Genomic DNA, 275,465 nt, shown 5'->3' on the forward strand with positions numbered 1-275,465 from the left:
GTGTTCAAGGTGTATTAGGTGGACATGAAGGTTCTTGGCCTAAATATTTTGACAATCTCTTACTGAGAAAAGATTGAGAAATGAGGCTGTGTTAATTGAAGATTATTTCTAAGGCACCTATCATCTTGGTATCCGAAGTGCCATTTATTATCCTCATTATTTTTACAATATTTTCATTTATCCTCCAATCACTAGAGCAGGGGGTCACATGCAGAAACATGTCTTGGGTTCTGACAGATTCTCTTCTGTGGTTAACTTGGCATGTTTAGTGGTTTTGGGTGCTATGGCATTTGCCTTGGCAAAAAGTGCTTGTGGGCTGCTGTGTGTTGTTGATCTCCACAACTACTTATGAACCTTGTCCTAATTTCTGTTTCTAATCATGCTTTTTGTGTATGTGTGGCATGTAAGTTTTTAAACAGGGGTTATTTAGTGTATGGTAACATGCAGTGCTGAGGTGGCTGCTACAAAGGAGAGATTTGAGGTGTTACCTAGACTACCTATCTTAACTAATCACTGCTTGACACTTGATGCAAAGGTCCAATATTGGGAACTTGCATCCTGCCATCCTAACTAATGGTCATGGTGTAGGCAGCCAAGGGACATATTTGAGCATCATTGAGTATTATTTGCATGATACACTGCAAAGAAAATGAAAATGTTCTCTCTCCTGAGACTTGGAACCTATATTTAAATAACTGAGAAATTCATAACACAATCCTAGGTAGGATAAAATACAGTATGTTCACATACTTTTGAACCAAAGTGTGTTCTACATAAACTGAAATGTATAATGGAAAGTAGCTTCAAAATCTTCAGTCAATATTGTTCTTGTACACTAATTACGTCTCTTGGAATAGATTATTTTATGCATACAGGAAAATTGACATTAGTGTGGACATTGTGAATGACTTTTGCGGTCTCAGTCCAGTTCCAAGCAAATAAGAGTCCACATAATTTAGGAATTTTTGAATGAAAAGGTTCCAAATCTTTGTGGAGGGAAGTCTGTTTATCCTATGCCGTTCTGGAAGCAGAGCAAACAAGCAGGCTGTTCTACTGGAGCTGACCCTGCACATTGCTCTCAAATTTGGTTTTGTCCCTAGGTCTACAAAGAAATAGAACATCCATTGTAAGATCTAGGAATACTGTATATACTGAATATTGTTCAGACTGCTTCCAAATTTATGGATTAGTAATTCTATTTCTCATAAGCAATATTGAATCCCCTGGTTCTAAGGAGTAGAAGCAGATGGTTCTTTTGACAAGTACATATCTGTTTATACTAATTACAAAAATGAGTTCACTTTTTATTCAGAGAAGCTGAAACTAGACATTCTTGGACTTTTAAGCCCAGAAGGGGCTATTAGATCATCTAGTCCAGGGGTCCCCAATGTGGTGCCCGTGGGCGCAATGGCGCCCGCCGGGGCAGTTGTGTGTGTCTGCGGGACACCGCACCGCCGAAATGCCGCTGAGAAGCGTTGCTGTTTCTCGGCGGCATTTCAGCGGCGTTGCTTCTTGCTGCTGCTACTTCTCTATAGCATTTGGGTGGCGGGGAGTAGGAATATGCTATGTCCACAGAAAGGTTGGGGACCACTGATCTAGTCTGACCTCCTGCCTAAGAGATGCCATAAAAGAACCTGTACTACCTGATGTATATTTCCTGTGAAGATAGTCAGCTCTTGATCTTCTGTTTGATAAACTAAACAGATTGAGTCTTTAAATCTCTCATTGTAAGGTCTCCTTCCAAACCATCCCTTTAAGACTGAGAATAGGACATACAGTTTTGGTAGTGAGGTTATTCGCATTGGAGCAACTTATCAAGGGATGTGGTAGACTGCATCATCTGAAGCCTTTAAGTCAAGATTAGATGTCTTTCTAAGAGACAGACTGAGTCAAGCTCAATCAGAAATTATGGGTTTGATGCAGGAACTTATTGGGAGAAATCCTGTGGCCTGTGTTATGGAGGCGGTCAGATTAGGTGATCTAATGGGCCCATCTCACCTTAATCTATTAAAAAAGAATTACTAATTCAAATATAGAAATTAATTTATTATCCGTGGCCTTTCAAACAGTGAAGTTAGTTACTTATTTGCTCAATAACCCCCTCAAGGAGCATGTACTGTAACTTCCTCAAAATTAATCTTCGATAGGATCACCCTTTTCATGCTACATTGCCAAGGCTACTGGTGTGTTGCTTCATTCCATGAGAATCAATTAAATGTTAGGAGGTATTTAAAAAATTTACCAGCAGAATAGGTGTGTGCCTCCTACAGGACAGGCCTGTAATGTTCTGCAGCAGACAAGTGACTTATGTAAAACATTGGCAGATAAGTCAGTACCTCCTCCGAAAATCCAAGCAAGAAGTATCTTTGCTGTATAGATCTCATGGGCAGATCCTCAGCCATTGCTCTATTGACTTCAGTGGAGTGATGACAATTTACAGAAGCTGAGAATCTGTCTCCCACCCTTCTGCATAGAAATGAGGTCAGCTGTCTCCATGACACTGTAGAGCAGGTATAAGGGGAACTCTAGAGCTGGGCAAAAATTTTCATACAAATTTATTTGCTGAAAAAATAGTTTTGGTCAACCCCAACTGCATCTGCAAATTTGTCATGAATTCTAAGGCCTGAAGGGGCCATTGTGATTATTTAGTCTATGCCTATTAGAAAGACAGAATGTCCTCAAAATAATTCAATTTGAAATAGAGCATATCTTTTAGAAAAAATATTAAACTTGCCAACAATGAATTCATCAAAACCCTTGATAAAGTGTTTCAATGGTTAATTACCATCGCTGCTAAAAATATATACCATATCCAGTTTGAATTTTTTTCAGTTCAGTCTCCAGCCATTGAATCACATAATACCTTTTGTCTGCTAGAGTAAAGAGCCCATTATCAAATATTTGTTCCCCATGCAGGTGATCAAGTCACCCCTTAACCTTTTCTTTGTGAAGCTAAATAGGTTGAGCTCTTTGATCAGAAAACAGGCCTTATAGTGATAGATTCATTCTCCCTCTTTTCTAAACCCTCTCCAATGTATCCACATCCTTCTTGGATTGTGGGAACCAGAACTGAACACTTTTCTAGGAGTGGTTGCACCAGTCCCAAATACAGAGGTATTATAATTATCCTACTCAAGATTCCCCTCTTGATGTATCCAAGGATCACATTAGCCATTTTAGCCACAGGGTTGTGCTGGGAGCTCATGATCAGCTGATCATCCACTATGATCTCCAAATCTAGAAGATACATATCTCATCTCAGTCCCAGAGAAGATATGGCCACCACATCATTAAAAATCCTGTTCTCTTTTTATTAGAGGTACAGAAAAGAAGAAAAAAGTTAAGGGATTTGAAATGTAAAGTACTAAGTCTTTCATTTTAACATCTGTTCCCTTTCCTGTTAGCTGGAGAGGTTTTTTAGAAGGAAAAATACCCTTGTTTGACAGTCCTTTAGGTGGTATCAGAGATGGTAATACCTGTTCTTTTGGGGAAAAGAGAAGTTTCTTGAGATAGGGTTGGAGCTGTTGCATCCCAGCTGGTGGTTGGGATTCAGCTGGAGCTGGTAGATGTGGTAATGTCATCTTGGTCCCTCTCTCTGGCATGGTCTGGTCAGAACACTGCTGAAGATCAGGGTCAAGAAAGTCTGGGCTCCTGGGAGAAGGTGGGCATGGCAGCCATGATGGTGAGGCTTGTACCAGTAGCCAATTTCAATCCTGATTTTTTTCTTTTAAGGGCCCCAAATGGGAGTGGTTGGCAGAATAGCCTATTCCCTTATTATTTTGTCCACCAATTTGGCCTAGTTTCTAATGCACCAATTTTAGTTCACTGATTACTGGTACCACATTTCTCTTGTTTACAAAACATAATTTTGTCACAGTACTTGAGTTATATCAGTAGGCCTTTGTTTGAATTGATTCAGCCTGTCTCCTTCTCTTACCTTTTTCTATCAACACTTGTTATAGGTTATTTTGACATCTTATGGAATTTTTCTTGCAAAACTGTTTTCCACCTGAAAAAACAAAACAAAAAAACTTCCCCTTGGGTAGGAAAATGTTGCATTGTTCTATTGCTTATCAAACACTGTATTGTATTTCTCAGTGGGTGGGAGAAACTATAGATAAATTACCGTCCATTATGTAAGGCCAATAATAAGTATTGACTCAAGACAAATGGGAGAAAGAACAACTGAATACACTATTGAACTTGTTGAGGAGTCTGGGATTGTCCAGTTAATACCAGTATTGAAACATTAGGCCATAGGAAAAGCTCAATACCAATAATCACATTCATGTAATAGCCTGGCAAGTTTATTGTATGAATCTAATAGATGCCTGCTCCTGAGACAGAATTTTTGTTAATATTAACACTGAATTTTAGTGTCTGAAAACTATCGGCACAACTCTCCCCTGCAGCTACTCCCCTTCACCCCCACAAAATACCCCAAAAAGCAGTATGGTCCAGTGGAAAGGGCTTGGAAGTGGAAGGCAGGAAATCTCTGTTCCTTGCTCTGCCAGAGACCTGTTGTATGCCATTAGACAAGTCACTTTATTTCTGGTTCCTCTCCTACCCGAGTCTTGTCTACTTAGATTATAAGCTCAGGGCAGGGAATGACCTAGTGCTGTTCATACAGTACCTTTCATAATAGGGCCCCAATCCTGATGGAGCCCCTTTAGGAGCTAACTTAAAGAACTGTTGTCTGTGTGAAATTTGCTCCACTCACATAAAGCCAGAGTAATCAGCAGATAAGTCTCATCCAGAGCTCGCTGCTGCAGATGAATTCCAAGGACTTTTAGTCAGGCCCCTCAACAGATAGAAAGGGGAAAGCCTATTGACTTTGAATAGAGGCTACACTCCCTCACACCCATTATGCATGATGTTAGGAGCAACTGGATCTGGTTAAAACTGGCTTATGTTGGGTCAGCGTGGACTCCCTTTCTGTCATATACAAGAATTGTGCAGGCACTCCTGTACTGGGAGCAGGATCAAACCCAAAATCTTATTTTTCTCTTTCTGTTTTCTCACTGCAACCTTACCAGGATGAATTGATACTTTATTACTTCTCTGAAAATATTTAATGGGAAGGCAGTAGAGTAGAGATCTGAGCAGGAGTGTACTGAAACTTTTTATTCTTTGGTCATAGAGAATAAATGATGCAACTGTAATTACCTGGAACTTAAAAAGATTGAACAATCCCATTAAAGGAAAAAGTTTTAAATTTCTTATGCAAGGCTGATTGCAGAATGGCTCTCCTGGAAGAAATCCATTTATCAGAAACTGAGCATAAGAAAAAATGGTAACATGAGTAAACCAGTAAAATCCAGTATTTTCCCCACATAAATGCAGTACCTTATTTAGAATAACTAGTGGCATAAGTATGATGGGTCTTACTTTTTGATATAGTTTTTAATCTTTTTCCACTTATTAGGCTTAACTAAATGCAATATTAGAATAATAACAGAATCATAGAAATGGAAGGCACCTTGGAGGTCACAGAGCTCAGTGATTTCCCACCAGCAGTCTGGGGTCCTCTGGGGGGGCCGCAGAAAGGTTTCAGGGGGTCTGCCAAACATGACTGGGGTTAGACTCGCTAGTGCCCAGGGCAGAAAGCCAAAGCTCTGCTGCGTAGGACTGCAGCCCAGGGCTCTGAGCCCCACTACCTGGGACTGAAGCCAAAGCCTGAGCAACTTTGCTTTGTGGTGCCCCCTTTTGGCATGGGGCCCCGGGCAGTTGCCCTGCTTGCTACCCCTTAACGCCAGCCCTGGCTCTTATATGCAGAAAAACAGTTGTGGCAGAGCTGGGCCATGGAGTTTTTATGGTATGTTGATGGGGGAGCGGGTGTGGGAAGGGGCTCAGAAAGAAAAAGATTGAGAACCCCTGACCTAGTTCATGACCCAACATTGAGGCAGGACCAAGTAAACCTAGACCATTCCTGATGGGCTTGTTTAACTTTTTCTTAAAAACTGCCAACAATGGGGATTCCACAATCCCCCTTGGTTCTTATTCTACTATATAACTATCGTTATATATTTTTCCCCTAATATCTAACCTAAATCTCCCTTGCTGCATGATTACTTCTTGTCCTACCTTCAGTGAACACAGAGAACAATTGATAAGTGCCCTCTTTATAACAGTCTTTAACATATTTGAAGACTGTTATCAGGTCCATCTTGTCGTCTTAATACTAAATATGCCCAGTTTTTAACCATCCCTAATAGATCAGGTTTTCTAAACCTTTTATCATTTTTGTTGCTCTCTTCTGGACTCTCTCCAATTTGTTCACATCTTTCTTGAAGTGTGGTACCCAGAACTAGATACAATACAGTACTTAACCTGAGGCCTCACCTGTGTCGAGTAGAGAGGGACAACTACGTCTTGTGTCAGTCTTAGGATACTCATAGTATGCCCCAGAATAGTATTAACTTCTTTTTTTTTTTTTGCAACTGCATCACACTGACTCATATTTCAATTTGTGATCATCTACAATCCCCACATCTCTTCAGCAGTATAACTGCCTAGCCAGTTATTTCCCATTTTGTACTAGTACATTTGTTTTTTCTTTCCTAAATGTATTTTTGCACTTGTCTTTATTCCATTTCATCTTGTTGATTTCAGATCAATTCTCCAATTTATAGACATTTTGAATTCTAATCCTGTCCTTTAAAGTGCTTTCAACCCCTCCTAGCTTGAAGTCATCTGCAGATTTTATAAGCATACTCTCCACTCCATTATCCAAGTCATTCATGAAAATATTGAATTACACTGGACCCACGATAGAGACCCCATGGAATCCCACTAAATACATCCTACCCATTTGACAGAAAACCACTGGTAAGTATTCTGAGTATAGTTTTTCATCTGATTGTGCGCTGACCTTACAGTAATTTTTGTTTAGACCACTTTTCCCTAGTTTATAAGACTGCCAAAAGCCTCACTATGTTTTTAAATCTTAGATCTTTTTTGTGAATCTGTCAAATTCATCATCTTATTTCTGTTTAAAATTGACCCACAAGGAGACTTCTAACACAACCTTCATCCAAAGCAGAAGTCTCCTCCTTATCAGTCAAATGTATTTTTATCAGTAGATTTTCTGCAATTATTGGTATTGAAAACTAGCAAGACAGATCCTCAACTTGTGTAAATTGTGATAGGTCTATTGACTTTAGATTGGCCACCCTTAAGTGTATTCTTAGGCTTGGTCTCCCAAAAGAGCGTTAGTTAGGTGCCCAATTTATAGTTAAAGTATGCTCCCCTAAGGCCTCTGAAATTCTCACCCTAAAACTGTCTAGGAATGGTCCCCAAGCTTCAAGCCAATGTCTAATTTTAAATTAACTGATTGCCCTCCTGTAATAAAAATACCCATAGCAACTATTAGAGAGGCAAGGTGGGTGAAGTGATATCTTTTACTGGACCAATTTCTGCTGGTGAGAGAGACAAGCTTTCGAGCCACACAGAGCTCTTCTTCAGGTCTGGGAAAAGAACTCCCAGCAAAATGCTGTGGGAACACATTATTTAGCACAATTGCTGTCTCTCTCTCCAACTGTTGGTCCAATAAAAAATATTATCTTACCCACATTGATTCTAATATCCTGGGACCAACATAACGACAACGACACTGCACATAGCAACTACTGATGAATAAGCACATAGTCATATTGTTACCAAAGGTACAATGTTCTGAAGCCTATTAGTGCTGCTAATTTTTAATGTTTTGACACCATTCTCATTATAAACCTGGTCTATAAATCAGAAACAATAAGGTAGCTTTTGGTTCTAGCTTGAAAAATACTCTTCCAAACTGATATGAAAGCATTTAAAAAGAAGAATGCTGATCTTGCAGGTGTTGCCTCTTAACCAGTACAGTTTTAAAATGTGGGGAGATCTTTCACTACACAGGTTGTGATCTTGCTCCTCTCTGGAGCACTAGATGGTGCTGTAATGCCCAAGCTGAGGTTCTCTGAGTCATTTTACCTGTGCAGTGCAAGGAGAGCTGTTCATGGATGGAGAAGCACATTCAATACATTTATTTCTGCACTTTTGAACAGTACAGAATTAACAGCACTGGATACTAAAGCCTTCATGTTAAGGGGCAGACAAGCCACTGAGTCCAGTATCCTGGTTAGATCCTTCTGACCCTAGTGAAGGACATATGGGTGGAGGAATCTGTCCATGCCCTTGATTGTAACTGGTGCTGGCTGTTCTGAAGAAGGATCTTTGAGGTTCTGGGGATTTTGGTAGTTTTCTTGGGTATTCTATTTGCTACCCAAGATCCATAAACCTGGAAATCCTGGACTCCCCATCATCTCAAGCACTGGCACCCTAACAGCAGGATTTTCAGGCCCTACGCTACCAGAACTCCCAGCTATCTTCGAGACACCACTGATTTCCTGAGGAAACTACAATCCACCAGTGATCTTCCAGAAAACACCATCCTGGCCACTATGGATGTAGAAGCCCTCTACACGAACATTCCACACAAAGATGAACTACAAATTATCAAGAACAGTATCCCCGATAATGTCACAGCAAACCTGGTGGCTGAACTTTGTGACTTTGTCCTCACCCACAACTATTTCATATTTGGGGACAATATATACCTTCAAGTCAGCGGCACTGCTATGGGTACCCGCATGGCCCCACAGTATACCAACAGTTTTATGGCTGACTTAGAACAACGCTTCCTTAGCTCTCGTCCCCTAACGCCCCTACTCTAGTTACACTACATTGATGACATCTTCATCTTCATCTGGACCCATGGAAAAGAAGCCCTTGAGAAATTCCACCATCAACCTCAGCCTCTACCAATCCACACAAGCGGTCCATTTCCTGGACACGATGGTGCTAATAAGCAATGGTCACATAAACACCACCCTATACCAGAAACCTACTGACTGCTCTACTTACCTACATGCCTCCAGCTTCCATCCAGGATACACCACATGATCCATTGTCTACAGCCAAGCTCTAAGATACAACCACATTTGCTCCAATCCCTCAGACACAGACAAACATCTACAAGATCTCTATCAAGCATTCCTAAAACTACAATACCCACCTGCTGAAGTGAAGAAACAGATTGACAGAGTCAGAAGAGTACCCAGAAGTCACCTATGACAGGATAGGCCCAACAAAGAAAATAACAGAACGCCACTAGCTGTCACCTTCAGCCCCCAACTGAAACCTCTCCAATGTATCATCAAGGATCTACAACCTATCCTGAAAAATGATCCCTCACTCTCACAGATCTTGGGAGACAGACCAGTCCTCGCTTACAGACAGCCCCCTAACCTGAAGCAAATACTCTCCAGCAACCACACACCACGCAACAAAAACACTAACCCAGGAACCTATCCTTCCAACAAAGCCCAATGCCAACTCTGTCCACATATTTATTCAAGTGACACCATCATAGGACCTAATCACATTAGCCATGCCATCAGGGGCTCGTTCACCTGCACATCTACCAATGTGATATATGCCATCATGTGTCTGCAATGCCCCTCTGCCATGTACATTGGCCTAACTGGACAGTCTCTATGCAAAAGAATAAATGGACACATCTGACATCAGTAATCATAACATTCAAAAACCGGGAGGAGAACACTTCAGCCTCTCTTGCCACCCTTAAATCTTTTACTGAGTGGCCATTTTGCAACAGAAAAGCTTCAAAAACAGACTCCAATGAGAAACTGCTGAGTTTGAATTAATATGCAAACTAGATACCATTAACTTGGGTTTGAATAGAGACTGGGAGTGGCTGGTTCTTTACACATGTTGAATCTATTTCCCTATGTTAACTATCCTCACACCTTCTTGTCAACTGTCTAAATGGGCCATCTTGATTATCACTACAAAAGTTTTTTTTTTCCCCTCCTGCTGATAATAGCTCATCTTAATTAGCCTTTTACAGTTTGTATGGCATCTTCCACTGTGTGTGTGTGTATATATATAATATATATATATATATATATATATACACACACACACAATCTTCTTATTATGTGTTCCATTCCATGAATCTGATGAAGTGGGCTGTAGCCCACGAAAGCTTATGCTCTAATAAATTTGTTAGTCTCTAAAGTACCACAAGTACTCCTGTTCGTTTTCCCCCCTATGAGTGCCTCCAACCTACTGGGACAGACCAGAGAAGGCCACAGGGCTCAGATAATAGTACCTTCCAATCCTGCAGCAGCAGCACCTCCTGCCAACTTTACCATTTCCTATTTAAAAATTTCTCCTCTGTTGCTGTGTGAGACCCAGACAAATAAACTGGGGAGACTGGCCGTAAAAGGGAAATAATGAAACTGACTATATACACAAAGTACTGTCAAATGCACAATGTTAATAAATTGAAATTAAAATAGAGAGTAGCTGTTTTCCCTCTAATCTCTCTGTCTTAGGTGGTACTTGTTACAATAGTAGGTAAATCTTTGTAAATGTAAAACTGATGGTGTTTGGTGTCCCTTTAAGAACATGTCTTTGCTTAGGCTGCATTTAACTGACTTCCACTTCTGTGTGGAGTTGAATTTTTTCATAGATCTTTGTTAAAGCAGTTAGAGGGATTGCCAGCCAGAATGTGCCCGTAGCTATGCGCTAATATCATTGTTTACCCCTCAAACTTCTGCAGTGATGCTGGTTGTTCACTCAGCTTTTGCCCATTTGGAGTCCCATTGGGTGTTCCATTCTATTTTAATAGGGTTTGTGTCTAAACATTGGTCAGATCAAGACACTGTGTATTGCAGCATGAGTAGCAGAGGATAGAAAATTATTTACCGTCCATTCTGGTGGCTTTGTTAGTTTGCTAAGTAAATGAACTTGTTGAACTTAGTCTTTTAAAAATGCTCCTGTTAGGCAAGTACAGCTAGGGCTTTTCAAAAGATCCTACGGGCGTTAGACATCAATTTTCTTTGCATTTCAGTGGGAGCTGAGCTGCTAACTCCTTTATTTTCCTTTGAAAATCTCAGCCTGAATAACTAAACTTGGAGGAAGGAAAGGAGTACTTGTGGCACCTTAGAGACTAACCAATTTACCACTCCATACGGCTAAATGCAGTGCCTTGCATAATTACAGGTTTCAGAGTAACAGCCGTGTTAGTCTGTATTCGCAAAAAGAAAGGGAGTACTCTAAGGTGCCATGAGTACTCCTTTTCTTTTTGCGAATACAGACTAACACGGCTGTTACTCTTAAACTTGGAGGCTTGTCCTATTGCTGACATAACTGTCAATAGTAGGGAAGCTCGCTTCTTTAGTAAATGAAGAGCTTCTTTGTGGGAGGAAGGACTGCAATTAATGAAATGTGTAATTAATAGAGATGTAGCCTTAATGCAAACTTGATTGTCAGTATGTGTTATGCGTGGAGACAACTATTATATTGGAGTTGCTGATGGTTTGGAATGTTAGCGTTGCCCTGATCTGACACTTTCTCAGAACTGGAGATGAGGCCAAGCTATCCAACATGGATCTTGATCCAAACTTCATCAAAATTCAGTGCCTCTGAATGTCAACAGTTTGGTTTCAGCCCATCACTGCCCACCATTGCAGCAAATGTCATGGTAAAAAAAAAAAATTAGGAAGAAGGACGAAAATAAACAGTAAATCTTCCATCTTGTTCTGCATCTACTCTGTTCTGCTTTTTGGTAATTTTATTGATCTCTGTTAGTCTGACCATGCAAGTTAATTTTTGCTATCAGAAGCTCCTGCCCTCTAGGAAACATGCTTACTAGCTAATAGTAATCGTCTCTCTCCATAGTCAGGATATATGGTATATGTGAAGTGATGGCTCTGACCTTCTGTGACTGCACATTCATTAGTTGTTCATTACATTGTGCCTTATACTTACTGCAAATATCAGAAAAGATCAGTGTTGGTGCTCAAGAAATCTGTATAATTAGCAGTGGTTTCAGACATTCAGCACAGATTGCTGCAGAGGCAAGTAAGCCCTGAAGGGGTGTGTTACTAAAATACTGATCTCAAATGAGAACATGTTAGCAAGATGCATATTGCAAAGTCAAACTTGACATTCCGCTATTGATCTAAAATGAGAAGAATAAGCACTGGAAAATTAGAAGTTGGTTTTAATAATTAGTTCATGGAGTGTCCAGGATGTGCAGCAAACATCTGGTAAAGGGGTGCCAGTAATATCATTCTATGAAAATAGAGGAATTGCTATATTGGAACAACCTGATGGCCCATCTAGCCCAATATTCTGTCTCCTACAGGGACAGATCTTGTGTACTTCAGATGAAGCACTCTAATCTACAAAATGTACCTAGTAGTACAGAACTATATCATAAGATGACATTTTTTCCAGATGCTAGTGGGTTAGTTTGCCATGAAGTATAAGAATTGCTAGCCTTATTCATATAGGTCTGACTATTTTATACTTTTACAATACTATTTGACTAAGTATATTACAATTTAAATTGAGTTTAATGAAAATAGGATAATCGCTAAGGTATGGCCCATATGAATAGGTATGTGGCACTCAAATAGGCTTTAATAACTGCTAGTACAGTATAGCTTATACTAAGCATTTATTATTTCTAAAAAGTATTATCTGATGGACAGCCACTGACCAGTCAAAGAGCCTCCTTTAACAGAAGGAAATTATTACAGAAGCTAGCCTAGGAGAGGGTTTGAGAACTTCTTGATATCTTTTGGCTATGATGAGTAATAATTTACAAACTGATCAGTGGCCATTCTACCTCTGTGGCCTTCCATGGCTCAGTGCATGTACAGCTGAATCTTGAATAGGCAGGAATAACAATATTTTCTGCTATGTTCAAAGGACAGTATAAAAATTCTCAACTCTTGTGCAAGGTACATAAAGTGAGCTAGAAAAAGATTCTCTCTTCATCTAGGACAGGTAACTTTTGACTCCAGTGTATACAACCACATATCCCCCAACTCGCTAAATCCGCTATCTGCTCACATTCCTTTCCAGTGGACAAAAGCATGGCAAAATTCTTCATATGGCGACATTAACGTGCCTCCACTTTGGTCTGGAGGGACCATCTCTAGAAAAGGGAGTAAGGTTACTCCTAGATTTCTTGGTCTCTCAGTTGCAGCTGTAGGATGCAGGATTGTGCCAATTTAATGAAACTGGAACCTGCCCAATAAGAACTTAAACAAAACAACACAGGCCACCGACCAGTGGCTTCAGGCCATCACAATGTTTGGTTATTACTGATCTAGACTGAATTTGAACTAATGATGGCTGATTTTTATCATTAGACTCAAGTGATCATAGAGGGGACTGAGGCTTACGGACAGTGGGGACCGGTGACCATTTTACAAAGAATTCCTATTGAAACAGTTAAAAATTGCCCTCTGTTATAGGGAAAAATCCAATCTGGTCAAAGTGTAAGCATTTACAAAGTAGCATGTCAGGAAGCACTCTAATTTTGCCAGTCAGAGAGTGTACAATTTTGGTTATTTCTGGGTCCGGTGGGCAGGCAATCTGGATGTTCACTTAATTCTCTGTTTTGGGGGTTTTTTATTTACTTTTAGGGTGTCAATTTTATGTAGCTAATTGAATAAAGGATAAGTTCCCTCGGGTCGTAAGGAAGGATGACCTTGGTTAAATTTTAATGACTCTCACTAACTATTATTTTACATTCCAGCCTTTCTTTTCTGTCAATAACAGTTGGCCTACTGCTTCATTTAAACTTGTTGTGTACTTCTGTTTATAATTCAGATAAAAGCCTAGTAAAAGATAGAGGTCCATTGAGTCCATCCAACTGATTATCTCCAAATCAAGAACAACTGTAAGCCATTTAGGTCAGAAAGCACAGTTCCTGAAACATTTATAATGTGACACGTGCATTCTGACCTAGTTTGAGAACACAAGGACTAAAAAAGAATATGGGCTTCAGTATCAGTCAAATGGAAAATAACTGAAAGTGTACTTCAGAATGAGAACACAATGAAAGGGTTTTACACTAAATGCCTCCTTTAATCAAAAGTTACAGTGAAACAAAGCTTAGAGCCACTGTTTTCTTCACATGCATTCTTTACTACTCATCCTAAAATTAGAAAAATATAAAACTGTATTCCTTGTTGTTTGTATTTATTATACTTCCTCCTGGGGTGCCTTTAGCAGGGTTTTGTGTTCAATAGCACCCACAGAAATCATTAAAGAAAGAGTCCAAATACATCATTCATGGGGGTGGTGAAACACTGTCTTCATTGAATGAGAAACCATGCATGGCTTCATAGCCTGGGCCCTTTGTCACAGTGGCACTGCTCCTGGCCACATTGCTGCACAATGCTGCAGTGTGGTCTGGTGATAGATGGGAGACTGAGTCAGGACCAAAAAGTCTACATGTGCTGTGACACTGGGCCTCTCTGTGCTATATTTCCCCTTCTTGTAATTGTGGGATAACAATGCTTACCCATCTTAAACCACTTTGAGATCCTCACATGGCAGGCACTTTACAAGTACAGATTTTCTACCCACACCCACAAACAGGCATCCCTCATTTATGTTGAGGTATCTGAAGGATAGGCAGTTTGCATCTGGCTGACTAGCGTTATTAAATTTTCATGCTTTGGAGTTTCCTTTGTGGGTCAAATGCATGCCATGGATTCTGTAGTGTCTCTGACCCAAGCATTACCACTAGAGCAGGTCACATGCATTATGAAAAGTATCAACTATTTGAGCAGTAATTGCTTGACCTGCTCAGACCCACAATGAGACTTATAAAATATCAGCTGCATGCTACTAGGTATCTGAAGGTTATCAGGGAATCCCCTTCCTGTACTCAAGTCCCAGTGTAATTCTTACTATTTTGGAGAGTCTTGCAAGAGAGAGGATGAGTAGTTGGTTTGTTGTTGTTTGTGTTCAACACTACCATACAGGAGTCTCTGGTCAATTTTTAATTCCAGTTACAGCTGACCAGGTATGAACAAATTGAGACCCTACCCTCTTGTCACTAAAGAAACCAGACCCAGAGTTAGTATTCAAGTTAATTAGTATAGCCTCCTTCAGATCTGTATTTATCAGTAATTCAAAAACAAAAATATATAAATCTGAGCCTGAGGTTCCTACATGAATTTAGCTATTCCTATTGTGGCCCTTTGGGATTCCCTCTGTCTCAACAGCCTAGCTCCCTTTTTCTAGAGCACCACTCCTACGTCTTTTATATCAGAGGTGGTACAAACAAGTCAGTAGAACTTCATCAGTTTTAAGTGAGGTTATAGCATCTGCTGACAGGGTATGTCAACAAAGCATTACCACTAGAGCTGGCCAAAAAAAATTGGTGAACTGTTTATTTGTCAGAAAATGTGGTTTTGGTCAACTCAAATCTATTAGTCAAGTTTGCCGAATAAAATATTTTGTTTTTAGTTTTGCTTAATTTTCTAATTTTGTCCCTTCACAAGCATGTAGGGAAGAAAATTAGAAAGGCCAAGGCACAAAATGAGATTAAACTAGCTAGACAAAGGGTAACAAAAATCATTCTACAAATGCGTTAGAAGCAAGAGGAAGACCCAGGATAGGATAGACCCATTACTCAATGGGGGATGGGGAGGAGAGAGACAATCACAGAAAATGTGGAAGTGATGGAAGTGTTAAATATCTTTTTTATTTAAGTTTTCACCAATCGGACATCTAATATAGTGAATGCCAGTGAAAATGAGGTAGGAGCTGAGGCTAAAATAAGGAAAGAACAAGTTAAAATTTACTTAAACAAGTTAGATGTCTTCAAGTCAGTAGGGCCAAATAAAATACATTGCAGCATGAGGAGCTGACTGAGGAGATGGGAGAAGTTCCAGAGGACTGCGAGAGGACAAATGTAATGCCGATCTATTAAAAGGGGAATAAAGACAGCCTGGGGAATTACAGATCAGTCATTTTAACTTCAGTACCTAGAAAGATAATGGCACAAATAATCAAGCAATCAATTTACAAACACCTAGAATATAATAAGGTGATAAGTAACTGTCAACATGGATTTCTCAAGAACAAATCATGTCAAACACACCTAATAGCTTTCTTCTGCCAGGGTACAACCCTTGCGGATAGAGGAGAAGCAGTAGATGTGGTAGTATCAAAAAGCCTTACTACATTCAAGATATGTCTTACATGAGCTCATAAACAATTGCGGGAAATATTGCCTAGGTGGAGCTACTATAAGATGGATGCATAATTAGTTGGAAAACTAGTCCTAGAGAATAGTTATCAGTGGTTAATTGTCAAGCTGGAAGGGCATAATGAGTGGGGTCCTGCAGGAGTGAGTCCTGGGTCCAGTTCTGTTCAACATCTTCATCAATGATTTAGATAATGGCAGGGAGTACAGTAGACCCTCAACGTTGCAAACTCCTCAGCAATAGAGGTTGTTAACTCTGAACAAAAGGTTATCATGGTTCTTTCAGAAGTTTACAACTGAACATTGACTTAATACAGCATTGAAACTTTACTATGCAGAAAAAAATGCTGCTTTCCCTTTATTTTGTTAATAGTTTACACTTAACACAGTACTGTATTGTAATTGCTTGGTTTTTTGGTTTTTGTCTCTGCTGCTGCCAGATTGTGTACTTCTGGTTCCAAGTGAGGTGTATGGTTGACTAGTCAATTTGTAACTGGTGTTTTTAACTCTGAGGCTCTACATAAAGTTTAGAGATGATACAAAGCCGGGAGGGGTAGCAAGTGCTTTGGAGGATAGGATTAAAATTCAAAATGATCTGGAGAAACCGTCTGAAGTATAGGATGAGATTCAATAAGGACAAATGAGAAGTACTCTGCTTAAAAAGGAACAGTCAATAGCGCGCACACATAAAATGGGAAATGACTGCCTAGGAAGGAGTACTGTGGAAAGGGATCTGGGGGTGATAGTTATCACGAGCTAAATATGAGTCAACAGTGTAACACTGTTGCAAAAAAAAACAAAAAACAAAAACTCATTTTGGGGTGGATTAGCATGAGTATTGTAAGCAAAACATGAGAAGTAATTCTTCCGCTCTACTCCACACTGGTAAGGCCTCAACTGGAGTATTGTGTCCAGTTCTGTCTGTCACATTTCATGAAAGATGTGGACAAACTGGAGAAAGTCCAGAGGAGAGTGGAAAAAAAGTATTAAAGGTCTAGAAAGCATGACCTATGAGGGAAAAATTGGTCTAAAAATTGTTTAGTCTGGAGAAAAGAAGACTTGGTGGAAGGGAGGGGACACATAGCTTTCAAGTACATAAAAGGTTGTTACAAGAAGGAAAGTGAAAAAATGTTCTCCTTTATCTCTGAGGACAGGACAAGAAGCAATGGGCTTAAGTTGCAGCAAGGGAGGCTTAGGTTGGGCATTAGGAAAAACTTAACTGTCAGGATAGTTAAGCACTAGAACAAATTGTCTAGGGAAGTTGTGGAATCTCTGTCGTTGGGGGTTTTTAAGAACAGGTTAGACAAACCTGTCAAGAATTGTCTAGCTATTATATAGTCCTGCCTTTAATGCAGAGGGCTGGACTAGATGACCTACTGATGTCCCTTTCTGTCCTACACTTCTATGAGTCTATGATTCTGGAAATGTTGAAAGAAAAAATTGTCTTGAACTACGTCAAAAATGTTGTGTAAACGTTGGGCACTTTGACAAAAGTGGAGGACTAGATTCACAAAAACGGGTATGGGGGCTGGGGTGGCGTGAAGATCGTAGGCAGCCTTCCTTATAACATTTCGCCCAGTGGTTAGGGAACTCACCTGGGTGTGGGAGACTCCACCCTGCTCAATGTATGGAGAGAACTTGAATTTGGGTCTCCCACACTGCAGGACACCACCATAGCCACTGGACTATGGAAGATTCTGGGGTGCATCTTTCTCAATCTCCTGTTGAAGCTCTTCCACTTTTATAAATAAGTAGTAGTTGGAGCAAGGACTTGAATTTGGTTCCTCCATATCCTCAGTTCTCTAACTACCAGGCTAGAGTCTCTAACTTTTCCCATGGCCCTTTGACTATTATTTGTCATTTGTAGTTGCAATTCATATTTATTCTTAATGTTGGCCTGTGCGTGCTGTTGCTATAGCTGTTCTACCATCCATTTGAGGTCTTCCAGCATTTTGTCTTTTGTAGGATGAGCTGAGTCCCTACTTCATTTCCCAATAAACCACACAGTCCTGAGTTAGGGTGGATCAGTAGAAGAGCCTACTACCTGTTGCATCAGGTTTGGAGTGATATGGAAGACTTGGTGAAGGCAGAAGAGATCTCTGAAGTGGAGTGTAAGAGAAGAATTTAAAGGAGATAATGTGGAATGGTAGTTGATAGGTCCACTGAGTTTATCCAGCAAGCTAATTGTACACATAAAGGGAGAGAACCAGGTTAACAATTGATGGAAAGGCCAGGATGAGATCAGGGTTTCTGGGTTGAGAGGTTAGGCAGGGAAGGGAAACAGAGAAGAGTGGATGGGGCATGAGAAGGCACTATAGGATTGCAGAGAATTCCTCTTTGAAAAAGCCTTTTTATCAGTGATGATCACAATTCAAACACCCTTTTTATTCCCAATCCCCGCGCGCGCTCTCTCTCACACACACACACATACACACACTCTCTCTCTCTCTCTCTCTCTCTCTCTCTCTCTCTCTCAAAAAAAAACCCTAAGCACAGTTTTTACCACGCGCCCCCCAACTCCACAAGTGGAAAATGCTGCGACTTCATGAAGTTCACTTGAGACTTGACTACTGCTATTGATTTTACATGGAAGGTGCTCAGATACTGTGGTGAAGATGGGCGGTATACAACCCTAAAACAGAAGAAAGATAGATAAAAGGTTCAAACAAGAATCTGAACGATAATAATCTGAACCTTCGGTAATAATGCAAGCAAGAATCTGTTCAACTACAATTTGATCCAGATCCTTGCACCAGTTTGATTACCAAAACAATCCAAAAATTGTAACCTCTTATTCCTGCTGAGGTCTTCACACAGTCTGGGGCGGGGTACTTATGATGTTTTAAATTCAAAGTAACAGTTTCATTTATAGAGTGAAGGATGAAACTGTTTTATTATGAAGGATTAATTTACAGCATGTGGCTGTGTCTCAGCCATCTGACCAGCAAATTAGATATTTTAGTGTTCATTATAAAGTTAATTATACTGCATTACAGGCTGTAATACTTCACAGATAATGTCAAAGAAACAGGATGCTGTCACAAAATAAGGGTTTTCAGCTTCTAAATAAATATTGAAGCACTGCCAAGTCACTCATTTTCAAAGCAGTAGGCATTGATCCTGTGACAATATTTTATTAGAATGACTATTTCTGTTATATGATGGATAGAGTTGTAATTTTCTTGCCTAATAGATGGTGAAGGAGCATGACAGTTGCTCAGCATTCCGTTATTACAAAGATAAATTTTAATAGCTTTACAGAACACACACTTGGACTTTAACTGATCGGAAGATTATCCATGGAAATAGTTGGGCTTGATTTGCTTGTTAAAAAGCATATACTATATTTTTCTGATGAGGCTATCTTTAATTGCCTATATGCCACTGCTAGAAGCCTGGGTAACAAACAAGAAGAACTGGAATGGCTCAATCATAAATTTTGCTCTAGTTAGTATTACTGAAACCTGGTGGGATGTTCTGCACATTTGGAATGTTAAAATCAATGGTTTTAACCAATTTAGGAAGGATGGAGTGGGCAAAAGGGTATGGGAGTGGCAATCTGCCAAAAATGGTATCACTTATTTCAAAATCACTGATTCAAAAGAAAATAATCTCAACCTGCTTATGGATCAATGTCCTAACAGATAAAGCACAAGATGGGGTACTAACTGGTGTCTGACCAGCAAATCTCACAAGGGAACAGGATGACTGCTTTCTTAGGGCACCTATTTACAATGTGTAGGAAAAAATGCTGATGGGGACTGATGTGGTGATTGGGACTTCAATTTGAGTAACACATGCTGGAGGTCTCATGCTGCCAGTACTAAAACATTCTTGGAATTTCTAAATATTATACATGACAATTTGCTAACTCAAAAAGTGTTGCAGTCAACACACGGGAATTTTATTAGATCTTGCCCTAACAGATAAGGAGGCTCTGATCACAGAACTAAAAATTGATGGTAGCTTAGATACAAGTGATAATAACTTGATCACATTCATAATGTACAAGCAGAATAACGTCCAGGCTAGTTATGTATGTATATATAAATGTGAAGCTTTAACAGGGCCAGTTTCACAAAGCTGAAAACAATTATAAGCCAAATCAGCTGAGATGAAGAATGTAATCAGAAAAATGTAAATGACAATTGGAAATGATTTAAGAATAGATTACTAAATGCCCAAAAAGCCACAATCCCACATTCGAGGAAGACGGCTGTGCTGGTTTAAAAACTGGCCTGACTTAAAGGGGAAATGAAGGCACCTGTGCAAATTTAAAATATATAAAACTAATGAAAGGGGAGTTAATAGTAATATAAATCAGAAGCTAGGAATTGTAGAAAAATAAGGGAAGTCAAGGGGCACAAGGAGAAATCTATGGTCAGCAGACATAAGGACAGTAAGAAGGAGTTTTTAAATATATATTAGGAACAAAAATAATGCTGATGGTGGTACTGGTCCATTATTAGATTGGAATGGTAGAATTATCGGTAATAATGCAGAAAAAGCAGAAGTGTTCAATACATTTCTGTTCTGTATTTGGGAATAAAACAGTTGGTATAGTCTCATCGTACAGTGCCAACACTCTTTCCATTCCCCTATCCTCTGGAGGATGTTAAGCAAAAACTATTAAAGTTGGATACTGTTCAATCAGCAGGTCCACATAACTTATGTACGAGAGTTTTAAAAGAGCTAGCTGAGGAGTTGCCTGGACTTCAAATGTTGATTTTCAATAAATCTTGGAGGACTGGGGAAGAATCAAGATTGTAAGCCATACTTATAGGATGGGGGACTGTATCTGGGAAGTAATGATCCTGAAAAAGATATGGGGTAGTTCTGCATAATCAGCTGAACATGAGTTCCCACTGTTACTCTGTGTCCAAAAGAGCTAATGTGATCCTGGAATGAATAAACGGGAATCTTGAGTAGGAGCAGCTGTTTTACGTCTGTATTTGGCACTGGTGCAACTGCTGTTGGAATACGGTATCCAGTTCAGGTGCCCACAGTTCAAGAAGCATGACGACAAACTGGAGAGGGTTCAGAGAAGAGCTGTAAGAATGACAGGATTAGAAAATATGTCTTAAGGTGATAGATGCCAGGAACTCAATTTCTTTAGCTTAATAAAGAGAACGTTAAAGGTGACTAGATTACAGTCTATAAATACCTGCATGGGGAACAAATATTTAATAATGGTCTCTTCAATCTAACAGAGAAAGGTATGGCACAATCTAATGGCTGGAAGTTGAAGATAGACAAATTCAGACTGGAAATAAGGCATACATTTTTAACAGTGAGTAATTAACCATTGGAATAATTTAACAAGGGTTGTGGTGGATTCTCTATTACTGACTATATTTTTAAATCAAGATAAACTTTCCCCAAATAACTGCTAGAGCCTATTGCCTATGTTATACAGGAGGTCAGATTAGATGGTCATAATGGACCCTTCTGGCCTAAGAATCAAGGACTCTATAAACAGGTTGTAGTTTGGATACTTTATCAATAAATACATTTCTCCCTCCCACCCCACCAACACTGTGAATAGCTGGAATAAATTCTGTGTGTAATTTATTAATTACGTATATGTCCTTTTTTTGGAAATACAGACAGCCCAAAAATAGCTATGCAGAGTTCCACTTGGATGTGTAAGCAGCCTTCAGTAAGGAATAATGCCTCTACTAGGCTTGAAAAAGAAGTGGGTTGAACTCATAAATATGTCTTGGTATTCAGAAGGCATTTAATAACTATGAAATCCTTGGTCAGTCATAAACGCACACTCTTAGGACTTGATCCTTCAAGCCTATTGTGCTACACAATAGGCTGTGCAAAGCAGTTGTGTGACAGTGCAAGAAGAGTCTGTACAAGGGCACAAAAAAGGCTGACTACTAGGCATAGGACCTCCAACCTGATTAGTAATGTCCCAAGTCCCTGGAATGCCCATTCCTTTATTTACTACTATTCAGTGATAAGGTCTTGTCTCTAGTGCTCACCCTTACTTGCCCTGGCTAAAATGGTGACGTGGGTGAAGAATCCACATTTGTGGGATGAAATGCAATCCATAGCATGTTAATGGGCTGCTTAATTGTACATTCTCTCCTTAGGTCCTACTTCTGGTATGGCTTGGAATAACACAGGACTACATTCCTCTGTGCTGTTTATCCCTTGTATCTCAAGTTTATATATGTAGCACTCTCCAACTATATCATGCCACATCAAACCTTTAGTTTTGGTGATGTGCCCTTTTGCTGCACAGATGTGTGTGGCAGGGGGAGGAGGACTCATAAATCTCTTCCTTGAATCTCTATGCAGCATTCAGACACACTTTTCAGTTGTGCTATGTTCTCCTTACTGCATAGACTGTTTTATGGGGAAAAAATCGGCCCTCTGCAGTAAGGTTATCTCATCCACATTGTGTATAAACAATTGTGTCTTTTACTTGGTAAAGGTCTACCTTACTATGAGATCTGTATGTTAAATGTATATCATGGGTAGGATAAGCAGTGCACCAAGTCAACATAGCTGTTAGAACCTTAGTGTGAGTACTCGTTTTCTCTAAACAGAAGGTGAATTGATTAGTGTTTGATTTTTTTTAATGAGATCCATAGGGGAAAAGCTCTAAATAAGAATTGCTTACTGAAGTAAAGAATACATTCCTATTGCTTAATCTATATATTTCTAAAGAACACTTTCTGGTAAGTATGTTAAGAGTTTTGGGATCCTTCTTGCTATACGAAAATAGCACTTCTATATTACATCAGATTTGCAGCAATGAGACAATATAATTTGTCATAGCATGATTACCGTGGCATCATATTTCAGGTTATTTGCTAATAAACCAATAATTATGAGAAGAAACATAGTGGGAGTTTGAACACTCCTCAAATTAGTAACCAATAGCTATCTCTGTTCATGACGTACCTGGATGAAAGTCAGATGTTTTAACATTTGAAATGTATGGACGCAACAGACACAAAGATCAATAAAGGTTTCATCTGGAGCACTGGATCTAGAAGCTTTTGTCTAAATAGCAAAGCCAACTGAGAGCTGAAGGATATGTTTCTCTTGCATGGTCAAGGATGAAGGAGTGAACAGATTGTGTATTCTGCGCTCTGAAAGAAAATGTGTATGTTGCACATGTAACACATGAACTAGTTAAAATGTGAGGTGCTGCTTTTGGTGGGTGGTCTCAAAGTGACAGCTTTTTACTAACTTCAGGTTGAAGACTAAAAAAACTAAACTGTGGGCAGTAACCAATATGCTCTTTGATTGTGTAACAGCGTGGTCTGCTCTTTAGAGATGTAAGCAGGTGAAACCATGACTAGGGGAATTTACCTCATGTAAAATAGTAAGGGTTTAAGTGTATCTAATCATGCATTTAATGGCTGGTATATACACAAAAAGAAAAGGAGTACTTGTGGCACCTTAGAGATTAGCAAATTTATTTGAGCATGCCTCGAAAGAGTTCTGTATTGTTGTTTTTTGTAAATAAATTGGTTAGTCTCTAGTCCTCCTTTTCTTTTTGCGAATACAGACTAACATGGCTGCTACTCTGAAACCGTATATACACAGATATCACACATTCGCTAGTAATATATAAGCAAGTTTGGCCTAATTTTTAGGATGGTCTTTGAATAACTCTTTTTGGAAAGAAGTGTAAGCTGAGTGGTTTCTTAGGATTTGGCTCATTGAGTAGCCGCTGTTCAATTCTTTAAACATCCTTGGTTTTGGGTACAGGACAAGGATGATGTTAATGCAAGGTTATGATGATCCTGCCAAATACAATCAGACTAAACAAGGAAAGTCCTGAGAGTTCCTGTCAAATACGAAGACTGATAGTGTAATGAGGAATCTTATATTTAGTCATATTTGCTATTAATATTATGTAATGAATCCAGAGGAAGGGGTTGTTGATAAAGTATGCTGTCATCTTGGATATAAAAGAACATACAGAGAGTTGCATTTTTGCCTTTGTGTACAGCTTTATTTGTATACACTCAGTCAAATCATTGGCTTGTCATACCTCAACTGATCACTGGGTGTGGCACTTTGTACCTATGCTGAAATAAACCTGTTCCTTGGATTTATCTGTCTGCTTTCTTAGGTTTGTAAGGTAGCCCGTTGGCCTGGTTGGTTAGTCCTAAAGCATCCTTATGAGAGATGAGTCCACTCCAATCTATGGCTCAGGACATCCTGGGGAAAGTTCACATCCAGATCTGTAAAATTTATCTTCACTTCTACTATTATGTCCAGATGCAAGTCATTCTGTTTGACTTAAGTGCCTCTGACAGAGAGCCATTTTTATGGTGACTCTCAAAACTCAGTACAAACTTTTGGGGAGTGTGGTACTGTACCTAACATCTGCCTATAATCCTAGAACAGGGTTTCCCAACCGTGGTTGGCGGCTTGTTCAGGGTAAGCCCCTGGCGGGCCGCAAGATGCTTTGTTTACCTGAGTGTCTGCAGGTAGGGCCGCTCGCAGCTCTCAGTGGCCGCGGTTCGCCGTTCCTGGCCAATGGGAGCTGCAGGAAGTAGTGGCCTGGCCTGCGCCACTACCTGCAGCTCCTGTTGGCCAGGAACGGCGAACCGCGGCCACTGGGAGCTGCGAGCGGCCCTACCTGCAGACGCTCAGGTAAATCATCTCACGGCCCGCCGGGGCTTACCCTGAACAAGCCGCCAACCACAGTTGAGGAAACCCTGTCCTATAGTAACTATAAACTGATGTTAAGATGGCTTGCAAGTCTTGTATGACTGCCTCTCATGCTGGTGTTCTGAACACCCAATTCTGCTCCCATTGAAATTAACGACAAAACATCCAGGATCAAGCCTCAGGGCCCTAAGGCCCTGTACCTACAATGAGCTCTGCATGGAAAACCCAGTGCCTGGTGGGATTTTGGGTAGGCAGAGGGTTCTACCAGCATGGACTTCTTTGCAAGATTGAAAGCTTAGTTATTTATGTGTATTATTGTAGCATCTTGGAGCCTGAGCCATGGATAAGTATAGAGCTCATTTGTCAATAAGGAATCAGATTTTCTAAAGTCTAAAGTGGAACTAAAATATTAACACATGGGGGGGGGGGGTATTGTCCTTGAAAAGTTAGATGTTCAGTGGAATAGAATGTTTTTGTGAAGGGATTTAATAGTTATTCGATTAGATTGTTTGTTTGGTATTAGATCCCATGGAACATTGTTTGAGTGCTCAGGCCATTAAGTTCTTTTTTTTTCCCCTCAGATTCTACTCCAGCCATTATATCGCCATCTAAATTTCTCCAGGAACCTTAGTATGTTTGTTTGTTTTTTGACAACCATATCTACTAAGACCTTCCACGTGTTGAAGACTTTGTGTGAACAAGTGTTACCTGAAGTCTGCTCTAAATTAGTTTTGATCTATTGTATTTTCCATTTATTACCTCTGATTCTATTGTCTGTGATATGGTGAAAGGGCTAACTCAGAATGACATTCTTTGCCATTTCAGATTCAATATTAATAATACATTCCCTTTCAGGGATTTGGAATCCATGCAATTTATACTTCAGTTGTCCTCAATGCTCATACCTGTTTACCTTTGCTACAGTATTAAGTGTATTGTCAAGCTGCTTCCCTCCCTCCCCCCACAAGAGTTCTGCAACATCTTTTATCATGCAGTGACCAGACATTAAACATTACCATTATAGATGCACCTGCTAACCCAACTTTAGTTGGTGCAGATTCTGACACAATATTTCCATTTTATAAAACCTTCTTTCAAAGGCAGTGAAAGAGTGTTCTGGACTGAAACGTAGTAAACAAGGTCTTGATTAGGAACACATGGGTCTTTTTAAAAGAGTTTTGAAATAAATTAGTTTGACTGTTTCTCAATAATATGGGGCCAAAAAGGTGGTTATCTTGTAACTTTAAATGGCTATAGGGTGGGATTTAGATCGAGTGGTTGCAGCACCTAACTTTTAGGTTCTAAGTAGAATTCATGATTTTGTTAGGTGCCCAGACTCCCTATACAATGTAGAGGAAGAGTTAGATGCCAGAAACTAGCACACTGAGCAGATAGCCACCTAAGCTAGAGAATGATGATGAGAAGAGGGTTGTGGTCTGTGCCCTAAGCCTCAATGGAGAGCTAGGTGCATAACTGCAGACCAGAAGGAGACCCCCTTCCTCCTCTCAGTAGTCACAGCCATGAATCTTCGAGACCCTGCTCGACATTAGGTAGAGTGAGGATTAGAACTCGATTTTCCCCCATATGCTGGATGACTGCTCCAACCTCTGGCTATTGAACAATGGGGTGGGGAGACACCAGTTCCTTCTCTGGGTGTGTGTTCTGATGGGAGTGGTCTAGTGAATGTGCTGTAATGTGGTCTCTGAGCACAGCTTTTAGATAGGTGGAGAAGTACCTGTTTGTGAACTCTACTGGGACTTATGCATGAGTCTTAGGGGCTGAGCAGCTCAGTGGTGTTGGGACTAAGCTGTGCCAACTGCCAGAAATATAGGGGCCTAGGGAACTTTACAAATCGAAATTGAAGCCCCTAGGGAGTTTAGATGTTCACAGGTAAGGCATCAGCTAAGCAGTTTTGAGGATCTAAATCTTGGAATTCTAGGTGCTTAACTTCCATTTTAGGTGCCCAAGTGCCCCTTGTAATCATACTTCTAGTGTTTCTACAAAGAAAGGGGAAGACAAGTGGCTTCCTCTTAATAGGTTAATAGAATATCACCCTACAAGGCAATGTGCAAGTTTTGAGTCCTACAAAACCCAGGAACTGTGCTACATATTTTTGAGTGCCATCTATTGGCTATGTAAGTATGTGTATTATGGAGATCTGTAATACTTACTCGCTTATGCTAGTGTAAATCAATTGTAATGCCATCAAAGAGTAAAACCCTGCATAAGCATGAGAAGAATCTGGTCCAATTAGTCCATAACATCAGGAAAGCTCCACTGGTATTTCTTTTAAAGATTAAAATCTCAGTTATTTAATTTAGAAAAGGCATTGGTTCTCATGTAACAACTACAGTTCATAAAAAGTCATGTGACTTTTTTCAGCACACAGCTCTATTGTACGTGTGAGAGGCATAGGTAAAGGTTCCTTCTGTAATCTTTGATATTATAGAGCATAATAGCTCCTTTTGAATCAACTAAAAAGAGTCACTGAGATAAATGGAGGTTTGAGAAAGTTTTGCAATATTTCCCTTGAAGTATCCTCAAAGCACTTCAAACAAGATAGCTAATATGTTTCAAATGAGCTCTCCATTGCATTTTATAGGGAAAGGAAAGAATCAAATTAGCCCACCAACATCATAATATTTGTTAATAGAGCTAGCTGGGAAATTTCTATCTAAAAATATTTTGACATGGGAAAATTTTTATGAACACTTCTACACCTTTTTTTCTTTTTTCCAAGCAGCTTTTTGCTGCCTGCCAAAAACGCTTCATTGACAAGAAGCAAGAAAGTTCTTTAGACCTTTAGTCTAAGATGTGGGTCTGATTCTGATATCCACTACATTGGTGTAAATCAAGAGTTACTACTATTGCTGATGGGGTCATGACAGGTAAAATTAGAGTCAGATCAGTGTCCATTCCTGTGACTGCAATAGAGCTGGCCAAAACATTTCTGAGGAGTTTTTAGTTGGCTCACATGTTTTCAGCACTATCCAAAGAAGTACCCATCCCTTCCAGGAATGGGAAGGGGTGAAGAAACTCCTTACTAGAGGCACAGATGCCCCAGTAAGTAGTACAGCAGTGAGGATTCCCATGCTATTTCCTCTGCTGACTTCAACAGGTGTCTATAACACTGAAACGTCTTTTAATAACAGTCATCCCTGCCGTTGGGTACAAGAGACCTACTGTACCAAGTCTAAGTAAATCTCTTTTCCTCAAGAACCACTTGTATTAATATTGAAAAGCCCAATGAGGCCTAGCTTAATTTAATACCTACTACATGCAGCCTGCTAAAATTGTTCTACTTCATAGCTAGCTCTCCACTAATACCTGTGCTGCTTCCTCTGGCTTTTCATTTTCTTCTTTTTTCTTTTCCTTTATCACCTGGAATTTCAGACTGACCTTTCCCCTTTTTCTTGTTCACTTTAGTCATTTCCTGTGAAATTCTGGTTCTATTGAAGTCGATGACAAAACTCTACTTCAGTGGGGTTGGGGTTACATCTGATTTCAAGTTTTGCCTTTTCTTTTTTCAGTTTGACTTTTCTCTTTCTATATTCTCTAATTTGGGATTCCTCTTTGGGACTGATTCAGAATGCATGGATCTGAGTAACCAGACAGGCTACTGCCACCTTCACAACCTAATCATCATCAGACTTTGCCAGTGTAAGCTCTAATGCACTCATTACAGCCTTTCCCAAATGCCCTGTATCCTTGTGTCTGTGGAAAGAAAGAGCATTGTTATGAGCCATAGCAGTCTGTAAGTTTGCCAGTGAGGTCCCAAGTTACACCAATATTTTTGCTGAGTTTACAAATTCTGTCCTACCAGTGAACTAACTTTGCTTTCATTTGCCACAAATTTCACACACCTTGGGCATGCAGATCTTAGATTTACTAAACTGTGATTATGATCTGCCATAACCTCTTTGTTGGATAGTGCTGGCAAAGGAAGCAGAACTTCATTTTCTGCACTGCAGGATCGGACCTCAGAAGTGCTATAAAAGTCATAATGTGATGTCTCCACTTCCATTGGTTCTTTTCTGCCATTTTCAGTATTCCCACAATCACGCTTCAGCAGCTTGGTCCCCATATTTGCTGTGACCATTTCACCAAGGAATATAATCTTTCGTTCTACTATTCTTTCTTCTGATGCTCTGCCCTGAAGATCTACAGTGTCCCTTTATTTGGCACTTGGATTCTTTATATTTATTTTTGCAGGAAAGTTGGGATGGTTTAACACATAATGCTCTTGCTTTCCAGCTTTGTTTATTTCTGAGCATTTTTGTTGAACCTCACTCCTCAGTAACTTTCATTTTCATGTTTCCCTTTGTTGTTCTGGAGTGCTCAGCTTTCCCAGCAACATAGACTTCAAGAATTTTCTTTGTTTCGTACACAGTTTTCTGATCTGATTTAGGCCTGATGCCAAAAATCATCTGCCTCACTTCCTTGGGGTATATAATGAAATTTCTTTGGTATTCACCACTGCTATCTGTCAACACTGTCTTAATGCAACATGAAATAGCTTCAGGTTACCCAAAATGGTTAGGCTATCTTCAAATGTAAAGCTTCTCAAAGGGATCAAGTGAAATATTGGCTGTATTGTCCATGACACACAATCTTCAGTTCCTTTGCAAACTTCTAGTTTTAACTCTCCCGCCCCCCCAAAAAAATCTCCCCCTGCTGCTTCAGTTGTCTCAGATGTGGGTCTGATTCTGATATCCACTACATTGGTGTAAATCAAGAGTTACTACTATTGCTGATGGGGTCATGACAGGTAAAACTAGAGTCAGATCAGTATCCATTCCTGTGACTGCAATAGAGCTGGCCAAAACATTTCTGAGGAGTTTTTAGTTGGCTCACATGTTTTCAGCACTATCCAAAGAAGTACCCATCCCTTCCGGGAATGGGAAGGTGTGAAGAAACTCCTTACTAGAGGCACAGATGCCCCAGTGAGGATTTCCATGCTATTTCCACAGCAGTGAGGATTTCCATGCTATTTCCTCTGCTGACTTCAACAGGTGTCTATAACACTGAAACGTCTGCCTGATCTGCCTCACTTCCTTGGTGTATATAATGAAATTTCTTTGGTATTCACCACTGCTATCTGTCAACACTGTCTTAATGCAACATGAAATAGCTTCAGGTTACCCAAAATGGTTAGGCTATCAGCAAATGTAAAGCTTCTCAAAGGGATCAAGTGAAATATTGGCTGTATTGTTCATGACACAAAATCTTCAGTTCCTTTGCAAACTTCTAGTTTTAACTCTTCCCCCCCCCCCCCAAAAAAAAATCTCCCCCTGCTGCTTCTGTCTGACTAAGGCAGCTTGTCTTTCTCTCTGGGTTCCTGTAGAGATGGCTCTTTCCCTTTGTTTTAATGGGATCTAGCCTCCTTAATCTAGCTGCTCTACTTTTGGCCTGCAGCTCATTTTCTCAGCACAGCTTCTTAAAGGAGTTCATTTTCTTTTTGCCTCGCTTTTAGGCATGGACTCTTCTTGTATTCACAACACTTCTCAGAGCCTTTTGGTGCCCTCTGCTTTCTCTCTTTCTGTTCAGCCTGGACAGCACAACCCAGACAAGGGCTGCTTCAGCACTTGAAAGGAAGGTGGTTGCCAAGAAGACAAACCCTCCCATTTTTGCAGAGAAGTTCCACTTTCTTCATTTATTCTGTTCCTACCAAGGTTGGATCCAACTAATACCTACGCATATATTAAAATCTCACTTAAGGCTTTTAGTTTTGATTAAGTCACACACTTGATTGTGATCTCTGTAAAGTATCATTTTACCGGAACCCATTAAGCCCTTTAGGAAATGTTTCCATTTGCTCTGATGAAAAGCAAAAGTACAACCTTAAAACATGTGGAAGTAATTTAGTCAGTACCTTTTTGTTCTCTTATGGGTCAATAAGTACTGTATGCAGATGGGAGAGACTTCTAGAATGCAGAGAGCTTTAACTAAAATGTGCTTGTAAAGCCTTGTTTTAAATTAGGCTAATGTGTTCTAATTGCAAAACAAGATCTCCATGTTAAAAGCCATTTCTTGTAAGTTAATATGCATGTGGAAACAAACTTTCTGATGAACTGAAGATGCAGTAAGTGAATCTATCCTCTTTAAAAACCTGGCTTTATGGGAAACACTGTAGCAAGCTATTTCTGAGGTTGATAAAAGTTCATCACTGAGGGAATATATTCACATCTTTGCCCAAAACATTAACTTATTTCATCTAAGTAAATAAAAGTGATTTTAAAGCAAATCTCTGTGCATGGATACTCTTCCCAATTCATGTCAAATTTAAAAGCCGGAATATAGATTTGATCAGAACTCTCCCAAAATTTAAAGAGATTTTGTTCCAGGGTTTTGATTTTGCCCAGTATGAAGCCTGAATTAAGCTCATTCCATTTACATCAAGGACTTAAGTTCAGGGTCAGAAAGAAAGTACTGCAATAAAACTGATTCTACATCCCCTAAGTTTGAAGGTATTCATATCTGGGGTTCTTTTTCAATATCCTCCATATTTGTTTGCTGCTATAAATATTCTGTAAAATATTGATAGGAAAATTTTAAAGCTCATTGTTCATAACCCTGAAGTACAGGTTCTTATTCAAATGTCGAGACCTGTCTAGAATCTGAACAGAACTGGCTCTCCTAAGGTTCCAGAACTACTTGCTTTTACTTAGGCTGGACAGATTGCAAGAGGTGGCCTCTCTAGTACTTTACTTCTGCCTGGGAACAGGAAGTACAGAGGCACAAAATAATTTTTAAAAAATCAAACCTCAAAATGGTTCATATTGAAGTTTCAAGTGTTTGTCACTAGTGATAGGCGTATGGCCCTGGGCCCTAAAATAGGTTCTATTGATTTAGGTTTCTAAATGCCTAAATCACTTTTGAAAATGCCACTTAAGCTGTAATGTAACTTAAGCACTATTGAAAATGTTACCCCTGTTCTTCCAGTATTTGCAAAAATGCATAGCAAATTTTGTTAACTGTTACATTTGCTTGTTTCCTTGCTTTTATAAAATATTTATAAACCGAATGAGATCATTAGTAGTTGCTATATTATTTCATCTACTCTTGCCCACTTTTTTTCCCATTCAGTTAAAATACAGGTGAGGTGTGTTTTTGTGTGTTGTCTTTGTCTTTTTGGGTTTTGTAATTCTCCTCCCCTTGTATTGTATTCTTTTGGAAGCAAATGAGGAGTGGGAAGTGCCATTAAGAGCTGTCACCCATACTTGGTGTGATTTAGGATATTATATGTTTCTGGCACTGCTGTGCCAAAATGGAATTGCTTTGCCTTTCAATCATCAGAAATTGTTTCTTCAGGTTGACCTCTAATTTAAAAACAACAACAACAAAACCTTAAAAATAAGTGGTCAGATACTCAGCTGGTGAAATCTGACATAGCTCCATTGAGGTCAACTGAATTGATGATGATACTTGATTCATCTGCCACTTTACTTTTGGGGCCAGGTCTTCAGTGCTCAAAATGTTTTTTCCAGTGAAATGTCTCTCTTGATGTAAAAGCCTAGTGGGGCCTAGGCACTGTAGTTTTACCTCAGTGTAGCTAGTTAAACGCCAGATGGGGGGTAGGTTTGCTATATTGATTAGAGGGGCAAGAGGATCAGACCCAAAAACCTGTTGTGGTCACTGAGCCTTTGTCCTCATTACACAACTCAGCAAAGCACTTAAGTATGTGTTTAAGTCCATCTATATTCAGTCAACACTTAAGTCTCATTAAAATCTATGGGAATTAGGCATTTGCTTAAGGGCTTTGCAGTACAGGGGTAGCTTGCTGAACTGAGGCAAATATGTCTTCTTTCTCAGTGCAGTTTTTCCTTTGCTGTCATGGCAGGGTGAAATCTCACCAGCATAGAAAATGCACACTTCACCCCAAGCTTGTGAATCAGGACTTAAGACAGGCCTAGGTAAGCAATGTGTAGTGCTTAGTGAGGGCCTGCCATTCTTGGATGGATTTCACCCTATGTATGAAATGTATCCTGGCCTCCTTTTAAGTGAAAAGTTTTTTGCAACAATTTCAGTAGTCAAGACTTTATTCATAGCATTTAAAAGATCATATGTGGTTCTTAAGAACGAGCTTGTGTATTTCAATTATTAGAACATTTCAGAAAGGATTCACTTATTGCCATTTCTTTCCATGGTGTTTGTGCTATTGAATATTTTATTTTAATATAAAATCTTTTTCAGTGAAATCCCATAGTATGCTATACTAAATTTGACTGTTTCATGATTGTGAACTTTGAACCACTGTCCATTTCCACCATCTCATAAGTTAATGAGGTGATATATGATGTAAGTAATGGAACAGCCAGCCAAATTGTTAGGATATAGATATTCAGGCCTGTCTGTAAAGGCCTATACTCTAAGAATTTAGGTGTATTTTATCACTTAGCTAGTTCTAGAGGTATAAAAGAGAGAATCAAAATCACTGTCTGCTGCAGTAAGGGCCTTCTCTTACTGTGACAGTCTGAAGCCAGTGGTGAGCTGGAGCTGGTTCGAACCGGTTCGCTAGAACCGGTTGTTAAATTTCGAATTTAATTTAATTTAGAATCGCGGAACAACTGGTTCTAAAAGGGCTTCTAAATTTAACCAACCAAAAGTGGTGCCTTAGGCGCCGGCTCCATGGGTGATCCAGACCTGGAACACCGAAGGGGAAAATTTGGTGGGTGCAGAGCACCCACCGGCAGCTCCCCACCTCACCCCCAGCCCCAGCCCATCTCACCTCTGCTCCACCTCCTCTCCTGAACGCACCGCCCCCTCCCTTCTCTGCGCCCCCCCCCCCCCCCCAGCCCCAGCTCACCTCCGCCTCCTCCCCTGAATGCACTGCCCCGTTCTGCTTCTCTGCCCCCCCCCCCCCCACTTCCCGGGAATTGGCTGTTTGTGCGGGAAGCCGGGGCGGGCTGAGAAGCAAGCCGCAGCTTCCTGCTCAGGCCCAGGGAGGCAAAGTGGAGGTGAGCTTGGGCCGGGGGGGGAGGGCACGAGGAGGGCCGCCCGTGCCGCAGCAGTTAACCCGGGGGGGAGGGTACAGGGGAACCGCTCCCTGCCCCAGCTCACCTCCGCCACCCTCGGCCTGAGCGGGAAGCCACGGCCTGCTTCTCAGTCCTCCCCAGCTTCCCGCCGAACAGCTGATTCGCAGGAAGGCGGGGGGCGGAGAAGCAGAGTGGGGCAGTGGGTTCAGGGGAGGAGGTGGAGTGGAGGTGAGGTGAGCTGGGGCCGGGCGCGGGGTGGGGAGCTGCACCCACCAAATTTTCCCCGTGGGTGCTCCAGCCCCAGAGCACCCAGGGAGTTGGCGCCTAAGGCACCACTTTTGATGTGATCAGTGGGGGGAGCGGCCTCTCCCCCTCTTCCCCCCCCAGCTACGCTCCCCCACCCCTAGGAGCCAGGACCTGCCGGATGCTTCCTGGGAGCTGCCCCAGGTAAGCACCGCTGGAACTCCCCACCTCTTCCCCCTGGCAGGTGCCTCTGGCTCTTAAGGATGGGGTGGGCACCCACTACAGTGGCCCACGAGACCCTCCTGCCCGTTCTGGGGGCAGTCAGGGGACAGGGGAGGAGGGGTGGATGGGGCAGGGGTCCTCATGGGGTGAGGAGGGAACCCATTAAGATTTTGGTAGCTCATCACTGTCTGAGGCCCTGTTCTTAGGCTAAGGCCTTTGGCTAAGCAGCAGAGGCAGCCATAAGCTGGGAAGTGACCGGTCACATCCTCACATTCCAAACTAGTCACATTGAAATAAGGCAATCTGGGGCTGTTAGAAAGGTGATCTGATCTATCACCTCCAGAGAAAGGGAAGAGCCTAGAAGATGTAAAAGGAAATTTAGTTTGATAGCATCCTCTCTGGCAAGAACTCACTTATCAATTGCTGGGATGTGAAATCCTCATTTCTTTGTTGTTCTATCACTGTAGTCCCCATTTCCCTATTGTTTGTCTGTATAATCTGTCTGGTTCTCTGATTATCTGTCTGCTGTATAATTAATTTTGCTGGGTGTAAACTAATTAAGGTGGTGGGATATAACTGGTTAAATAATCATGTTACAATATGTTAGGATTGGTTAGTTAAATTTCCATAAAATGATTGGTTAAGGTATAGCTAAGCAGAACTCAAGTTTTACTATATAGTCAGCAGTCAATCAAGAAGAAGGAATGGGGGGTGGGGAAATTGGAAATCATGTTTTGCTAAGGGTGGGAATGGGAACAGGGACACAGGCAAGGTTCTGTGGTGTCAGAGCTGGGAAGGGGGACACTAAGGAAGGAAATTGGAATCATTGCTTGCTGGAAGGTCACCCCAATAAACATCAAATTTTTTGCACCTTTGGACTTCGGGTATTGTCGTTCTCTGTTCATGCGAGAAGGACCAGGGAAGTGAGCGGGTGAAGGAATAAGCCCCTAACACAAATGATTGAGTAAAGCCTGCAGGATTTTAAAATAAAGTCTGAAAAAGGATCACAGACCTTATCCCTAAAGATCCCTTATCCCTAAAGAGGATGAACCAAAAACTGCTAATGAGAAAAAACCCCAGAGTCAAAGGTTCTGTTCTGTTAAGATGAACATAAAAAGATTGACTTTTTTTCCCAAACACATGTCCAAGCCTGGACTTTGAGTTGGGACTATCCTGAACAGGATTTCTTGAAAGTTTTGGGGTTTTTTGCCCCCAGTAATCCCTGGAGTTAAGCTAGATATAGCACTTGTCCAGGCATCAAACCTTTCCTCCTCCAAGTCCAGAGCACCTGCTCAAAATCTTCCCCAGACTGAAGTCTAAATTCCACACCTCTTCTCCCATTACAAGCACACTGAACATTGGTCTAAAGATGTCAAAAGATTCCAAGTAGTCCAAAGGAATAGAGTCGTGCTGCCTGTTTCTCTTCAGGGGAGACAGCGACTTTTAAAAAAGCTACCTCGGGGAGATGCTGGCTGTCATCCTGCCTCATGTGCCTGATAGGGGCCGGGAAGGACTCTGGCATCTTGGTGATCTAAAGTTCGGAGTCGAGGGGGACCCATGTGGCTCACATGCTGCTGCTGCTGCTCCTCCATTCTCCTGATCGTTGCCTCTCCCTTAGGGTGACCAGATGTCCCGATTTTATAGGGACAGTCCCAATTTATGGGTCTTTTTCTTATATAGGCTCCCATTATCCCCACCCCCATCCCAATTTTTCATGCTTGTTGTCTGGTCACCCTACTCTCCCTCCTGAAGGGAACTGGGGCCTTTACAAATGACCATCTACTGAGAAAGGCTAGAGGCCTTCTGTTGATGGAAGGAAAGGAGAGAGAAAAAAGACATCCCTTAAATCCTTTAACTCTATGTAACTTGCTATAAACATCTTTTGGGGACTACTTCATGAAAAATGTGGTGGTGTTCATAAAAAAAAAAAAGGCTCTCATGTGGTTTTAATGCCACAGCTTGCAGCCGATGGGCAAGGAGGGGCTCTAACACAGCAACAGTATTTAGAGCCATTACTGAGCCAACAGTCTCAATATCACTGCCTCTTTTGGAGGCCAAATAGATAGGGAGTTATGGAATGTAGCAACAGTTGAGAGAGGATCAAAGGTGGCTGAGAGTGAGTGGAGGCAGAAGAAGGGATGTTTCAAAAGCAGAATGCGGAGGATGTGAAAGTGAGTGTGCATATGAAATCACATTATAGCTTGTGGCCTGCACAATACAGAAGGCAGGGTTTCCTTAGTAGGGAAAGCCAATTAATAAGAAACTGGAGGGGGTTGTGGGATGAATCACAATTTGCAGTAAGTCTCTGCTAAGGTTTCTTGCTCTGCTCTTTCCTCTGCTTCTATTAGACTTGCAAGCTATTCCCTTGTAGCACATCTAATCATGTCTCCATCTATCAGTTAAATGTCTCTGATGAAGATACTACTTTGAGTCAAATCCTACAGTTCAATCAGCCAAAATCCCCAAATGCTTCCAATGAGAATTTTGCCTACAGAATTGATGTAGGCCCCTGGCTTGCAGTCCAGGTTCACATTTGATCTTTTACCTGACATCATCCTAGTTTTATTTCACTACTTGTGATTGATTAATTTGGTTTAAGCCAACTTGGCTTTGATTAACATCTCAACAAACCTAAATCCTTAAAAGCATATGCCTGACCCTAACAATTAAGACCATGTTTGTAGAAGACCATAGAGAAATTTCCATTTTGATGCATCTGTTTTTATTTCCTGATCTTTTGTTTCCTGATCTCTTTTGAAGTGTGTTTTCTTCTTTCATTAATAAAAAGGCTGTTTTAATTTGCCTCAAGCAAACTGAACTACATGAAGCAGTAATGATCTGACCCAATATTGAATGCCTAATAAGATTTATTCAGCTAAGCCTGAAATCAGCCCTAAGTAAAGCAAGTACTTGAATGCAGTAATTAACACACCTCAGTGGGAACTTGATTTCCTTTAAGGCTTCTGTGTTCAACCTTTATTGATCATCCAAGCAGCTTTAATTATTTTTTTTACCATATGTACATAGTTTCCAGCTGCTGCTCAGCAATTAAGCAAAGCAATTAACAACTTTCTTTGTTATTTAGAGACTTTAAAAGAAATGGGAAGATGTGACAATGTTTGATGCACTTATTTTCATTGAAAACCAATATGCCATATGGGTGAGACTGACTGTGCCACTGCAACATGCTGTCATGCATGGGATTCAAATTAAGGTCCTGCTCCCCAGGGTTGGCAGGTGATAGAGCTGGGAGAAGTGAAATGGTAACTCCTTAGGGATGGTGAAGGAAAGAATTCCAACCAGCTGCATCCTTGAACCCAACAGTGGTTTGGAGTAAAAGGAGGATCCATATCTGAGCATTGGATGATTGAAGGGGTGAACTAAGCCTCCTTCTATTCCTTGACGTATACCAAAAAGGCAAAGATATAAATTCCATAGTAATAAATATTAACACAATATTTGAAAAGTTTGAACCAAACGTCTTCTGTTTGGGTTCCCCAACCTTCTTAGAGTGTTTCCTTGTAGCATCCACCTCATTACTGGACACTCTCAAAAATGACCAGGTAAGCTGTCCCTAAAGAGATCTCATATAGCTGGAAGATTACAACTCAGGATCAGGTCCTTTATAACACAGCACTGTAATCTGTTTTTAGTAAAAACAAATAGAAGTTTATTAACAAAGAACAGAGATTCACAGATTCAAGTAAGAATAATGGAAACAAAAATGGTTGCAAATAAAACAAAAGTATAGTAATCTTTCTAGAGACTAAAACTAAATTAAATAGACTACAACTCATGTCTAAAGCACTTTCTCACTCTCTGCAGTTTGCTGGTTTTCAGTCAATCCAGGATCCCTTCTTTCATGAATCACCCTACTCCACCCAAGGGTGTTCCTCAGTGAAATGGATGACAAAGAGTTTCTTTTCCCTTCTTCTTACAGTCCAGTAAACTTTAGAAACGTATCCTTTTTGAAGGGTACCCCCAAATAAGATGCTTCTCTCCAATTGCTTGTTCTCCTGTGTGCTGGTACAGTGTTGAGTTCACATCCCCATCCTCCCATGTTTCCCCCTCAACTTGTTTTTCTGTTTACCCTATATACAAATAGGGTTTCATTTGTTGGCTTTACCATGTTTAATGTACATTTGTTAGAGAGAGAACTACATGCTTATTGTTGGGTGAAATACCTGTTTCTCTTTGGTTACAGCCTTTAAGCATAATATCAGTAACAATACACATCTACTCATACAGATCTCATATATACACTCAATGATATTCATGACCAGTTTTCATTTGGTACCTCACCAGACACTTTTTAGTTACACACTGTGAAAGCATGTGCTAGGTGTAATGAGTGTGTCAGGCCTGATGGGAGTTGCTGGCAGAACAGTGGAACTTTGCCAGTTGGCACTGGGGCCTTCTTAGTGTCACAGGGAGCAAATTAAGGTTGCAAGAACAACCTTAATTCTGGCATTTCCTACGTATTTGACTTTCCAACCTTTTAATGCAGCAGTGTGTAAGACTTTCTATACAAACTGGGGAAAAAAATATCTGTAGAGTCATATGACACCCGCGTGACCATTAGCTTGTCCTAGAATCATGAATGGTATAGAGCAGGTAGGTCACGAGCTTTTGTTCTCCCTGTCTGAAAACACAGGAACAAGGGAACAGTCAATGAAATGTAAAGGAGGCATATTCAAAACTGATAAAGAGATACTTTTTTGTGCCCACAGTTAAACCTTGGAACTTATTGCTGCAGGATGGCAATGAGGCCAAAAGGAAGGGCAGTGCAGTGGTTCAGGTGCTAGCCTAGGAGTTGGAAGATACAAGTTCAGTTCCCTCCTCTACCGCTGCACTGTCCTTGGGGAAGTCACTTAGTGTGTCTGTCTGGGACATTAGTTCCCCATACATAAAACGGTTATTATACCTGCTTCACAGGGATGCGGCAAAGCTAAATATATTAAAGATTGTGAGATGCTCAAATACTGTGGTGATAGGGACTGTATATGTACTACAAATACAATTTAGCAACATTCAAAAAGGGATTGGACTCTTATGGGGTAACGAGTTGTTATAGTTAAAACTAACACATTTGGGAGGAGATACTAAATCTTATGCTTCAGGTTTAAACTAATCTCTACATTCTAGTGATCAGGGAAGAGACTTAATGTGAGAATCAGATTAATCCATATCTGCATAATGTGATGGTTTTATACCTTCCCCCCACCCGCCCCGGCCACTGTTGGAGACCGAATACTGGACGAGATGGATCTGATTCAATATGGCAATCCCTACATTCCGTAAATAGAACATATAGAAAGACCCAAAGAAGAGGTCTCTGGAGCTTGAAAGCTTGTTCCTTTCACCAGCTGAAGTTGGTCCAATAAAAGATGTTACCTCACCCAACTTGTCTCCCTAATAAAAATATAAAAAAAAATCTTTTTATATTTTCCTAGAGAAATATTTCCTTATTTAAAAATAGAATGTAAGTACATTCCTGATCCTTAGAATGCTGCCTTTTCATTATTTAGATCAGGAGACCCCTTTCTACTGATGTTTATTTTTACTTAATATCATGCAGGCACATTCATATTGCATAACTAATGAATAAAATATGACCCATCACATGAATGTGCATTTCAAGCACCATTTGCTCTCAGGGCACTGGCATATTAAAATGTTTTAAAGTCGGCTCTAGCACCAGACTATTGCACAAGCTGAAACACACTAATTCTCCAAAAGATCAGCTATAAATTAACATTTTATAGACTTCTTCATTTTTCCCCTCTGATTGTGAAGGAATTGGTTTCATGATGCAAACTGTGTGCTACAATCTGACGTGTGGTTCAACATCACTAACAAATTTTCATCAATCATTTATATACAAGCCTATGTAGCATATGTCCAACTTTCTTCTTGTGAATGAAACCATAGTTTCATTCATACAAATTATATCAACATTGTAACCACCGAATATGGTTCACCCCTAAATTGTAACCAAGGCTGCACCTATAGTTAAAGCTGCACTTCATTTTCTATTACATGGCCATTTTCAATTTCAGCTGTTTGGGCTGAAATTTTCCATGCTTGCTGACTGACTCAGACTCAATGTTTTTAAAAGATTCAATGAAAATTATCAAGCCATTTTGGAGAACGAGGTTAAAGAAAAATAGTCTTGCTACTGCCAAAACTATTGTCCATCCATTTCTGTGAAGCACTCTAATGCCTCCAAGACCTTGACATTTGGCATGGAGATGGTCCTGGGATTGGAAAAATGCTGTTTGCTTTCCTCTTGAAAATCCACCCAGGTCTGGCATAGCTATAAGCACTGGAAAACTGCTGTTTGTTAGCAATGGGCACTCTCCGGAGAACTACCAACATGCATGCCAACTGTATTAAGCATTCTCCAGCCCTCGCTGAGCTGCCTATATGGTAGGCTTAGGCCTAGAGTTCAGACAGGGAAATGCTGCAGAACAGGCACCAGTCTTTTAGCCGAGGAAATAGAACCCTGGGTGGGTAGGAAGGAGGAGACTGTTAATTTTACTGAGGCAGTAACTGATGTTGCACAAAGCCACTTTTGGAAAAACCTGAGAATATAACCCAGATCTGTAATATGGCAAATTTCATGCACTTAGCCACACGGCTTTATGAATGAATACACTACACTTGTGTGTTAGACTGCCTAGAATAACTAGACCACACTCCACAAACACACACTCCTCTAGAGCCAGAAATAGAACTAGAACTGACAAACTGTGTTGCCTTCCCTTATAGCATCTGGGTCATCAAAAGAATAACAATCTACTCCTTGTAATGAATTGGGAGAATCTATCTGTACAATCAGTGTATAAACTTCAAAAACAGACTCCAGGGAGAGACTGCTGAATTGGAATTAATTTGCAAACTGGACACCATTAAATTAGACTTGAATAAAGACTGGGAGTGGATGTGTCATTACACAAAGTAAAACTAGTCTCCCATGTTTCTTTTTCCCCCCTACTGTTCCTCACATGTTCTTTTCAACTGCTGGAAATAGCCCATCTTGATTATCATTACAAAAGGTGTTTGTTGTTTTTTTCTCTCCTATTGGTAATAGCTCACCTTAACTGATCACTCTCGTTATAGTGTGCATGGTAACACCCATTGTTTCATGTTCTTTGTGTATATAAAATCATCCTACTGTATTTTCCACTGCATGCATCCGATGAAGTGGGCTGTAGCCCATGGAAAGCGTATGCTCAAATAAATTTGTTAGTCTCTAAGGTGCCACAAATACTCCTGTTCTTTTTGCGGATACAGACTAACACGGCTGCTACTCTGAAAAAAATCACTTCAGAGAGCTACCACTGCTTGGAGAGAGGCTCATATGTACTAATTCACACTGGATTCTTCAGGGACCAACAGACAAAGGGTTTTTGGTTAAATAGCCTGAGTTAAAATTGACTCAGGTCCTTCTTTATGATTGAGCAAACGGATAGGACGTCATGGTGACCTCAATCCTTAGGGAAAGGTTGGCAGGAACTTTGGCCTGCTGAGGCCTCACAAGACTGAGGGACTTGTTTTGAGCTGAAGCTGTGATGAATTTGGGACAACAGGAAAACCCTTACATGGGGTTTGAAGGACTAATTAAGTTCCTGCAAAAAAGAGATGAACCACAGTGAGAGGCTTGTTACTAGTGACTACTGGTACTAATACCATGAATAAGAGAAGCCCTGATTTCACTGCCACCACTAACACTTAATTTGGGGGAAAAAATGGATAAATGCCATGTGATGGGGTGGATAGCCCCTGCACTGTTAGAGCCCCTAAAGGGTTAATGAACTGAGCAACTTCCCCACCTGCCACTAATCATCTGACCAGCAACACTTAGGAGAAAAGGTTGATGATCAGGCAAAGGGTAGTGGCTGCCAGTTTCTGACTATCTTTTAGAAATGTTTGCAATTAAGCAGCTCTACCCTATAAGTGATGTATTTACTGTGACCACTATCAGTTTTTTACAAGCAAGGGTGCCCGGGGGGGGGGGGGGGGGGAGAGCACCTGCATTCCCAGAGGTAGTGAATTGCAGGATATCCACATGAGGCAAGAGCCAGCTGTATGGCAGCCCTCTCTCTCCATGCTTGCTTGGGGCTTTCTGTCAATCCCCTCCAATGGATCCATAGTATCACAGCATCCCCAGCTACCATGGTCTTTGGGGGTTTTCCCAAGTATAAGTTTTGCAGAAGAATCAGTGCAGCCTTATACAGTTAGCTTTCCATGAGCCAAGAAAACCTGTGTGTTCCCCTAGCCTCCTCCCGCACAATCCCAGCCATCAGCCTGTTAGTCCTATTCTTCACTTGCTGATCATAGAATATCAGGGTTGGAAGGGACCTCAGGAGGTCATCTAGTCCAACTCCCTGCTCAAAGCAGGACCAATCCCCAACTAAATCATCCAAGCCAGGGCTTTGTCAAGCCTGACCTTAAAAACTTCTCAGGAAGGAGATTCCACCACCTCCCTAGGTAACGCATTCCAGTGTTTCACCACCCTCCTAGAGAAAAAGTTTTTCCTAATATCCAACCTAAACCTCCCCCACTGCAACGTGAGACCATTACTCTGTGTTCTGTCATCAGCTACCACTGAAAACAGTCTAGATCCATCCTCTTTGGAACCCCCTTTCAGGTAGTTTAAAAGCAGCTATCAAATTCCCCCTCATTCTTCTCTTCCGCAGACTAAACAATCACAATTCCCTCAGCCTCTCCTCATAAGTCATGTGTTCCAGACCCCTAATCATTCTTGTTGCCCTCCGTTGGATGCTTTCCAATTTTTCCACATCTTTCTTGTAGTGTGGGGCCCAAAACTGGACACAGTACTCCAGATGAGGCCTCACCAATGTCAAACAGAGGGGAACGATCACATCCCTCGATCTGCTGGCTATGCCCCTACTTATACATCCCAAAATGCCATTGGCCTTCTTGGCAACAAGGGCACACTGTTGACTCATATCCAGCTTCTCGTCCACTGTAACCCCTAGGTCCTTCTCTGCAGAACTGCTGCCTAGCCATTCGGTCCCTAGTCTGTAGCTGTGCATTGGATTCTTCCGTCCTAAGTGCAGGACTCTGCACTTGTCCTTGTTGAACCTCATCAGATTTCTTTTGGCCCAATCCTCTAATTTGTCTAGGTCCCTCTGTATCCTATCCCTACCCTCCAGCGTATCTACCTCTCCTCCCAGTTTAGTGTCATCTGCAAACTTGCTGAGGGTGCAATCCACACCATCCTCCAGATTATTTATGAAGATATTGAACAAAACCGGTCGGAGGGCCGACTCTTGGGGCACTCCACTTGATATCGGCTGCCAACTAGACATGGAGCAATTGATCACTACCTGTTGAGCCCGACAATCTAGCCAACTTTCTATCCACCTTATAGTCCATTCATCCAGCCCATACTTCTTTAACTTGCTGGCAAGAATACTGTGGGAGACCGTGTCAAAAGCTTTGTTAAAGTCAAGGAACAACATGTCCACGCTTTCCCCTCATCTACAGAGCCAGTTATCTTGTCATAGAAGGCAATTAGATAAGTTAGGCATGACTTGCCCTTGGTGAATCCATGCTGACTGTTCCTGATCACTTTCCTCTCCTCTAAGTGCTTCAGAATTGATTCCTTGAGGACCTGCTCCATGATTTTTCCAGGGACTGAGGTGAGGCTGACTGGCCTGTAGTTCCCAGGATCCTCCTTCTTCCCTTTTTTAAAGATGGGCACTACATAAGCCTTTTTCCAGTCATCCGGGACTTCCCCTGATCGCCATGAGTTTTCAAAGATAATGGCCAATGGCTCTGCAATCGGCTCTGCAATCACATCCACCAACTCCTGATCTCCAACCAGGGCTCTCTCAACAGTGTATGGAGCATGTGGGGGGTGATACTAGGAAGGTATATGTTCCCCTCTCCGCTAAGTTAGAACAGGTGAGATCTATGTTGAGAATCCTCTGTGTGCTGGAAATTGTGGAGAGGTGATCAGTTGGCAGGCAACTTAGATTTTGTCCCTTGACTCTAACATTTGTGAGAACCATAAGCTTATTAGGAGGAGTGGCTCAGGCTTTTAGACTAATCAGTTCATTTCAGCCCCAGGCCATCAAAGAGGTTCTGGACCAATGTTGCTTATTAAAAGAAATGTCACTCAGAATCCATTTGCTTTGTAACTTTTTTAAACGCAAACTAAAAGAAAAATAAGATATCCCCAGGCTAAGCTATTAGCACTAACTAGAAACATGATGCTGTTAAATCAAGGTCAAATCAAACAAGTTAGTCTCACTAATGGAGTGGAGTTAAACCATCAAGGTACACGTTCCAAGGAAGGTGGCTGATCATCTAGTTATAAATCCCAACTAGAAAATTTTTACCAAAATCAGTCAAATCTCTAATTTGGTTAAACACTTTCATCTCCCGCTTACCCCCGTATTATCTAATGTCTGAACCACAACCTCAGCACCAATTATAAAGCTTCCATCTTCTATTCCAGACTTCAGTATGGTGAGTAACCCTTTTCTTCCTCCCCTGTCCCCCAACAGAAATATTATAATACAGATGTTCAGTATGGTGACTAACCTTTTTCTTCCTCCCCTGTCCCCAACAGAGATATTATAATACAGATGTTAAGAGAACATTCTGGTTAAGGAGAAGTTTAACAAGTCTTATTTGCCAGAAATTACAGATGACAAGCTCAGGACCTTTAAACACAGAGCACATTTTAATGTGTTCCTTTTGAGAGAACTTTGAGGACTCTTTAAGCCAGGGGGACTTTTCTTTCTGGCACCTTTTCCCCGTATGGATTTTTATGGGTGCTCATAAACACATGCATGCACACAGCCACACTTTCACATCCTGAAAATGAAAAGGTGGGGACATCTCCCAGTTAGTAAAAACTAAAGACAAGAAGCAGAAAGGAAAAATAAGATACTCAAGATAATGGGGGATCCCTAATTCTTTAGTTCTCTCTTCTGGACTCTATTCGACATTGGTGAGGCCTCATCTGGAGTACTGTGTCCAGTTTTGGGCCCCACACTACAAGAAGGATGTGGATAAATTGGAGAGAGTCCAGCGAAGGGCAACAAAAATGATTAGGGGTCTAGAACACATGACTTATGAGGAGAGACTGAGGGAGCTGGGATTGTTTAGTCTGCAGAAGAGAAGAATGAGGGGGGATTTGATAGCTGCTTTCAACTACCTGAAAGGGGGTTCCAAAGAGGATGGCTCTAGACTGTTCTCAATAGTAGCAGATGACAGAACGAGGAGTAATGGTCTCAAGTTGCAGTGGGGGAGGTTTAGATTGGATATTAGGAAAAACTTTTTCACTAAGAGGGTGGTGAAACACTGGAATGCGTTACCTAGGGAGGTGGTAGAATCTCCTTCCTTAGAGGTTTTTAAGGTCAGGCTTTATAAAGCCCTGGCTGGGATGATTTAACTGGGAATTGGTCCTGCTTCGAGCAGGGGGTTGGACTAGATGACCTTCAGGGGTCCCTTCCAACCCTGATATTCTATGATTCTATGACTCTCCTAGGATAGGAACAGGAATTGCAAGGATGGTGATTTGCTACAACAGTACTTCTAGCACTAGCAGATCAACCTTCAAGGGCATGGAGAGACTGGTCAAAAGCATGAGTGTCATGTCTGTTGCTGTTTTGAATTCCTCTCCCCCAGATGATCAGTCTTGGAGATTCTGGAATGTCAGTCTTTCCTCAGATGCTCCAAAAGGTGAGGCTTCCCAGCCTTGCCCTTGATTCTTATGGTTTGAGTTTTGCATGCTTCACCTTGCAGCACTTTCCTCAAAGGACATTGGACAAGTCAGGCAGAAGGCCTACATTGAAGCCATGCAACTCAGTCCAATCAAGTTTTGATTAGGTCATAATTGGCAAGTATCAACTTGGGGGGGGGAAAGTACCACTTAAGCCAGCAATAATAAAAATATCCAGTCTTTTTCACATTAAAAACTGCTTGCCCCCGAGGGGGAAAAAAAAATACTCGTAAGGCCACTTCTGAGAAAGATGATGTCTTATCTGGGTGGAGTGTCTTTAAACAACATCAGTAACTTATAGAAAATTCAGCTATAAAATAAAATAAGTTAAAAATAATGAATGGGCAATTCCCTTGCACAACAAAGCCACCTTATCTTCTGAAGACTGACTTTCAGTAGATACTGTGAAAGATATTGTGAAATGTCTTTCATCTTGATAAGCTTTAAACATTAAATTGTACAGGTCTGAATACCATACAAGCCATTCTTCTTACATTAATCTTATGTAATTAGTCAAGTCCTAAAAATACAAATTTTAAAAGAAATTGTAGGGCCTTTTTCTTTTTTCTTTTTTTTTTTTTTTTGGAAAATGTGCTGACATTAGTTGGGTTGCACAGGTTATCTGAGGACAAAATTTGGCCCTTAGAATGAACTCAAAGTGTATGTCTACACTGCAATAAAAACACCCACTAGCTGACTTGGGCTGCAGGGCTACAAAATTGTGATATAGATATTTGGACTCAGGTGGGAGCCTGGGCTCTGGGACCCTCCCCATTCATGGGATCCCAGAGCTTGGGCTGCAGCCCGAGCCCAAATATCTACACTGTAATTTTATAGTCCTGTGAGCTCCAGTCAGCTGACACAGGCCCACTGCAGATGTATTATTCTAGTGAAGACATACCATAAACTGTCCAAAATCTTAATGGCTAATGTTTGTATGCAGATGTAAATGTTTCAAAGCTTAACTTAAAGGTATGAGAGAAATTGTAAGTAGTCATATGTATAATTTGGGGAGGGTGGGCAGGGCGAAGAGTTGGTTTCCTTAACTCACCCATGTACAAACTGTAAATTAAAAACAATTAAATTGCTCTAACCTATTCCTACTGAAAACAGAAGGCCTTTTGCCAAAAAGGTCTATAGGACCAGGTTAGAATCCAAAATTAAGACCAGCACTTCTAATTGAGAGTCCCCACAGAACAAGTCATTTTGGAATAAATTTTTTTAAAATGATCATAGAATATGCCTATGCATATCTGCCTTTGCAAGATTTTTGGCCCTGATTTCAGCTCACTCAGGCAGTCATAACCTTGGCGTGATGGTAGGGTGTCAGCTTTCTTCTTCTTGAAGATGTCACTGTAGTGGCTATACTTGCGGGACAGTGCCAAAGTCAATTCTGGTGGTAATCCCACCTGACTCATGGCCAGGGTCCAGGAAGATGGGGAGAGCGTCAGGCAGTGACCATAGGCAGATGTGCTGGAAGAACTTGAAGTGGCAGCTAACCTGGTACTCACACTAAAGGATGTGTAGATCATGAGCCACCAGTCACAAAATTATGGGGAAGTGTGGCAAGCAGATCATCCCGAACTAAAAGACTTCCCAATGGTCCCAAATAGCAACTTCCAGAAGCACCGTCTTCTGTGTCACGGCCCCAACAACAGGAATGAGCCATCTATAGTTTCCATTAGGTCAGGGACCGTCTTTGGTTGACCCAGGATACACAGGGCTTAGGCTGTATTGGCATCTATAAAGTTGTCTGCTGCCACAGCATCCACCAGTGCCCACTGTGGGGGAATTCAATAAGGCTCCCCTGGAACTCAGAGGTAGACACAGATTTTAAAGTGTGGGGATCACTTACCATTCCTGGAGTGTGCCTTGGTGAGGGATAGGAGGCTGTTATCTCAAGGCTTGCTTAGGGCAACTCCCTACCAGGTCTGGGCATGGTCATTTCCCAAACTGGTTCATGCTAGAGCTTGAGATGGGCAGTTGGAAAGAGTGTGCCCAGATGTCCCACAATAGAAACACAGCCTGTGGTGGCAACAGTGTTCTTTTTCCTCTGGGGTCACTTAGCCCCATGTAGCTGGCTAATGCCCACTGCTGAGAGTAGCAGGAGAGTTCATGGTCAAGTTCCAGGCCAGGGTCTATACCTAGGGTCAGAGTCAGGTTTCAAGGTTTGGGTCAGGAGGTAAGGTACAAATTAAGCCAAGGTCAAAGCCAGGAGTTCAGGAGCAGGATTGGTCATGGCAACTACAAGAGATCCACACTCTTGCCTGGACACTTTCTGGAATGCCTCTTGGGTTTATACAGTGTGGGGAGCCAATCAGGAGCTATGAGGCTGCTGCCTGTCAGACCTTTTGAGGTGGAATTTCCCATGGTCTGTGTCCACAGTGGGTCATGAGTAGTGGAGTGCAAACTGGTTCTAGCTGCTGTTGGTATCTGATGCTTGGCAGCACTGCAGGCCCAGGTTCTGAGACCTACTGGGCCTCACAGTATGTGCCATATACACATTCATTAATACTAGCTAATAACTGTAGTAAGGAGTATTGATACACTTTGGATGCAGCTAGATATTGCCTTAAAGGAACATAATTTTTCATTCTTGAGCTGACCTTATTTCTCTACATCTGCTGACAGAGAGCATAGACCAGTATCAGATTCACCTTTCTTTTACTGGTTCAGACTTCTCTGCTAAGCTTGCTGTTGGGTAAGCATGTGGGTTTTTTCCATAAACAAAATAGTGTAAGCAGGGTCTAAATGAGCTCTCCCCTGCCATCTTGTGATGAACTGATCAAAGACTTCAGGAGCAGTGTGTCTGTTTGCATAAACACACTTACTCTGCCTAGCCATTCAGCAGACAGAGATGCTTTGTCAAGTGATCAAATCTGGCTGTTGTGGGATAAAATTCACTTTTGTATTGAATGCCAGAGTAATGAAATGTTAATCTTATTATAGCAGGGCAGCACAACTGTATTTACCTTAAAAAGAACAGGAGTACTTGTGGCACCTTAGAGACTAATAAATTAATTAGAGCATAAGCTTTCGTGGGCTACAGCCCACTTCATTGGATGCATAGAATGGAACATATAGTAAGAAGATAGACATATATACATACAGAGAAGGTGGAAGTTGCCATACAAACTGTAAGAGGTTAATTAATTAAGATGAGCTATCAGCAGAAGAAAAAAACTTTTGTAGTGATAATCAAGATGGCCCATTTAGACAATTGACAAGAAGGTATGAGGATACTTAACACGGGGAAATAGATTCAATATGAGTAATGACCCAGCCACTCCCAGTCTCTTTTCAAACTCAAATTAATGGTATCTAGTTTGCATATTAATTCAAGCTCAGCAGTTTCTCGTTGGAGTCTGTTTTTGAAGCTTTTCAAGTTGTAAAATTGCCACCCTTACCTTGATCCCCTCTGTCATAAGTATAAAGGAAAGGGTGACAGCCTTCCTGTATACAGTACTATAAAATCCCTACTGGCCAGAGGCACAAAATCCTTTTACCTGTAAAGGGTTAAGAAGCTTAGGTAACCTGGCTGGCACTTGACCAAAAGGACCAATAAGGGGACAAGATACTTTCCAATCTGGGGGTGGGGAGGTTTTGGCCTGTCTGTTCCGTGTGCTTGCCAGGCACAGATCAAGGAAGCAAGCAAGCAATCCAACTCCATTAGAATTAGTAAGTACTAGCAAGGGAATGCGTTAGCTTATTTTTGTTTTGGCTTGTGATTTTCTCTGCGCTGAGAGGAAGGTATATTCCTGGTTTTCTTTTTGTAACTTTAAAGTTTGGCCCAGAGGGAAATCCTCTGTGTTTTTGAATCTTTCATTACCCTGTAAAGTTATTTTCCATCCTGATTTTTACAGACGTGATTTTTATCTTTTTTTTTTTTTATAAAATCCTTCTTTTAAGAACCTGACTGATTTTCCTTGTTTTTGTTCAGTGATTTACCAGAGCTAAAATCACTAAGCAGGTCTAGGAACTGAGCCTAGATCTGGTGTATGGACAGTGTTGTAGTGAAAGACATTGTCGAGGCTGTAGTAGCAATGAGGTTCCCTGCTTACTCAGTGACATCACTAAGAGCTGACGACATGAAGAACCAGGCTATGTGGCAGAACCTCATAACATGGCATGGCAAAGGAGGCGGTGAGCGGCCTACAGAGTCAGAGAAAATAGTGGCAGTAGTAAGCAGTCACAGAGATGACCTCCCCCTCCACTTTCAAGGCGGGGAGGTGAACCCATGTGAATGCACCCCTGAATTCTAGGACTTCACTGACCTTGGACAACCAACTGTGAGTGGGGTGCAGTGGAGGGAAAGGGAAGTGACATGTTAAAGGGCCATTCATCCATCAGACTTTCACACTGAGGTGGGACACTGAGGCAAAGGAGACTGCCAAATACACTGTAGGATGGGTATTTATTTTTGGTTAACGTGCTTTGGATTGTTGTTGCAGTGTTTTCCCAAATTTATGCTGGATTCCCTTTCCCTTTTATTAAGTTTTCTTTTGTTAGACGCAGACTCAGTGTTTGTGAGTGGGGAAGTATTGCCTCTAGAGCAGGGATGGGCAAACGTTTTGGCCCGAGGGCCACATCGGGATTATGAAACGGTATGGAGGGCTGGGTAAGGAAGGCTGTGCCTCCCCAAACAACCTGGCCCCTGCCCCCTATCTGCCCCGTGACTGCCCCCCTCAGAACCCTCAACCCATCCAACCCCCCTCAGCTCCTTGTCCCCTGACTGCCCCGACCCCATCCACACCCCTGCCCCCTGACCACCGCTTCCCAGGACCCCCAGCCCTAACTGTCCCCCCCAGGACCCCAACTCCATCCACCTCCCCAAACCTCTGCCCCATCCAACCGCCCCCTGTCTCCTGACTGCCCCCCAGGACCTCCTGCCCCTTATCCAACCTCCCTCCCCCTTACCAGGCCGCTCAGAGCAACAGGTCAGGCTTATTGGAAAGCCTGGGAGGTGGGCGGGCGCAAGCTGCGCTGCCCGTGCAGCGGCGTCGCTGTGGGGGAGGGGGTACAGTGCGGGAGGGGCCGGGGACGAGCCTCCCCAGCTGGGAGCTAAAGGGCCGGGTAGGACGGTCCCGCGGGCCGTAGTTTGCCCACCTCTGCTCTAGAGGCACCTAAGGCCTGATGTTTAGTTTTCCCAGATTACTGGGTGGGGGCTCAAATCAGTTCTATTTTGCAATGTTAAGCATAAACTCTAGATATTGAACCTGGTCTTTATTGCGGCAACACCACCTAGCAATTGTAACATTACACTTTTAGGAAGTAAATGAGTAATGATTTGATTTTTTGTTGCAACTCTTGTACAGTAACGATAAATAGCAAGTCTTGCAAACATTTAGTAAAATCCAAGTGTGCAAGAGGGTGAACCTTTGTGTTATATTGTGCCATTTGTTATTAACCAGAACTCCACATTCCAACAACTTGCACTACAGCATGCCCCTTTGTAAGTAGTCAACTTTTTACAGCATTTTAGAATAAAATTGTTTTAACACTTGTGATTTCCTCCACAATACAGAAGTGACATTGATTAAACCTCCACAGAACAGACAATTTCTCTCATTTCTTCTTTCATGCTGAGTCAGTCTGCCTGACTGTACTGAGCACACAGTAATGGCTGTGTCAAACTGCATTTGGTGTTTTATGCTGTAGCAGTCTATTAAAGATTGAGATTAAATTAATCCTACTTGCAAGCATAGGTTTCACTTAAAATAAAACAAATGCCAGTATTGTGTGCACAGGCACAGTCATGAGCCAGGGGGACAATAGGCCAGGGGAGGCTAAAGCTGCCGCCGACCCACCGCCAGAGGCCATGGCTGTGGTGGTCCCGCCTCTTCTCCTCCCTGCTCCGCTCCTTCCCCAAAGCCCCCACCGCCTGCTGCTGCCTGACTGAGTCCCTCCTCTTCTCTATTCCACTCCATCCCCCCACTACTCGCAGGGACACAGTGAGCAGCAGGCAGGGGGGCCTTGCGGGGAGAGGGAGGTGGAGGAGAGGAGGGCTGTGGTGAGCAGCGGCCGGGGGGTGGGGGTCAGAGCAGAGAGGGGACCTTGTGGGAGTGGAGGCAGGGCCTGGGGTGGAGTCTGTGTGAGGCAGGGCCCATTGGCGGAAGAGGCAGGACAGGGAGCTAGCCTTCCCCAGGGGAAGCTTCACTCACCACCCATGGGCACAGTGTAATCTTGTCCTCTGTATTTTCCCCTTCTTATTACAGATAGTTAAAGGATTAAAATTACATTTGTACCCTATAATTTGAAGATAAGATTTCATAAATGTTTCTTGACAGGCTGCACTGGTTCAAAAGTAGTGAGAATCATAGAATCATAGAATATCAGGGTTGGAAGGGGCCTCAGGAGGTCATCTAGTCCAACCCCCTTCTCAAAAGCAGGACCCATCCCCAATTAAATCATCCCAGCCAGGGCTTTGTCAAGCCTGACCTTAAAAACTTCTAAGGAAGGAGATTCCACCACCTCCCTAGGCAACGCATTCCAGTGTTTCACCACCCTCCTAGTGAAAAAGTTTTTCCTAATATCCAACCTAAACCTCCCCCACTGCAACTTGAGACCATTACTCCTTGTTCTGTCCTCTTCCACCACTGAGAATAGTCTAGAACCATCCTCTCCGGAACCACCTCTCAGGTAGTTGAAAGCAGCTATCAAATCCCCCCTCATTCTTCTCTTCCACAGACTAAACAATCCCAGTTCCCTCAGCCTCTCCTCATAAGTCATGTGTTCCAGACCCCTAATCATTTTTGTTGCCCTTCGCTGGACTCTCTCCAATTTATCCACATCCTTCTTGTAGTGTGGGGCCCAAAACTGGACACAGTACTCCAGATGAGGCCTCACCAATGTCGAATAGAGGGGGACGATCAGGTCCCTCGATCTGCTCGCTATGCCCCTACTTATACATCCCAAAATGCCATTGGCCTTCTTGGCAACAAGGGCACACTGTTGACTCATGTCCAGCTTCTCGACCACTGTCACCCCTAGGTCCTTTTCTGCAGAACTACTGCCTAGCCATTCGGTCCCTAGTCTGTAGCTGTGCATTGGGTTCTTCCGTCCTAAGTGCAGGACCCTGCACTCATCCTTATTGAACCTCATCAGATTTCTTTTGGCCCAATCCTCCAATTTGTCTAGGTCCCTCTGTATCCTATCCCTGCCCTCCAGCGTATCTACCACTCCTCCTAGTTTAGTATCATCCTCAAATTTGCTGAGAGTGCAATCCACACCATCCTCCAGATTATTTATGAAGATATTGAACAAAACCGGCCCCAGGACCGACCCCTGGGGCACTCCACTTGACACCGGCTGCCAACTAGACATGGAGCCATTGATCACTACCCGTTGAGCCCGACAATCTAGCCAACTTTCTACCCACCTTATAGTCCATTCATCCAGCCCATACTTCTTTAACTTGCTGACAAGAATACTGTGGGAGACCGTGTCAAAAGCTTTGCTAAAGTCAAGATACAATACATCCACTGCTTTCCCTTCATCCACAGAACCAGTAATCTCATCATAGAAGGCGATTAGATTAGTCAGGCATGACCTTCCCTTGGTGAATCCATGCTGACTGTTCCTGATCACTTTCCTCTCCTCTAAGTGCTTCAGGATTGATTCTTTGAGGACTTGCTCCATGATTTTTCCAGGGACTGAAGTGAGGCTCACTGGACTGTAGTTCCCAGGATCCTCCTTCTTCCCTTTTTTAAAGATTGGCACTACATTTAGCCTTTTTCCAGTCATCCGGGACTTCCCCCATTCGCCACAAGTTTTCAAAGATAATGGCCAATGGCTCTGCAATCACAGCCGCCAGTTCCTTTAGCACTCTCGGATGCAACTCGTCCATCCCCATGGACTTGTGCACGTCCAGCTTTTCTAAATAGTCCCTAACCACCTCTTTCTCCACAGAGGGCTGGCCATCTATTCCCCATGTTGTGATGCCCAGCGCAGCAGTCTGGGAGCTGACCTTGTTCGTGAAGACAGAGGCAAAAAAAGCATTGAGTACATTAGCTTTTTCCACATCCTCTGTCACTAGGTTGCCTCCCTCATTCATTAAGGGGCCCACACTTTCCTTGGCTTTCTTCTTGTTGCCAACATACCTGAAGAAACCCTTCTTGTTACTGTTAACATCTCTCGCTAGCTGCAGCTCCAGGTGCGATTTGGCCCTCCTAATTTCATTCCTACGTGCCCGAGCAATATTTTTATACTCTTCCCTGGTCATATGTCCAACCTTCCACTTCTTGTAAGCTTCTTTTTTATGCTTAAGATCCGCTAGGATTTCACCATTAAGCCAAGCTGGTCACCTGCCATATTTACTATTCTTTCGACACATCGGGATGGTTTGTCCCTGTAACCTCAACAGGGATTCCTTGAAATACAGCCAGCTCTCCTGGACTCCTTTCCCCTTCATGTTAGTCCCCCAGGAGATCCTACCCATCCGTTCCCTGAGGGAATCGAAGTCTGCTTTCCTGAAGTCCAGGGTCCGCCAAACTTCCCACTCAACCTTCCTCCAAATCTTCATTGTTTACAACCTGGCATTCTGGCTCCTCACCTCCCATTTCAAGGAGGCTGAGACCTCCCCCTTTGCCTCTTCCTACTGCTCTTGCTGATACAGCCCTCTGGCATAGTGTTCCTACTATCTCTCCCTGTGCTTTAACTGTCTTCCAACTTTTCTGTTCCAATCTATATAAAGATGGAATTCCAGATGAAATGCCATCTTACGAAAATAAATTCAGGAATGAGGGAAATTAGGGTATTCAGTCCCCTCCAGCATTTCTGATCTCTGTTGCTAAATTAACCTCTTTTCATATTAATCCAAATTGGATGTGGGCATCTCAGAGAAAAGTTTTAAGAGTGCTGCTATGCTGTAAATCCTCTGAAAAGACAAGAACAGAGGGGAAAGGCAGAAGGAAGTGTCAGGCTTTGGGTTCTGGGTTAGGCCTGGTGGTTGGAATCTTGGTTGAACAGGTACCAAGGGTCAAAGCTTGACCCGTAGAATCAGGACCAGGCCAAGGGCAGCGCTGAAACCAGGGTGTGGGGGCAGGCTGCAGGTCAGAACCAAGGTCAGAGTCTGTACACTAGCCAGATCAGGATCATCGTCAGAGTCCAGATGCAAGTGAAAAGTTGAAGCCAGGTTGGAGTCAGTCTGAGGGTCAGGAGGCAGGTACAGGGGTTAAGCAAGGTCAGAAACAGGGCTGGAGCAAGGTCAGAGTTGGGAACAGACAAGGCTGAAGTGAGCTGGAACAAGGATTAGGCAAGGCTGGGGGCAGGAACTGGATCAAGGGATGGTTGGAAGCCTAGGGAGTCACTAACTCTACAAGGCAGCAGCAGAGTTCCTAGCCAAGTGGTGCTGTTGTACAGACAAATTTGCAGCTCTGGCAGGGTCAGTGAAATACCTGTGTCTGGGTGGGGTGGGGCAGGACGGGGGTCATCTAAGCTGTGCCCTGCCCAGGGATAGGCTGCTATGGCATGCCTGAGGGCTGAGTCGGTGCAGGCTTTGTTGGGGAGTGAGTCATGGCACCTATTGAGGGTCTGGTCTGGCTATCGGTTTGTCTCAGAGGAAGTTCAGGACACACTTTATCTGTGATATCAACAAAGTCTTGGGGATGAGGCTGAAAAGAGAGTCTCTTAACGTGTGGATTTCCCCCAAACTGGTTCGGCCAGAGGTAGCAGAGAGAGAATTGTGCAGTGAGAAATAGTGTCAGCCGGTAAAAACAATTGCCTTCAATCTGCTAAAAGAGACCATAAATAGAGCAAAACAACTAAGTTGCAGATACATCTGTTTTCAAACAATACATATAATCTTTTCAAACAAATTTGGAACAATAAATTTGATGCTCATGGAAAGTATTGGACTGAATCACTTCTTAACAATAGGTAGAAATCTGGGAATGGCAACGTAATCTTCCCACCTAACAGTCTGCCTCACACACTGCCTGAAGGGACCTCTTCTAGGGCTGAGAAAGTAGTCAGTCCCCATATTCCATACTTACTAGTAATCTCAACAGAGGTCAGGGATGCTGATTGAAACCAGTTATGATGATGTGATGTGGTTTATGAAGTTGACACCTACCCAATATTACACTACACCATTTCAATTCTCCTGCAGTAGGGCACCAAACAGGCATCAGGTGAAGTTTGATCTCTATTGGCCTATGCTGGATGTGGACCTCTGATTTAAAGGTAACTGTGTTACCCGCACACTCTAGGGCAACCCACCTTTAACCTATTAGCCTGGTTAATATAGGCATTCCCACCCTTTCCCAGTTCCTAGGGCTCAGGGTGTAATCTTTTGGGGGTTGCAGGCCCTGTCATAAATATAAAGGGAAGAGTACCCATCCTTGTGTATACAGTGCTATAAAATCCCTCCTGGCCAGAGGCAAAACCCTTTCACCTGTAAAAGGTTAAGAAGCTAAGATAACCTCGCTGGCACCTGACCAAAATGATACTTTCAAAGCTGGAGGAGGGGGAAACTAAGGGTTTGTGTGATGCTTTTGCCGGGAACAGATCAGGAACGCAGCCTTACAACTCCAGTTAAGTTAGTAAGTAATCTAGCTAGAAATGTGTTAGATTTCCTTTTGTTTAATGGCTTGTAAAATAAGCTGTGCTGGAAGGAATGTATATTCCTGTTTTTGTGTCTTTTTGTAACTTAAGGTTTTGCCGAGAGGGAATCTCTATGTTTTGAATCTGATTACCCTGTAAGGTATTTGCCATCCTGATTTTACACAGGTGATTCTTTTACCTTTTCTTTAATTAAAATTCTTCTTTTAAGAACCTGATTGTTTTTTCATTGTTCTTAAGATCCAAGGGCTTGGGTCTGTGTTCACCTGTGCAAATTGGTGAGGATTATTATCAAGCCTTCCCCAGGAAAGGGGGTGTAGGGCTTGGGGGGATATTTTGCGGGGAAGATGTCTCCAAGTGGGCTCTTTCCCTGTTCTTTGTTTAAAACGCTTGGTGGTAACAAGGCAAAGTTTGTACTTTGGGGAAGTTTTTAACCTAAGCTGGTAAGAAAAAGCTTAGGAAGTCTTTCATGCAGGTCCCCACATCTGTACCCTAGAGTTCAGAGTGGGGAAGGAACCTTGACAGGCCCTTTTACCAGTGATATCAGTAATATCCTTAACCTCTATTTATTAACAGTTGCCAAACCAGAATATACACAATAAGAATACAATACTCACCACTCACAATAAGACAGGAGAACATTTCCTGGTGGCGAGGGAGGATTAGATCATATGGGGTTCCAGCTTCTGCATGGTATGATTGGCAGAGGTCCCGCAGCTCTGATCTTGAACTGTGTTCTGGAGTTAGGTTCTAAAAGAACTTCCTTTTGGACCCCTAGTTTATATAGCTAACACTTGGGTCCTACTTTGGTGAAGGTATAGCTATCATTTTAAACTAAAGTACTACAAGACCGTATTTTTCACCAATCCTAGCCCATTATGAAACACTTCTTTAACCAATCAGACCCCACCGCCTTAGTTGATTTAAATCTTGCAAAATTAGTTATGCAACAGACAGAAACAATTAAAGAATCTGAGACCATACAGATAAACCATCAAGACAAAGCAATAGAAATATAGATTTCACAATCACAACTGTTAAGTGGTTTCTTGCCAGACAGAATGATATCAAACGAAGTATTCTTTAAACATCTTGAGATCTGTGTCTTTAACCAGCAATGGTGGGTACTATTAGGAGAGGTGCGCCTTCTTAACAGCCTGATACTATATTGTTTTGATGCAATTTTAGGTGGAATGTGAGGATGTGACTCTGCTTTTTAGCTTATGGCTGCTGCTATCCTACTATGGCTGCTGCTGCTTTATGCAGAAAAGGGCCTCAAACCTTACAACTGTAAGCCCTTTGGTCCAAGGACTGTCTATTTTACTATGTGCATGTGTGTTTAAAGTAATGGGGCCCTGATCAAGGCCTCTGGATATCACTGTACTAGAAATAATAAATAACAAACTATTTTTGTAAGAGGTGTATTTTATGAGTTATACTTTACACAATACATATCTTTACAGCAGTGTATTGTAATTCATCCTTATTTCCTACGCACTCTTATGAGCAGTGATCATTAGAATGACAACTTCATTGACATGTTTCTGTCTCTAGGAATGTACACCAATTAAGCAGATACAAGTATATTTAATCTTCCTTGCTGTTCTGTATCACTCGGAAAGGTTGCTGTGGAGCAGAAATAGATCATTTCTTCTGGATAAGTTTAAGGTCTTTTTTTTTTTTTTAGATGTTGACCCAGCCATACAGCTTCCCTTTGCAAGGATTCATAGTATTCTAGTGTTCCATTGTTAACAGTGGAGTTATTTAAGTTGCCTACATTGCTAGAATTAATAGCTGCATGTGATGTTTCCAGTAGCCTGAGCTCCTTATCGATTTCTGGCTTTGTAGTGCATTATGAGGACGGGGTTTAACTTCTTGTAAAGCATCATTAATTTATTTGTGGCACTAGTCATGATCAGGCAGGGTGACCAGATGTCCTGATTTTATAGGAACAGTCCCGACTTTGGGGTCTTTTTCTTATATAGGCTCCTATTACTTCCCCATCCTTGTCTCGATTTTTCACATTTGCTGTCTGGTCACCCTATGATCAGGTCCTCATTGTACTATGTGCTGTGCAAACACATGGGAAGATATGATCCTTCTAGCCCCAAAGAGCTTAGAGTGCATCAGGCATCAACCACTGCTGAAGGCAAGATACCAGAGTTGATGGACCAATGATCCCATGAGGTACCATTATAACAGTGTCTATGTATAAACAGATTCAATAGGTAATGACACTGAAGAGAAATGTCATCCATGAGAGAAGCAAGTCCACAATGAAGCCAATATGTCTTTGGATGGTGGAGAGCATAGCAGAGAAACATAAGAGAATAGGACAAAATGCAGAGAGTGGTGATATGGAGAGCAGCCAGAATACAGACTACATTCAGATTGGAAGGGCAAAGGGAGTTAGCCAGGGGCAAGACTAGAGAAGGAATAGATAGGGTTGAGGGGGAGAAAGAACAGGGTACAGATGAATGGTCAGGGGATGGTGACAATTTCTAAAAAGGTTCAGGAAACTTATAAGGACTCATCCAAACCAACCCTACAAATCTTCTGAGGTTCATACAGCAGAAGTGAATCATGAACGAAAATGAATGTTAAAGAGGGAAAGAGAGGCTGCACTTTCAGGTTTATAGTGTTGGCTCAGAGTAGAGTACTTCACTGTCGTAACTGGTTTTATTGTTGTTGTTGATTTTAGGCTGCTGGACAATAACTAAACCCTTCTTTATTTCTCTCCCATGCCCAGACTAATTTAAAATGCCTGTGGAGTTTGTCATATCCAGGTGTCGTCGTGTGGCATAAGCAACCAGTTCTTAGTGTCCAATTTATGGATAATGGGTCTGAATGCATTAAAATGGAGCTCACGAAGGTCACATATGCTCAAATTCCTCATTTTATGTTGACCAGTGCATAAGTATAACTCCCTTTATGCTTAGACATGTAGTAATGGAGGAAAAGATCCTTTTGATGGCATCATCCAACTGGCAGACAAGAGAAACAGTGACCATGTCTTTGGCCTTTAAGAGAGCATTTGAACCTGCACGTACTACAGTTTGTTATTCATTGCTAAATATACTGGCATAGTAACTTAACATGTGTTATCAGAGAAGTGATGAGTATTTATTGATTTGCTGTATAGATTAATTTAAATTGAACAATGTATGTGATAATCCATGTGACACGGCATGCTTAAATGATATCATGAATCAGTCATTGTACTCTTGCACTCTTAAAATAAAGGGCAAAGAGGGTGGGGCTGAAAAAGAGAGAGAGTTTAAAAAAGATTTACACTCTTTAGAATAAAAAGTTTGGTTAGAGATTCTAAATCATGTGTAAAGGGAGTACTATCTGGTAACAGATTTAACCAACATAGGCTATCTTATAGAACTCACTGCTATCTCCTTCTTTTTGTGACTCAGTCTTATGCTTCTGTCAAAGATATTTTTTTAACTGGAAGCCATTCATTATGTAGGTGGACTGATATCTTTCTCGTGTCTCGGTATGACTTAGTTACTATCAAGGTTTAAGAGATCTGTGTGTTTGTGTTTGCTTAAATATACAAGCTTTGTACCTGCCATATGAATATTCTGAGCTACATAATTAAAATGAGGACAATGCTAAAATGAAAAAATGACTCTCTTAGGAAAACTAATGCCATTAGAAGGGTAAGAGAAACTCATTGCAAGGGCCAGTTTAACATGATTATTTCTTACTTAGCATATAAATTTATTTGTGGAGAAATTTGTATTCTCTAACTGAGCTTCTATAATCCTCACTGGTTACCCAGAAGCCAACAACACAGTTCCCTTAAAGCAACCCAGCCTCAGGCCTCCACCCAGACACCCAAGTCGAATATGATGATGAGGATTACTGAAAATCTTATTTATCATATTAAAAAGTTCTACCAATCCCAAAGGATCGGACACATTACCTCCCAGGTTAATGAATATTTCACTTACCCAAATACACGCTTCCAGCCAATTCTTATTAACTCCATTAAAATTTATTTAAAAAGATAGAGCGCTTTGGTTAAAAGATCAGTATGCATACAGACATGAGTACAATTCTTCAGATTCATAGCAGTGATGGTAAGCTTTGTAGTTGTGAAGAGTTCTTTCAGAAATAGTTCATAGGTTATAGTCCAATGTATATATTCAGGGTGGTCCAGTCAGGACTGGAATCTCAGTCCTTATAACTTACGCTTCCCCTGCATGAAGCCTCAAGAAGATCTGAGATAAAAAGGATATGGACCCAAACATCTTTATACAGTTTTAGGCCTTCTTGTAATAGCTCAGAATTCTTTGGCGAACAATAGGCACTCGTGAGGACTTTGAAGTGGACCTATTTCGTAAGCATCACTGGTAATTATCCACACAGATTAACATAAGGCAATTGCTATTGTGATACATGGGGGGGAGTAGCTCCTTTGATGGACACCCAGCCAGCCAGTTAACAGACCAAGAGGGATTTTACAGCTATCTGCTTGCTTTACTTGTAAAGGGTTAACAAGCCTACAGGTAAAAGAAAAGGAGTGGGCACCGGACCAAAAGAGCCAATGGGAAGATAGAACTTTTTAAAATTGGGAAAGAAACTTTCCTTTGTCTGTTGTTCTATGGGCTGCAGGGATGGAGCAGCAATGCTGTAAGCAGCTTTAAGCCAGGTATGATTAAAGATTATCAATTCATATCTCAAACCTACTTATCTGAAGCCTCAGATATGTAAGTAAAATTAGGGAATGTCTAAAAAGACGCAATTAGGGTTATTTCTTTTATTTTTTTATTGGCTTGTGGACTCCTCTGTGCTAACCCCAGATGCTTTTGTTTGCTTACAACCTTTAAGCTGAACCCCCAAGAAAGCTATTTTGAGTGCTTAATTTTTGGAATTGCTCTTTTAAAATCTAGCAAAAGCCTAAATTCCAGATGTATTTTCTTCCTTTTTGTTTTTAACCAAATTTACCTTTAAGAACAGGATTGGATTTTTGGTGTCCTAAGAGGTTTGTGCATATGTTGTTTGATTAGCTGGTGACACAGCTAATTTCCTTTGTTTTCTTTCTGAGCTCTTCCCTGGAGTGGGGGTGAAAGGGCTTGAGGGTACCCCACAGGGAGGAATTCCCAAGTGCTTCTTCCTGGGTTCAAAGGGGGCTTTTTGCATTTGGGTACTGGCAGCATTTACCAAGCCAAGGTCAGAGAAAGGCTGTAACCTTGGGGGTTTAATACAAGCCAGGAGTGGCAAGTATTAATTTTTAGAATCCTTGCAGGGCCCCACTTTCTGCACTCAGCATGACGGAGTGGGGATTCAGCCTTGAGAGCTATACATTTCAAAGAGAGATGAATACAGCAATATCTTATGTTTACAGTTCATTTAAATGTTAAGATGTCCTTTTGATCTCTGAATTAAAAGAATACAGCATAGAATGTTTGATTACATTGTTGATCTCTACCAATATATATATATAAACAAACAAACATTATCTACCACTCTGCCTTTAAGGGTTGAATTTGAGTCATTTATCTTGCAGGATGCTTAACCCTTCCTGGTCATGCATCACATAGACCAACACACTTATTTGGATTATGTTGCTGGGTTCCCAAACTTCACTGATCACTAGTTGGCTAGTTACATTTGAACTTCTTATGGGGAAAGCAAGGTATTCTCACGTGAAACAAGATCAGATGAAAAAACAGTGGAGTCCTTGCACACTGCAATAGTGAGCAAGGGAGCCACACATTCATTAGACTAACTTCCCGGCAACCTCAATCTCGGATCCTGAATGAATTGAGCAGTGATTTTTTTTATTTGATTTGGGGTTCAGTTTCTTTGATGCCTTTTACATCATTTCTACGTATTCGTGATACTTTTCACAGTATCTTATTTTAATAGACACTATTAATGTGCAGTGGATCCAATTAAATTTTGGTGGGGTAGATCCTCAGTTAATCTAACTGGATGTCATCCTATTGGTGTCAGTGCAGTTATACCAATTTCCAGCAGCTATAGATCTGTCCCTTGCTGTTTACTGCAATATTTGAGGCATTCTTCATTTCAAGTAAAAAGTGCAAACACTGTGGATAAGATATTGTGACCCTAGGTACCCCTGTATCCACTCCCTACACACTACTGCAATGATATTTGCACAGATTATGCCTTGTGAGATATCATATGAAAGCTAACAGCATGCTGGTTATAAATATCATTGTAAAGTGCATGTTAACTTTATATGTGAAGTTACGAATTCCCTCTGTATGATGTTACTAGAATAGTTTAAGATAGGACAGGCTAGCCTAGGTAAAGGAGATAAACAGGTCTGCACTAGACAAAGGAATGTGGGTTTCCCTCAATTTACATATTAGCAGTAAACAAAGCTCTCAAGCTCAACCAGCAGGGGTTACCCTGTTTTTGAACTCAGGAGACAGAATTAACCTGGCTCCTGCACCCCAGAGAGACACAGGAGACTGATTCCCCAAAAGGCCTTCCTGACTTGTAAGACTAAGAGATCCCTTTTGCTATATATAATTATCCACCTTGATCCTTCACTTTAGGAAACGAAGAAACTAAGGGATTTGATCTCTGTGATGAGTCCTGGCCAGACCGGCTACTAAAAGTTTGGAAAGGAGACTGGGTAAAAGGAACCATATAGAATATATGTCTCTATATGTCTAGAATATATACATCTCTTTCTATACCGAGTTTTGAACTTTTAGATGCATGTTTCCCTTTTATTTGCTTGTAACCATCTCTGCCTTTATATCTTTGTATTACTTAATCCCTGATCTTTTGTTAATAAACATATTTTACTTTTACTATAAAACAACACAGTGCTGTGTTTGAAGTGAAGGGTGTATTTACCCCAGTTAAATTAATAAGCTGTGATGTAGTGACTGTCTAACAGAGCAGAAAATTTAATATCTTCTGTGAGGATTAGGTGCTGTGGATTACAGACAAAATATCTCTTAGGAGCTCAGGAGTGGAGTTCACTGATTGTTATCTGTGAGGCAAGATTTGGGCCAGCAGACCCTTGAGAAGTTTGCTGGTGAGGAAGACAGATAGATGTAGTAAGGAGTTGACATAGTCTAATCACCAGCAAAACTCTCTCTTGCTGAGGCAGAGAGGTACCTACAGCTGTGAACCACTGTGTATCTCTAGCAGCATGTTACAGTATATACCGTGTACAGTAATGTCAGTTACAACCTCTGCAAATGTCATGATTAAAGATGCCTATTGTAAAGTAAACATGATCTACCCTTGAGATGTAATGCACTTGGATTCCACTTGTGCATGTAAGAAAAGGAGTACTTGTGGCACCTTAGAGACTAACCAATTTATTTGAGCATAAGTTTTCGTGAGCTACAGCTCACTTCATCGCATGCATACTGTGGAAATTGTAGAAGATCTTTTTATACACACAAAGCATGAAAAAATACCTCCTCCCACCCCACTCTCCTTTGGTAATAGCTTATCTAAAGTGATCACTCTCCTTACAATGTGTATGATAATCAAGGGGGGCCATTTCCAGCACAAATCCAGGGTTTAACAAGAATGTCTGGGGGGGGAGGGGAAGGTAGGAAAAAACAAGGGGAAATAGGTTACCTTGCATAATGACTTAGCCACTCCCAGTCTCTATTCAAGCCTAAGTTAATTGTATCCAATTTGCAAATGAATTCCAATTCAACAGTTTCTCGCTGGAGTCTGGATTTGAAGTTTTTTTGTTGTAATATAGCAACTTTCATGTCTGTAATCACGTGACCAGAGAGATTGAAGTGTTCTCCGACTGGTTTATGAATGTTATAATTCTTGACATCTGATTTGTGTCCATTTATTCTTTTACGTAGAGACTGTCCAGTTTGACCAATGTACATGGCAGAGGGGCATTGCTGGCACATGATGGCATATATCACATTGGTAGATGTGCAGGTGAACGAGCCTCTGATAGTGTGGCTGATGGTATTAGGCCCTTTGATGGTGTCCCCTGAATAGATATGTGGGCACAGTTGGCAACGGGCTTTGTTGCAAGGATAGGTTCCTGAGTTAGTGGTTCTGTTGTTTGGTATGTGGTTGCTGGTGAGTATTTGCTTCAGGTTGCGGGGCTGTCTGTAGGCAAGGACTGGCCTGTCTCCCAAGATTTGTGAGAGTGTTGGGTTAGGCCTGTCCTGTCCTCTGTTAGGCCTGTCCTGTAGTAGGTGACTTCTGGGAACTCTTCTGGCTCTATCAATCTGTTTCTTCACTTCCGCAGGTGGGTATTGTAGTTGTAAGAATGCTTGATAGAGATCTTGTAGGTGTTTGTCTCTCTCTGAGGGGTTGGAGCAAATGCGGTTGTATCGCAGAGCTTGGCTGTAGATGATGGATCGTGTGGTGTGGTCAGGGTGAAAGCTGGAGGCATGTAGGTAGGAATAGCGGTCAGTAGGTTTCCAGTATAGGGTGGTGTTTATGTGACCATCGCTTATTAGCACTGTAGTGTCCAGGAAGTGGATCTCTTGTGTGGACTGGACCAGGCTGAGGTTGATAGTGGGATGGAAATTGTTGAAATCATGGTGGAATCCCTCAAGGGCTTCTTTTCCATGGGTCCAGAAGTCACCTACTACAGGACAGGCCTAACAAAGAAAATAACAGAAGGCCACTAGCCGTCACCTTCAGCCCCCAACTAAAACCCCTCCAACACATTATTAAGGATCTACAACCTATCCTGAAGGATGACCCAACACTCTCATCTACATGTGTGCTAATAAGCTTACCAGAGATCACCCCCAACATGGGCTCCGGTACGAGTCAGTCCTTGAAACCCCATGTCATAAATACAAAGGGAAGGGTAACCACCTTTCTGTATACAGTGCTATAAAATCCCTCCTAGCCAGAGGCAAAACCCTTTCACTTGTAAAGGGTTAAGAAGCTAAGATAACCTCCCTGGCACCTGATCCAAAATGACCAATGAGGGGACAAGATACTTTAAAATCTGGAGGTGGGAGAACAAAGGATTTGTGTGAAGCTTTTGCCAGGAACAGATCAGGAACGCAGCCTTACAACTCCAGTTAAGTTAGTAAGTAATCTAGCTAGAAATGTGTTAGACTTCCTTTTGTTTAATGGCTGGTAAAATAAGCTGTGCTGGAGGGAATGTATATTCCTGTTTTTGTGTCTTTTTGTAATTTAAGGTTTTGCCGAGAGGGAATCTCTATGTTTTGAATCTGATTACCCTGTAAGGTATTTGCCATCCTGATTTTACAGAGGTGATTCTTTTACCTTTTCTTTAATTAAAATTCTTCTTCTAAGAACCTGATTGTTTTTTCATTGTTCTTAAGATCCAAGGGTTTGGGTCTGTGTTCACTTGTGCAAATTGGTGAGGATTATTATCAAGCCTTCCCCAGGGCTTGGGGGGATATTTTGTGGGAAGAAATCACCAAGTGGGCTCTTTCCCTGTTCTTTGTTTAAAACGCTTGGTGGTGGCAGCCTAGGGTTCAAAGACAAGGTAAAGTTTGTACCTCGGGGAAGTTTTTAACCTAAGCTGGTAAGAAAAAGCTTAGGGGGTCTTTCATGCAGGTCCCCACATCTGTACCTTAGAGTTCAGAGTGGGGAAGGAACCTTGACACCCCACAAAGGATTTTTTCCATGATTACAAGTTCTCAATAGCCTTAGCGCAGGACCAGCACACCCATGTAAAGTTCTGCCTTTCCTTTATGCAGCTTGGGCCTTTGACCTTCAATTCCAGGAACAAGTGATCAGTGGTCCTCTCTTCCATGTGTAGCTTCAAAAGCCTTTGTGTAACTAAAGATGCAAAACTTGCATTCACCTCCCCCTCAAGATATTATATATAATCCTGGCCCATAATAATTCATAAGCCATTCATTTAATAGTATGGTCCATACTAAAGCTACTTAAACTTAATTCAATAAGGTTTCTAAAGGATATGGCAGGAAACTGCCCTGTCTGTCATACTGGGCAAAGAACTGAGTTTTCAGTTCCCTGAAATTGGAAAAATACATGCACACCCAAATCCACTTCAGTGTAATCCAAAACTGCAGATCCGTCCCCCCACACCCTCAAAAAATCAGCTAAATCAAAAAAAGTCAGCAATTTTGTTTCAGGTCACAATATTTCATTTGACCTGAAACTAGATGTTTCATTTCCTGGTATTTTCAACTTTTTCTTAAAATAAAAGCAAGAGGAATAAAGGGCTACATCCTTAATTTTTAACCTAGTGGTTAAGGCACTTAGAATGTGTAAACCGCAGGTTCAGTTCCCCCTTCTGCCTCATGTTGGACAAGGATTTAAACCCAATTCTCCAGAGAGTGGCCTAATCACAGGGCTACAGTGTATTCTGGGGGTGGAGTAGGGTGCTCTCAATCTCACCTGTAGAAGCTGTTACAGTGTATAAATTAGTCATTAGAGAATGGACTTAAATTTGGCTCTCCCGGTTATGTGTCTTAACCTCTAGGCTATAGAGTCATTTTCTCACATGACAGAGAGTCACCCTAGAATAACTCAGTGTTTAGGGCACTCTTCTGTGAGGTGAGAGATCCAAGTTCCAATCCCTGTTCCATATGATGCACGGCAGGAAATTGAACCTGGATCCACATCCCATGTGAGTACCCTAACCACTGGGCTAAAGGTTACGGGCAGGGGGCATGGATCAGTGTTCATGTCATGCTCCCCATCAGTATCCAGCTAATGATCCAAATAGTGGACTAAATTCGGTGATAAATCCTGGCCACATGCCGCTTGAGGCACATTGCATATATACTAAGAAGAAGGTTATGGGGGGCACCACATCCTCCTCTGGCCATTCTGTGAATGGTCCTTAAGTCTCCTTGTGAATGTAGCCTAAGATTTTTGGGGAGGACCAAAGGTATTTGACAAATTTATATCAAATTTGCAAATAGTTTTGGGTTGAATGAAACTATTTTTTTGGTGAATAAATCATATGTCTGAAAAATTTCACCTAGCTCGACTTAACAAACTTACAGTACATAACAAAAATGCTGCAAAGCAATCTCAGCAGCATGCAAATCTTTTGATGGGGTGACATCAAAAGGTTCTGCGTTTGGATACTTAATTGAACTGTCCAGATCTATGGAGGCAAAGCTGCCCTCTGTCCCCACTCAATCCAGCTAGCCCTACTTGTTGTGTAGAAAAATTGGTAGCCCGCTTCCCCTCTGGTCAATTTGAAAGATAGACCATTCATTCTTTTCTGTGAGCCATCAGCCTCCTAAAATCCTGGCTAGACTTGTAAGGGGGAAGAAGAGTCTGAAAAGCAAATCTCTTCCTCCACCATGCTGCATTAGGGAGCAGCATGAAGCTGTCCACTGATGCCAACCTTATCTTTCTGCATCACATTGCTTCCAGAGGAGGTAATGTTGTAAATCATGTAGAAAATAATTGCAGGACATTTGAGCAAGTGAAAGAAAGCAGTGCTAGTCATAGGGAAGTTATTGTTGTCTCTTCAAGAATTCAGCAAGGTCTTATAAGGGACTCAGGAACTCCCATATACACCTTTGTGAGCTGCCATCTTGATTTTTTGTTTTAGAGGAAGTAATTTTGTGGTTTTATTAATGCCTATGGTTAAATTAAAATAGCATTTAAAAAAAGACTTCTAAAGCAGCTGTAAGAGCTGGCAGCTGCTATTCTGGCTTCCTTCCATCTAAGGAAGCAGTCATTGCTGTAGAAGCTTTGTTTTAGTTTTAAAATAGCTCTTGGATCACTAGCAAAATTTAAGGCATTTGAAAAACAAAAGAAAACTTGGGAAGATTATGAAGTAGCTATTAGAGCTGGATGGAAAACAGAATTTCTGTTCCATGGAAAGTTCTGACATTTAAAAAAAAAATATCCAAATTTGGAATGCAAAGCTGAAATTTGAAATTTCCTGCCCAATTAAATGGGGGGGGGGGGATTATTTGGGACCATCAAAACATTTCTTTTTTATATGGGATGGTTTTGTTTTAATAATGTTCATACATACTATCAAATACTAGATGAAATATTTACATATATAAACATATCAAACCTAATATTTTAATACAAGTGAAAAGAAAGTTAATTGAAATAAAAAAAATACTTATCAGAACAAAAAAAAAACAAAGTGATTTCTTCTGACTCCCCCCCCCCCCCATCAAAAATTTCATCAGAAGTGACTTATTCCCACAAAGTGTTTCAATTTTGACAAAACTGCATTTTCCAATTGAAACCTACCCAGTCAAAAAACATTTTACTAGCTCTAGTGCGTTCTTTAGAATGAGGGAATCTACAGGAGTTTCTGCAACATGCTATAATCTAATGCTGTAAGTATGTTGAGTGCTCAGCTAAGGGTTAAAAACACTGGAGTAGTTGGAGTAGAACTGATCCTCCATATTCCTGTATAGTTTGATATCCTATATTTTTTCACTGTCGGAGTTCTGCTGTATGTGGTTGACTCCTGGGAATATCTGTGTGTATGTTACTGTGTCTTCATATATAAGTAATGCCTGTCGAGTTAGTGGCTGCTGTAGCAAAATTTTTCACATGAATAGTTTTTTTTTTTTTAACTGAAAAATACAGATTCAGGGTAACAAACTGTTGGCAAATGCAGGTTGATTTTGGTGACTACTTTTGGTCAAAAAGAAAACTTTCAGAAATGTGAAAAATGGTTCATTCTGGTATTTCTAAAATGAAACATTTTGATTTTGATTTGGAAAGATGTTTCATTTCTGAATGTCCCTACATTTTATTTAAAATATTAAATGTTTTTAAAAAACCCAAATTAATAAAATGTTGAGAAAATTTCATTTTGGATCAAACAAAATATTTTATTTGACATGAAATTAACACTGTGACCGCCTAGCAAGAGAATATGGATTATTTATAAGAAATCATATAGGTGGCAAGGGTTTGCTGGAGATCAAAGGTAGTGTCTGAAAAATTATCTATAGTCTTTGATGAGGTTTTCTTCAGGTTAGCTGTCCAGAATGTCCTAGAATGCACTCTTTAAATATGACCAGGCAGAATGCTACACTCAAGTCACTCTTGTGATGGCAGAAATCCTGAGCCAAGTCACATGTAAACTGGAAACCAGTGGCCAGGAAACTCCCACTGAATGACTTTCTGATTGAAATTGCAGTTTCTACAAAACCAGTGTTGCTGACTTTTGAATTTTCAGTCAGCAACCCAAATCAAATTATTTCAATTTGTTGAACCCAAAATATTTTTCTAGGGTCAGTTCATGGCAATTGTAGTTCAGACGCCATTGTCTCTTACGGCTTGTGCTCCCTAGTTAGACTACATCTCCTATCAGGCAGTCTTTCCTCTGAGTGTCATGGTGCATCATGGAAGTCTATGGCTGTAGGTGCATCATGGGAGGCGTAGTCCAGCCCTGTCAGGCTCCAGAACTATGATCCCAGGGAGCAATGCAACACCATAGGAGAGTATAACTTAATGTTGAACAGACTCAAAATGCTTAGCTTCAAGTCAGTTTAATAATCCAAAATGAAATGTTTTGATTTGGGAATATCAAAATATTTCATTTCAATTAAAAATGCCTAAACGAAATCAAACAATTACAACCCATCCTTGATGGAGACCACATCCTGAAAGAAATATTTCCCAAACCTCCTCTTTTGGCCTTCAGACAACCCAGCAACCTCACCAGGCTCATCAAAAGCAAGCTTTCCACAAACCAGGATACACCAACTCTAAGCAGCACCAGATTCTGTCAGAAAAACAGATGCAGAACCTGCAGACATATCTCCATTGCTATGATTATAATACCCCTCACAATACACCTTTCAAGATCTCTGGGCGTAACACATGCCTATCACAACAGGTTGTGTACCTCATCCAATGCATCAAATGCCCCACACCAACTCTGTGAGTGAAGCCAATCACTCAAATGAACTTGCACAGAAAAACAATAAGATAAAATCACCCTATCACCAATGGGTGAATACTTTTTACAGAGCGATTGCTCCATATCTGACCTATCAGTCCTCGTCCTCAAAGGAAACCTCCACAACACCTTCAAAAGATGATCACAGGAACTTAAATTCATAACTGTGCTAGACACTAAAAACAATGGTCTCAGACACTGGTTTCATGGCTCTGTGATGGGACTTAACCCCCATCACTTGCAAGGCTAGTGAATGCACCAAATTAATCAAGCCTCTGTTTGCCAGAAGCTGGGAATGAGCGACAGAGGATGGATCACTTGATGATTACCTGTTCTGTTCATTCCGTCTGGGGCACCTGGCACTGGCCACTGGTGGAAGACAGGATATTGGGCTAGATGGACCTTTGGTCTGACCCACTAGGGCCATTCTTATGTTCTGATGCTCTGTACCTGGGGAGGTGAGTAGCTAATTGGCTCCTGGCCTGGGCAAGGGGGAGAATTGGGGTGGAGCTAAGCCACAGTAAGTAGACTGATGGAGCTCAGTTTGGGAGGGGATGGACAGAATGAGATGAGACAGGTCTCTCTGGCTGAGACCATAACCCTGGGTTTCTAACAGACCAATATAACAGGGGCAGCTTAGGCTTCTGCCAGGGATGCCCTGAGAAAGGGTTTTGCAAATAGAAGAACATGACTTCAGTAGCTCAAGGGGGTAGAAGTATGATTCAGATTCATGATACTCTGGAAGGGGTTTGAACTTTGTGACTTGGGTGGAGGGCTGAGCCACAAAAGAACTGGAGCCAGAGGCAGATCAGAGGAGCTCAGGATCCCTGTGACATATGCCCAGATGGAAGGGGGCATTCCAAGCTTGAGTGTGCTCTCCCACAGGCTCATGACAATTTGTAACCTGCTAGCTCTCCTTTGTCCTATGAGTATAGAGGTGTTAATTGCCCACTTCATTTTAAGTGGTTTCTTGCAATGTGTTAACTCTTTATGCTTATCAGTCTGTCACACCTTGTATTTCACTGTAAGAAAAGGAGTACTTGTGGCACCTTAGAGACTAACCAATTTATTTGAGCATAAGCTTTCGTGAGCTACAGCTCACTTCACATGAAGTGAGCTGTAGCTCACGAAAGCTTATGCTCAAATAAATTGGTTAGTCTCTAAGGTGCCACAAGTACTCCTTTTCTTTTTGCGAATACAGACTAACACGGCTGTTACTCTGAAACCTGTATTTCACTGTGACACTCTCTGGTTATCTTTTCCAAACCTAAAGAATAGCTCTGTGAAGCTCAAAACCTTGTCTTCCACTAACAGAAGTTTGTCCAATAATTACCTCACATACCTTGTCTCTCTAGATGAAATGTTTCATTTCTGAAAAGCTTTGTTTCAATATGTGATGCTGGTAAACAAGATGCCAGCTCTTGTCAGGTCTGTAGGCATCAACGGAGCACTGACAAATTCAACCAGACCAGTTCACCTGTAGGTTAATGTTGTTCAAGATAGGTGTTAGACTTGTAAGAATGTGTTTAGACTCTATGAAATGCTTGTAAATTGCTGCACGCTTTAATCTTGCTTGTAATGTCTGTATCCTGTGCTATAAGGTAATACGTAAGTTTTGCTTCATAATTATAAAAATGCCTGCACCGAACTTGTGTATCTAGGCAGGAAAATTGGTTCCCCTGCCCATCCAGAAGAATTAAGTGGGCCACTGTGGAATATCACTACATAAAGCAGGGGTGGGCAAACTTTTTGGCCTGAGGGCCACATCTGGGTATGAAAATTGTATGGCAGGCCATGAATGCTCACAAAATTGGGAGTTGGGGTGTGGGAGAGGTTGCGGGCTCTGGGGTAGGGCCAGAAATGAGGAGTTTGGAGTGAAGGGTGGGGCTCTGGGCTGGGGCAAGGGGTTGGGGTGTGTGTGTGGGGTGCAGGCTCCGGTTGAGGATGTTGGCTCTGGGGTCGGGTTGTGAATGAGGGGTTGGGGGTGCAGGAGGGTTCTCCGGGCTGGAAACGAGGGGTTCGGAGGGCAGGAGGGGGATCAGGGCTGCGGTAAGGGGTTGGGCACGGAAGGGGTCAGGGGAGCAGGCTCTGGATGGCACTTAGCTCATCCTGGAAGCAACGTCATATCCTCCCTCCAGCTCCTACATGAAGGCATGGCCAGACAGCTCTGCGCACTGCCCCATCCGCAAGCGCCACCCCACAGCTCCCATTGGCCATGGTTCCCAGCCAATGGGAGCTGCAGAGACAACGCCTGGTGCAGGGGCAGCGTGCGGAGCCCCCTGGCTGCCCCTTCATGTAGGAGCCAGAGGGGGGACATTCAGCTGCTTCTAGGAGCTGCGTGGAGTCACAGCACAAGCGGAGTGGGGCAAGCCCCTGACCGTGCTCCCCAGCTGGAGCTCAAGGGCCGGAATAAATATCTGAAGGGCTGGATATGGCACCCAGGCCATAGTTTGCCCACCCCTGACATAAAGGCTGGTTTAATGGCCCTCTTACACCTATTAACATGCTATGTGACAGAAAACATGTCCCATCAGCTTGAATTCTGGAAGAGGGAAATAAAGATAGCTGACATGAAGATTTTCCATCTCTTTGCTGTTTGGACTCTTAAACTGCTGGAGCTAAGAGACAAAAAAAGCAGAGATCCCCAGGGTCAACCTAGGTTAGCCCTAAAAAAAAAGATTCAGTGCCGACCGATTATTGCATCTCTACCTTTTATAACCATAAACTGAACTCATTAGTGTATATATGTTGCCTGCTTTAACCTGTACATGACTCTCTCATTGTCCTTCATTTCAGGAAATTCTAATCTATATCTCTGCTACTGAAAGTAATATATTAATTTATGTTTAAAAAAAATAGCAAAGGAATTAACAAGCTATATAAAGGAACTGATGATTTCTTGTAAGTCTTCTCCATACCCTCCTATCCTAACATTTTTTTCTTTCCAACCCTTGTTCTGTTAGGCCTTATTTAGGCCCTATAATATGGTGCCCACCACCCCAGGCTCCCTTGTGGCCAAAGGTCACTCTGCAGCATCCTGCCTCTGTTTCCCCCCTCTTCACTGGGCAAAGATCCTCCTCATTCTTCCATTTTAATAGGGGAAATAGAAATGCCTGCATTCTTCACCGTATATACACTGCAGCTTCTTCCCATCTTAACAAGCACTCACTGGGACTTCTAGTTTCCTTTAAGTAGGTTAATTTGTCCAAACATAAGCACATAATGATAAAAAACAATTCCTCAGCTCACCTTTTGTCATTGCGTTTCACAGCCTCCCCTCTGAGGGGTCTGTGGTAATCCTGTTTCTTGCAGCTTCCCTGTCCCAGCCAGTTTCCCTTCTTATAACCAGTTCTGCTCCCTTTCTGGGGCATCAGCTACCTCCCTGAGCACCTGGCCCCTTCCCCCAAGGACATACCATCAGAGTTATCTTCACTCCTCGGTGCTTCTGTTCCCCAGACACTGCCTGTGCCAACACTCCTCCCCTTCTTCTTTTTGTGTTTTTTGGTGAAGCAGACTCACTTGCTGAGTCTATGAGTGCTAAGTACTGGGCACCATGCCTAATTCAAGAATTAAAGTCTTTCCCCTTTCCCAGTGTCCTTAAAGAACTGCAATATTGCTTTTTTATAGGTCCCGGTTTGCCTGATGCTCTTACTAGCTGTTGCTGTGAAAATTTTGATGCTTTAAGGCCTCCAAGTTTTTCATATACAAATCCCCTTTTGATGGTACACTGCTTGAACTTGCAAAGGAGATGAGCAACTGTTTCCTGGACCTTGCACATCCCATGTAATCTATTTTTATGTTTGTTTGTTAGAAACAAGTTACTGTTTAACCAGACGATCATTGGGTTTATTTTTTGACGTTTTCTTTTTCTTTGCATTATTATGCTTGTTTCTTTAGTTTGATGAATCCTGATAATAGAAACATGGCTCACTGGAGCTGAGCAAGAAGCTTCCCTCTGTTTCCTATAATTATATCGCTGCTTTCCCATGGCTTAGTCATAGTGCCATATGCTGCTAGTCAGAAATCCATTTCCTGTGCAGAACATGAGTCTTCTCTTCTAATCTAGCAATCGTGAACCTAGCATACTCATCTGTGACTCCTACTCATTGGAAGTCTCATGGTCAGGGCAGTATAAGGAGCTTTCCAACTTTTGTTTTGTGGTAAAGTGAAGCCACATGAAGTCTGCATATTGAAAGAAGAGAAATGGTTAAAATAGACAAAAACAGACTCTCATGAGAATGCGTAGGCCCAACCCAAACAAACGAAAACGTGATCACCATCACATTGCCTAGACTCAACTTCCATGCCCTATAGAGGGCCCAATTTTACTCATTATGTTCACACAAGAAAGCACAGGGAAGTAAATAGCCTAATTCTGCTCTCAGTTACAATGGTGTAGCTAAGAAAAGAATTGGATCTATTAGGACATAAGAACATAAGAATGGCCCTACTGGATCAGACCAAAGGTCCATCTAGTCCAGTGTCCTGTCTTCCGACAATGGCCAGTGCCAGGTGCCCCAGAGGGAATGAACAGAACAGGTAATCATCAAGTAATCCATCCTCTGTCGCTCATTCCCAGCTTCTGGCAAACAGAGGCTAGGGACACCATTCCTGCCCATCCTGGCTAATAGCTATTGATGGACCTATCCTCCATGAATTTATCTAGTTCTTTTTTGAACCCTGTTATGGTCTTAGCCTTCACAACATCCTCTGGCAAGGAGTTCCATAGGTTGACAACTCATGTAAGGCAAACAGACTTTTGTCTCATGTCTGCTTCTTTGTGAAAAATCTGCACCCTTGGAGCAAACTATAGGAGGGTTTATCCAGATGGAGTTTAGTGGTGTTGGGAAGGGCTTGCATGGAGGAGAAAGACAAAAATAGAAATGTATTCCATAAAGGGAAGAGATATTATTATTTATTATTGTCATAGTATGAGGCACCATAAAGTCACATAACAGTGAGCAGTAAACCCAGCACACGGGCGTCATAGGCCTAGGTGCTGCAAATATAATTTTTAATAAAGTGTTACAAGTTTGTGTACTGACTGCCCCAAATTACCAAGTTAATGGGGCATTGTAAGTCATTGTTTGTGTTTACAAACATTAGTAATTTTGTTTCCAGCTTGATGAAGTGCAAAATCCACATGGAACCAGCAGCTCCCAAGCAGTGACATACTCTTTGTAACTGATGTTACACTCGGATGTACAAACATCCTAGATGTTTTTTCCTCAATAGCCAGTGTGCTCAGATGGGGGATTAGAGGAGTTCATTTTGGATAAAAATGGTCATGGCAAGAAGAACATAATTATATACTTAGTTAAGGCCACAGGCCTAGAAGCTAGAACTGCTGCAAGAGACAGGGAACAGCAATGCTTACTGTGGCATTTTTCTCCAGGGTAGTTCAAGGCCACACGTTTCAAGTTTCTTAATTAACCATAGCACACTAACAGTACTTGAGCGGAAGTTCCTAAAAATAACAGTCACCTTTGCTGTATGCAGTATTATTTGCTGTCATGTAGAAAGATCATTCAAACTAAGCAGCTGGTTTTAAATGTTTCTTCTGCACTGTTCATTGGTAATACAGATTTCACAGTAGAGATTTCCTCTGCATAAAAGAAGTACAGGAGCAAATGTAGAAAATGCATTAATTTCTCCACCAGAAAACTGTTTATATCTTGTCATTAGACCCTGTTTTGATCTAGGGAAAGTAAAAAAAAAGTGAGCATGATGCCATACAATAGCAAAAATGGAGTTGAAGTAGGTCATGAGGTTAAAAGAAAAAAATGAAAACAGTGGTGAAGGATAATATTTTCTTATGCAAAGGATTTTTCAAGCACTCTGATCTTTAAACAAAGTCAAGAAAAGAAAAAAATAAAGTGTTTGAAAAGAAAATTTTCCTTTCAAAGCTGCTTATTTTCCACATTGAAAACCCCTCACAAGCTAGTTGAAAAACAATTCAAGGTCTTCAGGGTTTAAATCCCTACTAAGGCTGAGCCAATATACATATAAACATCTTGAGGGGAGAGAAGAGGAAAACTCACCTTTTTCTGCTCAGGTTCACCCTTGTGTTTTCACTGACACTTGACTCGCTAGTGCAGGGGTGGGCAAACTATGGCCCGGGGGCCACATCCGGCTCTTCAGATGTTTTATTCCAGCCCTCAAGCTCCAGCTGGGGAGCAGGGTCGGGGGCTTGCCCCACTCTGTGCGTGACTCCGTACAGCTCCCGGAAGCAGTGGCATGTCCACACTTCGGCTCCTACATGTAGGGGCAGCCAGGGGGCTCCGCATGGTGTCCCTGCCCCAAGCGCTGTCTCTGCAACTACCATTAGCCAGGAACCAAGGCCAATGGAAGCTGCAGGGGCGGCGCTTGCGGACGGGGCAGCGCGCAGAGCTGCCTGGCCATGCCTCCACGTAAGAGCCAGAAGGGGACATGCTGCTGCTTCCGGGAGCTGCTTGAGGTAAGTGGCATCCAGAGCCTGCTCCCCAACCCACTCTCACGCCTCAACTTCCTGCCCCCGCCCTGATCCCCTCCTGACCTCTGAACCCCTTTGTCCCAACCCGGAGAACCCTTCTGCACCCCCAATCCCTCATCCACAACCCCACCCCAGAGCCCACACCCCAAGCAGGAGCCCACACCCCCCAACCCACACCCTAACCCCCTGTCCCAGTCCAGAGTCCACTCCCGGACCCTGAACTCCTCATTTCTGGCCCCACCCCAGAGCCCGTACCACCAGCCAGAGCCCTCACCCCCTCCCACACCACAACTCCCAATTTCATGAGCATTCATGGCCCACCATACAATTTCCATACCCAGATGTGGCCCTCAGGCCAAAAAGTTTGCCCACCCCTGCGCTAGTGGCTGTCAAAAGCATTCTCTCTGGTGGTGGCCTTTTCAAGGACGAATGGAAATATAGATCCCAGCAACAACCAACAACCTACCACCTTAATGAATATTACTGTAGAAGGCTGCAGTGGGGATGTTCTAGACCAGTGGTTCTCAACCTATTTACCATTGTGGGCCACATATGCAGATCTCTGTGTTATGTGGGCTGCATTCACACTATATATATTCTACCTGTATGACTCTGAGGATATCACATGGGCTGTAGCCTTGTGCTGTTTGGCCCGCAAGTGGGCCACAGGTTGAGAACCACTGTTCTAGACCAATGGAAAGAAACCCATGAAAGTAGGCTTCTATGTCACCTGGGGAGTCTCTGTATGTGAAGGGAATCCCTAGGTAGCCAGATACACCAGGCTGTTTACGGTAATGCTGAGACTATATACACGCAGCTGGTTTCAGGTCAGCTCTGTCTTACTACTATAATTACATTGTTCATGCACTGTTGCTTTCATAACCCCCTAAAGCTCTGGGGTTCCAAAGGATAATGTATGACATGGTCTCACAATTTTAGCAAGCGTCTCACAATATTTAGTGTATTTAGTGTATTTTTTTTAAAAGCCCCAGCTCCTGGAAAGCTGTGATTAAGTGAGAATCTCAGCTTTCTTTTCTTTTCTTTTTTCTTTTTTGTAAAGTGTTCCAGCTTTTTTCCATATCTGGAAGGGCCAGAAACATATATCATCCAAGTGCACTCTAGAGGCTCATTAACCCAAAAGGCAAATAAAAGGAACCCTCAATTTATTTTATTAAAATCTCATGGTTATGAAGCCAATCTTCTCATTGTTTGGGGGGCTGACTCATGATTCTTGAACACTTAGGGCTGGCAGTACTGGAGACCTGAGGGGAGTTAGCCATCCACTCCAAACATTTTGAAGGATTGGTTGTTATCATGTAAAAATTCAAAAATATGTGTAAGATTTTAGAATGTCCAGAGAGAAAAGTCTGACTAAGGTCTTTTATGTGCTCTGCACTTTTTCCACTCCTGCAATATGAAGAGTCTTCCATTAAGTCCTCAGGCTGTGAGCAATCCTAATCAGCTGTGCATGTCTAAAATGATAACATGTAAAATCTATGAAATATAGCGCTGGATACAGAGTTTCTACCTGTCTCCACTTCTTACAGGCAATACATCCTTATATGCTGAAGGATCAGAGAATCTCTCTAGTCAAACACAAATAAATGCGTGAAGCTGGATCTAGGTTTGAACTCAGAAAGCACAAGCAGCCGCTCTATGATTTCTTCTTGTGCAGGTGCACTGCAGGAAAGGAAGAAGAAGGCTACTTTCACTCTTCCTCCTCAAAGCACACTAGTGCTGATGTTGGCATAATTTGGCTTTTTATATGGGATAACTTTCCGAGTAAGTTGCAAGCACATATGGTTTTTGTGAATCTCCATTAAGGAAATAGGCCTAAAATTGCTACCATATAGCGGATCATTGCCTTTGTAAATGAAGCTGATGGAAGCTCATTCGTTGCAAACTCCTCACGTGGTTTGTGATTTCTCCTTGTTCAATACAAACTCATCATATATAACTTGCAATTTATGGGCTACAGTATCTATCAAAGCTCTGTGTTAGAAAACCAGGAAACCATTTGCACCTGAACTGTTTTTGGAGCTTTGAAATATTGATGCTTTCATAGGCTCAATCTTGCAAGGTCATGAGTACCCTCTGTTCTTAGATACAATTTGCCCTGTGTAAGAGGCAATGCCTCAGGAGCACAACAGAGACAGAACTGTGCCTCAGAGACTTGAATTCTTCCCTGACTAGTATAAGATTACTACCACCCACCATGCTACTGATTCTCAGCTGTGCTGGCTGGTGTGTTATGCAGCATAATCAAGGTCTTACCCACCCTGCATAGGCAGTGTGGGAGACAAGTGAATACCTAGGCCCAAATCCTCAAAAGTATTTAGCTTTTAACTTCCATTGATTTCAGTGGAATACCTTTGAAGATATGGGCTATATATCTCACTTACCTTACCACACCCAAGCCAAAGGTCTCTGAGTAGACTGTGCAGGGAATAAAAATGGGTGAGTGCAGCTTACTTCCCCTGTGCGTCTGCATAGGTGCACAGTGCCTGTTTGATACATAGCTGGAGGAGTGGTTTCCATCAGTTGTTTTTGTGACAAGTACAAGATTACTTCCCTCTCTGCAATAGCTCGGTAGAAATATTTCTTTCCACCTGAGAAGATATTGATCCATGCACACCATGAATCTTATGTGAAGAACTCTGGCTTGTTTTTGGATATTGCCAGATCATGAGACATTTCTTCTTCTACATAAACAGGAATTCACACCACCTAATTTGATTAACACAATCTGACTATTTCCTTCCCTTCCCTTCAATCGTAAATCATGTTGGATTAGATATCTTTTGCAACCAGCGGGAGGCCATTGTTTGTCATAATGGCCTACATTAATTCTTAACAATCAATTGAGAGGGGTGCATTGTGCTGCTTTCTGTGCACTTTTTGTAACTAACAAGTTTGGCATTTCATGCTTTTTTGTATTAACACCGATTCTTTTTATTACAACACAAAGGGCTAGATTGGGCCAAAGAGAGAGACTAAGCTGGGCAATAGCAGATGTCAAGATGCAGGTGTGTTTTAAGCCCTGCTCCTCTCAGGGAGTTAGGTGCCAAAGTTTGGGTGGAGGGAGGTAACTATTTCTGTTTGGGATCCACAGCTGGGAAGCCTATCGTATAGTCAAGTGCCTAAACCATTTCTTACCCTCTTAGACTACTGGTCTATAGAGTAAGTGTACATCAAGCTGGGGTGTAAATCTACAGCACGCTAGCATACCACACACTAGAAGTTCTCTACTGTGCTTTAATCTACTCTGAATGGAAGGTCAGGAACATCCAGTGCACAGTAGCAGGATCCATGTGGACAGTTAGGGTGCATCATGCTAGTGTACTCCAGCTTGCCCTCGGCACTCACCATTCATCTAGACTATCCCAATTCTCACTCTTTCAGGCACAATGTGTATTTAATTATGTATATACAGTGGAACAGCTTCAACAGGGCAGATTCCAATATCGGAATATTGTTAAATTCATGGCATACAGAGAAGTTGGATAAAAACATAAAATGCTGTTTCTGGGAGGTTGCAATGTAACACTACTTTATTCCTTGAAATCCAGAATCTTAGCACACAAGAACCAAAACCAGAGTGATAAGCAAAACAGGCAGAGAGGAATAACCTTGTTAGGCTGGCTATTTGCAGACTGACTGCTGAAAGACCCAGATTGTGCATTTTCCTACCGCGCCCTTAGCTTGTAAACAGCACCAGGAAAAACCTGTGAGAATTTAAAGTGATAGCTTATAATTTGAACAACAGTTTTCAATACACTACCAATATCCCCATATTCAGGGCAGGCATTCTTCTAGGAAGTGGGAGATCCATATTCAAACCCCTTCTTCTCATCAGGCAGAGAGGATTGAACTGAGGTCTCCCACAGCCTGGGGGATTACCCTAGCCTTCAGAGCCCCACCTCCAGCCTAAGACAAAACATCTACATAGCTACTTTTAGCACAAACCCAGAGAGCTTGAGTCTGTTGAGCCAGGCTAGGTGTCTCATTGCTATGGGCTGTGTAGACATACCCCCAGGTCCCTAGACTAAGGTAGCAGTGCACATTTCTGGGGACAGAAACTTAGATACCTGGGGATCTTTAATGTTGGAAATTTAGGTGCAAAGGGAAGTTAGGCACTTCCAGGGTTAAGCAGCAGCTTAGCAGTGGTTTTGAGGATCTCACTGACACCTACATTTTGGACTTAGGCACCTAACTCCTAAAAAATTGCATATTGAGTCTGTGGCAGACTTAGGAGTTGAACTAAGGGCTTCTAACATCCAGTTCCACTTGAAAATGCAACCTTCTGTTTCACTTACATTTTAGGCATTTGGGGTTTTCTACTTTGTAAGCTTAGTTTTGTTTTGGATTTTTTTTTTTTTTTTTTTGCTTATTGCATGTATTTTAGTTTTGGAGTAGGCTTGTTTTATGCACGCTTGTTTTATGCACTTATTGTAAACCAAACTCCAGATTGTGGCCCAGCCTTAGAAGATGGTATAGTCAGTGTGTCATGAAGTAAGACACCCTTCATCTCAGTTCCACTTTTGGCCTCTCCTGAACACCATGCTGGGTATGCGAGGAAGGGAACAGAGCTGCTACCTGTGCAGGTGGGCAGGGAGTGGCTGAAGAGGGGCAGTGAGTGAGGAGGGATATGGTGAGCTAGCAGCAGGCGGGGGAGTGAGGAGGCCAGTGGGTGGGGCGGGTGAGAAGGCCAGGAGCAGGGATTTTGTTGCGGGAGGGGGGATGAAGAGGTGAGGAGGCAAGCGGCAAGCAGGCAGGGTCTTGCTGCAGGCAGGGAGGTCTGGCGGGGATGAGGAGGTGAGCGGCGGCCAGGCACAGGGGTGAGGAGACAAGCAGCAGGCATGTGGCAGTCTTGTGGTGGACAGGGGGCTCTGGTGGAGGAGTGAGGAGGCGAGCAGGGGTCTTGCAGCAGGCAGGGGGCTCTGATGGGGGAGTGAGGAGGAGAGCAACAGGCAGGGCAGGTGGGGGCGTGAAGAGGTGAGCAGTGGGCGGGTGTCTCGCGGCTGGTGGGAGAGTGAAGAGTGACCCAGCAAGCAAGCAAGCAGCAGGCAAAGGGGTGTTGGGGGGATTCTTGGGGGGGGAAGTAAGAAGGATGTGGTGAATGGCAAGCAGGGGATTTCATGGCATGGGGGGAGTGTGGAGGGATGCGGTAGGCGGGGGGGGTCTCACTGAGGGCGGGGGGGTGAGGAGGGACTTGGTGGGGGACACCGAGCAGGGAGTGGGCCAAGAGGAGGCAGGGCGAGGATGAAGTTTGGGTAGGGCTGAAGGCAGAAAATGGTGGGATAGGGAGCTAGCCTTCCCCAGGGAAAGTTTCACCCGCCACTCATGGCTGGTCTTGGTCAGAACCAGTGTCCAACATCAGGATTAACAAATGACAGTGCACTTCACATTGGCCTACAGTTTGTAGTGTATGGTATCTCTTGCTTAAATAGAAAGTATGAGGTGACAGCCATGTTTATTTGAATAAACTGTGTTGAGTCTCCAGCATTTTTAACAGCGTCATTAAGTAGTTCTAAAATTTGGCTTTGACTCGTTAAAAAGAGAGAACTCGTTAAATTCATGGAGGATATTTTCCTCAGTGGCTATTAGCCTGCCCATCCGGTGCAACACCATGCTCTGAGAGCCTCTGCTTGCCAGAAGCTGGGAGTGGATGACAGGGGATGGATCTCTTAATAACTGCCCTGTTCTGTTCATTCCCAGTGAAGCACCTGGCATTGGCCACTGTCAGAAGACAGGGTACTGGGCTAGATGGACCAGTGGTCTGACCCAATATGGCCATTCTTCTGTAAAAATTAATTATAATATAATAAAAATGTTTAGTACAGAAATTCCCCAAGATAACAACCTCTCGAGATAGCAACAATGTGAGATAATGACTTTGACAAATAATTCATTTTAAAATTCTTCGCCTACTAGAAAATGTATATTTATATAAGTTTCGGTGTCACAAATCTAACCTTCTGGAGCAAAGTCACTAAAACATAGTCCAACAAACAAATGTTCCTTTAACGTGTCCCTTCTTTCTCCCTCCACCACATTCTACTCATAGTTGTCCTTGGTCAGTGAAGACCTAGAGTTCAGAGGTGCTTTCACATGAGTTCATTTCCCACCTGTTGGGGTGCGAGGGAGAAGTCACCTTGCTCGTGCCTCTAACTGCTCGCTACTTACTCTGGCCGCTGTTGTTTGTCGTGGCATCATTCACTCCAGCACTCCATCACCGACAGCCCTGAGCCATCACCTTCTGCTGCCACCTGCCACTGTGACCTCTGTGGGTCAGTCTCTTGAGGTTCCACTCAGTCTCAGTGATTTCAGCTCTCCTTGGGGGAACCTCACAGCGAGTGCAGGCTGGGCTGTCTCTTCCACAGAAATGCTGTCCTGCAGCAGGTCTAAACACTTAGACCTGATTATTAGTGATTTCAGCTCTAGTGGTCACTTAACAAAACAAAAGACTCTCTATGGGGCCTAATACGCTCTATCTTTAAATAGGGGAGGGGGCAGGTCAAATAGTGCCTGTGACTCTTAGGCACAGCCAGCACCACCAAGCAAAACCCCTGTCCCATCCCCCCACTCCTCTTGTGGAAGAAAACAGAGTCTTCACTCTTAGGTTGGAAGCAACAAAATCAGAGACCGCTTTATTCGAGCAATTGCAAGGAAAGAATACAGCTAACAGACAGCATCTCTGCTTCAGTTTCTCTGAAATACAAGCAATATCACACAAGCACTTATACTCTTTTGTGGCATGCATTAATTGAAAACATCTACATTTTGTTTATATTATGTCCTGTCTAATCCAGCATTTTCTCACTTCCACCTCTCAAAACATCAGGTGTTATTCCAGGAGCACTAACAACAAATCGGCTAGGCATACCAGGTGGTCTAATCTCCCAAATGTCTCAGTGAATTATCCAATCGCACATGCATCCATCCCACGGGCCCGGCAGGATTCGGTATGTGGGAGCCCACTCCCCTCCGACCAGCCTCTATGCTGGGAAAGAGCACTGTGATTGCCTGCATTTCCACACTGAAAATCTTCAAGTGTGTCTCCATGGCCACAGATCAGATGGCACCTCTGAGCACTAATAAGGGTAGTGCTTTCCAATAGCTTTCCTCCCTTCCCAGCCCTCTGGCTAGAGATCTGGGGTACCCAGGAGTATCCCATGTGCAATATGGGAAGAGGGTTAACTTTTCATGTCTTTGCTTCCAAAGTCTGTAGGTGTGCAATTTAAACAACAATTTTCCCAATTAAAACGTCTGGCCAGTGAATTTTCCGAAAAACAAAAAAAAATACGTCTACCCCTTCTGGTGCGATCAGCCATTGCTTAAAATATTTCCTTTTTATACAAATACCCTTGCTGATTGCAGGGAAAAAAAAGGAATTATCCCCATATTTTCCTGTGTTTGTTTTACAGGCAGACCAGGTTTCAGTGACTTCTACCTTTATCAGTTAGGTAATTTACATTAACACAAATGCTTTCTGGCTTGCCTTTGGATCCAAAGCTATCCACAGCTTAAAGATTCTTACTTAAAAAGGGACACAATTAACCTTTACCAGAATTTTGATTGCCTTTTACTTTTAAGTCCTGCTTTCACAACACAAGTCTAAAAAGGAAAACACCACCTATTGTAGCCCCTTAGAGCCTAATAGAATTTTAATTAAGTTGCATTATATATTTACATTCCTTTATACATTTGGGCGGTTAAGTTCCAATAAAACCCCTTATGTTCTTTTAGCTAATTTGACTAAATTGTTCATAGCCAAATTATTTCAATCAAATAGTCTCTTGCCTGGATTTATTTACAGACATTCCGTTGGGAAAAGGGCCCATTTTTCCTTCAGAATGGCTGCAAAGAAACCAAGAATTATTTTTCTTTAGCGTTTTTACAAAATTCAACTGATAATTTCCTCCAGCAACTACAGAGTTAACTTCTCACTTTCTTTCCTTAAATCACTTGCTTATTTTCCCAACACCATGCCAATCAACTCAGATTTTACCATTCCAATTTGTTCCAGGGATTTAAATTTCCCATGCCTGTGATTACTTACTCCTTTCCTTCCACTATGCCCTCAGAGATTCCAACCTGTTTTCCAGTCTCTCTCTCTCTGTTGCCTGCCTGCTTGTCTGGGCCCAATCTTGCTTTTCTCACTGAACATAACTTTCCGTGGGCACAAGCTTTGTTCCACTACCAATTTAGCAAGAAGTGTGGCCTCCTCAACCAGCCCCCCACCCCTCCTGGTCTCTTTCTTAAACATTCTCACTCACAGGGAGTCCTCCCCCGTGAGACTTGCCACCTGGACAGAACGCACGGCCAATTGGCATTTTAACTGTTCAATTTCCTCTTATGGCAGACACACTGCTGTTTCGGCGTATGCTGAGCACAAATGGTTAAATTTTGAAAGGAGCGAGACTCCCCAAGTCCTCCCCTCCACCATCCTGGACTTCTACAACCAGGAGTACCCCCACTTGCACTTTATCACCAGCAACCGGGGCGGAGAGAGGAATGCTAAACCCCTCTCCGGTTCTCAGACCTACTGCAGCTGAGAGTGGGTCTCACCTTTAATCATGCAATTCTTAACATGTAATACCAACTGTGCCAAACAAAGCAAATGTGAAATATCAAGGACAAAACAGATAGATGGTGTGCACTCTGCAGGGTTCTCCCCCTCCTCAATTTTCCACTAAAACTATGACATATTTTCATTGTCAATCTGCCTGTGCCTTAGTTGATCAGGCTAAAACCACAGGATTGTAGGGCGGAGATGAAGAGATAAAATAACAGCAAAGAATATTAGGAACGCTCCCTCATCACTCAGGGGAAGAAAAACATTCATGCTCAAACCCTGACCCCCTTTTATACTCACAAACACGCTTCTTAGGCTGGCCAGGCCTGGGGGTAGGAGAGACAGAGAGAGAGAGAGAGATGGACGGGAGGTTATCCTGTGCACAGATTGTCCAGAGATACGCTGCAAAAATTTCCAACTTGCTTCTGCTCTTGGGAGGTATTCCAGTCCAGGCCAGCTGCCTGTGGCTTCTTCAGCAAACCCAAACCATACCGGCTCCAGGGTTGCAAAGGCAGACTGTTGGGTCTCACCGCGTGGCTACCCTTCGCAAATGTAATCTCAATCCTGCAACTTATTTGCCTTTGTTTTACTCCTGTCTATATTTTCTTCACAGCCAGCTGGGGCTGAAAGCAGGGGGTTTTTTTGTGCTTGACATGGTCTGTGTCGATTTTTGACCTTGAACGCAAAGCAGCTTTCTCTTTATCTCTAGGCCAAGCTAACTTTTCAAATTAACCCATTCCTTTCCCTCCTTGACTTCAGCCTTAACTAATTGGGAATATAAAGAAGTCGAGGGGGTTAACAAAATAGTTTGGATAGGGAGGCATCCGAATGCTTTACATTTCTTTTTAAATGCTGCATTTGAGTTTTCATTTTGCCTGGCTGTCCTTCAGACGCTGCACTCAAGACTCATGGAGTCTTTGTGGCTTCCTCTGAGGTGTATGATTTTATCTAAATTGATGGTACCTTCTAGTTGGGAAATTTGTTTAGATGGATCATCATGCGTGTAAAAATTCCAATTTTCTAAATACCTACAAATCCTGGAACTATAATACACATATAATATGTATGTGTCCTTCGGTGGCGCAGGAACAGTTTTAGACTGACCCCCATCCATATTCCAATCACACAGGAGTGCCCTGTCTGCTGAGTAGCGGCTCATAAAGCTAAAATTATCATACCACCTCCTATTTTCTTCTCGGGTCACACACACAGGAAAGGTTTCAGAGTAACAGCCGTGTTAGTCTGTATTCACAAAAAGAAAAGGAGTACTTGTGGCACCTTAGAGACTAACCAATTTATTAGAGCATAAGCTTTCGTGAGCTACAGCTCACTTCATCAGATGCATATCGTCTGATGAAGTGAGCTGTAGCTCACGAAAGCTTATGCTCTAATAAATTGGTTAGTCTCTAAGGTGCCACAAGTACTCCTTTTCTTCACACAGGAAAGGTTTATCGAGGATGTCCACGACCTTCCTACGCCCCCTTCAGCAAAGAGTGTCAGCTAGTCTTGCAGAGAACAATGCCGCTTACTCTGATTGCTTTCGGTGAGATGGTCAGACAAGTCAGTGGCTCAGGAGCGGAGGAGAGGGGGAGGAAAAAGGTCAAGGAAATGGACCTGGACTGTCCAAGAATGGGAAAACGATGGGGTCACACAATCCTAGACCCAGGCAGGCCCCTCGCCGATCAGGCCATGCAGAGCCAGCCCACCTTGGGTCGGATCTTTTACCGGTCCACTACGGTGCAGTCACAGGGCTTGCGTTAGAGACATCTCCATTCATGAGCTTGCAAGCTTCGCAGAGAGCTCTGGGCATCTTCCTGCAACCCTCAATTCACACTAACAAACACACACCAGATCCCACTCATTCATTCATACCACGATGCATCTTTTAACAATAACCTTAATGCTTTATGTTTGGACTTAACACAATCTTTTCCTTATATAAAGCAGCAAAAAAACCCTGAGCATCGATGCATTAACCTTACTGGGGGTGGCAAAACTATTTCCCAGTACCGCATATAACTAACCTTGTTGCGGGTGGCAAACTAAGTCCTCAGTACCACTTCAAACTGACCTTATTGAGGGCGGCAAACAGTTCCTCAGTACTGCTTTGTGTCTGATCTTGTTTCAAAAGCAATCAGTTCGGATGGTGTGAGTCCAAGAAGGACAGACGGCCCGGCAGGCAGTCCTCCTCTGATACCCCAATAGAGATTTCAAAAGGTCTCTTACCTCTTGTCTGGTACTTTGGAGTCGAAGGGGAACGGTCCATAGTAGCTGCTGCTGTCTCAGCTGGGCGTTACCATCTGAGTTACAGCACCAAATAGTGGAAGAAAACAGAGTCTTCACTCTAAGGTTCGAAGCAACAAAATCAGAGATCGCTTTATTCGAGCAATTGCAAGGAAAGAATACAGCTGACAGAGAGCATCTCTGCCTCAGTTTCTCTGAAATACAAGCAATATCACACAAGCACTTATACTCTTTTTTGGCATCATTAATTGAAAACATCTACATTTTGTTTATATTATGTCCTGTCTAATCCAGCATTTTCTCACTTTCACTTCTCAAAACATCGTTATCTCAAGGCTAGGTCACACTGACTCTGCGCTGCTGTTTTCCCACCCGCTTCTGACGTGAGCCGCCCTCCTTACAGGTCCCGCAATATTAGGCTAAGACTTAGCATAACAGTTGGTCTATTTCTAACAAATTAAAATGGCTGCACTTAAACCCTCTCTTTCTTTCCTGTTCCACTCTCTCCACTGGGATCTGCCATCCAAACTCCTTGCTTAGCGAGTGCAGTTCAGTTGAGGGTGACCGGTGCTTAATTTGTAACGAAAGATGTACGAGGACTCAAGCAAGTTTTTTACTTTCATAACTAACGTGGCAAACCCAGATGTCCCGGGAACTGCCAAGCCTAGAGGTGCCAGGGCTCAGCCCTGGCAAAAATTTAGCATTGAGGGTGACCCTCTCAATCAGGACAGGTTGCCCTTTACTCATACAATAAGGATAACAACAAAAATGATGAGGGGGCTGGAGCACATGTGTTATGAGGAGAGACTGAGGGAACTGGGATTGTTTAGTCTGCAGAAGAGAAGAATGAGGGGGGGATTTGATAGCTGCTTTCAACTACCTGAAGGCGGGTTCCAAAGAGGATGGATCTAGACTGTTCTCAGTGGTAGCAGATGACAGAACGAGGAGTAATGGTCTCAAGTTGCAGTGTGGGGTGTTTAGGTTGGATGTTAGGAAAGACTTTTTCACTCGGAGGGTGGTGAAGCACTGGAATGCGTTACCTAGGGAGGTGGTGGAATCTCCTTCCTTAGAGGCTTTTAAGGTCAGGCTTGACAAAGCCCTGGCTGGGATGATTTAGTTGGGGATTGGTCCTGCTTTGAGCAGGAAATTGGACTAGATGACCTCCTGACGTCCCTTCCAACCCTGATATTCTATGATTCTATGATTTCATGACCCCCACATTAAAATTTAAAAATTTTATTAATCTAATGTTAAAAAAATTATATAATACATAGGTTGAGAAAAGAGTGTTGGTACATCTGGGTGTAGTTCTTAGATTAAAAACAAACTTTGTATTTATGGATAAAGTCATAACACACATATAATGCATAATCAGCAATAACCCACATTTAGGTGAATGAATTTAAGAATACAGTTTAGATAATTAGATTCCATGCATTTGAGTACTTTACTCATGGAACAAAAAGGATTTTTTAGGTGATTTATAACCCAACACCAACCAAAATTGATCACTTGGGCAGCACAGCTTTGTCTAATGGATAACCAGGCAGAGTAGGTGAGTTCATGTAAATACAGTCTGGTCCTGAAGCCTTTTCCCCCACCCCCGGCTCATCACAGAGCTCACTCAGACCTTGCTTACAAATCATAATTTGAAATTATAAGGTTCGCTAACATTGCCAAAAAGAAGGTGCCACATTGTCAGAAAAAACAACAGCTGGGTGAAGAAACTTGTTTTTGTTCATACTTTTCAAACCTATTGCACTTTTTCAAGTACAAGTATTTTATCATACACTGTATATGCTTTTAAAGTGTGTATTAATATTTCAATTTCAATTCAAATGTCCAAACAATGAGTAAATTGGCAACACTGCATGTAACTAGTTGACCACAGGGAGGGTGTTGGGGAAATTCAGGGGGGGTACAGGGAAATCCCTGGCCCTTGCTCCTCCCCCAGCTCCTCTTGCACACCACTGAACAGCTGATCACAGGCGGGCAGGAGGCGCTGGTGAGGAGGTGAAGGAGTTGATCAGCAGGGTCCATTGGTGGGCGGGCAGGAGGCCCTGGGGGAGGAGCTGATTGCGGGGGCTGCTGATGGGTGCTGAGCACCCGCTATTTTTTTTTCTGTAGGTGCTCCAGCCCCCATGCACCCACAGACTTGGCGCCTATGAAATATACCCAGCCTAGAGCAGTGTTTTTCAAAGTTTGGGCACGACCGAGAACTGGGTCACGGCATATAAGACACTGGGGCGCCTTGCTCAGCGATCCAGAGGCTCTGTTCAACGCTGCCGATAGGGACGTTAAAAGTCCTATTGGCAGTGCTGCCTGGCTAAGGCAGGCTGGTGCCTACCTGCTCCGACACTGCGCTACGCCCTGGAAGTGGCCAGCAGCGAGTCCGGCTTCGAGGCAGGGGGGCCACGGGGCAACAACTCCGAGCACTGACTCCGCACTCCCATTGGCCGGGAACCAGCCAATGGGAGCTGGGGGGTGAGGGGAGAGGGCGGTACCTGTGGGCGAGAGCCGTGCGGAGCGGCTTATGCGCCTCCGCCTATAAGCCAGACCTGCTGCTGGCCACTCCCAGGGCACAGTGCGGTCCGCAGTGCCAGGACAGGTGGGAAGCCTGCCTCTGCACCCGACTGCACCGCTGACTGGGAGCCACCGGAGGTAAGTCCATGACCCAACTCCGTGCCCCAATCCCCTCCCCAGCCCTGAGCCCCCCCAACCCAGAACCCCTTCCTGCACCCCAAATCCCTCATCCCCAGCTGCACCCCAGAGCCTGCACCCCCAGTGCAGAGCCCTGACCCCTTCCCACACCCCAACCCCCTGCCCCAGCCCTGAGCCTCCCCCAAAGCCGGAGCCCCTTAGAATTATAGAATCATAGAATATCGGGGTTGGAAGGGACCTCAGGAGGTCATCTAGTCTAACCCCCTGCTCAAAGCAGGACCAATACTCAACTAAATCATCCCAGCCAGGGCTTTGTCAAGCCTGACCTTAAAAGCCTCTAAGGAAGGAGATTCTACCACCTCCCTAGGTAACACATTCCAGTGCTTTGCCACCTTCCTAGTAAAAATGTCTTTCCTAACATCCAACCTAAACCACCCGCACTGCAATTTGAGACCATTACTCCTCGTTCTATCATCTGCTACCTGTCCTCTTTGGAACCCGCCTTCAGGTAGTTGAAAGCAGCTATCAAATCCCCCTCATTCTTCTCTTCTGCAGACTAAACAATCCCAGTTCCCTCAGCCTCTCCTCATAAGTCATGTGCTCCAGACCCCTAAGCATTTTTGTTGCCCTCCACTGGACTCTTTCCAATTTTTCCACATCTTTCTTGTAGTGTTGGGCCCAAAACTGGACACAGTACTCCAGATGAGGCCTCATCAATGTCGAATAGAGGGGAACGATCACGTCCCTCGATCTGCTGGCTATGCCCCTACTTACACAGTGCAAAATGCCATTGGCCTTCTTGGGAACAAGGGCACACTGTTGACTCATATCCAGCTTCTCGACCACTGTCACCCCTAGGTCCTTTTCCGCAGAACTGCTGCCTAGCCATTTAGTCCCTAGTCTGTAGCAGTGCATGGGATTCTTCCTTCCAAAGTGCAGGACTCTGCACTTGTCCTTGTTGAAACTCATCAGATTTCTTTTGGCCCAATCCTCTAATTTGTCTAGGTCCCTCTGTATCCTATCCCTACCCTCCAGCGTATCTGCCACTCCTCCCAGTTTAGTGTCATCTGCAAACTTGCTGAGGGTGCAGTCCACGCCATCCTCCAGATCATTAATTAAGATATTGAACCCCTTGTGCACCCCAAACTCCTCATCCCAGGCACCACCCCAGACCCTGCACCCCCAGCCCAGAGCCCTCACCCCCTCCCTCACGCCAACCCTCTGCCCCAGCCCTGAGCCCCTTCCACACCCCAAACCCCTCATCCCCAGCTCCGTTGGGTCGTGGACATCAACAATTTTCTTCAACTGGGTCCCCAGAAAAAAAGTTTGAAAACCACTGGCCTAGAGTACTCCATAGCTCAGTGGTTAGGGCGGTCACCAGGGAGACTTGGGTTTAAGTCGCTTCCCTGAATCTGGTGGAGTTGGAAAATGATACTGGGTCTTCCACAGGCTGCTTGAGTGCTCTAACCACTGGGATATTCGCTATAAGGGGACCACCACTATCGCTTCCTTGATCCTTTGTGAGAAAGGGCTGACCTGGCTTAGGCGCCTTACTCCAGGACAGGGTTCCTGGCTGTGAATCTCAAATGGAGATAGGCACTTAACTCCCTCTGAGGCATAGGTGCTAGCCTCTGCCCCTCTCCTGTGCATTTCTTACTGGCTGGTTTAGGCAGCTAAGCAATTGGTTTGCTGGCTTCTGAAAATCTCATTCTTAGGCACCTAGCTCTCCCCATGCATTGTATAGGGAGTCTGGGTGTCTATGAAGTGTTCAGAATTTCATTGGGAAGTTAAGCATTGCAACATTGAGCCTAAGTCCCTTTTGTGGATCTAGCCAATGAGTTTGTTGCATTAGTGAGTCATGTAGCACTTGGTCAGACTGCTCCATTCCATTTCATCCTCTATTCCTGAGTCACTCTTAGTTCACTCCCATCATGTCTAGCCCCCAGCATCTCACTGAAGCCTCCCTTTCCCCTCCCTCTCTTCTACCCTTGGTTCACAGTTTAACTCTGTTCTCCCAGCGCACCAGAGCAACCCTCTACACTTTGTATTACAGATAGGCTGGATTCTGGGATGCTGAGGGACCACACAGACTTTGTGCCCTAGAAGCCAATGGCTGCCAGGGGCATAGAGAAGAGTTTGTGGCTGGAGGAGAGTGGAAAATGGGAGTCAGGATTGATATGCATTCTACCTCACTTGTTCTGTGTGTCTTTCTCTCTCTGAAGTAATATACAATATTCCTGCCCAAAAAGCTTTTTAATAGGGCTGTCAAGCACTTAAAAAAATTAATCATGATTAATCGCAGTTTTAATCGCACTGTTTGATAATTACAGAATAGCATTTATTTAAATATTTCTGAATGTTTTCTATTTTTTCAAATATAGGCTCAGGGCTGGGGGCTCTGGGCTTCAGCCCTGCTTGAGGCTCGGGACTTCAGCCCCTCTTCAGGACATGGGGCTCCTGGATCCAGACCCCCTCTGGACTTCAGCCCCCACTGTGTGTGGGGCTTCAGCCTGGCACTTCAGGCCCCACCTCCCTCCACCTGCCAAGCTGGATGCTGGGGCTTTGGCTCCCCGCCACCTTAGAAGTTCTATGCTGAGGCCCCCCCGCCCACCGCCAATGCCTCCTTCCCTGCCACAGGTATGAAATTAATGCATACATTTTGTTTTCAGTTAATCGGAGGCATTAACTGCAATTAATTGACAGCCCTACTTTTTAATGTTTGTGTCTTCATATAAAGGATCAAATAAAACCAACCCCAATCTTTCAATTGCACTAGAACCCATGCATTTGGCATTTTATATTGACCAGAATACTCTACTAATTAGAAAGCATTTGGGAATATTCAGCCAATCAAATCCCATGATTGAAAGAATATTCCTATCCTTCTAGATTTAAATAGATGGTGACTCACTGGAACAGTGGCCATAGCAACAGACTGACTGTAAGGGAGGGATGTGCAAAAATGTTGCTCCTCAGATGTGCCTATGCCCATATAAATAAATGTGCTATGAGAGCTTTATAATACACATACAAACTGTTCCAAGCTTCATCTCAGTGCACGTTGGGAATGCAGTTGAGAGTACAGACATCAGGAAAGAACCAGCTGTTTTGCTCTATGGTCTTTTATTGTGATGTTTGCCCTGCTCACTAAACACCCTTTAAATCAAAAGGAGATTAATTTTGGAACAGTATAAACAAAGTATTATGACAAATGGCTTAATATAGTTTATAAGTATAATTCACAAAAGTGAGATCCAAACACTAACAGAACTCAATTCCAATTAAAAAAAGAAAAGAACACCGGAAGGGTTAGGGATGTAAAACATCGCATGCCAACATGATACCCACACAATGATATTTTTAAACACTATCACCACAGAAACCGGATGCTCTCTTCACCTGCTGGTTTCCTGGTGTAAACTGACTCCCGAGGTTTAAATCACAAGTCAAAATATTATTTTTCACATTAAAGTAACAGCAATGAATAATGAAAAGTTCCCCATTTTGGTGAGCATGCCCATGAAAAAGAATGATTAGATCATTTTGTATACCAGTCTTTGAAAACAAAATACATAAATTTAGAAACCAAAATGCTGGAGGGAGTGCCATGTCTTTATGGAACAATGTTCATATCTTCTGGGAATGCTCCCAAAATAAATGTTTCTGTTCTCTCTATCTAAGGTACCTATATAGCCACCATTCCTGTGCTATCTGAGCACCTCACAATTGTTAACATATTTATTCTCACAACATGCCTTTGAAGTAGGGAAGCATTATTTGCCCCCTTTTTACAGGTGGGAAACTAAGGCACAGTGACTTGTCTGAGATCACAGAGGAAGGTGTGCTAGCATGAACCTAAGTGGCAAGGGTTCTAGGCTAGCGCCTTAACCATTGGACCATCCTTACTCTCCACATTAAGTAGAGAACATAGATGCAAGAGTTATTGCAAGAAGCTAGGGCCTGCTCCTGCAAACCCTAACTTCCTTGACTAGTCATGTTTACTTAACTTGACTTACTCATCTACGTGTCTACAGGATCAGGCCCATATTCCACAAATCCTTCTCTTTAAAAAAACGATTAATATGACAACAACAAAAAACCTCACCCTGCAACAGCAGTTTCTGCAGCTCCTGTCCACAGACAAGGCTCAGCACCCCACTGCAGCTGACTTCCCCTCCGTCGTCATGACAGAGGGGCATCTGGAGTAAACAGTGCTGCCACCCCATGTGCCAGGTCACAATGCCGCTCACTCAAATTTGGCTCATATAACAGCTAGGTTTCTGGGGACTCAGTTGACAGGCAGTCCAGAACAGTGTGTGTGTAGCCAGTTCATAAGGTGTTCTATTACATGGGAGCGGTATTGTTGTAATAAACCATAAATCCAGTGTCTCTGTTTAGTCCATGATTTTTGGTGTTTAGCAGAATAATGAATTTAAGCTCCCAGGCTTGTCTTTTAAAAGTGTTGTGCAGGTTTCCTTTGACTGCACATCCTTAGTTGTCACCTACCACCTCACTGGAACCTATCATCAAACAACTACAACTTATACTCCATGGGGTCCTATGACTGCAGCAGTGTTAACGGGCCACTCTATCATGAATGGTTTCAGAGTAGCAGCTGTGGTAGTCTGTATTCGCAAAAAGAAAAGGAGTACTTGTGGCACCTTAGAAACTAACCAATTTATTTGAGCATAAGATTTCGTGCGCTACAGCTCACTTCATCGGATGCATAAAGTGGAAAATACAGTGAGATTTATATACACACAGACCATGAAAAAATACACATTGTAAGGAGAGTGATCACTTAAGATGAGCTATTACCAGCAGGAGAGTGGGGTGGGGGGAGAGAAAACCTTTTGAAGTGATAATCAAAGTGGGCCATTTCCAGCACATTTCCAGGTGGGCCATTTCCAGCACATTTCTGGGAGTTAACAAGAACGTCTGAGGAACAGTGGGGGGTGGGGAATAAACAAGGGGAAATAGTTTTACTTAGTATAATGACTCAACCACTCCCAGTCCCCCCCCCACTGTTCCTCTAAGGTGCCACAAGTACTCCTTTTCTTTCAATCGTGAATGGTCCCTTACAATATGTGCTAAGTACTTATGCTAAGCAATCTGTTCCACCTTGCCTTTTGCTGTGATCCTGGGAGTTCCTTTCCCAGACCTGAAGAAGAGTGCTCTGTAGCTTGAAAGCTTGTCTTATTTAATAACTAACTATTTGGCATTTTATTTATTTATTTAATTTCACTCATTGGTGAGATCACAAAACAGCTACTAGTCTTTAAAAATAAGTTTCTTCCTTAAGACATCAAGTCATGCATGGAAAATATATATGTATTGTACCTATTTTGCCCCTCATAAAATTATTATAGCAGTTCTTCTTTAAAATACTAAAATAATCTATGGCCTTGATGGCTGTTGTGCTATTCTTTCCATTGGCTCTGTAATTCATAAGAGAGCAGTTATTGAAATATCTATATGGTACATACTCAGGAAATGTTTAAATTAACAATGCAAATGTTGGAGAGCAACAGATCAAGGGTGGTAAGCAGGTTTAGAATGTGTAGATAAAAATAGGTAGGAAAGAAAATCAATTATGCTAAACAAAAAGATCAAAAGATAAGATGGACTAACTTAAAATCAATAGATCCAAGAAAGCTTTCAAGTGTACTACACTATTCAGCAGGCAAGTTATGCCTTCAGAGCTGAGCTGAACAATAGATATACCGATTTCAGAGTAGCAGTCGTGTTAGTCTGTATCTGCAAAAAGAAAAGGAGTACGTGTGGCACCTTAGAGAATAACAAATTTATTTGAGAATAAGCTTTCATGAGCTATGCATCCGATGAAGTGAGCTGTAGCTCATGAAAGCTTATGCTAAATAAATCTGTTAGTCTCTAAGGTGCCACAAGTACTCCTTTTCTTTTTAATAGATATACAGTGGGGCTTGGAAATTCAAATAGCTACTTACAGGTCAACTCACTGATGCCTCCTCTTTCAATTGCTGTTAGCTGTGTGTGTTTTGGTTGGTTGGCTGGTTTTTTTACATTTTATTATCCAAAATGGTTTTCCCTAAAGCTTACATTTTATACTATTTACTCACATGTTTGTTGTGTTCGTAAATGTGACTTGATGGATCAAACGCATCTATGTTCTTCTCATAATTAAAAAAAAATCCATTCAAGTATCATAAAATTCTCTCTTTTTTTATGAGGCTACCTCAAACAGTCTTTGAGTCTCTATCTTTGGTGTCCGCATTATTGGGGCCTTCTTTTGTGATTGCCAGTCTGCGTTAGTGAGTTGCTCTTTGAGATAGATGTTCATTCTTAAAAAGAAAAGGAGGACTTGTGGCACTTTAGAGACAAACAAATTTATTAAAACATAATAGTCTCTAAGGTGCCACAAGTGCTCCTTTTCTTTTTACGGATACAGACTAACACGGCTGCTACTCTGAAAAATGTTCATTCTTATTACCACATGACATCCTTCTTGAATTAAATTTATATCTTGTAATTTAATACGGTAGTCATTTTCATTTCCTGATGTAGCCAAAATGTTTACACCAAAATATCATATTTCTCTTGAATGCATATACTTGCAATCCTTCTATCTTGTTGGTAATGTTCCTTGCTTTTATGAAGGGGAATTCATAATGTACGTTTGTGTGTTTCTTTTTTTTTAAATAAACTGTTCTAGCCTTCCACATTCTCTTCATTATTCTTTTCTAGTCTAAGAACAGTTATCTACCAGTAACTTCCTTTTAATTTTCACAATCTACTACTATCCTGAACTCGTTTAGTCTAGTCCAGTGGTTTTCAACTTATTTACCATTATGGGCTGCATATGCAACTGTCTATATGTTATGTGGGCTGAATCCATACAATATATATACTAGCTGTATGATCCTGAGGATATCACATGGGCCACAAGCATGCCGCCGGTTGAGAATCACTGGTCTAGTCTATTCTTTACACCAATCCTCTATACCAGTAGTTTTCAACCTGTGGTCCTCGGACCCCTGGGGGTCCGTGGACTATGTCCAAGGGTTCCGCGAAATATTTAGACTGAAAACTGACTAAACAGAATTCAACTATATATACAGACAATGGATTTCCAAACGGGTCTGCACTTCCATTTGAAATTGTTTTAGGGTCTGTAAGTGGAAAAAAGGTTGAGAACCACTGCTCTGTACATCCCAAATACCCCTGAATCCACAAATGTAACAACTGCAGACCTGAAGAATTTAAATAACCAGTCTTTTACTCCCCTTCCTCAGCGTCTCGCTAACGCATACTTCGTATCTGGTTTTTGTGAATGCTGAAAAATAATGTACATTTCTTTCCTTCACAGTTACAAGTTTTTGTTCTCTACAGACTTGTATAACCACAATTGCAATTCCCCTACTCTCTCATTTGGCATATTATCTATCTGGTTTCTCTATTGCCCCTAATTTCGATACACATTTTTCCCCTTTTTCTTTTAACTGGCTCTGATTCTGGTCTCACTGACAACATTTTTATTCTGATGTAACTCCATTTACTTCAATTGAGTTACTTTTGATTTACATCTGGCCCAGTATATGGATCAGCCCCATTTGCTACAAACCATGGCATCAATTGACTTGTGTACAGAACTCTAAAATTTCTCTTGTTTTGTCATCAACAATTATTTTAGCATTTCACATGTATTATATGTTTTGTCCACTCTTTGCTCACTTGTATTTTTTTTTTTTACTGCACTTATTTGTTTACATAGACTCGGTTTATTAGGGTGGCTTGCCCTGGACTGGGGAGCCTGAGGCTAAGCCAGCCCTGATTGCAAGATTGCAAGAGGCATCAGGTGATTCCAATATAAAAGGCTGCATGGAGGAGGGGTGTAGTTGAGAGAGACTAGCTGAGAGTGTCAGAGGTAGGAAGCGAACTGGGGGGAAAGCCTCAGGAAATAGTTGAGAGACTGCTGAGTGTGTGAACGGCTCTTGTAGGGAAGACACCCCCCGACCAAGGGATCTTCTAACAGAAAGGAGCTGCAGTGAGTAGAAGGCTCCTGTTAAAGAACCTCATGGGGGCCTAGAATCCAAAAGGCTGAAGAAGGCTGAGCAACAGCCACATAAAGCCCCAGAGACTTTGTATTGGGACTTAACTGAGGGAAGAAGGGCTGGGGCTTCTCTACCTTAAGGGTGAGGGTGACTGAACTGAACTGAGGGTGACAAACCCTGGCGGGCTTGTATGTATGGGCTCAACAAATGGGACCGGATTAACCTTTTGTGGGCCCAGCGCCAAACATGGAGGCAATGGAGCATGGTGCAGGGAGGTCAGTCCCCAGAGCGAGGGGCCAGCCAGAGTCAATGGGGCAGGACATGGCAGGGGTAGCCCCACTCCATCCAGCCCAGTGCGAGGGCACTATTTACAAACCAGCAGTTGCCAGATGCACAGTGGCCCTCCCAGCCCTGTGCTACCAGCATGCCCCTTCCCCTCAGGGGTGGGCCCATGGCATGCCACACATACACCCTGCCCAACAACTCCCCAACTCCCTATGGCCAGAGCCCCCCTGGACCCTCTATGCGCAGTGTTCCCCCAGACCTCCCCTACAAATGCACAGTGCCCTGCACAAAACCACCCCTGCCCAGAGCCTCCCTGTCAAGCCCCCCACATAAAATCCCCACTCCCTAGTGTGCCAACACACAGCTCTTCCCCACCTCCTCACAGCCCATCACCCCGCTCCGACCACCTGGAGACCCACTCCCCCACGCCCTGCCTCCTGGCCGCACTCACTAGCCCTGCTGGGAGGTGACTGTGCTGCCGGGCTGAGCCAGCAGCATAGCCAGGGCTGGTCCTGGGTCTGGGAATTGCTCCAGCCCTTCAGGAGTGGCACGATCATCCAGGCCATGGTTTGCCCCAGCCAGGATCCCTCAAGATGCACTTGCCTGGAGGCGCCCAGCCAAGCCCTGCACACTGTCATCCGCCCTCCCCCTCCCTGGCTGAGACTGGCTAGGCTTCTGCACCAGACCCAGGTGGCTCAGCTCTGAGGAGACAGGTGTGGCTCCACAGGTGGTGGGAAGCAGAGACTGCTGGGAGCCAGAGGTGCACTGGGATCTGGCCAGGGGGCAGAGAGAACCAGGGGGCGGAGAGGTCGGGGGCAGAGAGGAGACCTCAGCCAGCCAGCAAGCAGGCCGAGAGGAGCAAGTGGTGGGTGGAGGAAGTCAGCAGGGTCTTGGGGCGCAGTGCAAGTGGAGCAGGCCGGGGCCCCTTCTGAGCATGGGCCTGGCTCCATGGAGCCACTGGTGCCATTGTAAACCCTCCACTTCCCCCAGGAGGGGAGTGCTGTAATTACCTGTGGACTGTGAGTTAACGGGGGGAATGTGCAGCAGTGCAGCTCAGAGTGATCTCTAGTTGTGAGGAGGTGCCTGGGAGGCAGTAAGCAACTGTGGTGCTACAGACTGGCATTTTCTCCTCTACTTATTTGGTCTCATCTTCTCAAGATTTTTAGGTCCTTGTGTTGTGCCTCAACTATTTAATATTTACAGATTTCTTTCTAGGAGATATGGCCCCGTTAAGGAATTTTGTGCTTTATTAAGTGACACACACAGATATGCAGTTCCTCTCTGCATCCTTTATCACATCCCACACTATTGAGCATTTGCACTTGGATTAAGTCAGTCTGGAGCCTTTGGGGTCCTTTTGGACACAATGCTATTGGACTCCCATAGAGCATGGTGGCAAAAAAACATGCACTTCCCATGTCAGTGGCCGGAAAATTATATCACATCCTAGCAGACTCAAATCAGGCCACAGTGATCAATGTATTCATGATCTCTTACTATTGCAACTCATATCTGGCCATACACAACTAAAAAAGCCGCAGCTGGCAAAAAATGTAGCAGTGTGCTGGCTTAGCAACACAAGTCACTAGGGAGAAAAGTCACCACAGTGCTCTACTGTCTAATAGGCTCACCACAGAGTACAGGATCTAGTGTCAGGGACTCTGTCCAGACATTCAAAGCCCTCCATGGAACTAAACAAGGTTCTAGCCCCATACCTCACTATGACTTCCCATAACAGCTGTGTTCCACTGAAACAATTAAAGTGTCAACCAATAGGGGAAGGCTCTTGAGTGAGAACAAGCTTTCATAGGAGCAGGACCTAGATTATGGAGCTTAATCCTTCAGGACATGAGTCTCGCCTGCCCTGGAGTTGCCTGAGAGCGTGGCTAGGGAAAATGCTGGTTGGAGTGGCGAGGCAGCTTCCTTCCTGCCCAGGGAATTTTCCACGCCTGCTGGGAGTCCCATATCCCACTTACCATGGGCTGCTGCACACCATGTCCTCAAAGGGGCCATCTGAGCCAGTGCATTCATGCTGCCATGGGAGAATCATAGAATCATAGAATATCGGGGTTGGAAGGGACCTCCAACCTAAACCTCCCCCACTGCAACTTGAGACCATTACTCCTTGTCCTGTCATCTTCTACCACTGAGAATAGTCTAGAACCATCCTCTTTGGAACCACCTCTCAGGTAGTTGAAAGCAGCTATCAAATCCCCCCCATTCTTCTCTTCTGCAGACTAAACAATCCCAGTTCCCTCAGCCTCTCCTCATAAGTCATGTGTTCCAGACCCCTAATCATTTTTGTTGCCCTTCGCTGGACTCTCTCCAATTTTTCCACATCCTTCTTGTAGTGTGGGGCCCAAAACTGGACACAGTACTCCAGATGAGGCCTCACAAATGTCGAATAGAGGGGAACGATCACGTCCCTCGATCTGCTAGCTATGCCCCTACTTATACATCCCAAAATGCCATTGGCCTTCTTGGGAACAAGGGCACACTGTTGACTCATATCCAGCTTCTCGTCCACTGTCACCCCTAGGTCCTTTTCTGCAGAATTGCTGCCTAGCCATTCGGTCCCTAGTCTGTAGCGGTGAGTTGGATTCTTCCGTCCTAAGTGCAGGACCCTGCACTTATCCTTGTTGAACCTCATCAGATTTCTTTTGACCCAATCCTCCAAGGGGGTGGGTAGACTAAGTAAGTTAATATTTTTTCGTTAAAAGAAAAGGAGTACTTGTGGCACCTTAGAGACTAACCAATTTATTTGAGCATAAGCTTTCGTGAGCTACAGCTCACTTCATCGGATGCGTACCGTGGAAACTGCAGCAGACTTTATATACACACAGAGAATATGAAACAATACCTCCTCCCACCCCACTGTCCTGCTGGTAATAGCTTATCTAAAGTGATCATCAGGTTGGGCCATTTCCAGCACAAATCCAGGTAATAGCTCATTACCAGCAGGAGAGTGAGTTTGTGTGTGTATGGGGGTGGGGGGGGGGTGTGAGAAAACCTGGATTTGTGCTGGAAATGGCCCACTTTGATTATCATGCACATTGTAGGGAGAGTGGTCACTTTGGATGAGCTATTACCAGCAGGATAGTGAGTTTGTGTGTGTGGTTTTTGGGAGGGGGGTGAGGGGGTGAGAGAACCTGGATTTGTGCAGGAAATGGCCCAACTTGATTATCATGCACATTGTGTAAAGAGTTGTCACTTTGGATGGGCTATCACCAGCAGGAGAGTGAATTTGTGTGGGGGGGTGGAGGGTGAGAAAACCTGGATTTGTGCTGGAAATGGCCCAACCTGATGATCACTTTAGATAAGCTATTACCAGCAGGACAGTGGGGTGGGAGGAGGTATTGTTTCGTATTCTCTGTGTGTATATAAAGTCTGCTGCAGTTTCCACGGTATGCATCCGATGAAGTGAGCTGTAGCTCACGAAAGCTCGTGCTCAAATAAATTGGTTAGTCTCTAAGGTGCCACAAGTACTCCTTTTCTTTTTGTGAATACAGACTAACATGGCTGCTACTCTGAAACCTGTCATTAGTTAAATAAAACCAATATGCATTGTCTATGGTATTTACCCCAATGTTCTCACAAAATCCAAATAAAAGGAAGCTAAATATAGTCTCTTTTCTCATCATCACAGAAATATTAGGACTGATGAGATGAGTCACCCATTAGGTCAACTGCTAAAATATTTCCTTCACCTCTAATTGAAAGAATGTAATGGGATCCATGGACAGCCACTAAAATTACAGCGAGTTTCCTTCTGTTTTTTCCGGCATGGTGTCTCCACACTCTGCAGCTGCAAACACTATGTCCCTCACAGCTTAATCCCTTTGAGATCCAGGTGTGCCCCAGAAGTCTCTTCACCCAATGCCATGACCATGCCCTTTGGAATATTGCTACAGTTGGCACCAAGACTTCTGACCTATGTGAAAACCAAAGGTGACAGCTGCACATATATGGGCTTAAACGGGGACACTATTTCTGAAATGGTACCAGTATAGCTAAGGGACTAAGTATCCTGCCAAGTTCGGTGGAGGGCAAGAAAATATCAGAAAATATCAAATAAATGGAGCCTTGAAAGCCTGATTTATTACAGTTGCAAGACACTTCCAAAATTTTTTTTGGAAGTAGGTTTGGGATGCAGCAATGCCTGAACTTCTGAAATGGACAATTGACCACATTCACAATATTATACAACACACAGCCAATGTCAAAAGCTTAAGCTATAATCAAGGGTTTTACTTGTCAGAAAAGATCTGGTTGGAATGCAGTAGCTATTTCTGACCTAATAAAGAGTTGCTCTCAGGGAATGTTCTGTAGTGTTAAAACAACAAATCAAAAGGGTGGCTAGGATTTGATGTAGTCTTATTTTGGAATGAGCTCACATGTGAGCTATGAAAGCTATGTGACTTCACTAAGTGGTGTTAGCATCTTTGCTCAGCTACATCAAGAGAGCATTTTTGCATCAAATATTTTTGTTTTAATATTTACAGTAAGATTTTCTGTAATTTCACAGTGGAATATTTTTAGCTCCTTTAAAAGCCAGTACCTGAAAAGTGAGATGACTTTTACAGAAAATAGAGATGCTACCCAACCCTAATTTGAAATAAATTTTCCTGTGAACAGAAGCCAGCATGACTCAGGGAGTATCTGGAACAATATGTAAAACACATTGATTTAAATGTGGCTCTGCACACATACAGGAATCCACCCAGAAAGAACAACATGCATGATTGCAGCTCTAAACTTTGCAGAGACCAATGGAGCATTGCTTTAAGGCTATATGCCAAACAGTCTAATGCACTTTTGTTGAATAGTGTGCAAGAAAGTTTATCAAGAAAGGGGGAATAAACTAATAAGTAGAGTGAATGGGTTAATCTAAATAACTGATCTAGAGCAGGGGATTTAGAAAGATCGCCTGGGCCCCGGGTGGATTTTATTTGATTTTATATTTTATATTTTACAATATCCACTTTGTTCTAAGCAAACCTGTTTAAAATGAAATCTGAAGTTAATACAAAATAGGTTAAGGCCTAAAATGATCTCTTAAAACATCTAAATAAAAATATCAATGCTGAGTCCGTAAGCCTCTTTCAAAATGTGTTGGAGGCTATTTTACTATATAAAAGATGTTTTCCCCCTCGTTCTAACTTTTGAGGTCAAGATTTATAAATATGGAGCAAGAGGTCTATAATAAGAGCATGATCCTATGGGGATCCTTGATTTGTTGCTATGCTATGGGTGCAATAGACTGGCAAAGTCATCATAGGCAGTGGGACCATCCACTGAGCCCATTTGAATCATCTTGCATTCCTTTCTAGACTTCCTTCCTATGTGAGCTCTCCTATGTTGGCTCAGATCTCAAATTATGAATATTTGACTCCACCCATCAGAAAACTTATTCTCCAAGTCATGAAAAAATACTGATCTGCCCAATAACTACCAGTCTTGCTTCTGGATGGTTCTGGGCACCTTTATTATACCAATAAAATAAAAACCAGCAGGATCTTATTAAAGGGGATAAGACAAAATGTCACATTTGTTGTGAATACAAAAAGAATCATAGTAGGCAGTCAGTTATAGTTGTAACATTCCATTCACACGTTCATTCATACACACACACAGGTTCTGCAGCTGCTGTATAGTTACTAGTCCTGAATGTAGCTTGAGTTCGTGGCTTGGGTTCATAGCTTGTGGCGGCTAACTGGCCAGGAAAGCTGGACGCAAGGAAGAGCTGCGTCTCTGTTGGGCATGCACCGATGCCCTTCTATGTTGGCAGCAGAATGTTACCGTTCAAAGTCTTCCATCTCACTCATCCTTTTTGTAGGCTTTAGTTTGAATCCAGCGTCTATGGGTCTTGCTGTGTCACGCTACCTCTGGGTCCGGTGTGATCGATCACCCGTCAAATGCAGACATGACTTTCAGCCTAGGACCTGGCTTTGATGTTTCTTCAATTGTACTTTGGTTCTTTTCTTTTGAGGGTGGACTCCTCTTACTTTGTCAGGGCTGTTGTCTGCATCTTCAGCCGTTGGCTGTTTACACTTTATTTCATCAGGACAGGCTGGGGCTGGAGTTTGAGTCCATCATCCATCCATACCTCATTCACACATCTAAACTAAACTGATAAGATTACAGCAGGGTTTTGCAAAAATGAAGGTTGCAGCAAGCTTTTACAAAATGAAGTGAGCATTTTAAAATGGAGTTTGGGACAAGGTAAAATGGAGCTTGAGTTACAATATGGACAAGTGTAAGGAATGCCAAACTGTGAACAGAAGTTACAATGTTGAAACAGTGCAAGTTTCCGAGATTTAAGCAGCACTTGGATTGAAAGTGAAACTCAATTAGCCAGTTATTGGGGTAACCGGTTTTATGAATGAATGTTGTTTCATTCATAAAACTTTGCTTATGAAGTTATATTAACAAAGTGAAGAATTAAAAACAATTTCATTGATCAGTTCTACATCTTAGGTAAAGGGATTTGCTCTGTCCTCTTACATGTACACAGAAAGATACACAGATACAGAAATCCATTAATTTCTCAACTGCATCCCTCTGTCTCTAAGCAAATAAAATAGTGCAGTGTGAAAGGTGTGTGGGTTACATGAGCAGAAGCTTTCGATTGCAGTTCATGCTTTTGTTTTTTCTGGGGTTGGGGTTGGAGTGGGGGAATTAAGTAACAAGGGTGAAGTAGTAGTGTGTGCAACCAAAAAGGAGCAAACTGGTGTCAAAGCAGGCCACTGTGGGAAGAATAGACCACATTCTTCAGAGCGCAGCCTCTAGTGTTGATTGCAACACCTGGGAGCTGGAGGAAAAAGACCCGATTTGGGATATTTTCAGGAAATTTTTAGCTCCGGGTAAAAAAGGAACACATGTCAAATGCAAGCAGTGCAACAGAGAGACACAAGGCCTGGATGTCAGAATGAAACAACTTTATGAAGAATGCTCCTTAGAAGGCAATGAGTCTGAAGATGATGGTGTAGACATGTCTGAACAATCTGGATCAGCTGACCAGTAAACTTATTTTTGCATCATTCTTCAGTAGTCCCTACCATGTCTCACTAGTCTATTACATAACTTGTCATAAATTGGTTTTGGATGGATTACTTACAAATTTCAAAATATATTTTGAACACAAACTTAAGTTGTGGGAGTATTTATCAATTACATTTTTACTGTTACATAAGAATGGCCATACAGGGTCAGAACAATGGGCCAACTAGCTCAGAATCCTGTCTTTTGACAGTGGCCAGTGCCAGATACTTCAAAGTGAATGAACAGAACAGGGCAAATTATTGAATGATCCACCCCCTGTACATCTAGTCCCAGCTTCTGGCTGAAATTTAGGAGTACCAGAGCATGGGGTTACATCCCTGACCATCTTGGCCATAGCCATTGATGGATCGATGATCCATGAACTTATTTATTGGTTTTTGAACCCAGTTATACATTTTGGCCTTCACAACATCCCCTGGCAATGAGTTCCACAGGTTGACTGTGCTTTATGTTACAACTGGACTTCTGAAAAAAATACTTTTATTGGTCAATGTAATCAAACATCCTAAGTGAAGATTTCCTGTTTAAGGGTAAATATTTATTTATTAAGCATTTATAAATTGCAACATTTTAATTTTTTTTCCCTAAGCTGTTTTAGTATGTTGCCAAAGATACGGTTTTAAATAGATTTAGATAATCATTATCAATTACTAATTTTCCTTGAGAACTGGGCTTATAATAAATCATCATTTAAACAGTGGAACAAACAGCAGTAGCAGGAGGAATCTTTCATTTAAGATTTTTTTTTAAAGCAGTGCAGTGAGTAATATTCAATGAGCTTTTGTTTTAGGATCCAGCTTAAACATAAGGGGTTATGTGAATGTCCATCAGATAGGAACATGTGGGGGTGCATGCAGGGTCAAGTGCCTCCCCAATTTCTGCTTGGCCTGATGGGGGATGAAGAGGGACACTGTCCTTCTCCTGCTGCGCCTGACCCCCAGCATGCTTGGCTCCTGACCCTGGCAACTGAGCCAGGCAGGGAGTGAAAGGAGTGGGACCAGTCACTTTTTCATGCTGGCCGCTCAGGGTCTCTGTTCTGTGCAGCATGGTAGCCAGCTGAGGGAGCCTGACTGGGGCAGTGGGGGCAAGCTGTCCCCTGCCCACGCCCAGCTGCCAGGGACAGGGGCTGAGCAAGCTGGAGTCCCCTCTCCTCCCTGGCAAGTTTCTGGCTCGCTCAGCCCCTGTCCCTGGCCGCTGGGCTTGGGCAGGGAGTGGACCGCCTCCGCCACCTCCCTAGCCAACTGCCACCACCTCTCTCAGGCACCTGCTGCGCTGCACAGAGCCAGCAATCCGGAGCATCCAGCTTCAGCCACATGAGAAGTGTCTCCGTCCTGCTTGCCGCATGAGCCCCGCTGCTAGGGAGAATGGCTGAATGTGCCAGGGAGAGTCACAGAGGGAGAAGGACAGAGACCCTCCCGCCCCGCAGGTAAGTGGGGTGGGGGAGAGCGCAACAGTGCTGGGTGCAGAGTGGAAGGAGGTGGTCGCTGGGCAGAAGAGACACTATGGGCAGTCACATGTCCTCCCCTTTAGATTGTGCCCCCCTGCGGGTATGGGGAGGCACAAGTTGTATATAGTCCATCATCTATAGCTTCAGAATCATCTTCTGGTACCACCAGCAGTGCTGCAACTAAACATATGTCAGAAAGTAAATTACTCATATAAAAAAACAAAACTATCTTCATTATTCAATATAACCATGGATGAGTTCATAATCGAGACCAATCAATTCCAGCAAGGCTCCATCGATGAAGATTGCTCTGTTCATTTATACAATAAATTCACATTTTCATCTTGTTCAGAACAAACACTTCAGTGACACGGTTCAGTCATTATGACCAGGCTGACAAAATAGACATTGTTGGAAGGTTGCTGCATATAGTGTATCAGAAGGAAATTGAAGAGGGATTAAAAAACACTGATGGGACATTTGTTAATCTGCGTTTTGGTGGGTGGAGCAATGTATACAATGATACAGTAATGTGTGTGAGACAACAGAAGATGAGGTTGCCTGTCAATTGAAACAATTGATACGTCAGTAAATACACATGCACAGAATACTTAAAAGAAGTAGCAGTAAAAGCTTTAACAAAATTGAACAAAAATTCAAGTCAAGCGCATTGCTTTATCACAGACAATGCTGCAACTGTAGCAAAAATGAGAAGAAATCTAGAAGAAATGAAATAGAACCTGAGACATAACATCTGGGTGGGATGGTAATTTCAGATATCTTTTAGCCAAAGACTTAAGTACCACTCCTGGAATAAAGGGTTATAACCTTATTGAAATTGAAAAATACTTCCACAACAACCACTTTGTTTCAGCTTCATTGAAGAGAGCAGGAGGATCCAAACTAATTCTCCCCCAATCCCTCGGAGACAAACACCTACAAGATCTCTATCAAGCATTCTTAAAACTACAGTACCCACCTGCTGAAGTGAAAAAAACAGATTGACAGAGCCAGGAGAGTACCCAGAAGTCAACAACTACAGGACAGATCCAACAAAGAAAATAACTTAACACCACTAACTGTCACCTTCAGCCCCCAACTAAAACCTCTCCAATGCATCACCAAAGATTTACAATCTATCCTGAAGGATGACCCAACACTCTCACAAATCTTGGGAGACAGGCCAGTCCTTGCCTACAGACAGCCCCCCAACCTGAAGCGAATACTCACCAGCAACCACATACCACACAACAGAACCACTAACCCAGGAACCTATCCTTGCAACAAAGCCCGTTGCCAACTGTGCCCACATATCTATTCAGGGGACACCATCACAGGGCCTAATAACATCAGCCACACTATCAGAGGCTCGTTCACCTGCACATCTACCAATGTGATATATGCCATCATGTGCCAGCAATGCCCCTCTGCCATGTACATTGGTCAAACTGGACAGTCTCTACGTAAAAGAATAAATGGACACAAATCAGATGTCAAGAATTATAACATTCATAAACCAGTCAGAGAACACTTCAATTCTCTGGTCAATCGATTTCTGATCTCAAAGTGACTATGCTTCAACAAAAAAACTTCGAAAACAGACTCCAACGAGAGACTGCTGAATTGGAATTAATTTGCAAATTGGATACAATTATCTTAGGCTTGAATAGAGACTGGGAATGGTTGATTCATTATAAAAAGTAACCTATTTCCCCTTGTTTATTCCTTCCTCCTCTCCCCCCCCCCCCACACTGTTCCTCATACGTTCTTGTTAAACCCTGGATTTGTGCTGGAAATGGCCTACCTTGATTATCATACACATTGTAAGGAGAGTGATCACTTTAGATAAGCTATTACCAGCAGGAGAGTGGGGTGGGGGGAGAGAAAACCTTTTGTAGTGATAAACACCCATTTTTCATGGTCTGTGTGTATAAAAACATCTTCCTTATTTTCCACAGTATGCATCCGATGAAGTGAGCTGTAGCTCATGAAAGCTTATGCTCTAATAAATTTGTTAGTCTTTAAGGTGCCACAAGTACTCCTTTTCTTTTTGCGGATACAGACTAACATGGCTGCTACTCTGAAACATTTCTCTGGACTGTGGATTTACATCTAAAAGGAGTATTTTGAACAGTGGAATGAGGACCTTCCAATCTTTTGGAAGTTACCAGAGAGACTTTTGCAAGCCAGCAGAGTATTCCATCCTTGCTACAAACCTCATCTAAAGACTTTTTGCAATCCTTTATATACCTATGATCTTTTAACCATTTATAACTCTATTATTTTCTTTTATTAATAAATCTTTAGTTAGTTTACTAAGGATTGGCTGATGGCGTGATAACTGGGTAAGATCTGAAATATGTATTGACCTGTGGGTAAGTATCTGATCCCTGGGAATTGGTAAAAACTCATATATGGTTAATTGGATCTGTTTGACTGAATGGGAGCCAAGGGCTGGAATGCCTAAAGGGGACTGCATTTGGCTTCTTGTTAACCAGTGTGGTGCTATACAATCTCCTTTCTTACTGGTTTGGTGAATCTAGTTATAAACTAAACCAACAATTTGTGGGAATTGTCTGCCTTGTTTCTTGCAGTCTGCCCTGAGTGTGGCATTCTCAGTGTGGTCAATTCCCTGCACCCAATCACAGTCACTAGCTAAGCACTTGGAATCAGTGTTGGAATCCAGTGAAACCAGCTTCCGACAGTAATAGCCTCTTCTGCAATCACAGAGAATATTTTTCTTCATTTGGACTAATTCAGGTCAAAGTCGAGACAGCAATTGGAAGTTGAAAGAGCAGGAAGACAAGTCTCCCTGTCTATTAATAAAAATGAGGTGGTAGGGGTGAGATCTACTACTTTTAAAAGTCTGAAGGGTATCCTAAGTGACTTAGGAGCCTGTCTCATTTTCAAAAGACTTACATGGGTAGGAATTTAAGCTCCAGTAACTGTCACTTAGGTGTATTTGAAAATTTTCTCAGGTGGACCTGAAGTAATCAGTTTAACTTACTGACTACAGTTAATCCCTCTGTTCCTTTAGGGAGTCATTTAGTTGTAAATGTGAAACATGTCTTGATAAGAGAAGTTTATGTATCCAAATACTTAAGATTGGTTTTGTTTAATATAAATGTATATGCTGTTTTATGTGTTTAATTAACCTAACACAGCTTCACACAAATGATGAACAAAAAGTTCATTATCTAATAAATAAGCAAAATATCATTCACCATTTTTCTAACATACTAAAAATGTACAACTCGTAAGAATTTGAAAATGTTAAGCTATATAATTGCTTAAATAAATGTGTATGGTTACCCTCTGAGGCACCAAATCTAATGTAAAAGCTCTATTTAGTTGTAAATCAGCTGTTTTTAATGGTTCTATCAACTGTGAGAATACACCTTTGTTTAGAAAATAACTGAAGTACAAATGGAAAAGTTGCTTCAAATAGATTATGTATGGGATGCTGGTAAACCATGCACCAGTTCTAGTCAAGGCTGTAGATGTGAGCTAAGAACTGACAAACTCATAGATAGAAACCAAACCGGCTCAGCTATATGTTAGTTTTCTTCAAAATAGGTATTTAGTGTTTAGAGTCTATGAAATGCTTGTACGTTGCTGCATGCATTAATCTCACTTCTATTGCCTATATTCAATGTTATAAGGAAATTTGTAAGTTTTGCTTTATAACTTTGAAAATATTTGCTCTGGACTTGTGAGCCCAGGCCCAGGAATCATTGCCTTCCCCCCCTCCCCCCCAACCCATTAAGGAGGCCTACCAAGATGAATGGGCCATTAAGAGACACCACAATACAAAGACTGGTGAATGGCCCTACCATACCTTAGAAATGCTACATGCAAGGGAGCTCCTCTCTTGGACTGGAAAGCCAAATGTAAAAGATATAACAGGGTTGCAAGAAAATTTGTCATCGCTTTGCTGTTTGAACGGGGCTAGAAACATTAAACTAAGGCAGAGATCTTTAGGGATCTGGATCTGCCCTGAAAGACGCCTTGAACTGACAGATTACCTCATCTGTCATCTTTACGAATCATAGATGGTAACTCATTTGAGTATATATGTTTGCTTGCTTTAACCTGTAAATAACACTCTTACTAGTTTTTCCTAGTTAAATCTTTGGTTTATTACAGAACTGACTACAGGTTTTGATTTTGGTGTGAGATCTGGGGTAAATGACTGGTCTCTTGAAACGGAAAGCAACCTCATTGACTAGTTTGTGATTTTTGGTGTAAGTGACCATTTATCACTAAGTCCAGCTTGCCTGCGTGGCAAGGTAGATTGGAGAGTCCAAGGTAACTGTCTGACTCCATGTTAAGGCTGTTATAGTGATCCATGGGTTCATGTTTGTTACTGGGTTGGTGAAATTTAATTATAGAAAGTACCACTGGTTTGGGGTGCGCCCTGTTTTTGAAAAGTCTGCCCTGAGCTAGATATTCCAGCATAACAATTTAAACGAAAGGGTTCCACTTGGTAATTTAAATCAGTCCACCCTGCTTGGGCCTGCAGATGTGTGCACTATATACAAAGATGTAGGTTGCTGCTGTATAAACCACAGATTGCAAGGCATCTGACAGTGTAAAACCATATGGCTTGGGAAAGCAGCAGCTGAAGACACTAGGCAGGAAAGGGGGTGGGTAGACTAAGTAAGTTAATATTTTTTCGTTAAAAGAAAAGGAGTACTTGTGGCACCTTAGAGACTAACCAATTTATTTGAGCATAAGCTTTTGTGAGCTACAGCTCACTTCATCGGATGCATACTGTGGAAAGTGTAGAAGATCTTTTTATACGCAGAAAGCATGAAAAAATACCTCCCCCCACCCCACTCTCCTGCTGGTAATAGCTTATCTAAATTGATCACTCTCCTTACAATGTGTATGATAATCAAGTTGGGCCATTTCCAGCACAAATCCAGGTTTTCTCGTTGTTTCTCTAGATGAATCCTATGCTTTCCCTCCCTCCCTCCCCCTAAGTTGTATCCTTGCCTCACTTGCCTGGAAAAGTATCCTTGAACATTATTAGTGGTCCTTTCATTTTATTGTTGTTTTTCATGTTCCAAAGCGGGCACATTTAAAAGGGAAGAAGGATACAATGAGGTAACTTAAAATATATCTATCTAGGCAGGGTCTGAATGAGCTCTCCGTTGACATCTAGTGATAAACTGTGGAAGAAGACTTTCAGGAGATGATCTCATTTGCATAGGCACACCCATCTTCCCTAGGTGCTCAGCATGATGGGATTTCTTGCCCAAATGATCACTTTTGGCTGGTGTTGGATCCCCAGTTCCCTTGTTATTAGGACAGGAGTAATAAAGCATTATTTTCCTTGTAGTGTGAATCAAGGGCAGCAGAACTGTGCTTGGCATACCCTGATTGAGGGACTCACCCTCAACTAAATGAAACTCACTAGGCAGGGGACATGGGTTCCAAATCCCAGTAAGTTGAGAGAGGTTAGGGATAGGTAAGTATGTCAGACATCATGTAATCTTTCTTTTTTCCTTGTGTAATAACAGCTAATTTAGATTCAGTTGAGAATCTTGTTCTTAGGGTTGTTAATTAATTGTAGTTAACTTGTGATTAATTCAAAAATAATTGTGATTACAAAATTAATTGTGATTAATTACACTGTAAAACAACAGAATATGAAGTGAAATTTATTAAATACTTACAAATTAACTTACAAATGCAGAATTTTTTTGTCATATAACTTCACTCAAAAACAAAAAATGTAAAAAGAAACAGGCAGCATTATCTCCTACAAATTGTAACCAAACTTGTTTGTCTGAGCGATTGGCTGAACCAGAAGTAGGACTGAGTGGACTTGTAGGCTCTAAAGTTTTACATTGTTTTATTTTTGAATGCAGTTATTTTTTGTACATAATTCTACATTTGTAAGTTCAACTTGCATATAAAGGGATTGTACTACAGTACTTGTATTGGGTGAATTGAAAAATACTATTTCTTTTTTTTATGGTGCAAATATTTGTAATAAAAATATGAAGTGAGCACTGTACACTTTGTATTCCATGTTGTAACTGAAATCAATATATTAAAAAATATAGAAAATATCCAAAAGATTTAAATAAATGGTATTCTATTATTGTTTAACAGTGCAATTAATCATGTGATTAATTGCAATTAATTTTTTTAATCACCTGACAGCCTTACTTGTTATACACCACAGAGCTGAAATCACTGATCCCCAGATCTAAGCATTAAATCTGCTTTGGGGCAGTGTCTCTGATGCAAGAGACTGTCCAGTGTGCACCAGCAGTGAGGCTCTCCTACTCTCAGCTGAAATCAGTGAGAGCTGTGAGACCTGAAGATGTCTAAGCAGATTGGTGTTTGGATGGCAGGGAAGCAGGCAGAGAGGCCTGGTGATTAGCCAGCAGAATGGCTGGTGGAGAGGATTGGATTGGAGCAGAGCCCGGCAGAGAGGCATGGAGCTCGGCCAGCAGGGCAGCTGGTGGAGAGGATTGGATTGGAGCAGAACCTTGCAGAGAGGCATGGAGCTCAGCCAGCAGGGCGGCTGGTAGAGAGGTGCAGCAATCAGCCAGCAGGGTAGACACGAAGAGGAGTGGAGAGGAGCTTTACAGGGAGGTGTGGCGATTGTCCGGCAGAGCGGCTGATGGAGAGGATTTTGCCAATTATCTGGCAGTGCAGCTGGCAGAGAGGAGCAGAGCGGAGTGGAGCCCCACAGAGATTGGCCAGCAGGGCGGCCGGCAAACAGGAAGCGAGCAAGTGCTCGGGCAGCAGACTGAGTGAGGTGCCTTCTTACTTCTCGCCCCCACCCAGGCTGGGAGGTGAACTCTGCAGATGCACCTCTGAACTCTGGGTCTGCTCTGACCAAGGACAACAACTGTGAGTGGGGTGCAGAGAAGGGACAAGCATTTTAAGGGGACTTTTGGGTTGCTGGACTTAAGAACCTGAGGGAAAAGGCCACTGCCCAACTTACTTGGGGGTGGGTCTTTTGCTTATGGTTTATGTTTATAAACCCTGTTTGCGGTGTTTTATCAATTTAATATTGGGGTTACTTCCCTCCTTTTTAATAAAAGTTTCTTTGCTGCACTCAGACTCTGTGCTTGCAAGAGGGGAAGTATTGCCTCTTAGAGGTGCCAAGTGCGTGGAGTGTAATTCTCCCAGCTCACTGGGTCAGGGCTTGAGCGGTTTAATTTTGTATAGTTGAAAAGGAATGCCTAGATACTGAACCTGGCCCTTATTACTGCCGACTCTGACTGGCAGAAGGGTTACATTGATAATTAGATATATTTTCAATGATATTTTTTGTCTGTCCGCTCTCAATTTTGCATAATGTAAAGTTTGGGGGTTTTTTTTAAATGTTTTTATCTCCACAGTTGTTGCTACGGGCTTTGAAATAAGCCAACTGCATTTTTGAATCTAGCTGAGCTGTGACCTCTTTTTTTCCCTAGTCCCAAAAGCACTGCCTTTTAAAACAAACAATACAAATCAAAGACTCGCTGAAAGGTATTAGGATAAAGTGTTCACTTCTAGTCCATCAGTACAAACACAGCACATTGGATTACAATAATGAATGTGCTGCAGCTCCTGTGAGCCTGATCAATGGGTTCAGTGGAGTTTTGCCCAAGTGATGAATGCATAATCTCGTGCTGTATGAGATCATCACTCTGATGTTTCCTGTTACAGACTCCGTGGCTGCTTCACTGAAGCACAACCTCCATGCCCCCAACCCCTTGCTTTTGTGAGTAGAGTTCAGAGCTGTAGTATTCCTTAAAACAGTCCTTGTACTTGACTAGTTTTTTCATTTAAAACAGTGGCAACCTATCTGGGACTTTCATTTGTAACAAATAACTCCTTTATTTGGCCTTTGCTTTTATGGCTACACAATCTGGTAGTGTTTTTGTATTTACCATGCACACAGCCCCATAGATCTCATTGAATATTTAGGAATAGCTTCAGTATGACTTTGGCACACAGATTGAAATAACGTTACCAGTTGAAAAGAACATAGAGTAATAGGATGGCATTTGGGAGAGCTAGGTTCTATTCTCAGCTTTGCTACAAACTTCTGGACTGAGCTTGGGTAACACATTTAATCAATTTGTGCCTCAGATCCACATGTGTAAAACTGGCCTTTAGCACCCTTTGTCTGTTTATCTATTTAGATTGTAAGTTCTTGGGGCAGGGACTCTTATTATGTATTTGGATAGAACCTAGAAAAATGGGGCCCTGTTCTATGCTGGGGCTTCTGGGTGCAACTGTAATACAAGTTATTAATAAAAAAATATTCCCATATTAAAATTTCCCTTTTGGATCCAGTATCGTCAACCATTAAAATGCTTATACAACATGAAAATAGAACTTCAGTTTTGCTTCAGATGGTTCTAGTGGCCTTTCAGTTGCATAATATCAAGAAAGGGCACTGTACAAGGGAAGGAAGGTGTATTGAGACACTGAGCAGACTGCTCTGAAGTGATTCAATCATTGCATTTCCCACCCTTTGGGACTTAGAGAAAGTGGTAGCAGCTACCTTAATGGTGGCTCTGAATGTCCCTTTCTGAGCATCTGAAGAGCACTTGTATCCTTTGCTTTCTTAGCTAATGGATTTCCTCACACACAGGGCTGTGTACAGGTGAGAGGAGTAGACGGGCTCTTCTGCCTATAAGTACTAACAATCTAAGGCAGTGGTTCTCAACATTTCCAGACTACTGTACCCCTTGCAGGAGTCTGATTTGTCTTGTGTGCCCCACGTTTCACCTCACTTAAAAACTACTTGCTTACAAAATCAGACATAAAAATACAGAAGTGTCACAACCACATTATTACTGAAAAATTGCTTCCTTTCTCATTTTCACCAAATTTTTACCATTATAAAATAAATCAAATGGAATATAAAAATTGTACTTATAGTTTGGTGTGATACTTGACCATGTTTTTCACTTATGAGCCTTCTCTGAAGCCTGAGCCACAGGTGATGGGGCTGAAGCATGTAACTTAGCTTCACGGGAACCCCTGTGGTATCAGACTTTGAGCAATTGCCCTGCTACTTGCCCTCTTAATGCCAGCCCTGCACTTCCAATTCCCTAACTTTGTCCTGTGATCCTGACGGGGCTGCAACCCCCAGGTTCAGCAACACTGATCTAGATGAGTTGATGTACACCCTGGAAGACCACTGTGTACCACTGATCTAAGGAACAGGGAGTCAGCACAAGACAAATCAAGCTCAGTCAGTTACTCAGTTTAAAACCCTTTGGGTTAAATTCTGCTGTCAGTATGGAGCCCCAGTGGATTTGGCCACGTCTTTCAGTTCTTCTAACCCCACCCTGTTTCCCCAGGGTATGCTCTATCTGCATCTGTTTGTGTTTTAAAGAACACACATGAGATATGTTTCAGAGTAGCCGCCGTGTTAGTCTGTATCCACAAAAAGAACAGGAGGACTTGTGGCACCTTAGAGACTAACCAATTTATTTGAGCGTGAGCTTTTGTGAGCTACAGCTCACTTCATCGGATGCATAGAATGGAACATATAGTAAGAAGAGATATATACATACAGAGAACATGAAAAGGTGGAAGTTGCCCACGAAAGCTCATGCTCAAATACATTGGTTAGTCTCTAAGGTGCCACAAGTCCTCCTGTTCTTTTTACAAATGAGACATGAAATTCTTGTTCATTCTCAGGACTTCACTTAATTTCCCTTTCCCTAGTCTCAAACTGTAACCCAAAATTTCTTTCCCCTGGGAAAGTTTCCATCCATGTGACATCCTTGGGATTAACACTTCAGTCATGATTTCAGCTTACGTTCATAACTTTACACATAATATTGTTATATGCATTTTACCATGATATTATTGATCAGCAAGTTATGAATTTTCAAATGATACCTTACCAGGCATGTCTTGGAAAAAGATTATTACTGTAGGGTGTGAATACAGGGTTGCATTCATTCACGCTCAGATTCTAATTTTAAATCTCCAATGCACTTTTTCGTATGCTCTGCTTTGCAATGTAGACACAAGGTTTCTACAGTTAGTCAGAAGTATTTTTAATACAAATTATCACATCAAAAATGGAGCTTGTAATACAGTCTTTAAAGGTAGACTCGTATGTCTACCTACAGTATTAGGGTTTAAAGTGACCGCCTTCCCTTTTTCCAGTGGCTACACTGAAGTTTCCTTGATTCCGTCAGCAATTGCTTATCATATTCTTCTCTCTTTTAGATTAAATTTATGCTTTAAGAGATGGCTTGGGTGACAGATTCTTTAATTAACTTGCTGATCCAAACAGATCTACTACTTAACTGTTTCCACTGACTTATGCAGATTATAAATATTAAGCACGTTTTTGCAGATGCAGAAGCATGCATCTGTTTCCCTCTTACCACAAATCTCACACAAGCAATGGTAATAATTACTTTATTATGGAAACTTGCATATTAATCAAATGAGTATTTAGTTGATTTGATATTTGATAGGCAAGGAATTTGTTTGAATTCACAGTCGTGCACAGAAGCAGGTACACTGCTGTATTGCACTTCCATGCTTTAACCTCCAGGGCCATCACCCGCCAATCAACTGCAGATGAAACCTGTTGTATGTCAGTCTAGAGGTTTGGCCAATTAACAGACTTTATGGGATTTATTAAAGATCATCTTCTGATGTAGTTTTTCGGAATTCTGGTATCCCATACTAGGCAAAGGTCATACAGGACACAAAGCGTGACAAACAATGTTTGTACCACTGCTTGCTCATTAAAGAAACACAGACACACAAATGGGTGTAACAAAGCAGGTATTCAGCCAGAGTGGGAAACAGTTTTTTTACAAAGATATTAGCATAGCAGAGGGTTTATTGAAAGAAGTTTGATATCAAGATTCCAATCACACTGAGCAGTTCTTAAAACAAATCCCTTGGCCCTTTTTGCAATAATTCTACAATAGTTTGAGTGCTTGACTTTGCAACCTTAACATTGTTTTAATGTAGTTTTTTGGCTATAATTTTACAGAAAATGAGGAAGCTAATATAGTCCAAAGAATTTTTCTGTTTGGATTTTAAGTATTCCTCCTTCATAAAAACTTGAGACAGCTGCTTGGATTTATAACAACACACCTATGAAGGCAATGCTGCTAAACAGCTGTAACTGACAGCAGAATTTGAAGACATTTTGATTGCTCAGGCTTTGAATACAGAATTCTGACGATAGATATTGCCTTGTGAAATTTATATTGGTGGTGACGGTGCAAAAATAGGAAAGATCAGAGCTTGATTTCAAGATTCCAGGTTGAGATTGCACGAATGACAATTAGAAAAACCTTTTTTTACTTGTAAAAAGAGTAAATTTGGCATGCAAATCAGAGACAGCAGAAATCTGGAATTCCATGATATTGTCACACAGTTATTTCTTATAGCAGATTTACTCACTCTAAGGACTCTATTCTGCTCCAACTGAATCAGTAGGAAGGATCACCCTAAGGACATTATTGTTCCAAAATACTGGGATCCAAGGTCTGATAGGTGGCTCATGGCAGCATGACTGCTGACATGCTAGAGGGCTTGTATAAGGTCTCTTATTTTTAATTTGTATTAAAACTGTAATAATTCTGAGATGGATATTTAAAGCCCAGGAACCCATCAACATTCTGGTCTTTCACTTCACTTCATCAATTGCTTTGGGGGGAGTTAGTCTGAACTGCAATACCATTGTTCTATAATACCTAATAACAAAAACACATTTCAGATACATTCTTCTGAACACCCATCAAGAACCATCTTGCTCTCTCAGGTTAAATAAGATTGGAGCCAGTCTGTATCCAATTGTAGGTATTGTGGAGCCAGCTGTCGGAGTGCCTCCCAAGGCCCCCTTGCAAGCATTGGCATAGGGGGTGAGAGGAAGGCAGAGCTGTGATCAGAGGTTTATGTTGGAGGTGGCGCTTGGGTGAGAAGAGTGTTTCAGGGATGCGGCCACAGCATACAGTACCAAAGAGATTCTGGGCAGTGCTGCAGGGCAAGGAGGCTGCTATACCATATGAGGTCTCTCCAGTTCTTGGAACAGCCAAGGTTTGCGATGCTGCAAAGGTGACTTAAAGCCTCCTTTGGCTGTGAGTTTTGTGCTGCACTTCACAGAAGCACAGCACAGAATCTCTCCCCATGTGGCTGGAATTCCTTTTGCTGTTAACCTTAGGAGAAACAAGGCGATCACTTAAAAAAATTTTTTTTTGAACTAAGACGTTTTTGACATGGAATTTTTATCTGCCTGACTAAATTTTTAAATATATTTAACTGGTAATTTATATGTAGCTTTTTATATTGTTGCCCAAAATGTCAAAAACAGATGGGTGCATTAATATAAAATAAAGATGCAAATCCCTCTAAAACTTCTGCACCTGCTTTGATTTAGGCACATGAATAGTCTCATTGACTTTAGTGGGGCTAGTGATGTACATGCTTACATCTTTGCAATAGTGAGGCTGCAATTATTCCTCACTGTAATTTGTGTTTTAGAAAAAAAACTTTGGTTGCAATTTTATTGTTTCTTATAAGAAGTCAAAATCTGTTTATGCTCAATAAATTGGTTAGTCTCTAACGTGCAACAAGTACTCCTCATTCTTTTTGTTTGAAATGGACCATCCTGATTATCACTACAAAAGTTTTTTTTTCTCCTGCTGATAGCCCAATTTAATCGATTGGTCTTGTTAAGAGTTGGTATGGCAATCCCCATTTTTTCATGTTCTCTGTATATATCTATATCTATATATTTTCCTACTGTATTTTCCACTGCATGCATCTGATGAAGTGGGCTTTAGTCCACGAAAGCTTATGCTCAGATAAATTTGTTAGTCTCTAAAGTGCCACAAGTCCTCCTCGTTCTTTCTACTGATACAGACTAACATGGCTACCACTCTGAAATTTATCTACATTGTCTTCCGTTTAACTATCTCTCTGTTAAATGAGCAGCTGTTGTTTTATAGTGTACCTGGATTATCAGTGTATGCTTAGTAAGTAGGATGTTAACTTCAAAGTGATGAATTGTCAGTCATGCCTAAAGGGGTTCTTGTTAACCAGTGTGGTACTACAGAAGCTCTTTCGTTACTGGCTTGGTGAATCTAACTATAGAATAAACCACCAATTTTGGGGATTGTCCGCCACATTTCTTGCAGTCTCCCTTCAGTGTGGCATCCTCGGTGTGGCCCATCCAGGCACTTGGTCACAATCTATCTTTAAACAAACAAATGAGTTCATGGTTTTCCAAGCTCTCTCTACTGGTCTCCAGCATCATCATGTGGCTTTTACTTTAACCTTTAAAATCCAATGATAGCCCAAGATATGCTATAGATTTTATATATAGCTGGCAGCATTTAGGATCTTTTTGATAAGAAACAAGATCCTTTAGCTAATCTGAGGAAGCCCTGAATATATTTAACTTATATTTTGTGTTTTATTAGTTGGTAAGTTAAATTCTATGGTACGCATGATGATGTAATAAGTAGAGGGAAAAGGAACTATAAGAATTATTTTCTTGAAAGAAATCTTTCCCTCCTATTTTTATTAATTCTAGGTAAAATTCATCCAAGTGTGGAGTCCTTGCTACTCTCAGTAACAAAACGCAATAACATGCTGAACACCCCTCTGCATTGGCGGACTAGAAGGCTGTATTGGCTATACATGGTGTGGGGATTCTCCACACAGGGGGACAGCACAGAAGTAATGTTGAGCTGCAACTCCAGCTCTATGCTAATTCTACCTGCACTTGGAAGTATCCTCAGGAAGCCACTGATGATAGCTTTATGGGCACTTTTTGTTGACACAGTAGCTTAAGAGGATGGAAGAGTACTACAGCAAGGCCAAGTATTTGCTCCTAAATCTTTAGCTTTGGACCCAAGTTTAAATCTGGAATTATTCTTAAAACCTGTGGTATCATGAATACTATAGTCTGTGTATAATTTAATTTAAGAAGGCATATGAGATGGGGGGTGTCTAATATCCCTACTTTTCTATACTCCTCATATTGAATATTTGAACTATTGCCATTAGGTAATATCCAATTTTAATTATGTAAATGTAACATTTCTACATTCTATATCAATGTATTTTGATACCTGTGAAAGTTATTCTACTGTACATCAGTGATGTTCTTCAGCTATGGGGTGAAAGTTGTTTTTGGAAAGTTAACTTAGAGGCAGTACCAATAGGAGATATATATCAAAGTATTCCATCCCATGGTTTTCAGTTAAATTAGTCTCTGCTATATTTCTAATACCTTAGCATGAAATGATTACTTTAAGATATTTGTAAAAAAATGTATCCACATTAATACAAAATATTATCATACATCTGATTTGAAAAAAGGAAATGGTAATATCCTCTTTTATTGGGAGGATGAATATATTTTATTAAAATAAATATCCCATCTTATTTACTGCACTCTTTTCAGGTTTTTATAATCTCTCTACTGTGAAGAGAAGTTAGATCAGATGTATAAATTTTATACTGAGGAGAGAAAAACAATGATAACCCTAGACAAAATGCAATTACCCAAAACAGATGGTGGCCTAGTATTCCCTAGTTGACACACATAATTCGTCATATTCCTTTTGTAATGAATGATAATGGCTCCATTATAATCCATCTGTAAACTTTTATCAAATTCACATGCCGTCAAGAATGATAGTCATATAATTTCCCTATTACTACAAATTACATCCAAATTGTCACTTACTAAAAAACCAGCCTGTCAGAGTAATTACCAGTCACACAAGGCATAAAAGACAAGAAAACATCTTAAAACAACTGTGTTGTGTTTTAAATTTAATAAAGATTTGAGATTGTCAAATAACAGGCTCAAATGGAATTATTTAATCAAAGTTAATCCAATTAATACAGCACTATACATAAATCAGAAAGAATAAACACATTACCATCATTGGTGTAAGGTAAAGAGCTGGTCTCTGTGTCTGTCTCGTCTGGCTCTGATGGGATAATGGCAGTTTTCACACCCCAACCTACCTTTCAAGTCCTCTGTCTTTTATAGAGCATGAGACAAAGGGCTTGTCTTTACTACCGGGGAGATCGATGCTGCTACAATTGATGCAGTGAGTGTTGATTTAGTGGGTATAGTGAAAACCCATTAAATCAACGGCAGAGCACTCTCCAACCGATGCCAGTACTCCACCTCTCTGAGAAGAGTAAGATAAGTTGACCAGAGAGTGTCTCCCGTCCACACAGTGCCGTGAAGACACCGGGTTAAGTAAGTCAACTCCAGCTATGGAATTCATGTAGCTAGAGTAGCGTAACTTAGGTCGACTTATCCTGGTAGTGAAGACAAGTGCAAAGAAACTCCTTTCTGGAGGTAAAATTGCTTTCCCATGGTAAAGCACAGGTACACTGTGTGTTTTGTTTTTGACATTTTCAAATGACCTAATTACTCATGAAATTTCTTTTATGGTATCTTTAGGGTACATGATTGATAAACTAAAGGGAATTCTACTCTGGTCATTACTACTGACAGCTGTGACTACTGGCAGTTCTTAATGCATTAAAAATCATCTGTCAGTGTATCCTCTTTCTATCCATTACAGAAAACATCTGCAATAACAAGGACTCTTATTAATCATAGAGCATAATTAAATCATAGGTACCTCTTATCAAACACCCAGTCTTGTCAATACCATATGGCTGCAGACACTTTTTGTCAGTTTGAAGGTTTTTTTTCCTTAGACATCTATATTGCCACAGATGTGGAGGCACCAGCCATAATGAAGCACAGCCCGACACTCGATCACATGAAGTTCCTGAATACAGGCCACTGATATGTTAAGGACCAATAATCCAGCCCTAGAATTCAAACACACTTTTTGCAAATTTCATAAAGATTCTGAAAGAATAGTTAATATGTGAATGAGTTTAATGTACAATAAAAGATGACTAAAAAGGTTCATATTTATTAACAGGTACCAATATAACAGACTACAAGTAATCAGTCTCGCAGCTTCTATAGTGGGTTCAAAACAGTTTTCAACAACAGTACTCAATAACATACATAAATGATGTGTAAACAAAGGGTTAAAGTACATGAAAGATCATCCAAAATGAAAACATAGGCTCATCTGAACAAACACAATTCTGGAATTACTAATAAACAGCTTTACATAAGCCTCCAAATTATGCTCATTCGGTAAAGACCTGCTAGTTGCTGTCAGTTCAGCTGCAGCAAGTATTAGAATGCTTAATCACCCCCTTTAACCCCCAAAAACCTATCCAGGCAAATTTAGGGCCTGATCCAAGTCCTGTGAAAGCTGGATTGAACCCTGAAAGATGATGGTTTGAAAAGGAAAATAAGTTTTAACATTCACACCACAATCTTAATTTTGTGTCTTCTTCCCTCCTGCCCATTCTCCACATATGGCCCATGGAAACCCCTCCCTGGTTCTACACAAAATCTTTCTTTGTCTCTTACACATATTAATTACAATATTGTGTATTTGCTGCATAGTTTAAACTTCACCCACCCTATTGTACTGTATATTTAGAAGGCTGGGCACAGTTATTGCCTCATGTCTAATTTCACATTAAATCCCATCAGTATCAACGCTGGATGCTGAGTAAAACTATATGATTGATATCTGGTGGACTACTTACATAAATATGTGCATATTTCATGAGTCTTCAAAACAAACAAACAAAAAAGGGCATTGGTATAAGAATAGCCAGCTGAGAAACTGCACAGTTATGAAATTAAAAGAACTAGTGGGCAAGATCACATGGGTGGAAGTATGAATAAGCAATAGGAAATTCAAATCTTTTTGTGTCCTAAGGGACACTATCACCGAGGCAAAATGGATAACAAGTCTACTACAAAAGAAAGATCTAAGTAAAAAGCAGGTTTCAGAGTAGCAGACGTGTTAGTCTGTATCTGCAAAAAGAAAAGGCGTACTTGTGGCACCTTAGAGACTAACCAATTTATTTGAGCATAAGCTTTCATGAGCTACAGCTCACTTCATCGGATGCATGCAGTGGAAAATACAGTGGGAAGATTTTATATACTCAGAGAACATGAAACAATGGGTGTTACCATACACACTGTAACCAGAGTGATCAGGTAAGGTGAGCTATTACCAGCAGGAGAGGGAAAAAAACCCAACCTTTTGTAGTGATAATCAAGGTGGGCCATTTCCAGCAGTTGACAAGAACGTGAGACAAAATATGAGACAAAACACAACATTTTAATATATTAAATGCAAACTGTAAAATAAAATATAGCTAGTAGAGTGAGTCAATTAAAATGTTCTATAATTGCATCAAGGGTAAAAGAAAAACTAGGAAGGAGTTTAAATAAGATTCATTGAGAGATTCGCAGGAAATTAATAGCTAATGAGGATTTGAGCAAGACAATGTAGGTATTTGTGGGTTTCTTATCCTTCTTTTCCACAAACTAAAGAGCTGCCAATCAGCAGCATCATTGGATATTCATTGTAGGTCTTTGAAGAACTGCTCGGTGAAAATGCAGTCAGAAGTAGTCATCTTTAACACCTCACTAAATACAGGAGAAGGGGAATATGGTAACCGTGTTTAGAATAGAAAAGAAGGGAAAGTGAGGAAAATGAAGATCAGCTAGACTAACTCCAATGCCAATTAAAATACAGGAATAAGTAATAAAGAAATTGATCTTCAAGCTCTTCATTGAGCAGCCTGACTAAAACTAAGTAACGATAAGCAGCATGAGCTCAAAAAGAATAAATCAAGCCAGACAAACCAAATAGCGGTATTATGCTGTTACTGAAATGCAAAATGTGTAGTTTTAAGGCATTGCTGTGTTGGGGTAAGTAGGTGTGTGTGGAGAAAAGACTGTAGCAACTTCCAGGGGCACTGCACCATAGGCAGACGTACCTTCCTCCAGGAAATTCTAGGGAAATGCAGGGTGGAGGAAACTCCTGTTATACCTCAACAGTGAATGTAGAGTGTTTTCCCTCCCATTCCAGCCTAGCCTCACTACGCCCTGCTCTCACCAGCAAGCTGAGCTCCATAGCCTGCACTAAACTTCCCTTCTTGTTGTGAAACAGAAACTAAAGAACTGAGGTTGTCTCTGGCCTCTGTACATGCTCACTATCTAGGTTCCTGGGTATGTACATTTATTAATATGAATACAAGATTTCTCTCCTCTCTCTCTTCTCCTACCCCACTCCACAAGGATTTACTTTTAAGTGTGTGGTTCTGTGGGGTTACTGAGGGAAGGCTATGTGAAAAATTATGGAACAGGTCCTCAAGGAATCCATTTTGAAGCACTCAGAAGAGAGGAAGGTGATCAGGAACAGTCAACATGGATTCACCAAGGGCAACTCATGCCTGACCAACTGATTGCCTTCTATAATTAGATAACTGGTTCTGTGGATATGGGGAAAGCAGTGGACATGGTATACCTTGACTTTAGCAAAGCTTTTGATACAGTCTCCCACAGTATTCTTGCCAGCAAGTTAAAGAAGTATGGATTGGATGAATGGACTATAAGGTGGATAGAAAGCTGGCTAGTTCATCAGGCTTAATGGGTAGTGATCAATGGTTTGATGTCTAGCTGGCAACTGGTATCAAGCAGAGGGCCCCAGGGATTGGTCCTAGAGCCATTTTGTTCAACATCTTCATTCAGGAGCTGGATGATGGGATGGATTGAACCCTCAGCAAGTTTGCAGATGACACTAAACTGGGGGGAGAGGTAGATATGCTGGAGGTAGGGATAGCGTCCAGAGTGAGCTAGACAAATTGGAGGATTGGGCCAAAAGAAATCTGATGAGGTTCAACAAGGACAAGTGGAGAGTCCTGCACTTAGGATGGTATATTGGACTGCATTAGTAGGAGCATTGCCAGCAGATTGTGGGAAGTGATTATTCCCCTCTATTCGGCACTGGTGAGGCCACATCTGGAATATTGCATCCAGTTTTGGCCCCCCGACTACAGAAAGGATGGGGACGAATTGGAGAGAGTCCAGTGGAGGGCAACAAAAATGATTAGGGGGCTGGGGCACATGACTTATGAGGAGAGGATGAGGGAACTGGGCTTAATTAGTCTGCAGAAAAGAAGGGCGAGGGGGCATTTGATAGCAGCCTTCAACTACCTGAAGGGGGTTCCAAAGAGGATGGTGCTCGGCTGTTCTCAGAACAAGAGATAGACATGGTGGCACATGACAGAACAAGGAGCAATGGTCTGAAGCTGCAGTGGGGGAGGTCTACGTTGGATATTAAAAACTATTTCACTAGGAGGGTGGTGAAGCACTGGAATGGGTTACCTAGGGAGGTGGTGGAATCTCCATCCTTAGAGGTTTTTAAGGCCCAGCTTGACAAAGCCCTGGCTGGGATGATTTTAGTTGGTGTTGGTCCTGCTTTGAGCAGGGGGTTGGATTAGATGACCTCCTGAGGTCTCTTCCAACCCTAATCTTCCATGATTCTATGTGAAAGGAGTAGGTTTAAGGTGTGTTCTGAAGAAGCTAAAAATCATTGCCATTCTGCTCTTTTCTGACACTGAGTTCCACACTCATAAGTCAATTACTGAAAAAATCTCTGAATCTCTATCTCTTGTGCCTGTAAGTCTCACTGTTGAAATCCCATTGCCGTAGTGGAAAGAGTTGACATTGGAGGTACTGTGAAGTGTTGTTGTAGCTGTGTCAGCCCCAGGACATTAGAGAAACAAGGTGGGGGAGGTAATATCTTTTATTGGACCAACTTCTGTTGTTGAGTTAGACAAGCTTTCAAGCTACACAGAGCTCTTCTTCCGATCTGGGAAAGGTACTAAGAGTGTCACAACTACATATAAGATCAAACAGATAGTTTAGCATAAGTAGTTAGCATATATTTTAAGGGACCAGTAGAGGTTATGATCATGCAGGGTCAGGAAGTCTCCAAGGTATCTTAAGCCAATACCTTAGAGCAGTGTTTCAATGAAGCTTTCCATGAAGTGAGCCATAGCTCACAAAAGCTTATGCTCAAATAAATTTGTTAGTCTCTAAGGTGCCACAAGTCCTCCTTTTCTTTTTACATATTTTTAATAATTCTCAATTTCAAATTGTAGGAAAATGCCCCTCCTTCTCTCAATTTTTAACTTCCCAGGGGTCCTTTTTCCACTGGAAAAGTTCTTTAAAAGTTTTTGTTAAATTTTTCTTCCTGTGATGGAGTGTATATCTCACCCTGGCTCTGAAAGAGTTAACTGGAGCAGGAGAGATTAATTGGGGCACCTGGTTGTATGTGGAGGGTGGTCCAAGCCCAGCTTAAAATGAGTCCCATGTCAAGGAGGAACTGAGTGATTACTATGCAGAGAGGAAACCCAGAACAAGAGGGGGCTGAAGGAGTAGGAGGAAAGAATTCTGCAGTCTCTCTTTTAGCAGTAGAGAGTGGAGAGAGAGAATGGCAGGGTTGAAGCAGTTGCCCAGGGGAAGAGTTGGCCTTGGGACCCTCTCTTGAGTAGAAAACCTGGCAAGAAGCCACAACAGAAAAGCCCCCAGGGTTGAGCAAGGTCTAGTGGTGAGCCCTGGCAAAAGGGCAGGATCCAGACTTCTAGGGAGAGAGCCCTGGGAGGTGTTCAATTCAGGGATGGAGCAGAAGATGTTAAGAGAGAAGCAGTTAGAGCCTGAGGAGGGCAAAAGTGGGTTATTTTCATTTGGGATTTGTTAGACTGCAGGAAAAAGCTCTTCAAGACCTGGCCCTGAAAGAAGGTTGGATCTAGAGAGGCTGTAGAGGCCTGGAAGATAGAGATGGCTTGTAGCCTGAGAAAAACACAGGGTACACAATGACCCCAGAAAGGAAGGGCCTGATGACAGGCTGAGGTAGGAAGCAGCCCAGGGAGGTAGCAGGCAGTATGTGTGAATAGACAGACTTCGCCTGCTCACTAGAGTGTCCCTGGGCTGGAATCTAGAGGAGAGGGTGAGCCTGGGTTCCCTACAAGCTATTGGGGAAGGTGGTGTGAAGCTCTGATATAAGGGGATAAAGACTTTTGAAAGCCCTAAGACAAAAGGGTGTAAGGATCCTGGGGCCCACAATTGGGTGCTGAAGACCTGATGTAAGGGATATTGAAATATTGTTGGTGGGACTATAATGGAATGGGAGAACTCATAATGACCAGGCTGGAGGGCTGAATCATGAGAAGAAGCAGACCACTGCAATGCTACAGCACCTGTCATCAGAGAGGCAAAGGCTTATGCCATACCCAGCCATAAAGGGGTGTGCCAGCAGTGTGTACACTCTTCTAGATCTCTCTTTTCCAGTACAATGTGAAAAGCTAAACAAGTCAGGGAAAGAGAGGTTTTCCCTATTTTTCTCTCACTTTTCTGTTGGAAAAAGTGTGAACGATTAAAAAAAAAAATCCTCCACTCTTCTCCACCAGCTTAAAATAACAAAAAACCCTTTTCTCTTCACTTCCCAGAAAGGCAAAAAGTAAATAAGTGAGAAAAGGGAAGGTGGCAGGGAACCTGAAAACTGAAAGGTGTTTTGGTTTACAACAAAAAAGAAAAACACAAATTTCAATGTGAAAGCAACCAAATGGGTATTTTTGTTTGTTTTTTGAAAAAGAATATTTTTTCTCAGAAATAAAATAGGAGTTTTCAACTAGGAATAATGTGCTGCCAGGAAATTAGGGCCAGAGGCAGCAGAATTTGGCCATGCAGAAGGATAGAGCAGAAGGGAACTTCAGAAATTCCACTAGAAAATCCTCTCAGAATTTTCCAGCCTCTCTGGTTTTCACCATGACTTCCATGCAGGAATTCGGCTACTGTAATGTGCTCCTGCTCCACCTCCAGCAAATCATGCACCCTCCCCAAAACTTAGCAGAACTTCTTCTGTGCACAGTAGCAGCTCACTTGTGAGATCTTTGGAGAAATGTTCTCCCAGACAACCAATCTCTTCCTCCCCACTTCAGCATTGACACCGAGGTATGTCCTCAAAAGGGAATTTCCAGCCCTATAAAAACATATCAGTGAGAATGTATCCAGAAGAGGGAAACAAAATTATTTAAAGAGTTATTCTGTGTTGTACAGCACATAGCACAATGTGGTCAGGATCTTGATTGTGGCTTCTTAGTTCTACCGTTGTATGTACTACACAGTAACAATGACTAAGACAGATGATACTCACTTTGAATTATTCATCCATCTCAAGGTAACTTAATCAACTAATTTTTCCTGTTTTTCCGCTAGAAACTTGTCCATGAACAGACTGATTTTTTCTCTCTCACATCGATCGTTTTTTCAAAACTCCTTAATTATTTCTGTGAGTAATCCTTGGTCTGGAGCTTGCTTGTGAGCACTTTAATAGGAATATTCAATATTTGAAATTCAAATAATTTTTGATTGGATTGGTCATAGATATAATAGTGTGTTTCTGTTCTCAGAGTATTTTTAGAATCAGGTTACTGGGGCATATGTGAACATAAAATGAGATCTCGTGCTTGTAGCCTCTCTGACTTCGGAATCAAATGTGCCCAGTACTGTACAAATATTATAATACAAAATAAAGCTCTATAAGTAGATACATAAATAACCAATGATACCAAAGCATTTCACAGATGAGGAATATGAGGCTGAGATGGAGAAACTGAAGCACACAGGGGTCACTCGCTCAAAATCACAAACCCAGTCAGTACAGAGTCAGGAATAGAATCTAGCTGTCCTGACTTTGCTGGCCAGATTCTCAACCCCTGTTCTGCCTGCGTTGTGCTGCGTTAATGAGACAAAACAGGCAGAAAACTAAATGGACAGTTGAGGATCCCACAGACAGCTCTGTATGTGTCATAGACCTGACATGGCTGAATTTGTCTGACTGTGACTTCTTACCTCAATCAGGTTGGTGGCGGCAATACACAGCAGTGCTAATGGGTGAAAATACAAACTATTTGCTTTGTAAAATATTGATGTTAAAAAGATTGTCGAAATCTGGGAGACTGTTATAAGGGTATCACTCATCCAGCAATAGAGGTATGTCAGGTGCTTTACAAAAGATATAGCAAAGTCCCTGCTTCAAAGAATTTGGAATCTAAATTGGACATATGATAAAACAATAAATAGATTAAGCAAGATGGTGAGAGCAGACTACCAGCAAAAGAAAGGTACATTAAATAAGCAGCATTTAAGGAGAGGTTTTCAGAGAAATAGGGCCTGGTGCCAAGCACACCAACATCAGTGGGTATCTTCCCCACTCCAAACCCCCCCATTCACACACATTGATTTCAGTGGGCTTTGCATCTGACCTTTGAATTCCATCAGGGACACTCTGCACAATGACACTTAAGCCTATGCTTAATTACTGTGCTGAACTGGGGACTGGAACAGGAAGTCTTCTCTAATATATCACCAGAGTCAAAAGACGCTGAAGACCAGCATAGCCGTTTGCGATGGCGCCATGGTCTACACTGCAGGTCTCTGAAAAGTGTGTGAGCCAGTGGTGGTGAATGACACAGAAGGCAATGGAACAGAAGGAGCAATAAAACCAAATGACTCTGTGCATGCAGCGTCTATACTGTCATTTTGTTATGCAATGTTGTATACATTTTGTTTGCCATAATACAATCAGCCCTCTTCCTCCAGTTGTGCAGTGGAATGATTCCACTAATTAATTTTCTATATTAAAACAAAGAGTGGAAAAGACTGGCTTAATTTGCCCTTGGAGCTGAAGTGTGCAAACAAAAAACAAAACAAAAATATGGACGATTACAGAAATACTGCAAATTGTTATGAAGCCCATGGCATTTTGATTTAAAAAAACAAAACCTTAGAATACAAAATTAACATGGCACCCATTTTAATAAATTAAAAACTTGCTAACTGATAGGCCTCAAAATGTAATTCTAAAGGGGGAATTGCCATACAAGTGGGTGTGCTTCCAGTGAGGTCCTGCAGGGATGAGTTCTTGGCCCTAGGCTAGTTAAAATTTTTTATGACCTGGAAGAAAATGAATCACTGATATCGTTTGCAGATGGCAAAAATGGGGTTGGTGGTAAATAATGAAGAGCACAGGTCACCGACTTAGAGCGGCAGTTCTCAAACTGTGGGGTGAGCCTCCCAAGGGAGGCGTGGGAACGTGTCAAGGGAGGCATGAGCTGTGTGCTTTTTTTTTTTTTATTATATTATTTTTTTTATTAAGAACTCTGGCTGTCAGTCCCGGGTGGCTGGTGCTTGTGCAGAGGAGCCATGCACATCCAGGAGGCAGGGAAAAGGGGGACAGATGGAGCCCCACTGCCCCAGGGCTGACAGCTGGAGCCCCCCTCACATGGGCTCAGGCTCTCCTCTCCACCCCAACCCCCTCACCTGGAAATGGCAGAGCTCCAGCTGTCAGCCCCGGGGTGGCCCCAGCAGCACACAGAAGTAAGAGTGGCAATGGGATTCTAAGTCTGTTGTGAACAGTGATATTGAGAAATATCACTTTTCACATTGCCTCCCTTCCTTCTGCGGTGCTGCTGGCACAGCGCTGCCTTCAGAGCTGGGTGCCTGGCCAGCAGCCGCTGCTCTCTGTTCTGCCTTCGGAGCAGGGTGGTGGTATCTATACTTGGGGGGCATAAACAACAACAGACACAACGAAGGGGGGCGTGAGCAAATAAGTTTGAGAGGCACTGATTTAGAGCAATCTGGATTGCTTGGTAAATTGGGTGCAAGCAAACCATAGTCATTTTATCATGGCTAAATATAAATTAATACTTCTAGGGACAAAAAATGTTAGCCATACTTACAGAATGGGGGACTGCAGCCCGGGAAGCAGCAACTCTGAAAAAGATTTGGGAGTCATTGTGGATAATAAGATGAACATGAGCTCCCAGTCTGATGCTGTGGCCAGAAGAGCTAACGAGATCCTGCGATGCATAAACAGGGGAATCTCAAACAGGAATAGAGAAATTATTTCTCCTCTGTATGGCAGTGGTATGAATGCTGCTGTAATGTTGGGTCCAGTTTGATGCCCACAATTCAGGAAGGATGTTCATAAATTGGAGAGGGGTGAGAAGAGCCACAATAATGATTAATGGATTAGAAAGCATGCCTTATAGTAATTGAGTTCCTTGAGTCTATCTAATGATCTTACTAAAGAGAAGGTTAAGGGGTGAGTTGAATGGGGAACAAATATTCGATAATGCACTTTTCAATCTTGTAGAGAAAGGCATAACACAATCCAGTGGATGGAAGTTGAAACTAGACAAATTCAGTCTGGAATTAAGGTATACATTTTTAACAGTGAGTATTTAGCCACTGAAAAAAATTACCAAGAATTGTGACGCATTCTCCATCACTGACAATTTTAACATCAAGATGGGCTAGTTTTTCTAAGAAATCTGCTCTAGGAATTATTTTGGGGAAGTTCTAGGGCCTGTGTTATACAGGAGGTCAAATTAGATGATCACAGTGGTCCCTTCTGGCCTTAAAATCTACCTGAAATTCATAGATTCCAAGTTGCCGCTATAGCTAGAACAATAGTGTATGCTTGTAAGTCATACACAGGAAAGATAACAAGCTCAACTGAGGAAACTGAGTACACAGTATATAATGAGAGACTCTGTTTCTCAGCTAATAATGCTGCAGTCCCACTGTTCTTGCACACACAAGTCTTATGGCCTTGATAATTTACAGGAAAGACAACCTATTCAATACAGGAGACAAGGTTCAACAAGCATACCCAGAGAAAGCATCCCTCAGCCTAGAATATTCTAATCTGTGTTACTGCTATGACACACAACACATCTTATCTCCTGAATGTATGGCTAGAAAGGACAAGTTAAATATCTAGCAAAGGACCCCATTCCATAATGTATTTGAATTGGCACTTACTTTCCTCCCTCTACCCTTTGTGTTTGCTTTCTTTTGTTAAACATTGTACAATCCAAGCAGGTATCATCAGATGGGAGACCATATGAGCTGAATTCTTTTATAGTCACATCAGAGTTGGGGAGATAATTAAGGGCACAAAAGGACATGCAGCTTATTGCCCTCAGCACAAGTGAGACATAAAGCCCAGCTAGTGCCCTTTGTGGATACAACACGTTTCTTTTAACATGTCACATGAGAGGCGTCACTCACCTCAAGTGTCTCCGTGAGGATAGGTGCAGTATTGTAGTCCTTTCCTTGCTCCTGGTGCCCCCCGTAGGCCATGTGCCTGCCTCCTGTGGTTTGGATTTTGGAAGATCACATAGTCAAAAATGAACCCCCTTTCTTATGTAGCACTGATTCCAATAACTCAGCAGTCTATCTCGCTCATCAGGGTCTTCAGGCCTTTGATCAGGCTTCCAAATGAGCTCTGTGCCCTTTGGGTTATGGTTAGGCCTGTCCCCCACTTCTCAGGGTTTACATCACTTAGCTGGTGAGGGAACCCTGGCCCATCCACTACTCCAGGTTCTAACCTAGGGACCCTATAATTAGCATATTTACATGCCATATTCCATGTCCTTTAAGAACAGTTGGATAGATTTTAATTGTACCTGCTGTTATCGATTCAACCCTGTTCCCAGTTTAGTGATACAAACTCTGTGAAAATGTGGTCATCTGCAAATGCTGGATTTTTTAACTAGTCATTAGATATTAGAGCATGTAGTCCTACCAGCTGAATTTTTAAGCAAGTTCACTTATATAATAGTATTTTCCATTCTTTAGACTCTGACCATAGTATCAGCCTATTTGATACCCTTAAAGTCAGGCTAGTGTTCAAGAAATGGCTTTGAGAAATTTTGGTGAAAATCTTCTAGATAATACTCAGATAAAAAACAGAGTAAAATTTGCTTGTGGCTATAATCCCTTTACAATCGGGCTGCAGTTTCCCAGTAAATAATTCCTTGGGTGCATGATTTTCAACAGTCCATAGCACTGTTTTCTAGCATTTTAATCCTAGATCAAATATGCAAATACTTGAGAAAAGTGCTGGACCCATTCTGTTGATTGATGCCTTGTCTTTTCTTCCATTGAAGTCAATTACAGTTTTGCTGTTTAACTTCAGTAGAAACAGGCACTAGTCCTTGTCAAGGTTCCTTCCCCACTCTGAACTCTAGGGTACAGATGTGGAGACCTGCATGAAAGACCCCCTACGTTTATTTTTACCAGCTTAGGTTAAAACTTCTCCAAGGTACAAACTGTTTTACCTTTTGTCCTTGAACCTTTATGCTGCCACCGCCAAAGTGTCTAACAAAAATAACAGGGGAAGTGCCCACTTGGAAACGTCTCCCCCACAAAATATCCCCCCAAGCACTACACCCCCTTTCCTGGGGAAGGCTTGATAAAAATCCTCACCAATTTGCATAGGTGAACACAGACCCAAACCCTTGGATCTTAAGAACAATGAAAAAGCAATCAGGTTCTTAAAAGAGAATTTTAGTTAAAGAAAAAGTAAAAGAAAAACCTCTGTAAAATCAGGAAGGGAAATACCTTAGAGGGTAATCAGATTCAAAACATAGAGAATCCCTCTAGGCAAAACCTTAAGTTACAAAAAGACACAAAAACAGGAATATACATCCCATTCAGCACAACTTATTTTATCAGCCATTTAAACAAAACAGAATCTAACGCATATCTAACTAGATTGCTTACTAACTCTTTACAGGAGTTCTGAGCTGCATTCCTGATCTGTTCCCGGCAAAAGCATCACACAGACACACAGACAGACCTCCAACTCCAGCTTTGCAAGTATCTTGTCTCCTCATTGGTCATTTTGGTCAGGTGGCAGCGAGGTTATCTTAGCTTCTTAACCCTTTACAGGTGAAAGGGTTTTTCCTCTGGCCAGGAGGGATTTAAAGGTGTTTACCCTTCCCTTTATATTTATGACAGTCCTATTAAATAATTTGATAGTGGTGGAGACTAATCAGCCACCTTTTATGCATACAGAATGCACTTTTATAAAGAAATGAATTAACCCCCTAAGATTAAACAACTAAAAAGAGCTGAGCAACAAACTAAATTATGTTGTCTGGGATTTTTTTGCTTATATTTAAATGTCATCTCTCTAGGGTCTAAGGATTCCTCAGATTTAAATTCTGGCTACTAAATAAAATATGTACTAGAATCAGAAATGTCACTGTCATTATTTGAGATGACTAATAATAGTGGTCATTCCATATTAAGGACATGCGAAATTCCCACTTGTGTCCATGTGTCTTGCATGCAAGGATTCATAGTATTAGTGGATAGGGTATAAAGATTGTACATTCGTTCAGATAAAAGACATAATTTGCTCTGAAGCTATTCATAACTGGTTTTGTTTCCCTGAATCATTCATAGGAGTGATTTTTTTCTTTTCTAAGGAACATCTGCGAAATGTGAAAGTCCCACTTATTATTCATGGAAGTATATGTTATCACATCACTGGAAGTATCCATACAGTCATCTTCAAATCTCCAATTTCTGTCCTGTTAATTAAAAAAAAAATCAGTCATCCAGTCAGGAAGCAGAAACAATACCATGTGATTTAAGTGATCTATCACTTGCCTCAAACAGATGCTAACTGTCAAAGACCTAGTTGCAGTGAATAGTTCAGGAAGAAATCATCTCCTGAAATAATGTTTGTCTTCAAGTGTGTGGAATTTTGTTTTCTACCTACATCTCATAATTGCCCTCTTAAATCCCCAGCACCCTTTCTTCACATCAACCACCTTCCTCTAAAACAGATGGATGAAGACAAGACCCAGAACACATTCATATTGCAAGATTTCTATCACCAACTTTTGAATAGGATTGGGCCTAAACAAACATTCTGGATCTAAGCACCCATGGATTTGGGGTGTTTGGATGATGTTCCTAAGCTAATTACTATCAGTGTTTCTGAATCAGCTATGATGCCAGCTTTCTATTCTGCCCCCGGTAGAGGGGCACACTGGTATAGGAGGGCGCATAACTGGAGCACTGATGCACTCTGCCATTTCTCAACAGGCAGATGCTCCCCTGGGGCCTATTGCCAGTTGATGTAGGTTAGTACAGCTCCTGGGCTGTATACATTCAGGTCACTGCCATGGCTGGAACTCCCCAAAGAATAAGTGAGCTACAGGCAGCTCCCTAATGGATTATGTCCATTTCCTGTGCCAAGTGGACCTTGACCTATGAGGTAATCTGGTCCTAAAAGTTATTTTTGACTTTTTACAAAAAAGTGAAAAATTACAAAAGTCTATCAACTGTCCCTACACAACCTGCTCTCTGCCACATGATCTCTTAAATTCCTTTTATCCAGGGTTTCTAATGAAACCCTGTAATGGATAGATTTACTGGATTAAAGTTGGTACATTACAATCCGTCCTTCTTGGAGAATTTGGGGGGTCTTGTGTTTATGATTAGGCTTAGCTACATTTAGATTTAGTTGATCCTTACCCATGAGTGCCAAATAAACACTTTTGGAAGATAATTTAAAGTTCTACAAAATACCAGAGAAATTGGTTTCCACTTATTATTTGTTGACAAATTGTATAATCAGTTGCTTGACCACACTTTGGTTTCGTTTATTATGAAATATATTCAAGAGGCCAAATGAGCAGTGTCATTCAGGTTTATTGCTCTTAGCCAATAATAGAATAGTACAGAAAAAAGGTTAAATATGATACCAGTCTCCTAGATTGACGTTATAATCACCTTATGCAGAACATGTGGTCCCAAAGTCACATATTTCAGTTGGTATTATTTATGTGATGATTTTACAAACTACACTACTCCCTTACATGTCTCTAAAATCCAATCCATCAGTTTGCTCCTGTTCCCTAACTTGTTGTTCTGTTCTTTCCTTATCTTTGTTTTGAATACTAGCATTCCAGGTACTGGCCCATTAAGGTACTTCCCTAGCTTGTACTACGACATAAAACAAATGTGTCTTGATTTTGATGTGTTTCCTATCGGCTATGCCAAATGCTTACATCAGCTAGGGTGACCAGACAGCAAGTGTGAAAAATCGGGACAGGGTTGGGGAGTAATAGGCACCTAGATAAGACAAAGCCTCAAGTATTGGGACTGTCCCTATAAAATTGGGATATCTAGTCACTCTAACTTCAGCAAACACAAAGAGTTATGGGATATGTAGCATTAGTTAATAGAATTATGGTATAGGCTAAAAGAATGAGGAGTACTTGTGGCACCTTAGAGACTAACACATTTATTTGGGCATAAGCTTTCGTGGGCTAAAACCCATTTCATCAGATGCATGGAGTGGAAAATACAGTAGGAAGATATATATATATATACACTCACAGAGAACATGAAAAGATGGGGGCTGCCATTTAGGCTAGTTTAGACTATATCGCTGTTACAATATTTGTGCTTAATGTTATTGGTGTTTTAATGCATACTAATTGATATGTGTGTGTGTGTTGACTAATGTATGCTGGCTAATATATATATATTGCAGATAATACATATAGACAGATAGATAGACAGTGTATACTAGTCAACATCTTATTATAATTCTAAAAATGTGGGTCAGGAATCAGAATCTCAGCAGGATCCATCAAAAATACCTTGTCTTCTTGAGCCTGCTTAAAGAGAGAGTTCAAAACATGAGTCTCCTTTACAGGGAACTTCTATTTGCTGTAACAAAATAGGGAAATTTCAAGTTGAAACATGATAGAAAATTTTATCTGAACATTTTCATATATAGAGTAATACCTAGGCCTTACAGGGACTAGATTCTAGATTCAAAATTATGTATACTGAAATTATTATTGTAACAGAATTACAAACTTTGGGATTTTGGGTGTAAGGGGCATCTCTTATCACTCACTGGCACTTCAGAGAAGGGTTTTTGGATTAGTTTAGGTGTAAACTTTTGTTATATTTTATTAATATATTTGACATAACAGCATTATTGTAACCTACATACATTCATTTCAAGTTTGAAATTGTTATAAATACTAAATTACTAGTAATATGAGACTAAAGAAATGTAAAATTATTAGAAAAATGTGTCTCTGTTTTTCACTGTGGACTTGACAGCATGTGAAGGGGCACATCTGTGCTCTAGTAGAGAGGAGGCTAGTGACCTCTTCTGGGCTCATCCAGCACTAACCAGTGCATCTGTGAGGCTTGCTTTGCCTGAGGGCTGAGGGGCGGGGAAGGGGAGACTGGCTTAAAAAAGGAAAGCCTGCCACAGAAAGGGGTGGTGAACAGGAAGAAGACTACTGTATCTCAGAGACAGCTGAGCACAGACAGATCAGCCAAGAGGGAGACAGTTGCAGGCTTCACAACCCCTGAGACTGCATGGAACAGGTATGAAGTTGGATGAGTCGAGAAGAGAGGCTAGAGGCAGACCCTAATTAAAGACACCATATCAGCTAATAAATCAAACCCCAAAGGCCTGACCCCAAAAGACTGCCTAAGAGACAGATAACTTTTGCCTTTCTTTTCTTTTACTCTGATTCCCTTCTCTCTCTCTCAAGGGAAAGAAGGAGAAAAGGACCTTTTGTCTGTTTTTGCTTGATTAACCCCTGAGTTACAAACAGGGGAAGGACATTGCAAACACCTTGAATTGTGACCTGGTGGGGATTCAGGGGAGTCCCAATCTCCCTGCAGCACTTATTAGCCTTGTTCGCTACTTATCACAGAATACTGCGTAGAAGCCGCAACTAATGTTCAGGGCCTGTTGTGCCTCTGTACATAAGCACTGGTATGTAGACTCTGTACAAACACATAGTATGAAGCAGTCCCTCCCCTAAAGAGTTTTAAATCTAAATACACAAGACAAAGTGTGGGAGGGTAAATAAAACCAGAGAGATGTAATATGACCAGGCCAAGTTCACACAGTAGGTCATTAGCAGAGCCAGGTCTCCTGAGGTCCAATGCCTTATCCACAGTATGATGCCACCGCTCACTTTGTACGATCAGTGTCTCTTATATGGTCATTTTTAGTCATTTTCCATTGCGTGTGTTGCTTACTCAGCAAGTTGGGAAAGAACTGCATTTTAAATAATGTGATTGTAAAAAACACCCAAATTGGCAGGAGAGTCAGAGGACGGTGTAATGCCTGCAATAACTTTTAACTGAGTTTCAAAAAAACCTGACTTGATTACAAGTGCATAGTGTCCTTTAAGCATTACTGAAATTGAGAGCATTTTTTGTGCAATTTTAGTGTGAAAGGAACCTGTTGTGTGTTGAGAAAGAAGTCTTGAAATAAGTCTGTCAGAATCAACCTGATTGCCTCTTTATTTATTATTTGCACCTAGGATCCCCATTTATGGACCAGGACCCCATTGTGGTAGGTGCTGTACAAATACAGAACAAAGACAGTCCCTTCCCTAAGGAGCTTATAATCAAAGTATAAGGCAAGAGACAACAGATGGATACAAACAGATGGGAGAGTCCAAGTAAACAGTGAGACAGAGTTGGACAGTATGATAAGCAGTGGACTCACCACCCTCCTATTGTCAAGATTTTTGTAGGCATAGTGGCAAAGGGAAGTTTTGAGGAGGGATTTGCATACAGGTGGTCAGGTGAAATCTTACACCCACTTGCTTCTTCTCCACTGGGTGAAAGGACTGGAGCACTGTAAAGGGGCTCTAAAAACCTCATCACCACTCAGTGGAAAATTCCTCCAGTGTAGGAATGAGGGTAGGCAGTAGCAGGCTGTCATCTGAGGACCCCCGTGCAGCCCTTGGCATAAGGGACATGCCAGGTCCCTGCTGGGGTGGAAGGAGCATATCATGTGAACTTGCAACAGATAGTGCCTCAGAGAATCTGGGCACTGCTGCCAGCCACAGGGAGATGAGAACAGGTTGCTGTGATTTAAACAGTCCCCCAAGGGCTGTCTAAATTATGCCGGGAGGCCACTCCAGCCCCCTGACCAGCACAGAATCAGGTGAGCACAAGGGTGACTTTAAGCCATTTTAACCACACCACCTACTGGGCTGAGTGGTCTGTGCTTTACCTCTTTGAGCCATGGGGTATAAGCATAACTAGATTCTGGAGTTAAAAGAAGCTGCAGGATTTAGGTATTGGAAGATTCACATCACAGACATATGCTCTAAAGTGCACTAAGCAAACTCTTAGGATAGGAATGGGAAGGACATGGGCTGCGACGTGTCCCAATTTTGTTTCAGGGAACTAAGAGTAGACCCTTTCCTGAAACGCAGAGTGGAATTGTTGGTGTTATGTAACTGTTGACAGGGCTGATTGAAGCTGCAGAAGAGCTGGTGCATTCCCAGGTTAGCACTTAAGAACATAGGACTAGAAAAGACCTCCAGGATTAGTGAATCTAGTTCCCTGCTTTTGCAGGTAGTCATACAATCCTATTCATAAACGTATCTAGCTCCATCTTAAAACTAGTTAGGTTTCTTGCCCCCACTGCTCCTCCTGGGAAGCTGTTCCAGAACCTCATTCCTCTGATGGTTAGAAGCTTTCTTCTAACTTCCATCCTAAATTTATTCATTCACAGGTTATACTCATTTGTTCTTGTGCCAACAGTGTATTTAGCTTAAACAGCTCTTTTCCCTCCCTCATATTTACTACCCCACCCTCCAATGTATTTATGGAGAATGATCAGTAAAATACCTACCTCAAAGACTTTAATAATTAGATTAGAAATTTAAAATCATCAGTACAAGTTTAAAGTTCACATTTAAGGCACTGCTTTCCTAATAGACACTTGATTTTTATTATGTAATTAATAATATGTGGTCACAAACAGACAGTCCGCAACAGCCTCAAACCCCAGTATCCAACCAGATAACCAACCAGAGGCTCTAAACCAGATGAAAAGAACATGAAATGTACCATACGCAGGTCAATGGAGAGTTTGGACAAGAGTAGCTGTCCTCCTTGGGTTCATGGAGGATTAAATCCTGCATAATCTTCTTAAATGACATATCAAAGAAACTCCTGCATATGGAGATGAAGAATATAGGAGCCCAATGGGGGGTGGGGGAGAGAAAGGACCACTAGTAACCCCATCATTGTGAAGTCGTCTGATATAAAGGACAAGAAAAGGATATTAAGAGAGATGAAGAAACTATAAGGATTTTTTTCTATCTTTTGAGACCTGTGATCGAGGCAAAAAAATACTTTGTTTCTTTTAAAAGAAGGTTTTTATGCATCAGGGTTCAGAAGTCATTTAATTTAATCCCAGTGAAGCTGCATGCTACACTTGGAGAATATAAATAGTGCTAAATCTTTGTTAGAGAAGGTGTCTCCTTGCAGTGATGAAGATGACCAATAAGTGTTGAAAATTTCCTGAAACATGGGACTCTGTAACATTATTTGCTTAGTTTTTCTACTTGGCTCCCTTAAATTTGTATACAGCAGGGGGAAAAGGGGGAACAGCTTTTAAAGTTAATTCTCCTTCTTTACAGAACTGGATGCTGCATGTGCTGTATTAGCAAGATGCATGATTTCAGTTCATCTCTTGTTCTATTTGGGGTTCTTTGTTCAAATGCTGAAAAAGTCCTATTTAATTGTGATTAACGATTTCATGCTGATTGTTACAGATTTAATTAGCTTTTCTGGTTTCATACATGGATGACTAAGCTTCCTCCACCCCCAAAAACTTTGTATGGACTGTATTCAGACAGAGTCCTTTAGAGGGAATATTAGCTATTTTAAACCTTGAGTGTTGAGAAATAGGCTTAGCCACCCTCAAACAGCTGTATCTGGATATGCTTCTGAGCATTTACCCCACTGAACTGCTGTTATTTGGAATATTTTCATTTTAAAGGGTACGCTGTCTCATTTAAATGTGTGTGCTCAGCTGTAACACTAGCAAATATCTACTTGCTAAAATTTGGCAGTATGGTTGACGCAATGGATCTGTATTATAGTTTAGTTTTGGGGGGTGGCTTTTTTTAAAAAAAGCCTCAATGCTTTGGATGTAATGGGAGCCTGTGAGAGTGCAGGACTCACCTCCTGCTGGTCATTGGGAATTAGCTCTTTTCCAGCCTGGAGCGCCCTCTGCAGGCCAGTGATCCGCACAGCTCCGGCCCCTCTGTCCCACATAGACCCCAGTGCCCCTTTCTCTGGGGTTCTGCTCCCTGGAAGTACCCCCATACTCCACCTCTGGGTCTCCTCTTCCTGGGGAACCCCCAACCCACTATCCCCACCTTGCCTCAGTCTGGGCTACTGCCAGTCATCACCAAGCCCCAGCCCCCTGGGGCAGACTGCCATGTAAAGGCTACTCATCATAGGCAAGGGGGTTCAGACCTGTTGCCTTCTTCTGCCTCCCAGTACCAATATGGGCCTTGGACCAAGCCCTACAGCCTGGGGAGTTGCCAGCCTGGAGCATCCCCACTCAACCTGCTCCTTCCCCAGCACTGCACCACCCTCAGTACAACAGGCAAAAAGCTGTCAGGCAAACAGTCAGGCCCTGCTCTCTCCCAGCCTGGAGAGAGACTCCTTGGGCCTCTGGCTCACAGCCTTTTTATACAGGCCAGCTGGGGCCTGATTGGGGTGTGGCCCAGCTGCAGTTGCTTCCCCAATCAGCCAGCCACAGCCCTCTCCAGGGCTGCTTTTAACCCCTTCTATTTTAGGAGCAGGGTAGCACCGTATATGCTGTTTATGTCTATACAACCAACAATTAAAAAAAAGTATTCTGACTGAATGGAGAGCAAGGAAAATTACATATATAAGTATGGAAGAGAACAGCTGAGGGAAGATTGAAGGTATTTTAATATTTTTTTCAGTTCACAACCTCTCAGTGAAATGTATATGTGTAAAATTTCACATGCATATCTATCCAGAATGCCCATCACCATGGTATTTGAGCTCCACTCAAGCAAGGACACCAATAACCATATTTCTCTTCCTTCCTTGTCAGCAAGAGATTACAGTTTATTAATATTAAATATCAGTGTGCAAATGTTGATGTGTAAGAGCCCCTTTGAGCTTAAGCTTGAGTGAAGAGATAGGTGGTCGTTCTTATTTCTTCTGACAGCAAGTTCCAGAGTCTTGGTCTGGCTCCTGCAGTCACAGATAACTCTCTCGATTGGTTGATATGAGGAACATAACTGTCATGGGACAGTGTGGTTGCACAGAGAAGCACAATCTCTTAGCACTTGTCTCCACTTACCAGGGAATCAACAGCGATCAATCTACCGGGGGTCAATTTAGCAGGTCTAGCAAAGACCCACTAAATCGACCGCTGATCACTCTCTCGTCGACTCCAGTACTCCACCGGAACGAGAACCGTCGACTTACCTTATGCGAGAGTTTCTCCCATCGACCAGCACAGTGTAGACACCACAATAAGTCAACCTAAGGTATGTCGACTCCAGCTATGATATTCACGTAGCTGGAGTTGTGTAACTTAGGTTGACTTTATCCTGTAGTGTAGACCTGCCCTAGAGAGCCCTGTTCTGTCCCTTGGACAGCTTTCAAAAATGAAAACAGAAGCCTTGAAATAGATTTTCTGGCATGCAGTTAGAATGTAAAAATTCAAATGTCATGTATGAATACCATAAAAACTGAGAGCATTTAGCAACTTAAAAAAAAAGTGAAATAATAGTGACAGCATTAAAGTTTTGTCTTTTTGTTTCATTCCATATAAAAAAAATGCAGTCAATGGAGAGTTTAGGATCCTTACCTTGTCTCCAGCCCCATACTTCAATGTGAAGTTTAGGATCTTCATACAGTCCGTGTCTACTCTTATTTCACTGATGCTCTGAAAAGCATGTGAGCTTCTGTCCCTGGCTCCCTCTGCATCTCTTTACCCTGCCAAGCTTCAGAGACCCACAGGCTCCCCAAATCTCCCCCACTGTATGCTACTGAGGGGAGCAGTTTGCAGGGTTCTCATTACTTGCCTGGTTCTCCTGCACTGGCTTTAAAAAATACCCACCACACAGACTTTATACAATGAACATCATGAGTATCATAAGGCATGTTTTTGTAAAGTAGTATTTTGGTTTTCTCTCTCTAATTTTCAAGTGATGGCCTAAGCCCTTGATTTTTTTTAGGGATCATGAAGTTTTACACTCCAGCTGTATTTTAGCTAGTTAACTCCTCAAATGAGTTACAGAAACAAGGTGGGGGGAGGTAATATCTTTTTTTGGACCAACTTCTGTGAAACAAGCTTTCGCGCCACACAGAGCTCTTCCTCAGGTAACACTGCAGACTCCAATGTTAGCCACTTAGAAAGTATACTATTGAAATTCTTTAAGCCTCTCCAACTTAAAAGAACCACTTACCCCCTCAAAGTAGGCATGTGCCCTAGTACTAAAGACCTTCAGTGGAAGCTTTAGCCACATACAAGAGGGCAGACTGTTCATACAGAGGTACACAATGACCTTTACATTTAGTTACAATAATCATTAATATTTTGGTTTAATTACAGCCTTTTTTCTTCAAATAGCACATACACAAACTTTCAAGAGATTTACATGGAAAATTTGAAATGCTACCAACAAGCTGCATTTGGACTACAGTGACACAAAGCAACACTATACAGTAGTAGAGCTGGGTAAATGAATATTTGATACATCTAGGAATCCAATTTTCCTGTGTGCAAACTTTCCTCAAAGAAACAGATCATGATTTTCCTGATTTTGTGAGTTCCTCCTAATTCTTCAGCATATCATTTGCCTGAATTAATTGCTATGGATTAGCCACACACTGAGCGGTATGGTTCGTTACTTGTTATGTGTGATTGGCTGCCTAACTCACATAGTATCATTTTTTTATTCCTTGATGGGATTAATGTTTTTAAACAGGAAAAAAGTGACAAATAGAGAATAGCAACAACAAATATTCTTGTTTTCATGTGCCTGCTCGCTGAGGCGACATCTACACGGCAGCTGAGGGTGTGATTACAGCTTGTGTAGGTGACAGATCACAGGGGTACATCTAGCTAGCTCACTAAAAACAGCAGTTGAGGATGCAGCAGTTTGGACTAGCAATGCATGTACATGGTCGGGGGGCTTGTACAGCCTCCCCTGAAGCCCACACCGCCACATCCTCGCTACTATTTTTACTGAGCTAGCTAGTTTAAAGCAAATTAAATCCCCAGTAGATATAGCTGTAGACACCTTGAGACAAGGACTGTATTTACTTTTATGTACACCACCTGGATAGCTCAGTGGTTTGAGCATTGGCCTACTAAACCCAGGACTGTGAGTTCAATCCTTGAGGGGGCCATTTAGGGGATCTGGGGCAGAAATTGGGGATTGGTCCTGCTTTGGGCAGCAGATTGGACTAGATGACCTCCTGAGGTCCCTTCCAACTATGATACAATTCTACCAGAACAGGACCTCGTTGTGGTCAGTCCTCCGGGAGCTACCATAGCATAAATCCATTTGAAAGCAAATATGGGTATTATTATTTAGTATCACTAATTTAAAAAATTTTTAAATCAAAGTTTAGAATGGGGTAGATCACTCCAACTGCTCTGTTCTGTACTCTCCCCTGAAGCTCTGATACTGGCCGTTGTCATAATGGTTGGACCATTGGTCTGAACCATTATGGCCGTTCTTATGTAAATAAAACCGAACACTTGGAATTTATTCAACTGTTAGACAGAGCTGTCAATTGGGATTGCACTCACTTAGTGCACTCACACTTCTTGTCCCTTTGTCCATGGTAGCTAAAACTCTAGGACTGGTGGTTTAAATGTACATTTTTTTTCTATTTACATAAGGTGGGAGGCATAAGATTGATAAGACTCATGTAGAGGTGGGGTAAGTAGTAGGAACTTCCTACTGTAAGGAAAAGGGGGAAATGTGCCAGTTTCTTTAATCAGCCAGTTCTTGTGCTCTCTCTAAAAATGTGCACGACCATCACTGTAGCCAGAAGTGAATGTATTTGAGTTATGGACTCTGTATTAGTGTTAAACAGCACCAGGACACTCTTGGGGATTTAATTCTCTGGTTGTTATTCACTGGGTTATTTCCATCTCAATATCTGGCAGTTCCAGTAGTTTTTTGCTTTGTGTGCAAAATGTTTTGCAAAGCTCGAATTCAGAATCATTGCATGATCCATAATGCAGAGAAAGAAAAGGGGAATGTAAATTTTACTCTCACATTTTGTGGTGTTTAGATGTTGCTTGTAATTATTAGAATTGGGAGCACTGGCTGTTGGGAGTCTGAAAGGACAGGAAACAGGAAGGAGGGAGGGAGGAGTTGAGAGGCTGGGAAAAAGCTACAGAGGGTGCAGCCGCAGCTTGGTAAAGAGGTTTCCACTTTGAAAATAAAGTCCTGTTGAAGCTTGTTCGTACCTTGCCTGGTTGATACAACATTTTGGCGATGAGGATGGATCTTCTGCCTCTGAACCCACCTGCACCCTTTTTGCAAAGCCCAGGTGAGCCTCCAATTGCTTTTATTACCTGGATCCATATGTTTGAGACTTATCTGCTTGCAAACAGTGCTACAGAGATTTCTGAAGTAAGAAAGCATGCTCTGCTAATCCACTGCCTTGGAGCAGAAGGGCAGCGTATGTTTTACACTTTTCCCCTTGCAGATGATAAATATGAGACTGCACTCACTGCATTAAATATTTTTTTTGTGCCAAAAGTGAATGTAGTAGCTAATCGCTACAGATTTCGCCAGCGTGAGAAGAAACCAGGGGAAACTATAATGCAGTATATTGCTTCCTTGAGGAGTCTGATTGTAATTTGTGACTTTGGGAATATGGCAGATGAGATGATTAGAGACCAGCTCATTGAGAAAACAACCATGCTTCATGTAAGAGAACGCTTACTTCTAGAACCACAACTTACACTAGAAAAAGCAGTAACCATTGCAACTCAGATTGAGTCAGCTACAGCTGAAGCCAAAATAATGAGCATGGATACAGGAGGCACAGTCCAGGCTGTGACTTCTTTGCAGAAAAGTTCACTACCACTGCAGACACACAATAGCAAGAGGAAAACTAATGAAAAAACACTGAATCAGCAAATTCAAAATACAGTAAAAGCATGTTTTCGCTGTGGATCCCCACAACTCCTTGCAAGCTACACAGGATGTCTGGCAAAAGTAGCTCAGTGCAATCATTGCAAAAAGATTGGACATTTTGCTAAAGTATGTCACAGTAGCCAGTTCAATCAACAGATGCATGCAGTTACAATACCAGATGTTACTGTGATGAGCGTGGACAAAATCACTACTGCACATATTCCAGAACAGATAAAGTGCATGTAAACGTTTCCGTCATACCCTCAGGCAAACCACATTCTATTCAGCTAATGTTGGACACTGGCTCAGCAGTATCTATACTACCTGATTCCATCTATCTGCATTACTTTAGAGATGTGCCTCTTACTGAACCCAGCTTCACTTGGTGTGCTATTTGAAAAACCATATTCCAGTACATGGCTGCCTGCCAGTAAGAGTTACTTTTGGTGATTGCTGTGTAACTGCAGAGTTCTACATTGTCCACAACGGCACTCCTATCCTTGGCAGAGATTTATTGGCTGCTTTAAATCTCAGGGTAGTTAATGGACGAACTGATCTTCCTCAGCAAAGCACAGTACACACATCAGTTTCAGCTGGGACCCAACACCAGGTTGAGGAGAAACTCAGCTGTGCTTATGGGTTTCTGCATAAAGTTAAAATGCAGAATAATGTGATGCCTGTACGACAGAAGTTACGGTGCTTACCATTTTCAGTCTGGGAAGCTGTTTCAGAGGAACTTAGAAAACTTGTTCAAAAGGACATTATTGAAGAGATTAACTTCTCGGAATGGGTTTCACCTACAGTAGTGACACAGAAGAAGGGTGGAGGCATTCGCCTTTGTGTGGACTTAAGGGAGCCAAATAAAGCTATTGTGATTGACAGCCATCCTCTTCCTCACATAGAAGAAGTATTTGCAGAACTCTGTGGAGCAAAGATGTTTTCTACTCTTGATTTGCAGAGTGCATACCACCAATTTATGTTGCAAGAAGATAGCAGAGACCTCACAGCATTTATTACACATGAGGGATTATTTCATTTTAAACATGTTCCATATGGTCTCACATCTCATAGAATATCAGGGTTGGAAGGAACCTCAGGAGGTCATCTAGTCCAATCCCCTGCTCAAAGCAGGACCAATCACCAGTTTTTGCCCCAGATCCCTAAATGGCCCCCTCAAGGATTGAACTCATAACCCTGGGTTTAGCAGGCCAATGCTCAAACCACTGAGCTATCCTTCCCCCTGTCTGCCCCGTCTGCCCCAAGTGCCTTTCAAAAAATGATTTAATTGATTCTGAAGATTCAACATGGAGTTCAGTGCTATCTGGATGATATTATCGTGTTTGGAAATACTTCTGAGGAGCATGACAATAACCTGCAGTCTGTACTAAACTGCATCAGCACAGCAAGCCTCCAGCTCAGTAGGTCCAAATGCACATTTAGACAAACTGAACTCTCCTTTCTGGGGCATACAATTTCTGTACTAAAACCTGATCCAGATCATATCCTGGCAATTTCAAATGCTCCTCCTCCAACAGATTTGCAAACCTTATGTTCCTTCTTGGATCTTACCTCCTGGTATGCAAAATTCATTCCCAATTATGTTTCTCTCACTGAACCATTACGGGAATTACTACGGAGAAGTTCAACCTTAGTGTGGACAACGGATGCACAAGCTAGTTTCGAAACGGTGAAAGACTTGATTGTACATAATCCAGTACTTGCACTATTCAGTCCTGCATTGCCCACAATTGTAACTACCGATGCTTCTGATTATGGACTTGGGGCTGTTCTCACACAACTGCATGAGGAAAACACAGAGAGGACTGTTGCATTTCCTTCAAGGACACTAAGTAATGCTGAGAGAAAATATTTTACAGTTGAAAAAGAAGCATTTGCTTGTGTCTGGGCTACTGAAAAATGGAGAACTTACCGGTGGGGCCGCACGTTCAAGTTGCGCACAGACCACAGCCCTTTGACGACGTTGCTCACCACGAAAAGACTGGGAAGAGCAAGATACCATATTGCTCGATGGTCTGCAAGACTACTCTCTTTCAATTATGAACTGGAATATTACCCTGGAAACCAAAATGTGGTTGCTGATTGCCTTTCTCGCTTGCCTTTGCCTTCACCAGATGGTCCACTGGAGGATGAGGATGTAGTGGTTGCACTTGTAACTGCAGTGAGAGTGCTTGTAATAAGAGAACAATTTCAAGCTGCTTGTTCAGCGTGTCCAATTCAACAAAAACTACAGGAATTTCTGACAAAGAGATGGCCCAGTCACCCTAAAAACCTTGACCCAGTTTTGCTGCCTTATTTTAGAGTTCAGGATGAACTTTCTTTGTTTGATGGCTGTGTGCTATGAGGTACACACCAGCTCCGTGTGCCAGAAGAATTAGTCAAAATTCATACACCTGGCACACGATACTCATCAAGGAATTGTCAGAACCAAACAACGACTACGGGATCTGTATTGGTGGCCAGGGATGGACTCTCAAACTGAAGCACTCATAAAACCCTCTGTCACTTGCCAAATGTATGATAAGACAGCAGTGGCATGTACCCCTCCATTACAGCCTGTTCCTCTTCCTGAATCTGCATGGGGAAAAGTGGCAATTGACATTGTAGGACCCTTTGATACTGCTCCAACTGACTGCTGTTATGCCATCGCTTTAATAGATTATTTCAGTAAATGGCCTGAGGTAGCATTTACATCGCAGATCTCTTCTGCTACAGTAATTAAGTTCCTCTCCTCAGTTTTTAACAGGGAAGGTAACCCCAAAGAACTGGTTTCAGATAATGGTAGTCAATTTACTTCCCTGGAGTTTCAAACTTTTCTAGCACAGAGGAACATTTTACACAGAAAGGCATCCCTATGTTACCCTCAAGCCAATGGGGAAATCAAATGGTTTAACAGAAGTTTGAAAGAGAGTTTGCAAACGGCTAAACTGGAAGGGTGATTGTGGATACCTTCACTACTGATTTCTTGCAAGCATACCAGGCTACATGACATGCCACAATGCAAAGATCACCCACAGAGTTACTGCATGGGAAAGAGATGAATACTAAACTGAACATTGCTGGATTGTTAAAGGCATGACCTGATGCCCCAAACGAGAATGATGTGAGAAAAACAGTTGAACAGAACCAAGCAAAGTCTAAGGCTTTCACAGGCAAGTGGCGGGGTGCTAAGGAACCAAAGTTTGAGTGTGGTTCCTTCGTTAGAATACGAAAACCTGGAATTTTACGCAAAGGGGACCACAAATTCACAGCTCCTCTTAAAATCATAGAGAAGAAGGGAACTTACACCTATTGACTTTCTGATGGGTGGGTATGAAATGATTCTTATCTTGCACCTGCCTATGCACCAAGAGGAGATTATGCCAACACCCAGTCTGCATTGGATGACTTCACCGTAGTACCAACACAACAAGACATTGCACTGGAACTGGAGCTTGAGAGACGGCCTGTCAGACCCAGATGACCACCTGTCTGGACTAGAGACTATGTTATGTAGTATCTACAATGTTTTCAGCATAATATTTCTGCCAACAGTGTAGTGTCTTGTTTCATATTTCTTCCTGTGGTTAGAACAATAATGTTTATTTTAATTGGGAGAGTTTCTTAAGAGAGGAGGGAATGTGGTGTTTAGATGTTGCTTGTAGTTATTAGAATTGGGAGCACTGGCTGTTGGGAGTCTGAAAGGATAGGAAACAGAAAGGAGGGAGGAAGAGTTGAGAGGCTGGGAGAAAGCTACAGAGGGTGCAGCAGCAGCTTGGTAAAGAGGTTTCCATTTTAAAAATAAAGTCCTGTTGAAGCTTGTTAGTACCTTGCCTGGTTGATACAACACATTTCACTTCCAAACTACATGGATGACTGTGGTATATTGGAAACACTTCAAATGGAGCAGTGTACTTTAAATATCATTTAAACTTTGATTTTAAAACTCTTGGCTTCTGAGGCTCAGTTATCAGATATGCTTGTCTCAAAGATTAAGCCATGCGTGTCTAAGCACACGCAGCCGGTACAGTGAAACTGTGAATGGCTCATTAACTCAGTTATGGTTCCTTTGGTCGCTCCAACCCTTACTTGGATAACTGTGGTAATTCTAGAGCTTATACATGCCAACGTAAGAGGGAGGGTTAGCTCATTGGTTTGAGCATTGGCCTGCTAAACCCAGGGTTGTGAGCTCAATCCTTGAGGGGGACATTTAGGGACCTGGAGCAAAAATTGGGGCTTGGTCCCGTTCTGAGCAGTGGGTTGGACTAGATGACCTTCTGAGGTCCCTTCCAACCCTGATATTCTATGATATGACCACACTGGCTGACATTTTATTTGTTAAAATACTATATTGTTAATACCACACCATCTTAAATCTGACCTTGATCCTTATTCATCAAGATATATGCTTGGGGGGCATGGATCAGTGTTCATGTCACATCACGCTCCCTGTCCCTTCCCCCAGCCTAGGCTAACGAAGCAGGTTGGCTCCTTGGGCCTTATGTTCTCCAAGCTACTGAGCTTGCCCACCTACAATTCTGCCTCCCCCGCTCCCTGGTGGCGAGAATCCAGCTCTTCTTCTGAGGCTCCAACTCTTGTAGCATGTCCCCCTGGAGCAGTGCAAGAAACACACACTGTAATCTAATTAACTGCCTCTTGTGGGCAAAGGGGCAGAGCAGGAGGCAACTGCCGGTATGACCCATCAGGGAGGTTGATAGGCACCTGGCTGTAGCAAAATGACAAATTCCATGGCAGACATGCTGAATTTTATGGTGTCTTGGAAAAATGCCAAATTCTGCAATCAGGAAATTGATTGAGATGAATGGGGCATATTGCACCTCTTGGAGCTACTGTTTTAGGCTGTCTTTGCAGACGCATTTCAGAGTAGCAGCCATGTTAGTCTGTATCCGCAAAAAGAAAAGGAGGACTTGTGGCACATTAGAGACTAACAAATTTATTTGAGCCTAAGCTTTTGTGAGCTACAGCTCACTTCATCGGATGCTGTAGCTCACGAAAGCTTATGCTCAAATAAATATGTTAGTCTCTAAGGTGCCACAAGTACTCCTGTTCTTTTTGCGGATACAGGCAGCTGATACTGTGCTGCTTTACACTTGATTCATGTTTTTCAGGTTTTGCTCTGCAACTGGAAAAGCTAGATATGTTTTATGAAAGCTGAGATTCTAGAGTACAGTTCTGTGGCAAGGGGAGCTATTCTGAGATAATTTCAGTGGCTGCAGAATCCTAGATTATATCTGGCCCTGAACACTAGGTAATAAATATAAAAAGCCAGAGTGAAAACATAGAGCTTCTGGAAATGGATTTTCTGCTTTCTGTCTTTCAGCATTGGAACTCAAATCCCCCCCCACCCCTTTGTTAGAAATGTATGACAACCATTACACCAAGTAATTTCTGAAGCACGGTGGAAAGAAAACACCTAACAGAGTATAGCTTTTGTTGGATAGGAGGACTAAAACCTCATTCAGATGAAAGTAAGGAATGTGAATGTGAAGTCACATACATGGACTGTTTTTGACTAAGTGACCAGCTGAATGCTTTCTTTAGTTGCTATAGTCATTGCTCATCATTTTATATATCTAGGAAACAGGGCAAAATGTTTTCTTAGATGCAAAATTACTAATTCATCACTAACAAAATGGCTATGCTGAAACATAAAAACAGATGGGTGAAAAATAGCATTGCTTGATTTCATTTAGGCATAAAATTAATATCTGAAATCAAACAATATGAACACATTTTATATCCTCTATCTAGTTACTTAGATGGCCAATCTTTAGTAGCATGGATGTTGCAAGAGACTTATTTAATAATTGCATGCCCAAATATTCATTGAAATAAAATTTTAAATGTAAATTTTTGCCAGAAGTGTTTGCATTCTCAGTCAGATAGATCACACGGTATTTTTTTGGTCCATCACTACACTCAACACAGCTCAGACAGCAAATTTAGGATATCAAATACCTGTAAAAAGCTGTTTGCAATCAATCCATAGCATTTTAAAATAATGCAAAAATTAATTGGTTTCAAACCAATAAATGTGAGGAAATTGTACTGTTTGCATATGTTCCATGAACAAAAAAAGGCTTCAGATAAAATTATGCTTCGCAAATAATTCACCCATCTCTACCAGGTTGCTGCAACTAAACTTTAGTTAGCATCTCATTATAACAATCTTTCTATTATTGTAGAAATCCAAATAAAATAAAGCTCAGGAAGAACATGACTCTTAAACCGTTACAGAAATTAAAGGAGTTACTGGCATATACATTTCAGCCTTCCCCCAACACAACTCACCGGGAGTGCTCAAAACCCAAACGGGTAACCAAGAACGTAACATACAGGGTCGGACCAAAGGTCCTTCTAGCCCAGAATCTTGTCTTCCAACAGTGGCCAATGCCAGTTGCTTCAGAGGGAATGAACAGAACAGGTAATCATCAAGTGATCCATCCTCTATCGCCCATTCCCAGTATCTGGCAAACACAGGCTAGGGACACCATCCTTTCCCATCCTGGCTAATAGCCATCGATGGATCTATCCTCCATGAACTTATCTAGTTCTTTTTTGAACCCTGTTATAGTCTTGGCCTTCACAACATCCTCTGGCAAAGAGTACCATAGGTTGACTGTGCGTTGTGTGACCACATGTAAGTACATCAATCCAGGCAATAAATGAACCTATGGCACCCAAAACGCAGTACTTTTGGGAATTAGGTTACAGCGTTTGATAATAAGCACTGTATCACTGTGATTCCCAGGTGTCTCTTTGATAGCAGTTCTCAGGTATGTCAGATACAGAAGCTAATTAACCTAAAAACACCAGTGAGTCTACAAACAGCCCCATGTCCTGAGGTACTTGCAGCAGGTACTGTTTGCTTTGAATTACTTGTGCCCAATTGGTACGGTATATACAGCACAATTTAAATAAATTGGTGTGCTACAGTAATGCACAGATTTGAAAAGCAATAGTTTCCCCCTTGTATAAGATGGCAATGAATTTTCTTTTAACAATTTCTTTTAAAGCTGTTTCCAAAGCTTGAAAATAGCCATCCTTTTATACATACAGACAAATCATTGTCACATTTCTGTAGATGGTCAATTTGCTGCATAGTATTTGTTAACCCTGAGGTGGCATTATGTACAGTGCTAGCTTTCTGTAGATGCATGAAGCTGGTGACTCTCACTAGGGGTCTACTGCTAGGAGTACCTAGGGGAATTCTCCTAGAACCCCACTGCAAGGAATCTCTGCAAGTACTGGAGTTTACCAGATGCTCCTACATGCCTGGTAGCACTGTGGAACAGACTCCCCTATATAGTGTCACTGTGAGTGCTGTGGGACACCCATCACCTCTAGATGTCTAGCAATATGCTCTGTTTACGACAAGCTTGGAGCCCAACACTTTAGGCTCTCCAAGCACAAGGCTTTATTCCTCCATCCCTTGGTAGATCCCTGGTACTTCATCAGAATCTGAATATTGAGAGGATTATTTTAATAAGACTGCCAGAAAATTAAGGGGGCAGAATAGTGTTTCCCCACCTCCCCAACCCCAGCTTCTATATTTTGGGGATGGCTAGCCAAAGCCTCTGCTTCTCTCAAACCCCCAATTTCTCCTTGAAGAGCCAGGAAGTAGCCTGACCTCTGACAGGCTGGCTGCTCCTTCTACTCGTCCTCACACCAAGAAATCTCATGTGTATACACACACGTCATGTGTATACACACACATATCATAGGGAGCTGGGAGAAGGAAACCCTCTTTCTCATGCAGAGCCAGCTACTGCAAGAAGCCCAGGGCCAGGTATCAATGCACAAGCTTTAATATGGTAGCCTTAGCATGAGTTCCCTAGCTACCATGCTAAGCCTTGGATCAGGAAACTAGTTAAACCAGGTTGTTTTCCCATGCTGTAAGTTTATGAAGTCTTCAACATACAAAACCATTTTAATTGTAATGGCTCCTTCAAGACCCAGCCTGCTATTCACAGGCAGCTGGGTGAGTGGTCCCAAGGGACTCATAGTAGCTGTGGGACAGAGAAGCTCCAGCCATATTCTCTTGTCCCTCAAGCGCCAAGCCACACTCTCTCAAACCTGCCGGAGAGTGTGATGAGAGGTGACATAGGAGCTGTTATACTGGCTCTATGACACTTGAGAATTCCCCTATACTGGGATGATATTTTTTGGGCCAGATATGACAGCTTTAGGGTCCTTTGCCCCCTGGTCGGATTGTGCAAAACAGCCAATCGCATAGGTTTGCTGGCCCACATTCTCCCCTAACATTTAGTTAAATAAAGCCAAACATTCTCATTCCCTGTTGGTGTAAATGTACATAGTGCCACTGAAGGCAACAGAGCTATAGCAGTTTAGCACATTTGGCCAATCATCACTGTGATTCCAGATTACCACTGGTGTAAAACAGTGGTGAATCAGGCCCAATGATACTTGGAACATTCCTAGTTGGACTGAAAAGCTTTATCTTGATTATCAATCTCTTAGTGGTAAAGTACACTGTAACAGATCATTAAGGGTCAAAAATTAGATCTCTTTAGCTCTATAAATACATTGTGTTAAGGTAATGACCTGATGTTCCTTTGTTTGTGTCACTTTGTGGTCAGAGGCAGAGCGATACACCATGAAGTCATACCAAAGTTTTATTTCCTTAGGAGCAGCAATCCCAAGGCAAATGTACACTGTTTGTTGCTAGACTGATGTCAGCATTTTCTGTTGTCTCTGATAGCAAATCTTCACATTTTCGATGGCTGGGATCTCTCCATTGCTCTTTTAAAGTCCTTTGGCCAGGATCCAGAATGTTATACAAGAGTTATTGTCATCCATTAGATGAGGACACATTTTGTTTGTTAAAGATAACTACCAGTTGATCAAAATGATTCATCCCAAGGACTGAAATGGTCTTCTGATAGGTGTACATAAATTATTTGTGAACATCTTTTCTTTACTCCCCTGACCCCCTCCCTGAGTACCTTTTATAGTCACGAAGAGCTCAGCTAACTATTTACAGGGAATAGTTTGAGGAATTTTATCTTTTTCGTTCATGAACTGTCCTCAAAAAGGTTACACTATTCAAATTTTGATTACTTGGAATTTGCTATTTTTTTTCAGAAAATAATTCTTGGTCTGCAAATCATTTACATTGTGATCACAATTAGCATAATTTTCAATTCATAATGCAACATTCATTTGAAGCCATATTAAGTTGCTTTAAGCTAAGTTGCATAAGTTAATTATATATATAATATAATATATATATAAATATATATATTTTCCAGCCCAAATTGTGTATTTGATTGTAACATTTGCAGTTCATACTTCATGCTGCATTGGACATTTAAATTGGAAGTTTTACAAATACACACAATTCAAATAAGTTAAAAATGGTTTTCATGAATATTCATGCTATCAAAGCTCCAGCACCCATTGCCTGCAAAAAATGAACTCAAAAGGATCACAAACACAATCACTTTTAAATAAATATTCCTGGAAATTTTTCACTTAGCTTTAGTAAACAAACTTTTGCTTCTTATAGGAGATGTGTTTTGCATTTTTATCCACACTATGCAAGTGCCTGACGGCTCAGGAGGGCTCACTTGGGTTGACAAAAACATCTGTGAGGTAGCAGTAACTATCTCATTTGTAGGTAGCTCACCTGCTCACCCCTCATTTATACATTCCCATAATTTTACTTAAAAATCTTGGGCGTATATTAAGCACCATAAAAGTGCATGGTATTTTGTAGAAAAACAAAAGATAATATGTCTTACAACCTAGTTTAAGACATGACATTGTTTCATGTACTGCATGTTGGGTTATAAGGTGAAAGGATACCAAGTTTCTAAAACTAAATTGGCTTTTTATTAAGAGAAATATAAGATAAAGTGCAATTTCAGCTACCGTTCCAGCCACATGCATAGCAGCACACAGACTTAGTTCCTGATGCTTCCTCCAGTCTCTTCCCTCCTGCAGCCTATGCTCCTTCCTTCAAGTTCCAGGTAAGTTGCCAGAGACATGATGAGAGATGGTGAACACTGACTGAGGAGCAGAGACAAAACAAGAGCTGCAAGAATTAGAACTTTTAATTGCATTGATTAGTAATAAGCAGGTCTTGACTATTTCACTTTTTTTTTTAATGGTCTTAATTAATGTTTGATTCACATATTGATTTTTGAGGGGTCCTTATAAAATTTAGACAGATGTTAGAATAATTGTTTTTTGGTTCTTTTGGGTTTTTTTGATAGGCTGGTTGATTACTTTTTATGATTGTACAAGCTTAGCCAATAATTTTATCAGGTTATACATATTTGTTTTTTCCTTTACCTTGTTGGATTATGTGTGGGGTTTTTGTAACCTCAGAAATAATAATTTGGAATGGGGAATCTAAATCTAATTTAGTGGCCCCTGAAACATATTGGATATCTGAGACGGCTCTCAGAAACCCTTAGTCCTGGGACTGTTATACATGAAGAATATGAGTGAGTTCTGGTTCTGTTAAATCCTGAATCCATCAAAATTCCTTGTTGTGTTGGCCAGTAGATTTGTTGGGGACTGTAACAGTGTCCATGATCACTGCATAAAGATCATGGTAGGCTGATAAGCATATATTTACCACTTTAATTGATGAATTAAATACATTTTCTTTCCATTGGCCATGAGTCAGTAATGAAATACCCACCAGCTTACCTATAGACATGCCCACTAATACACCTCATCCTGTTCTCCCACTACATTGATTGACTCTTTCTGGATGTATCATTTCCTACTTATGGAAATTCTAATTCCCTGGTTGTGCTGAGCTTCTGTTCTGGAGTCCAAGTCTTTTATTCCTGATATAAGCAGGGCATTTCCTGGAAAAAATACTTTAGCACCATGAGTAAATTTTAATGTCAGCCCTTGTCATGGTCTGTTTACTGCTAATCTAATCTTTGTGAGCCCTAACATGTGCTTCATCCATAACCAAAACCAATCAGTTTTGTCCTCTAAGCCTCTTTATTTCTTCAATTACAATAATAAAGCAAAAATACTTATTTTTTTAAAAAAAAAGATAGAGCAGTTCCCCAAATAAGGGGAAACTGTAAATAGGTGAAGTAATAAAATCCTAGCTTTTTGTGCGTGATAAAGAGTTGTATCTCTTAAGCTCTTGGGTGAAGCTTTGAAGTGATGTTCTTATGTTGTTCTCTACTCAGTCTTCTGAAAATCCTGTTTATCCTGACAGTTCTAAGAGTTATACACAATTTATACAGCACACAGCTCATTTATTATCTGACAAAAATTAATTTGAAATTTTCTCACACTACCTGGTCATACAATAGATGGTTTGAAAATTCCAAACACCAAAGGAGGAGGGAGCAGAGGTATTGGAACAGAGTGATTTAATAGTCTTTTCCATCTGAACATTCTGAAGTTATTTTGCATACTGGTAATGGCCAGGAGCACAGAAGCTCAATGGAGGTCTGGGGTTGGTGGAACGTGTGTATGTGTAAGTCAGTGTTTTGTTTTGGGGTTTTTTGGCACACATTGGTTTGCATATATTTATATTGGCACAGAGCTTCAAATAACACAGCAATACCGAAATTAGCTTTTTCTGTTTTCTTAAGGCCTCAGCTCCTGGTGTCAATGATTACATGAGAATCTCAGCGTTCATGAAAAAAAAAAGTTTCTATCCTTCATGGTTGCAAGGAAAAGCTTGAAAACATGACAGCAAATGTCCCCAACCCCTCATATTTATTCTATTTAAAATCTTGTGATTTTTAAGCCAAACTCATGATTTTTCACTGCGCCTGACTCATGACTTGTGAACAGTGTTTTCCCCAGAAATTGAAATTAGTGTTCAAATATACAGGTGGGGGTGACAAGTGTTCAAATATACAGGGTATGAGAGGGACAACGACCAGGACAACGAAGGTGGGCTGTATTGCATCATAGTAAAAACTGAAAAATGTTTCACAATCACTTTATTAGATTTAATTCATGCTTTTAAATCATAACCCACATTTAAAAGTTTGCTACTCATGCCTACTATGAAGTTCTACATCTAGATCCTTCTTGATTTCTTGTTGTAATTTTTCATAACTCTGTTAATAAACTTCTCAAATGCAATGCATTCATCTTTGGTAGCTTCTCATGTGTCTGGTACTTCCAGTCCTTATTAATATGTTCATGATCAGGCAGAAGGAGACTTCTTTCTGAACACAAAATTCTATTCAATGAGAAGAAAGAATACTCAAAGGTAGCTGTTGTGACTGGGAGTAACAAGAAATGAATTCCTACTTCTTTCATCCCAGGAAACATAGCACAAAGATTGGGTCGATCCACTAGTCACGATAAAGAAGAAATTGAAGTCAAATCTTAATTTGTTCATCATATGATATTTTACTCTGTGTTCACATTCTCTATTCTGTCCTGATCACATCACAGATCCATTGCTGGTAGTGCATCACTCCACTCAACTGTCAGTGTTTTCTAAGACAGGCATCTGTAAAAACTACATAGAGGTTGAGTAGAATCCAGAAGTTGCTGTTGTAAATTTGTAAGAATCAAGCCTGTGTACTTTACTTTTTCAGCTGTCTTAACAAACACTTCTTGTCCTCTTCACTTAATGAGTCAGTATATGTGCCTTAATTAGTCAACTTCTGAACTGAAGTCTTTGCTTCTTCCAGTAAGTTTTTTTTTAATGGATCTTTCTCTGATCCAAATGTAGCTTCTATTGCTGGGCAAAGATCTACTACTGCTGTAGCAGATGCCTGGATGTCATTGTTTAAATACCCATGTGATTTCAACAGTTGACTTAAAAGAGAGAGAATGGCGATAGTCTTCTCTGAACTTTGAAAAGCCACCAGCCTCACTACTTGGATCTGTCCCCTCTCAGTAGATACTTTCCAAAGCCAGTAATAACAGTTGCAGTAATTTTCAGACAACAGCCAAGGATTGCTCATGAGAAAGCCAGCGGTTTTCCCAGGTTGTACTAATTTGAACTTCAGTCCCAGTGTATCTTCCACTTTTTCCAAGACGTTCAATCTGTTTGGACTCTTGCTCAAAAAAGAGTATAACAAAGCCATTAAATTTATGGCTTTTTAAATGTCTTCTGAGGATTCTGCAGCTCATTGAACTAGTAGAAGTAGATGGCCTCTGCAGTGTGTATAGGAGAGATTTCTTTGAGCAAAGCTTTTACTCCACTATGTCTTCTAGAGAAGTTTGCAGCTCCATCAGATGCACAAGCAGCCATCTCTTTGGGGTTCAATTTACAAGCATTTAACTCTTCTGAGATGTGGGTTTTGACATATGCAGCTGGTGTGTCTTCTATAACCTGAACATCAAGAAATGCATCTACTGACCTACCACTGACATCAAGATAACGTATGCTATGACTTAATGCCTGATGCCTATTTGCATTGGTGCTTTCATCAACCATGTATTCACATTTTCTGACAGAGTTCTTCACTCTTTCAACTGCTGAGACTTTCACAGTTGCACCGCATGCTTCTAACTAGTCAGTTGAATTTCTTGCAGAAAGATAGTGAGCATTTGCTGGTCTTTGTCATAACTAGTGTCCAACTTCAGGATTAACAAGTGACAATGCACTTAACATTGACCTCCAGTTCGTAGTGTGTGGTATCTCTCTTGCTTAAATAGAAAGTATGATGTGACAGCCATGTTTGTTTGCATAAACTGTGTCTCCAGCATTCTTAACAGCCTCATTAAGTACTTCAAAAAATGACTTTGACAGTGACTGGCTTATAAGGTTTTCTGCATGTTGATGACTGTTCTGCAGCCTTTTCACATAGGTTCTCAGCACTCCCTTTTTGGTCGGTCTGGCAAACCAAGTCCTCTACTTTTACTATATAAATCCATTGTACGCCCAGATCTTAAATACTATGTGCAGTTCTGATCATCCCATCTCAAAAAAGATATATTGGAGTTGGAAGAGGTACAGAGAAGGGAAACTAAAATGATTAGGGTTATGGAACAGCTTCCATCTGAGGAGAGATTAAATAGACTGGGACTTTTCAGCTTGGAAAAGAGACTAGTAACAGGGGATATGATAGAGATGTATGAAATCTTAACTGATGTGGAGAAAGTGAATAAGGAAATGTTATTTACTCCTTCACATAACACAAGAAGTACGGTTCATCCAATGATATTAATAGGCAGCAAGTTTAAAACAAACAAAAGGAAATACTTCTTCACAAACACACATTCAACCTGTGGAACTTTTGCCAGGGAATGTTGTGAAGGTCAAGATTATATAACAGGGTTCAAAAAAGAACTAGGTAAGTTCATGGAGGATAGATCCATCAATGGCTATTAGCCAGGATGAGCATTAGCCATGCTCTGAGTGTCCCCAGCCTCTGTTTGCCAGAAGCTGGGAGTGGATGACAGGGGATGGATTATTTGATAATTGCCCTGTTCTGGTCATTTCCTTTGAAGTACCTGGCATTGGTCACTGTCGGAAGAGAGGATACTGGGCTAGATGGACCATTGGTCTGAGCCAGTATGGCTGTTCTTATGTTCTTATGTAAAAATAATTTTAATAATAAAAATGTTTAGTACAGATACTCCTCAAGATGACAATGTGAGATAATGATCTTGGCAAATAATGGATTTTAAAAATCTTGGCCTACTAGGAAATGTATATTTGTATAAGTGTCCTAGTCACAAATCTAGCATTTTGGAGCAAAGTCACTAAAACATTCATTTAGTCCAACAAACATACCCCTCCCTTCACTGCACCCCATTCATAGTTGTTGTCCTTGGTCAGTGGAGACCCAGAGTTCAGAGATGGTTTTAAGTGAGTTCACCTCCCACCCTGGGGTCAGGGGGAGGGAGAAGGCATCTTGCTCATTCCTCCAGCTGCTCATGACTTGCTCTGGCTGCTCGCTCTGGCTGCTGTTGTTTGTCATCCCAACATTCATGCCACCTCTCTGTCGCTCATGACTCTGTGCTGTCACCTTCTGCTGCCACCTGTCACTGTGACCTCTGAGTCAGTCTCCTGAGGTTCCACCCAGGTCACAGTGATTTCAGCTCTCAGTGGAGGAATCTCACTGCTAGTGCAGGCTGGGCTGTCTCTTCCACAGGAACTTAGAGCTGATTATCAGTGATTTCAGCTCTAGTGGTCACTAAACAAAAGACTTGAGCCTAATCAGCTCTATTTCTTAACAGAGGAGGGGGCAGGTCAAATAGGGCCTGCGACTCTTAGGCAGAGCCCAAACTACCAAGCAAAACATTCCCAACCCTCTCTCCACTGGGATCTGCCATCCAAATCCCTTGCTTAGCAAATGCAGTTCAGTTGAGGGTGACCAGTGCTTAATTTGTAGCGAAAGAGGTACCAGGAATCAAGCAATTAGGTGCCTGGGCTCAAGCAAGTTTTTTTACTTTCATAATTGATGTAGCAAGCCCAGAGGTGCTGGGGCCAGGAACAGCCAAACCTAGAGATCCTGGGGCTCAGCCCTGGCAAGCCCCAGCACAAATAAGCTGGGGAGACCTCCTCATTCAGACAGGCTAAGCACAGTTCTGCTGCCCTTTACTCATACAATAAGGATAACAACATTTCATGACCCCCGCATTCAATACTAAAGTGATTTGTAGCCCAACACCAGACAAAGTTGATCACTTGGGCGAAACAGCTCTGTCTGCTGGATACCTAGGCAGAGCAGGTGTGTTCATGTGAATACAGTCTGGTCCTGAAGCCTTTCCCTCCCACTCACCGGCTCATCACTAGATGTCAGCAGAGAGCTTATTCAGACCTTGCTTACAAATAATAATTTGAAATTATTAGATTGGCCAACATCGCCAAAATGAATGAGCCAACGTTGTCATAAAAAGCAGCAGCTGTTTGAGGTTGCTAGTATTTGTTCACACTTTTCAAACCTATTATGCTTTTTCAGGTACAAGTATTTTATCATATACTGTATATGCTTTTAAAGTCTATATTATTGCTTCAATTTCAATTCAAATTTCCAACCAGTGACTAAACTGGCAACACTGCATGTAATTAGTTGACCCCTGGGAGGCGGGGGTGTTGGGGAAATTTGGAGGGGGGGGTGGGGAATCCCTGCTTGTGAAAGCTTGGGGCTGACCATACTGACTTTCAAAGTAACACACAGGAGACTAGTTTCAGAGTAGCAGCCGTGTTAGTCTGTATTCGCAAAAAGGAGGACTTGTGGCACCTTAGAGACTAACAAATTTATTCAAGCATAAGCTTTGAAACCTTATGCTTGAATAAATTTGTTAGTCTCTAAGGTGCTTCAAGTCCTCCTTTTCTTTTTGAGGAGATTAGTTGCAGACTTTAACTGATTTTATCTCTGTGATTCTCTGTCCCTGCCCTGGTTCAGACCCATAACACATCCCCAAGAAACAAATTTGCCAACAATCACCGTTTTGACTTAATTTTAGTAGATTTTTAGCTAATTGTAGTAATCCACTTGTAAACATTAGCAGCCCATTAGTAGTCTGTTTGTATCTCCTTTACTTTCCTCCTCCAGTTTCAGAAGTCATTTCAGAAACCCTTAGCCCTGAGACTATTACCAAAGAAACAAACAAAAAGGGTTTGTCGCAGCAACTCTAGTTCTGTTAAAAGAAAAGGAGGACTTGTGGCACCTTAGAGACTAACCAATTTATTAGAGCATAAGCTTTCGTGAGCTACAGCTCACTTCTAATGTCTAGGCAGAGAGAGAGGAAACAGAAGAGAAGAGCTAATGGCATGAAGAGGGAATGAGGTTAGCCACAACCCGAGGAAAATAAAGACCCAGTCAAAACTACATTTTGCAACCCAGAGCAGGTCCTTGTAATATGTCATCAGACTGTTACATCTTATCATTAAGATGGACTTGGGGCATGCCCTGTTGGTTCTTCAGATCCAAATAGCTAAGGACTCCCAAATGCACTATGCAAAATACCAGAAAAGACTCAAGGTAACAACATGGCTTTGAACAGGGAAAGTGATCTCATTCTCTTTGCATGCGAGTGTACGATGTATTTGATAGTTGGAGAAATTGTTTGTGCAGGCCATGTCACCCATTACTAAAGGGGATCATCCCAGACGTGCAATACATGTTGCAACTGTGTGGGGGGGGAGGGGCGGGGGGAATGCATCAGCACTACATAACAGTTCAGGGAAAAAGTGGAAAACAATACAACAATCAACTCAAACTTTGTGTAGGCAGAATGCAATTACCTGGATTTGAACTGGGTCGTAACTCTCATATTCTTTCAATAGTATCATGAAGTATTTTTAGCATTTCAAGTACTAATATCTTGATTATATGGCTTATCTGAGAAACCTGTCCCCTAACATAGTGCTGCAGAATTTGGATCAAAACTGACCAAAAGGGAAGAGGACCACCTCCTAATTCACTGACACCACTTCTTGAAGTTCTTGCTGGTCCCCTATTCAAGAACCAACCAAACTCAAATTTGCTTAGCTTGTTGCATATGTTGATTTTACAGCATATGCTAATATGGCTGCAAGTAAATATCAATATGGTTTTAGCATGAATTCTTTAACTAACAATGCAGTTCTACTATGTTAAAATATATACTTTTTTAAATTGACACATAAAACATTTTTAATTTACCCCTTTTAAAAAAGTAACAGCAGTAACCCTTCCAGATCTCCCACCTTGAATCAGCAAGCAAAAACTCTGTAATACTTAGTATCATGGCAGAGTCAAAGGCTACTATCCAACAGCCTGGCCCATGATAATAGCAGTTTACAATAATACCTGCATACTGTGCAAATCTGGAAAAAAAGGAAAGAATCTGGATTATAGCACATTGAAAATAAATAAATTGGCTGAGGAAATAGGACCTCAATAGTTCAAAATAATCCACTGTTATTTGGGACTGATAAAACAGTTGAGATGTGATCTGTGAATGATTCAGTCACCCTGTGGCTTTGAGTAGTCTTTACTTTATCTGTGATGAACTTGCATGGCAGCTACAGTAAGCAGACCCAGTCCCACACAAACATGATTAAAATCTAATTGCTTGGTACCTTACATGATTTATGAGGAGAGGCTGAGGGAGCTGGGATTGTTTAGTCTGCAGAAGAGAAGAACTACCTGAAAGGGGGTTCCAAAGAGGATGGCTCTAGACTGTTCTCAATGGTAGCGGATGACAGAACAAGGAGTAATGGTCTCAAGTTGCAGTGGGGGAGGTTTAGATTGGATATTAGGAAAAACTTTTTCACTATGAGGGTGGTGAAACACTGGAATGCATTACCTAGGGAGGTGGTAGAATCTCCTTCCTTAAAGGTTTTTAAGGTCAGGCTTGACAAAGCCCTGGCTGGGATGATTTAACTGGGAATTGGTCCTGCTTCGAGCAGGGGGTTGGATTAGATGACCTTCTGGGGTCCCTTCCAACCCTGATATTCTATGATTCTATGATTCTTTAAAGAACCATCAACTGCTAAAGAGATTTAATCTGAAAATGCAAAGAGAGACTGAAACCAAAAGTGTCATAGGCAGTGTCAAGGTTCCTTCCCCACTCTGAACACTAGGGTACAGATGTGGGGACCTGCATGAAAACCTCCTAAGCTTACTTTTACCAGCTTAGGTTAAAACTTCTCCAAGGAACAAACTATTTTACCTTTTGCCCTTGGACTTTCGCTGCCACCACCAAATGTCTAACCGGTATATTATTAGGAAAGAGTCCGTTTGGAAACGTTTTTCCCCTCTCAAAAGTTACCTCCCCACTTCCTGGGGAAGGTTTGATAAAAATCCTCACCAATTTGCATAGGTGACCACAGACCCAAACCCTTGGATCTTAAGAACAATGAAAAAGCCTTCAGACTCTTAAAAGAAGAATTTTAATAGAAGAAAAAGTAAAAAGAATCACCTCTGTAAAATCAGGATGGTAAATACCTCACAGGGTAATTAGATTCAAAACATAGAGAATCCCTCTAGGCAAAACCTTAAGTTACAAAAAAGACACAAAAACAGGAATATCCATTCCATTCAGCACAACTTAGTTTCTCAGCCATTTAAAGAAATTAGAATCTAACAAATATCTAGCTAGATTACTTATTGAGTACTAAGACTCCATTCCTGTTCTGTCCCCAGCAAAAGTATCACACAGACAGACAGAAAGGCTTTGTTTCTCCCTCCCCCCAGCTTTTGAAAGTATCTTGTCTCCTCGTTGGTCATTTTGGTCAGGTGCCAGCGAGGTTATCCTAGCTTCTTAACCCTTTACAGGTGAAAGGGTTTTTTCCTCTGGCCAGGAGTGATTTTAAAGGTGTTTACCCTTCCCTTTATATTTATGACAGGCAGATTTTTAGACGTTTCATCCCAGATGGATCTTTTGACAAGTTAAAGTATTTAGTTTGAATTCTGCAGGAAAGAGTTGTCAGAAAGAAATGCATTACCTTTATTAGATGTGTGACCAACACACCTTCTAGATGTTCTAGGAATATTCTATGAAGATTAAAGAACTGAAAGAGCTAGAAAGAATTACTGCTTAGCTGGGTAAATAAGATGAACTTTTCAACAGAAAAATTGGTTTCATGGGAGGCTGCATTTATAACTCTAGGTAAATTTTACTTTGCATTGTAGTGAAATAGTGTAGTGTCAAAGAAGCTGCTCCAGAACACCTCCTTGCAGCCAGATGCAGTGATGCAGCAACTTTTGCCTCAGTTTCCCACACTTATTTGGCCTATTCCAACTATTCCTGGTCCCCTTGCCAGACCACGTTACATAGTCCTGTCCTTTCTGATGCCATAAGATCCTATGCCAAAGTTCAACCAAAATATATAATGAAACCAGGCCTTCAGCTCGACTGGGCACTGCTGGCAGCAGCCTCACTGCACATATGTCTCAGCTGCTTTAGATTACCCTCTTTTTCCTTGATCAACCCCAAGGCCCAGGGGTTGGCCTTCTTTTACTCAGGGGTTCAGGCAAGCTGTAATTCAGGGTTCCTGCCTCCTGGCAAGCTTCTAGCTCACCCCTAGAAATGACTGGCTGCTCTTCTTCTCCCTCCGTCTATGTCTACCTTCAGGCTACTTCTCTGAAAAAGGGCACTCCCCAACCTTGTCACCTCACCCATCTCTTTATAACAAGCCCCAGCACTCCCACCAGCTGGGGCTGATAACTAGGTGCAACTAGGCAAGTTAATTGGCATCTCAAGCATACATCATTAACCCTCTCATGACTTGTGTGGGGTGAACACACCATCACGAACCTCATAAAAATTGAATTCTACTTTTTTATCCTTTTGATTATTGTTACCAAACTATTGTCCTGGGGAGCATCACTGTGTATGCAAATGACAGATGTGACTTATAGACACAGGACCACATGGTCCCCATGTCAAACTATAACCTTGTTGGAGAGCAGGGAAGGGAAGGTGATGGTGAACACATTGTTGTATTCCAGGAGCCACGACCTCCCAAGTGAGGCCACAGTGCATCCATTTTCCCCATCAGGTGAATTACGGTCTTCCTGAGAAGATACATGGAGCCTATTGAAATCAGCATTGTGATTTTGTATTTTTAGGGCTGGCATGTTTGTAGATTAATGCTTGTTTATCAGAGAATTTCAATCATCAGTAACTGTGTAGAATTGAACTATTGAGAAAGAAGTGGATTCACAGATCCCAAGGCCAGAAGGGATAATTGTGATCATTTAGTTTGACCTCCTCCATAACATAGGCCACCATACTTCTCCCAAATAATTTGTGAGCATATCTTTTAGAAATATATCTAATCTTGATTTTTAAAATTGGTGGAGAATCCTCCAAAATACTTTGCAAAGCGTTCCAGTCATTAATTACTCTCATTATTAAAATACTCCTCATTTCTATCTGAATTGTCTAGCTTTAACTTTCAGTCACTGGAACATGTTATACCTTTCTCTGCTATAGTGAAGAGCCCATTACTAAATATTTGTTCCCCATGTAGATACTTAGAGTGTAATCAAGTCACCCTTATCTTAACAAAGAGAAGGTTAAGTAGATTGAGTTCCTTGATGCATGCTTTCTAATCCTATAATCATTCTTGTGGGTCTTCTCTGAACTCTCTTAATTTATCAACATCCTTCTTGAATTGTAGGCACTAGAACTGGATACAGTATTCCAGAAGTGGTGGCACCAGTGCCAAGACCAACTGGGAACGTTAACAGAGGTAAAATAACCTCTCTACTGCTACTTGAGAGTCCCCTTTTTATTCATCCCAGAATCGCATTAGCTCTTTTGGCCACAAAGTCATACTGGGGGTATGTCTACACTGGCAGAGTTACAGTGCCGGCAGTTATAGCACTGCTCAGAGAGCTCTGAAGGGAAACTGCTGTTGTGTGTTCACACTGTCAGCTGCCTGCACAATAGTGTGTTCACACTTGTGGCACTTGCAGTGATATTCAGAGTGTTGCACTCTGGGCAGCTATCCCACAGAGCATCTCTTCCACCACTAAGAGTTGTGGGAAGGCAGAGGGAGTCGTGGGGCTTTCTCGGTCCTATCTCAGTGCCCCATGATGCATTGCTTCACATCCTAGCAATCCCTATGCTTCTGTCCGCATTTGGTGCCATCTTTCAATGGTTTGTGTACTGCGTGCTCTGCCTCTTTGGTCTACAGAAATGGATCCCGAACTGTTGACCAGTATGCTGCTCGCTCTGACTAACCCGTCACGAGTGACAGTGGAATTATTCATTAATCTACAAAGGCAAAAGGAGTGTGACATAGCTACTATGCGTGGCGAGATCGACATGAGATTGCTTGTGGCATTCACGGAGGTGCTGACCATTGTGGAACACCACTTTTGGGCTCAGGAAACAAGCACTGAGTGATGGGATCACATCGTCATGCACGTTTGGGATGACAAGCAGTGGCTGCAGAACTTTCGCATGAGGAAAGCCATATTCATGGGAGTGTGTGATGAGCTCGCCCCAGCCCTGCGGCTCAAGTACACAAAAATGAGAGCTGCCCTGCCATTGGAGATGCATGTGGAGATTTCACTGTGGAAGCCTGCTACTCCACACTGCAACCAATTGGTCACTAACCAGTTTGGAATGGGCACGTTGACAGTTGGACTCGTGTTGACAGAAGTGTGCAGGGCCATTAATCGCATCCTCCTCCGAAAGACCATGATTCTGGGTAATGTGTGAGGTAGATGGCTTTGCATAAATGGACTTCCCTAACTGCGGAGGGGCAATAGATGGCACGCATATTCCAATTCTGGCACCAGACCATCCAGCCACTGAGTACATTAATCAGAAGGGGGAGGAGTGAAGTGCTGCGGGTACAGACTGGAGCCAGGAGGTTGATAAGAGTGGGTTGGTGGTGTCTGGGGGGTGCATGGGAAAGAGTTTTTTGTGACAGCAGCCACAGGGGAGGGAGGGAGAGGAGCTGCTCGGTTTGCAGTTCTAGTATCGCCTGGAGCATGTCTGCTTGGTGCTCCATAACATTTTTAAGAGCCACTCTGTGGCTTCATTCTGGCGCGCCATGTTCTCCTTTTGGTCCCGCTTCTTGCTGTCCCACCGTTCCTCCAATTCCTGTTTTTCGGCCACGGAGTGCATCATAACCTTACCCAGAAACTCCTCCTTAGTTCTTCATGGCCACTTTCTAATTCTGCATAGGTTGGTGTTCAGTTGGTGATAACCTTGGGAGCCCAGCCTCCCTCTTTGCTATCTCTGAAGCCAAAAGGCAACATTTTACAGACGCAGTATTGTTTGCGACACACAAAACACTGATTCCGTGATTTAAAACACAGTCACTATTCACATACCTGTCACTAACTGACTGACCCCAGGCAGGCACACGTGAGCCACAAGACCCCCAAAATGGTGAGTAACCGAGGGGCAGAGGAAATCAGTGTTCCCAGACCTTAGTGTACATTGGGCATGTGGCTCTTGGGGAGAGCCAGCATTGTAGGGGGGGGTCTTGATAATCATCCATTTTCCACACACTGTGTTCATTATGGAAGATATCTCGCTGCTGAGGGTGAGCAAGGAATCAATGGAGTGTATTCTCCATGATTGCAGCTTCTGCCCTGGCTCTTATGCGGCTCGCCTGTGTGCAGCAATGGTAGTCTCGCCCTCCCGGCCCCACTGTGACGGCAGAGTGGCACAGGAAAGCACAGCTGTGACTGGCTAGTCTCCTCTGGGGTAGAAAACAGTTCCTGGATGCGTACATCTCTGACCTCTGAGTCGTCCTCTGCCTCTTGGTTCCCCTCCCCCTCCACATCCTCATCCAAGATTTCCTTCTCCTGGCTTGGTCCACCGTCGACTGACATGCGAGCCACTGAAGTATCCACAGTGGCCTTCGCAGTGGAGGTGGGATCACCGTCAAGTATCACATCCAGCTCTTTCTAGAACCAGGAGCTCGTGGGCGCAGCACCGGAGCGGTGGTTTGCCTCCTGTGCCATGTGGTAGGCATTCTGCAGCTCCTTCACTTTGACCCTGCACTGCAGTGTGTCCCAGTCATGGCCCCTTTCTATCATGTATCATGAAATCTGTCCATAGGTATCATAATTCCTACGGCTGGAGCGTAGCTGGGACTGGACAGCCTCCTCTCCCCAAATGCTGATAAGGTCCAGCAGCTCGGCATTGCTCCAAAGGAATTTACGCAATGGGGATGATAGTTGGTCACCTGAGGGCAAGGCAGTAGAGTTCAAACTGATGACTAGAGAGGCAAGAATAGGCATTGTGGGGCACCTCCTAGAGGCCAATCACAGCACTGTAATCGACCAGGGTGTCTACACTGGCACCGCAGTGCTGTAGCCTGGCGCAGAAAGTGGTACGCCTCTCCTCGGGCTGTTCTTTTTACAGTTTCTGCACACTAAATGGCTTGGCAATGTGTACACCTCGGGAGTTACAATGCAGAAAGCTGCTTTACTGCACAGAAACTTGCCAGTGTAGACAAGGCCTCTGAGTTCATGTTCAGCTGATTATCCACCACTATCCCCAAATCTTTTTCTGAGTCACTGCTTCCCAGGATAGACCCCATCCCCTCACACCCCCGCAGCCTGCAATTATGGCCTACATTCTTTGTTCCTAGCTGTATACATTTACACTTTAGTTATACTAAAATGCATAGTTCACTTGCAGCCAGTTTAGCAAGAGATCCAGATCGCTCTGTCACTGACCTGCCCTCTTCAATATTTACAAATCCTTCAGTTTTTGTGTCATCTATAAACTTCATCTATGATTTGTTTTCTTCAAGGTCATTGATTGAAATGTTAAATAGCATAGGGCCAAGACCCAATCCCTGCAGGACCCCACTTAAATATATTTGATGATGATTCCGCATTTACAGTTACATTTGGAGACCTATCAGTAGATATTTTAATCCATTTAATGTGTGCCATGTGTGTTATCTCTCTCAGAAGCAAGTCAAATGTCTTACAAAAATCTAAATATATTACATTAATACTATTACCTTTATCAGCAAAACTTGTAATCTAATCAAAGACATATCAAATTAGTTTAACAGGATCTATTTTCTGTAAATACACATTGATTTGCATTAGTTATATTACCCTCCTTTAATTTTTTATTAATTGAGTCCCATATCAACCACTCCATTATCATGCCACTGATCAATGTCAGAATGACAGCTCTATGATTACCCAGCTCGTCCCTTTTACCCTTTCTAAAAATTGGCACAACATTAGTTTTCTTCCAGTCTTGCTGGCAGTTCCCCAGTACTCCAAGACTTATTAAAAATGAACATTAATGTTCCAGTGGGCTCCTTAGCCAGCTGTTTTAAAACTCTTGGATGTTGTTTATCTGGACCTTCTGATTTAAAAATGTCTGATTTTATTAGCTTTTGTTTAACATCCTCCCTCCAGGGATACTAGTGGAATGAAAAGAATGGTGCTCTTACCATATGAGGAAACTATATCATCTGTTTTATTCCCCAAATACACAACATAAATCTTTATTGAACACGTCTGCTTTCTCTACGTTATTGATAATTCTACCATTTCCTTGTAGTAATGGGCCAATGCCATTTTCAGGATTCTTTTTCTTCCTGATACATTTTTTTAAAAGGGTGTTTCCACTCCCACCTTCTTTTTAAAGAAATACTACAAGATGAATGACATTTAACATAATGTGTGGTAAGAATGATTCATAGACTTCACATACTCGGTTTATTTGAAATTGAAATGTGTAGTTTATTTTTCAGGACATATCTAGAAGCCTGTGTTAAAATAGCTACTGTACGTTCCATCTAATGTGGAAATATTCATTTTCCCTAGAACTTCCTTATAAGTACTACCATAGACAACACAGTTTCAATTCTACTGGGGAAATGATCATAGGGCAGGCGTAGGAAGCACCATTTTAAAGAGGTTTTTCAAATTATTTATTAAAATGAATTCATAAACCTAAATGTCCCACTGAGGCAATTCTCAGAGGACTCCTGGCAGCAGCAATGTCCTGGCAAAAAACAGCTTAGCAACTCAAATCAAACTGTTACATGTTTTCGAAATACAAAATTAAAATCTTCTAAGAAAACACTAAAAAAGAAACAAACAAAAAAAGAGAAGTCCTTGTGGCACCTTAGAGACTAACAAATTTATTTGGGCATAAGCTTTTGTGGGCTAAAACCCACTTCTTCAGATGCATGGAGTGGAAAATACAGTAGACAGGTATAAATACACAGCACATGAAAAGATGTGAGTTGCCTTACCAAGTGGGGGGTCAGTGCTAACAAGCCAATTCAATTAAGGTGGAAGTGGCCCATTCTCAACAGTTGACAAGAAAGGGTGAATACTGTGAAAGTAGAATGAATTATATTGAAATTATAATTCATTAAAGAAATGCTGCTTGAAAGGTTTGTTGAAATATAGTTGTCAGGAAGAGAAACATTAAGGAGTGTGAGACAATGGGTCCTCAAACTAATTAACTTAGAGCTCCTACTGAGCTAGGAGATTGGTAAACGTTAGTATGCAAATAAGATATGTATGTATATTTGTCAGTTTCTGCTTCCTTTTGTCTCCTATGTTAAACTGGCTTTGGCTTATCTGTATAAATAAGTTAGCTTGAGCTTTTGCAGGGGTCTTACATATAATTGGGTGCATTGGCAAAGCACTTTGCTAATAAACAGAGTGGTCTGACAAATTCAGTGAGTCTTGAATCTGACTTTGACAATACCAAGGGAGGGGGAAACCACTTTTGAAATGCTAATGAAGCCAATGCAATCAAAATGGTTCATTTCAAACAGTTGACAAAGAAGGTGTGAGTATCAGCAGAGGGAATTTAGTTTTTGTAGTGACTCATCATCTCCCAGTCTCTATTCAGGCCTAATTTGATTGTGTCCAGTTTGCAAATTCATTCCAGTTCTGCAGTCTGTTTTTGAAGTTTTTTTGTTGAAGAATTGCCACTTTTAAGTCTGTTATTGAGTGTCCAGGGAGACTGAAGTGTTCTCCTACAGGTTTTTGAATGTTATAATTCTTGATGTCTGATTTGCGTCCATTTATTCTTTTGTGTAGAGACTGTCTGGTTTGGCCAATGTACATGGCAGAGGGGCACTGCTGGCACATGATGGCATATATCACATTGGTTGATCTGCAGCTGAACAAGCCTCTGATAATGTGGCTGATGTGATTAGGTCCTATGATGGTCTCCCTTGAATAGATATGCGGACAGAGTTGACAAAGGGGTTTGTTGCGGGGATTGGTTCCTGAGTTAGTGTTTTTTGTTGTGTGGTATGTAGTTGCTGGTGAATATTTGCTTCAGGATGGGGGTCTGTCTGTAAGCAAGGACTGGACTGTCTCCCAAGGTCTGTGAGAGTGAGGGATCATTTTCCAGGTTAGGCTGTAGATCCTTGATGATGTGCTGAAGAGGTTTTAGTTGGGGGCTGTAGGTGACGGCTAGTGGCTTTTTTGTTACTTTCTTTGTTGGGCCTGTTCTGTAGTAGGTGACTTCTGGGTACCCTTCTGGCTTTGTCAATCTGTTTCTTCCCTTCAGCAGGTGGGTATTGTAATTTTAAGAATGCTTGATAGAGATCCTGTAGGTGTTTGTCTCTGTCTGAGGGGTTGGAGCAAATGTGGTTGTATCTTAGAGCTTGGCTATAGACAATGGATTGTGTGATGTAGTCTGGATGAAAGCTGGAGGCATGTAGGTAAGTATGGGGTCAGTAGGTTTCTGGTATAGGGTGGTGTTTATGTGACCATCGCTTATTTGCACTGTAATGTTGCCACTGTTGAGAATAGGCACTTCCACCTTAATTGAATTGGCTCGTTAGCACTGATCCCCCACTTGATAAGGCAACTCCCAACTTTTCATGTGCTGTGTATTTATACCTGCTACTGTATTTTCCACTCCATGCACTGATGATATTGGTTTTAGCCCACGAAATCTTATACCCAAATAAATTTGTTAGTCTCTAAGGTGCTACAAGGACTCCTCGTTGTTTTTGCTGATACAGACTAATACGGCTACCACTCTGAAACCTAAGAAAACACTTAAGAAACACATAAGAAAGCTTTTGCTCAAATAAATTTGTTAGTCTCTAAGGTGCACAAGTACTCCTTTTCTTTTTGCGAATACAGACTAACACAGCTGCTACTCTGAAACCTAAGAAAACACTGTTTGCCAGGCTCTCTCACCTCCTGTTTTCATCCGTTCAACCATGGACCTGACCCTATTCCTGGGAATTTTGCTTTTGACTTCAGTGGGAGCAGAGCTGGGCCCACAACAATAAATATCATGCTATAATTTTTCCCAGTATTTTCAAATGAATAACTGCTTATACTTATGATGATGATGGAATTTATTTGCATTTGGATTTCAATGATGAAAGCAGTGTGAAATGTTGAAATAATGTAACCTTTTCATTTAGAAATGCTGACATGTAAGTTCCTATCTCTGCTAATTCATTTGATACTCACTATCTGAACAATTCTCATACGTGGCCCATATCATAACATATCAGAGCTATGCTCCAAGGGAAGGACTATTTTCAGTAGGGCAGCAAGCAGGAGACACAAAGTGTGTGTGCCTAAAAGAGCCATACCATTGCTGCTTTGCTGCTTTATATACTCTGTATTTATCAACATTCACAAAGGTTAATTTAAATTTTATCTGACTTTTTCTGCTTCCAGAATATTTTACCCTGTAGTCCATTACAGTGTTTAAATGATGTCTGCCACTTTAAATAACAGCAAAGTACTTTTTTACCATGTAAAATTGAACATTTCAATGAAGTTTAATGACTCCGGGCACATTCTTACAGCTTTTATTCACATGAACAGTACTTACTACTCACATGCATTAAGAATTGCTTTCATGAGTAAGGTTTGCAGGATCAAAACCTTAAACTGAAAATGCAGAATTTGCTAAACTATTTCTGTTGCACTGCTCAGTTGGGTTTGATTTCATGTTGGTTAGCTAATAAGAAGATTGGAAGAACTGCATGTATTTATTACCTGATTCTGCCTTTATTAGATCAAATATATAGTAAGTAGGGTTGGTGGCAACACCTACTAATAAAATTGCCTGAACTTCCCACTAGAAGACAGTTTTCAGTTGGTTATACCTGAAAAGTTTGGGCTGATATTTTCCATACCAGGTGCAGGGTTGCTAGAACAGAGGGAACCAGGGGACCATGGCCCCATCACTTTTTACCAGCCATAAGAGTGAGAGATGTGGGGGTCAGAGAGGAGTAAGCAGGGGCGGGGTCTCGGGGAGAAAGGGCGGAGCCTCAGGGAGAATGGGCAGTGTGGGGCAGGCTTGAGGGGGGGAATGCCTCCACACTCATACTTTTATGGAGCTTCCACTTCTCCTGACCAGGTGTCTGTCTCAGGCTGAATTGATTTTAGAAAATTTTGACCAGAATAGTTCAGTCATTTGCAAGAATGAAGTTAGGAGAAAATACATTGTTTTGCCCAGTTTAACAATTTCTGGTGAACTTTTCTTTATGTTTAGGCTCAGGGACTCAAAACTTGGTAGGTGGGAGGCCTCTGTGCCTTTTTCCTTCCTCCACGAACTCTGTACAAATTCGACCACGTTGAACAATCCCTGTTCTCATGTACTCAGTACAGACGTCTGAAATGTAGCTGCTAACTTTGCTTAAGTTTCTGTCGGCACTGGTCATACTCCAGCCTGGAGAGCAGCTCTGGACTGCTATGGAATGTACTAGGTCCGGGTCTGGGCACAGGCACCTGAGCAAATAGGGTAGAAACTCTCTCCTGCATTCTCAGTGGCTCCCTGCTGGGTCTACACCACATGAATGAGACAGTTGCCTGATATGATTGCAGAGGGCACAAGGCTTGAACCTTGGGGAGTTAGGAAGAAGCAGTAAATTGGAATAAGCAGCAGGAAGGCAGAAACTGGGAGCAAAAGCTGGCTGGGCAGAGAGGGAAATTTGGGACTGGGAGCTTGGGGTGAAGGACTGGCTAGGCAAGGAGCATTGAGATGTGGGGCAAGGGATAGTGAGATTGGACAAAGAGACTAGGGAGGGAGTTTTTGGACTGATGGCCAGGGGGATGAGGTTGTGGGGAGACTGGAAGCCAGAAAGGGGATATGAGAGTGTTACCTATCACTCTGTGTTCTTGGGGACCCAGGGTGCAGTACCCAGCATGTCTGACTCACAAAAGACCTTCCCCACCCCACCCCACCCCAGTCTCTGCTTGAACCAAAGCCGATCAGAAGAAAGACTTACAAAAAGCAATGAAAAGGCAGTGGAAGACACACTTAAACCCTTCCAGACAAGGGTGACAGGATTAAGGAAACTCCCCTAGCCTCATTTGCATCAAAGATGGAACAGGGAGGCATCGCCATTAGCATACAGAATGGAGAACAGAGATTCCAAGGCAAGAACCACACTGAACTCTGGGACCAGGAAAGCACTGCGTGATGGGGAATCTCTGCTGCAGCTGTTAATGAACCCATGCCTGCACACACCCAGCTCAGTAGTTATCAGACCAATTCTAGTATTAAATCCTTTATTGGTATACTGAAGCTGCCTAATTGCATTTGTGAGCCTCCTCAAAGGAACACTGCTCATAGCCAGGAATGATCAGTTCCTATTGTCTAGCCTGAACAAAACAACTTTGATATGCTCCCTTGAGCCATCAGTTTACCCATAAACAAATCTAGTGTTCTCCCTTGAACCATTGTTCTTTCCCTACAAAACCCTCTACCCATGCTCAAGTAAGTGTTCCGATGCCTTGATCCAAAATCTGCATCAGTTCCATTGGGACTTCATCTTCTCCTGACTGATCGTGCTGGGGACTCTGCCTGTCTCCAGCACTCCAGACCCTCAGCTACCACCACCACCTCGGACCCCTGATTGAGTCAAGCTTCACAAAGTGGTGAGAACCCAGCTCTCTGTCTCAGTATAGCCTTCTGACCCTGACTTGTGTGATCAGTTATAGTTTTCTAAACCTGACTTTTATAGTCAAATTTAAGTTAGAATTGATATTATAACTGTTTTGTTTGTTTGGCTCCCCTTCTATGATTATTACCTGGCAATAAATAACTTTCATGGTTAAGCTGGTTGCTTCTCTCCTTCTACCCCTCTGTGTTTTTTTGACTCCCCATTCACTCTGCAGCAACGCTCCTCGTACCTAAGCTAAAGATCCCTACAGTGCCCAAAAATCTTGTGGATTTGCTCATCAAGTGGGCTACTACCAGAACAACTGTAACATGAAAGTGGGGATAGGGATGTCCTGAACCTGGGGCAGATGAGGGGTCAGCTTGGAAGTACTGTTTGACCCAGCCTGCTCAGGCATACTCTATTCCGGTGCGGTTGTTGACTTGAATTTGATGGGTTAGTTGTTATGGCTCGCCACTGATCGCATCCAACCAGAAGATTTATAGGCTCTTAACCAATTCAGACTACAGAGTTCAAGAACTCAGAGAGATCTATATTGGGAGAGGAGTCTCAGGGTGCTTGGCAAGAACACGTACGCTGAGGACAATACCAAATTGATAAAAACCTTTATTGAAATTAACATAAAAATAAGAAATGCAATGAGACTTGTAACTGCAAAACAGTAAAAGAATTCCAAAACTCCTGGTGGTACCATTTTTATTATACCTTAACCTAATATACTCACACCCTTCCTTGAGGACCCAGTAATAGGAGGTGCAGGATCAGTCTCACTCCTGGCATGCCCGATTACGCGATGGTGCTGGCTTCCCCAATGGTTAGGAATGTTGGGTAGTTATACTATACTGCACAAGCTGAGCTGATAGTGTGATAGAAGATAGAATAGATAGATAGATCTTAGAGTTTAGAAGAGCTGAACTTAGCAGAACCCAACTACTAAGAGCTCTCTTACAAGATATTTTATAGGATTCTGACCTATGTAATTCAGGCCCAACCTCCTATACCCAAATCTTATTTCCGTACGCTAAGAAATTTATGGGTATCCTTCTCCTATAGGTTAGTGGATTATAACACTTACTTTCTCAATATATTAATAAGGATTATCTCATTCCAAAACTGCCAGCCTAGGCTCTCTTGATGACCTCCAAGCTGTGGTGTACCCTGCAGTTACCAACTGATGTAGAAGCTGGATAAACCTGTGATGTGTTGTGGATAGTTCCTCTGTGGCAGTTCAAATACAAGACAGCACAGAGCTTTTAGCAAGCAAGCAAGCTGGTCTGCAAACCGACTTCTGCCTGTCAGCTTTCCACCTTCCCCTTTATTCTTTCTCTCCCCCCGCACATTACATTCTCCAACAGATAAAAGGAATACACTGGCTTTGTTTAACATTCTTATTTACCAATTTCTATCTACCGCATTCCTTGCTCTCGGGCCTTGAGCCCAGTCCTGGGAGGCTTCCCACGGTTCATGTCATCTGGGCAAGATTCCAAGGTTCATGCCCTTGAGAAGAGCTGTGTGTGCACAGCTCCTATACAACACTCTGGGTGTGCCCTGTTGCTGTGTCGCATCGCCAGGAGGGGGGATGGCTGCAGGAGCGGACGGGAGTGGCGAGAGCACCAGCCTCGCGAGGGAGGGCCTGTCCAAGGTGACACGCTGTATCGCGTCGCGGCAGAGGTGCCAGGCATGTAGAGCCTGCACGGGCGCCCGAGGCTCTTTGTGCAATGTCTGGCCCAACCGCTCCCAGTCCGCTAGCTTAAGGGTTCCAGCTTCAGGGTACCACGGGCATTGGGCACTCACCTCCTGTAGCAGGAGAAAAGGAGTACTTGTGGCACCTTAGAGGCTAACCAATTTATTTGAGCATGAGCTTTTGTGAGCTACAGCTCACTTCATCGGATGCTGTAGCTCACGAAAGCTCATGCTCAAATAAATTGGTTAGTCTCTAAGGTGCCACAAGTACTCCTTTTCTTTTTGCGAATACAGACTAACACGGCTGTCACTCTGAAACCTGTAGCAGGAGAGTGAGTTCTCGAGTGGGGCAGTTATGCTGAGCCTTACGCAGCAAATACTGTAGCTCACTGCGGTGTTGCACTTGCAAAGCAGAGAGGGAGCTTCCCATACTTACCACAATGAAAAATACTCACCGGGATCCGTGAAGCATCTGAAACCCTTGCCGGGTGAGGTGAGTGCTGAGGGCCCCACGTTTGGGCGCCAGTTGTGGCAGTTTCAAATACAAGACAGCACAGAGCTTTTAGCAAGCAAGCAGGCTGGTCTGCCAACGGGCTGGTCCTGTCAGCTTTCCACCTTCTCCTTTATTCTTTCTCTCCCCCCGCGCATTACATTCCCCAACAGATAAAAGAAATACACTGGCTTTGTTTAACATTCTTATTTACCAATTTCTATCTACCGCATTCCTTGCTCTCGGGCCTTGAGCCCAGTCCTGGGAGGCTTCCCACGGTTCATGTCATCTGGGTGAGATTCCAAGGTTCATGCCCTTGAGAAGAGCTGTGTGTGCACAGCTCCTATACAACACTCTGGGTGTGCCCTGAATGTTGCCAAGCGCATGAACCTTGTATGAATCCTACGGTTCCTCCCTTTGGGTCCCCAAAGTTCAGAAACCATTCTTATCTGTGCCAAAGGTTGCCAGCTTTTATGCTGACATATTCTTAACTGATTATACTTTTACTATATAGCAGATCTTACCGGATCTTACAGGCCAGTAGGATTCTTGCATTTCAGCAAAACTTATTATTCAGAAACACATGCCTCAACACATCCTAATTAATTAATACTGATAAAATATAAGAATAAAACAGATTAATTTCAGAAAAAGAAACACATTAATTGATACTGCTGGCTGGATTAGTAGGATATAATAGCTTCCAAAATAATCCTGTGGGCTACACAGTGCCCACAGCATATGAGGGTGACAGCTTGGAGGTGCTGTTCGACCCAGTCTGCTGAGTCCAAGGGCATTTGAGGGTGACAGCTTGGAAGTGTTGCTTGACCCAGACTACTGAGTCCAGGGACATATAAGGGATCACCTTGGGAGTACTGATTAACCTGGTCCTCTCAGACGTGCTCTGTTAATGTGTGTGAGTTCATCTGATTCTGGGGCTGGAAGAACCCAGCCCTGTGGAACCTAGGTCCTGCAGGATAGCTCCACTGGGAGGGAACTTGCAGCAGGGAGAAGTAGAGCTCCGTATGAGAACACAAGTGACATAAGCTGTACATTAATAGCATTACAGACACCCCCACCCCAGAAGAGTAACCCTAATAAATGAGCGCACCCCAAAGTAACAGACAAATCTGTTTGTTTTTTTAAAAAGGAGAAATAGCATAAGAAGAAGGGAGTGGATGATGGGGTCTGGCAGGGCAAAGAGCCTGCAGATAAGAAGCTGTGAGGTAGGGGGAAGTGGAAATGGCTGGGCAAGGGGACTGGGACTATGGGGGCAGGAACACTGAGATGGGCAGTCTGGAGTGGTAACACAAGGACCTGCTGGACAAAGAGATTGGGACTAGGAAGAGAAGCTGAAGAGTGGAGATTTGTGATGCATGGCCCAAAAGGGCTAAGCATCCTGCAGGATAAATGACTCAAATTCAACCCTTAAAGACATATGGGGAGATAATGTTTGTGTTTTTGTGTACTTACATATATATGGGCAAGGATCAACAATGTAATCATTGTTAGGCCCTGTCTAACCTGTATTCTGTTAATTCAGCGATCAAAAGCACATCCTAGCATTGAAATGAACTGGAAACACGGGATATCGCTGTATTCATCTCTCTTTGAAATGTATAGCTGCTCATCTGCAAATGGTGAAAAACAGGCAATTGCCTTATGTTAATTCATGTAGCTAATTACCGGTGAAGGACCTATTTCAAAATCTCTCTGATTACCTATAGTAAGCCAAGGGACTCCGGCCTGTCAAAGGCTTGAAATTGTATAAAAGATGCTTGGGTCCTGATCCTGTCATCTCAGATCTGCTTAAGCTTAATCAGGGGAAGTGTGAGTCGCAAGATTGAGATCCCAGGTAAGCTGGTACACCCTGAATATGCAACTACAAAGCTCACCATCTCTGCCATGAATCTGAACCTCAAGAATGTCTGCATATATATTGATTTTTTTAACCTATACGCTCTCTCTCCTTTTTTTTTTAATAAATTCACTTTAGTTAATACGAATTGGGTGTAAGCATATATTTGGGTAAGATCTGGAATATTCAATACCCTGGAAGGTAATGTGTCCGATCCTTTTGGATTGGTAGACCCTTTTTCTTTTATATGATGAAATAAGATTTTCAGAAATCTTCATCATGTTTGACTTGGGTACCTGGCTGGAGGTCTGAGGCTGGGTTACTTTAAGGGAATTTTGTTGTTGGCTTCTGGGCAGCCAGTGAGATGAAGAAACTGTTTTGTGCTGGCTTGGTAAATCTGAGTATTGAAATATCCACCAGCTTTGGGGATTGTCTGCCCCATTCTTTGCAGTTCACCTTGAGTGACCTCAGCTCGCTCCCACTGGGATCCCGGTCACAAGACTGAAACTGGCTAAAGGAGTATAGGATTGGGATGAGGAGCCAGGGGTAGGGACAGGTTGCAGGGGAGGAGCAGAAGGGGTCATGTCTGGGAAATAGGCAGCGGAGTTTGTGTCCACTGCAGCACACTCCCCTCCAGAGCCTGGAATGGACCTCAAGATTCCTGAGGCTCACCATTCCTCTGCTGCCAGCAAATAGCTGTTAAACACACTAGCAAAGTGTCCCACCTTTCTGTAGTGCTGATTCACAGAGAGGATGACCTACTACTACTGTTATCAGTCATTGCCTTAGCTCTCGTGGCAGAGGTCTGTGTGGTGGATAAGCCCTACTTATGACTCATGGGGGTGCCAATATGATGGCACATGACAGATCTTCTGAGTTTTTTTCACTTTTAAAAAAAAAAACCTAAGAAATCTATGCTCAAAAAACAAAACCTGTTTTAAATGACCGTGACATTACAAAGCCAAGCACTCAAAAGATAGACAATGCCAGAATTAAAGTTGCCTGTGCAACCTTAACTTAGTCCCCTAATGACTATGCATTATGATTAATCACAGGATCACAAACCATTTTTTTTTCAGCTGGGCCCCAGCCTGATTCAGAGCCTAGGATGGACTTGCTCTGGTGAGGAATCAGGGTTGTGTAGGGAAGAAGGCTGTCTGTAGAACTTCTGCTTTCTTTTTTGCAGAAGTTGGAAGGTGTTTAGTGAATGAGGCAGGGGACTGAAGGGAAAAAAAGAACTGTCTCAGTCTTAAGGCAGCTCAGCGCTGCCCATGAGAACCGGACAATGCTGCAGCCTCTGCCACAGAGTTCCTTTGTGATGCCTGTCAAGTCACCTAAACCAAATGTTTTACGGGTGATTACTGATTTTGTGTTCTTCATTTTCTGGGTCCCTGGGGGGGGGGGTCTGATTTGCAGAAGGACTGAACAAACAGGATCTTGAATCTACAGAGTGCTATATAGTGCAAAATGCTCTGAAAAATCAGATCATAGGTGAATTGGTGAATATTTGTTTTACCTTCATCTCTCTGCAATTCTTCAACAAAAAAAACTTCAAAAACAGACTCCAACGAGAGACTGCTGAATTGGAATTAATTTGCAAACTGGATACAATTAACTTAGGCTTGAATAAAGACTGGGAGTGGATGGGTCATTACACAAAGTAAAACTATTTCCCCATGTTTATTCTCTCCCCCCTCCCCCCGCCCCGGCTGTTCCTCAGACAGTCTTGTCAACAACTGGAAATGGCCCACTTTGATTATCACTACAAAAGTTCCCCCCCCACCAGTTTTCCTGCTAGCAATAGCTCAACTTAAGTCATCACTCTCCTTACAGTGTGTATGGTAACACCCATTGTTTCATGTTCTCTGTGTATGTAAATCTCCCCACTGTATTTTCCACTGAATGCATTCAATGAAGTGAGCTGTAGCTCACGAAAGCTTATGCTCAAATAAATTTGTTAGTCTCTAAGGTGCCACAAGTACTCCCTTTCTTTTTGCTTAATCTCTCTGTGACTCAGTTTCCCCCCCTCACTTCACAGGAGCGTTGTGGAAATAAATTCCTATTTGTGAACCACTGAGCTACTGTCGTGGTGGGTACCATAGACAAGCCCATGAGGACATGAATAATTCTGACTTCAGAGCAAGGTTTGAATTGTGTGCAGGGGTTTGAGTAATGTGCAGTAAATAGGGACACATCAAACAATGAGGAGAACACAAATAATTGAATAGCTGCTCAGTACATGAGCTCCATACATTCTGTGCCCTAAGTAAAGCAGAGGTCTCTGGAAAAATAATATGCAGTCATTTAATTACAGATTGTCTCATACTGCACACACACAAGGGGATGAATTGAGGGTGCCCTGGGCAACCTTAATTCTTGCATTTCCTAACTTTGGCATGTTTGACTTTGCAGCCTTAACATTCTTTTAATGGAGGATGAGGCGATCTGTATAAAAATAGGATATGAAAACGTCTCAGTGGAGGAGCCTGCATCCGTGGAACTTTATTGGTACAATATTTTTAAGTTATAGGAGTTATTAAAATATTTATAAACCCAGTACTTCATAACTGACAATTATCGGGCTCCAGCCTTTTTTCCTTGTATAAAGAATACAGGATCAGCGCCCGCTATTTTTCCCCGTTATATTCATTAACCCTGTTTCTCCCACTGGCAGTAGAGCAGCTATTCTCAGTAGCTGAAATGACATTGATTCAAAATTGACTGAATTTGATGGTCAGCCCTGCAAACTGGAGACAAATTTTTCAGTGTTTAAATACTGCTAAAACATTGCAAAATGCTTGATTTTGTTATTTCCATCTTTATGCACACAACAACAAAATAAATATAACTTATTAAGGCCTTGGGTTTCTTGGTCGTTTCCAGTATTGCCAACTCCACACATTCAAAAATGAGTCAGGCCCCCAAAATAATGATTTAAAAAAATTGGGGGGTTTCTTTTTGCTTGTCTTCGGGTTTCCCAATGGTGACACTGTGGTCACATTTTCAAGCTTTACTCTGCAACAAGGAGGGCTAGAAACTTGCTTTTTTGTTTTAAATAAAAGCTGAGTCACTCATCTAGCCACTGGACTCCAGGATCTGTGACTGAAGAACAACAGATGTTGCCAGATTCCCAATAAAATCATGACCATTGGGAACATGGTGTTTCATGTCAGTGATAGAAGTGCAGGGAAGTATGTATTTAATACCTTAGCTATACTATATAAGAGGGTGTAATCACACATCCTGGGTTCAAAATCCCTTCCCCTCGCAAAGAGCTTATGTTCTCTTGATTTTCCTTAGTGCCTTGTATTGGATGAGAGAAATCTTACTTAGACCCTGATACTCTGAAGTCAAACCAGAGCACCTGTATGGAGTCCCATTTACTGTTTCATAGATTCATAGATATTAGTGTCAGAAGGGACCATTGTGATCATCTAGTCCGACCTCCTGCACAACGCAGGCCACAGAATCTCACCCACCCACTCCTGTGAGAAACCTCTCACCTATGTCTGAGCTATTGAAGTCCTCAGTTTGTGGTTTAAAGACTTCAAGGAGCAGGGAATCCTCCAGCAAGTGACCCATACCCTATGCTACAGAGGAAGGTGAAAAACCTTCAGGGCCTCTTCCAATCTGCCCTGGGGGAAAATTCCTTCCCGACCCCAAATATGGCGATCAGCTAAACCCTGAGCATATGGGCAAGATCACCAGCCAGATACCCAGGAAAGATTTCAGAGTAGCAGCCGTGTTAGTCTGTATTCTCAAAAAGAAAAGGAGTACTTGTGGCACCTTAGAGACTAACCAATTTATTTGAGCATAAGCTTTCGTGAGCTACAGCTCACTTCATCGGATGCATAAAGTGGAAAATACAGTGAGGAGATTTATATACACACAGACCATGAAAAAATGGGTGTTCATCATACACATTGTAAGGAGAGTGATCACTTAAGATGAGCTATTATCAGCAGGAGAATGGGGTGGGGGGAGAGAAAACCTTTTGAACTGATAATCAAGGTGGGCCATTTCCAGGAGTTAACAAGAATGTCTGAGGAACAGTGGGGGAGGGGTGGAGGGCGGGGGAGGAATAAACAAGGGGAAATAGTTTTACTTTGTATAATGACTCAACCACTCCCAGTCTCTATTCAAGCATAAGTTAATTGTATCCAATTTGCAAATTTACAAGTACTCCTTTTCTTTTTCCGATACCCAGGAAAGAATTTTCTGTAGTAACTCAGATCCCACCCCATCTAACATCCCATCACAGGCCATTGGGCCTATTTACCATGAATGGTTAAAGATCAATTAATTACCAAAATCATGTTATCCCATCATACCATCTCCTCCATAAACTTATCAAGTTTAATCTTAAAGCCAGATAGGTCTTTTGCCCCCACTGCTTGCCTTGGAAGGCTATTCCAAAAGTTCATGCCTCTGATGATTAGAAACCATCATCTAATTTCAAGTCTAAACTTTCTGATGGTCAGTTTATATCCATTTGTTCTTGTATCCACATTGGTACAGAGCTTAAATAATTCCTATCCCTCTCCAGTATTTATCCCTCTGATATATTTATAGAGAGCAATCATATCTCCCTTCAACCTTCTTTTAGTTAGGCTACACAAGCCAAGCTCCTTGAGTCTCCTTTCATAAGACAGGTTTTCCATTCCGAGGATCATCCTAGTAGCCCGTCTCTGTACCTGTTCCAGTTTGAATTCATCCTTCTTAAACATGGGAGACCAGAACTGCACACAGTACTCCAGATGAGGTCTCACCAATGCCTTATATAACGGTACTAAAACCTCTTTATCTCTACTGGAAATACCTTGCCTGATGCATCCCAAGACCACATTAGCTTTTTTCACGGCCATATCACATTGGCGGCTCATAGTCATCCTATGATCAACAAATACTCCAAGGTCCCTCTCCTCCTCCGTTACTTCTAATTGATGCATCCCCAGCTTATAACTAAAATTCTTGTTATTAATCCCTAAATGCATCACCTTGCACTTCTCACTATTAAATTTCATCCTATTACTTCAGTTTACAAGGTCATCCAAATCTTCCTGTATGATTTCCCGGTCCTTCTCTAAATCTCCCAGCTTTGTATCATCCGCAAGCTTTATAAGCGCACTCTCCCACTTTTTGTGCCGAAGTCAGTAATAAAAAGATTAAATAAGATTGGTCCCAAAACTGATCCCTGAGGAACTCCACTGGTAACCTCCCTCCAGCCTGACAGTTCACCTTTCAGTATGACCCACTGTAGTCTCCCTGTTAACCAATTCCTTATCCACCTTTCAATGTTCATATTGATCCCCATTTTTCCAATTTAACTAATAATTCCCCATGTGGCACGGTATCAAACGCCTTACTGAAATCTAGGTAAATTAGATCCACTGTGTTTCCTTTGTCTAAAAAATCTGTTACTTTCTCAAAGAAAAAAGAAAAGGAGTACTTGTGGCACCTTAGAGACTAACCAATTTATTTGAGCATGAGCTTTCGTGAGCTACAGCTCACTTCATCGGATGCATACCATGGAAACTGCAGCAGACTTTATATATACACAGAGAATATGAAACAATACCTCCTTTATTTGAGCATGAGCTTTCGTGAGCTACAGCTCACTTCATCGGATGCATACCGTGGAAACTGCAGCAGACTTTATATATACACAGAGAATATGAAACAATACCTCCTGGGAGAAGGTATTGTTTCATATTCTCTGTGTATATATAAAGTCTGCTGCAGTTTCCACGGTATGCATCCGATGAAGTGAGCTGTAGCTCACGAAAGCTCATGCTCAAATAAATTGGTTAGTCTCTAAGGTGCCACAAGTACTCCTTTTCTTTTTGCGAATGCAGACTAACACGGCTGTTACTCTGAAACCTTTCTCAAAGAAGGAGATCAGGTTGGTTTGGCACGATCTACCTTTTGTAAAACCATGTTGTATTTTGTCCCATTTACCATTGACCTCAATGTCCTTAACTACTTTCTCCTTCAAAAGTTTTTCCAAGACCTCGCATACTACAGATGTCAAACTAACAGGCCTGTAGTTACCCGGATCACTTTTTTTCCCTTTCTTGAAAATAGGAACTATGTTAGCAATTCTCCGATCATTCGGTAGTAAGGGTCCACCACAAGGATCAGCTTGTAGGATCAGGCTGGAATTTGTGAAATTTCTTCCCCTTCATTGAGAAACATCTGCTTTTGTACCCCTTAATTTTTAGCATAATCTTACATTTTTAAAAGTTCTGCAATTCTGTCGTTTGGTAGTTTGAGAGGGATGGTTAAACCTGTTGATACATTCTTTTTTCAAACGTGGGGAGTCATGGACGTAATCAGCTAAACACGAGCTCCTAGTGCAATGCTGTGGCAAAATGGGCTAATGTGAGTCATAGGCTACACCTACATTTGGACCTGGGGGTGTGATTCCCAGCTCGAGTAGACATACTTGCGCTAGTTCTCATAACACTAGCCCTCTAAAAATAGTAGTGTAGCCATGGTAGCACGGGCAGCAGTGAATGGTGTTGAAAAGGATGCTTTAATGGTCCACAGTTGTGCAGGGGTTTTCCGATACTAGTGAGAATCTGGAAATCAGTTCACTTAATGCACAGTCATTTATTTGAGAGAGAATCACTCAAATGTACTTAAAGTTACATGGTGTACATTCTTTTCCATAAGCCTCAGTTCCACAAGCCTAAACCCTCAGTAACTACGTTGGCTTTACACAGTATCCTGATTGGCAAAGAAAGCAGATATATCTACCAGCTCTAGATGGAGACTACTACTCTTTCTTCTTTCCCCTCTCTGGCACTTGATCTGTCCCTCAGAGCAGGGTCTTGGTTACCCTAATGACCTCTGGTTCTAAGGTCCCTTGCGGCAGGGTCTCGGTTACCCCGACGACTTCCGTCTCTCAGTCTCAAACCTCTGGATATTAATTGGGGATTGAACTGATTTCATTCACTTTGCTTAGCATTTATATACCCTTTTATTCTCAAAGGAGTCACTTGTCACAGAAATATGCCTTGTAGTCGTTTATTACTGGTTTTCTTCATAATTTTGGAAGGGACTGCAAAGCGAACACACAGACAGACCAAAGCTCATCCATAATTTACCCTCTCATAAATCATTCACTCAAGCTCTTAGTGTGAGGTTATTCAAAAAGGGTCATTTTGACCCATGTCAGCTATGTCACCAAGCCCACTGATTGCATGATCTTACATGTTCTTTACTTTGTGAGCAGGTTTTTCTGCTGATATATTCCGAAGTTCAGAGCTAAAACACACATGCCCATTAAGCTGTTGTTAGCCATTCCAGTGCAGTTTCAGCACCTCCAGTAGTATACAACTCCATTTATCTCATGCTAAGAGAATCCTGGTCCCAAAATCTTCTAGCAGCTTCAGCCATACCAAGCCAGACCAAACTCATGCTTGCCACATTTATCCAGATCAATCACAGCAATTCATAATAATTTAGCACCGTCTCAACAAATGGCAACACAGGCTAGCTGCCCTGACTACACACACTCCCAGACCCCGGTGGGACTGGACTCAGGGTGGCTAGCCCATGCCGCAGCTCACCCTGCCCTATGCTACCACAGCTACACTACTATTTTTTAGCACACTAGCCTAATGACAAACATAAGTAGGTCTACTTGAGCTGAGACTCACACCCCCAGCTCCGAGTGCAGCCATAACCTTAGACACATAAACAGGGGGACCTGGCCTAGGAGCAGAGAAGTTACAGTACCACTGTATTTGGGAGTGGTGCAACTGCTGCAGGACTATTGTGTCCTGTTCTGTTGGCCCCAATTCAGGAAGAATGTTGGTAAGTTGGAGAGGGGTCAGAGAAGCGCTATGAGAATAATTAAGGGATTGGAAAACATGTCTTATTGTAATAGACACAAGGAGCTCAATCTATATAGTTTAACATAGAGACGGGTAAGGGGTGACTTGATCACTGTCTATAAGTACCTACATGGGGAACAAATATTTGATAATGGGCTCTTCAATCTAGCAGACAAAGGTATAGCTTCCAATGGCTGGAAGCTGGAGCTAGACAAATTCAGACTGCAAATAAGGTGCACGTTTTTAACAGTGAGAGTAATTAACCATTGGAACTATTTACCAAGGGTTGTGGTGGATTCTCTAGCACTGGCAATATTACATTCCAGATTGGATGGTTTTTTTTGAAAGGTATGCTTCAAACAGGAATTAATTCAAGGAAGTCGTGTGGCCAGTGTTATATAGTAAGTCAGCCTAGATGATCAAAGTAGTCTGTTCTGGGCTTACAGTTTATGAAGCTGTGGTGTGCATACTTGTGTATTCACTTTACACTTCCATAATTACATACAACCAGGTAATGACAGCAGAGCTGGCTGAATAATCAAAACAATTGAAAACACTGTATGTGAAATTGTTCTTCAATATATTATACATTCATGAATTAACATTCAATTAAAATCTTACAAGTCATTCTCCAACATGAGGAAGTTATGAAAAAAGTCCATTTATTTTTAAATTTTCACAAATTTCATCCAAATTAATGATTAGACAAATGTTATTCAACAAAGTCTTGATCAAACGATAGGTACTCATAGAATGACACATAACAGGTGAAGTTTGGGGTTCACATACATTTATGTAGCTGTTATGAAATTCAGTGTAACTGAAAGCAGAATTGGGACCATCAAGTTCATTAAACTGCCATTTCAGTGTATGGTGAGGAAGTTCCAAACACTCAGCCATAGGAAATTTGCAGGTAAACATATAATTGTAATAACGACATATTTATACTAGCTTGGCAGAACAACCATTTATAACCTACATATTTCAGGCGATTAAGCAAATCACTCCCTGCCTGGAAACTCCTCTCATAGCTACTTTATTGTGAAGAAGTTGGTCATTAAAGAAGTTGTTCGTCTTCTTCAAACAGTAGTGGCTAATGTCAGAGAAGATACTGACTAGATGGACCATTGGTTGGATCCAGTATTGAGTGAAGCCATTAGGGTAGCTGTGCTAGGGAGGAGGGAAGGCCCCTGGGAGGGTAGGCTGAGTTGTGTTTTCTATCTGATGTGAGTCTTCTCCTTATTGGGAACCAAAACACCACCTCCCAGCTTGCTTTCTCATGGTTTGTCTACACAGAGAGTTCGTACGTGGCAAGCCAAGGCTGTGAATCTACAGTGCACTAGTTTTTTGCACATTAACTGGCCACGTGGACCTTGCTACTGTGTGCTAAACGTTCCATAGTGCCGTTCCAGAAGTCCTGTTTCAGTGCATGCCAGGCAATAATGTTCCATGTAGACAAGTCCTCGGTGAGAGTTTGTTTCCTCCTGATCTTTAATCCTGGTCCCTCCCTCAGTCCAGGAAGCAACAGGGGAGGGTGTCATGTGGCTAGAGAACAAGATGAGGGGGTGGGCAGCAGGGTAAACACCTGCATTTCACGGAAATAAAAGCAAACTGTATGAAATATACAGGACACTTCTGTTGAAGGAACATCACCTCGTGGTGGTTTATTCATGGTACAAAAAATAGACATTGGCATCACAGTGCAGAACCCTTTGTGTGATTATTGCTTAAACTATATATTTGTATCTGATAAAATGCTTATCCATATTAGGTATGGATGGAGGACCATCTGACATCCCTTAAAATAAAGGATTGGTGGTTACATTGGGCTGGGGTATGTTGACACACAGCCGACAGCACTTCTCATGACAGAGTGGATTGGCTGCTGCGGCCAGGTGGGTGGGGAGAGTCAGGCTGGTAGCCTGCTCAGACATGGGATAGAAAGGGCCATAGTTTGGAATATGAAATTAGAGAAGGGTTAATACTTCTCTAAGGGAGGGGGAAGGAATTATCCTGGAATATGGCATGAGCCACATACTGGGTTGGGGCAGCATATACATCATCAGTGCAACTATCATCCTTCTGTTCCAAGGGCTGTATACTGGTCTTTTGGATTTAAACATGCATATTTTGATATATATCCTGACCATAGATGCAAAGTCCACGTGAGGATAGTACTGCAGAGTTGGAATAGTTGCCGTATCTAAGCTGGTGGAGCATACCTTTTAGCATGGCTTGAAGAAGTCCTTTCAATGTGTAGCCCATGTAGTTATATGTAATTTAAAATATTTCAGTTCTTTCTTCAAAATAACCATTAGTTATACTTTGTGTGTTGTGAGGGTGTGACCTAGATAATACATCACTAAAGATTGCACAGAAGTGTAATTGTGTATCCATGTAACTATTTGATTTGGGGAGGGCGGGGAAATCAAGCTTACCATTAGCAGTATTATCACGTTGATATGATTCTTGTCCATCCTTGAACAAATTCTCCAACGTTTCATCTGTCACACTTTCTAATTTATGGCTTCTAACCAGTAATTTAGGTTACTATTCTAGGGCTTGATCCTGAAGCAGTTAAACAAGTAGTTCTTGCTGAAGTCAATGAGATTACTCCATTTTCATGAGAATACTTGTCTGAGTAAGAGTCTGAGTAAGAGTTCTCAGGATCAGGACCCCATCTACATGTTTGTAATTAAATGCCATCCTTGTGCACCCATATGGGGACGTGTGTGTGGCATGTCTATTTTCATACATCCATAGAGTTACATAGAGATGATAATTTCCGGATATCTGCCAAAAGCTTGTAGGATTTCACCAATATAGCAACAATGAAATATGGCTAGATAACAGAAGTTTAATCAAGCCATTGAGTTAATATATTTACTTTATTTAAAAAATAAATCACATAGACAACTCCATTGGATGAGGTTTATTTTGCAGAGATTTCGCAGGCAATTTCACATTCCTCCACAACCTTGGTATAGACCTGGATAGCTGACAGTGATGGTTTTTTTAAAATGAAGAGAGAAATGTAGCTAGTGTAATGGTATGCTAGGTGTCCTGTACATGTATGAAAGTAAATATTGCCAGATCCTCAGCTGTTATAAATCAGTGGGGCTATGCTGATTTACATTAGCTGAGGAGCTCGTCTTTCATCTTTAATATTAATATATTGGCATAGTTTGTTTATAGGCATGTTATACATAATGTATCATAAATATTATGGTCAATATTCAGTAATATGGCTGTTTTGGATTGCCAATGTGTATTAAAGTAATCCCAGATCAGTTTTAACATATGCGCCTCTTCCTTTCACCTTTCCTTTCTTTCTTCTAGAATAGAATCTAAGAGGTGTGTACTGTGGGCAAGTTATATCCTTTTTTATATAATTAGAATTTCCCAGAAACATACAAAGTATTAAGGTAGGATTTTTTTCTTATAATTGAAAAAACTGAACCACAAAATGGGGTTCTCATTTAAATTAGGCAAAAATCTGAGTTATATTACATGGCATGTGAGGCCATGACTAGTGTGTTTTTCTACAGGTTCTGAATTGGCAAGCAAGTTTATCTTTGCTGGCACATATCCAGTCTAAAGCCTCAGTCAGCAAATGGCAAACAGTAGCAAGTCTTAATTCTTTTTAAAGTGCTGGGAATTATTAATTATGAGCAGAAAGAAAGTGCACATATTGGAAAGGGATTAGAGAATATCTGTTATTTTGCCTTACTACTGGTTTAGAAACAAGCTACTTTGAAGGCTCTGGTTTTAGGCTTTTTACATTGTGACTGCAACATACATTGTATATATGTTGTTTGCTGTGCAGTTTCAATGGGCCAATGAATTCCTTTGTGTCATGATTCTTTTTGAAGCTAATCAACAATAACATTGCAAAAGTAGTTCAAAAGCAATCCAAAGGTGCCGTGTAGACTGATCTTAGCAGGAGGGGGTTATTTGTTTCTACACAGACTGATTAGAATAGAATAGATTATTAGGGATTATTGAAAGATAATCTTCTGAAACATAAAGAAAAAACCAATAACAGCTTTGTTGTTGCTTTGATGTCCACACAAAATAACACATTTTTTTTGCTGTTTTTCCGTGTTGTTCCGTTAGTAGCAGAGTGGAGCGAAAGAAATATGGCAATGAGCACTATGAGTAAACTATTCAAAATGAATGTACATAGCTGCAAACAATCACTGCGTAAATACTATAAACACTAACTAATATTAATGTGTTAATATTTTCTGTGCTAGTTAAAAGGGAACAGTGCTATACGTTTGTGTTATAGGAAGCTTGCACTGAAAATCACCACCCATAAAATGACTGTAACAAACACAGCAATAGTGTTATTCAGGATGTGATGACACACACAGACTGACTGTTAGCACAGCCAGGATCCTACAGAAAAAAGAATTTTCATAGGGAAAATTGAGACTCATTTAGCCATTGATCCTACAATGTGTTGCACCTGGGTGTATCCCTGCTCATGCCTGGATGTCCACTGGCTTCACTGAGGCTAAGTTCAAATGCAGAGGTCTATCCATGTGTAACACATTGCAGGACTGGGTCCTTAAAGAGTGAAAATCACCCCTATTCAAAGGGCCTATGCACCACTTAAGCCTCCAAAATACAGTTTAATTGGATTAAGTGGTGTAACAGTCCTATGCTGGTCTTTTACACAGGGGTGAATTTCATCACTTTGAAGGTAAAAATATCTTTACTTATATCTTAAGGGATCATCCATTTGTACAGTTCAATTGCAAGACTTGTTTGGGTAAACCCCCGTAACTGCCGGAGCTTAGTTCTATTTTTACTGAGAAAGAAGCATCCTATGTTCTCCAGGCATTACTTGTTGATTATAGATGGCCCAGTTCTGTGAGGTGCTGAGCAACTTCCAACAGAGGCTGTTCATCATGTTGCAAGCACCTCACAGGATCAGGCCATAAATCGTTCTAGGGAACTTAAACACTAGTACTTTGGTTTTAATTTGCAGTTGTTTTGCATTTGGAGGTGCTGTTGGTTGGGAGTGACTTTGGAAACCACTCCTAAAAACATACTATGGAATGGTCGAAAAATAAGCAGAAAAATTTGAAGAGGTCAGCAAATAATTTCCTAAAAGTTCCAGCCAGCTGGTCATCTGTGTTAATTTGGAGGCAAACAAATAGCTACAAGCAACAATACCCCCCAAAAGAGCAAGGGATTAGTCTTTTTACAATTATTGCTCTATTTAGCAGCTCATATCATCACCAACATACACAATTTCTGTAGTTTTAATATTAATATAAATCCTTCAAAATACCAGATCTGAAAAATGTTCTCAATTTTAATTACAGGCCTGTTCACCAAAATATAGACCTTTGGTATAATATATGATTTATTGTGTCTAGCAAATGAGTTTTATTATAATCAAAAATATATTTTCGCACTTGTGAATTAAAAGGGATTTTAAGTCCTCAGATAACCCACACTAATGGCTGTTTCAAGGCTTATACGTGTGTAGAAGTGATAAACATGTAAGCTTCCAGTTTGAAACGGGCAAGTGAAAAAAAACCTTTGACAATACTACATTCACTGATGATTAGGCTACTGAAACTACGTTATCAGATTCCCCACAAAATATTACATTGTTTTAAGTGAAAATATTTGTTTTAAATAAGGCAAGACTTTTTGTAGTAATTTAAATAGTGTATTTCTTATGTGACTCATATAGGGTGGTCTTGCCTCCCTCATTATTGTGCTATAACTACACACTATAAGCAATGCCAGTACACGGCTAAGCATCCTCTAAGGATGAAATCACTGAAGGAAGCTGTGATGTACTTTATACTGTTAATCATATCACATGATGATACCACAATAGAAGAGAACTGGTTATTTACAGAGCGGTTTTGACTGCCCACACAGATCTGAATGTAAACAAAGATGAGTCAAACACCTTGATAATGCATTGACTGGCCTGTTCATCTGGACATTGTTTCATCATTAGTTAGTTAGGTTCATTACAAGCCTGAAGTGAGTGAAGGACAACAGGAGGCACCTGTTTTTAAGGTAAGAAACTGTTCAGTTGCCAAAATGTTAGTGTGGTTTCAAGTATGTATGAATGTTCTGTTTAGCTCATAATTTATATTAAGCCAAGTGTACAATAATATATGCCCAAAAGACATGAGATGCTTTTAAGGCTGTCTACAGTGAAGGAATTATAGAACACAGTGAGTATTTAATGTTTTCAAAGACATCTAACGTGTTGAAATCCAAATCTTTTTCTAGTGTATCATGTAATTATTTTAATGAACCAGTTTCAATATAGTATATATTTCAACATATAATAATAAAATGCTGATAAACTATTAAAACCTTTTAGTCTCGTAGAGATGGCTGGAACTGTCTTGGAAAAACTCAAGCATCAGTGATTGTGGGAAGTAAATATATTCCAGGATAGGATGGCTAATGATTAGAAAGCTATGATAGCTGAAACCCTTACAGATCTAATTCAGTGATCACTCCTTTTAATGATAATGAGAGTTAGTGAGAGAACAATCCTTGCATAGTGTTTGAAAGGATCTCAGTCCATTAACTGAAAAAGCTGAAACCTACTCTTGTAAAAAAAAAAAAAAAAAATCACCAAATGAGTTCACTGTAAGTGGAGATTCACTGTAGAAGGCCAAGGCCTGCCTAGCTGCACTTCCTCCCTTCCCCACCCTCTTCATCTCTTGCCCATGCATGGAACACATCTATGGGTAGGCCACATAGGGAGTGGCTGGTCCAATACTGGGAACCATCTATTCCTTTGTCCCTCTACCACAGGGTAGTGGTGCCTTCTCTTTTCTCTTCTCTATTATTCTGGTCTGTTAATCTCTCTAGGCTTTTATACCATTTTCATCACTGGTAACTATGGATGAGGTGTTTAGATACCAACATTTCAAAAAGCTTTTTTGGACAATTTTGAGAAGCAGCCAGGGCTCTAAGGGCTTCTAGAGGTTAGAACAGGGTCACAGGCTCGTTTTGGGAAGCAGTAAGTGAATCTGATATGCTTATCTCAATCCTCCAGGCTTCATGTGGTTGAGAGTTCAGCTAAGCAGTCAGAACCCATGGAGGCCCTGTCACTCCCCCAAACAAACTCCCATTCCCCTCAGGTGCCCTCATAAGTGCATTTGGCTTCTTGGTCCATGCCTGGCAATTCCCGCTGCCACCCATAGGTCACAGACGAGCAACAGGCACTTCTCTCTACTATCTCCAGAGGATATCTGCCCCATTCTCTCCTTTTGGGTGGCTTCCAAGCTTCTCCCATTGTATTTCTCCTGGACATTAGGGAAGTTGGAAGTTCCCATACCTCAAAATCCCCCCATGTTCTTTGAGTTCCTGCTGAACCCATGTGTACTCCCTGCCATCCCCCAGCATGCCCCTAGCTGTTCTATAGGCCCTTGTAGCTTTTGAGATAAACAGACATGCATATTTTTCCTCCTAAAAACAGTTTTAAAGAGGAGAACTAAACAAGGGCTGTGTAGTTACCTGAAAGAAGTGGTAAGGCTTATTTGCCACAAAGTTATGACTACTCTAGGAACTTAAATATATAGACTGAGATTCTTAGTGAAACATTTCAAGTATTTTCCCTCCTCTTTTCATGTTCCCGCACACTGGAATAAATAGCTCCCATTTTTCCTTTAACAGAAGTTGTTAAGGGTGTCAAGATCAGTACCATAACCTGCCTTGCAATTTAGGGAGTCCAGATTGATGCTTTTTCAAACAGCCAGTTAATATGGCAGTTCAGTTCCCATCCATCTTCAGTTATCGATGTTAAACAGAAAATTTAAAAAAATTCTGTAACCCTGTAATACCTTAAGCATATAAGTCAGTCGTTATTTGAAAGACATATTGTACAACAGGAGGCTCTTTATGTCAAGGCTGTGTTACTTTGGCTCACAAATACTGTACACAGAACATTGTCCAAGTACCTTTCATATAGGACTAGTATTTCAGTACAGCACTTCAACTGTGTAGCTAATAAAACAGAACTAGTGTTTGAATGTTGTAGATTGGCAATGGTGAGGATCCCAATTTCACACTGAGTCTACCTTCACTTGATTGTTGTTTGTAATCAGTGGTGAGGGTTTGGTTTTCATCCTATCTGCTGCATCATTAGAACTATCCTGAAAGAAAACCTTTGCTGTACAAATTGTGACAATAATTCTCTTGTATTCTCGTCTGAAATTCTGGTTCAGAAGTCCATATATGATAGCATTAAGGCAGCTGTTGAAATATGCCATGTAGTAACTGGATACAAACAACCACTCTGGAATCCTGGGGATTATTGTGTCTGGGTCGACAGCCACAGCCAGGCCTATGAAATTCAAAGGAGCCCAGCAGATCGCAAACAGTACAAATACCACAAACATGGTGATAAAGTTCCTAAAGTCATGTGGCTTCAGCCTGGGCTTGTTGTCAGGTTTAACCCTTCGCCTTACCTGAATAACAAGGATCCATATTCTCAAGTAACAGAAAGTAACTATGCCTATGGGAAGCATGAAATGGAAAAACACCACTGCTATTGTATACGGTGAGCTCACAGATTGTGCAAATGTGCACGAGTAGATTCGTGGATCATATTGTAGAGATCCAACAAACAGATTAGGAACAATAGCAACAAATGTCAGGATCCAGATGAGAATGACGTAGCACAGAGAATTCTTGTCACTATACAGCTTGTCATACTTGAGGCTGTGGCAGATGTAGCAATATCGATTAATAGCAATGCCTGTAATGTTGAATATTGATCCAATGACACTTAGGCCCATCAGGAAACCACTAATTTGGCAGTGGAGGTAGCCCAGATTCCATCCATTATGAAATACAGATGTCAGGACCAGTGGGTATGGGTAGATCGCCACTACCAAGTCTGCAATGGCCAGGCTTACAACAAATATATTTCCTGCAAAATAAATATGAAAAAAATATTTATTTCTCTTTTTTCTTTTGTTCTTTCTTCCTTTGTGTATTTCCAGATTTTTAACAGCCAGTCTCAGAGGAAAACTCTACTTTCTATTAACCCCAAACTTTATTTTCATGTATCAGAAATAAGACACTTATTTTTCTTTACAGAGGAAATGGTTCAATTCTAAGGTGTACTTTTAAAACAAAGGTTTTATTGGGTTTAGTTACCATAAAACTTCTATTTTTATTATGTCATTTACTTGGTTTCTCCTAATCACACAGATCCAGAATTCATGTCTTATTAAAACAGACTCTCTTGAAAAATGAGCATAAATAATATGACGATGAATATGGTGCCATTTAAAACTCTCTTTTCACATTTAACTCCATTGCTTTTCCTTAAATTATCCCCAAACTTTTCTACTTCTGAAACTTAAATCTGTTTTCCTGTTTGTATCTCAAGCCTTTATTGGGTTATATTACCTTAATAAATTTCAAAGACTCCAGCTACAATACTGCAATTGTATTAATATTTAGAGACAACATCCTTCTGGTATTTTTCAAGGAAAGAGTTTCTAAAACCCTAAAAAAAAAAAACCCAAATCCCAATTTTTTCATCCTGTTTTTAAAATCATCTAGGGCTGACAAAGATAGTTTAAAGATCTTCAGCATGGAACACTGATGCCACGTACTCTTACTCCTTCTTCCTGATTGTTCTACCTAAAGGTAAGCACAGCAGATGCAGCAGCAAAGAGAACTTGCTGAAAAGATACTAAAAGAAAAGGAGTACTTGTGGCACCTTAGAGACTAATCAATTTATTTGAGCATAAGCTTTTGTGAGCTACAGCTCACTTCATCGGATGCATCATGAAAGCTTATGCTCAAATAAATGTGTTAGTCTCTAAGGTGCCACAAGTACTCCTTTTCTTCTTGCAAATACAGAGTAACACGGCTGCTACTCTGAAATCTGAAAAGGTATTGCTGACTTTTTAATGGGCTTTGGATAGGGCCCTCAATCAAGCAGGTAAATCAGAATCAATCTATTTTAGACTGTAGCATCTGAGCACCTCATAATCCTTCAAGTATTTTACAAATGTATGAGTTTATGTTCAATTAGTTTATCCTCATGCGTTTTTAAAACACTAGTCAATCTACATGTTTATTTGCCTCTATATTGCAAGCACGAAGATTATTATTCTCATGAGACATTTACGTCATACACTGTAGGTCACATGTGAGGTCTTATTGCACATATAGAGACTATCTTTCCTCTAGAGTGCTCAATCCCTGGTCTATTGAGCACTCACAGAACTCTTAGTTCTACTAATCCCAAAGGAATAGTCTACACCAGGTTGTAAAATTCCACTTGGGATAACAACTTTACTTAACATACAATGCTTAGATATAGTGAAAACAATAAGTTTATTATCAAACAGAAATTCAAGTGATAGAGAGTGAGAATATTGGTAACAAATGGTTGCATATAAAACAAAATCATAACATGTTTTCTAGAGACTAACAAAACAGCTTACCCCAAGTCCTTTCCACAGTGTTTTCAACTAATTTAGTTGAGACCTTTGCTCCTGAGATCAAGTCCACTGGCAGCTTGTCTTCACAGACTGAAGTAATCACTGGGGGTTCCTCTGCACCTCCTAGATATAGTCTCTCAAACCATTGTTTTAGTTTGAGATCAGGATATCATTCTGCACAGCTCATTTTTCCCTGTGTGCTTTTTTCATTGATTTCACATCCCTGCATTAGCATTTGACTCAGTATGTAAATGTGTCTCCACTGTAAAGCTTACAATACTTCACTTTCATGTAGCCAGACAGCTAAACATTTCTTACTTCCTGTCTGGTGGAACCATTCTAAAACATGTCACCTTATATGCTTTAAGAACATAATTTGTGTACATACATACACAACTCTTTAAATATCACCGGTACATACATCGCTCAATCATTGAGATGACCAGTATGACACAGGCTTTCATTAGAGACCTTACTTGACACTCTTTCGTCAACTAGAATGTAAATTCCGGACCAGGGGATCCCTGTAACCCTAATGCACTGCTAGCAGTTGGTATCAAGAGGTCCCTACAATAATAGGTGTTCATTGTCCAGAATATTATACAATGTAGGGAAGCATGAAAAAGAAAAGCCCTGTAGAAGCTGGAAAGCTTGTCTCTTTCACGAACAGAAGTTGGTCCAATAAAACATATCACCTCATCCATCTTGTCTCTCTGGGACCAACACCTCTACAATCACAGTGCAAATTAAAACCAATGACAAGCAGAACATGGAACCAAAATTCAGATAAAAGAATTGTGGATAGATTATTGATTATAAGGGATGAAATCATGGCATCATGGAAGTTAATGGGTATTGGCTATTGACTTCAACGAGGCAAGGATATTTTTTTAAAACAACCCAACATATTCTCTCTCATCTTTCTATATTTTTTTTAAAAAAGCCAACTTACTAAAAGCAGATTTTTTGGGACAATGTCTTATTCAAGTTTTTCAGCATGTAAGCAAGCACCATATTGTTAAATTATAACTGAAAATCAGCTTTAAAATGAAAATACCAATGCAGTATCAAGCCCTTTGCACTGCTGCAATTCTCAACATTGTGCTCCACTTCTTTTAATATAATTACATTAATTAAAACATGGAAAAAAGCATTTTCTCCTGCTAATCCCATGCTTTAAGTGTTCATAGGGAAATACTAAATCTCAAGACACATGCAAAGATGCAGAAACATGGAAATATTTGGCTCAGAATAGTATGTATTTTTTTGTATTTTAATTTTATTCAATGCAGGCACATGATGCCCATTAACTGTTCCTACAAACAGAAGCTGGGATAAATGGCCTTATTTAAAAGATTAAGATATACTGGTTTTTATAAGTTTTGTACCTAGTTTTCTAGATGCCTTTCTCTTGTTGATTTGTGAAATTGTTTCCTCTTTTTGACTGAGGGTCTAATGCCATCCTAGAGTCTGCTTGTGATGAAGCCTGTGGCAGAGGTCCTATTAATTTCAGCGGCAGCATGAAAGGAGGAAGTTTGAATAGAAACAGAAGGAAAATATAAAATTCATTCCCTCTGTTGGTCTTTGCTCACAAAATCTGTCCATGACCCACTGGAAGATTGTTTGCAGAATGCTGTAAATGTGTAAATTCAACACTATATAAATTACAGGTGGGGCTGAGTCACTTCCTATTATAAGGCTCTGTTTCATTTGCCCATAGCTTTGCCAAATTTTTACTATTTGGGCTGAAATTTTCCATGCTGGTTTCTTCTGCAGGCTGATTTTTTTCCCCCAAAAACTTTCAGCCACAATGGTTCAGCCACTTCCAAGAACAAGACGAGGGAAAAATAACTGGTTTGCCCATATTGAAAAACTTTGATCTTTTCTATGAAAAAAATGTGCTAGCATCCCCAGACTTTAGAGCTGGGGCTTGACATTTGGCAGCAGGGGGGACTTCTGTGTCAAGGATTTGCTTTTTGCTTTCCTTGTGAAAATCAGTCCAAATTTGCCCAAATTACAGGCTCTTGAAAAATCAGTTTGCATGGGCTCAGTAGAACATGCGTAGATTTTTAGTCGTTAAATCCCCAAAAGATTCTGTCCACACTGGGCAGGATCCAGGGGCTGAGCAGAATTCTGCCTATAACTGCAGCTCTGGTCTCCTGTAGGCTGGGCTGAGGTCTGGCACCAGACCTGAGAGCAAGGAGCTTGTCAACTTGTGCTGATTTGAATCCAGAATTCACAAGAGCTAGACTTCATGGGGGCAGAAGCCAGAGGGGAGTCTGGGCAAGGAGGCTGGTGGGAGGGGAGAGAACGCTGTGCAGTAAATAAGCCCTGTGGCTACACTTCGAACAAATGCTGAGAAAACAAAATATTAAATAGCTGTTCATTAATTGAGCACCTTCCATTCTGTGCACTGAATGAGCAGGGGGTTCTGTGGAAAAAATAGTACGCCATCATGTAATTAAAGACTGTATTGCAATGCATACACACAAGGGGAGTGAATTAAGGTTTCACATGCAGTCTGAATTCTGGTATTTCCTAACTTTTGAGGGCTTGACTTTGCAACCTTAATAATGTTCTTTAAACTTGTAAAGAAGTGTGGAGAAAGCTGAGCTGGTCTGACTAGAGTCAGTAGGCTCTGCTTTTAGATACAGTCCAAAGAAATGCTCCAAAAAATATTGGCATTGCTGTGAATGCGGAAGAAACCTGTGTGACTGCTCATGCACAGTACATGTTCCATATCAGACCATTCTGCCATCTTACAATTTTTACCAAAGAAAACAAATGATCCACACAATTCCACTTTCCCCAAAGGGAAACACCGCATAAAATGAATGGAATAAATGTGACACAGGGAAGTTGTAGGAAAGACTCATACTATTAATTTTCATGATGCCATTGCCAAAATAGATGGAGAAGCAGCACAGAAGATCCACAGGCTGTTGTACTGGCAGTAATTGATATCTGTGTAACACATTGTATTTTGTATGCTCGTAATGATCCCATAGACTCTGTATTTGGGCTTGATCCTTTAGCACTGAAGGTAATCAGATTTTTGCCTGTGACTGGAATGGAATCTAGCCCAATATGACTAGAACCAATAAAGGAAGAAATTGCCAATGTCAAACCTCAGACTTAACGTTCAGGGAACTCAGCACCATGCAGCCACATTACCAGGGGAAAGAAGCCCAAATTCTGCCCTCAGTTTTGCTGACACAACTGAGAGCAGACTTTGGCCTGGAGACCTGAGCTCCCCAAATGTCAAGAGGCAGGTATTGGCAGGGGCAGAGTTGACTTTCTCTCTGCTGGAAGGAGCGGTAAGAATAAGAAATTTTGGAAGTTTTAGATCTATGATGCAAAATAACTAAGTTTTATAAGGTTGGCGAGTCCTATTTAAGATTTTGGGATTATGGAAAAACTTTAATTGAGTAGTAGAATGGGAGGACTGGAGATCTTATTTTAGTGGCAACAGTGATAAGGGATTGCTATTATTTTTCAACACATTTATTTAGACTAACATTTTTTAGTTTGCTGTTTCTACTCTTCACTTTCTTATGCTAACTTTTTATTCTTCACCCAAAGAATAAAATTATTTTATTACTAAATTTATTTTCAGGTGGCTTCATGGTCTAGCCATGTTGTTAATCCTTAGTGAACACAGCAATCTGGTTTCTGACTTTCAGGGACCACTTTTGGCCCCTATGAAATTTGGCTATGAGAAACAAGCAAACAAATAACCAGCACAAGCAAAGCAGCAATAACTTAAATATGAATAGAAACAAAAAATCTAGAATCATCTCAATGAAGAAGAAAAGAAAAACAGGCAAGTAATTATTTTACATGTATAGAACAGCAGAACGTTCACACTTTGTCAACAGCCACAAATTATTCTATGCTAGAAAGAGGGAAAATATTTTCCACCTAAATAGATAGATCAAATCAAATATCTGCATTCCCCCCTAAAAAGTTATTATACACCTGTAATTGATCTTCTCCCTTTCAATCTTCTTTACACCTAAACCCCTATGCTTACATTGGGGTTTAGGAAAAAAATATTTTCCTGAAAAAAGACCAGTTTGCATCATTAACATAATTTAATGACATATTTAGTATTTGTATTGTATTAATAGCTAGAGGCTCCAGCTCTAACGAGATACAAGACTCCATTCCCAATATCTTCTAAACCTGTATGATGTGTATGCATGTTTAACATATTATCTGTAACCTTCTTCTAGCTTCTTGCTTAGGGACCTCCCACACCCATCTGTTGTTTACTGGGTATCCAGGAGCCACAAATACAGACTGTACTGCATTCAGGTAAATAATGCCTTCTCTTTCTTTTAATGGACTGTTCACATCTCATATTCACCTAGGTCTGATGGGACCCAAGCATGTTTTTACATTTTTCTAACTTTGAGACATTTTTTCAACCTTTCCTTTTTTATCAGAAGTGTTTATTTTGAGGCAGGACCTGATCCTATGGCCACTGAAGTCAATGGGAGTCTTTCAATTGACTTTAATAAGAGCTGGAGCAGGCCCTTAGTGCTTACTTATTAATTCCCCACTCCCTAATGATAGTGGTATGTAACATTTACAATCTAGGGTCAATTATGAAGTCAAATATAGTTTCTGATTAGAATGTCTATGCAATTCCTAACTGCTTTTTTATCACCTCTCAAATATGCCCAGATGTGAATGTCCAAGCACTAGCTTCTGATCTTGATGTAACTAATTATAGGCTAGGCTTAATTATTGGGATTTTTTTTTCTATAAATGTAGGTCAAATTCTCTAGAGGTATAACTTGTTCAAAATGCTTCACTGCTAGGATTCTTAGGACTTGGTACTCTTATCAGCATATCTTCATAGTAAAGCACCTTGAATTCTTCTAGTGACATCTTATAAGATTTCTGGTAACTGCTAAAATTTCTACTGGTTATGTCCAGGGGTCTCTCATTGTATTTTATCATAAAACTATATTTTCCCTTTAGTCTAGATATTTTCTCATTTAGTGCTATAAAATGCACAGGCTCAAAAGATAAACCCAAAGTTGTGCATTATTAGATAGACATAAACAACTAATTCAACATTATGCTCACCGAACACGTGTGCAGCAAAGAAGGGAAAGAGTCAAACATTGGGCTCCATAGTCATAAAACCAAAAATACAAACACGCTGATATTCTGTAAAAAACTAGCAACACTTTAATAAACTAGCAATCCTACTCCAGAGGAACACAATGCTAGGAGTGACCATAGTTCCAGATTACAGTACGTCACAGGGAAACCAGAAAGTACTGGTCCAGATTGTATGGAAAACAAGACTAGAAAGCTAAAAACAATACAAAGTGAATTCACCTTTACTTTTGCAGAACAGGCCATGAGCTACTTTCCTTTGGATGCCATTTTTGTTTTGTAAAATAGAATGGTGCATAGTCTTAGGAAGCATATCATGCTGCCATTTTCCCTGTGACCACACTGTTTTGTGAGGTCAGTGTCCCCTTTTGGTTTGCACATAACGGCATTCAAAAGGATTAGACCAATCATGAACAGGCTATCTTTATACTGTGTGACAAGGGATGCCCTAAATGTTCCTTCAATTTTAAAATGTGTTAATTAATAACTGCTCTCCAGTGGTTTTCTAAGTGTCCAGTGCTAGTTAACTAACCTAGTCTTCTTTGCATTCCTGGTCCTGTAAACAAGTAATTTACAAAATGCTCCATTTACTTTCAAGGTATCAATATGTTTGTTACTTGGTACAACTATGATGGGCTGTTAGAAATCAGCTACAGTCTCTGATATAGTTATTTCCTACACAGTAGGGGGATGATCCTGCATTCCATGTGCCCACTGATATCCCCCCACAAACAATTAGTTGATATAGGGTGTTCAAAAGGAAAGCAGGATCAGCTCCAGTCCAGTATCTTCCTAGTGGCAATGCAGAATGTGAAAACTGCTACATCTAAGTAGCTAAGTATCTCATTTGGAATTCCACAAGGGTTAAAGTGCCCCAAAAGTATTATATGGAGAGGAATAGCCTGCAAGTTGAGTCAATTACCATTTCTTCCCTTCAGGGTTACTTCTCAGCCACCATTTCAAAGCCAAATAAGTTTGCTTAGATTGTTTGCACAGACAGTCCCCAGTTTCACTGAAGCACAGGTCCTAGAGGATTAAGAAACTAATGGTCTATACAACTCTGCATCAAAATGGTAAAAAACCATTGAAAAGAAATGCAGAAATAAATATTGTATAAACTCCAGTTACTCTTGGGAACTTCATTCATTTTACAGATCATAATATCAGCTCCCTTAGATGTGAAATGCCTATTTTTAAAATCAAGACTCTATTTCTAAACCTGGCTTGCATCAAAAATTCCACGTGCATATTCAATTTTAATTGCGTGACGGAGGCCTTTGGGGTTTACTCCTGATTAACAAATTAAATCTGGTACCACAGGTGGTCATGCAAGAGGATGTGAATGGCTTTAAGCCCAGTGTGTATATTTCAGCATCAAACACGTGCATGAAAACATCTCTCTCTAATTTTCTTTTTAATCTGAAAAGAGGCCTCACATTACATTAGGGCTTCATTGTTATAATTGTTATACAATTTCTCACAATAGAAACAATGTTCAGAAGGGCATGAAAAATCCAGTATTGTGATCCTTGACCTTTCAGGCACATGTCCTCTTGTCATAGAAATATCACCTAGTGACGGCTAACCAAGCCTAATGTGTAATTATTACAACCATAGAATTTGACACATCCATAATGTCAGGCAGGAAGCTTGTTAGCACTCAGTAGACAGTATTAAATATTTACACTTCCACTCATTTATAACAAGTCTAGTAAGGCAAATATTTTGAATACCACAGTACAGCTCAGATTCTGGAAAGAGCTGAGTCGCTTCAGCTCCTATTGAAGTCAATGGGAACTCAGGGTGCTCAGGACTGGACCCCAGGTGAGCAGAAACAATATACTATACGTGAGAGATGAGAAAGAATAGATACATAGCTAGTGTTGCATATAGGAAAGATCATAATACTGTGTTTAGATTATACTTAATTGTATACTGCAGAACAGAGTTATCATACACAATCTTCCAAAGAAGCAACAGCAACAAATTGATTTGAAATGCCTGCTCATCCTCTAGCCAAGGATATTATATGCAAATTAGAGTGGTTGGAGGAGAGCAACAATAGGGACTCCCACAATACAGGGAATAAAATATTAGGGATCAGTTCCAGATTGGCCTTGGCCAAATAGGTTGTGCATATGAAGAAGAGTGACTAATAAAACAAGTTTGCAAATAAAGGATAACGTTTACAACAATGGTGCCTAAAGTTAGGTTCAAAGGTCCATATTTAGGTTCTTAAATAAGTTGCCCAATTTCCAAAAGTGCTGAGCAGCCAGCAGCTCCCTTTGACTTGTACAGAAAAACACATGTGAAATGCTGATCATGAGGACAGCATCTCTGAATTAGAGCTAGTGAACAGGGAAGATTTCTGCAAACAGTTTTGCAAAAATTTGTTCCTATTTTTCATAAAAATTTACAAAATTCAAAATTTTTTGACCAGCTCTACTCTAAATACTAAAACCTGTATAAACAGAGTTCCTATTATACTAGTAAAAAGAACAGGAGTACTTGTGGCACCTTAGAGACTAACAAATTTATTTGAGCATAAGCTTATGTGAGCTACAGCTCACTTCATCGGATGTAACTCACGAAAGCTTATGCTCAAATAAATGTGTTAGTCTCTAAGCTGCCACAAGTCCTCCTTTTCTTTTTGTGGATACAGACTAACATGGCTGCTACTCTGAAACCTGCTATTATACTAGTATTCTAGGTTCTTGTGGGCTGCAGAGAACCGAAAACTGTCACCCAATTTTACATTCCTGGGTAACATATGCTTAAGGACACTTCTCATTCTGATGTCTGTATTGTTCTTCTAACACAGACCTCACTTGGTGAAAATGATCAAACCGTACTGGAGTTGGGAGAACATGGAAAAACCCAATTGGGAACCTGGGCAAAAACCAAATGTAAATAAATGCTTGCTTACTTAACCTTTTCCATGCCTTAGTTGACATACAGCGCATTAGTCAAACACAACGTAGGCTATTATTATTATTTTGAATGTATTTATGGGGCAACAATATAATGCAGTTGATGCTTTACATAAAAGATAAGACACTATCTATCCTAAGTAGCTTACAGTCTACTTCACTTGTAGACAAAACAGATCACACCCAAATACTACATAGTGTACCAAATGATTTTGGAAGGGTTTAAGTATCTAGCAGTGGTCAGCTTTATAGGCTTTGTACAAATGCATTTTCAAGAAGGATTTGAAGGAGAAAAGGGTAGGTTATCTGGGCTACTGAAAATAAACAAAACCTCTGTGCACATAATCATTCTGTTTTTAAAAATTTATCATGCCATAACAAATATTTTGGCTTGATCGTCCAATAGACGTGGCTTGATGTTGGTGTACAAGGTTTTTTGCTTAAAAAAGCAGCATCAAATCCATATAAGAAATATTCTCTAGCTTTTTAATTCTGGGGTGGAAAATCTGTTGCATTAAATTAAAACTGAGGTATATAAATCAATAGATTTTTAATGCGTTGGAAGCTATTGAAGAAAGTCACACTAATTAACTAAACAAGAACATTTCTAAAATCTTCCTATGCCAACAATTGAGATTGGCTAACAATCCATTACCATTGTTTGCAAACCTGCAATAACCATTGAAAAAAACTGATTACTATTTAATCATTATTTTACAAATATTTGAAGTACTGTATGCTAAATAAAACTTAGTATCTTCTACGATAATCAAAATCAATATAATTTATCGTATCACAATGATAATCTGAACCATTCATTTTATAAAATGGGTAGAGAATTTCACAGCTGTACAGATTAACAGACGTTTCAGGTTTGTCAATAAAGTGTAAAAATCCTACATTACCAAGGCGTTCCTATGTTTTAGCCCTCTCCCAAGGTCGTATGATCTCCTTTGATGCATGGTACGGAAGAGATCGAACAAGCTCAAATAATAAGCCAAATGAGGCCAGTAAAAACAGTGTGGGAAGCCGTATTAACTGCTGTCCCCCTGAGAGGGTGAAGGCACATATACATCTCACTCTTGGATCAAAGGACCTAATCCTTACGCAGCATTATCACTGGCTAAACCTGTGGAGTGTCTGGCACCAATCCAATAGTGTGTTCAGGATTAATGCTGTTGATGCATTCTGTGGCTTCCACACCCACCCCCTCACTGGGGATTGAGGGATAGGGTGAACCACAGAGAAGCCCCAACGGCAGCACAGCTTGTGTATGAGCCATGTTGTCATGGGGGTTGGGACTGGAGTCCAAAGCAAACACCATGGCATGCAGGCAGATTGCCTGAGTACTGTGGTACTGGTTTTGGCTCTCAGGGCATCTGCCAGGATGGGAATTCTTTATGGATCCCTGGGCACAGAGTGGTTAGGAGGTACCACCGTTTGTCCTCTTCAAATGTCCACTAGCCCCTCCTCCTGAGAGAGAAATGCATCAGAAACTGAATGGATTTACCTGAGTAACTTATCCACTTTCACAAAATGGATTTATATTGATCATTTCCACCTTTCATTTCTATCATCCATTTACAAAAAATTCCTACAGACCAGCCTGTGCTCCAGTGCTATTTCTTTGCCTAGATGTTTCAAAACACTAGTGTTGTTATCACAATTGTAGAAACTGTATGCAACTGCTTAGAATAACAATACTACTTAGTGCCACACACTGCTGCACTGGACCACTGCAGAAAAGTGAAATGTAAGGAGATAAGCCTAGAGTAAAGTCCAAGCAAAGGGAGGGAAAGGAAATGAGGGTGGGGCCACAGACTAAAAGAAAGCAAAAGGAAAAAGCAGGGTATGACAGATAGAGAGAGACCCCTGAACATTATTATTATATTTGTATTGTCATAGAGCCCAGCCAGGATCGTGCCCCCCCCCCCCGCGCGTGCTAGGTGCTGTACAAAAAATAGGAAGAAATGGCCTCTTTTCCTGAGACCTTACAATCTAATTCGCAGCATGACAAAAGTTAACAGACAACGGGGGCGGGGTAGAAAGGGTGATGGTAAAGATAATACCAATCATACAGTTACCGAGATTGCTATGTGGAGTTACAGCCATGTAACTGACAGCAGAATTTGACCCGTTGTATAAAACTCAGCCCAATAACATGGAGGACCAGATTTAGCTCTCCGTGCAGCTACATTCAAGTCATTGGTGTCACATGGGGTTTATGGGTTGAATTTGTCCATGGTATTTATCCCAGGGAAGGAAAAAATTAAAAAAAAAAAAAAAAAAGAGCAACACAATATCCCTCCCACAGCCCCCCCCACAAATCAGAAGTAATATAAGCATAATTAGCCATCAAAGCAATCCCAACATTTAACAACAGGTTCCAGGGTAGAGAGCCAGCAAAGTTAATTAAACATGAGTTCTTAAAATAGCCACCCCACTGCTTTCTCCTAAACGCAGCTATGTAGGACACCCACCAGGGAAATACAAAATAATGTTACATTAAAGATCAACTGACTAGGAGTGGTGTGCGTTTACTCTTGCTCCCCCCAACCCATTCCCCTTTCATTTCTTTATCCCTTTCCTTCACTCTTGGACTTATTCTATCTCCTCACTCCTCTCTATCTTTCCCCACAGCTCCTCCTCTCCTATCTGCCTTCCCTCTGAATTCCCTCATCTCTCCATTCAAATCCTTTTTCTCCTTTTGCCTCCTAGTTCCTCTTAGTGCCCTGAGTCCCTGAAAGAGGTGGGGAGGAGCAGAAAGAAACAGTCCTTATTTCTCCCTTCAGAAAAAAAAGTTCATGATGCCTTAGATAGGAGCACTCAGCTCTGCTGTTACTGAGGGGAGTTGGTGTAGTGGCCTGCAGCTGCCTCTTTGTCTACCTGCAAGGCAGTTGGCATCCCTAGATAACTAAATAGAGCTGTTTTAATAAATTAATTAGTAGGAGTTGTTTGTGTCGGTAACTTTACAGAGGGCTCTTTGGCAATGGAACATTGCTGATGTGCAAAGAGGGGGGAAAACTAATTGTGTGCATGGGAGGGAGAGGGAAGCGATGCAAACAGGGATTAGTCCCTCTCGAGAACAGCTCCCTGCTCATCAGTGCATAAGTGGAGAGGGGAGACAGGAGGTTGCCTGGCTGGGCCAATGGAAGGAGGAGTAGATGATCTACTACTATATGACAGGTTTCAGAGTAACAGCCGTGTTAGTCTGTATTCGCAAAAAGAAAAGGAGTACTTGTGGCACCTTAGAGACTAACCAATTTATTTGAGCATAAGCTTTCGTGAGCTACAGCTCACTTCATCGGATGCATACTGTGGAAAGTGTAGAAGATCTTTTTATATACACACAAAGCATGAAAAAATACCTCCTCCCACCCCACTCTCCTGCTGGTAATAGCTTATCTAAAGTGACCACTCTCCTTACAATGTGTATGATAATCAAGGTGGGCCATTTCCAGCACAAATACAGGGTTTAACAAGAACGTCTGGGGGGGGGGGTAGGAAAAAACAAGGGGAAATAGGTTACCTTGCATAATGACTTAGCCACTCCCAGTCTCTATTCAAGCCTGAATTAATAGTATCCAATTTGCAAATGAATTCCAATTCAACAGTTTCTCGCTGGAGTCTGGATTTGAAGTTTTTTTGTTGTAATATAGCAACTTTCATGTCTGTAATCGCGTGACCAGAGAGATTGAAGTGTTCTCCGACTGATTTATGAATGTTATATTTCTTGACATCTGATTTGTGTCCATTTATTCTTTTACGTAGAGACTGTCCAGTTTGACCAATGTACACGGCAGAGGGGCATTGCTGGCACATGATGGCATATATCACATTGGTGGATGTGCAGGTGAACGAGCCTCTGATAGTGTGGCTGATGTTATTAGGCCCTGTGATGGTGTCCCCTGAATAGATATGTGGGCACAGTTGGCAACGGGCTTTGTTGCAAGGATAGGTTCCTGGGTTAGTGGTTCTGTTGTGTGGTATGTGGTTGCTGGTGAGTATTTGCTTCAGGTTGTGGGGCTGTCTGTAGGCAAGGATTGGCCTGTCTCCCAAGATTTGTTAGAGTGTTGGGTCATCCTTCAGGATAGGTTGTAGATCCTTAATAATGCGTTGGAGGGGTTTTAGTTGGGGGCTGAAAGTATATAAAAAGATCTACACTTTCCACAGTATGCATCCGATGAAGTGAGCTGTAGCTCATGAAAGCTTATGCTCAAATAAATTGGTTAGTCTCTAAGGTGGCACAAGTCCTCCTTTTCTTTTTACTACTATATGGATCTTCTTCCCTGTGAGAAGCTTGTATAAGGGTCTGCGGAATCTACTTCAGACACTGAGCTGCAGTAACCTTTCGAAAACAACTAGGCACACACCGGGTGGGGGGATGGGGGTGTTTATCACCCAACATGTCCCTGCCCAATACTCATCCTAGCAGCTAGATTCTTGCTTTGCCCCTTACTATTTTAACAAATGTCAGAACAAAATGTTTAACCTGAACTACATATACAGAGTACCAGTCAAAACTTGAATGTGTGAAGGCTACAATTTATGTTTCAGACACCTGGCTTAGGAATAGCATGTAAGCTAATAAATGACAGTCTATAAAATCTGTGTAAGAAAGCAGTACTCCTCCTAAAGCAAGCAAATCAAGTAATTGCAATGACAAATATGGTAATGTCAAAAGCATTGTAGCAGTTGTATAACTTGACTCCTTAGCTCTCCCTTACAAGAACCCTAGATTCAAAGATGTGATACAACAGAACTGTTTAATAAAGGTATTTTGGGAAGAATGCAGTTTTTCATGGTGTTGATTTAACAAGGTACTTAAGCATGTCTCTAATTTTCAGCATGTGAGAAGTGTCACTGACTCTCAAGGCAACAGTTATTAGCTTGAAATTAGGCACGTGCTTAAGTAGCTTGCTGAATAAGGGCATAGAAAAGTAACATATCTGCAATCAACGTTTTGCGGTGGGGAAGGTAGAATATGACTTTCAATCCAATATGTATTGTAATTTATTTCATAAAGTTTGGGAAACTCTCTACTCAGGAGTTGTTTTTTTTAATTAGAAGTTTTTAAAAAAAATTATTTGGTCTTGGGTACACTATCAATACTTTCATACCACATCACATCATGATGTACAATTTCACAAATAGAAAAGGAGTACTTGTGGCACCTTAGAGACTAACCAATTTATTAGAGCATAAGCTTTCGTGAGCTACAGCTCACTTCATCAGATGCATATCGTGGAAACTGCAGCAGGCTTTATATATACACAGAGAATATGAACCAATACCTCCTCCCACCCCACTGTCCTGCTGGTAATAGCTTATCTAAAGTGATCATCAGGTGGGCCATTTCCAGCACAAATCCAGGTTTTCTCACCCTCCACCCCCCCACACAAATTCACTCTCCTGCTGGTGATAGCCCATCCAAAGTGACAACTCTTTACACAATGTGCATGACAATCAAGTTGGGCTATTTCCTGCACAAATCCAGGTTTTCTCACATCCCCCCCACCCCCATACACACACAAACTCACTCTCCTGCTGGTAATAGCTCATCCAAACTGACCACTCTTCAAGTTTAAATCCAAGTTAAACCAGAACATCTGGGGGCGGGGGGTAGGAAAAAACAAGAGGAAACAGGCTACCTTGCATAATGACTTAGCCACTCCCAGTCTCTATTTAAGCCTAAATTAATAGTATCCAATTTGCAAATGAATTCCAATTCAGCAGTTTCTCGCTGGAGTCTGGATTTGAAGTTTTTTTGTTTTAAGATAGCGACCTTCATGTCTGTGATTGCGTGACCAGAGAGATTGAAGTGTTCTCCGACTGGTTTATGAATGTTATAATTCTTGACATCTGATTTGTGTCCATTTATTCTTTTACGTAGAGACTGTCCAGTTTGGCCAACGTACATGGCAGAGGGGCATTGCTGGCACATGATGGCATATATCACATCGGTGGATGTGCAGGTGAACGAGCAACTACAAGCTCATCTCTGCTAAGTATCTGAACCTCAAGAACTGAATTCAAGTCTGTAGGTATACTGATCTTTTAACCAACACTCTCTCTTTTCTTTTTTAAGAAATTTTAGTTTAGTTAACAAGAATTGACTATAAGCATGTATTTTGGGTAAGATCTAAGTTGTAATTAGACCTGGGTGTGTGGCTGATCCTTTGGGATTGAAAGAACCTTTTATTTTATATGATGAGATAAGATTTTCAGTAATCATCATCATACATGACATGTGTGTCTGGATGGAGGCCTGAGGCTGGGTTACTTTAAGGGAACTGCGTTGTTTGGACTTCTGAGTAACCAGTGAGGTACTACAGGAGCTGTTTTGTACTGGCTTGGTAAATCTAAGTATTGGAATATCCACCAGCTTTTGGGATTTGTCTGCCCCGTTTTGTTTGCAGTTCACCCTAATAGAGTGACCTCAGCTGGCTCCCACGGGCAACACCATCACACATGTACATTGGTCAAACCAGACAGTCTCTACATAAAAGAATAAATGGATACAAATCAGACATCAGGAATGGTAACATACAAAAGCCAGTAGGAGAACACTTCACTCTCCCTGGACAGTCAATAACAGATTTAAAAGTAGCCATTCTTCAACACAAAAACTTCAAAAACAGACTTCAAAGAGAAACTGCAGAGCTACAATTCATTTGCAAACTTAACACCATTAATTTGGGCTTGAATAGGGGCTGGGAGTGGCTGGCTCACTACAAAAGCAATTTTCCCTCTCATGGTATTGACACCTCCTCATCAGTTATTGCGGGTGGACCGCATCCAGCCTGACTGAATTGGCCTTGTCAACACTGGTTCTCCACTTGTAAGGTAACTCCCCCTTCTCTTCATGTGCCAGTATATCTATTCCTATATCTGTAATTTTCACTCCATGCATCTGAAAAAGTGGGGTTTTTTACCCATGAAATCTTATGCCCAAAGAAATCTGTTAGTCTTTAAGGTGCCAATGGACTCCTCCTTATTTTAGAGCTCATTATAGGGGATTAGAACTGCACTATTATTTGGGGAAATGTGAAATATGCATTAACGCTTGTGATTATATCTTTTCCCAATATAATCCTTCCTCCATTAGAGTGAATGATAAAACTTCCTTAGACTTTGGTGGGAACAGAATCAGTCCCTGAGCCCTGGTCTACTCTACAAACATATGTCGATATAACCACGCAGTTATATCGACCTAATGCCTGGTGTAGACAGCGATCTGTTGTTGGGAATGCTTCACTGCACTGCTCCTGCCTCTCGGGGAGGTGAAGTATTTACACTGATGGGAGAAGCTCATATAGAGTTCTGTTTCTTCCTACCCAAGGGGATTTTTTACTCTACTTAAAAGAAATTTATGGAGCAATGAATATACTCCAAAGAACATTCAAGATGTGACAGAAGCTAATTGACCTTCTGTACCTAGCCCTAATGGGGTGACTCCTTAGCTATTTCCATAATGCACCCCATTGTGCTTCGGTCATTTGAAGTCAGGCTCTGTCTACACTACCCAGCTTTTAGCGACAGGGCTGTGCCATTACAGCCAAGGCACGCAGCGTAGCCGCTGTTTGTCATCAGGAGAGAACTCTCTTGACGACAAAAACCTCCCACCCGCAACAAGCAGCAGAAGCTTTGTTGGCAGGAGCACCCCCAACAAGCAGCAGCTTTGTCGGCAAGAGGGCTCTCCTGCTGACAAAGTGCTGTTCAGACTGGCGCTTTTCACTGGTAAAACTTTTGTCCTCCGGGGAGGTGGTTTTTTAAACGATGACGTTCCAGCCTTAGGGTATGTCTACACTTGTAGAGTTTTTGCGCTGTAAGTTTCACCGGTGATAAGGCACCGGTGAAAGTAAAGCGCTGGTTTGTGTACTCACTCAATTCCTCAGGCGGCAGAGAGTAGTTACACGAGCAGCACTTCCATCGCCGATGAGAGCAGTGCTGTAGGGCAGCTATCCCACAGTGCAGCTCTCTCGATAGGGCTTGCGAGAAGGGGGGTGAGTGGAAAGCATTCTGGGTCCCTGCTCAGTGCCCCGTGCTGCCCTGCTTCATGTCCCAGCAGCCCTATTACTTCCTTGTTTCGTTTGTGGCATTTTTTTTTTAAACCCCCTGATGTCTGGGTGCTTTCCCTGCCATATCTACAAGCAAAGGGAAAGGGAGTTTCAAACTTCCCAGGGCCTACAGGGGGAAAGGCAGATGTCCGTTTAGCTTGCGTAAGAGCAGCCGAGATGCTGGCCAGAGTGGTCACTTTTGGAACTGTGGGATATCCTTCAGAGGCCAAAAGGAGTTTATGCTGGTAGAACGTGTCTTCGCTTTCACAACAGCACAGCTAGAACAGCGGTAAGAGCTATATGCCTCTCATGAAGGTGATTTTCTTTTTGTGGCGAAACTTCAGAGTTTCGCCGCAAAAAGTCATTAACCAGTGTAGATGCTTTCGTGCTTTTACTGCAAAAAAGGGACTTTTTGCGCTCTAAATGGTAAGAGTAGACATAGCCTTCATCTCATAAAGAAACTTCCTTCTTTTTAATACCTTCTGTCACACAGTCTTAACATTTGTCAATGTATTTTGGTTAGTTAATTAAATAATACATGGCTTTGTTGCACTTATGTATTTAGTAACATTAGAATGGGGTTAGAAAGTGCACATTTCCTCCTATCAGCACTGAACAAGGTACTGTACAATATACAAAGCTATACATCACCAGTGCAATGCATGCATTGGTAAATACGGCAGCTTATGCTTCGAATAGGCTGGGAAATTAGGACCAAATTCTGTTCTCTGTTAAAGTGATGCAACTAACTCCACTGACTCAACTCAACAAGTTGAACTAACCCAATGTCCTGAATGCCCCTCCTAAAGTGATTATTGAGGATATTATTTTGATACACCTGAGCCTAGATTTGATAACTGTAATCTTGCACACTTATCTAGGCTTTTCCTCCATGTGTAGTGGAGTTGAACTTTTTTAGAAGCTTCTGTTTAATGTTTGATGGGTATGACTCAATTACTCTCGGTTCATACCTGCTGTGATGCACCAAGCAATTCTGGCAGGTGCAATGCAATAAACAAAGGTGCCATAGCTGTTGGAATTTTTATTAGTGTAAGTCCTACCTGGATAGTTTCTAAGGACTAGAAAGAAGGATCTCAGTTTACTATCTCAGCTGAAATATTTGTAATCATTGACTTCTTTTTCATGATACAGAAATGGTATCTGCTCATTGCAAGAATCCAAAATACTCACTGCAAAATCACAAGTTCAGAGCTTGCCATAGAAATGTGAACATAGCTTCCTATGCAAAATGAAAATAAATATAGAAAATCATACCTACAATATAATCCTGTCTCATTTTAGACTCATAATATTGTGTCTGTTATAACTTTGCTGATAAGAGCCCTTTCTGCTTTTTTATTTCTGTTTTATGCAGTTTTTTATCTCTGTTTAAACATGTAAGAATAAAGACTTACACCAAAAAAAGCTTTTAAGGAAACTGAACAGCTAAATATAGACAGCTAAAGATAGTTTCCTTTTAAATATTCAATGAGAACTCACTCAGCCTGTTCTCCCTCTGAACCTTTATTTTGAGTTCTCCATCCTTTTTTTAGCTACACATCTATATGCAAACCTACTTTATTATTTAACAAGATTTAACAAACCAGAAAACAACAAGGAAATTCTTCACTTAGGAAGCTAAAAATAAAAAAGGGTGCTGACAGAAGATGGGATAATTATCTCAATGGATAACAATCAAAAATTCCATTACCAAATCTTGAAATGATTGCAAAATGCTGAGAAAATGGAGAGGTACTGCCTAACTAATGGCCTACTATAATGGCACCACTGTGATACAAATGCATTATAACATTAAGTTTATTATTTAAATAGTGCATTGTGTCCAAGTTATATAACCTTAGTTCCTGCCTGGCCCCAATGACCAACCAAAGTGACCAGTTTTAAACTCATCCATTTGGTTTTCTTTGAGAAATCTCATTTCAGTAGGGACAATCACCTTTAAGTCTTTTAGAATGTCCACGTAAACTGGCTGAGCTCTTCTAAAGAGGGCTGAAGATTAAAACTTGGCAGTAACCCCTTGGCATCCCTACTAGGGCCTTCTAGCTTTCCTTGTTTCTATAAGCATCTCTTTATCCAGATTTTTAAGTGAAGTGGGGTCCCTGGCACAAGGTGGGAAGTGAAAGAGTTTTGGCGCCTCTTGGAGAGCCACTTAAATGTGATAGTGGGTATTTTCACAGGTGAACACAAGACCCTATCCTGTCTGCTGTTAGGCAGAAGCAGATGAATGCCTTTGATAGTAACAGATAGGTTAATAGAAAGGTTGCGCCCAAAGAAATGAGCATGTTTAGTTCTTTAATCTTGTAAACAAGAAACAGAATCACTTACCTCCACTAGCATTCTTCGTGGAATTGCTCTGCCCCCATGATGCTACAGGGGTGGTAAAAGGAAAGGGCTTTTTGATAATCTGGAGAGGTGGCTCCTTCAAATCCATTTTATAAAACTTGGGGGTGTCAATGCCAGCCATTGAAAAGAGAGAGTGCTATTTGCTACATCTCTATATATTCTTCTCCATAGGCTAGAGTTCATTACAAGTACCAATTCCAACCCCTTCAGTGAATGACAGCAACATTCTAAGTGTTGCAGGTTTTGTTTTCTCCGGCAACATACGAGTTAGGTCAAGCCATTTCTTCACTGATTGAACTTTTATCTTCTTAACTGCAATTACTCTATTTGTTACGATAAAGACTAAGGCTGTCAATTAATCACAGTTAACTCATGCAATTAACAAAAAAATTAATCATGATTAAAAAAATTAATAGTGATTAATCGCACTAAGAATAGAATACCAAATGAAATGTATTAAATATTTTTGGATGTTTTTCTACATTTTCAATATTGATTTCAATTACAACACAAAATACAAAGTGCACAGTGCTCACTTTATATTATTATTTTTTATTACAAATATTTGCACTGTAAAAATGATAAACAAAAGAAAAGGTATTTTTCAATTCTCCTCATACAAGTACTCAAGTGCAGTCTCTTTATTGAGAAAGCGTAACTTACAAATGCAGATTCTTTTTTGGTTACATAACTGCACTCAAAACCAAAACAGTGTAAAACTTTAGAGCCTACAAGTCCACTCAGTCCTAATTCTTATTCTGCCAATTGCTAAGAAAAACGAGTTTGTTTACACTGACGGGAGATACTTCTGCCTGCTTCTTATTTACATCACCTGAAAGTGAAAACAGGCATTCACATGGCACTTTTGTAGCTGGTATTGCAAGGTATTTACATGCCAGTTATATTTAAACATTCATATGCCCATTCATGCTTCAGCAACCATTCCAGAGGGCATGCTTCCATGCTGATGATAGTTAAAAAAAGTAATGCAGCAATTAAATTTGTGACTGTACTCCTGGAGGGGGGGGGGAAACTGTATGTCTCCTGCTCTGTTTTACATTCTGCATATATTTCATGTTATAGCAGTCTCGGATGATGACTCAGCACGTTCCTTTTAAGAACAATTTCAGGGCAGATTTGACAAAACGCAAAGAAGGTACCGGTGTGAGATTTCTAAAAATAGCTACAGCACTCAACCCACAGTTTAAGAATCTGAAATCAGATTTTGCCATCCAAAATCTGAGAGGGAAGACGTGTGGAGCATGCTTTTAGAAGTCTTAAAAGACTAACACTCTGGGGTGAAAACTACAGAACCCAAACCACCAAAAAAGAAAATCAACCTTCTGCTGGTGACATTTGTCTACACTATGAAATTAGGTCGATTTTATAGAAGTCAATTTTTAGAAATCAATTTTATACAGTCGATTGTGTATGTCCCCACTAAGCGCATTAAGTCGGCAGAGTACATCCTCACTACCATAGCTAGCATCGACTCATGGAGCGGTGCACTGTGGGAAGCTCAGTGGGCGGGAGAGATAGCTCTGTCTGTTTGAGCATTGGCCTGCTAAACCCAGGGTTGGGAGTTCAATCCTTGAGGGGGCTATTTAGGGATGTGGGGCAAAAATTGGGGATTGGTCCTGCTTTGAGCAGGGGGTTGGACTAGATGACCTCCTGAGGTCCCTTCCACCCCTGATATTCTATGATTCTACGGGCTATGATTCTGGGGGGACTGCATGGTCACCTGTGCTGCTGAGTTTGCCACGCTGACCAAACAGGAAATGAAATTCAAAAGTTCCCGGGGCTTTTCCTGGGTATCTGGCTAGTGTACCGGAGTTCAAAGTGCTGTTCAGAGCGGTCATAATGGAGCACTCTGGGATAGCTCCTGGAGGCCAATACCGTCGATTTGAGTCTGCACTATCCCAAATTCGACCCAGCAAGGTCAATTTTAGCGCTACTCCCCTCGTCGGGGAGGAGTACAGAAGTTGATTTTAAGAGCCCTTTAGGTCGACGGAAGAGGGTTGGTTGTGTGGACTCAGTCATTTTTAAATCGACCTAACGTGGCTAAATTCGACCTAACCCCATAGTGTAGACCAGGCCTCAGATGATGAAAATGAACATGCATCAGCCTGCACTGCTTTGGATGCTTATCAAGCAGAACCCATCATCAGCATGGAAGCATGTCCTCTGAAATGGTGGTTGAAGCATGAAGGGACATATGAATCTTTAGCGCATCTGGCATGTAATATCTTGCAATGCCAGCTACAACAGTGCCAAGCAAACCCCTGTTCTCACTTTCAGGTGACATTGTAAACAAGAAGTAGGCAGCATTATCTCCTGCACATTGTAACCAACCTTTTTTGTCTGAGTGATTGGCTGAACAAGAAGTAAGACTGAGTGGACTTGTAGGCGCTAAAGTTTTACATTGTTTTATTTTTGAATGCAGTTTTTTGGTACATAATTCTATATTTGTAAGTTTAACTTTCATGATAGAGAGATTGTACTTACAGTACTTGTATGAGGTGAATTGAAATATAAAATTTTTTTTACAGTGCAAATATTTGTAATAAAAAATAAATATAAAGTGAGCACTGTGCACTTTGTATTCTGTGTTGTAATTTAAATTAATATATTTGAAAATGCAGTAAACGTCCAAAAATATTTAAAATAAATGGTATTCTATTGTTGTTTAACAGCACGATTAATCGCGCAATACATTTTTAAAAATCGCTTGACAGCCCTAATAAAGACCAAACCCTGCTCAGTTATACCACTGCCTGTATATCAGAACGATGATATAGCTGCCATTTTTGCTTATCACCTTTCTCTTTCTTTTATTATTTGTACTACTATAGTCCAGAGTTGGAGCACTTGTGTACGGGGTGCTGTACAGATACACATTAAAAGACAGTTTCAAAGGAGAACTGAGAGGATCCAAACACAATCAGCTTCCACTGACAATTAAGCTGGTCCATCCTTCCTCTTTTGTGGAGGAGGGGGGATAAATATGGCCCCATTTCCCATAAAAACAGTTCTCTTTGGGTAAATGGGAATGTTTCTTTTCCCTTCACCAACCCACCTGCTGTATGTAGATGGGAAAAAAGGGCATTGGGTCACATGTGCCTGTCCTGTTCCATTGCCTCCATTACTGCTGGTCTTTTTCACGGGTGTGGGAGGGGTTGATCCTAAACCCTCTTTCCCCAAAGAGCTGCTAGTTCTTCTCCTTAGTTACTTAGTTGCTAGCTTCTGCTATGAGGAAGATCTAGGTTTCCCATCAGGTGTCATCAATGGGAGACAGGCATATTCCTGTTATGAGGCAGGTGCCTAAATATTAACCCAAACTGATTTGTTGTTAATTTAGGTCAGATTGGAATCTAGCTCTTCCTGACCCTCACATTTCTACAAAATGAGATTCAGGAATACTGCAATGCTTTAAGACCATTTTCAACACCGATATTCCTTTGCTTTGAATTTCCATGCTTTCAGGTGTTTACGTTGGTCATTTTAACATACAATACATATCCTGTCTCATTTTTCCCTATGAAAATGTAGACATATTCAGAGGTTTCCATACATATACAGATTTGCCTGTATGAGTGTGTATTCTAAACCCTATGTGAACATAAATAAATGTTTCAGTTGCATTATAAATGGCATAGTCATATTCATATTCACTGAAAAGAATATTTTAAATATGACCCTTAACTGCCCGGAAATAATTATATCTAAATTCTAAAGACCAGAAGAACGAAGATTTTTTTGGGTAGTAACTGAATCATGACATCGAATGAAATCACTGCTGTCTCCAATCCATAAGTGAAATTTGGAATATTAAATGCAATGTACTATACTAATACAACAGTAACGTTGAGAATTGAAAATGGCTAGACGTCAGATAATTCAAATAAGTTCCCAAAGCAACCTTTTACAATACACAGTATTTTGCATTATTATTTATACTGTTGAATTTATGTTCAAGTATGTGTTTATGTGGTGATGTTATTGTAAGATATCGAGTTCAGTGGGCGACCTGATGCCACCTTTTAACTCATTAACAATCTGAGTATATCTTTACTGACTAACCACAGGACTCTTGCACCAGGCTGTGTTCTCCTGTTGGCCAGTTGGGTGAGGGACTTCCAGGAAACTAACAATCACATTTTGAACCAATACATAAAAAAAAATACAAACTTTATCCTTTATGAATAATACTACTCAGTTCTTACATAACGCTATTCTCACACAGCAATCAAAATGTTTAACAAAGAGAGGGGCTGTTTAATTGCCATGTAGACATTCCAGCTCGGGCTGCAGCCTGAGCTCTGGGACCCTCCCAACCTCACAGGGTCCTAGTCCCTGAGCTCCAGCAGGAGCCCGAACATCTACTCTGCGATTAAACAGCTCCTGAGCCCTGCAAGCCTGAGTCTGCTGGAACAGGCCAGCTGGTACAGGTTTTTAATTGCAGTGTAGACATTACCCTTAGATGCCTTATGCCACTAGTAAATATTTGTGCTTAACCACTCCTCTCCCACACACCAAGCCCTGTCAGCAGATCAGAACACATGTACATTTCCGTTGGTTATGTTTGTTTGCAGTTGCCCTTTCACTCTTGATTCTTCATCCCTGTTACCAAGAGGCAGTAAGACTGGAGTTCACAGCTTTCAGAATACTGCTCTATTGTTAGAATACTATGCCTGGAAGTAATAGAATTAAAATGTTAGCTTTTGCTCATCTGTGTCATTCATCGTCTTGAGAGCTACTTGAAATGTTGTCTTTGTGGACAGTAGCTCTGGGTTATTTTTTTTTTAATGCAGTTCAGAAAATAAAGAGCAGGTTTATTTTTTATTTTTAATTGAATTGAAATGGAGCATGAATAAATAACTACATATTAATGGTAAGATATTGATCTTTGCAAGTTCCAATGCTGTAATCAATATTGGACCCGTCCCCAGATTAGTATACCTGTCAAGTCTGACATTCTCTGTTGTATCCACATAAAAGTTAGTTATTCTGTGAATGGAGCTCACTTACCTGCACTGAATTTAGGTTAGGAATAAATGCAACACAGGAGGGTCATTAAAATGTAATTCTGCATTCACTTTTGAAACAAATTCGAGGCAATAGGCAGAAAGCACAGAATGCTGGGAAATGGATTTTCAGAGTTCTGAAAAATATATATAGCTGAGTCCCCAAGTCCTCCAGTCTAGAGGCTGAATCAAATAATGGCTCACAGAAATAATTGATAGTGAAACCCCTAAGGTACTAATTTGAAGCCCCTTTTAAGAGCCCTTTAAAATGAATGATAGTACATGATTGTGTCACTAGTTGCTGAATGCTCTTAGCTAACAGACATGGTTGTGAATATTTCCCATATACTGAGGTAGGTGCTGGCTGTAGAACTTTCCCTGCTTTTCACTGCTTGTTGTCCACGGAGAGGGACTGGATTTTTTTGTTTTAAAGCAGCAGGAACACTAGACTGGGTTGAGAACTTGGTGTGAAGCGGTAGCACTGAGCTAAGACACCTGCCTGAAATGTAGGTTCTACTAAAAGGTCAGAGGAAGAAGCAGAACTCCCTCTTGCGCAAGAGCTGCTCCCCTTGGCATTTTCAGGGGTAGAGAAATGAGAAACTCCCCAGCCCTAAGGCTATCAGAGAGCTGCAAAGCTTTCTACTGCACATCTCCACCAGCCAGAGTCTGAAGCTAGATGTACGGCGGCTGAAGAAACTAGAACTAATTCCCTTATTAATAACGTTCAGTTGAAGGGATTGCAGCCAGAATGGACATTACATGAGGCACATGGGGGAAGGATTTCTGTTCTTCTGGGGATGATAGAGGGGAGAATTGAGGAGGCGCATGTTCCAGCTCCAGTGAATGCCTCCTAGATCGAGATCTGACACTGATCAACGTTTAGAGCTGCTCTTTTTTCTTCTTCAGTTCTTATTATCATTGCATCTTTCTGACGTTTCCTTCAAGTAGACGCTGCGGGGGAGGGGGCGCAGAAATAGCATGTGTCAGGAGCATATACTCCATGATTCTGGAGCAAAGAAAGACAAAAAGACAGAAGGCAACTGAGAATATGTACCTAGCATTGGTGACAGTTATTTTGATCCTCTTTCTTGGTAGCACACTGCTCTGCTCTGATGGGCTGTAGACAGTGTGACAGGGTCAGCCCGATGGCTACTGGAGAGTGATAGAGTTCCAGAAGAATCAGGAACTTTCTGGAAACAATTAAGGCAGACAGGCTGATTAGAACACCTGCAGCCAGTCAAGAAGCTGCTAGAATCAGTTGAGACAGGCAGGCTAATCAGGGCATCTGGGTTTAAAAAGGAGCTCACTTCAGTTTGTGGTGTGCGTGCGAGGAGCTGGGAGCAAGAGGCACAAGAAGCTGAGAATGAGAAGGCGGACTACTGGAAGACTGAGAAGTACAAGCATTATCAGACATCTGGAGGAAAGTCCTGTGGTGAGGGTAAAGAAGGTGTTGGGAGGAGGCCATGGGGAAGTAGCCCAGGGAGTTGTAGCCGTCACGCAGCTGTTACAGGAGCCACTGTAGACAGCTGCAATCCACAGGGCCCTGAGCTAGAATCTGGAGTAGAGGGCGGGCCCGGGTTCCCTCCATCCCCCCAACTCCCTACTTGATACCGGAGGAGTTGACCTGGACTGTGGGTTCCACCAGAGGGGAAGGCCTCTGGCCTGTTCCCCGATCCACTAGGTGAATCGGCAGAGACTGCGGGGATTGTTGTTCTTCCTTTTCCCCATGCTGGCCAGTGATGAGGCTAACTGAGTGAATGGCAGATTTGAGCCACGAAAGTGGCCAAACTGAGGGCTGCCGTGAACCTCTGAGGCGAGCAAATCCGCCAATAAGTGCAGGACCCACCAAGGCAGAGGAGGAACTTTGTCACAATAGTTAAAGGAGACCCTCTCCATAACAATATACTCTCCATAACAATATATCCTATTCTCATTTCTACTAGGCAGACACAGAACATTATTGAACGTCCCAACTTAATTCTTGTCATGAAGTATTTGTAGATGATACAAGCAGTTAAGAGGGAACACAACTTTTTCCAATGGCCTACATCATGCTAAAGGGGTTGTGATTGTACTCCTGATATCCTCACGTAAAGCTGCACTGGGAGTCTTATACAAACTGTAGTGTAAGTGTCCTTTACTTGAGATCCTGATTTTTCTAAACACATGGCAATAATCAATTCAGACTGAGGCTGTAAAACGGTTACTGGCTGCAAACTATTCTCAGCTAGTGTAAATCAATGTAATTCCATTGACGTCAATGAAGCTATGCAGATTTTCAACAGCTGAGAATTTGGCTAGTTTAAGTTTGGTCAAATTTTAGGCCAAACAACCTTGACAATATCCCTGTAACAAAAAATAAAGCCAGTCTCTACTGACCTACCAGAAAATGAAAGTGTAAAAGCCCCAAACTCTGCACTGTAATGCAATACCTTTGAAGTCTATGACATTACACCAGCATAAAACACCTTCATGCTTTCTCCCATGCTTCTTCTCCTGGTTGGGCTGAGCTCCCCATAAACATTCACAAAGGTACTTCACTATCTTTCTTCCAACTCTCCTTTGCTAGGATAACTACAAAAAACTTGACAATGGTAAGCTCACTGGTGCGCTGAGACCACTGTCTACCCTGCTGACCAATACTGCCTCATTATTTTCTTGTACTTCTTAGTATATTACTTCTGAGGAGGAGATCCAGGTTGGTCAGCCTGTATCCATCTGTTGTCTTAGCCCTGGTCTACACTACAGGGTTAGGTTGATTTTATAACGAATGCGTCTACACAAGCAACCCCATTCTGTCAACCTAAAAGGCTCTGAAAATCGACTCCTGTATTCCTCCACAGCGAGGGGAGTAACGCTAAAAATCGACCTTCCCAGGTCAAATTTGGGGTAGTACAGACACAAATCAATGTTATTGGCCTCCAGAGTGCTCCAATGGGACTGCTCTGGACAGCACTTTCAACTTCGATGCACTAGCCAGGTACACAGTAAAAGCCCCAGGAACTTTTGAATTTCATTTCCTGTTTGGTCAGCATGGCGAGCTCAGCAGCACAGGTGACCATGCAGTCCCCCCAGAACCACAGACGAGCTCCAGCATGGAGCGAACGGGAGACACTGGATCTAATTCCTGTATGGAAAGAAGAATCTGTGCAGGCAAAACTCCAATCAAAAAGAAGAAATGCTAATATATATGCCAAAATCGCACAGGGCATGGTGGAGAGAGGCTACAACAGGGACACACAGCAGTGCCATGTGAAAGTTAAGGAGCTCAGGCAAGCCTACCAAAAGACAGAGGAGGCAAACGGTCACTCTGGGTCAGAGCCCCAGACATGCCGCTTCTATGATCAGCTGCATGACATTCTAGGGGGGGACCCTACCATCCCCCTGCAGGTGCAAATGTTTCTATGCTCCCCCTATCATCTCTGTCCCTGAGGTTATCACAGATTAGAAGGCGAGAAAACTGCACTCGCGATGACGTGTTTTCCGAGCTCATGCAGTCCTCCTGCACTGATAGGGCACAGCAGAATGCATGGAGGCATTCAGTGGCAGAGTCCAGGAAAGCATTAAGTGAGTGCGATGAGAAGAGGCAGGATGCAATGCTGAGGCTAATGGGGGAGCAAATGGATATGCTCAGGCATCTGGTGGAGCTGCAGGAAAGGCAACAAGAGCACAGACTGCCACTTCATCCATTGTACAGCTGCCTGCCCACCTCCCCAAGTTCCATATCCTCCTCACCCAGATGCCCAAGAATGTGCCGGGGGCGGTGGGGAAGAGACTCCGGGCATCCAGCCACTCCACTCCAGAGGATGGCCCAAGCCATCAAAGGGGGCAGGTTTGCATCAAGGAGAAACACACACAACTGTCACACCGTAGCCTGGCCAGTCATGAAACTGGTTTTCAAAGCTTCTCTGATGCGCAGCGCGCCTTGCTGTGCTCTTCTTATCGCCCTGGTGTCTGGCTGTTCAAAACTGACAGCCAGGTGATTTGCCTCAACCTCCCACCCCGCCATAAACGTCTCCCCTTTACTCTCAGATATTATGGAGCACACAGCAAGCAGTAATAACAATGGGAATATTAGTTGTGCTGAGGTCTAATCTAGTCAGCAAACAGCACCAGCTAGCTTTTAAACATCCAAAGGCACATTCTACCACCATTCTGCACTTGCTTAGCCTATTGTTGAACTGCTCCTTACTACTGTCCACGCTGCCTGTGTATGGCTTCATGAGCCATGGGAACAAGGGGTAGGCTGGGTCTCCAAGGATAACTGTTGGCATTTCAACATTCCCAACAGTAATTTTCTGGTCTGGGAAGTAAGTCCCTTCTTGCAGCTGCTCAAACAGCCCGGAGTTCCTAAAGATGAGAGTGTCATGGACCTTTCCCGGCCATCCCACACTGATGTCAGTGAAACATCCCTTGTGATCCACCAGTGCTTGTAGCACCATTGAGAAGTACCCCTTGCGGTTTATGTACTGGTTGGCAAGGTGGTCCAGTGCCAAGATAGGGATATGCGTTCCATCTATCGCCCCACCACAGTTAGGGAAACCCATTGCAGCAAAGCCATTCACTAATACCTGCACATTTCCCAGAGTCACTTCCCTTGACAGCAAAATGTCAGTGATTGTATTGGCTACTTGGATCACAGCAGTCCCCACAGTAGATTTGCCCACTCCAAATTGATTCCCAACTGACCAGTAGCAGTCAGGCGCTGCAAACTTTCACAGGACTATCGCCGCTTGCTTCTCAACTGTCAGGGCAGCTCTCATCTTGGTATTCCTGCGCTTCAGGGCAGGGGAAAGCAACTCACAGAGTTCCAGGAAAGTGGCCTTACGCATGCGAAAGTTTTGCAGCCACTGGGAATCATCCCATACCTGCAAGACTATGCGGTCCCACCATTCTGTGCTAGTTTGCCGGGCCCAGAATCGGTGTTCCAGTGTATCAACGAGCCCCGATTCTGCCATGATGTCCCAATTGCCACATCCCGTGCTTTCAGGAACGGCTGTATCCATGTCCTCCTCACAATCGTCCTCGTGCTGCCGTCTCTTAGCCAGGCTCTGCACATACTGCAGTATAATGCACAAGATATTTACAATGCACGCAACAGCAGCGGTGAGCTGAGCGGGTTCCATCCTTGCTGTAGTATGGCGTCTGCACGGGTAACCAGGAAAAAAGGTGTGAAACAATTGTCTGCCGTTGCTTTGATGGAGGGAGGGAGGGAAGGGAGGCCTGACAACATCTACCCAAAACCACCCGCGACAATGTTTTTGCCCCATCAGGCATTGGGAGCTTAACCCAGAATTCCAACGGTCAGCAGAGACTGCGGGAACTGTGGGATATCTTCCCACAGTGCACCGCTCCATGTGTTGATGCTAGCCATGGTACTGAGGACGTACTCTGCCGACTTAATGCGCTTAGTGGGGACATACACAATAGACTGTATAAAATTGATTTCTAAAAATCGACTTCTGTAAAATTGACCTAATTTCATAGTGTAGACATACCCTTAGATTGTAAGCTTTTTGGGACAGGAACCATTTTTCTGTGTTTGTACAGCACCTTGCACAAAGAGATCCTGGTGCTTGACGAGGGCTCCTAGACACTGTGGTACTACAAATACTAAATAATAATAATTAATCTATACTTTTAGCCTTAAATTATCAACGCTATGCAAAGAAGGATAGACACACAATTCTTATTAAAAATTAACATCCAAACCCTGTCCGTTATTCTATTCTAAAACAGTCTGTTAGGAATATTGTTATAGATGTGAACATTCAATTCTTAAGAAACAAAGAGCATCTGAATGACTTATTTGTTCTAGGGCCTATTCCTCAATCGCATTACTCAGTGGATGGCATGGCAATGAGTATGAATGTTCTTCAAATCACCCTATCAATCATGCTGTGAGTTATCCAAAGGGTCCTGCTCCTGGACGGATAAACTTGATATGAGAAGCTTGCCATTATAAATGGCCATTTATTAACACAAGCATGAAACAGAACTCAAACAATTAAGCACCTAAGAACAGGTCAGCAATGACTTCATAGCCCCATTCCAGCATACTGGATCTAGTAGGTACAATCTCAGGGATTCCAGAACTTCTGTTCCACAGCCAGAACTGACACAAGGAAGAAAGGAAAGCAGTAGAATTCGGACCCTGGACTTCAGAAAAGCAGACTTTGATTCCCTCAGGGAACTGATGGGCAAGATCCCCTGGGAGAATAACATGAGGGGGAAAGGAGTCCAGGAGAGCTGGCTGTATTTTAAAGAATCCTTATTGAGGTTACAGGGATAAACCATCCTGATGTGTAGAAAGAATTGTAAATATGGCAGGTGACCAGCTTGGCTTGACAGTGAAATCCTTGCTGATCTTAAATACAAAAAAGAAGCTTACAAGAAGTGCAAGATTGGACAAATGACAAGGGATGAGTATAAAAATATTGCTCGGGCATGCAGGAGTGAAATCAGGAAGGCCAAATCACACCTGGAGTTGCAGCTAGCAAGAGATGTTACGAGTAACAAGAAGGGTTTCTTCAGGTATGTTAGCAACAAGAAGAAAGTCAAGGAAAGTATGGGCCCTTTACTGAATGAGGGAGGCAACCTAGTGACAGAGGATGTGGAAAAAGCTAATGTACTCAATGCTTTTTTTGCCTGTCTTCACGAACAAGGTCAGCTCCCCGACTACTGCACTGGGCAGCACAACATGGGGAGCAGGTGACCAGCCCTCTGTGGAGAAAGAAGTGGTTCAGGACTATTTAGAAAAGCTGGACGTGCACAAGTCCATGGGGCCAGATGCATTGTATCCGAGAGTGCTAAAGGAGTTGGCGGATGTGATTGCAGAGCCATTGGCCATTATCTTTGAAAACTCGTGGCGATCGGGGGAAGTTCCGGAGGACTGGAAAAAGGCTAATGTAGTACCCATCTTTAAAAAAGGGAAGGAGGAGGATCCGGGGAACTACAGGCCAGTCAGCCTCACCTCAGACCCTGGAAAAATCATGGAGCAGGTCCTCAAGGAATCAATTCTGAAGCACTTAGAGGAGAGGAAAGTGATCAGGAACAGTCAGCATGGCATTCACCAAGGGCAAGTCATGCCTGACTAATCTAATTGCCTTCTATGATGAGATAACTGGCTCTGTGGATGAAGGAAAAGCAGTGGACGTGTTGTACCTTGACTTTAGTAAAGCTTTTGACACGGTCTCCCACAGTATTCTTGCCAGCAAGTTAAAGAAGTATGGGCTGGATGAATGGACTATAAGGTGGATAGAAATCTGGCTAGATTGTCGGGCTCAACGGGTAGTGATCAATGGCTCTATGTCTAGTTGGCAGCCGGTATCAAGTGGAGTGCCCCAAGGGTCGGTCCTGGGGCCGGTTTTGTTCAATATCTTCATAAATGATCTGGAGGATGGTGTGGATTGCACCCTCAGCAAGTTTGCAGATGACACTAAACTGGGAGGAGAGGTAGATACGCTGGAGGGTAGGGATAGGATACAGAGGGCCCTAGACACATTAGAGGACTGGGCCAAAAGAAATATGATAAGGTTCAACAAGGACAAGTGCAGAGTCCTGCACTTAGGACGGAAGAATCCAATGCACCGCTACAGACTAGGGACCGAATGGCTGGGCAGCAGTTCTGCGGAAAAGGACCTAGGGGTGACAGTGGACGAGAAGCTGGATATGCGTCAACAGTGTGCCCTTGTTGCCAAGAAGGCCAATGGCATTTTGGGATGTATAAGTAGGGGCATTGCCAGCAGATTGAGGGACGTGATCATTCCCCTCTATTCGACACTAGTGAGGCCTCATCTGGAGTACTGTGTCCAGTTTTGGGCCCCACACTACAAGGAGGATGTGGAAAAATTGGAAAGGGTCCGGCGGAGGGCAACAAAAATGATTAGGGGACTGGAACACATGAGTTATGAGGAGAGGCTGAGGGAACTAGGGATGTTTAGTCTACGGAAGAGAAGAATGAGGGGGGATTTGATAGCTGCTTTCAACTACCTGAAAGGGGGTTCCAAAGAGGATGGCTCTAGACTGTTTTCAGTGGTAGCAGATGACAGAACAAGGAGTAATGGTCTCAAGTTTCAGTGGGGGAGATTTAGGTTGGATATTAGGAAACACTTTTTCACTAGGAGGGTGGTGAAACACTGGCATGCTTTACCTAGGGAGGTGGTGGAATCTCCTTCCTTAGAAGTTTTTAAGGTCAGGCTTGACAAAGCCTTGGCTGGGATGATTTAATTGGGGATTGGTCCTGCTTTGAGCAGGGTGTTGGACTAGATGACCTCCTGAGGTCCCTTCCAACCCTGATATTCTATGATTCTATTCTATGATTCTATGAACTGACATCTGCTCAATTTCCTATTTAAAATGTTAATTGTAAAATAAAAGTTTAATTAGCTAATCTTTGGCATGGGCTGATGATTATAAATCATAAAACATGTGCAAAAATCAGCAAAATCAGTGTTAGAAGAGTTTTTGAACGCTAAATGATTACCTTTTTGATGCATTATACTGGCCTTATATATGTTAGATAAACTCTCTTTTGGCCCCAGTGTTAACCTATAATTTTGAGACTGATATTACTTGAAAGAAGCAGAAAGGGCTTATCATGGCAGCTCAGTCACAACTTGAACTACACAGCTGTTACTGCTAATCTACAATGATTATGCCTGGGGGAGTGGAGGGGTCAGGGAGAAGAACGGATGAATACTTGATAGCACAAAGACTTATACATTGAAGGTGATCAACAATCTTGGTACTCCTCTCCTTCTTACCTGGCTGAATCTGAATGGTTCAGTGTAAGAAACTTTAAAAGAAGGGAGAAGGAGACATACAAAAAGAAATAAGTGGTGCAATGTCCAAAAAGCATTTACATTTGGACACAGCATGCCTGCTTTTGGAGGCTCAATATGTGAATTTAGAGCTGGATGGGAATTTTTGGGGGAAGCAGGTTTTTGTCAGGATAAGCAGATTCATTAAAACATTTGGCAGAAATGTTTCGGTTTTGATGAACTTTTGCTGAAACACAGTCAGGCAGGGTCCTGACAGAACCCTGCCTGGTTTCCTGCTGCCTCGCCTAGTGGGCTGCTGAGGAGCCCGGAGTTTCAGTGTCTCTGGTTCTGGGGCAGCTCCAACATGCTGACTGCCTCAAAGTTGGGGACCCCAGGACTTCCTGGTCCATGGCAGGGAGGCTGGCAGTCCTGGAAATGCTGAGTGGACTTCTAGGCTCCCCCACTCCCTTGCCTCACAGGGCTTCCCACAATTCCAGGGAACTCCTTGGGCTGTTCTCTGCTCTCTGGGAGCAGCACAGGGAGTGCCATGGGGGAAGTGTGAGTAATCCCTGAATTGGGGCAGCTGGCTGCTCTGGTTCTTTTTGGGGGGGCGAGGGGAGGGAGAACCAAATAGCTCAGTTTTTCCAAAATGAAAATTATTTGACATTTTTTGCAAAAATGTCTAGGTTTTATTTCAATTTGAAACTAAATATGTTTGAAATGTCATAAGATCCTGCAGAACAGAAATTTCAAGTTTCTACTAGCTCTATCTGAAATATAAATGGGCCCAACCCAGAGAATTTGGACCTGGAATTCTAATCCCCTACCCACAAGGTTAGGTTGGAGAGGGGGGTTGGTTCTGGCCCATATCTAAGCTGCTATGCAGAAGAAATGTCTCTGGAATGAATTAGCAGAATACCAAAGATCCTCAGTTAAGTAAGGCTTATTGTGAGTGAAAATGCTCCAAAGAGTCATTTTTTAGAGACAGAAAGTCGCATATCTGACAGCAAAATTTTGCCCAGGGAGTTTTGGAGAGCACAGATTTACTTGAGAAAAGTTCTGCATAGAGCCAACCATAGCCACCATTATGAATACACTCAGTTAATTCAAAGATCTTATTAATTCAATGAATAATTTTCCCCTAAAGAAGATTCCTGCTGCTTCATAAAGTTTTAATTTACATTTGTAATATATTTTAAAAATCCTAAACCGCTCTGTGCTGTGAGTTAAAAGACATGGAAACATCTTCCACGCACTTGTTTGCTCATGCAATAAATTACGTACAGTATTTATGTACCTGCCAAGCTCTACTCATTTGAAGTGAGACTAACAGCTGGCATGCATTCAAAATTCATTTGCTCAAAGAAAAAGTTATGTATAAAGAAATGTTGACATACTGTACCTAAAAAAGAAGCTTTGTTTGAGCAACAGTTGAGTATCCAAATTGCAGTAGTGGATCTATTCTAGGCAAATATTCAGTAAATTTAGCCATTTAAAACATACATTCCATGAATAGAATCTAAGATCTGTTTTAAAAAGTAGAACTAAGTGACCTGAAAATTGAGCCGTCAGGTTGCTCTCACCTCTTAATGTTTGGGTATTGAGTTAGTCTCTTCCCTCTAGGTGGGATTACAGACAAGAGAGGTGGTGGATAGGTTCATAAGTAAATATAAAGTGGAAAATAAATCTAGAACGTACTTGTAGCTATTGACAAGGCAAAGGATGTTTTGGATACATTATCTTTTAGTTTTTGTTTATAAAGACACAATTTTTAATATATTGAATATTTTTATCATTTTTCTACAAAAATTACCACCTATGCAAAAATCTTCCATGATATTCCAGAATTCATGGTCAACTGGCATGTGATAACTAACTCAGTAGATGTTTACACTGTATCTTAATTCTTTTTAAAGCTGGGACTAGGTTGAATGTTGCCAGCAGTAAGGGACAGTGGTAGGCATACCACCCCAAGTAGGAAATGCACAATCTTCCTGAGGCTCCCTGCTGTGCTGGAGCAGGAAAGTAATTTGCAAACCTCCTATTCAGGAGGCAGCATACTCCTCCTCTGCATCTTCAAGCTAGTGCATAGGGAGGCAGCATTATGGTTTCCCACCTGTTCTCATGTTGAGCGGGAGGGGGTAACGTGGCATGCAGCCATTATGCTCCCTCGAATACCGGAGCTTCAGTTAAGGTAGCCCTAATGCAGGACCTGTGCGGGTGTGTTAAGGCTAGGCACAATCTAGCCTTTAGTCTTGTACACACAAAGCCACTCTCAACAGTTTAAATAGAGTGTAATTAGTAATCACTGATTTAAAAGAGAACTTGATAGTTAAATTTGTAATTCTAGTCAAATCTGAAACAAGATAAATATCTGTTTCATAAGGCATACATTATAATGTGTGATTCAATACTGTTGTTTTTTGTTGTCTGCTCTGGGATGTACATTGAAATGGAACTGCCAACTCATTCCAACTTTTCTGTAGAAAAATAATTATAATAATAGACTATACTGAATCCAGTGACAAACATATAAATGAGTTTTTTTCCTATAGTCCAAGATGCATGAATTTTATAAACAGGAAAACCCATTCCAGGCGGATTGGAGGATTTGGCACTGTAAATACAAGTTTTAAATGGTCATTTTAGACAAAAGATTTACTGACAGTTTTGTAATAAAACAAATTACCTACAGCCACCAAACTGAAAGCCAACAAAGTGTAATATGTGGAAGCATATTATCTTTAGAGATGTACATCTGCATTACAAGAAATGGAGATGCTTTGAAGAAATGAGATTCAGCTCCAATGGATGAGCCTTTCAGCATCTAATTACAGGCATGTACTCCCAGTTACAGAAATTCAAATAAATCATCATCATCTAAACCAGTAGTTCTTAACCTTTACTGCAGCCTGCACCCCTTTGGTTCTCAAAATATGTTCTTGCACCCCTTATCAAGTAGGTCAGTTCTTTAAACCTAGATATATTTTTTGTTTGTATATTACAGGAATCGTTAAAAAAATTATAATGTTAATAAATACATAGGTTTGATGAAACAAAGTACAGTAGTTGTACTTATGTGCCTGTGCTTAATTTGTGTTTTCAATGATTTACCTTCTAAAAAAATCTGGCATGTCTCGCACCCCCAGAAAGGGCATCTCGCACCTCCAGGGGATGCGTGCACCCCAGGTTAAGAACCACTGATCTAAACCATAAGAACAAATTAAGGTCTGCACAGTAGTAAATGACTGAAATACAGTAATTTAAAGACTAGTATTTTCCTACTAGCTGGACGCACGATGAAAAAAATTATTGTAATTTGGACACGTCGTATGTAATTGCTTGAAGTAATAACGAGACCAAATTATGCTGCCAGTGATCCACCACAAGTATAAAGCAAGTGAAAAGCATAACTACTGTCAGGTACTTCTAATGAATTAAAAGTTTAGTAAGCTGCATTTCCTAGGCAGTAAAAGTCATAGCCAAATCAGGTAATGGGTCTGATTCCCTTCTCACTCACCCCAGTGTAAATTAGGAGTAATTCAACTAAAGGCAATAGAGATTTGGCCAATGTAACATTATTCGGAGAGGTGAATCAATCTCAGTGTTTTTAATGAATATTTAGCTCCGAATCATGGTCAAAGCTGCATGGCTATGCAGCGGGGTAAGAGGGAGTTAGACCCCTCTCTCTGCTTCCATGCAGCATCCCTGGTCCTTGGGTCTGGGAGCATAAGGGTAAGCGGATTATGAGCGCATGCAACTTCCCCTTTTGAGCAGGTGGGCGGGATGGGCCATAGAGTACACAGAAACTAGGTTCTCACCTCCAATCTGCCAGCAACTCAGCTGAGACAGCAAGAAGGAGTAATTCTACTGTATTGATTTGGGGCCAGTAACCAAGAAGCCACTGGAGCAAACTGGGTTGCAAGGAAGGAACACGTTTTGAGACCCCTTTTAATGAGGCCAAAATAAATGCTGAGGAAGAGCCATAAAGATTCACTAGATGAAAAAGATAAAACAGCATTAAAATTAGCTACAAAAGGCCACATGTTTGTCTCCATATGAAACAGTCACATGTAGCAGAAGTATCTCATGGCCTTTTTCACTCCAGTGCAGCTAATGGATGTGGCAAGCAGCTTATCAAACAAGTCAATCTGAATTCCATTACAGCAGTATCAACCAATCAGTTATCTATTTGGAGCTAATGGCTGATGCAGCAATGAAATATAAAAAGCAATCGATGATATATATTTCTCCAGTAACAAGAGAAAGCACTTCCTTGGTGGGTTATATACAGTTATATACTGCAAATGAAGCATCACCCTTTTCCCCAGTGGCATAGCACCAACTGGTGAGTGTCAGGAGGAAGGTTAATCTCCTTCAGAAAGGACCCTGGTCCCTTAATCTCATTGAATGATACTTTCAAAGCTACCTTGGGTATTTGCATTCACATTTGACATTAATTGTAATTGGAAAAAGAAAAGGAGGACTTGTGGCACCTTAGAGACTAAAATTTATTTGAGCATAAGCTTTCGTGAGCTACAGCTCACTTCATCGGATGCATTCAGTGGAAAATACAGTGGGGAGTTTTATATACACAGAGAACATGAAACAATGGGTGTTACCATACACACTGTAAGGAGAGTGATCACTTAAGATGGGCTAATACTAGCAGGAGAGCGGGGGGGTGGGGTGGAGAAAACCTTTTGTAGTGATAATCAAGGTGGTCCATTTCCAGCAGTTCACAAGAACGTCTGAGGAACGGGGGGAGAGGGGGAAATAAACATGGAAAAGTAGTTTTACTTTGTATAATGACCCATCCACTCCCAGTCTCTATTCAAGCCTAAGTTAATTGTATCCATAGAATCATAGAATATCAGGGTTGGAAGGGACCCCAGAAGGTCATCTAGTCCAACCCCCTGCTCAAAGCAGGATCAATTCCCAGTTAAATCATCCCAGCCAGGGCTTTGTCAAGCCTGACCTTAAAAACCTCTAAGGAAGGAGTTTCTACCACCTCCCTAGGTAACGCATTCCAGTGTTTCACCACCCTCCTAGTGAAAAAGTTTTTCCTAATATCCAATCTAAACCTCCCCCACTACAACTTGAGACCATTACTCCTCGTTCTGTCATCTGCTACCATTGAGAACAGTCTAGAGCCATCCTCTTTGGAACCCCCTTTCAGGTAGTTGAAAGCAGCTATCAAATCCCCCCTCATTCTTCTCTTCTGCAGGCTAAACAATCCCAGCTCCCTCAGCCTCTCCTCATAACTCATGTGTTCCAGTCCCCTAATCATTTTTGTTGCCCTTCGCTGGACTCTCTCCAATTTATCCACATCCTTCTTGAAGTGTGGGGCCCAAAACTGGACACAGTACTCCAGATGAGGCCTCACCAATGTCGAATAGAGGGGAACGATCACGTCCCTCGATCTGCTCGCTATGCCCCTACTTATACATCCCAAAATGCCATTGGCCTTCTTGGCAACAAGGGCACACTGCTGACTCATATCCAGCTTCTCGTCCACTGTCACCCCTAGGTCCTTTTCCGCAGAACTGCTGCCTAGCCATTCGGTCCCTAGTCTGTAGCTGTGCATTGGGTTCTTCCGTCCTAAGTGCAGGACCCTGCACTTATCCTTATTGAACCTCATCAGATTTCTTTTGGCCCAATCCTCCAATTTGTCTAGGTCCTTCTGTATCCTATCCTTCCCCTCCAGCGTATCTACCACTCCTCCCAGTTTAGTATCATCTGCAAATTTGCTGAGAGTGCAATCCACACCATCCTCCAGATCATTTATGAAGATATTGAACAAAACTGGCCCCAGGACCGATCCTTGGGGTACTCCACTTGATACCGGCTGCCAACTAGATATGGAGCCATTGATCACTACCCGTTGAGCCCGACAATCTAGCCAGCTTTCTACCCACCTTGTAGTGCATTCATCCAGCCCATACTTCCTTAACTTGCTGACAAGAATACTGTGGGAGACCATGTCAAAAGCTTTGCTAAAGTCAAGAAACAATACATCCACTGCTTTCCCTTCATCCACAGAACCAGTAATCTCATCATAAAAGGCGATTAGATTAGTCAGGCATGACCCTCCCTTGGTGAATCCATGCTGGCTGTTCCTGATCACTTTCCTCTCATGCAAGTGCTTCAGGATTGATTCTTTGAGGACCTGCTCCATGATTTTTCCAGGGACTGAAGTGAGGCTGACTGGCCTGTAGTTCCCAGGATCCTCCTTCTTCCCTTTTTTAAAGATTGGCACTACATTAGCCTTTTTCCAGTCATCCGGGACTTCCTCGGTTCGCCACGAGTTTTCAAAGATAATGGCCAATGGCTCTGCAATCACAGCCGCCAATTCCTTCAGCACTCTCGGATGCAACTCGTCCAGTTTGTAAATTAATTCCAATTCAGCAGTCTCTCATTGGAGTCTGTTTTTGAAGGTTTTTTGTTGAAGAATTGTCACTTTTAGGTCTCTAATCAAGTGACCAGAGAGATTGAAGTGTTCTCCGACTGGTTTTTGAATGTTATAATCCTTGACATCTGATTTGTGTCTATTTATTCTTTTACATAGAGACTGTTCAGTTTGACCAATGTACATGGCAGAGGGGCTCATGCAGCTCAAGGAACACAGCAGTGTATCTGGGATGTTGTATGATATTTCAAACTCCTCACTATACCTGAAGAAGATCTACACCAGCAATGCAGGGCACTAGAGACAGTGTTGATGCATGATGACATGCGCGATATTGATTCGAGTGATTTAGGTGATGAACTGAAAGCCCTTTCATGATACATTTCAGCAGGATCAACTCCAAAGGCTGTTCTGGAATATATGTGCACAAATAAGATGATCACCCTCTTTCCAAATGCTTTTGTTGCTCTGCGCATACTTCTAAACACTTCTTGTAACAGTTGCCAGTGGAGAACGCAGCTTCTCCAAGCTAAAGTTAATAAAAACACATCTACGCTCCACAGTGACACAGGAGAGGCTGGTCGGCCTTGCAACCATCTCACTAGAGCATGAGCTGGCCCAGACTGTGGACCTTCACGAAGCAGTTCAAATCTTTGCAACCAAGATGGCACGGAAAGCACCACTTTGATTATTCAAACTGATAAAAATGCCAGTGTTTACTATGCAGACAAGAAAAGTTACATTTGCTGTTCAGGCGTTTGAAAGTTAAGTGTTACTTAAAATTTTTGAACAAGGCATTTTAAGTTGTTAGTTCTCCTTTATTGGGGTAAGTAGCAGAGCAATACCATGAGAGGAGCAGAATAGGAAGAAAGCAGAATTGAGACCTTTCAAAGTTTTGGCCCAAGCGAGGGGGCACCGGGGCATCGTTTGAGTTCCCTGCCTCAGATGCCAAAATTTTATGGGCCGGCCCTGCCCCCTGTGCAACTTACAAGAATAAGAGAAGCAGCAAAAGACAGGGAACAAAACCACAACCATACCAAACCCAGATCCTGGAATTGGTTACACTAGCAACATGCCAGATTTCCAGGGAGAGTCATTCTATCCTCTAAGTTATGTGGTTAGAACTGAGGCAGCTGTGACCCTCAATTAAAAAAAAAAGTCACCTTGCAGTTTGCAAGAGGCTTTTTTCTCCCTCCCCTTTCTGATACTTCCTACGTGAAAGCAGAATCTGTGCATGTCAATGTGTGGGGGGGAAACCCTCCCAACATCCCCCTCCATTTCAATTACTCCACTAGAAGCACTTCATTCTTGGGATACATCTCTCACGCGTGCAATATCATTCAAATCAGCAAAACTGTTCTTGTGCCACATTCTTAACTGACAGGTCAAGAAATAGAATGAAAAACTGCACTCCAAATAGTCTGATCGCTCAGGAGGGACCCTTTCCTCACAAACTCACTTCATGTCTATCAGAACATTTAGATATACTGTATGGATCAGTCTCGTGATTGAACTAAGTTGCCACTCTCTTTTGACTAAAAGAAAAGGAGGACTTGTGGCACCTTAGGGACTAACCAATTTATTTGAGCATAAGCTTTCATGAGCTACAGCTCACTTCATCGGATGCATAAAAGTGGAAAAAGCAGTGAGGATATTTTTATACACACAGACCATGAAATGGGTGTTTATCACTTCAAAAGGTTTTCTTCCCCCCCACCCCACTCTCCTGCTGGTAATAGCTTATCTAAAGTGATCACTCTCCTTACAATGTGTATGATAATCAAGGTGGACCATTTCCAGCATAAATCCAGGGTTTAACAAGAACGTCTGAGGAAGGGGGTGGGAGGAGAGGGGATTGGGGGATGGATGATGGACGGACAAGGGGAAATAGGTTATCTTGCATAATGACTTAGCCAGAGAAAACCTTTTGAAATGATAAACACCCATTTTTTCATGGTCTGTGTGTATAAAAATATCCTCACTGCATTTTCCACTTTTATGCATCTGATGAAGTGAGCTGTAGCTCACGAAAGCTTATGCTCAAATAAATTGGTTAGTCTCTAAGGTGCCACAAGTCCTCCTTTTCTTTTTGCAAATACAGACTAACACGGCTACTACTCTGAAACCTCTCTTTTGACTATCAAGCTGTATACTGTATATACAGAAAAGGTCAGAGAATGTCAAGCGTATAAAAGTGAGATACCTACCGAAAATAGCAAATAGAAAAGGGTTAACCATTTAAAATCTTAAGACACAATTGGAGTTACTACCCACCTTTCTCCCCCACTGCTCTTTGTCTCTCTCTCCCCCACCACCACCCCTGCCACACACACACACAAACAATATTTTCCACTCATGTTTGGGAACTCATCTCCAATAGAATCTCTTCTACAAACATTGACAAATACATTAAAATTGGCATAAAATCTGCAGAGTTTAAAGAACATACACCTAGTTCACTGCACAATATACACATTTATAGTTTCATTAAAATCAGTGTTACTTTAGTAAGGGCTTTTTTCCCCGGTAGAATTTCAGTGTAGATTTCCAAAATTTTGAACCGTTTACATGTTAATGGGCTACAAGCAACCTGGAGGACAAAGAGTTAATCCTTTTTATTCTTGCAGACAACGTAACTGGTCTTTATGTTCTGATGTTGAATCTCCCCAAAAGGACATGATTCAAAAGTAGGTGCATTTAATACTTCGAGGGTCAGATTCACAATAGCGTCCACACAGGCCCCACCAAGGGGGCCACCAGAGGCTGAAAGCTCATCAGTCTTGGGAAAAAGTCTACGGAGGTTATTATTTGGGTTTGACCATTCATAACCATGAAATATGATCTGATCATGTCCTGAGGTATTAAAGTTGCAGTCTATAAAGTTTGGTACCATAAAACTTTTAGAAGATTATCAGAAATATGTAAATATACTTTTTGAGGTTTCCCAATGGTCATTTATGTTACAGTCTTTGAGAAACAAATGGAAGAACCACACACATAGACTGTAGACTAAAGTTTTACTCAGAATTAACCTTTATATCACACTTTTATTTGTTACATTAATTATCAACATACCATATTGTATGCAGTGAGAGAATGAGTTTTTAATCACTGGGTGCATAAATAAGGATTAGGACTACATAAATCTTGAGAGTTGAAGCTGGAGTGGAACATTAAAGGGTTTTTTTTCTTGATCTATCTTTTCAGATTTTGCATTCCATTTATGTGGCTGTATGTTGGACACCTACAACTTCATAACTATGAAGACGATGGGAATTGAGGGCACTCAAACACCACACAGGATCAGCCATTTGAAATCATGTGTTTGATGGAATTTGATGGGCTGTATTTTTAGAATAATTTCAGAGTCATGAGTATAATTGTAAGTGGCAGACGTCCGTGAAATTCATAGAATAAGTACGTGCTGGGCCATGTAAGTTTTCTTTTTTAATATGTAATATGAGAAATTATATTGAACATAATGTAACTCATGCTTTTGAAAGTTTGCTGGGAGATTAACTATGTCCTCGGGGGGTCAATTGTATTGGATTTGGAAAATAGTTTTAGTTGCTGTGAAAATAATGGTTTAGCAGTATTTTGTGCTAAAACTATTACCAACTGTATAGTTATCTATACATACATACATTGTGACACAGAAAGACTATGACTTCTAATTTGATTTCACATATGCCTCCATATAGCCTAGAATTTCAGCTAAACAATATTTTGTTTTCTTTTTCCTCATAGTTTATCTCAGGGAACTTGATAAGTACATTAAAAGAAAGATGAATGTCCAAGAAAGTCATGGAGACAGTAGAGAAAAATGAGAAATTAACCTACACAAGTAAAGTACATATAGATGTATATAGGTCTAGTCTCTGTTTTTAATTCTCAAAAAATTGGTTGCATAAGGACATAAGAAATTCAATAAGGACAAATGCAAAGTACTCCACTTAGGAAGGAACAATCAGTTGCACACATACAAAAAAGAGAAATGACTGCCTAGGAAGGAGTACTGCATAAAGGGATCTGGGGGTCATAGTGGACCACAAGCTAAATATGAGTCAATAGTGTGACAATGTTGCCAAACCCCCTCTCCTCCCCGCCCAAAAAACCCCAAAGCGAACATCATCCTGCAATGCATTAGCAGGACTGTTGTAAGCAAGACACAAGAAGTAATTATTTTACTCTACTCTGCACTGATTAGGCCTCAACTGGAGTGTTGTAACCATTTCTGGGTGCCAGATTTCAGCAAGGATGTGGACAAATTCGTTAAAGTCCAGAAAAGAGCAATGAGACTGATTAAAGATCTAAAAACATGGCTTTCTACCCAGCTCTGCGTGGCTCCTGGAAGTGGCCAGCATGTCTCTGCAGCCCCTAGGCAGAGGCGCAGTCAGGGGAGTCTTCACGCTGTACCCACCCCAATCGCCTGCTCCGGTACCTGCAGGCAGAGGCAACACGCAGAACTGCCTGGCTGTGCCTCCACCTAGGAGCCAAGGGAGGGACAAGGGCTGCTTCCAGACCTCCATGACAGACTCACAGCCTTACCTATGAGGGAAGATTGAAAAGACTGGGTTTGTTTAGCCTGAGAGGGGATATGATAACAGTTTTCAAGTACATACAAGGTTGTCACAAGGAGGAGGGAGAAAAATTGTTCTCCTTAACCTCTGAGGATAGGACCATAAGCAATGAGCTTAAAGTGCAGCAAGAGAGGTTGAGAGAAAAACTCCCTGTCAGGGTGGTTAAACACTGGAATAGAATGCCTAGGGAGGTTGATGAATCTCCATCATTGGAGATTTTCAGAGCAGGTTAGACAAACACCTGTCAGAAATGATCTTCATAATACTTGACATGAGTGCAGGGGACTGAACTAGATGAGCTCTCAAGGTCCCTTCCAGTCCTAGGATTCTATGATAAACTGAAACTGTCCTGAAACAGCTTTTACAAGCATGGCTAACACTTACTCAGAGAGTCAACATGAGCTTCCAGGACCTTGGCAATCCAGCAGTGGTATGTCATCTCACAACGAGTAATTCTTGAATCATTACATTTATTAGATGCAAACAGGTTTTCCAAAACTATCATGAATGCAAATCATTTTTCCACCTTGGTTTTTTTTTAGGAAAAAAATTAACATTGGTATTGTTAAGAATCTGCAATTTTTTGTAAAAGTTTCAGTTTCCCCATATGTCTTAGGTTACAGAGGGAATGCCAAGCCTTATTACACAACCATTTCTTCTTCTTAAAGAAGTCACCTGAACTTAAGATACAGCCAAACAAATAATGTCAACCCACTGACTAGCACTAATTTTTTTTTAATACAAAAAGTTCTCTCCCGTTCCAAACAGTTATAAAATCATATCTTTTAAAATAAGTAGAAAATACATGCCATAAAAATGACATAACCACAGCAGAAAAACCACTGGATACTATTGTGCTAATAGTAACTAAATCAATTCTGTACTTTTAATTTATATTGTAAGACTTTTCAGTTTCATTATGACTGATTTTCTCAATGAGAATTTCTTTCATTGAGGATCGATTGCAATGCAATGAAACAACAGGCTTGGTACTGAGTAGAGCAGAGTTCAATTTTGTGGAATGCAGGTTAATCCTTCTTGAATTGCACTTAATCTTTGTTACTAGATTAACAAAATGTGTATTTCTGCTTCTTGCAGATTACATAGAAATGCTTGCTGTAAACATAGATGGGAGCTCAAGATCCAGATCTTCTACAGTTATGGCTAGAACAAAAAACATTAACTGTCATTGGCAAACTCTTTATGAAATATGAAGACACAGCCAAATCAGAAAAATAACATTTATATAAAGGCACTTCTTGATGTATCAAGAAATTCATCTTTTAAGGTCTTCTCCTGTTCCCACACTTAAGTCAATGGGGCCCTTAGTGCTCTTTTAAAAAATTATATACTTAGGGTCAAATTCATCAGTGGCATAATTACAGTGACACAGTGTAACCCAAATGATAAACTTGGCGCACACAATGCTGGTAGACATGTGAGTGGTGGTAATGTAACTATGTACTGCAGGAGGTACTAAACCCTCACTTGAACTTTAGGTAAATTCAGAGCCATATCCAAACGTATGGCTCAAGCCCATCTTTGTTATTAACCCAGATCAGCCTGGTATTTTTTAAAGATGCATTTATCTGACCCAACCTGGTAATTTGATATAGAAATTGTTAAATAAATAGTGTTAGAGAACGGTGTGATACACTAGTATGCTCCTTGATTGTTTAATATTATTCATAAATCTCAGCAACAGGACTCATGCGTTAGGGATATATTTTCTCCTTGTTGAGCATACATCAGTCTCATTAATATTACTTGGACTGATTTATGCATATTGGGAGGTGAAAAGGACATTTAGCAACTGCATGGATATGTGCTGAAACAAGCCTATCACTTACTTCTGTGTACTTGTAGAAGTCATTATCTGCAATTTTTCAAATCATGCTAAGTAGGACGGCTTGCTGTCTTTGTAAATATTTTCAGTCCATTACTTATAATGCCTTTCAAAATGTGTACTTTAAACATCTCCTGGATATATTTTACATAGTATTAATTATATCACTTCTAATTTATTTAGCACCCTAAAAAGTTCTTCTCATTAGGCATATTAGTCAAGTCATTATAATACAAGAGAGCCAAGCACTGGCAAATAATTGGTAGGAAACAAAGTTTCAAAGTCATCATACAGTCACATTCCTAAGAGATTAAATGAAAATTATAGTCTGGTAATAACTTTTAAGAAGTTTAAACTAACTGTAAAACTCCAAACATAAAACTTCTAATCTGGTTAAATATATACAAAACAGTCCACTTTCTTATGGAAACTGATCAACTTGTAGAACTCCTTTCATTAATATTTGGCTGCTTTTGACTATCAGGACATAAGCGCTTAGGCTCCACCCTTGATACTCTCAGCTCGGAGCACGAGGGACATCACAGTACATATGTGGCTGCCCCTAAGGGTACAGCTTAAGAAAACTCTCCTGCACTGGTGCATGAGACATGCACTGCCTACAGTATAATAGATATGTGCAACATATCTCAAAGAACATTAGTTACAAGAAGATGAGTAACCGCTTCTTGTGGAGAGACGGATATAAAATAAAGAAAAGCTAGCACTGAAGAAGCATGTAATTTTCATTTTGAATGGCTGCCAGCTATCTCAACCAGTGAGATAGTGAGAGGAAATACAGTTAAGTCTGTTGATGAAAACTAGGCAATAGTAAGAATATTCACTAATAGGTCCTATATAGATTAACCACTATAAGAAACTTAATACCTTGAAAATCTTTTTACAGCAAATAGTAATTAAGGCAAGCACGTAACAAAATCCAGACTTATTTTTACACTGGTATATTATTTTGGAATAATTAATAGTTAATGTCATTTCCAACTGCATTTTCAAAAAATATACTAATTTTTCCTGTAAAAAACTGTTTGCTTCATAGAAAACTGAACAGCATAGAGCAATGCAAAGTAAAGGCAAGCAGGAGAAACTGAAATTGCTGAAGAAAATCACAGCCTATAATTTGGACTGGGAGAGCCATGAAGAGTAATTTAGCAACATGTTTAGTATATTTTTCATCAGGCCCGTGAAGAGTGACTTTATTAAAATGGTCTTAAATTATCTATAGAAGAACTCTGTTCCCTTCATATTTTCTTGGACTTCATAAGAACTAAATAAGAATCAATATAAAAGGATAGCCGGTGGTTCTATTGATATTGTCGGAAAATAAAAGTAGGAATACCCCATACATAAATGGAACGATCCTTTTCAAGTATTCAAAAATTAACAGAAAACATGACTTCATATTAACAGGAAGGACGATTTTACCTATAGATTTTCTTTTCTCTTACATAACATGACCATCAGTCCTTCCAATGGACTTGCATCCTTCTGTGCAGAAAAGCTCTAGAGCGGTCAGTCATGAGTTGGTGGATAAAATGAAGCAATTGCTGTTTCATTCCACTGAAATGAGTTCTGTTGCCACAAGAAGGATTTTCTGGAGGGGAAGGTTCAGGCCTCCAGCTCATTATTCATTGTGTAATTTTGGCTTTGAGTTTTCTTTTCCTTTGCTTGCTTATTTTACTTATTTCATTTCTTTTCACATCAGCGTTCAACCCTGTTCCAAATCTTTGAGGGTGCTCAGGAAATAGATTTGCTTCTAGATGGCAATAAAATGAGACAGTGTGGTTAGTGTTCGTATCTTCCTTACTCTGGATTTTTTTCTTAGTAACCCAGTTTTGTGGAACAAAACGGTGCCCTCCCCACAGCATGACCTTGCATGCCCATAGAGGACAACATTTTGTAGTTTACGCCTTGTATGCGAAAAAGTTGTGGCGTGCTTTACTGAAAGTGTCATGGTATGCCACTGCTCAGGCTGAGTTTCAAGACATTCAGGTGCTGCATATCCTGTTCTGCAAGGCTTTCCAGATACGACCACGTCACTGTTTGCCTATACAGTACATGGACTCATTTTGTACTATATACGCATTCCTCCTTTCAAACTGTAATCTCTTCAGGTTAGAGATCTGGTTCTTTATTCAGCACAGTCTTCCGACTGTAAAGCACTAATGGCAAAATGTAAATAAGAACACCAAGAGCAGCGGAAAAGATATTGGCTGATCAGTTATTTAAAAACTCATTAAAATAACATAGCTGTTTTCTCTCTATCTTCTTTGGTGGACTCTGATAATAATGATAATGATGGAAGAGGCTGCTGCTAGGGTCTTCTCTATTTTTTCACTTGTGAAGAACAGAAGTACAGTAGCTTTCTTAACTGAAAAATAAAGTTCATCATGGGAGAGCCATACTGAAGAGAAGAGGTTGTAAATGCCATTCTTTCTCCCAGGTTTGGATTACTCTCTTCCCTTTGAAAATAATCACATAGCAAAACTGGATAAGTCAGGAAACTCTCCTCTTTAGGGTTACTATTTGTAATCAGTGAGAGTCTGTCTCCCTGGGCAGGAAGGCTCATTGTCAGCTGGATTGTAAGCATCCCTGCAGTGACTACAGGTGTATATAGGATAGGTATCCTAACATTCTGTCTCTTGGTTGTTTAGAAAAGTGTGATTAGAAAAGAGTTGTGGCCTCTGTTCATTTCCTAGCAAAGAGATGTTTGCAGATCACAAAAACCACCACCAGATGATGACTCTGATTGGCAATCTCAGCAGAGAGGCCAAGTAGTGAATGGATCTGAATTGCACGCTCACCTGTAAAGGTCCTCAATCAAAGGAGGCAGCATATTGGCAGTATGGGGAAATGTGTGCTATTGGCAGCTAGGTTTAACTTTAATTTCTAAATTAATTTTAGAAGAAAACAGTCAGATGGAGAAAGTTTCTCCTGAGAATCCAAGTCAAAGTCCTTATTACCAAAACAAGAAGTGAAGTACTAACACTTTTCTTATTGAAAAATAAAACAACAAAAAACCAGCCGCTTGTGGAGGACCTTTGCTGGATTCAGAAAAAAAAAATGTGTAGGTTCTTCTGGGGTCATACTTTCTGCTCAACACAAAACAAAAGGAAGAAGTATTGTCTCCTGAAGCAGTAGACTTTTGGCCCTGTCTTCTTCCCTTACTTGCTATTACTATGTCAGGTAGTGGAGGTGCTATTTCATTAACAAGATTACAAAAATTGTTCCCTGCAGACATAGCAAAAAGAAGGAAGTAGAAATTTGGGTAATTCATTGTTAAATGAAAGAACATTCAAACAAAAACTAAATCTCTCTGAGAAAGTGAGTGCCAAAATATCAGGACTGACACACATTGAGGGCACAATATTCTGGTAGAAACAATAGTAGGCTGCTCCTTCATTTTAACTGACTAATGATTGATAGCTTTAAAACTGCTTTCAGTTCTCTGCAAGGAAGGCCATAACTAAGTAGTAATGATTAGTAGACATTTTCAGAAAAAAAAAAAAAACGCAGCACTTATAGTCAAGTGTGTCTATTGTACTGAGAAGAAGGGAAGAAAGGAAAACATTAAGCCCTGGTCTACACTGGGACTTTAGGTCGAATTTAGCAGCGTTAAATCGATGTAAACCTGCACCCGTCCACACGATGAAGCCCTTTATTTCGACTTAAAGGGCTCTTAAAATCGATTTCCTTACTCCACCCCTGACAAGTGGATTAGCGCTTAAATCGGCCTTGCCAGCTCGAATTTGGGGTACTGTGGACACAATTCGACGGTATTGGCCTCCGGGAGCTATCCCAGAGTGCTCCATTGTGACCGCTCTGGACAGTACTCTCAACTCAGATGCACTGGCCAGGTAGACAGGAAAAGAACCACAAACTTTTGAACCTCCTTTCCTGTTTGGCCAGCGTGGCAAGCTGCAGGTGACCATGCAGAGCTCATCAGCAGAGGTGACCACGATGGAGTCCCAGAATCGCAAAAGAGCTCCAGCATGGACCGAACGGGAGGTACGGGATCTGATCGCTGTTTGGGGAGAGGAATCCGTGCCATCAGAACTCCGTTCCAGTTTTTGAAATGCCAAAACCTTTGTCAAAATCTCCCAGGGCATGAAGGACAGAGGCCATAACAAGGACCCGAAGCAGTGCCGCGTGAAACTGAAGGAGCTGAGGCAAGCCTACCAGAAAACCAGAGAGGCGAACGGCCGCTCCGGGTCAGAGCCCCAAACATGCCGCTTCTATGATGAGCTGCATGCCATTTTAGGGGGTTCAGCCACCACTACCCCAGCCGTGTTGTTTGACTCCTTCAGTGGAGATGGAGGCAATACGGAAGCAGGTTTTGGGGACGAAGAAGATGATGATGATGATGAGGTTGTAGATCGCTCACAGCAAGCAAGCTGAGAAACCGGTTTTCCCGACAGCCAGGAACTGTTTCTCACCCTGGACCTGGAGCCAGTACCCCCGAACCCACCCAAGGCTGCCCCCTGGACCCAGCAGGCAGAGAAGGGACCTCTGGTGAGTGTACCTTTTAAAATACTATACATGGTTTAAAAGCAAGCATGTGAAAGGATTACTTTGCCCTGGCATTCGCGGTTCTCCTGGATGTACTCCCAAAGCCTTTGCAAAAGGTTTCTGGGGAGGGCAGCCTTATTGCGTCCTTCATGGTAGGACACTTTACCACTCCAGGCCAGTAACACGTACTCAGGAATCATTGTACAACAAAGAATTGCAGTGTATGTTTGCTGGCATTCAAACAACATCCGTTCTTTATCTCTCTGTGTTATCCTCAGGAGAGTGAGATATAATTCATGGTCACCTGGTTGAAATAGAGTGCTTTTCTTCAGGGAACACTCAGAGGAGCCCATTCCTGCTGGGCTGTTTGCCTGTGGATAAACAGAAATGTTCCCCGCTGTTAGCCACAGGGAGGGGGGAAGGTTGAGGGGGTAGCCACGCGGTGGGGGGAGGCAAAATGCGACCTTGTAACGAAAGCACATGTGCTATGTATGTAATGTTAACAGCAAGGTTTACCCTGAAAGAGTGTAGCCACTGTTTTATAAAATGTGTCTTTTTAAATACCGCTGTCCCTTTTTTTTTTTCTCCAACAGCTGCATGTGTTTCAATGATCACAGGATGTTCTCCTTCCCAGAGGCTAGTGAAGCTTAGAAAGAAAAAAAAACGCTCTCGCGATGAAATGTTCTCCGAGCTCATGCTGTCCTCCCACACTGACAGAGCACAGACGAATGCGTGGAGGCAAATAATGTCAGAGTGCAGGAAAGCACAAAATGACCGGGAGGAAGATGGCGGGCTGAAGACAGGGCTGAAGCTCAAATGTGGCGGCAGCATGATGAGAGGAGGCAGGATTCAATGCTGAGGCTGCTCGAGGACCAAACCAGTATGCTCCAGTGTATGGCTGAGCTGCAGCAAAGGCAGCTGGAGCACAGACTGCCACTACATCCCCTGTGTAACCAACCGCCCTCCTCCCCAAGTTCCATAGCCTCCACACCCAGACGCCCAAGAACGCGGTGGGGGGGCCTCCGGCCAACCAGCCACTCCACCACAGAGGATTGCCCAAAAAAAAGAAGGCTGTCATTCAATAAATTTTAAAGTTGTAATCTTTTAAAGTGCTGTGTGGCATTTTCCTTCGCTCCTCCACCACCCCTCCTGGGCTACCTTGGTAGTCATCCCCCTATTTGTGTGATGAATGAATAAAGAATGCATGAATGTGAAGCAACAATGACTTTATTGCCTCTGCAAGCGGTGATTGAAGGGAGGAGGGGCGGGTGGTTAGCTTACAGGGAAGTAGAGTGAACCAAGGGGCGGGGGGTTTCATCAAGGAGAAACAAACAGAACTTTCACACCGTAGCCTGGCCAGTCATGAAACTGGTTTTCAAAGCTTCTCTGATGCGTACCGCACACTCCTGTGCTCTTCTAACCGCCCTGGTGTCTGGCTGCGCGTAACCAGCAGCCAGGCGATTTGCCTCAACCTCCCACCCCGCCATAAACGTCTCCCCCTTACTCTCACAGATATTGTGGAGCACACAGCAAGCAGTAATAACAGTGGGAATATTGGTTTCGCTGAGGTCTAAGCGAGTCAGTAAACTGCGCCAGCGCGCCTATAAACGTCCAAATGCACATTCTACCACCATTTTGCACTTGGTCAGCCTGTAGTTGAACAGCTCCTGACTACTGTCCAGGCTGCCTGTGTACGGCTTCATGAGCCATGGCATTAAGGGGTAGGCTGGGTCCCCAAGGATACATATAGGCATTTCAACATCCCCAACAGTTATTTTCTGGTCTGGGAATAAAGTCCCTTCCTGCAGCTTTTGAAACAGACCAGAGTTCCTGAAGATGCGAGCGTCATGTACCTTTCCCGGCCATCCCACGTTGATGTTGGTGAAACGTCCCTTGTGATCCACCAGAGCTTGCCGCACTATCAAAAAGTACCCCTTGCGGTTTATGTACTCGGCGGCTTGGTGCTCCGATGCCAAGTCAGGGATATGGGTTCCGTCTATGCCCCCCCCCAGTTAGGGAATCCCAGCAGCAAAGCCATCCACTATGACCTGCACATTTCCCAGGGTCACTACCCTTGATATCAGCAGATCTTTGATTGTGTGGGCTACTTGCATCACAGCAGCCCAACAGTAGATTTGCCCACTCCAAATTGATTCCCAACTGACCAGTAGCTGTCTGGCGTTGCAAGCTTCCACAGGGCTATCGCCACTCGCTTCTCAACTGTGAGGGCTGCTCTCATCTTGGTATTCATGCGCCTCAGGGCAGGGGAAAGCAAGTCACAAAGTTCCATGAAAGTGCCCTTACGCATGCGAAAGTTTCGCAGCCACTGGGAAACGTCCCAGACCTGCAACACTATGCGGTCCCACCAGTCTGTGCTTGTTTCCCGAGCCCAGAATCGGCGTTCCACAGCATGAACCTGCCCCATTAGCACCATGATGCATGCATTGGCAGGGCCCATGCTTTCAGAGAAATCTGTGTCCATGTCCTGATCACTCACGTGACCGCGCTGACGTCGCCTCCTTGCCCGGTATCGCTTTGCCAGGTTCTGGTGCTGCATATACTGCTGGATAATACGTGTGGTGTTTAATGTGCTCCTAATTGCCAAAGTGAGCTGAGCGGCCTCCATGCTTGCCTTGGTATGGCGTCCGCACAGAAAAAATGCGCGGAATGATTGTCTGCCATTGCTCTGACGGAGGGAGGGGCAACTGACGACACGGCTTACAGGGTTGGCTTCAGGGAGCTAAAATCAACAAAGGGGGTGTCTTTACATCAAGGAGTATTTCAGGCAGGACTTCATGGACGGTTCCAATAAGAAATGGTGCACCTAAGTTATTGTTCTTATTGGAACAAGGAGGTTAGCCTGGCCTCTGATTGATACATGGCTAGATTTACCTCGCTGCACCTTCTCTGTGAGTGACTGCAGTGTGACCTAGAGGAATGAGTCCCCTAGACAGGGGAGGAGGCAAATGAGTACAAAACAAATCTGGTCTATTTCTTGTTTTGATCCACTCCATCTATCTTTTACATCTTTGGCTGGCAGCAGACGGTGCAGAAGGACTGCATGCCATCCACATCTCATGGCTGCTTGGCAGAAGATGGTACAGTACGACTGCTAGCCATCCTCATCTCTTGCCTGCCTGGCAGAAGATGGTACAATACGACTACTAGCAATCCTCATCTCTTGCCTGCCCGGCAGAAGATGGTACAGTACGACTGCTAGCAATCCGTATCGCCTGCCTGCTCACCATAAGACGGTTCAATAGGACTGACTGCAGGACTAAAGAGAATGACCTGGTCAAGTCGCTCCAAATTTAGTCCCTGCGCCCATGTCTGCCCAGGCGCTCCCAGCCGACGTGGCCAGGAGCACCTCGGACATGACGATGACGGCTACCAGTCGTACTGTACCGTCTGCTGCCACAAGGCAAGGGGTTGCTGCTACTGTGTAGCAATGCCGTACCGCGTCTGCCAGCACCCAGGAGACATAGGGTGACGGTTACCTGAGTGGTCTCCATGCTTGCCGTGGTATGGCGTCTGCACAGGTAACTCAGGAAAAAAGGTGCGAAACGATTGTCTGCCCTTGCTTTCACGGAGGGAGGGAGGGAACGGGGGCCTGACAATATGTACCCAGAACCACCCGCGACAATGTTTTAGCCCCATCAGGCATTGGGATCTCAACCCAGAATTCCAATGGGCGGCAGAGACTGCGGGAACTGTGGGATAGCTATCCACAGTGCAATGCTCCGGAAGTCGACTCTAGCCTCGGTACTGTGGAAGCACTCCGCCGAGTTAATGCACTTAATGCACTTAGAGCATTTTCTGTGGGGACACACACACTCGAATATATAAAACCGATTTCTAAAAAACCGACTTCTATAAATTCGACCTTATTCCGTAGTGTAGACATACCCTTAAACTAGTTCTCTTTTGGCCTAATTCTACAAGGTGCTGAAGTCCCTTAATTGTTGAAGAGAGCTAGAGTTGAGGGAACTCAGCACTGTACAGGAGTCATTCTGATTCTGTACCTTAAAGGATCAGAGCTTCCGGAAAATTCAGACACCATTGTAGAATATGAGACTGATCCAGCACTTCTTAGGCAAAATTCCCACTGAATTCAGTGGTGGTTTACCAAAGTAAGGACTGCAAGATCGGGGTTTGTCATAGGCTGATTGCAAATGACTGCTCAGTAAAGAAATATATGTTTATGGTGCCAGTGTTGTTTGAAATTCAAGCACAGTGCTGATTCAAGAAGCTATTACAAAATTACTGCTGTATAATCAAACAATTTTTACAAGTGCTAGAATATGAGTAACAAATCCTATTTAAGTAACAGTATTCTATTTATGAAAAGTGGTGGGTAAGGTGAAAAGTAGTACATTTTGGATTGTTTCTCTAGGCTCCAAAAATGTGGACTATTTTTCCCTCTGGTGTCTGATAGGTGAAACTACAACTGCTTGAATGGATTTTTGAGAAATTTCAGTATTTTAATGGATATCTAAAGATTATGAAACTTTGCTATAGGTCAATAGCATGTTTAGCTATAATTTGAATTTATTAGACTTTATTTTCTAATTAACTATAGATTATCGGCCCAGTCCTCCTCCCACTGAAGTCAAGGAGAGACTTGCCATTAACTTCAATGGATAGTACATTCCTCATTATAATAAAAATAATGGGGTAGGGGGAAGCTACTACAAATTAACGTACACAGCTAATTTTTGTATCATACTATTGAGTCATAAAAACAATAAAATTTTAGTAAATGGCAGTGAACATGGCAAGAAACTCCTGTTGCACAGAGAGAGACTAGAAAATGTGGGTAATTTAATAGGGGAAGATGTAGAACAGTGCACTGCTACATATGCCAGTATAATCTGTAATAAAAGGCCATAGCTTCTAGACATGGCCAACACTTTCCCAAGCCCCTTGCAATCTGAGATTAAGCCTGCCACTGAGCCCCACTATGTATCAATGCGTCTTACATGCTTAAGATACTCACTTCTCTGTTAAATTTTACCACAGGACTCTGCATATTTTTGCCCATAAATTAATGCCACTCAGGACAGTCCCATTTTCTGTAACTTACTTGCCCAAGTAGTATTTGCAGCACTTTGCTGGTGCTATCTGACTCCTCACACATTTTTTTCAGACCAAACTCCTATTTTTTTCCGATGAAGGGCCTGCCCATTTCCAGAAGCAGCATGTGGAGGAAGGTGGAGAAAAGAACAGGCCTATGGTTCCCTCCTACTCCTCACCATTCCCCACACTCTTGCTCTTGAAGGATTTTGGAGAGGGGGAGGGGAAGGCACGTAACTTTACTGCTCTCCCTCTACCCAGACTCATGATCTGAATAAGACTTGAACGATCACACAGAGGGGAAGTGTGGAAGAGGGACTTCTTGCAGCTGTGTAGGACTGAGTCACAATCAGGTTGTCAGGTGTTAGTCCCACTGTTGCTATTCTCACAGTAGCATTGCAAGCCTCACAATAAAATCAGACATTGCATGAAAATCTCAGCTCCCTGATCTGAACCACTTTCCTAGAAATGAAAAGCTTACTTACTAATTCCAACTGATTTTCCAATTTAGTGTAGAATCATGTCAGTTTCAGTCAGGTTCCAAAGTTTCATGGAGCATATGTCATTTAGAAACACCATATGTTAGTGCTTCTGAAATGAATTTTTTTTCTTTGTTTTTTTTTTTTTTTTGGAATTTTCAGTTCATGGAATTTTCTAAGCCATATCTTCTAAGCACCAGAAATTCTGAGTTTCGGACAGCTCCAGTTAAATCTCAGGAGAACAGCTCATAAGATTTCTGTGCCCTTGATTCTGAACCCATCCCCTAGCCCTGATCTGACTTCGAATCTATTCCCAGACTCTATTCAGTCTCAAACCTGAACCCTACTCTGAACCTCATCTAGTTCTGGAATCAAATTCCATGCTTTTGGTCATCTCTATTATTTACTTTGATCAACTTTTCATATCTGTTTTCCAAAATCTCAAATACCATTATAGCAACTTTTTTATTGGATCTGTAGTATTACAAATATGATTTTGCTGTCCCCTAGGTAAGAAAAGATGCACTGGACTAAAAAAGGCAAGCCTCTAGATGAAGTGGAAATCATATTAAGGTTTCTTTTTATTCTCAAGCAAGTAACCATTCATGCACAATAGTCAAAAAGAGCGAGCAAGATGATGTACTTCATTTCACTGAACCAAAATAAGCAGAACGAAACCTTTGCTCTTCAGTAGTGCACATAGTCACAATACAATCTGTTAGGTATATATCTACATCCATACCCGGAAGATATTTACCTCCTCCAGGGGAAAAAACAAAGCCAACCATACAAATATACAAAACATACAAACATACAAAATTTTGTTAGTCTCTAAGGTGCCACAAGTACTCCTTTTCTTTTTGCAGATACAGACTAACACTGCTGCTACTCTGAAACCATAGAAACATGGGTTTTTGTTGGAATTGAAAACAAGAAAAAGAATTAGTAACTCAATCTTTCCATCAAAATATTTACTTTACCGTGATCATGGAATATCATCTGCTGACAAAGGCTTAAATAATTTTTTCTGAAAATTCAAAACAAATTGAAAAATTTGTTAGAATATTTATGCCTACACTCTAAAACTGGCGATGGTTAATTATAATTTGTATTAACCTTCACAGCTGATGGGAGAATTGTTTTCAATATATACAATATTATCTGCTTTGTATGACAAAGAATATGCATCACTGTTTCTACTGCAGTTAAGCCTTGCTTTCCCACCTGACCCCAATGAACAAACAAACAAACACACACAAACAGCAAAACAGGTACACATGGACTATTTACTGGAAAGGAGAGTAATAAATGTTACTTTTATTTTATTTTTCTGCTGAATACATCCAAACCATTGTGCATTACTTCAAAAACAAACATTTTTACTGATCTCAAGTTGAATGTACCATATGGGGCAAATGTAAAGAGGCAAAGGATTTAGGAAAAGTGCCATCAAATGAAAATTAAAAACCTAGCTTCTTATTTCATAAGACCATATTGACATAAGAGTGGCCAGACTGGTTCAGACCAAAGGTCCATTTAGCCCAGTATCCTGTCTTCCAAGAGTGGACAAGGCCGGGAGCCCCAGAGGGAATGAACAGGTAATTATCAAGTGATCCATCCCGTGTTGCCCATTCCCAGCTTCTGCCCATTCCCAACATCCCTGCCCAACATCTGTTTTGTCACAAAAAGACTTGCATTAGCTCTGCAGGGTTTCAAGTAACACCAGCAGTGGGAGAGATCATTTTCAGTATGAATGAATAAAAGGATACCATCCTCCCAACTAGTTTATCAAAAACCTTACCTGTCCTCTTTTCTTTCTGTTATCTTTGTGTTCTAAAGTATACAAAAAGGAAGACTAATTTTGAAGTAGGTTTTAATGCTGGGTTTAATGTATTTGAAAGAGTAAACTACTGTATTTTATTTAAAAAATATGGATTAAAGTATGGAAAATATTTGATTCTAATGGGTTAAGTTTTGAAAAGGGACACAACCTAAATCTGCATTCAGAATTTTGTAGAAGAAAACCATCTGTGGTTGCTAATAATAGAACTCATATATATCTATCTCACTTTCTGACTGCTTTCACAAAAGCTTCTACTGGAGTAAGTCCTCTACCATACACTTTCTCCCAGTATGCAGTTGTCCTTTCTTCATTCAGTTCCACTGGACAAGTTCCACTCTTCTCTGATGCAGCCTCATTCCTTTGATCCTGCTTCTCTTATCTACGCTCACGCATTCAGCGCCTTAAATCCTGTTCCCTTTCCATTTCTTTTCCTTCTCTTTCTGCCCATGTTCCCTGTCTTCCCTTGCACTCTCAGTTATTCATTCCATGGCTTTTAACTTCTCTCTCTTTTCTTGCTTCTTCCTTTCTGCACTTACACATGCTGTTATTATTCCGATCCTAATAAAACCCTTACTCAACCCACCCCCTATTTCTCTTTTCTCCAAGCTCTATCAATGAGATGCCTACTTCCAGAGTCTCAGCTTAATCTTCTCTAGTGCTCTCCTTGATTCTCTCCATGCAACCTAAACTGTCCGTGAAGTTACTCATAACTCTTCCTTTCCAAGTCTCCTCTCTATATTCATTCTTCACAATCACTCTCCTGTATTTGATGTTGTGGAGAACCCTCTTTTCCTTAGGCTTCTGTGACTGTTCTTTGCTTGTTCTCCACCTATCTTGGAGACAGCTCCATCATTACTTCTACATTCCTCCTTCCTCTTACTCTGCACTTGAATTTCCCAGTCAGTCTGTCATTAGTTCCCTCCTTTTTTCCCTTCTGTGCTAGCTCTCTTGTGGCCTAATCCACTCCCACTCTCATCAGCTCTGCGCTAATTACTCTCAGATCTTTCTCTCCTTATTACCTCTTTGCCCTGAGCAGACTCCCATCTCTACTTGTTGCTCTTATATCGCCTCAAAGATTTCTTACAGCTCCATAAAAATCAATCTGGAGAAAAAACAAACTTCTCATCTTTCCTGCTAACTCTCTCCTCTGCCTCCTTCTCCATCACCACTGACAATCCCTTCCTTATGCACCCAGTCACTCAAGCATGCACTGTTTTTGTGAGGATATGCCATTACCTCTGTGATAAGAAAAAAGAAAAAAAAACAGGAATATTTACCAGCTGGAAGGAACAGAAATGTAGCAGAGAGCTGTCAAATGGACACTATCTTTGCCTAATGGAAAGGACCAACGATCAGAAAAGCATGTTGGGAAAGATAATCAACATATTCAGCCAGTTATCATTACTATTCATTATTTGTACTACAGTAACACCTACTTGAAATTCATAATTCTAATAAGGGAATGGATCTGATCAGCTTTGCAGTCTGACAGCTAGTTTTCTCCTTAAGAGACTCTCAGTAATTGCAATATAGACATACTTGCAGTGATATGTAAAACTTACTAAAAATAAGAAGAAATTATATACCTGTTGAAGCAAGTTCCAATGCCTTGTGACAATCCAACATAAATATACTCTATGTGCATCAATAACTTCTGTCACTAGATGTTGAAACTAAAAGAAGCCGCATCATATTATTTCTAATGTACTTTAATGAAGACAACTGCCCTAGGGGAAAAAAAAGTTCCAAGGAGTGTTCCATTCAATATTATTAAAGTGAACAGATTTTTAACATGGTAACTACTGCCAAAAGCACCGCCAACAGATTATTTTCAAAATCTCAAGCAGCAAAAAAAATCTTATAAAGCTCTGGTGAGCTGTAAAAATCTGATGTTTGTTGAACCTTTGGCTAAGTGGTGCCAAAGGAAGTATAAATCAACTACTTTGCCTAAAATGGCTTTTAAAGAAAATCCCTCAGAGTTTGCTGTAGATGAATTAACAAGCAATTGGTTGTAGAGGGATTTCTCTGTATGGCAAGCTAATGAAATCTGACAGGTTGAATGGTGCAAAGATAATGGGCTGAGCAGTCCACTGACTGTAAAGCAGAAGATGATTAAGGTTAAGATTTTGAAAACAAAACAAAACCCCATATCCTAGAATTGGGTCGAAAGGAACTATGTGTTCAGTTTAAGGGTTCAATTGCATAGGTTCAATTTTCTTACTAAAGTATTAATCTAATTCAAGAAAAATAGCACTCTCTACTTTATGTTTATTTCATCACTGTGTAATTCACCATTGCCTCTATTCTCATGGTATCATTCACCTCTTCACTCTAAGTGTGAGCACACAAATATAGTTATATTTAGGCATTCTAATAGAATACCTGAAACATCTCTCTGATTCAGCTCAGCATAGAGATTCTATCATCACTGCATCAGAACACAACCATTCCTTAGAATAATTTTTCAAAAACACAGATAAGTCCTGAATCAGATTGCAGAAGTTGAAGAATTACAATAATAATAACAACAATCCACTAATTCAAAGAATTGTTGAGCAATTTAACTTATAGCAGAAAAAGCACAATTTGGTGCTTGTAAAGTAATGGGCTGCTGTCAGCAAGGCTATATGTAAGAAAAAATATAAAAGAGATATGTGAGAATGGTGATTGACTTTTGGCTGACCCAGAAGTGGACAAACATAGTGAGCTGTATAATCAACAAAAGCTATCTCCCCACAACCACAGCTCAGGTGCCAACCAATGCAAAGAGTTCTTCTTATCCACCACAGAAAAGGTTTGAAAGTTCCACAGGGTCATACTAGAGCCAAGATAGAATCTGAATAGAATAAGGTGACCACATAGTTTTGCCAAGTTGAGTCAATCACAGGAGACTAAAAGTGCTGATAAAAGTGCTTTTTACCACAAGAGGTATTAAGTACTAACATCAGTAAGATGCAACTGACAAAGCCCAGCGAGAGCTCTCAGGGTACAGAACTCAAGGATAGGGTTTTCTCAATGGAGAGCTCTCAAGTTTGAAACACTACCTTGCCAGCAATCAGGTTGCGTTGTGACTTGCCACTCTCAAAACATGACACAAAACTTGCTTCTTTCTCTCAATAAGAAGTATTGTAAAATAGGTCAATGACATTTTTCCCTTTGCAGAGAGAAATCTATCACCAAGCACACCCCATATAAATACAACATAACTTTAAAAGGAGCAGAGAATTTTGGACCCAATCCTGCAAACACTTAAACATGCATAGGTTTAAATGGGACTACTCATGTGAGTTAAGTTATGAGCTCACTTAAAATTTGCAGGATCAAGTCTATGGTCTTTAACTGGTAGAACTGTTTGGGCAATTTTCATTAAACGTTTATGGGTGAAAATAGAGGGAAATGGCATACCTTTTGGTGATATATTCTTCATATTTTTCTATCAGTTCTATTAATTAGAAGTCAGTTATGCTTTTTTAAAATCCTTGTATTAGAGTCACAGATACTGATGTGCAAGGCACATCAAGGATAGATTAGAATAGGTTTTATTGAGGTATGGAGACCAATCCAGCATTCCTCTGCATTGCTGTCACTAGAGCATTTCTTAAAGTATGGGTGGGTGGAGGTGAGGGTTAGCAATTCCAGCCAAGAAAACAAAAATAAAAAAACAGAGCAGGTTGACTGAGTGGTACACTGCAAAAGCTGAACTACCAATGTTGCTGCTTCCAGATTATGATCACTGTAAGCACTGCACTAGAAACAGGAAGTAAGGAGACTAGGCAAATAACAGACAATTTCCTGGTGAGAGTGAGAAAATGGGTACCACGTTCAGAGACTTAAAGCTGATCTCTGCTATTCCTAAACTCCACAGTGTACACAGAATTAATTTAACAGGTTGTGAGAGAAAGTGATGGACTGGAAGTAGGAGATATATCCAGCCTGAAGATGTAAGAGGGCCCTTCATGGTTTATCCTAAAAGAATACAAAGATTAACAAGATGCAGGACAGGAGGATGTGGCAAATCAGAGTTTCTTGCCAAAAGCAAATGCCATAATTAATATGCCTTAGTGCCTGACAAATGCCTTAATGCCTTTAATTACGCAATTCATCCATTCTTCATCATTATTATTTATATTACAGGTGCAGTATAGCCCTACTCCACTGTTTGCAACCAAAAAAGCACATTACACTCATTACAGTCTATCAGCTAGAAACCAGAAAACAACTCATATGTACACTTAGTTTCCAGCCTCTTCAAATATGCTGATGTGAAACATGTTTCTAGTTAGATAACTAGAATGCCTAAGTATAATGACAGATGGAATGTAAGAAGGGTTCCCATTCAGTGTGGGTGTCATTCACAGTAATAGACAGTTTATCCATGTCCGGAAGAGGCATTCCTTTCTTGAAAGTTTAGTTCAGAAGTCCAAAAATGAATGAGCACCAGACAGATACTACTTTATCATGATGGCCAGCCTCTTAGAAAAAAAGTAGCTGTGTGACCTAGCGCGTGAGACACAATCAAAGCATTAAGTCATCAGATGCAGTAGTGAAGCAGTTTATCTGGTCGAAGTGATCAAATCTGACCTATTATTACATGAACCTTAGTAATACTTTCTGAAAATGGAAAAAGATGCCTATATCAGGGTCAAATAGAGTTCTTAAGATGACAACTATTCCAAGATAGAATGAAATGCATACTGAGACAGATGGACTAAAATCATCCAGAAATTGACTTTACAACCAGGTAATCTAACCTCCAGAGACCATCCTGCACTTCAGATTGAATGAGATGGAAAAAGTGAGTTTTGACCACCCAGCAAGCAAACAAAGGTATCACAAATTGTATGTTGATTAAATGCAGTTGCAACAATTAACTTTTGTGAAAAATTAAGACACTATAAGAGCCCTACTCCCATCTGTAGGAAATCCCACACTGGTACCGTTAGATACTCTATGCCCTTTGGACTATTGATGGCTGGATTTTGTTTTAGTCACCTCATATTTTAATATTCAGTCCCAAGTCTATGAATGATAAGGGAGACAAGGAGTAGAAGAAGAATGGTGCCATTTGATTGGGGAGGGCGGAAGGCAATGGTTCGGAGGAGATGGCTGACCAGGGGCAGATAGCAAGAGGACATAAAATAGGAAGCAACTGGAGAAAGGAAAAATCATGGCATTAACAAGACATGCCTCACCCTTGGTGTTAGTCATTTTGCTAGTATGTTTTGTGTATGTCCATTGTTTCCTTTGTTCTACCCTTTTCCATTGTTCAAAACTTTTCAATTTTCTATTTGGATCCTAAACTCTTTGAGGCAGGGATTTGTCTAATTCTATATACGTGAGGCACCTAGCATATTTTGGCACTCAATAAAATAATAAACGATAATAATACCAAAGCTGTTCCTGGATTTTTTTTTTTTAAAATCTTATGAGAAAGATTTATTCTTTTAAACTAAATGAATTGATCTCTGGTTGGGAAAAAAAAAACAAAGCAAACCCATATTTAAATTAATCCTAGGGCCAGAGAACAAGATTCAAAGGTTTTGTGTAATTTTCCTCCCAAAAGCATGTGCTCCAGTGAAGTGGTTATCTAAGGTCTGTTCCTGCTCCATGGAAGTCAGAGTTTTACCACTGACTTTAAGGGGAGAAGGAACCTACAATAACCTATTATTTCTTAAAGATGGATTAGAACAGCAGTTCTCAAACTGTGGATTGGGACCCCAGAGTGGGTGACAACCCAGTTTTAATGGTGTCACCAGGGCTGGCTTAGACTTGCTGGTGCCCGAGCCTCAATGTCTGGGGCCAAAGACTCGATTAGAACATGCAAAAATAATTACAAGGGGGCATATCTTCAGCTGATGTAATCTGTCATAGATAATGGAGCTATGTCAATGTACACCAGCTGAGGATCTGCCCTCAAGATACTAATCAACTGGTTAAAGGGAAGAATTGCTTAAGTCTGTCATGACACATGAAACTCCATTATCACACAACAAACTATGGGCAATGCAGGCATTACTGACACAGTTAAGTGTAAAAATTCAGCAGGCTTGAACATAGTTTGGCAGACTACACTGAACTTCCATCATAGAGATGAAATACTACAGTGAAGTGAAAGAACAGATTGAGAGACTCAGCAGGAATCTCTTTTAAATCCTGTTCGAAGATAAATATACCAGTAGAGTTGCATGTATTGCGAGGACAGCCATTCCAAAAACCTGCAATTAAAGGTGTGAATGTGTTAATTAAGATCAAATGATATTCTGATGATTAATAATATATAGATGTTTTTATGAACCTGTTCACTTGCAGTCTGCCATCCTCTAACATACGTAAAATACAATTTAAGGCTGCAATACATAGACCTAGAATGTAGGACAGACCCAGAATACTTATTTAGCTAATTTCTAATTAACTGATTGTAAGTCCTCTGGGACAGGGACCAACTTTTTGTTCTGTGTTTGTCCAGTGCCTGCCACAATGGGACCCGGGTCCATGACTGGGGCTCCTACACACTAGTACAATACAAATAATCAATAATAATAGTAATGGCCATGTCATAAAAATAAAGGGAAGGATAAATCCCTTTAAAATTCCTCCTGGCCAGAGGAAAAATCCTCTCACCTGTAAAGGGTTAAGAAGCTAACGGTAACCTCGCTGGCACCTGACCAAAATGACCAATGAGGAGACAAGATACTGGGAGGAGGGAGAAAAACAAAGGGTCTGTGTCTGTCTGTATGCTGCTTTTGCCGGGGACAGAACAGGAATGGAGTCTTAGAACTTTTAGTAAGTAATCTAGCTAGGTATGTGTTAGATTATGATTTCTTTAAATGGCTGAGAAAAGAACTGTGCTGAATAGAATGACTATTCCTGTCTGTGTGTCTTTTTCGTAACTTAAGGTTTTGCCTAGAGGGGTTCTCTATGTTTTTGAATCTAATTACCCTGTAAGGTATCTACCATCCTGATTTTACAGAGGGGATTCCTTTACTTTTATTAAAATTCTTCTTGTAAGAAAACTGAATGCTTTTTCATTGTTCTAAGATCCAAGGGTTTGGGTCTGTGGTCACCTATACAAATTGGTGAGGATTTTTACCAAACCTTCCCCAGGAAGTGGGGTGCAAGGGTTGGGAGGATTTTGGGGGGAAAGACGTGTCCAAACTACGTTTCCCAGTAAACCCAGATAAAGTTTGGTGGTGGCAGTGGAAATCCAAGGGCAAAGGGTAAAATTAATTTGTGCCTTGGGGAAGTTTTAACCTAAGCTGGTAAAAGTAAGCTTAGGAGGTTTTCATGCAGGTCCCCACATCTGTACCCTAGAGTTCAGAGTGGGGAAGGAACCTTGACAGGCCATTCTATCCTAGTAAGCATAGTCCTCTTTTTTTCACCTTTTTCTGAACACTACAGTATATCACAATCTCATGAAAAACAGAACAAAAAAAGAGTAAATAAAAAACAAGACATTCTTCCTTCTAAACACTCACGTAAGTGGGATTGGAGAGAAGGGAAGAAGTTTTATCTTGGGAAAGTGGAGAGGTCTAGATCTAGTGAGCTTTTCATCCTGGTGAGTTTTGTATGTGTTTATAATATCTGTACAGCAAACAGAGCAAATAAATATACGTACAGGAATCTGACAGTCTAGATCCTCAACCCTCCTGTGTTGTACATGGGGAAGCACTACATCAACCTGCACCTGATACCATAGCACTCAGAATATACCCTGGAATTTCTACACACAAAACCCAATGGGACTAAAGAAAAGTCTGTCATCTGTACATGGAAATGTTAAAGTTTAAAACTTGAAAAGTTTCACATATAAGTGGAGGTCAGAGTCTGCTAATCAGGTTCTTACTGACTACCCAGTAGAGTATCATTATACCATTTCACTTTAAAAGAGAAATAAGTAAAAAAGATTTCAAAATTAAAATCACTGACAAGGCAACAGTAGAGGTAATAATTTATATTAATTTATCTTTCCACTGTCATGGGTATTACATTGTTTCAGCTGTGCACAGGAAACAAGATGTCTTATATTAGGGAATTTAATAATGAACCACTGTGATTGATAAGAAGAGCATTAAAACTAGGAGATGAGGGGAGAAGATTGAGAGAGAGTCAGGAAATCTCCATGTCTGGCTTCACAGGGGAATGAGTATATAACAATGGAAATTACCACATCTGAGGTGGGAGAAAAACTTAAGGGAGCTTAATGAGCTCAACTGGGTATAAGAGGATAACTTCCCATCACAGAATGCTGAAAAAATTGGCACATGAGAGTCTGGTAGCAAGAATGTTTCATGAATCCATGTATCTATCTATCTATTTGGGCAGGGGTGGTGGCTGAAGAATAGATAACATCAGACATATATTTAAGAAAGTGGGGGTGGGGAAGTGATCTGGGCTATTACAGTGAAGAGGTTTTAGAACAAATTGTGAAGAAAAGAATAATTAAATTAAGGGAAGTAAATGGTAAAGGGGAAGTAATGCAACCAAAATAGATCGTGCCAGACTAACCTGATTTCTTTCTTTGAGAAAATAACGGATCTTTTAGATAAGGGAAACACAGTAGATCTAATATACTTGGACTTCAGTAAAGCATTTGACATCATACCACATCGGAAATTATTAGTTAAACTAGAGAATATGGGGATTAATATAAGAATTGTAAGGTGGCTGAAGAACTGGCTAAGGGGGAGAAGGTAATGGGCTGTGCTGAAAGGTGAACTATGGGACTGGAGGGAAGTTACTAGTGGAGTTCCTCAAGGATCAGACTTGAGATCCATATTATTTAATATTTTCATTAATGACCTTGGCACAAAAAGTAGGAGTGTGCTCGTGAAATTTGGTGATGATACAAAGTTAGGAGGCATCGTCAATACAAAGGAAGATCAGAATATTACACAGGAAGAGCAGTATGACCTTGAAGACTGGAGTGACAGAATTAGGATGAAATTCAATAGCGCAAAGGCCGTGCACTTGCTCTTTAATAAGAAATTCTGCTACAAACTGGGGTCTCATCAGTTGAAAGTGACAGAGGAGGAGAAACCTGGGTGCGCTTGTTGATCACAGGATGACTACGAGCCACCAGTGTGGTGCAGCTGTGAAAAAGGCAAATGCAATCCTAGGATGTATCGGGCAAGGCATTTCCAATCGTGACAGACAAGTATTAATGCCACTGTAAATGGCACTGGTAAAACCTAATCTGGAATACTGCATACTATTCTGATCATCTATCTCTAGAAAGGTGAATCTAAACTTGAACAGGTGCAGAGAAAAGCTACAAGGATGATCAGAGGAATGGAGGGCCTATCCTATGAGAGGAGAATGGAAGAGCTTGGCTTGTTTAGCCTAAACAAAATGAAGGCTGAGAGGGGATATGATTGCGCTCTATAAATATATTAGGGGAATAAACATTAGGGAGGCTGAAGAGCTATTTAAGCTAAAGGAACAATGTTGGCAGAAGAAGAAATGAGTAAACTGGCCCTGAACAAATTAAGGATGGAAGTTAGAATGTGGTTTATTATGAGGGGTGGAGGGGGGATGGGGAGGGCAAAACAAATTAGTTTTAAGAAAGAGCTGGAGAAATGTATGAGTGGAATTCTCTGACAGTGATCTTGTGATGGTAGGGGGCAGGGCAGTAGCACTGCAGATCCCTTATGGTTTGTCTTATGTCAGGGGTGACCAACCTGAGGTTCCTGAGCCACATGTGGCTCTTCAGAGGTTAATATGGGCTCCTTACTTAGGCACTGATTCCGGGGCTGGAGCTATAGGTGCTAACTTTCCAATGTCCTGGGAGTTGCTCACTGCTCAGCCCCCTGCTCTGCCCCAAGTCCTGCCCCCACTCCACCACGTCCCCCAAGGTCCCTGCCTCTTCCCCTGAGCCTGCCATGCCCTCGCTCCTCCCCTTTTCCCCCATACCCCCCTGTATACGTGAAACAGCTGATTGTGGAGGGAGGAGGTGCTGATTGGTGGGGGCTGCCGGCAGGCGGGATGCGCTGGGGAGTGGATGGGGGCTGCTGCTGAATTATTGTGGCTCTTTGGCAAGGTACATTGGTAAATTCTGGCTCCTTCTCAGGCTCAGGTTGGCCACCCCGTCTTATGTTATTAAAGCTCAAGCTTCAGTTCAGCCATGCACCTGCAGAGGTCCAGAAAGCATTCTCTCCCCACATTCTCCCTAAAGTTATTTTGTTTTGGCTTGGTTTGTTCTCCTTCCTCTGAAGCATCACAGATGGCCACAGCTGGAGATTGGGCAATGGACAGGGAGGGCTAGGGCTTTGAGGTGGCACTGAGCATTCTCTCTCTCAGGGCTGGCTGGCTGGTTCTTGCTCATGAGCCTAGGGTCTAACTGATCCCTATATGTGGGTTCGGGGAGGAATTTTCCAGTGGTCAGATTGGCAGTGACCTTGGGGGGTTTTCACCTTCCTTTGCAGTGTGAAGCTGTGGGTCACTTGCCAGGATTGCCTCAGTGTATCCCACTTAGTCAATTCCCTGCCATTGCAGGGGCTGCACATATTGGTGTATCTCAGTCCCTCTTATTCTCTGCCTGTGACACATAACAGTTTAGTCTCTTTAGAGCTGTAACACTTTATTCTAATTTTAGTGTTGGATTTAGTTTGTAGTTGCTGGGTATTGTTGGTGGCCTGTGATATACAAAAGGTTAGACTAGATGATCTAGATAACTAGATGGTCCCTTCCAGCCTTAGACTCTAGGACTCTCCTTCCAGCAAGAGATTTTTAATTTTTAATCATTAAACACATTTTATAAATAACTTCCACTGCCTTAGACTAAATACACGTTCCATTATTCAGTCTTTTTACTCCACTCTTTACTCCTAAAGTACTCAAGCTGTGTTTTTAAGATTTAACACATACGACTTGTTTGACTCAAATACAGGCTAGAATTTAATCAGGGACTATGGTATATCCTAAATGCCAGTAATCAAAATATAAATATAAGAGCAGCACTACCTTTCTGGCCTGGATACCCAAATACTGTAATATTACCTAATATTGTGCCAAAAAGTATATTTTCACTAATTTTATTGTAAACCTTTAACAGATTAAACAATGATTGTGCACTATTTGCATCTTCTCATTTACTTAGGCCTTTCAGCTTTACTCTCACCTATGAATTATTTCTGTAATATGGGCATGGGAAATAATTGAACTATTTCCTCATGACATAAGCTCATCATATATGTTCCACTTCATTCTCCTGCACTAAAGGTTATGCACCTCATGCTTTAATTTTCAGTGTAATGCTTAGGGTTTTTAATAGGGTATCCATTTTTTTTTTTTTTGTAAACAACATTACTTTGGGATGCCTGTGGAGCTTCATTAAAAGATGTTTTGAACCTTAACTCTTTTTAAATGCAGTTTGTTGTTTGCAAATCCATAGTTAAATTGCAAAATTCTCCTAAGACTAAGCTTTGTGGGGCAGGAATTGAGTCTCCTTCCATGTCATGAACAGCATCAAGCTTGCTCGGGTTGCACAACAATCAAGTACGAATGTGTAAATGAAGTGCTGTGTAAATTAACTATATTATATACTTTGGTTTTTGGGTTTTTTTATTTTTAAATTAATTATTGACATCTGTAATTCTCTCTAGAACACTTCATAACTAACTTCACTGTTTTGATGAGCCACTAGTCTTGGGGTAATTATGTATCTTATGGTTCACAGAAGCATTACTATCCACCAAACTGAATTACTAGTATCCAGATTTGAAAAGGTCAGTTCAGTGAGTGTGTCAAAAATTTAACCTGGAATGCTTCCAGCTGGTACAAAATACATACACCTGACTACTATGGGCAATAGGTGAGTTTACAACTACAACTTAAATTGCCTTACACCTTCAGTTTGCCAGAGACCTGGACCAAGGCCAAACAAAGGCAAAAGTCAGGTTGAGGGAGTTCTGTAGTGTAACCCGTGGTCAGTGTTAGAAATGATACTAAAGCTTCTGCGCTTTTAAATGTCACACAAAGCAGCTGGAACATATTTGAAATGCCTCACCTAAAACACACAACACAAACAAACAAGGCTAAAACCTGTTTGCACATTGTTCACTTCTGCATAAGCACCCAGTCAGCAGCTGATGAGGTGTAAGACATCCCTACATTGTGTGGCTATGGAGGATTCTGTTTAGTGGTGACCTTTGTACTTTAGCTCCCACGGGGACAAAGCACTGAGAGTTGAAGAGGTAAGGACTGGACACAACAAGCATTGCCAATTACTCTGTTCTGAACTCGGACTTCTAGCCAAATGCTGATCCTTGCCACTAGCAAAGAAGGGAACAATATTCATTTGGTGAGCTGTGGGATTTTGAGATGGCACAGCTACATGTAAGGCAGTGGAGCCAGAGGGCAGCTGCTCTGGATTACATGCTCCTCTTTGAATCCCACAGAAATCATGTTGCTCAGAGCATCATTAACTCCATGCACTTTTTATCCCTGTGGGGTTAATGCACAGCTCAGGAGACGTTGGAGGGGAGACTGAGCAAGCTGTGCAGCAAGAGGGGGATCCACAACATCATGAGAAAGGGAAAGCAATCCTGGAATCATCAGGGCTAGTACAAGGGTTCCTTGTAAATATCTGAGCTCTACAAAAATGATAGGGACCATTCTTTGCTCCAAGTCTGTGGCCTGTGACTCTGTTGTCCCAACCCACCACGGAGGAAAAAAAGTGTCAAATTTAGTTTTCCCCCTTCTGCCCGTTGCTGCTTTGAAAAGAATTATTTGGTTTATAATACTTTATATGCTGCAAGCAAGACACCGACCGCTCCTCTGGCCTTTCAATAGGATTCCCTTGTGGAGCGGCACACACCTTGTTTGTAACTGCTAGATTTCTACTTGTGCACAAAGAACACATGGATTAATGAATTGCGTTAAATACTATTGGCAAGTGCCTGGAACATCTCTGGCATTCATAACAGAAGAGGCAGCTCATTTTGGCCTCCCAGAGAGAGCTGAAGGTTAAAAAGCAAATGAAGGGCAAGCAAAGAACTTAAACCACAGAATTAGCCTAAAGGCTTCTTAAGGTCATTGTCTTTAGACGCAGAATTTTATACATACGGAGAAGAAAAACTAAAAAGTAATATGTGGAGAGTAACAAATATTTCTGCTTTTTAATATAGGTTTAAGTTTCTAAGAAGGAAATTAAGGAGCAACTTGAAACAACTGCTGTTATGACAAAATTATCTTTTACTGAGAAGGTACAACCTAAAGAATTAAATGAGATTCTCAAAATAACCCACCATTATGAATGTCTCATACTCTATGACGACACTGAGGAGGAAGAATTAGTTGGAAACACACAAGAAGGAAATGTTAATCTCAAGGCTGTAGGAAATTGAGAAACATGTTTTGTTGACCTGGGGCCTGACACAAAGCTAAGTCAAGACAATGGGAGTATTTACAGCTATCATGACATACATTTTACATTATTTAGGTGTGGAGGAAAAATATAGAGTCTGTCTGTCACAGATCCAGTCAAGTACCTCATCTTGGCCACTCACCAGACGCTGGGAGGGGAATCAAACAGTTTTAAACTTCCAGAGTCTGAACCCTATCTAAGGGTACACTCTCAGGGTGCAGATCCTCTACCGAGCATCCCCTTCTGAAAGCGGAAACCTCTGTCTTGCCCTTTACCAGTGCTGACCCACTCAGACTCCTCCTTAGCTCAAACGTACCTGCTCCAAGAATTCCAGCCATGTGCATGTTCTAGGTCCGCAGGTTAACTCTTCGAACGGCACACAGTAAGCATAAGACATAAAATGCACACGATAGACTTTGCACAGGATTCTAAAACACCACTGCTCTTTATTTAAGCACAAGAAATACACAGAGTATATATAAAAACAACAAACATTCTGAACACAATGCCCCTGACTCTAGCTCATTCTTCCTTTGAGGGACCATCTGAATTCAAGGCAGGGTTCCTCCCTGCCACATCAGACTCCTACAGTAGCTTCCATCTGTTTGATCTGGTGAAAATGGCTAAAGACTATGAACAGATCAGCTCCTGCCTTTTGTAACCTTCCAGTCCCTCTGTCTACAGGATAAGCCTGCTCAGGTGATCCCAGATATTTACCATGTGACTTCTTTGCCCCGTGACCTCATTTTTGATAAACCAGTGCTCTTGGGTGGAAGCCAGTCTATTGTTTAGTATGTTTGTATTTGAATGAAGGGCCACCGAGATTTAATAACCCTCTTTTGTCAGCCCTGTATCATAACCCTTTGGAACGTTAGTCTAATATGGAGGTAAAAGGACAACAGAGAAGACAAAAGGTTGCACCTTTAAAATAGAGTTTGCAGCTTGGTCAAGACACACAGACTGAGTTCACAACCTCTCACAAAATTCATAAATTGTACAAAACAATTCCCCCAAATCATCACAGTGTTTATTTTTTATTTACTAGAAGATTTCTTGCATGCTTAAAGTTAAGTACATGTATATGCTTTTTCAGGATTGTACTCATCACATTCACAGTGACTGCAATGAGCATACATGGAGTATGCATGAAGACCACTAAGGCAGGGTTTCTCAAACTGGGGGTTGGGACTCCTCAGAGAGTCACAAGGTTATTATATGGGGGTGGGGGTCGCAAGCTGTCAGTCTCCACCCCAAACCCCGCTTTGCCTCCAGCATTTATAATGGTGTTAAATATATTTAAAAATGTTTTTAATTTATAAGGGGGAGGGTCACACTCATAGGCTTACTATGTGAAAGGGGTCACCAGTACAATAGTTTGAGAACCACTGCACTAAGGGTATGTCCACAATGCAATGTGAGCCCAGGATTAGTAGAACTTGAGTTAGCAGATTCTACATTTGTTAATGTGGAGCTTGAGCATCTCCATTCATTTGTAACCCAAGGTTAGGAATAGTTAAACTCTTGGTCCCAACCGGTGGCTCCAATGCCTGGGCCTGCATAATGCGGCATGAGTCCAACCACTCATATCCCAGATTTCTTAGCGCACTCCCAAAATGTGGCCACCTTTGTTCAGGGTAAAGTGTGGAGAAACCTGACTATCCACCAAACTTGGGCTGATTTTCTTTGTCCTCTGGACAGTTATGAGCTTATGGGATACTTTTGGCGGATGTCCAGAGCACGAGTCAGGTGGGCCTGAATTTTCCCTGCAAAGCAATATGGATTGGACCCTAACTTGACTCAGACTTCGATTCTCCATCCCCCGTTGGGTCCTGGGACCCTGAGTCTGAGCCCTTGGTAAGCGCGATTTGTCTGTAAATGGAAGGGGGAGGGGTTAGACTAGAGCTGGAGTTTGAATCCTAGTTTACGCTGCAGTGTGAACATATTTCAAGAACCTTCAGCTTGCTCATAATGTAGCCAGGGTGAAAGAAAGATAAAAGACTTACCGGTATGGAGGCAGGTCCTTGGGCACAAGTGGCGGGGGGGGTCAGCCTCCTCCAGCCAGTTCTTCCATGCTGCCTTGCCTGCACCACTCGGGGCTCCGGCGGCGATTTGATCAGCCCGAGGCTCCGGCCACTGCTGCAGGCCCCAGGCTCTTTTAAATCACCAGGCCCCAGGGCAGCTGCCCCTTTTGCCCACCCCATCAGCGGGCCTGCTGGTAGGGTGCCTACCCGTCGGCTGCCCTGGGGAGGCGAGGGGGGCAAAAGGGGCGGTGACGTTAAAGAGCAGCACTTTAACGTCGGCTGTGAACGGGCCAGTACCGGTGGCCACTTCTTACTGGTATGCTGTACTGGCCCACTTTCACCTCTGAATGTAGCTGAATGAGTACTAAGCAGCATTGCTTAGACAGGAGAATTTTACAATTGCACGCCCACACAATGCCCTTCCTTCCTTCCTATCCAACAAAGAGCGAGTCTGGCTCTCTGTGTTTGACCTTTACTATACTGGTGGTTCTAGCATCACTGCCATGTTATTCAACTCATTTCCTGCCTGCACCAGTTTCTTTGCACACTCTTCAATAGCCAAATGCTAGGAGGAGAAAAGAGAGTTCTGTGTGTGGATGAAGCATAGAATGTCAGTTTAAGAGCAGATTCTTACTTGGAGATTGAGGGCCAAACTCTACACTTGTTCACACTCTGAAACCCCATTTAAACCAATAGGATTGCATGATATAAAATCAGTACAAAAATTTTGAATTTATCTCAGGCATTAAAAATTAGAATATGACAAAAACAGCCGAGTAGAAGAAACAAAAACACAAACATGACAAAAAACCTAAACAAACTTCTGCTTTGAGGGTGATGGATTTTTGTTTTTTTTAAATAACAGTCTTCTCTCCCAGATTTGGGACCAGACACTTAGCTGGTGAAAATCAGAACAGTATCATTGATCAATACAGTGTATAGAAGCTGAGGAACGAGCCCTTTATTTTTAAAATAGTATCCACTAGTAAATGTCTGCTGAAACTAATTTGAAGACATTGATAAATAAAGTTATATACCAAGAACAACATTTTCTGTGCATCTCCAATCCCCCCCAAACGTGGCCTCAATTTTGCTATCTCAGGTCGGTAATTTCAGTAGGCAGAGGAATTGTATATTGTTTTTAATGCAACAGAGGTGGTTTAATTTAGGAGGGTATTCTGCCACTAATTCTGTACCCACACTGTAACCTCAAAAGAGTGTAAATTCTTCACTGATTTCCTTTAAATCAGAATATTCATTGTCTGTTAAAATTAGCATCAAATTAGCAAAGTAATAGCAAAGGCATAATATAATGAACTGCTCTAACTGCTTTTGATGGTGTAAAGAAGTAGGATGAGAATTATAGTAACATGTATTACTATCATTACCTGCTACAATTTTAGTGCCAGGCCATGCCCTTGATCCATGACTGAACTCCCTTGTTGTCAATGGGATTTTCACACAAAGATTGAGGGCAGTAACTGACCCTCAGCTGGCATTTTATACTGCTCACAAGAATATAAACAATTTCATCAAATGCTTAAAATGATTCTTAAGCTAAAGAATCGCTGTATTTCTCACTGTAAATAGGTTTCATGGAAATCTTTTAGTGGGAACATCTGAAGGACAAATCAAGGACAATATTCACTTTTGAAGCTGTTCAAAGAAAAATGATGTTTAAAAACTGCTACAAGTTAATCCACCTGACTTTCATAGGTCAGTTTAATTTCAGTTTATGAATGTTTAAAAATAAATATTTGCTCCCTTTGATTTGACATCACTATATTGTTATAAACATGCCTAGAATGTGAAACAATGAATTAACACGTCAGAGGAAGCCTAAGCAGTAGGAACAGATGAACCATCTGAGTGGAATAATCCCTTTTGTCCCATAACTGACTAAAAAAGGAACACAAAAAACACAAGGAAAGGAAGATAAAAGTATAAGCAAAATTGCTTTAAGTATTTTTAGCCTCCTTGTCTTGGTAGGTGAATCTCAAAGGGTTAAAAGGTTTGTGATATGATTAAAAACCAGTGATTAAAGTGGAATGTCAGACACAGCAGAATTCTAAACACACCAATCCATTCTCTGTCCCCATTACATTGTGCTAATTGCCTAGCAAAATCACTTAGAACAGCATTCTCTTTGGTTTCTGGAGACACAATTACTGACTGATGAGTGAGTTTATAATCCCTGCCCAGGGTAGGGTGACCAGATGTCCCGATTTTATAGGGACAGTCCCAATATTTGGGGCTTTGCCTGATATAGGCACCTGTAACCATTCTGCCTGTCAGAGTTGGCAGCAACAAGGGCCCGGTTTAATATCTAGGGGATCCATTCCAACAACACAATGCAAACCGGCTCGAGCCCCCACCCAGTGACCTGGGACAAATATATACCACCCCCGCTGGGCGCCTCCAAGAGGCAATACTTTCCCTCTTGCAAGCACAGAGTCTGAGTGTGGCAAAAAGCCTTTTAATAACAGAGAGAAACAATATGGCATTATGTTGGGGAAATACCACCAACAGGATTCATATCACAACCCATGAGCAAAAACCCACCCCAAGCAAATTTGGGGCATGCCCTTTCCCTTTGGTTCTTGAGTCCAGCAACCCCAGATCACCCGAAGTCCCAAAAGTCCAATGACCCAAAAGTCTCTGTCCCTGGTCAGGACAGCCGCAGAGTTCAAAAGTTTATCTGCAGAGCTTTACCTCCCAACCTGGGTGGAGATGGGGGCAGGGGGGGAAGGGGGAGAGGTAAGGTGACCACCCCACAGCTCCATAGGCTTTCGCTCTGCTCCGCCAGCTGCCCCACGAACTGCTTTGCTCGGCTCTGCTCCCCACAAGCAGCTCCCGCCGTCCCACGAACTGCTCCACCAGCCGGTCCACAAGGCACTCCAGCCGTCCCAGAAACCGCTCCACAATATATCTTCAGGATCCCCCACTACTTAACACAACGCTCAGCGATTTCAGCTCTTAAGTGAATTCAGCTTGTAGTAGGGGAGCCTCAGTGCTGGTACACCATTAGCCCAAAGGGAGCTCAGCAGCCTGTAACTAGACTCCTAATGGAATCAAAATTAGCTCTGATATTCCACAGTGGAGAGAGGAGGAAGTGCAATAGCATGTAAGGCCCTCACCAAGGGGCCCATATCACCAAGTATTAATACTTGTTCCCAGCCTCTCTCAATTCACACAGTTTTGGAACCCATGACCCTTGCCTAGCGAGTGCTACTTAGTTGATGGTGAGTCCCTCCATCATAACAAAAGGCCCAGTACAGTTCCAAGCACAGTTCCCATAATCAGGGTAATAACAATTTATTCTTCCTGCCCCAATAACAGAGACACTGAGGATCCCACAGCAGCCAAAGTGACATTTGGGCAGCTATGGCCTCATTCTAGGTGGGATGGGTGTGCCTATGCAAATGATATTGGCCCCCGAAGTTCTTTTTCACAACTTGCCACACCTCACCACCAGATGTCAGGGTGGAGCTCATTCTGACACTGCTTACACACCTATTACCCCCCACCCCGATTTTTCACACTTGCTGTCTGGTCACCCTAGCC

At 41.7% G+C, this 275,465-nt stretch overlaps 1 protein-coding gene and 1 long non-coding RNA gene across 2 annotated transcripts; one reads left to right on the plus strand and one right to left on the minus strand.

Moving 5' to 3' along the window:
* The first annotated feature begins 113,705 nt into the window (after positions 1-113,705).
* Positions 113,706-241,817, plus strand: LOC144930501 (uncharacterized). The gene is made up of 4 exons (XR_013635716.1): positions 113,706-113,992; positions 203,726-203,807; positions 213,447-213,597; positions 241,380-241,817. It is a non-coding gene; the product is annotated as an uncharacterized LOC144930501 (long non-coding RNA).
* On the minus strand, positions 195,638-197,982 carry MTNR1A (melatonin receptor 1A). The gene has a single exon (XM_073341870.2). It carries the CDS (start codon positions 197,823-197,825, stop codon positions 197,091-197,093), a length of 735 nt encoding a protein of 244 aa, XP_073197971.1. The 5' UTR covers positions 197,826-197,982; the 3' UTR covers positions 195,638-197,090.
* Positions 241,818-275,465: the final 33,648 nt, after the last annotated feature.

The sequence above is a fragment of the Lepidochelys kempii genome, chromosome 4 (assembly GCF_965140285.1).
Source record: "Lepidochelys kempii isolate rLepKem1 chromosome 4, rLepKem1.hap1, whole genome shotgun sequence".
In the NCBI taxonomy this organism is placed as follows: Eukaryota; Metazoa; Chordata; order Testudines; family Cheloniidae; genus Lepidochelys; species Lepidochelys kempii.

Bases quoted from the DNA above. Each gene is read 5' to 3' on its own strand.
- MTNR1A (XM_073341870.2), bottom strand. From the start codon at position 197,825: ATGGGCCTAAGTGTCATTGGATCAATATTCAACATTACAGGCATTGCT.